The 235,740-nt window shown below is 34.6% G+C and overlaps 3 protein-coding genes across 7 annotated transcripts; all 3 read left to right on the forward strand.

Moving 5' to 3' along the window:
• Positions 1 to 6,996: 6,996 nt before the first annotated feature.
• Positions 6,997 to 167,260, forward strand: LOC124538838. Of its 5 annotated transcripts, none has more exons than XM_047116062.1 (17): positions 6,997 to 7,226; positions 45,795 to 45,826; positions 77,125 to 77,303; positions 117,234 to 117,434; positions 122,017 to 122,156; positions 149,513 to 149,645; positions 149,850 to 151,502; positions 153,026 to 153,346; positions 153,636 to 153,971; positions 154,495 to 154,659; positions 155,721 to 155,786; positions 156,079 to 156,539; positions 157,035 to 157,155; positions 157,912 to 158,031; positions 158,404 to 158,513; positions 164,486 to 164,592; positions 165,580 to 167,260. In XM_047116062.1, exons 3-17 carry the CDS (start codon positions 77,202 to 77,204, stop codon positions 165,765 to 165,767), a joined length of 4,224 nt encoding a protein of 1,407 aa, XP_046972018.1. In that variant the 5' UTR covers positions 6,997 to 7,226; positions 45,795 to 45,826; positions 77,125 to 77,201; the 3' UTR covers positions 165,768 to 167,260. The 5 variants fall into 5 exon arrangements, with proteins under 5 accessions (XP_046972018.1, XP_046972021.1, XP_046972020.1 ...); XM_047116065.1 differs by having other exon boundaries at positions 149,850 to 151,319; XM_047116064.1 differs by lacking the exon at positions 155,721 to 155,786.
• A 9,324-nt stretch (positions 167,261 to 176,584) lies between these two features.
• Positions 176,585 to 179,785, forward strand: LOC124538990 (transient receptor potential channel pyrexia). Its single transcript, XM_047116286.1, has one exon. The coding sequence runs from the start codon at positions 176,621 to 176,623 to the stop codon at positions 179,534 to 179,536; it is 2,916 nt and encodes a 971-aa protein (XP_046972242.1). The 5' UTR covers positions 176,585 to 176,620; the 3' UTR covers positions 179,537 to 179,785.
• A 1,402-nt stretch (positions 179,786 to 181,187) lies between these two features.
• Positions 181,188 to 228,845, forward strand: LOC124538963 (protein unc-79 homolog). Its single transcript, XM_047116250.1, has 56 exons — positions 181,188 to 181,321; positions 181,409 to 181,523; positions 183,324 to 183,443; positions 183,710 to 183,871; positions 183,941 to 184,111; positions 184,216 to 184,308; positions 184,710 to 184,895; positions 186,444 to 186,603; positions 187,237 to 187,309; positions 188,157 to 188,239; positions 188,738 to 188,869; positions 189,267 to 189,392; positions 189,461 to 189,582; positions 189,980 to 190,169; positions 190,519 to 190,618; positions 190,939 to 191,094; positions 194,897 to 194,996; positions 195,495 to 195,616; positions 196,130 to 196,235; positions 196,811 to 196,929; positions 197,571 to 197,726; positions 199,911 to 199,991; positions 201,380 to 201,517; positions 202,250 to 202,396; positions 202,760 to 202,896; positions 211,174 to 211,356; positions 211,429 to 211,585; positions 211,763 to 211,964; positions 212,234 to 212,359; positions 213,153 to 213,285; positions 213,553 to 213,684; positions 214,666 to 214,771; positions 214,939 to 215,052; positions 216,836 to 217,031; positions 217,334 to 217,415; positions 217,556 to 217,661; positions 218,192 to 218,284; positions 219,226 to 219,305; positions 219,753 to 219,856; positions 220,245 to 220,334; positions 220,397 to 220,541; positions 221,652 to 221,743; positions 222,090 to 222,168; positions 222,703 to 222,782; positions 223,398 to 223,499; positions 223,820 to 223,958; positions 224,703 to 224,857; positions 225,037 to 225,164; positions 225,232 to 225,444; positions 225,829 to 226,057; positions 226,126 to 226,292; positions 226,374 to 226,561; positions 227,034 to 227,175; positions 227,453 to 227,641; positions 227,762 to 227,884; positions 228,646 to 228,845. The coding sequence occupies exons 2-56, from the start codon at positions 181,463 to 181,465 to the stop codon at positions 228,793 to 228,795; spliced, it is 7,266 nt and encodes a 2,421-aa protein (XP_046972206.1). The 5' UTR covers positions 181,188 to 181,321; positions 181,409 to 181,462; the 3' UTR covers positions 228,796 to 228,845.
• Positions 228,846 to 235,740: the final 6,895 nt, after the last annotated feature.

Raw genomic sequence — 235,740 nt, forward strand, 5'->3', positions numbered from 1 at the left:
TCCAATACGCTGATGATACGCCATACTTGTTGACTTCCAAGCAGGATATATTAATTTAAATAATTTTATTTAACTAACTTGACTTTCTATTTTATAATGTTGAAAAAGAGTAACTACTGAGTTTCTTGCCGGTTTTTCTCAGTAGAATCTACTTCACTCACTTCTGAATGACGATTCAGAAGTGCTTGTAAAAGCCTATTTGAATAAAGTTTATTTTGATTTTGATTTTTAAGAATGACTGTACGAATAGTCTTATAACAAAAGAATTATTCATACAAGTAAATTAATTTTAAAGATGTAGAATATGGTAAGGAATAACGGCTCAGTCTATTCATGAATCCATATTTGTTTAAATACATCTAAGCCGTATAAATTAAACATACCGAATTAACGGTTAAACATACAAAAAGCAGGAAATTGTAACGTCGGAGAGGAAATCGTAAAAGATGGGCATAATCTATGCGTATATTAAATACGTAACGGTCGTTACTGTACATTGCGTATTTAAGAAAGTAATCTAATTTAAAAATGTAACCATAAAAGTGACTGAAATAATCAAACTTTATAACAAAGTCAGCATATGAAATAACCCATAAATATCTCTAGTGCTGACAAAATGCTTCTTATACTCTTAAAAGAAGAGATGGCCCAGTGGTTAGAACGCCTGCATCTTAACCGGTTGCGGGTTCAAACCCAGGCAAGCACCACTGAATATTCGTGTGCTTAATTTGTGTTTATAATTCATGTTGTGCTCGGCGGTTAAGAAAATATTGTGAGAAAATCTGCATGTGTCTTATTTCACAGAAATTCAGCCACCAACCCGCATTGGGTCAGCGTGGTAGAATATGTTCCGAATCTTCAAAAGGGAGAGGAGACCTTAGCCCAACAGTGGGAAATTTATAGGCTGTTGTTATCGTTGTTTAGCATATCCTTCCCCAGTGTATGTTCGTTAAGACAAATATAACCTTATGTTAACTTCCCAGCTAAGCTCGAGATTATTTATAGGAGAGGGTTTCAGGAAAAAAATGACAGCTTCATTACCAATATGACGTTAAGATAGTCGTTTGACGAAGTTAGTTAATGAAAGTATACAATATTGGATATACATGACCTGAATTTATTGAAATTTATTGAAAAACCGGTATTAATCAATGATCATCATCGAGATATAAGCTGATGATAAGAACTCACGACTACTCATAAACATTGGTTCTACAATAAATTTTAATCATTTCTTGCATCACCAACTCGTCACCAATATTGAGAACTAAGAATTCCCATCCATTGGGCTTGTTACACAGACTCACTTACCACTACTTAAGTATTACAGTTTTTTTATGTTACGTGACATCACCCACAAACAATGACGCTGTAAGAAATATTAACTATTCTTTACATCGTCAATGTGCCAACATTGGGAACTAAGATGTTATGTCCCTTATGTTTGTAGTTACACTGGCTCACTCCTTAAACCGAACACAACAATACTGAGTACTGTTATTTGGCGGAAGAATAACTGATGAGTGGGTGGTACCTACCCAGACGGGCTAGCACAAAGCCCTATCACCAAGTAAAGTTTGACGATAGAATTAGGGATGTGTGGATACTACTAAATCGGTGGAAACGATATTCTATTTAATCTTTGCTAGAGATGATAAAACCGTCACCCACTGCGCTATAATCCTGTAAAAAAGGTTTTATATTTTCAAGTTCTAAATTTGTGGTCAAGTTTGTTCACTCAGTGCTCTATATACAAGATTACAAAATAATTCCTTAATGATATATGAATAACCAGTATTAAGCAGAAACTTATTTTAATGTACGGTGATGAAGATATATACCGTTATAAATTATATATAAAGTGCAACGCTGATAGTTAATGGCCTCGATATAGCAGCGTTAGACGATTCAAGCTAGCCAGGTGACATTGACCTGCATTAATAATAATAATTAATTACATTAATAGTTACGTGTTAATTAACTAATTATGTAAATTTCCCAGGTAAGTTAAAGGAGAATTTAGTGTTGTATTTTAAGGTTTGCCGACGTAGATCTGGAAATATAGACGTATGAAGCAGCGCATTGGCGATGTTAAATCAAAATAAACTTCATTCAAGTGGGCTTTTACAAGCACTTTTGAATCGTCATTTTACAATTAAGTGAAGCTACCACCGGTTCGGAAAGCAGATTCTACCGAGAAGAACCGGCAAGAAACTCAAGCAAAAAAAGCAAGTTACTCTTTTTCAACATTTAAAAAATACAATCATATTAGTTAAATACAATTATATATGTATGTAATGTATCCTGTCTGGAAGTCAACAGGTATTAATTACAAGCTTTTTGTTATTGTTAGGAATAGTTAACAAGTTCCTTGTCGCTCACATTGGCGCTGTAATGTCTTACACGATAAGGCGTTCGCCAATCTATGTTCTAAAAAAACTATGAAGGGTTTCACTGTATTCAAAATATTCATAATTTCTTTCATAACTAAACTATAATACAAAGAGAAGCATGTTTTATTCCCATATTGACCACTAAAAGCAAAAGTATTTTTTTCGTTTCAAATGTACCAACACAAAAACATATAACAGCGGTATATATTTTTTCGATATATCATTAATATATACTTCTACAACAATAATTGAATAAATACAATATTATTGTTTAATTACATATTAATGTAATATTTTATTTGTATTTACAAAATAAAATATAGTAAATTTATAATTATTGGAGCAATGTTGCCATAAAAAGGCGGTAAATTTATAATTTATAAATAATAAAAACGTTTAATTATTTTACCGCCTTTTTATGGCAACATTGCTCCATAATCTTCGCACCTTAGTATGTATAGATAATAGCGTGTTGGAATATTTAACTCAGGTACTACATATTGTACATTGATAGTCTAAAACCTTCAAGCACGTACCAACAAAAAGCGAGGGTATACAAACGGATAAACAATATTAATACAGATAATAAAAATTCTGTAGCGTTAATCCTCACTCGGTATAGTATTGCCCACTCCTAACACAAGTAAAAAGTTGAAATGGAGGGGAGAAAAGATATATCAGTAATTCCTTAAAATAGAGCATTGCTAAATTATTAATCTAATAGTAACAGCATTCAGTTTTTAAGTATTTGTTTATTCGATCGATTGTTAAAATTGATTGCAATTTTTATATCGATATCATAATCATTCCGAACCCATACGATACGGTATGAATTTTCAAATTGCATTTATTTAATGTTGTTATTCAATTATTAAACTTTAAAATGTGTTTTTAATTTGATAGGGCGATATAAATTAACTGGTACTATTCTAGAAAAATCTAGAATGCAAATAGTAAAAGAATTGAACTTGTCTTATGTTTCTGCCAATGAAGTCACGCGTACATTAACTCGTTTAAAATATATTTCTAGCAATGAGGTTTAGTAATTTCTATCGAATAGATGTGGAATATGCGGGTCAGGCTGGCAGGTCGTAAACAGCGCCGTAAATCATTTTAGCGTTTAATAATAACGCTAATGTATATTGAATTACATTGACGGATTACTTAAGTGTAAGAACAAAAAGTGTTTGGATATCATGCCAACATACTTAAAATTTTACTATAATGTTACTAATTATTATATCCATTATGATTGTCAAATATCTTACTTGCATTGTGGAATTAAATATCTTACACTTAGACCCTAAGAAGAACCATTTAATGTGGACGTTTTGTAAACCGTCTTAATTATCAAAAAAAAATAATTAACTAATATTATGAGAGACAACAATATGCATTGGCTATTCATTCTTAATCATGAATTCAAATCATATGTAAAAAATAAATGAATGAAAACGCATAATATTATTCAATACGAGATTATGAAGGTGATAAATAGGTGTGGAGCTAAGACTCGTTGACTTCTAGGCATGATAGGTATATAAAATAATGTAATTGTATTTAACTAACATAACTTTTAATATATTATTTCAGTGTTATAAGAATACACAACTACTGAGTTTTTTGCCGGTTCTTGTCGGTAGAATCTACATTCCGAATCGGTGGTAGCTCTAAAATAGTTTGTAAAATGATTGAATAGTGCTTGTAAAAGCCTACTTCAATAAAGTATATTTTGATTTGATTTGACTTAATGGGGAGTAAGTTGTGCTGTCCCTTTTACCCGTAATTACTCTGACTCACTCTTCGAACGAGAACACAACAATAAAGATGAGTGGTTGATTATCTATACGACCCAAACAGGATCGCACAAAACCCCGCCAACAATTGACACATTTTTGAGACACTTTTTAGTTATTCTTCCGCCAAATAACAGTACTCAGTATTGTTGTGTTCCGGTTTGAAGGGTGAGTGAGCCAGTGTAACTACAGGCACAAGGGACATAACATCTTAGTTCTCAAGGTTGGTGGCACATTGACGATGTAAAAAATAGTTAATATTTCTTACAGCGTCATTGTCTATGGGTGATGGTGAGCACTTACCATCGGGTGGCCCTTATGCTCGTTCGCCAACCTATACCATAAAAAATAAAAAAGACACATCCCGACTATAGGCTACCTATACTAATATTATAAATGTGAAAGTAACTCTGTCTTTCACTACCAAACCAACGAACCGAATTTGCTGAAATTGACTATGAAGTCAACTTAAACTGCAACAACATATACTTTTTTGCCTAAAACATGACACCCAACACCTTAAACACGAGTGAAGCCGGGGGCGAATACTAGTACAAATATAATTTTCAACGCGATTGGCACACAACAAAATAAACATTTTATTGTAATATAGTAGTAAGTAAAGTAACAGCCTGTAAATTTCCCACTGCTGGGATAAGGCCTCCTCTTCATCATTCATTCACATGTGTCAGAATTTCTTTGAAATTAGACACATGCATTCCTCACGATGTTTTCATTCAACGCCGAGCACGAGATGAATTATAAACACAAATTAAGCACATATATATAGTGGTACATGCCTGGCTATCGTTTATGTTACGACAAATACTTAAATTAATTTATCATATCAGGTATAACCAATAGTACGATCCGTTCGCTTCACAAGGTGACCGACATGTCTGCATGTTTAAACCCACTCCCGCGAATCTTATCAACCGTTCAATCATTCTTTGAATCATTGTCTTTACTTCAACTTGAATATATTTTGAATTAGCATAAATTGCGACCTTGGCTTTTGTTTTCAATTATAAATAATGTTTTTTTTTAATGATAATGTTTCCGACAGTTCAACAATATTACAGTGCACAGGTATGTGTGAAAATAGATGCACTCTCTATTTTATAATTTTTATTATTCAAAGGCAGAGGAACCCCACACAATCGAATAGAAATCGAGGAACAGGAGTACCAACTGTTAAAATATTTTAAATTTTTCATTTATTTTAAATCAGGAGGTCAGTGCCTGGTTTCTTTATTAGTATATGTACTTAAAATTTAATATAGAAAATTAAGCCACCAATCATCCGTTTTTGGGTATCGATCATTTGTATAAAATGAAACCAATGCACTTTCGAAGAACGAAATGCGTAGTTTTTTGACTACATTGTTCGGATACGTCAATCTTTTGATGTTGGGTTTCCATGATATCAAGGATATTCGAAAGTTGAACATTTATTATATCTAGCCTTATTTCTCTAAAATAAGTGATCAAAAAATATATGAAAAAATGCTTAAAAAGAGTATAAAATAAGTACAAAAATTATAATAAAGTAACTAAAAATATGAGAACTTAGTCGGTTATTTCGGGTTACATGTGAGAGCAGAGATACCGGAGTTCATGTCAAACACATAAAATACTAGATAATATCGAAATAAAAAAGAAGAAAGAATAAATATTTGCCGCAATTTTACTTTTGTTTACAACTCCCTTTATGTATACAAAACCCGCGTATTTGAATCGACGTCTCCTTTACGGCTCTACAACCCTTAATTGTATCAAGACTCAACAAAAACATGAAAGCATTAGACATAAAAATGATATACATAGAAAGAGTTAGTTAATATTTCGTGTTTTCCTGTCAAAGTTCAGATTCAGACTCCGCCAAAGTACCAGCTAAAAAAGAGCAGCACCAAATACGTGGGATCGTTTGCGCGTACTACCGTGACGAATCGGTAGCACAACTATCTAAGGTAATTAAATTACTGGATGTGTTTTAAATTGGCTACGAATTGGCAACAGAAATTGTATCTCTTACATGAAATGTCCTTGAATATCTTGTCCATAGTGATGATTTGTACTTACAAACATAGCTTCTGTTCCTTGATAGTCAGAATTGAACCCGATGAACACATATAAATTATATTTTGTAAGCATTTTTAACACTTTTAATTTTAGGTTATAATTTTATAAAATTAGGTTACTTGTATTTTTACTTTTATTTGTTCTAATTTTTAATCGAAAACACTTTCAATATGTAATTGTTTTAGTTACGTAATACTACGACAATGAGGGTATGTGCAGGTAGTGTAGATATTTAATTCATTATATAAAATTTAGTTGAACGAATAATGTAATAATTTTATTGTGAAATGGTAAACAATATCTCATATCCTAGTTATGGTCACAATAACATATTGCAATAATTTAATTACTACAAATCGAATAAAGAAAACAGATAAATAAACCTTATGTGGGTGTGTAATACATATTTTCAACTTTATTACACTACAATAACATAAATTTCGCCGTAAATGTTTCTAAAATATAACCAAAAATATTTTGTTTACCTATTGTTATTTCACAAAATAAAAAAAAGTAAAAAAATCATTTTTTATGTTTCATTCAAGTATTTAAAAGTTACCATATATAACAGTAAACAAATATAGAAATAAGAAAAAATCGCATTGAATCGACATCGAATAACAAAATAATTCAAACACACGTTTAGAAACCTTAGAAGTATCCGAACGGTGAGTGGGAGATCTCAAGATCGCGCTGCGTGACGTTTTGTCCGCCCGCCGGTTCCCGGCACCCCTGCCCGCAGTCCGCCGCGCGCCGCCGCGCTAGCTATACGTGGGGGTATTGTCGCTCTCGCCGATTCCACACACCGCATTAATTTAGAACTGACCTGTGAACAAATACAACCGTGATTAAACGTTCTGTGCCGCATAACAGTGAACTGAACTCGTGTGTCTTGTGTGTACAAAAAAAATACGTTGCAACATAATCTCTCCTAAACATCTACGGCTATCTTTGCGTGAGTATTCTAAAGTTATTTAACTGTACTTTCCTTCCATGGTTTGTCGAGCTATGCCGGTTCTAAGGTGCGTATTCGCGGAAAAAAACCTGTCGTCTCGAATGATTGGCTACGGCGGGTTGTTTTGTGTAAAATGTTAGATCTAGGTCGCTACCTGGTGGCTAATGTACGCATCAATTTTACATGTTTCAATGTTTTGTATATTTGAAACCGGACGCATCTGTTTTCGTATTCCTCGAAAGGGATATGAAACAGAAAATAGCATTTGATATACATTGAAATTTATGTTACGCTGTTATTGTTTTTAATGTACTCAATACTAGCAATGACCCAGCACAAACTAATTGTATTTGCAAGTTAACCTTAGCAATTTAAACATAGTAATACAGTTTGAAACTAAAACAAATAACTTTGAAATAGATACACATAACCAATACCTCCATGTTAAAATGATGGTTTTATAAACTGACCAATTTAAGTTAGACATTCGATTCGATTAGATTTAACCTATTCGTCTTACATTTTACATTTACTTTTTACGATAATAGGGAAAATATATAAGTCAGTTACAGTGAATACCATATTTAAAATTCCTTAACGCAAGTATTTTCATAATTCGTGCCATTTTCCGTTATTTCTCACGTACCTACAGCTATTACGCAAATTTACGAAACCTAGTTTTTCATACCAAGGAGCGTTATAATTAACTGATCATTTTGTTTAAGATGTGCCACATAGATACATAGGCTACACTGTCTTATTATTTTATAACGAAATACTTTTTATGTTGCGTTGCAAGCGTTGTCTTGTGTTTGTTTATTTATTTTCATTTATAATATAGGTACGTTTTGCAAGTAAGTTGTTGGAAGATGCACAGATACAAATACACAAAACTCTACAAGTGTTAGTGTAGTATGAAGCAATATAACTTTTATATCGATATCGATAAATATATATCGACGTATATATTGCTCGCCTATCCATCAGAAAACAAATTACGGCAGTTTTTGTTAGCACTTAAGCAATTTTATCGCATTTCGTTAGAACGCAACCATTCGCGTGGGCTTATTACGATATTTAAAGGTTATTTTTTATTAGACAAGTGACATGCAACTTTTTTTATTTTTAATCTGTGCGTCAAGAATGTTTGTGTTCTGTTATCAAATGCTATCAAGACTTCGAATACAAACTATAAAATAAATAAAGGTATGGAATGTGGCCTTCGTTTAAATCTAACGATTAGGTATGTTATTGTTTTGAAACAAACCTTAACTGCTACAAATGTTAATAGTGCATAGTGAATACAATTTTAGTTAAATACTTACTTACTATAAATTGTATTAAAAAAAAAAAAACTTGGATGCATTTTTCAATATACGAATAAAGATTACAGTATTATAAAGTAACGAATTGTTTTGAAAACTGGTCAGGAAGACAGGCTTGACGACTACAATTTCTTTTTAATTTTACAGTAGAGTTTCAAGCTTTGATTTCAAGGCTTCCAAATCTTTCAGCCTTGAAATCAAAGCTTGAAACTCTACTGTAAAATTAAAAAAAAAAACATCGAAGTAGTCATGTCTCTCTGACCAGTTTTCAAAACAATTCATTACCTTATATTACCATATGTGTTACTAATTTTATGTCAAATCCATATATGCATATCTGATGCTTTATACTTTAATGCCTGATTCCCCTCAAGGTTTTAGCGCTATAATATAACATCTCGGCATGATTAACAGACCGAAAAGCTTAATAAGTGGGACGTAATATATTGGAGATTGGCGAAATCTCGAAACATACGCCAATGTTTGCCATTTGGCCGATTATACCCAATGTAACCTTTCGTGATCAGTAACCCACGCCTTCTGTCATTACTTTGAACAACGATGCAATTAGAACAGTTGTGTTGAGTACAATTCAAAGTCATTTATGTCTAACGTCGTGAAGACTATCACGTTAAATATTTCAGGGTGATGTTTCTGGTGCATTCTATATGCTAGAAGGATACCTTTATAGGCTATGTCGCTTATTGCTATCGATGAAAATTAACAAATAAAAAAGATTTATATATTCCATAGTTGCCATTGTATTTAGATAATTTATATATGTATAAAAACTTGGAAATTTCCAGAAGGCATTTGATATTCGATTTGAATAACATAGATTATCCAGTATCACGCCAATTTAATGTCAAAATCAAAATCAAAATATACTTTATTCAAGTGGGCTTTTACAAGCACTTTTGAATCGTCATTTAACAATTAAGTAAAGCTACCACCGGTTCGGAAAGTAGATTCTACTGAGAAGAACCGGCAAGAAACTTAGTAGTTACTCTTTTTCAACATTTAATTCAAATAGATAATTTGGTTTTTCTTCTCCTGTGATAGGAAAAGGTTATAGACAATAGAAAGGTTAACAAAAGGCGGTAACCAAATAATATATAACGTTATCTTTGTTAGTACAGAAAATAAGAAGTAGCGACTATACTTACGAAAAATTAAATAAATATGCAATTACTGGAAGAGCTCTCTTCTATTACCGTTCTCGATCTGATATTTAAAAAAAAAATGACTGACGTCATCGATATCCGCAATAATACGATTGGAATTTTCAAATATCTTATTATAGACAAAGTTTTATACATAATATGTACATAATTGTAACCAAAGTGATCATGCGAATAATTCATAACAATCGCGTGATAACAATGGCGTGATAAAGCGCTTACTTAGTAAAAATTAACCCAATTCCCATCAATATCGAGCTGACAATTCCATGAATTATATTGTTGTTTCATTCAGCGAATACTGACGGAAAGGGAAAGGAATTATTCCTTTTTTAAATGAACCAATGCGAAATGTTTTCAGCTAGTCTTGAAACACAAGTGATTTGTTGAAATTAAAGCGACGTGCTAGAGCTTTATTATCGCTTGAAGATTATATTGAGATTATCTCCGCTTTAATTAGTTCTAACGCTTAATACGTAAACACACTAATGACAAGAGGACAGTTCAATTAACAAGGCTGATACAGAAGCTAACATGGAAGGAACTGCTAATATAAAATATATTAGCGGAATTCTAGAACATGAGTTGTAATAAACTAGCGATCCGAAAGGGCTTCGCTAGGTTGCAATTGGTACCACACACACAAAATTATAAAATTATCAGTGCTTCTTTACTATATTTGACATGTATTATATACAAAAACCTTCCTCTCGAATCACTCCACCTATTAAAAATCCGTTGCGTTAAAGATCTAAGCATACATATGGCCAGACAGCGGTAAGCGACTTTGTTTTATACTATGTCAAGATAATGATTGTTGAAATAAGATACTTTATTCTTGCAAGCCCGACTGGGTAGGTACCACCGACTCATCAGATATTCTACCGCTAAACAACAGTACGCAGTATTGTTGTGTTCCGGTTTGAAGGGCGTGTGAGCCAGTGTAACTACATGCATAAGGGACATAGCATCTTAGTTCCCAAGGTTGGTGGCGCATTGACGATATAAGGAATAGTTAATATTTCTTACAGCATTGTCTATGGGTGATGGTGACCACTTACCATCAGGTGGCCCATGGCTCGTCCGCCGACGTATTCCATAAAAAAAGCCGTATATCGTACACAAACAGTTCCACGCGAAGGTTTCCGAATTAGTAAAATTATCACGTCAAATGACATAAAATTTGATAATACGTGTGCAAGGGAACGTTGCGGTTATTGCATCTCATATTTATGCCTCGAGTTTATTGTTCGAACAGAAAAGGCAATTTATAACAGACAATTATAACCCAAACAGCGTGCATCCAAAGCATTGTTTGCAAATACGTCCCAAACCGATGAATGGTATCGAGGGAACATTTTTTGTAAGGCGTGTCGTTGAATATTAAAGGAAATTTGTAAACGCATTAGGGAATATTAATTACGATTCATATGAAACATTAAATTTGTCATTCTTTACAGATAATAGACGCTAGACGACGTTGTACTTTGATTATCTGAGCTGTGCTAGGCTTGTTATAGTGAATACGTTGTGCAGTGTTGTATACTTTAATAATCATGATCCAGCAAATTCGACCTGACCGAAAAGACTTCGACGGTAGGACCGTCTGTTGTGCATGCTTGAGAAAAACTATACCCTTAATGGCATAGGGTTTGGAACTCAGGAAGAAGCAACGAATAACCTTGTATTTAATATGTACATGTAAATGTATCCATCATCCTCGATGAAGACAAAGAGGGTGACCTGGGACATAAATGTTTATGTTTTAGTATACAATATGGGACTACACTGCAAATATAATTTATGAAATACGATTATGACAAAAACAGAAATGTAAAGATCTATTCACAAACGAAGCTGCGAACTTAAACTCCAATTATTTTTATTATTGAATTATACATAACATAAAAATATCGTATTATTTGTATTTTTTTGCTGACGCTACTCTTAGTCGTCTCACGCACACTTATCAACAAGACATCTCGTAAGTGTCACTCATACAAATGCAAGCCGATAATAATTTAATGTGGAGGGGCGCGCCTTCATACATCTATATCATTACATTAATATCATGTCATACTAAGGTGAATAATCTTGATATTTATTTCGTAACAATATAATTCCAAATTTAAGTAATATCATATCAAAATGTTTTATTTACAAATACCATGCGAACTTTTGTCCGAATACAAATGTTAGTTACCAAATACTTAAAATTTACCTTTATCGATGGGAACTGGGTTAAACACACGTAGCCGTTATCATGTTGTAATAATGACTCAATTTAATTGTATAATTTGTATTGTATTGGACGATTATTATTTAGGTATTCGTAGTAATAACGATTGTTGAACAATTTATATTATGTCATTAATAATTCTACATCGAGGAAAAGGTTACCGTGATAATACCAGTTAAAAATTATTTCTTCTTATGTATTAATAATGTAAGCCAATCATGGGGCGAGAACTACACATAAATGTGCAGAAAATTGCTTTTACTACATTTCTTTGTTAACAAAGAATTTATGTTAGTTTAGTTACTGGCCGGATAGAGGGCAGCGCTATGGATGTAAAAGAAAAAAGTATGTAAAACATAAACACAATGAAAGTAAACTGTTTTTAACAGAGTATAAACGAATTGACATTAAAAATATAATTTAAAAGAGGTTTCATCATTTTGGCACCAAATGTATGTGACTTGTTAGTTTACAGTGAAATGAAATCAAAAGTAAACCTGTTATAGACTTCAGGCTTTGAAATTACTAAAAATACAAAGTTCTAATTAAACGCGTAGTTTTGCGTACATACTCACACATGTATGCACACATATACAAACGCACAAGTTAAATTTTAGTCCTTTTTTAAATTTAAATGTTAATGTATATCTGAGCAACTTTTTTAAGAAAAGAGTATTTATGTTGTTGCATTTTTACTATATTGAAGGTTAAATAAAAGTTATTAAATTGCTTTCGCATAACATTTAAATTTATTTTCCAATTTTACGAAAATCCGAACGAAGGTTACGAATATTACGACACCGCGTGAATTGACAAAAAGCGTGACAATATCGAAAAACAGCATAAGAACTTTTTTGAGACAAAAAAAAGAAAAATTTCGACAAAAGCGTTGAAAGAAAACGGTTATCGAACATAAAAAAAAAAACTTAAAAAAGAAAAATTGAATCCACGTAATGATTTTTAGCGGTGGCTCGGTTTTTTCGTGTCGCGGATCTATCTATTCTAATTTTGCCTTGACATACCGTTAGAACGATTATCTTTTCGTAGAACATTGGTCAATATTATTAAATCCCATTTTAGGCTTATCTCAAACAATACCTTGTATAGTAGTTCCCTGTCTCTATTGTATTTGAAGTAGACAAATATTATAGTTCGATACTTTCTGTTAGGACTAGGCCGAAATGTAAATGAAATGACTGTTTTTTTTTTAACTGTATCAGAACATCTTATTATATAATATACTGATACTATTGTCTTACTCTATTTATGTGAAGGAGGGTTCACCAATAGTGGTAGAAAGGCATTCGAAAGAGACAGCATGCAGATGATTCAAGACGTATTCCTTTACTTCCGGGAACTAGAAATAATTATCTTATTTCGCCATGTCAAATTAACTGGTAGCCTGGGTTTGAACCCGCAAACATTTGTAAAAATACGCTTATTAACACTAAGCCTATCTATATTTCTATCTTGTTAAAAATAAGCTATCATATTTAATAGGTAACTCTTGAATATTCAAAAGATCTTTTAATATTTACATAAAAAAAATGTTATTCATAGTATGACTGTTTTGGTTTGACTAAGACATCACAATGTTTGGTTAAGATTCATGTATTCTAACCACTAATCCATAAAGGCTGACTCACGGAACATCTGTATTTTTAATTGCTAATTATTACTTGTATAAATAATTATGATTTAAGGTATTCTAAATATCTTATTTACCTTATACTCTTCAGCTGATAGCTACATAGTAGCTTCAGCTATATAAAATTATATTTAAGAAAAGCCTTTTCGTACTTCGTACGGGAAAATTCAACCAAAATTATCAGTCCCATTTAGTTAAGTAAGTTAGTAAGTTGGAATATGAAAATATTATTTTAGTGAGCATCTACTTGGCTAAAGAAGTAACCATGCTATTTATAGAAAATACACGGAACTTATTATAGGTACTTCAATAATCCAATGGCCCGCCATTAAATAATTGAAGTTAGTAAAGATGGGTGTAAAACAGAAATTCTAGAAAGATTTATTTACAGATTGTTAAAGGGAATTATGGCATAGCAGAAGCGTTTTTTTCTGCACCGTAATTGTCCACAATGAGTACTCAGAATACGATCAAGGTAGTTATGATTGTTTGCGCCAGTAAGGTTATAATAAAGTCGGTGGCCAGGTAAAGAGAACGGAAATTAATGTAGGGTTGGCAAAAAAATTGAAAATCTTTCCGAAGAATGTTAATCCATATGACGGCGTACTTAATGTATTAAAATACGTAAGAACAAGATAACTTAAGAACCATCTATAATCGCTGGTGGATTAAGTCGGTAATTGGATAATTTGTGTGAATTATCAACACTCATTTCTATTGTATTTAAAAGTACACAAGTAATAACTGACTACTTCTGAGACAATTGAGTGCCGCAAGGGCGTTAGTGTGTGTTACTTGGTGGAAAGATGTGGCAAACCAAACAGCAGCATTGTTGTGTTCCGGTTAGATAGGTGAGTGAGACAGTGTAGCTACAGGTACAGAGGTCTGAACATCTTGGTTCCCAAGGTTGGTGTTGATTGGCGATGTATTAAAGGTCAATATTTTTATGGCCAATGTCTATGGGCAATGTTTTCTATTAAAACTTCCTTCTCCATTCATAATGCCTTATATTTTTTGTTTGACCAATTTCTGCTGTCGGTCAAACGTGCGACCTTGCTACGATCTTGGCTCTTAAGACATTTCAAATCAGTTGTTATCAATATACGTCTGATTTAATTACTCAAATTTTGTATCGTGCTATTGTAATATTTAGTTCGCATGCCCTTGGAGTAATATTGTTGTTATATAAACAGTTCTTAACAGGGTAAAGTCATTGAAGGATGCATATGCGTCAGTTTTTTTCGATACATGCAGGTTTCCTTTGATGGAAATGTTCTTGGATGTAAATATCACAGGAGCTTGATCGAATTCAACCCGAAATCTTCTGCTTTTTCATAATGTATATTTTTTTCATAATACTAGAGCAATAGGCGTCCATAGACATTTGAAATATTAACCATTTCTGACTACACCAATGCACCAACAATCTTGGGAACTCAGATGTTATGCCCCATTTGCCTGCAGTTACACTAGTTGACTGACCCTTAATATAACCGGAACACTAACAATAATGAGTATTACTGTTTGTCGGTAGAATATCTCATCACAAAGTGGTACCTACCTAGACGGGCTTGCAGAAAGCCCTACTACCAAATCAACGGCTTACGGCTTGTGACATAAAAACTTCAACCGATCAGTTATTGAATTACTGACGCCGATTAACGATTCGTTAAATTTAATACCCGGGCATACCGCATATGCATATAAACAAAACAACACAAATACAGTTACACAAATTTGTTGATCTCTGTTTAATAACGATTTAAAGAAACGTACGACGTAATAATTAAAAATCAACAAGTTAAATACAACGCTGGAGTCTGATGATAAACATATTACAATCAACGACGTAATAAATATGTCGACAGATGAATTTTGCATTTAATAACTAGCGAATCAGGTCGTCGTAGCTAAACAATGTTCTGACAGACTATACGAAATTGCGTACAAAGATGAACTGCTTCACGCAGTGATTAAATTGTTTTCGGTTGTAACATTGAGTTAAGACACTGGCATATTTGTGGAAAGAATAAATTAAACAGGAATATCGACATTTAATTGTATGTAAACGCGACATTTGCGAGAGAAAGTTACAATGGATGAATTTATGGGAAACGAAGGGAATTTATTCATATATGTTAATTTGTACCAATAAAAATTATAAGTAATGTCACAAATTGGGAAAAGGACGCGATCTTTTACGTAATTACACAATGTTATGAGTCAAACGATATTTTGGAAAAATTATAATTGGAAACATTTTCTGTCTTCAGAGGCGTTATGCAAGCTGTTCCGCGCGATTTCACTCACCACTATTGCGCCAACCCCTGAGGTCATAGTGTAATGTTATATTTTTATGCTGTTAAAATTCGGAATAAATGTTCTTGTTAACGCAGAATTTTTCGAGGTCTAGCAATCATAAGACTAATCTTATCTTAAGGCTAACCTTCAGAGAAAGAAACCAAATAAACTTTATATAATTATCAAGCTTACTTAATACTCCCTGGCGTTGCCTCTCCCGACTTCGTACAATTGAAATAAGTATGTTATCTATGCCAATTATTTCGTATAAAAATCTTGCTGTCGTCACTACATAGTATAAAACAAAGTCGCTTTTTTTGCCTATCCCCATTTATAATTAATCTTTAAAACTGTGCAACGGATTTTGATGCAGTTTTTTTAATAGATAGAGTGATTCGAGTGTGAAATTTTTGTATATAATACTCGGACAATGTAACACACTGATAATCTTAGAACTTTGTAATATGATGTCATAAATAAGCAAATTCTGTAGTGTATTTAGCATCAGTATTACACCCGTGCGAAGCCGGGACGGTCGCTAGTTATATGCATAAAGATGGATTCTTAGATGTGATGTATACTTTATCTATTTCCTTTGAATATATATTCCTTTATTGATGCTCAGAAACATCGAAGTCCATCATGTTCTACCACCTCAGTTATGTTTATTGATATGGTCTCATGATTGCACTCTTCTATAAATGGAGCTGGTGATACTTCAAGCTGCCGTGATGCAAATACTTGATACCGAACTCATACTTTGTATCATAGCTGAATAATTTAATATTCTAATTTACCTTCCTCCCTGCAAATTGAAATTATTTAGATTATTCAAATTGTTTCGAACGCGTTTACACATTTTCCATGTGAACGAGAATATTAGATTGATTAGATAATTTTCATCTTCAGCAAGAATATGATTGGCGGAACCCGAATCATTACTTCATTTGTTTTTATAATTCTTATCGCGCTTGGGGTGAAGAAAATTGCAAATGGAAAATTTTGCCATATGTTTGCGTCAGTCGTGGATTGGCATTACGAAAAATCTTCAAATCCTGACAAATTGAAATGCATTAGCTTTGGGACATTTGGCGACTCTTACTTTCAATTCGTGAGGTGTGTCTCTGTCATAATTGATAGAAAATGGAATGTCCCGTACAAAGCGAATGCCATAATAGAATAATGCTCTTCATTCAATATCCAGTAGTGACTGTAAATCACTTATGAATTCAGGCCAATAATAATTTTCTCTTATCACTGATGCACCGAGATCCGCTCTGAAGGAATTTGAGATCTATTGTAAGGAGTCAAGATTTATTTTACACTGCTCTTGTTTAGGATCAAGAATTAATAGAAACTCGTACGTAGTGTGTATCGAGTGAGCGAAATTGCTTTTTGGTTCAAGATGAGTCCCACATACGGCAAGCAAAGTCGTAATGTTTATTTTATCGACGCTTTCAAGACCCATAAAAGAAAGTAACGATCAAATTTAATTGTATCTAATAATTATGGCCCTTAAAATTTTCATAACAATTATGTATTATAATGAGTAAATGGTTTAATGTTTTCCTTATAAAAGGGAGCCGCTGGAAAACCAGTTGTTAAAAATTTGGGTGTATCTAAAAGTAAGCCACAGTTGGGTCAAAGTTTAAGATTAATTTTGGAGATAACGTTTTTTTACATCAGTCTCGAACCAAGGTGACGCCCACGACGATTATCTCATTTCGCATAAATATTCGCCTTTCTGACCGTACGTCGAACTTATGGTATTTCATTATCTTCCTTGTTCGGGGGGAATTCTACTGACAAATTGTTTATCGTAATCGCATCTGTTCTTTATTGTTTACTCGTTTTCCTACTCAACTTATACTAGTATTAGAAGTTTGAAGTTCGTTATGAATGTAATCGAAAAGAGTCGAGATGGCCCAGTGGTTAGAACGCGTGCATCTTAACCGATGATTGCGGGTTCAAACCAAGGCAAGCACCGCTGATTCATGTGCTTAATTTGTCTTTATAATTCATCTCGTGCTCAGCGGTGAAGGAAAACATCGTGAGGAAACCTCCATGTGACAAATTTCATAGAAATTCTGCCACATGTGTATTCCACCAAGCCGCATTGGAACAGCGTGGTGGAATATGTTCCAAAACCTTCTCCTCAAAGGGAGTGGAGGCCTTTAGCCCAGCAGTGGTAATTTACAGGCTGTTGTTGTATGAATGTAATCGAGAACATATCTTATCATATAAGTAGTAGTAGTCTAGTAGAATTATCCAGTTACGAATTAGCGGAGGTTTCATTTGTTTGGAGGTTTGCGAAAATTGTTGAAGTTCGATCGGAATATAATCTGATATTAGTGCATTTGTCCTCCAGTTCGTAAAATCAAAATTACTTGATTCAAGTAGGCTTTTACAAGCACTTTTGAATCGTCTGCATGTATATTCTACAGAGATATTTTTTCAATATTTAAAAATACAAGGTCATGTTAGTGAAAAACATTTTTATATGTATGTGATCTTCTTAAATGCCAAATGATATAAGGCACGTATAAAAAATATTTATATTAAGATTGATAAGAAATAAAAAAAGGTCATATAGAAACTGTTTGCTTTGATAGAACATTTTTAAAAAGTTATAATACTAGACATTAGTTGTAACTCATTATAGATTCATGTTTATATATAAAGTGAATAAAAAGTTAAATGACTTCCGTTATATAAAGCACATTCCAGTCTGTAATATGTGACAAGACAGCAACTAGTGTCGTAAACCATTCAACACATTTTCACCTCTAAATCCATCACAATAAGGGTTTATTTTTCAACTAATTTAATGCACCATTGAAAATTACGTATTACGTAAATCCATTCGTATTGTTACTTCAAAGTCGTCACAAGTAACAATGTGGGAATCGTATAACAATAGGATGTTAATAATTTATCCACCTGTATCCCTCCCGTCTCACGTGAGAATATAAAATAAGGATACACTATTTACATGATATAATACTACTACTAAATTTATTGGAGAAAATATTAGATATTTCTTCTTAAAAAAAATATTATACGTAATTAGTAGTTCTTGAATCGAAATTGGTGCTTAAACTTAGAAATTCGTCATATAGGTATTTACGCCAGCAGATTAAATTCAAATATTTTTTTTATAACATAATATAATTTAGTTTATAATCAATATAAAATTAAAAAGTAGATGTAATTAGCTCGTATATTCAAATTAACGCACCTTTCTCTTTAAGATGCGTTAAAGATAATCAAATGAAATCATTTAAGTTTAAAGACTTGAATATCGCTTGCGAACGTCATTTGTAACTCTTCATACAACAACAATAACAACAACAGCCTGTAAATTTCCCACTGTTGGGCCAAGAGAGAGCTCTCTTTAAGAAGAAGATTTGAAACATATCCACCCCGCTGTTCCAATGTGGGTTGGTCAACTATAAAATTCACCACCGAGCACGAGATGAATTATAAACAGAAATTAAGCACATGAATATTCAGTGAAACTCTGGGTTTTGAACTCGCAATCATCGGTTAAGATGCACGCGTTCTAACCTCTGCGCCTCCGCTCATACGCAGTGGCCATATCATCGATACATTCAACGAAATTAATGGGATCCTAATAGAGTACAATTTTATAATTTTAATCCCGATTTATTTAACGTCGATAAAAATATTTCTCATCGCCCTCGGTTTTATGACCGCCTGTCGACTTATCGTTTCCGAAATCATTTTACGAGTTACATTAAAAAGGGAATATGATTTGTATCAAGTTCTTACATCGCTGTCGTTCTATCCTGGACTTAGGAAATACCACTTATTACCTCTGTTCTATATATATTTTTATTTACATTAACATATGATACGTTTTTGCTTGTTTTGATAAATAATTCTTGTGTAGTAAAACGATGGAAATTCAATTTAGTTTTAAACAATTCATTTACAATATTCTCTTTACCTGGAAAACCTTTTTTTCTGACAATAGATGAAATTTGAAGACGAGACGTTACGACAGGTGCATTATATTATATGTAATAAGTATGACACAACTTAGATGTAGCATCGGCAAATTCAATTAAACAGATTACTGCTGATTTACACAACCAATAGAAATAGCTCCCTAACGTGCCATTCGAAGCTATTCGTCGCTATAGATTCTCGCATCAGTTCAATCCGAGAAAGCAAGTACATATAAATCGACGTGTCAAATTGACGAATATAATCAGGTCATATGATGTTACAAGTTTTAAATTTGTGTGATTATCATTTTTGCATAAGAAATAAATGTTGATAATTTGGGATGGCGTCCTTAATTCGGATGTGAACGGTTTTACGAATTATACCGATGATACATCTAAGTTGTGTCGTACTGTATCTGTTATACATAGACTTTGTAAATTTTAAAGTGTACTTCTTCAAAATTAGGCGATAAATAATACTTAGTTCCTATCGATGGTCTTCTCAGCGACAAAGTGCATTTGTTCTACGATGTGTACCATTTAATTTTCACGTCGGTCGGCACCGGAAGGGGTGGGCGTTGTTTGTTCCTCGTCAACCAAACTGATTACTAATGGTGATACATGTCAACGGATAAATTTCCCTTTGTAATTAGTTTAAAATTAGCACTTTTACTATTTTTATTATAATTATGTCATAATAATACGCAACGCCATCTAGTGTGACACAAAGCAAACCTTTGCATTAATAAATGTTATTAACTGTTTGAGTAATTATATTTTCAACCGACTTCCAAAAGGAGGAGGTTATCAATTCGTCTGTATTTTTTTTTTTTTTTTTTTTTTTTTTTTTTTTTTTGTTTGTTACCTCATAACTTTTTACTGGGTGGACCGATTTTGATAATTTTTTTTTTGTTTGAAAGGTAGTGCTTCCCGTGGGGTCCCATTTTTTTCCGATGATGGTATTCTCGTATTGTTTTTTGATAGATATACTGTAGGGTTTTATTGGCTGACACCGGCTCCAAATATACCAATAACTATAACTACATGATATAATCGTTAATCGACTTTTAAGTAGTCTAATATTTTTTCATTTCATTTAACTTAGGAACACTCTAAAAAATATGTTGAATACGCAATTATTTTTATTACTTTTTCGTGCATATTCATTTGTTTTAAAATAGTGTTTTGTTTGAAGTCGGTTTTTCTTTTTGTTAAAATTTTATTTATTAATCTGTGTCATTCTACAAAAGCATTCATCGTTATTTAAAATAAAATTACTTCAGTGTGCTCGTCAACTATCATAATTAATCAGCATGTGAAGTTCCCATTGCTGGGCTAAAGCCTTTTTTGAGGAGAAGGCTATCACTTTGTTCTATTACATTATTACGCAAGTGTGTTGCACGCACACTACAATATAATATTTCCTTGCATAGTTGAGTGCGGTGCGTAGGGGGACCCCCTTGAGTTTACCCACTGTAACCAAAATCAGTCAGAACGAAATTATAATATATATCAGCATTGAGCACGCTTTGCATTGTATTAATATCCTGAGTGATTTCAATCACAGTGACCATTTCTCAACTACACAGAGCACACAATAGCGCACTAACTTTGTTCTATGTTATATATATACTCACTAACTTTGTTATAATCGAGTTGCTTTTGAAAACAACGCGTCCGAAAAACCATAATAATTGTGTAGTGTGTATTTGCCCAGTCCGGACTTAAAACCAGGACCTCAGGATCTGCGATTGTATAATCTAGCTAATAGACAAAAATAAGTAAATAACCATAGTACTAGTCATAGACAAAGTATTAACCATAGACCAGATGAGAATTTTTCTCGGTAAAACCGTTAACAACAAAAACACTTCAAATCGGTAGTAGTTTTAAAATTGAAACAATCCTGTAAAATGATTGCATGAACAACGTGTTGATTTGGTTTGATTGATAAGTGAGATGAATGTTACTTGTCCTGTAGCTGTATTTGTCTTTATATCTGCTGTTTCGTTTTAACGTCTAATAAATCTATCTGTTCCTCAATAGTTTTTATTTCAACATTCATTTGAATTTAGGTTAACGTTTTATTGTTCTGCATTTAAATTTAAAAGGAACTGAAATTTTTTAGGCGTTTCTTTGAAGACATCAATTCACGTGACAATAAGGAGAAATCCGTATAGGTTTTAAAGTTTATACGCACATAAAATTAATTCTTTGCGTGTTGAATTACGGAGCGATTAAGAAAGTTGACGGTTTATCGGTTTTTATATTGCGACCGCAATCACTTCGAATGTTTGTTTTGTAATTATTTTTAGTTCATGTATCGATTTGTATGTGAGATATTATATATGGTACAGTCGAGAAATGAAAAGGTTCGTCACCTTAAGATCTATTTTCTTGTGCTCAGTATGAGCGATAATCTGCTTTACCGATCGAGAATGACATTGCGTCGCAATGAGTTGATGTTTAGATTCAAAAGGAGTTTAAAATTTGATAAAGGAATTCATTTGAAAACTGACAAAGTTTTTTTTGCTCTGACTGTACATTTCTTATCGTATGGTATATGTCAATCATTAAATGAAGTACATTTAATTTAAAAGTAAATAAACTTTATTATATTAGTATGATTACTATTTTGATGTGATCATCAAACTACATTATATACAGTCATACCTGTAACATGGCGAGCGTCGTAATTGATTATTTATGTATACATTGATTACAGTTGTAAAATAAAATATAATAATAATTCTCGATATAAGGTATATGGGTAATATCAGAGAGTGGATTACAAACATTTTAGCTGTATTATATACCAGTACATTTTCATACATAATTCCTGAGCAATTTCGTTAAAATTCGAGCGATTTACGATGCTTCTAAAATTACATTGCAGCACTGCATTCCCTAGTTAGTAGCTACATAAAAACTTTAAAGCGCTTTAAAGCTTCAAAATCTCAGTTCCGTCATTGTTCGACAATTACGACGAAATAAAACATACATCAATCAAACGCACAAAAACTCTTCCTTAACATTAAGCATTATAATGATTATTATTATTCCGTAAACATTTTTAAACACGAAAAGATCTTTTAAATTAATCATGTTCGCTAACAAACCAGATGTTTATATTTGGAACGGTACACGGTTGTTTGGGGAACTTGGGGTGTTTATAGATTTTACGAGCACGTGGAGACACGGTGTTAATGCCATGTGTTACGGAAAACGGACATGGGATGTGAAGTTTGGGAAGCCCTGCATTTGAGTCGACTTGAGTTACGATCCTGTTTCCTCCTAGTAAAGGTAAATATGTAGTAAAATTAACGAAGACATTTATTTTGTGAATGGAATTTTTTTATGAATCGTGGGAGATGTTGTTTGTTCAATGTGGAGACTTAATATGTTTTAATTGTATTGCAGTCGATAGAAGTGTAATAACTGACAACAACAAGTACAAGTAACTGACAACAATAGTAGTTGTAGTGTTGTTGTCAGTTACTTGTACGAGTTATTGGTATTCCGAAAATGAATGGTGGTTGATGAAATTTGAAGAAATTCGTTATGAGCAAGATTGGACATAGAACTGAGATGGTCCAGTGGTTAGAATGCGTGCATCTTAACCGATGATTTCGGGCAAGCACTATAAATATATAAATATGTGCTTAATTTGTGTTGATAATCCATCGAAATTCTGCACTATGTACATTCCACTAAACCGCATTGGAACAGCGTGATGGAATATGTTCTAAACCATCTTCTAAATGGGAGATGATCTAAGAAATTTACAGGTTGTTACTTTACTCTACTACCATGTGATATACTGTAAGGTACTTATAATGAGTAAACGCGAGTGAAGCCGATCGCGACAACTACTGACTGACAACATCAATTGAACATTTGTATATCAATGATAGCTAAAGTTCTAATTTCAACAATTAATAAATATTTATATAAATATATTTATAAATATTTATTATTAAGCAAATTTTCAAAGACAATATAATTGATGTGAATTTATTTAGAAATATTATAAACACGTTCATTTAATTAAAAATTTATTAACTAAAGAATGCAGACGTTTAAATTACCATTTAAATAAATAACAGTATTTAAATCAGAACACTTAAAATAAATTATAACGTATTGATCATTGTGTAATACGTATCAAGGATAGTATATAATTATGTGTTCAAAGAAAAAAAAATAGTAAAACACATGCCAATAAAATTAATTGTATCAATTTTGTAATTTAATATAATTATTCAAAGTAATTTTTTTTTTGTTTGAAGTTGCTTCGAGGCAATTTATTGATTAAAAAAAACAAGCTTTAACTTCTGTTTATGTAATACAACTAAGAATACCACATACATAGATAAATAGAAAACTGTTTTATTGTTCCACGCTTGGGCCTCATACGCTTTTCTGTTCTTTTCGAGGTGATTTGGAAAATATTCCGCCACGCTACGCCAATGTGGATTGGTGAATAGAAAATTTAAGTATAGTAATTGGTTTTCTTAATGGTTCTGTATATATGCCCGTGGAATACTACACTTAGTATAGTTTTGACAACTCGTACCTACTTGTATATAGTAATATTATTAATATGTGGCAGAATTTAATTGAAATTAATCACGTTTACCTCATGATAGTTTCCTTCACCTGGGCTGTATTATAATCACAAATTAAGCCTATCAAAATTCAGTACTGACTATCTACGTTTAAACCCACAAACATTGATTAAGATGAGCGCGATCTAACTACTGTTTTCTAAGTACGTATTTTTCATAATATTTTTGTAGTGACAAAAATACATGAAAACAAATAAATGTAGAATTAAAAACAGTATTATGCTCATTTCAATCTTCTTATATGAAGTTTCTTGGTCCATCAATTACCATTTTCAAAGGATACATTTACGAAGCCTAGTAGTTCCTGCTCTTAGTATTATGATGCTCAATTCTAAATATAAATTAATATGAATAGCAATTTTAAACTAGCATTGAGGGCTTAAGTAAACACTATTGATACCAGCCACTGAGCCAGCTAATGTTTGTATACAAGCAGTTATAAAATACAAGGAGCATAAGCATAAAATAATAAATAATGTCGCTAACCTTCACACGTCTCATTAAAATTATGGATAAATATGTTTTTTTATTTTATTTAAAGCGTCAATATAATATATTTAATAGCTGCACATAAATCATTCACTTAGACTAATAAAAATACATTAAAGTTAACACAAAATAGCTTATTATTTACGAAACAGTAATAAAAACAATTAAATTAATTAACTTAACATTGCTGAGAATCTAAAGCTTGCCATTCACTGAAAACCGTCTATAATTACATGTATTTCTATAATAAGCTTAATTGTTGTTTACTAGATTTAACCGGCTAATTAAATTAACGCTATGCTGTTCAAGTGATTCCGGGTAATGTCCTTATTTTCTTGATCCAGGGTTTGAACCATCGCTACACAGCAACCTCCACACACACGCAAACACGCACACACACGCGCGCACCCACTCACACACACGTGTACACACGCGCGCACACACGCGCGCACCCACTCACACGCACAAATTTTAAAATACAATGCACAACGGCCATTAATGGAGTTACTCTACCTTCTGACCTGTGATTTGCCGATTATCCTACAGAACATTCCATTTTTTTTTTCAAAATTTAAATTTAATTGGAATTGTGTTTTTTTTTAATTAATCCAAAGAGGTACGAAAACTCTTTTTTGTAATTTTATAATCTGTTATTAATGATAAAAACATTGACGTTGTTTCACTATGAATTAAGATTTTTCTACGACAATAAAAAATAGACCGAGATGGTGTAGCGCAATGGTTGTTGCATACTTTGTTAATAGCCCGTTTTAAATTGTGTTATGGTTATAGCTTAGAACAAAAGGTTTTGGAAGTGGTAGGTGTTCATTCAAGGTTCTTTACTGTGTACATACAATAATAAACAATACCATCAATCTCTATAATAAAACAATAATAACATATATGTCATGTGATGTTCTTATTATACTATACAATTAATCATTTTAAATGTTACGCTCTTTAAACTATGCTATAGAGTGGCCTGGAGCTTTTAAAAATAAAAACCTTTGAGTTATATAGAATCTGAAAATCGAACTGATGGTAACTTTATGTTCAATTAAATCTTCAATAAATTATTTGAACACAGAACATTTTTAATTTGATCTTTGATCTCTTGTCATATGGTGATTTATCAGCAGCATTTGCCTGCAGTCGATTCCATTGTTTTTACACTTAAATGCACTGCGCGACCCCCTATATATTGTCAGATACAAAAACGCTGGTTGTCATGTCCGTTCAGTTCCCTGTTCCACATGATACTATACAATAATTATAATCTCAGTAATATTCTGTCGATGTAGAATAAGTGATATTAACATTTTGAATAATTATGTGCATAGCATCGCTCAATGGTCATAATTGCGAGAGAGAGGTGCGGTAGGTATAATGGCAAGGTCGATGGGTTGTTTTAATAAAACCTCTGCTCGAACGTGGTAGCTAAGCGATTGCTATAACAAGATATATTTTGAGGAAACTGAAGGTAGTTGTTGAAGTTTTATTTCCATTCCAACCCATTTCAATTTTCTATTACCCGATTATGTTGTAGGACAAAAATATAATGAAATTTAATGGTTCTTTTGAAACCAATAGCGAGCAAATATTCGGTTCTAAATATTTATGATTTTTTTCGTTCACAATACTGATTTATAAATAGTAATAATTTCATCAAATTGGCGGATAAATAATGTTCATTTTTACGAAGTAACACATCCAGCGTCAATGCTACGTTGATCTTGAGGTCTAATAAGTTATGACTGTAATTACACTGACTCACTCACCCTTCGAACCGGAACTTTGCTATACAACGTACTACTGTTAAGGATTAGCAGTCAAGCACAAAGGCTTATCAACTATGTATATTGATTTGATATCTGTGTGATATCATTTTATGAAAGTCGAGTGTAACAAAACCCCCCTACATAGGTAGTAGTGACGCATCCTTATATAGACGCAAGAAATTAATTCATGTATTAAATTATTCGATTTGTTAATCATACTATGATATTAGCAGTATAATCCCATTTGGCACTATTGAAATCTATTAATCAAATTTTAATTAAAGATTGCTCAGAATCTTTATTAATTAATTAAATTGGCAGAGTACAGTGTGACTCAGAAAATGCTCACAGTGAATAACGACTTCAATTCCTTGTATTGTACATAAGTGAAACCATTAAAACTGAAGGAAAAATGATAATGTGTTGACAGAACATCTCTGAACTCTGTTGTCCCGATCCAAGAAAACAACAAGTTAATTAATGAGTTAAAATGATAATTATAAGTAACATATGACGATCAAGCTGGTCTTCCTGACTAGTGTTAGCGAAAGTGTCATTATCATACAAGAATGTCTGAGTCTTACATTATTATCTGTTAATCTTATAGCAAATATATCCGAGGTACGGAAGTGTTAAGGCATCCTTCCAGACTTAGACATGTGTTCGCAATTTGAATCCCCGTCCAGTCATCTTCCCGATTTGTGGCCTTACATTGCCGCCATAGCAACGAGCTGTAAGTATAGCATTGTATAGCGTTGTATAGCATTGTATAGCGTGCACTCATACGCTGTGATTGGGGGGACGAAAATAAACTCGATTGTCTTCCGTATTTCACACGTCGGTGATTCATAACTTTGACATTCCGAAACGAACATAATCGCCTTATGTATGGAATTTGTGCATCCCAGTTTATTTTATTGTGCATTTATTGTATAGGAAGTTATGTGCAGTACGATTTATCATAAATATTTTTAAATAAAATTACCAATAAGTGTTGTGATTAACGGCATTTGTTTGTGTGCTATGATTTTTCTCTTTAAAGTTTTGATTTGAGCTTCGTAACTGTTTTGTTAGAGATGTATCTAAAGTAAAGTTATTTAGTTAAGTAATCTTTAAAGTAATTAAACGACGACGACGGAATGACGACATCCGTGGTCAAGTGGTGTGTACGTCGGTTTCAATGGGTGCACTACTCCGAGGTCCCATCTCCGAGTAGATGTAGATTACCATTAGTTTTCTATGTTGTCTTGGGTCTGTCAAAAGTGCTTTAGCTACTTACATTGGGATCAGATAATGTATGTGATGTTGTCTCTTAAATCTTAGTCTCAATAATTTCATGTTAGTTTTAAAACTGTGTAAGATTAATAACGATAAGAACTATTGAGATGACTACAAATTTGAATTTCGTACATATACCTACAGCACCGAACATCAAGTATTGACATAAGTTCTATGCCTGTTTAAAAAGAGAGACTTATCAGCTGTGGCATTTATGACTAAATTAAGGACTATTATGCTTAATAGTATTATATACATATCGGTCTTTAAAAATTTTACGTTTATATATCTACTAGCTGTGCCCGCGACCTTGTACGCCTAAGTATAAAAAAGTTATTTGCCAGTGAAAGTCCCGTCAAAATCGGTCCAGCCGTTTCAGAGATTAGCCGGAACAAACAGACAGGCAAACCGACAAAAATTGTAAAAATATATATTTTGTTATACACATATGAATTGAGTAAAATAGGGCTATTTTAATATTACAAACAGACTCTCCAATTTTATTATATGTATCGATTAGCTTCGAATGCTTCTGTAATTACGTAATAATAATGTTATTCAGCCTGTCGCTCTTGGCCTAGGTATTAATCTACATTGATTTAAGATGACATAGTTATTTCATTCGTTGACATTGCGTTAATATTTATCGGTATTTTATCGCTTATTGATTTATTAAAGGTTAACTTACAAGCCCAATGGCACGTAGTCTCTTTTTCGTTGAAGTTCTGTTAACTAGAATTCTTAACTAACTTCCACAGATATTTTTAAATTAAACTTTTAATAAAAGTTTATACGTCAATACAAGATTATATTAAATGATAAAAAAGCGTGGCGTTAGTAGTTGATTTCCTGGCAGAGTAATACGTTTCTTACTGGTTCTCGATGCAATCTACAATTCGAACAGGTAGCTTTATATTTCAACACTATAGCGTGATGATACAAAAGTGTTTTTATAAGGCTAAATGAATAAAGACTAATTTGATTTGATAATATTGATTTGGTCATTGTTAGAACTGAATTGATTCAGTGGCCTGAATCTGATTTTACGGATTCAAAGCCAAATAGCCTTTCTTTTAAGAGAATTAAACTAGCTACACGTAACACGTTTATTTTTAATCAAATAATCTTTGTATTATTTTCCGATCAAGCTATTGTATTGTAGTTTTAAATTAGATAGTCAATAAGTAAATGTATTATTGAATGAAGGAAAATTTAATTTTGTCGCTTAATGACAGAGTTGTGTGGGTGGGAAATAAACATATCGCCTACCGTTTCCAATTGTTTATAATGTCATGTTAATTATGTGTCATGTGTTTGATGTTGTAATAATTGAGTGTTTATATTTTGCCTCGTTAGTCTATACCTTTAACAGTATATGTGACAAGCTTGGCTCAAATTATGAGCCAACTTCAAAAAATATATCAATGGTTATCAATTGGAAGTAGTAAGTTTTGAACTTGGTTTACACAAAAATAGTCTTTTATTTAACCATATTGTATCTTTGTAATTTTTTTTATGGTGTACCTAGGTTGGACGAGCAAATGATCTGATGACAAATGGTTACGACCGCTCATAGGCAATTAACCATTCCTTGTATCACCAATACGCCACCAACCTTGGGAAATTGGATGCTATAAACGAAACAAAACAATACTAAATAATACTTTTTGTTTGAGTATCTGATGAGTGTCTGGTTAACAGCAAGTAACCCAAGAAATCTATTCGTAACGTAAGAATCATTTCAATGTTGAAATTAACGTTACATCCGGATATTACATTTAAATAAATGATACACTCAAATCTGACCTTACTTGCGTGATGATACACCGTGATGAGAGATCACACCCAAATGCTCATTTCAAACTATTGGTTCATTTCACATTGCATTATAAAGTAATAGCATTTCAAAATTTCCTTAATAAATATAATTATAGTCACTTATTGGTGCCATCATATATAATGACGAGTTTTATTTGGAAATATGTATTTGTAATCGGCAATACAATAAAGAATATTATAACAATACTATTGAAATATAAATTACCCTTGATGTTCCCACAGGTTAAAATGTAATTAGGATAATGGCTGGCTCGCGTGTAACCGTAGAAACTCAGTCCTTTCTTCTCTAAGTATTGACTTAAAATGTATAAAGATTAACGAAAATACAGAGAAAGTTAATATTTATTTTTTTGTTATTATTTTTATATAATATTATTCATCATTGTGGGTCACGTCTACTCCTTAATTATTCTACAGTCAAATGTTACCACGTCATATTTTCATTTGTGATTTATTTCTAATTACAAGAACAAAGAAGTTATCTTCCCGAACCCTATATCATTGAATTAGTGGTATTAGTAATTATTCACACTTCTAACAGTGCCAAAGTATGGACGTAGGTGGACTTACGATCAAGTAGACTGTGTCTGTTTGTTATAAAGAATACTAGCGACCCGCCCCGGCATCGCACTGGTACTTTATATCTATCGTTACATTATGACCAAATTGCTTATGTGTTATTCTGATGTATGTTTTATATTACTGTAAAATTTCATCCAAATCCGTTCAGTAGATTTTTTGTGAAAGAGTAACAAACATAAATACATCCACCCTCATAAACTTTCGCATTTATAATTTTAATAGGATTTGTGATTGAGTAGGAGCTGTGTAAGAGTTATATAGTCCACAAATAAATGTCTATACAAATGTGTTCCCTATTCTTTCATCTCATCGTAATTCGACAATACCAGACTTTTAATTTAGAAGACAAAGCACGGAAGTATTCACCCCGGTGTTTGAGCCCATCCCCCCGGAATCTGCAGTATTACATATTAGCCTCAAGATAAATAAGTCAAGTAATAGTGATATGTATAGGTACTAATTAAACCAATCAGCGTTACCTTCCTCATTTTGCTGGCTTTGTTAAATATTTCCCACATTACCTGTGTAGATTTCGATCAGATATACAATATACACGTTCCCCATAACGCATGTTACCCTACATAAGGTGACCCCAATTTTGTTACCCAGTGTAAGGGTAGCATTTGTGCAACAAAAAAAAACACGATTTTTTGTCAGTTTGACACCGTTTTCAATTCAAAATAAAGGATAGTGTTATATTGTTTGTAATTTAAAATTTACAAGACTCAATCTTAAGAATAGATTATTTAATTAATTTGGTAATCATAGTGTAATTTTACGCGTGTCTGTAGGTGTGTTTGAGGTTTGTGTGTTTGTATGTTTGGATAAAAGATTCAATCGAAAACGACCACAGTCGTGCCTTGTATGAAATATGAAGGTGTATTTGCACGAACATAAGTGAATACATTCAAAGAGGGATACATATCCCGTTGGAGTTCTTAAGAGAGCTCTTTTCATTTGCAAATGAAAAATTCTCTTGTTTCTTCAGCGACGCTACATCAAAACCCTCCACTAAAGGGTTATTCAGAACGTACTCATTTCGCTACGTCTCTAGAGGCCCTACAGACATACAAAGCATCTAGCGTTCTGTACCTTAGCGCCGACGAAAATTGTTAAACAAAGACTTTCCAGACAAAACAGCTGTTAGGCACGTACTTTTGCCACCTAAATACATGTTTAATGGAAATATAACCTCGATATTACGAGATAAGGTTTAAATTCGTATGAAAGATAATTGATGTTCCGTTTAAAGGATTTGTATCTGTATGTTAATGGGATAAGGTTGATATTCGCTTGTGTGATTTTAAAAGGTAATATATTTGTTACAATAGCAAATGTCACCGTGGTTTTGTTCCAGGATGTCATTGATGGGCTCGAGACAGACTGGGGTGTGCATTAAAATTTAACACAGCATTATGGTTCTTTTAGCTATGGTAATAAAGCTCATAACAGTTTAATGTATTTGCGTACGTGATCTTTACAGTTTATGAGAATAATGAACAAGTAAATGTGCAAAGAAAATTATCACTTAGTTCTATAGTAATAGGTATCAAAATTGAGGAATGTGTTTGTTTTAATGACATTGATCCCATGATAGTTGCATAATAAGAATATATATATGTATATATTACCATGTACTGTATAGACTTTAGTCATGATTCATCAAAGTACATTAACATCTCATTTCTTAATCGCGATATCAAATTAAATGATCCGATGACATAAATAATAAAATAAAATGTAAACAAAATATTCTTGAGTACGAATATATTCTTATTTATCTAAGGATAGTATTTTGTTTTTATTATAATGTAAATAATCTAACAAAATACGCATAATTTACAAATCAATTCAATTCCTATCTTATATCTCGTAATCATTACGAAAAAAAGGTTGAAAGTCATTGATCATAAATATATCGCAGCATTCAATACAATTTAGTGATCAAAACAAAATATATTTCTCCGAGTGACAATAAGACGGCATTACTTATGTAAACAGAAACATTTTCGACGCAGAGACGTAGACGCGTACAGCATTCATAATTCTAGATTAAAGCAACCACACGTCGTATCTTTGCAGGATATTTGCTAACTTTGTATTTCACAGTCTATGTTTCAAATGATTCATAACAATAACAACAGCCTGTAAATTTCCCAATGTGAAGGCCTCCTCTCCCTTTTAGGAGAAGGTTTGGAAGGTTCCAATACGGGTTGGTGGAATACAAATGTGGTAGAATTTCTATAAAATTAGACACACACGGGTTTACTCATCGAGATGAATTATAAACATATATTAAGCGTACGCTTCACAGTGGTGCTTGCCTGGGTTTGAACCAATCATCGGTTAAGAAGCAGTCCTAACTACTGGGCCATATCGGCTCCCAAAAAATGTTGCGTAATTTTTGCTAATTATCTGCTAAGCTAGCTGCCTGTTCGTGGTATATTTCACAAGCAATCACATATTGTTATGGTCGCTGAGTCCTTATTTTTAGCACTAAAAAATGTTAAGATGCACTGAGCTTCTTGCATGTTATTAAGCGTTCTTCGACCGACTACGTACGATAAGGAATGATATGCATTCACCTATACATAGATAGTTTTATTACAAACACCTCGTCTTTAATAAAAATCGAATTAATATTTTATCACGGAACCGCACTGGTTCCGTGATAAAATATTAATTGAGACTATTAAATCGTCTCTGGTGCATTTATGCATGAAGCTATGAATATTGAAGTGGAAGAAAGGAGCCATTAGGGATCGCGCTGTTGCTGAATTACTGGAACGTTGAGATGAGCATTTTACCGCAGATGACATTTTTTGTAACAACTTAAACATAAAACATTTACAAAAGAAAATGTTTAAACTACCAAATTGAATATTTATAAAGATAAGGAATCAATCCTTATCTGAATTATGAAAATGTCCTTAAATATTCTGCATCTCGTACACATTCATTGATTACAAATTATTTAAATTCGTTCACTCTGAATGTAAAAATAACTAAATATAATCAATACATTAATTTGCCATACCGACTTTAAAAATGCCTTTAGTTTTATGCCGGCATTCCGAGGAGACGTTTAATATTAACACTGCAAATAAATTGCAAAGTAAACGAGTTTAATAAAGACCGAAATCCACTTACCATTTATATACAAACATATCAATAAATATGATGCATTCCATCGCTGTCGACCTTCATTGCAAAGAGGAAGTTGGCAAAGCTGTCGAAGTATTGCAAATGTCTTGTGAACCGTTCAATGTTTAAATACCACAGTGTAGTGATTTTAATATTTTACTGTAAGCAACTACATATCTATATTTTTTTATTATTAATATTGTATTTTATACAAGATTAAATTATTTACGCTTGTCACGTCAATCGTCTTAATTTAAAAAGGTTGAAACTAAGTATATGCAACATATTAAAATAATATTTTTCCTCTATTCCCACTTCATCTACGTGACTTGACAATTTTTTTTCTACCCAAATGCAGCGCACCGTACCCAATCAAATATTCCAGGCGTCAAATTTAGTAGAAAAAAAAAATTCAAAATCGTACTAACCTTCTACAGGCGTTGGGTCTTCCAAAATTGTACGAACATTGGTTTTGAACTTTTTCAGTAAAGCATTACAAAAAATATACTCTCATTTATTGGTGTCGATTCTGGCCTTATCATTAATACTTTTTTTTGGAGACTCGAAATGTAAAATGTATCAAAATCGAAATAAACTTTATTCAAGTAGTTTTTTACAAGATATTTTGAATCGTCATTTTACAAAAATGTATTAAGTGAAGTCACTTTTATACGTCAGTTAGTGTAATTACGTAAGCAGCAGTTTTTGATACAATGCATACACAAAAGATACCGGAAAATCTTGCATTGAGTAATACGGTAAGAAAATCGGACTTAAGCTGTTTTTCAAATGATGATACTAACAAATATTATAAATGGGAAAGTGAGCTAGTTTACGCTTTCATATCTTAACTACTCGAGCAATTATCATGAATATTTACATACATCTATTCAAATGTGCAGAAAAGGATTATGTAGTACATCTTCCTCCATCACATGAATTGGAAACCACTTGTGGAATCTATATACCTATAGCTATACATAAAGGAAGCAAGAGCTGGATGCGAGTAGCCTAAGATTGATCATAGTGGCTTGCTATTGGAGAGGTGTATGTCCAGCAGTGGACGAAAAAAGCCTGTTGATGATGATAGCTATACAATTTCGTATTTGTGGTTCACATTTTAAGTCAAACTATCAGTGTTTTGAAGGTCAGTCATCTAGAATCCCTATATTTATAATTAATCCCTTGTACGTAATACATGCGTAGTGTTGGCATTGAACCTTATTCTTTACAATAAAGGAATATTTTTCCAAGAGCTTTTTTAAGTCACAATATATTTGTAAGTCTTATCTTATATCCAAAATCTATTTAAAATCCGACATTAAAAAATATCAAATATAATAGATTATACTAAAACTAACTCTCCTCTCGTAACTTGTACCATTTTATCGGAACGTATTGCATAAAAATGGACTATTGTAACCGTTCGTTCTCAATCCAAAACAATGGACTGTAGAAATTTGATTTATTACATTGAGGATATCATGAATTAGATATCGTTACCTATTTTGGTATTTCAAGGAATTAGTAATACATCTTGGCTAATCTAAAGCTATTGGAGTAGATTTACTTATGAAAATGTCCAAATATCCATAACAGTCTATATTTCATTAAAAATGTTACGTAATTTGGTCGTTTTGTAAGCAGTAAGAAATATCCTATAGAAGATAAATTTTCGAACTGCTTAGTCCTTCTCTTCAAGCCCTCACACCATACCTTACAATGTGGATGCACATTTAGTTGAATATCTTTGACAGATTGTTTTGTACGATTATTCCTTCACCGACGAACATGAGCTGAATTATAAATCCACCTCCAGGAATTGAAACTGCAATCAAGAAGCATATAGAGAAATATGTATACACTGTAAGAAATACGACAATATCATACTGCCTACACTATCAATGGACTGGCAATCTTGGGAACTAAGATGCTATGGGCCTTGAGCTTGTAATTACTCCGGCCCATCTTTTAATCTGCAACAAGCAGCAGACAGGCAGACGGAGAAAATGGGGGGCATTTGATTACAAGTACTCATGGCCCCACATAGATATTGGCTCTGTAATTTTAACCACTCCTTACATTGTCAATACGTCAAAAACTTGTGGTTTTAGTTATACTGGCTCAATCACCCTTCAAACCGGAACACAACAATCCTAATAATAGCTATTGCTGTCTGACGGTAGAATATATGATGAGCAGCTTGTACAAACCCAGACGATCTTGCACGAATCATCTGGTACGTCTATCTCCTTTCGATACAATACGATTTGTTACCAGTTTAATTTATATATTATATACCTAATAAACTTTGTATTAAATCATCTATCCTTTTTTCTCTTACTAAAATTATTGTGTATGGCAATATATTCGTGGACAAAAGAATCACCAGTGTGGTATATTATGGAAGATCAAGTTCAATGTCAGTCGACAAAAACTTGGCAGACGTGAGGGTACTAATATCTCTAAAATAAAACCAACTGACAGCTCACTGACAGTTTTCAATTACATTACACGTTTGACGTATGTCACGTTCTGCATTTTATAATCTGTTTACGAATGAACAATTTATACTCGTAATTGATTTTTGTAATTGAATACACAGAGTATAGGAATTAAAATAACCCCCTTCTTGATGAGAAGGCTTCATATTTAACTATAATTTCATTCGTGGGCTTACTTAAAAAGTTTTTATACCATTTGACAAAAGAAAATTCGAGTTTCTTGACTAGGTTTTAGGCTGAAATGTTTGGTTGGAAAATTAATGTGTCTTTAAAACACCGGGGTATATCGGCTCTGACTATGTATAAGGCAACTACTAAATACTATAACATCCTTAATAAAATTATAAAACCGAAGGGTTGTATGTATGAATGTTTGTTACTCTTTCACGAGAAAACAACCGAATAGTTTTGCATGAAACTTTATAATAATATAAATTAGAATAATATATTGGCTATTGTTTATAAAGACATTTATCTGACAATCAAACCCTAAAACGCAAATGGAGCCCCGGGCGAAAACTGATAGTTATTATTAACAATATAGTGATTATATTTTAAGTCAAAAATGTTCCTGTATATATATTTTTTTATAATTATATTTGTTTAATCGTTCCTCATATAAATATAAATCAATTGTCGATTAAAACGATTCATTTAAACAATCTCCTCAAGCTAATTAAATCTCAAACCACTAAGAAGTATGCATATAAATGTTTAAAAAAAAAATACCGTTTTGAAAATTTAATCGCTTAAATAAATAAATCGAAGTCTTAAATCTCAATTCCCTTGTCACAACAACCTGGTTAACACGGCTGTATATTCGGTGATGACGCTTCGGAACGCGCTTAAAAAAATTAATGACATCTGTCAAACTGTATGGCGCCAATTTTTTATTCGTTCGTTTAAAAATGTTAAAGAAAAGATGGCTTGCGGTTACGCCTGTTTGAAATTAACTTAACTCGATACGGCTGTAATTTAATACGTGGACTAAGATATAGGAAGCCCAAAAGCTAAATCTCTTTGTTGTTATATTTACCATTGTAATAATGTCAAATTGCACAAGATAGGAATAACACAATTTTTGTAGCCCGGTGAATCAATTTCCTAATTCGAATCGAAGGTTACTCAAACATATCGTTAAATGCAAAATGTAATGTGTCGTCATACGAGTTAGTGTTTATAACCATGCTTAATTAAGTGTACACAAAGAAGATTATAAGCGATAGTAATGCAAAAAATAAATTCATTCATGAAAAAATTATGCACCCAATTATCGTCGTTACGTGTCACTGAATAGTTCCCAATTTAGAATATCTATAAATATACTGTTAATTCCCAGTCGGTGCCACGATATTGTAATCAATACTCTAGTAATTCAATCAGTCGAATAAAAACCTCAGTCGAAGTGAAATCAGGGTGAAATTATATCAAGAAAGCAATGTCTCGTTAGTATGATCACGGTGCGTGAAAAATAAAAGTGACACCGAGATTGACCTGAGAACAGCTAGGAGCTAAAATAACCTAGTTGAATTAATATGCCGTAGCTATAAATAGATGATTCTCAGGTTATTGGCCGGCATTTCTTTGCTTTTATTTTAATATTGATTATATCTTTAATAAGTACCTGGATTATACAAGAATTACTTGTTGACAGAATTTGTATTGGATTAAAAAATTATTGTAGATCTGTGGACATTATTGGAAATTATATCAAAATAAATCTAGTGCTCACATTAACGTTCAAAAAATGACGTTCTCACAAACTAATCAAACACTTAATAATTCATATTTGAATAAATTAAAATAGACAATATTATACTGTTTATTTTGCTCATATTACGATACACCCACATCCATCAACTATGCGATGTCATCGCAATTAATATCGATTAAAATAACAAACTTTCGCCGATGTTTGATATAATCGATCAACTAGCATCGATTCCAAATGGATGAACACTATACCGATTGACGTTTTGCGTGAAAGTGAGTTTTCTTGTATTGTTGGAAACAATTTACTATCGAGAGAACTAATGTTTTCTATAATGAGTTATATGTAAATAGCATAATAATTTTACCTTCGTTTGATGTCTGCTATCTGATTCTAGGTGTGGCATCGTATGAGTCTCTTATATCAGCGCAGATTTAAATTGTGTGGGCTTTGACAAAATGTCTATGATGATAATCTTTAGAGTTCAGTATGTTTCAAAAAAGGTTCAAAAGGTACTAATATTTAATAATGTTAATTGGATCCTGTAATGTCAATTCCGCTATCAATATCTAAACTATTAGAACTAAATCCACCAATGAGTAGATGACGACCAAATGTTTAGCCCAATCAAGTAAAATTTAAAGATTGCGTACAATACAATTTCCACCAATATTTACGTCTGACAAATAATGTACTTTCGTGACTAAGTCGTTATTAACGTAAATTTCATTTACATTATGTATTTATCGACTACGACTAATGCGTTCTTGAAGACTTCAAGACAAAATTCAAATACGCTTAATATATGCGTACTTATAATATAGCTAATACAAAATGCCAATATGTTGAATATTCTAAGTTTTCGGTTTTGGTAAATAGAATGACAAAATAGTAGTAACAAATTATAGTCGAAGCATTCAGACTTTGTTAATCATTGATCACCTGACTATTTCAATGCTTAATATAATGTTAAATTCGTTTGCATACATTGACAATATCGATAATCGAACTAAACATAATACATTAGTAAAAAAGTATATTCGATACAAGATTTTGTAGATGATAAAAAAGCGTGTACTTAATATCTGTTGACTTCCAAGCAGGATATATTAATTTAAATAACTGTATTAAACTAACTTGACTTTGTATTTTTTAAGTGTTGAAAAAGAGTAACTACTGAGTTTCTTGCCGGTTCTTCTCGGTAGAATCTACTTTCCAAACCGGTGGTAGCTTCACTTAATTGTAAAATGACGATTAAAAAGTGCTTGTAAAAGCCTGCTTGAATAAAGTTTATTTTGATTTGATTTGATTTAAAACCTTAAATTAATCGAATACTTTAAGCACTCATTACATAGCTTACAAACAAGCATGCTTATTAACAGACCCCACCTTCCCTTTACCCTAAATCTTCATCAAAGTTGTGTAAGCTGTAAACATTAAGGTACGCATTTAAATCTAAATGCTCTAAATCACAGTTAATTATAGGAGGAAATATTAGAAGATTATTGTCAACATTTTAAACAACAGTTACTTTACGGTCAAGTTTGCCACGCTACTTCATCTGAATATTAATAGAGTCGACTATTAAAATTGAATATATAAAAAACTTGATTTAAATGGAGTGACTTTAAATATATTGAATTATTTGTTGATTTTGCAATATATATTTAAATAAAAAAAAGTAACAGCCTGTAAATTTCCCACTGCTGGGATAAGGCCTTAAGGCCTCGTCTTCCATTAAGGAGAGGGTTTGGAACATATTCTACTACGCTGTTCCAATGCAGGTGGTTGGAATGCACATGTGGCAGAATTTCGTTGAAATTAGATACATCCAGGTTACCTCGCAATGTTTTCCTTCACCGCCAATTACGAGATGAATTATAAACACAAATTAAGCACATATATAGTGGTGCTTGCCTGGATTTGAACCCGCAATCATCGGTTAAGATGCACGCGTTCTAACCACCGGGCCATCTCAGCTATACCTATATATATTTAAATAGGTTTAGCTAATTATTTCTTATTTTATAATAAAATTTCCAAAATAGTAAGCGATAAATAGTGCGATATAAATTAGTCTACGTTTTTGTTCATTATCCAGTTAAGATATTGATAAGAAATTTCACAATATACGGAACACAATTTCCAGATACCAAGATGATTTGTCTTTTCATACATATCTAATAAAATGTCCACTATCTTTTAAAAATCAGCACGTCGATCTCTAAAATAAGAAAATAAATGATAATTAATTTTTAGTCAAGTAATTTAGTCGATTCGGAACGATATAATGCGATGAGCTGGATACGAAGCTGCTGGACCGGTTTCCAGCGAAATGTTCATCGACCATATGACACTGAGGTATGTTTGGAAAATTTAACGCTACATGGATTTCTTGTTATTGCTTCTCCGTTTTTAGCTAAAAGGAATATTTACCTATAAGATCATTTTGAATTATTTAAATAAATACTTAAATGTTGCAACTTTTACGCTTTGAATGAAAGCTCTTATATTATACATATACATAGTTTTTTTGATATATTGGACAACATCACCTTCATTACTCTGATCCCAATGTAAGTAGCTAAATCACTTGTATTATGAAAAATCAGAAGTAATAACGGTACCACAAACACCCAGACCCATACATAGAAAACTAATGACCATTTTCTACATCGACTCGACCGGTAATCGAACCCGGGACCTCAGAGTGGCGTACCTATGAAAACTGTCGGAGGTCGATATTCTACGATTAAATTATTTCGTATTACATAATAAACTTTTCAAGTCCTTTAAATAATAATTATTGCAATACCAACCTTGACTTCAATTAGGCCCGTTAAGTTCCTAACGAATTCAGTTTTACCCATTTATTATCAATTTTTTTTTAACAGTGTAGGTACGAATAAAATTGTCTTTAGCCATTGACGAATCAGAAGTACAACATTAAAAAACATATGTAATTTTTAAACATGAAAATTGTGACAGTGAAAACAGAATCAAGATTAATCCTTGTCACGTCAGCGTTCAGTCGTGAACTGATATTGAAATGCCAAAGATATTAGCTTACTTTTAAGTAGGCAAATTATGCTTAAAGCGACCTAATTAATAAACCCTTTTAGAGTGTCTCATTGTATCTCTTATAGGTTTCTTGGTACGATTCCTGTATCGACATTAAGGGCTTTAATTATTATTAAGTCTATGTTTTTTCTTAATAAAAACATGTCTTGAATGCAATAATAAATTTTGTTTATATGTACTTGTCTAACTCTTTATAGATCTACATTATGTTTTACTCTTTTTGGGCGTTTTTATAAAAATCTATCAAGAGATTTTACTAATCTATTTTTCTTGTTTTAAACAAATTCTGTTTCTGGTAACTATATTGATATATCAACATATGTAACTAGGTACTTACGTACATATAATAAAGTGTTAAATAAATAAATTGAATATTGAATACATACTTAAATTTGATTGGCTGATAAACCAATATCTATTATAGCAATTTAATCTATTAATAACACAGGATATTAAAAAAATCCATTTTGATTTCTAGAATCCCATTAATGAAGCAACACCACTCGTAAAAAATGACAGATGACATCTCATGAGCTACAGGATGTGTTGCTTTGATTCTTGATGACTTCATGAGTACTATATTAATAACTCTTGTTCTTTCTATAACTTTATATATACATTTCTTCACACAGTATCTCGGAATCAGCATACCTATTCTAACCATTATAATGAACAGATATTGAATTTCGAATAGCGATGACGTATAATATTATTCAAAAATGTATGTAAGCTATGCGAACCCAAGCTCGTTAGAATATAATAAAACCGGTAGTCGAAAACCAACCAATTAATTTAAGGACTATAAGTGGGCATCAATGAAACATTGGATGGAGAAGTCGATCTTCATCATTTTCTATACTAATGTGAAAGGTTGCCTTTGTAAATTGAACTGACGGATTATGATTACCATAATTTCTTATACGCATATGCATCAATCATGATAAAATTCTCATTTTTCCTTTGATATTACAAAGTAAGGGCTACAAAATTAATGCGCAGCGGTATTACTTACTAATTCTAATATATTTAGCTTCATATATATTTAAACAAATACACTAATAACGTTGTCAATTTTATAATAGGGCTAGCAGTTTGCCCCGGCGTCACACGGCTGTAATACTGATACCAAATAATCTACGGAGTTTGTTTATTTTCGACATCACATTAGTCATCTCAAATTATCAGTGTTCCTTTACTATATTGTCTATGTGTTATATATAAAAACCGACCTCTCGAGTCACTTTATCTATTACAAAACACCGCATCAAAATCCTTTGGGTAATTTTAAAGATCTAAGCATACATATGGATAGAGCAGTACGCGACTTTGTTTTATACACTGTAAAGATATATGATTAACGTTATTTTTTGTTTATATAATTAATAATGTAGCTCGTTAAATCAGTTCAACGGTAAACCATAGTATGTCTGTTAATGAAAACCACAAGATAGTTTGCGTGTCGACACCGCTCTCAATACCAGTCGGCTTACTCCAATCAATCATATCTGCTCCCGAATTCACAAGCGCCACTAACACATAACAGTATGTCGTGCCAAACTCTCATAACTCCGGAATTCGACTAACTGTTACTCAGTCACTTTAAAGTAATAGAATTAATATCGAATGAAGTATTGCATTACTGTCAGCGTTATTATTAATTATTATGGCTCATTGTTTTTTTTAATAGCACTTTATTTATTTCATAGTTTTCCTTAAGCATGTAGAGATGTTCGATTTCGAATTCAAAATAGTGATATTTGAACCTTAATATTTGGTAATAAGATTGATTATAATACGATGCGATACATTGTCAAATACATTTGGCTCCTTAATAAGTTACATTTCCCGCTCCCTCTACCGCTTATTAAGCCGCTAACAGTGCACCCAATCTCGCATAACCAGGCCGGTGTGTCATTCGTGTTGTACAATTCGTCGCGCGGATTGACCCAGTGCGGCGCGTGCGCACGTCCATTTATTTTTTATTGTATATCGTTTATTGTATAGCTAAACGCTTGCTAGATATCAGACAATTATGCGCTGAAATTATCGAGTTCTAGATTGATAATAAAAAAAAAATAATGAATTTAGATTGACCATAAAATTGTAATGCTTCTGTCTTATCCGACCTATAATTAAGAGTCTCATAAATCAGCTTAGAATCGGTGTTTATTTAATGAACTGTCAATAATCATAATTAAACATTTCGGCTACTATAATTTGATGGGTACTAAATATCTACAAATATATATGATATTTTTGTGGTCATAACGTTATAAAATGAGTTTGAACTGTGTAGGATGATGGTCAGGAGGGCAAGCACAGATTCTCACGTCACAGTCGAACCTACTCATTACGTTTTTCATCTCCGAGAGCCCACTGCCTTACATCGTCGCGTAACTTTTTGTCGCTCGTCGTAATTGGTCTAACAGCACTCGGAACGCATCTGCCAGTTTGTAGGACTCGCGGACTTTGTGATGTTCCACTTCCTCGTAGAGGGTCATCTTAAACAGATGCTGTGTTTTAGAATTCTCCGTGTTGTTGTTATTGTGATTCGGATTTGTTATTTCAAATAACAATTCTCATATTTGTATTATAATCGTGTAGATTTGATTCATTTGTGATTCGAAATGTTGAATGTACTCGATCAAGTTCGACGTTCAAATTTTAAGTAAAAAAAATATATGGATAGGTTGACCCATTTTTGTCTGAAATTTGTTATTCTTGCTCATTTAAAAATAAAATGAAAAGAAGAGTCTGGGTGTGTTTTTTTTGCATCAAATAAATTATAAACAATACTTTACCTTGTACGTCAGTCAACTTTAGAACCTACGTTCCAAAATACTAGAAGATAAAATCTTCATAATTGTTCCATTTAAATTCTTACAAACTCGTACCTCTTGGAGAATTCTAACACCATAACTTATCGAGTTTAAAATTGGCGTGCATAAAGTTGGTATGTGGCTGAAACTGATGACTTCATTTATCAATGCTAACAAAGTCATTTGTAAGACGAAATACGAATATATATCCATCTCTTTCCATCAATATGACAAGAAAAAAGTGGAATAGTATTTTGCGATACAGTTTAGCGTCTCATGGTTTTGCTATTAATACGTCAATGTCAATGATTTTCGATTTATGAGCGGAACAAGGCGGAGGCATAATGAGGCATGGAAGACTTATTTAGTTTTGTTAATATGTGAAATAAATCAGACGGTATACGAGCAAACGAGTCTGGTGGTTTAGGATCAGCTAGGTTGATGGGCATTAATAATAGAATTGGCATCAGCAATCCCATGTATAGCTCATGTACAAATCATGGTACACTAGTTTCTATAAAGTTTTAGATCGTTATCTAACTAGAGATTGTGGGAGATTCGAAGAAATATTTGCACACTTAATTAAATAGGCTGATTGTGTATTATATTATTCATGTTATACTCTAAGAATATCTGTTCAGATGATGATCTACTACATTCAATTGTAAATCAACTATACATTTCATATAAAAAAAGGTTTTCTAGTGAGATTCTTCCACTCGTTTCTCTGAAGAATCTACATTCTGATTAAATTTAAAAATATAATCAGTTGATTTACAAAAAGTCTAAAGTCCAAAAAATCAGTATTAAAGTATGTAATCAGATATTTTATTGGCAGAAAACTTATATAAAAATAAATGCCTCTAATCAACCTTGCCTTTCAACTATTCATACTAAATATAAGCAATACAAAGCAGAGTAACCACATATGTTATTGGTTACCAGACACGTTTTAATTTAGCAACAGTTATATTTAAACGTGTTCGTGTTTGATATAATAATGATGACGTCATAATAATATCTCAAGGTCAAAGACCTTACAGCTTACGGAAGCACATAACAAGATTAGTGCGCAATCCGATTTAACTGCTGCTGCTGATGAAATGTATATTTCCTTCAATGTGTTATGTGGCTTCTGCTTTGTATGGGCAGACCTAAACACTACAAAAGCACTTAAATCTCAAGAAAACCTTGGTCAGATTAATTTTATTGGCAAAAATTCCAATAAATATCAAATTGATAACAACAACAGCCTGTAAATATCCCACTGCTTGGCTAAGGCCTCTTCTCCCCTAGAGGAGCAGATTTGGAACAATGTCAATGGTGGAATACACATGTGCCAGAATTTCTATGAAATTAGACACACGCAGGTTTCCTCGCGATGTTTTCCTTCACCGCCGAGCATGAGATGAATTATAAACATAAATTAAGCACATGAATATTTAGCGGTTCTTGCCTGGATTTGAACCCACAATCATCGGTTAAGATGAACGCGTTCTTACCACTGGGCCATTTCGGCAAATTAATAAATACTCTTTTAATTTTCCAGGTTAATTTTAAGTCATATCACTTTGCATATCGATACAGTTCTCATGAAAGACAGTTTACCGTTGGGAGTCGTGTTTACGTCTCGCTAATTATATTAAGATGAGACCGACCCACTGTCGCTTCCTGTCGACTGTATAAAGTCATAAAACAACGCTACTAATTTACGCACATATCGATATTTATCAATTGAGTGCATTTCTGTTACTTTACGAAATATCTTACTTAAATGTGCAAGAATTTATAACCAGTATTCACATATATTTATCCATAAACCTAATTTCGTCGATATCGTTCCATGTTGCTTTTATAACGGATAAGACAAGGTTATTGACTATAAGATCGGTTGCTTTTTGTTTCAGTTCTTATAGCTCTGAAATTTATTTTAAGCATTCGAAAGTTTTAAAAACGTCGTAAATACCATTGATATTTTTTGTATGCGTTTTTTTATCTGTAGTAATGTTAATTTTGTAGCATTGTCTTATAATATTCTTTTTATTTTCAGGTAGGAGGTATTGAAGAGATTAACAGAAAAGGGTAAGTTCGTATTCTAAAACAGAATTTTTATAATATTAATTAGAACTTGTTGACTTCCAGGCTATATAGGTACATATTATATTAAATTCATGTATAATTGTACTAAACTAACATTAGTTTCTTGCCGCTTCTTCTCGGTAGAATCTAGTTTCCGAACCGTTGGTAGCTTCACTTAATATTGTTTTTAAATAACGATTTCAAAAAGCCTATTTGAATTAAGTATTATTTGGTATTGATTTTGACCAATTAAATAATTTTGGTATGCGTACAATATTGGTGATTTCAAACTATAAATACATTACTTGCGTCAGTCTTCGAGTATTGAGCAGCTATTTGATTACCAGAAATAGCAGTTTCTCATAAAGCTGTAAAATCGTTGCCAATGGGGTCATTCACTGATGTTACCAGATTCAAACCACGCTGACACAATGCCATTGGAAGCGTCGTCACGCATAAATGACAAAATCGATGACATTCCATCACAGACAGTCATATGTCACGTAGCGTGACGTCCTACATTACGGGTCAAATGTAGACATTAGGGAAAACTATCGCCTCGAACGGACGATACTTGGAAAATATGTATTTGTTTCATACTTTGACATTTCACAAAAATCTTGAAAAGTACGAAAAACATTGATCGCAATAATATTTAGCTGTTATTATTAAAGCAGAGGATACAAGTGATTTCGTTAAAAGTATATCCGTGTTCAATGAAACGGATTCTGTCAAAATTGATGATTTTTACAAGAGTAATAACCAATATACGTAAACAAATAAACAAACTTATTTTTTTTGTTTTTAATAAAGTCGTCAGTTTTATTATTCGTTCGTATTCCAAATCCGTATACGGATGAATATTATGTATTTTATTATTATTATTATAAAGCGAATGTAACCCAGTAAATGTTAACAAGCGGGACAAATATATAAAAATCATTCGTCGACGGGCAGTTAATTGATATAAATAACATCGTCAAGTCTCGTGGCATACTGTTACGGGCAGGCCGACCCAAATACCGGTCTAACGGTCCGCTCTACCAGGGATAGTCGCAGGATAACATAACTATGAGATGGAATCTGTTTCTCTGATAAACATGCTTTATAATGTAACAATCAGGTCAGTTTGGGAACTCGAAATTTTGGGTAAATGTAGAATTTTTTATCCTAGTCTTTATGCTTATTTTCAATTTAACAGTTGAATACAGTTTTAATTTTTAGCCTCTGGTAATATTTGAATGCCTTTGAAAATTAAAGGTAAAAGTATAAATATTTGGATGGTTCAATTTAATTTGATAAAATAGTTTAGATAATACTATTTCTTCTCTGTCTTATTTCTCTTAGTATTCAGTCATAGAGAGATAATAGTTACGAAGATTTTGTGAACTACTTTGTTCCTGAAATTAATCTTGTATGACCTAGAGAATAAGCTGCGGGGTATCGATTTACATAACAATCTATCCAGAAGCTTAAATTTTATGTGTACAGACAGACAAACTTAACGATAAATATATTGACACAACACAATCCGGTTACATTAACTATTTAAAAATCATTTAAAATAACTGCCATGTAATCATTATTCTATATTATTATTATGAACATTATAAATGTGAAAGTAACTCTGTCTGTCTGTCTGTTGCTCTTTTACGACCAAACCGCTGAACTGAATTTGATGAAATTTGGTATGAAGCAAACTTGAACTCCAAGAAAGAACATAGGCTACTTTTTTTTCCATGACACATGAAAACCAAAATCTTAAAACGCGAACTAAGCTGCAGACGACTTCTAGTATAATATAGTTTAACTTTTTTAATGAAAAAGAAAAATTAAAATATCACATCAAAAATAAGTATCACGTCTGTCCACAATAGCCGAACCATTAAAAACGCAGTAGCCTCGAAAATTATCGAGAAGCGAATAATTCCCGCTAATTATGGTTCATACGCTACCGACCGCACCGTTATGGGAACGGTAACTCTCAGGTTCAACGTCACACTTCTTGACGCTTCAGTGAAATTTATAATTACTGTCCAGTAGACATCGCGATCATCCAAGCTGACACAGCCGAAAATCGGCTTCACAATTCTTTTACCACGGTTTATGAATGTACTAAAAGAATTGGTCCAAAAATTTTGGTTATTTTATTGTAGTTTTAGAAACGATATATCCACAAATTACGCGGACATCTATATTGTGTATGTAGTTGATAGATAAATGTGTGTAAACATAAATTACACATATTAACAATCATAATTTATAAAAGAAAAATGTCCCGGGTCTATGAATATATTGCGCAAGGGCAAAGGCTTACTGCATAACTGCATTATATTTCATGAGATAAACGAGCAAATGTTCTAGACTTGTAGCGATGCTATCTAAAGGTTGAGTGTTTATGAGATCACGGAATGGACGATATGTCACCATCAAGCTCGGTCCGGAGTCATTATAATGCGACAGAGCACATACACACAAACACGCGTTATCCTAGTCTGTATAGTTATTTAGTAAATCTGTGACCAAGTGTTTGGTACAAGCGAGACCTACTTTAGAAGATATTTAAATCACTAATAGTTACTCACAATTTTTTTTGTACACAATCATCAATGATTGTAGATCTATGAAGTTTGTTCCAAAACATTTCAAGTGCTAATATTCGTATAATGTTCTCTTTCTCTACGAGGCTTTCTCGTGTCATTTTATATAATATAAAATCTTGCGTGCATTTACATTACAAAATCATAACAAAATTTATTTTCACCCATAAAAACATTACTATCGTCATTGTAGAAAAGTGAATGACTAAAAATTTTTTTACTACAAAATATCTTTATTTGGAGTGACGAAATTTCTCTGTAATAAAATAAAGCACTTAAAATTTCACTCCCATTGTTATATTCACTCGTTAAATCTAGTATGAAATTACTTGCGCCAGCTCTTAAATGAAAGAACGCGTGACGATAATACCGTGACCTTGCGAATCTAGTGCTTTGAAATGTTACACATTATGTGCACTATGGTACTTCTCTAACGCTTCTTCTATACCTATTGAATGAATGTTATTTTACTATTGTACCTGCTTTTTGTAAAACTTCATCAATTTATAATTTAATTGAATGTTTATTTAATAAAGTTTAACTTTAGTAATTTGATATACATAATTTTTTTATGGGGAGTTTTTCAAGGCTCCATTTGGAGCCGTTTTTCTTTCAATCACATAGAATGAAGCGACGTTATTAAAATACAATGTAAACACTAATGTTTTTATCTCAATAATTCTATACAAATATATCTAAAGGTAAACCTCAAGTGTGTCGCAGTAAATGCCTAACTGTACTTAATCTCCGTTAAATACGGGCCGATTTGAATACTCCCAATAAATCCTATTGCGCTGCCAGCTTTGTACGTGCGACATCGTTACCAATTTATGAGATATTGCCTCGGATTTAAACTCAATCATCATTCGAATTGAAAACGGAGAAACGTGACAACCGAGACGATATTATTTAGGATAACGTTTGAATAGGAATCGAAGGCGAACGATAAGTGGATGTTTTATTGTTATTTAATTGTACTCAAAGTAAAGATTACACTTTTCTCTTCATAATTTAGTAATATTTCCATCACATAAAATAGAATAGAACTCAAATAGGAATTATGTATCAGATTATTTCTCATTATAAGATGAAATAAAGGATTATATATCAAACTTTAAAGTAGGCTAAAGTTGAGTGCTAATTACTGAATTGAATTAAGTAAAAGGATCTATTCAACATACAGGATCAATTAGAATCGCTACAGATATACCAAGAAAGGACCATAAATCTGATGCACTCGGGACACATTGCATCATTATTCCGGCTGCGCAAGCATTATGGATTCCACGTTCGATGCTCGGACGAGGATGTCTTAACAAAACTATAGAAGGACGATAGGTCACTGATAGATTATGTCTGGAACCGATAAAGACTTATTTGATACGTAATCAGAAAGGGAAGCACAAGTACTGCGTTCGTCAGAAAAGGTTTCTTCTAAGAAATAATATAATGTAACATTTGTCAATTGCGTTACGAGAATCGATAAATTGTTCGGTTTTAAAGACGAGGACGATCATGTTTATTGTTTTAATTTTATTTTGTTTCGTGTGATTTTACTTCAAAATAATACCAAATGAAGTATTTACTACGTGCTTCTTAGTAACTGTTATGTCTTAAATAGCACAATAAGATTTTTAAGATAGAAAACAATGTAGATGATAATTAAATTAATACTAAGCAGCAACTGTAATAGAAAGATATGCCGAATAAATCTTTTGAACTAGCAATTTTAAATACAGTTAGTTTTGTATAATATTTGTTGCGTACAAAGAGCTCTGTACTCAAATTAGCGGAGGCGGTGTTAACATTGTTTACGTCGGACCGAAGTTTACATGTTCTATTTTACTGAACGGGTGAATGAGAAGTACAAAGCTGATGATTGATAAGAATGGAGCCGAGACTGTTTAGACGTTTGTTGAAATAATTTTAAATGTACGATTCGTCATCTCGTTTTTATACATTGTAACATTTATGTTGATTTATAATCAATAATCATGTTATTAAAAGCTTAGATTATAAAATAACAGTTTTGTTTTATAATTAAGACTATCAAAAATAATATTCACTTAAATTTACAGCTAAAGATCACACTTACATAAGTCTATTGAAGTGCCATAGACACAAATTTTATAATTACTAAAAGAAATGACATGTAAGTACAAACATTTACTATTCGAAAATTTTCTATATGAATATTGCCTTATAAAACCAGAAATCGAACAAAATATGAGCTCAGATTTATGAATAGAAACATTCATGAATAAGGAGTACAAAGTTCATTACTTTGGCTTCAGATAAAGTACATTAATTTTAGCCGGTAGTCGGCCGCAGTGCATTGCCCTTGAAAGTTTATTTTGACGGCTAAATCCGTACACCATACGGCTGGCTTCACGGTAAATACCTCCAAAACATTAGGTACCAACATCTGCCACTGTTGTATAGGGTTGCTTACTTCCCAGTATTATAAAGGGATACATTTTCTAAACAGTTTATTCAATAAGTTGAATACTGATTTGAACTACGTAGTACCTTTTATTTTTGGCTTTCTGCAGTTCAAACCTATCTGTGAAATGACAGTATTCTAATATCGTTATTTATTTGTAGTGAAAATCAAAATCAAACCACAAAAATTTCATGTATCACTTTCCTGAATACAAAAGAAACACCCATTTTTTTACATTTATGTAAGGAGTGACTAATATCTCTGGAAACAGACAGAGTGGCATTACTATAGCAAACTAGTAACTAGTAAACTGTAGTTAGCATAAACAATCTGCCTGTTAATTTACCACATTACAGTGCAATGCGTGTTTATAATTCATCTCGTGTGCAGCGGTGAAAGAAAACATCGTGAGGGAATCTGCATATCTTGGAAATTCTGCCACATCTGCTTCGAACCCTCATTGAAGTAGCGAAATAAAGTCCAAACATTCTCATCTTTGTCCAGATGTGGGACATTTACTTCACTTAAATCGAATTTTGGTAATGTTTTCAATACTTTATTTCTGTGGGTAACCCTCGTTCTAGGTCCATTCATTTAGCTCACTCCGACCGCGTTCTCAATTAATATTGGCTCGTTGGAAGTATTGCTAAAAATTAATGGCAAACACTCCGACAGATCTAGACTAATATGTAGGTCTGGTTTGTTTTAAAGATATCTTGAATCGATTTTAGTTCGATTTAATTAGATGGGCTGCTTTGGTTTATAATCTAGAAAAAGTTATGATATCCGTTTACGAAACATACACATAGCTCGCACTTGTTTTGTATAAGTAGCTGAACAATTGGAAAAAAAAACAAATTTTTGTCCTATGACGTAATTTTTTTCCTAACAATTTCATTTCTATCTTTTGTTATATTCAGTTCAGATCTAAGCGGAGAGCTGACATTGGTTCCTTATTCGAGTAAAGGGGATTTAACTTGAATAACTACTTTCAAGTTCCCACAATCATATTTTCAAACAACATCGCGTGCTATACACCAGTTAACGCCCCCATATACAGTTTTAAAAACATTTTACAACTAATTATTTAAATAGAGGCTTAAAATATAACAGCCTTAATAAAAGTTAAACGCTATGTCCACGAGAGGTATGGTAGCTCAATTCATTTCCTCTATCCAAATTCGTTGAAGAAAAATTATCATTTATTTTCAAGGCAATAAGAGTTATATTTGCATGATATGGTCAAGTATTTTAGAACTGACTTGTACGTGAGTTTAAATGTAAGTTTCAAAGAAAAATAATTTTACACAGCGCAACTAAAATGGTCGTTAAGGTGGTGGATGAATCGTTAAGGTGTTAATTGCTTTACTAACTTCTGAACTCTGGTGTTATTTTAAGATCCTAGCTTAATTGTTATATGTTAGGGTACATCTACATAGCACTAACTAAACTAATTATAGCCAAAGAATTCCTTAAATATACAGTGTTTTCAACAAGATACACTACATTACAGATATCGTACAAAATAATAATATGGTATAATTTTACCAATTACTTCTGAAATAGGTCTATTCGTATCATATTTAAAATTTAGGATTAGGATATAAACAAGATCTTTTCATATTCTATTTTGATGTTTAAAGGATTTTATTTATAGATTGACGGTCAAATATGGTGATTCCAACAAATTGAGTTTTGTTGAGATATTTGCAGCAGCTTTTTAGTAGAATATATGATGTGTGTGGTACCCAGAAAGGTTCGCACAAAGCCCAACAAGCAGTTTTAAATATCCAATAATACGTTAATATGAAGGAATGCCGTTACGCATACCACACTCCTGTAAGTCTAAATAAACCGCTCAAATAGTCATTGCTGACCGCTAAAACATCGAACAAAACAAACAAACGGATAAGAGTAAACAAGACGTGTTTATAGTTCTGTGTTTACATTGAATTATTTTATTTTGAATACCATTAAAGCAAAGCATCCTTTGTATCATCTCATTCATTGTTTCTGCGTAAATTTCTTAATTTTATGATCACTGAATAGTTCAAATAGTGTGTTCTATTTAAAGCCAGGAGGTACTTTTCTTATAATAGCGTCTTTTTTGACTATTAACACGACGAAATAAGAAGCTAATAAGGTGAAATACAGAATATAAGTATGTTTTATTAGTCAAGCATTCGTAAAGATGGGATATTTGGGTATTTAGATATTATGTATGGAAATAGAAAGATGTGAGATGCACCTAAGATTTGTCATTGTAAGAATATTTTAAAATGTCATTCCGAGAAATTTCCGAAACTATGTAATTTAAGCGAATTTGTCCAACTAGTTTTAGAATTTGTAGAACTAGTCAAAACAAATAAGTCAAATATTTATTAAAACACACAAATAAAGAAATGTAATCCTGGTATCATAAAAGTCAAAAAATTAAATGTGTTTTTATTCAATCCACAACGGAGAAAGAAGTTGAATGTAGGGCTAGTCCCACTATTAATTTTAAGTCGTCCCTCGATACAACAAAATTTACTAAGAACTAAAAAATAGTAGCATTACTCATATACACACTGACAAAAAAGGAAAAGTAGGTATATAACTTAGTTTTAATATGTAATAAACACCGATCGATTTTTCACAAGTACGTGACAATTAAGGTTGTTAAAAAATCGTCCTCCAACCCGTAACAATGATATTTTATCTGTGCGTTCCGGCAACTGCGCAGGTCAGACGGCGTGACGTTTGTCAATGGTTGGCCACCTCTGACTTTGTACTTTCGCTGGCCGTCGGCGAATCACAATAAGCTCTGATGTCAACCACACCGGTATTGTCAACATTTTTATTAGTATTTTTTTCGTTTATCAATGATCTGATTGTGTGTTCTTTTATTCGAAATATTTAATATAATATAATTACCTACATAGTTAATGTTTTTATTATCTGTTTCGCAATCTAAATGCCAACTGCATCTATTTTGTGGCCTAGTTTGCCCAAAACAATATTTCAGCTTTCTAAGCGAGTCAGTGCGTTGTTAATTCTTGTTCCCAGAGCTCGTACGTGATATATGCTAGGGTTGCAATGAATACTAAAAAAAAATAACCACTTTCATTATTTATAATTATTTCCTCAATACATTAAGCTAGCTAAAACATCACTTTATTGTGTAATACTTTCACAGGTGTCAACCCTAATTACAAATGTAGCTTCGCTTTGAACGTCCGACACGATTACGAGACAATGTGTGTGATGAATATGTACATAAAAATACATAAGGTTACACTTTCTGAATGTATAATAAACTGCAAATCAGGACGATTTATACCATTATATGTTAATACGTAACTTAAAATTAACCCTATCATTATTTAATACTTGGTGATCCCAGAATTCCGTCTGAGCTGATGGAAGTAGTTGCTTGCACAATATTCCGATTTGAATAGACTTTTTTATTACTTGCATATTAAATTACTTTTATAAGGTGTTAAAATATAACTACATGTTATTTGTAATATTAGATCACTAGCAAATTCACTGTAGATCGAGCATCAATGTAGCTTTCAATGTTTCACGACTCTTGCAAATTCTTGAATTAGAAGCTTAAAATTATTCTACCGCCAAACAGCAAAACTTTTAGTAAGTATTGCTGATTGTTGTGTTCCGGTTCCAGTTACAGTTTTAATAAAGTAAAGTTAAGTAACAGCCTGTGCCCACTGCCCACTGCAACCACTGCTGGGCTCCTCCTCCTCTTCCATTTAGGAGAGGGTTTGGAACATATTCCATCACGCTGTTCCAATGCGTGTTGTAATGCACATGTGGCACAATTTGGACGAAATTAGACACATGCAGGATTCCTCACGATGTTTTCCTTCACCGCCGAGCAGAAAAAACTTTTTACTATGCCATCAGTATCTACGCCTATCTATGCTATAAAAATAATCTGATTCTTCGAAACCCAATTCGAATAATCTAGATAAATAAAATCGCTCAACATCAGTAGATGCATTATCATAAATCGGAAAACATGCAGTTATGGTACAATTTCATTCGTAATAGTATGTTACCATGAATATTAGTGTCTTGGGAAATGATCAGTTATATGTAAGGGTAATTTGTAACTTTGTAACGCGATGACGTATAATGACCTAGATAGACAAAATACTAGAAATTGTGGTAGATTAATTTGCTTTATGCTTTCACATTTAAATTTCAATTATTTCCCCTTTTATTGGAAGAAATTTGATTACAGGAAGCAAACTGCAATTAGATTAAAAAAAATGACTCATATTCAACAAATCTATTGACTCAATTTGTTGGAATCATCATAAATATTCCATAGATTTCCTTGTAGAAAGCGAGTGTGTAACTATGCTATAATCCTTTTGGGAGTAGTACAGCTTATTCCACAAGGGCCAAAACATATAGCTTGTATTATACTTTTCCCTCTTATATCACACAATTCCCGTTCCAGATATGTTTCTAGTACTCCATTATATGCAAATTAAACTCAAGTACATATTAATAGATCGTACGTAGATCTGACCTGTGGCTTCGAAGTACTTTGTTGTTACTAGAGCTACTCGTGATACGATATGGAAATCGTTAGGTGTGGCTTTAAATATATCTTTGGTTATTTTGGAATGTTTATAATTTAGTTCTTAACCCATTCGGGATAAAGTGCATTTCATTTTAAACAATGTATCTGTTGAATTATCAAATTTCGTCTTATTTGGGAAGCGATTCAGCAATCATTGGTTACACGGAATTTGTCGTGGTTGTTATTTATAGCACGTTTCGTCAAATCAATAGCTATTATACTGTATTTCTGTAATTAGGTTAAATTAACGTTTAGAAATTGTTGAATTTATGCATAAATTGCGCTTATATCCTGTTCCGTTAATTTTGCAAATCCAGTGCATAGCCGCTTATTGCTAATACACAATTTTATTTTGAAAAATGTTCATATGAATACAATTTTAATAAGATCTGCTAAGTATTTGTATTTGACAATGAATAAAATGTTAGTGTTATAAAATGTTTGTAGAAATAATTAGTAGGATGTTTCAAAAACAAAACATTAAAAAAAATTGCGAAAATATTCAGGCTTAATGACAAAATTAAATAAATTACAAAAGTAGGTTGCATTTTAACTCCCTTTTCTGGGTCGATACTTATTAGCACCAGCCAGTTGCGACAGATCGCTGGCGATGACGATGTAAATATTTCTTTGATTTCACCAATTTTATGCCTATTTTATTGTAATATCATAAATCAATTTTAATTGGCACTATATGTGACTATGTTAACATTTTGATATCTTTTTTGTTTGCTTTGATTACTTATATAACATAACAAATTTTATTTTATGTAAAATGTTGAAAACAGATAAGGATCATTTCAAAATTAAAACGTGAAATTTGCAGAATTAACATATGTATATACCTAAAGCAATTTGTGACACAGTCTATAAAATAATATATCAGAATGCTTGTCTGCACTTTGATCTTTTCTTAAGTACGTAAAGAAAGGAGAAATTTCGAAATAAATTCTTATCATAGATAAACTGTTCTGTAGTTATCTGACAAATGATACAACATTCACTTGTATTACGTGTTCGGATAAAAAAACTATTTTATCGCGTGAATAATCCAAGCAAAAACAAATCAAATGACCTGAAAATAAAAACTAAAATTGCTTAAACGATTTCAATTAGATTTCGGTGAGTGATGAGATTGATAATCCTTATCTGACGTGTCCATACTTCAGTTATGATAACGTTGCATCAAACTAATATTGTACCAAAAATTCAACACAACAATATTTGTAATGTACTTTTTATCTATGTATATTTATTAATAACTACTTACAATTTCAATATTTTACATTTAAAAGCTAATTAATATTATCGATAACACCTCCTATCAATGCTGTTAAACATGTTGTAGCTTGCTATTAAACTGATGTGACAAACCTATAAAACTACTATCTATAAAAGCCTACTGACTAAGGCAAATAAGTATACATATTATTGATTTATTTCATTTTAATTGAATTTTCTCACTTTATAAGCCTATACTACTAAAGCAATTAAACATATTATAAATTTATTTCATTCTCAATTAATGTGTATCCAAATATAAAGCACTTCCCTTAAAGGTCTCAAAATATTATTCAGACTAAGCTAATTATGTTTAATTGTACAGCAAAATATCAGAATATATTATTTATTTATTTATTTATTTATTTATTTATTACAACAGGAAAATTAATATCTAACTGAATTTCACACTTAGATAGATTTTCATCTTTAGATATTTTTTAAGGATGCATAATTGTTTTGTGTAATTCATTCAATAAAGTATGACGGTCATTTAAAAATACTAAGGCTTAACCCTAATCACGAAGATAATGCAAGTAAACATTGTAAATGAAATGGACATTTTCTGAAATCTTTCGGAAAATCAGCATGGGCTGTGCAACGAAGATGTTAGTACGACATCTTCTCCAGAATCTTTTGAAAAATCTAAGAGTAAATTTTATAGCTACACTATCAGCATAAGTGTTAAACGAGTCTGTTTTATTAGATTCCAACGTCATGATAACTACAAATATAGAACTACAAGTACCTGAATATTATGTCACAAGCAATGTGAACGGCCGTCAAGCTTACGTAACGTGATGAAATACCTGAGATCTGGTTAGATTGTCGTTCAACAGTTGCTGACATTGGATAATGTTGGGATTTAATACCGCAATGAGAGATAACATATTTGCTAAATGGTACATTCTAGAAAACACGATCAATTACTCAACTGTGAAGTGCAAAACGAATCAAATTGTGTCATCGAAAGTATCCAAGAGTTCCATAAATTCATTTGCATAAGGAAAAACTTAACAGAATTGGTATTCCCTCGACCAATTCACGTCAATTCCAACAGTTTTTTATTAAGCAATGAAACGAAATAATCGGATGTTTCTGAATCACATCGGAGAGTAACCGATTACTTAATATTCCGAATAAAACACTAAAGTAAATTTTACTACATCAGACAAACATATTGTCTATTCATCTTTAATCTTTTGTTATCGCTTTGAAAATACCAATAATAATACCTATCACCAAATATTAAAGTCGAAAATCGACTGATTCAAATCAGCTACGTTACCAAATGTTATAATGACTCAAAAACGTAAAATGAAACAAAGTCTATTGCAAAACTATTTGACGGAGACCGTTTTTGTCAGTGCAATGTTGTAATGAAGATGCTGAATGAACAAATGTCTTTGCAGTATTAGCAACTTCATTTATGTTACTAGATTTTACTTACTAACATATTTCAAGTAGTTTCTCATCGTAAAAGTCCATACCCATCAACCTACATTTAGAGGCTTGATGGAATTTCACGACTAATTTAAATGGTCAGATATATGTGATAAATTTCAATTAATGAAAGTTTTGAACGAGAGCCTTGTGTAAATTTTATTTTGCTTTTATTTATTTTTAGAAATAACGCCATTCCTATGTTGTTATGAATTAATATGGATCTAGAACATTTATAGCTGATTAATTAACTAATTAATTAAATAAATCATAAAAATATTTAGGGCAGAATTTAATTTTTTAGCATGTATTCATATTTTTAAGCGGACGAGCAAATGGGCCACTTGAGAGTAATTCGCCATCAGCGCAAATAGACAATGGCGCAATAAGAAACAATAACCATTCCTTACCACGTCAATGTGCCACCAATCGCGGGAACTAAGCTGTTATTTCCCTTATGCCTGTAGTTACACTGGCTCACTCAAACATTTCAAGCAGGAACACGACAATACTGTTGTTTAGCGGGAAAATATCTGGTGAACCTACCCAGTAGATGTGGTCATAATTAAAAAGCAATTGCATATTTAACTTTAATGCGTTTGAAAGTCAGGATTGGAAGCTGTAGCAATATATTACAAGGGCAGTGTCATGTCAAAGGTTACAAAGGTATCAGGTTCCGCTAGAACACGTACATATATCTCGAGCCCTCGAACGCTATGCCTAAACATCGTTTACTGCAAGCTACACCTCACAAATGTAAATAATACTATCTCAATTTTATCACAGAACTGAAATCGGTATACGAAAGCCTATCGAATAATAAATTCCAGCAATTTCTTATCTTAAACCATTGTTTCTCCTCTTAATAGACATCTCGTATCATATTTTCAAAACAACACTTAATTGTAAGTAAGGTTGACATTTTTCAACTTGTCTATTAACGTCAAGTACATCCCTTAAGACTCGAGTCTTATCTGCTAGACCCTCTTATCTACCGAAATCTTGTAAGCATTTCTAACCCGTATTTAAATGGAATAGAGTCGATATTGGCATGGCTTGGAATGCTAACTGTTAGGCTGCTTAAGTAAATATATGATAGAAGTAAATTTCACCCACACGTGGTCTCAAGACCTCTCTTTAAGAAAGGTAATAGGACTGCCAATTGTGCATGTTATGATATAGCTAAAACTATCAATATTGTGGTAAATTGTTGCTGAGATACATACATAGCTTTACGGGAATGTAACTCCTAAGTGTTGTGCGTTAAGGTTTACAATTTGGATATTAGAACATGACACAAATATGGCATTTCAATTTTAAGAAGGTGGATACGCTAATGAAATTTGCGACACCGGCTATTACACATGAGTTAAGTCATATTTTCAATCTTATTGCGTCCGACTTAAGCATCTAAATCGAAGCACGTTTGTAAATTTTATAGTATACTTCACAGAATATTTTCAACATCGCACTTATTATGGAACTTTTAGCATGCCTATTCCTGGTAAGAATCTTTACAAATTCAATTTCAAAATGTTTATTGACAAATGATCCTCATTGATACTTTCATTTTTAGGGATTAAAGACATGGTCTGGATATTTATTCGGTCAAATAGTCTCCTCTCATTTGGGAACGAGGTTAATCCTAAAATCTGACAAAGCCTTCTAATAAAAAGATCAGTCTCACATAGATTACTAAAGAATTAAATCGTTATTTCAATTTTGTATCACGATTTGACAGCCGCGTCTAAATAATCATATTACTATAATTGGATGTGTAATTATGTTTTTAAAGCATTTTGTGATTTAATATCATTAGTGACAACTACGTGCATGATGAAATATGTAAATTAATTAGTAATTGAAAATGAAAACCTAAAATTTTAATTAGGGTGTATTCTGCTGTCTGTTAATACGTGACAAGCAAAGATTGATTGAATATGTTATATACAATATTAATACTATAGACATAAATATAATACAATACTACACACAAAAGTTCACAAATGGAGAACTACTTAATTGGGTTGGATTACTTTTTACGCTTGTGTATTTTGTGTTTGATATAGTAATGACATTTACAATTGTAACAGACTATGTTTTACTGTGACTAAAAGAAAATTTTATTTAATTTATCGACGTTTTATTCCTAAATGCAATAAGTAGATATTAATCGATCTCAATTTACAACCGCTCGAATACAGTAGACATTACTAAAAGGTTGATACGATTAAACAAAATAATAATAATAAAAACGCCTCCAGGTGTAAATGTCGGACAATTTGATTCGATCTGTTCCGTTAATGACGGCAGACCAGCCATAGAGAATGATAATTTTTGTTGCGAACGCTGGTCAGGTCATTGCTCTTGGTAGCCATATTTGACCATAGACTGTTGTTTAGTGTGGTCGGTTAACAGAGCATGACCATACAAAGGCCTTCTATTTGATTTGTTAGTTCGTAGAACGCATCACCGATTTGTATATTTTTAGTAAATTTTTCGATCATTGTGCAAACATGACGCTAATGATCATAATTATACGAGACATCAAGATCTGATAAGCCGGCATGTATAAATGACGTAATAAATTGATCTTGTTCTTGAGTATATTAAATCGACACATTGATGAAATACTGCTCCAAATTCACTCATACATATGTAACAATGATTGCACAATTACCGTCAATCTGACGCGTCCTTACAAAATCTGCTATGAAATATTCAACAAAGGCGTTGTTTTTAAACATCTATTCGTATTCAGGTTGAGATTCTGTATCACACCACGGGGTGTTGTAAGCAATTTAAATGGCAAAATGCCCAAACTCTGACATAATCTTTTCGCCATTTAACCCTACGTTCTGATATTATCAGTCAAATGTATTTGTTACAATTTGCAGGTCGCGTATATTCTTCAGACTTTCAAGGTAATCGGTCTGATGCTTGACGTAAAGACATCTTACAGGGATAATTTAATTTGTACATTTATTTAAAGAATATAACTTCTAAGAAACTTGTAGTTATATGAAAATTAATATGGAAAAATTTACTGTTTTAATAATAATTAGAATCGTGCTACTCCGATGGCCTAAATGGAAGTGTGTTTGTTTGTTCCAAGTAGGGATCAAACCCTCCACTGTTGGATTAGAATTATAGTCTAAAAAGTTTTTGTATTAATTGGCCTAGTTGTGAAATGTATAATTAGATTAAGAAATCTTATTTCCAAACCTTTGACGACTTAACTTTGAAAATGACATGAATCATAGCTGCAGTCGAGTTGATATTTTGAACAGTATTAATAGAATCAAATATGATTGGGTATAATTGTTTTCTATTAGTGTTAATAGGTGATAAACCTTAATTCCTTTCATCAATTGTTTCAATATCAACAGCCTCATAAATATCTGCTTACTTGGTTAGGACATTGTTAAATTCCTCAGTTTCGCTTCATTAGCCTCTATTGTCTATGACTATTTATTAGGAACAGTGGTTCGGTCTTGGTTTATTGTAATAGCCTGACTAGTTGATTGTTGGATTCTAATTTTAGAAACGCTGGCTGTATGGAAATAGACTCTTTGGGCTTATGCAAATTAAACGTTTAAGAACAGAAGCTTGGAATGAAACGTTTCGTGATTGCTGAAATTGCATCTTGGAAGTTGAATTGTAATTAAGCTACAACTATATAAGGTAATGTAATTATTTTACTTGATATGTAAATAATATTTTCAAGTATTCGCAGATAAACGAATGCATTTAAAAACTAAAATTTTAAGCGTCATTTATGACTGACAAAAGAAAATATTTCTTTTAAAAACGTACCCATCAACAAAGTCCATTAGTGTTGCATTTGTTTGGGTTTAACGTGAAACATCTTGAGCTGTACCATATCTTTCATCTTCAAAGGGATCGCCGTAAATTACCCAAACGTCCTCCAAATATTCTGTTAAGGTTACACACTCTTTCTGTTTCTAAACCCGGATCCCATAATTCCTTCGGCAATTCATTTCCTAGTTAGCAAACGTGACCCGACTACTGTTGGAAATTAATACATGGCGTTCTATTACCGTGATAACCTCAAACCTCATACACGATGTAAACATTAGATGACTATCAGTGGTCTAAAATTTCACCACACTCTGGTAATGCACGATCACACTTTCTAGAAACTTCCGACATATTTTAAGTAATTACTATAAAAAAATACATCTATTCGGTATAGCGTTGCGTAACAGTTCGTGACAACTTTAATGTTTGTAGGTCAAAGGGTAAAGAATTTATGGTCTAAGAAAATACTCAATTATACGTGTAACGATTTTTCAAAATAAACCTGAGGTTTTTATTTATTGGACGATCTTATCTCACGTTCTAATCGACATTATATTTTTGTTTTCAATGGTCAATTAATTGAGAAATGTTTTGCTATAGTATGCATGACATCGAATGATTACACCATAAATCATTCACATGCTATTTTCATGTCAATTGTCAATCAATAAATCGGGAAATTTGAATATAAGAAATGTATTCGTCAACTAAATTTAAACGATGTAGTCATGTAGCTATTAAAAAGTAAAAGTTTATAATTGCATAGAATGATGCGTTTAGCTGGATAGAGTCGGTGGACAGGGCGTGCTCAGGGCCAAAATTATCATAAACGAGCCCAGGTAGAAAGTTGAAGAAACAACAATTCTATAATTAATAATGATATATATAGAAAGTTTTAAAATAGCGTTGCCGTAAAAACAGATTAAGAAAAATGGCCCTTTCATATACAGAAATTGTAATTGAAATTACATAAATGTATAAACTCGACAGACCTCAAAATCAAGGGCCCCAAAATCGATCCATCAAAACAAGACGGGAGTGGTCTTACAAAAACAAAACCGGCTATGCATACCATCGTCCTTAGGAGCAACAGCCGGCATGTGGCCTACAGTAAAAACCAAGGTCGTTTGTGTACCGCTTTACAAACTTATTCTTCTCTTTTTGTACCACCTTTCTTCCACATTATGTCCGTAACGTCATAAATCTCGTTCTCCTTTATTCAAGAATCGACTCAAAGTCCAGGTGATACGATAGAATATCGTTTGATTGGATATTTGGAATTTCAAAGGTCATCGAGGCCATGAATAATGTTCTTTTTTGCAAATGTTTTTATTTCTAAAGTTGAAATGATAGGTTACGTTATACTCAAGATGATCGTCTGTACTGTTTAGCGTGTTCTGGTTAGGTTTCATCTGGTGCTTCGATGATTTGTGTTTCCTGTTCGTTATTTAGTGGCAAATTATAGCAATGCAAGCTCTTTCCACTTCCATAAATTATATTTATTATAATTTTAAATTTATTTAAAATCTCTAGTACTATATATTTATGGCATGGTGTGGTATAACGGTAAATTTAATAGTATTTTATCAAAATAAATATTTTGCTTCAATATTACTCAAAAACATTATTTTAAATATTTTGTAATTCATATTGAACCTTACATTTTTACATTCTGGTATATAAATTCTTTTCTATTTCTATTTATTCTTTTTGACTATCCTTAACTCGAACCATTGAATTATTATATCATAGTATTTCATTATGAAAGGGCTTTACTGTTTGACTGTATATATAGATCTGAACTTAATTGGACAATGCTGGTATCGAGAAATTCTATATTAAATTTGCTCAGCGTCAGCTACATGTTTTTAAACCAGTATCTAGTTGCTTAGCAGGTAGTATTTCGTCACCGGAATGTCTAGTATCGAATACCAGTATCTAGAGAGGCGACATGTGCCAAAGCCTTGTAAGGAACTGAAAATAAGCTACCCGAGTTTCTTAAGGACTGGTAATAGGAATTTCGAGGGTTACTCTATTTGGAATAGTTTTATTGCCCTTGTTACTTGTAGTTGGAAAATTCAGTTGGTCAGCTCGGTTTTAATATTTATGGATCTGCTATGAGAAAATTTGTACAAAGTATTTGTTAACAGTTTCAATTCGCCATTGGGACATAATTTACGTTTCAAAAACTGGTATTATCATAGTTATTTTTTATGGTTATACCAAATCTACTATCAAAATGGAATTACTATTTTGTCGACTATTTTCAAAATTCTTTAATTTTAGCGAAGTAGTATCCTAATCCAGTTTTAGGAATTCTTGTAAATAAATAAATTAGTAAAATCTATCGAAATCAAAATGAATATTCATAATAACATATCATTCTAATATATGCGCAGCTCTTATGATTCTAAACTGCGTAGACGTGTTCTGGATTCATGCAGGTCCTTGCTCTCGCATGTTAGAATATATATTTTTTTATAATTTAATCTTTACTATTTAAGCGACGCATAAATTTAATTAGCCTTTTTTGATAACGACAAAAACTTGCCTGGACTTTATTTCTGGCCTTGAATAAAGCTTTAGTGTCAAGTTTGGGTGGATTTGGACAAAGTGGACAAATCTTTCAGTATTCTTTAAAGATAGTTTCTGTTCCTCCAGTTTTTAATTTCGAATGAGCCGTTCAAAGTATTAGAGTTGTAAATGCAAAGTTTAGTGTCGTTTTCTGCAGGCTTATAGATGGGTTCAGTTCTTAGTAATGCTTTGTTTTGATTTGATAGAGCAGTTAGTCCATGTATTTGTAATACAAGGGACATAACCTCTAATATGTATTAAGTAGAAGTAGTTTATACTGACTAAATTACTGAGCTTACCATCAGGTATTGTTGTTCTTTTGCCTTTATAAAATAAAAAAAAGAAAGCTAATTTAAAAGAAAATCAAATCGTGCTCTCTCATCTGTATTGATACCGTCGTCGTCCCTCATGATCGCTGGGCTTTATTATATGAATACATTAGGTAAAAAAACGAAAGTAGTAGTTTTAAACTGATTTGAATTTTAATGGTTCAGTATCGTGTAGTCTGGAGCTTCGGATCGAAGGGTCGAACTTGCGGTTTCATGAAAGTGGCCAGCGAAAGTCGTTTATCGAGATCGAAAGTAACTCGCTTTTTAGAAGTCAATAAATACCTTCGATTCTGAAAAACGTTTTGAATTTGAAAATTATATAAAAACTAAATATTTTCCTTGTGATTCATGTGAGTGTGAGTGCTGATGTGAGATACGAAAGTACCAAAAATACTTAGTCTAATAGTCGAAAATCACGTTAATTTAACACTATACCTGAGAATAAAGGATGACTGTTAGTTCAAAAAGAATGAATTTCCTCGGTCTTTCTAATTTTTTCTACTTTCAAAATGGTTTTAGAAACTAGTCCGTATGAAAAACAACACTATAAGTATTATGCTTATGATTATTTCAATGATTTTTTTTTAATAACAATATTGTTTTAAAGGTAGTAAAACAATTTAGGTCTTTCCTGGTCTAAATCGTACAATCATAGAATATTTTAAAAGTATTGATGATCTGTTATTTTCGGTTGGTATTTCCCTTAATGTTCGCAATATCTTACAAATAATGGATAGGTTTTTTATTTTATTTGTATTATCACGACCCAGCATTGGGATAAGGATAGCAGATTGTAATAATTATTGCCAACTTATTCATCCTTTGGTCACGTTAACATCACCTTTTTGAAGAACACGTAGTTAGATTCCAACTATATTTACAACTGAATCATTGTTCCTCGTTTAAGATATTTATACAGATCACAACTTACTAGATGATACATTGTGCAAATTATATCCAATAAAATGTTGCCAAATGTCTTTGTTCTGTCTCACGCGTCCACTCTTGTAGTGGCAATGGTATTACAAACACTGTTCTATTTCACTAACGCAATATTCACCGATAATCGCCGAATGACGAACAGTTACATGACTAAAGATAATGGGAATTTATATCAAACGGAAATCTTTTCATTCCATCTTCTCTCCGATTAAAAAATAGTTTTAAAGTTTTTTTAGTAACACTAGTTATTGCTATGACTGACGAAAGTAAATTTTTGCCTGTTTGACACATCATGACTTTAATAATCGTAATTTAGTAACTTGGGATATGAAAAAGGGAAAAGAAATATTTAGGACGGAATTGGTATTTGGTAGAAATAAATTAGTAGAAAAATAAATAAATATTTAATGCTATTAGTTCGTGATAAGTGACAAAGATGCGGATTATATTATATGTATAAAGGGATAGAGTAAAGTATCACTCTATAAATGTTCCATTTCTGAGCAATAATCAAGAGAAAGCCTTAACACATTTATAGCTAATTTGAAAACCTTGCTCAATTAGGTTTTATTAGAACGAAACTATCTTTTACGCGACTTAGAGTAACTATAGATATACTTAGGAATCATCATATTGAAAAAAAGCGTTGTGTCCCATTCAGGCGATATTTCCCACTCTTTCTCAGTCTATTTATTATATACAGTTTAATATAGCATTTTTCATAAATTCAATCGTGTCTATTATTTAATGCACAATATAGAATCAACTTTGTTCCTACTGCGTGTCCCTTGATACCTCTTGTGTTCTTTTGTTTTCTGAACACATGCCGAAATATATGTACAATAAAATCTTAATAGTTTAATTATATATTAACAGTCCATTGATCTCTCTCAAATCAATACGTTTAGAGAGCTATAATAATTTATACAACTGTATAAGTGATAGGTATATAGAGTATTGTCAACATTTAATCATTACCCAACATAAATAATGATCACGCTTGTAGCTCGCTAACTTTGCTGTTAACTGAAGCAATAATTAAATTACGCTCAACATTTCTACGATTATAATCATGTAGTTGGAATTATACATTATGTAAACATGTAAATTATGCAAGTATTCTTAGCGTTATTACAGTGTTTAGTTAGATTTTCTCCGTTTTCCGCGAAAACTTGCCGCTTTTTCCGCATGTTTCCTAACTCGATAATTACATGTTTGTCTGGATACATAAGGTCAATTTGTAAATGAAACTCTACTGAGAATTCGATCGGGAACCGTTGAAATCTTAGCCTGTGACCTTCGAAGCATATTATTATTATTATTTAAGTAGACCATGCATCTTGTACTTGGCAAATTGTAACGTATTGACGTTTTCATACGTATTTATATATTTGACGTAGAATTCGTATTTCGAATGACAATAGATCTTCCTACCTTGTCTTGTGATATAAATCAGAAGAAGTTAACAAATCTGTATGTCTTATACAAATATTTGTCAAAAATAGAAATCGAAGATGTTACAATCGTTAGTTAACTGGCACGCGCTGAACAGTTTTATTTATTTATAGTAGGAAGGCAGATGCTAATTGGTTACCGTTTATTTTCCATGTGCCCATAGACACTGAAATACCTAATACATGGCATATATTTTCAATGCGCAACTGACCTAAGATATACAACACATCTGTCTCTGGTCGGCTCGTTAAGTTTAGCAGAACTTATGATGAGGAGACGCTACCTACCAGCCTAAAAAGGCCTCTTCCAAGCCCTACCATTCAGTAGATCTTAGTTTAATCTATTCTTTTGACTGAAGGTAGTGGATGTTCCAATCAACACCTATATTTTATCTTGATCTGGGTTTTATTTATTTTGGTCTCCATGTATTTTGTAAGTGTCATATTTATTGGCTTTTCAAGAATATACTTCAATAATAATATGTCTTGTCACGTAGGCATATCTTTTTCATGTCTTTGTAATAAACCGCTACAATTTCGTTCATCTCGTATTCCGACGGTACTTTTTGCTCTCGTGGCGCTCGTAATTTAAAAAATTACACTCTGGTGTTATGTGGCACTTCGTGGAGTGTAATGAATGTCGTGTTGTAAGTTTGTTTGTGCTATTTTTAGAAGATTGTCACCTCATAAACAAAGATTGTTTGAATGCTCAGACATATTTCTATGAAGTTGACACTTACCTGCAAATACACTTAATTGTAAATTAAAGTATCACAGATAATTTATTATAAGCCGAGATGGCCCAGTGGATAAAACGTGTAAAACTTAACAATATATCGCAGTATCAAACTCCATCTGCATAATCGTGACATTTGGAAGAAATTTTTCAGATTCGAATGATTCAGCCACATAATATGTATATGCACCAACCTGTATTGGAGAGGCCTGGTGGAATGAGGTTCTACTCAAGAGGAGAGGCGCCTTTGCCCAACTATGGGACATTAACAAGCTGTTTTCGTACTTTACTTTTAGCCAATTATTTTATTTAAAAATTATGTATACATCGTATATATCAATAATATATTATTTTTGTACGAGATATAATATAAATGAGGAATTCCTCTTAACGAACTTCCAAAAATACCAGGAAAAGAGCAACCTTGAAATAAGTTTTTTATAATGTAACCGCAAATCCTTTATTATGCACGACATCAATGCGGTATTCGGTCGTGGCACCAACAACACAAAAAGCGAGTGGTCACTCGTCCGCTGGCATGCTCTGCGCGTGCGCATCCCGTTACGCTAGCGTTTTTGCGACGAATACAGCTATCTATAGGGCTGGTCAACGTTTATTTTTTAATTTTATTTAATTCATTCACTTATTACATGCCAGTTATTTAACCCGTTTTAAACGATGTAATAATAATGTATTAATAATTCATATTTATAGCGTTATATTGTACAGCGATTTGTTTATATAAATTTACAATGATAATAAACTATCTAATTAACTATATTATTAAGCTTCTTATCGATTCTTCTAGGTAGAATAAATATTCCAAACGAATATTTCGATGTGATATTTACTACTGATATATTTTATATGTTTTAGAAAGCTTTATTATTAATAAGTAAAATTGGATATATTCTGAAATAATCTGTATTTGTAAAACGTCTGAGGATAAACACTACCTACGTCAAAGTAGGTATTTATGTATGTCATATATTCACTATCTGAATATTGAGGACAAAGCCACAGGCGCAGCTAGTAAATAAGGAATTAATAAAGACGCTACAAGTGGGAACCCTGTATGTGTCCCACTCGTCTAATGTCTCAGATAGAAATCGACATGGCTAATGCAACTCAAATACAAAAATACATACACAAGTTGTCGCCCGCAGCTTCGCTCGTTTTAGGGTTCAAAAAAAGCCTATGTTCTTCTTTGGGGTTTAAATTTGCTTCATACCGAATTTCATCAAATTCGCTTCAGCGATTTGGTAGTGAAAGAACGACAGACACACAGTGTTACTTTCACATTTATAATATTAGTATAGATGTACATATAAACCTTTGTCAGTTTTCAAATAAATTCCTTTATCCAGTCTTAAACTCTTAGTACCTTTTGAATCTAAACATCAAATCGTTGCGACGCAATATGTCATTCTCGATCGGTGCAGCAGATTATCGCTCATACTGTGCACATGAAAATAGATCTTAAGGTGACGAACCTTTTCTTACCCCGACTGTACGCAAGACGTCTCTAAATGTTTTGTTTCCTTACAATTGACAGGTCAGGTTTCAAAGTACAATCTAGGGCTGAACAATCACTGAACAGTCCTGACAAATTATATACCAAATTGTGGTGACTTACAGTCCAAAGATATTGGTCCTGTAAAAAGTATTAATCATTTCCAATATGCCAATCTTGGTAATTAAGACGTTATGTCCCTGGTGTTTATACACTGACTCACTCACCATTCCAACCGGAACTAAACAGTAATAAAGCCAAGCATCGTTGCTTAATTTGAATTTAGAATATATATTTTTTACTTATGTAAGTTATAACATCATATTTTTAATAACTGTTACACATCAAAAACAAAAATCTACAGTGATATAACTACTTTACTGGCCTATTAGAAGTTTTAGATGCTTCTCTATTTCATTAGTTCTTTGTCTTATTATTAATATATTTGTTACGAACATTACTTAAATTGTTACAACTTTATAAGGAGACCCAACATGTTAGAATACTTTATTTCATTCACAGCCTACAAACAGCATTTTCACTTTATAGTCACGAGCTTTGAGTATGATATTATTATTAGCAATATAACATCAAGTATGAATGTGTTGGAAGTGATCAAGCCGCTCGTTCTATGTAAGTTAGTATAGCGCACAGAATCATAACAAATCTACAAATTAGGTCGCAGTAATTTCTCCTTAGTCCTTTGAACAATGACCGAAATGTTCAATCAATTTTAAACTTTATTTCTATGTAATAAGAGTTATTCGATTGATCGGTCCGCCTATCTATCCCGTGTCGTGTTGCAAATTAGAAAGTGTCCCGGGATAGGGTGACACACCTTTAAGATAAATTAGGATGTAATTTCCGTATTTCCTTTTTGTTTCGATAAAAACAAATCCGTACTTACCCGTCGCTATCTTATCTTTGAACGTTCATAATTATGATTCTCACATATCTGTTATACGTTAATTCACGTGCTTGCCAAAAAATTTGTATGAAATGTTTATCCTCAGTTAACACGTGTTAGTCCCATAATTTACATAAGACGTTTATCCTGCAGTCCTGACTTAAAATCCCTAGCCGGGATATATCGACAGCTTATCTTTCGTCGGAAGTATAAGAGCGAGGGAATAAATAAAGCACTTGACAAAGTTGTTTGCTATATATCTCCGTTAAAGCTAAATAGTACTTGAAATTAGACTCTGAAATGAGAAAAGAACAATATTAGCAGTAAGCCTGTCAAAGAGGTCAATGTTGTTATTAGGCATTAGCGTATTTTTCTGTCACCCACATCAGATGTTCCACCGACAAACAGCATTACGAAGTATTGTTGTGTTCGGAATTATGGTGAGGGAGTCACTGCACCTACAAACAAATGACATAACATTAGTTGCCATGGTTTAACACATTTTCGCATTGTCTATGCTGATACTATGGCGACGGTAATGACTATTCCATATCATAAAATAAGTGGAACGGATGAATGGAAATCTGCTCACATTAACTTTAGTAAGACTTACTGGACGTTAGATGAACTATCTATTACCGGAACTAGAAATAAATCAATGGAACAATCAATATATAGCTTCTATGTAAGATTCTTACCATCCGACGCGTTTATAGTGTATGTATATTATTGGCATTTTTTTTTTGTTAAAGTAAGAAATATGAGTATTATTTTTTTAAATGTTAATTTATTCAACAGGATTATTGTCGGAAAATACTTAGCCTTGATATAATTAACAGTTGATTGCCTTTCGCCGTTCGCGCTTACGTTACAAGACTTATGTGCTGTCACAATATTGTATACAAGTATCAAGGTTGTTTACGATTTTAACGTATTTTTTTTAATCGAAATGTATGAAAAACAACAATTAAATTGGAATATAATCTCAAAATTCTTAATCATTATTCAAGTTTCGAGTATCCTTTGTATTATATACTCCGAACAGGTATGCAAAATTTCAAGATCATTGGTTGACTTAACAATTATTTATTTTGCTCACTTTTGCATTTATAATAGTTGCATAACTGTGTAAGTTACAAACCTGTAGCGATAGATGGCGCTGATTCAAAATGTCATTTTTCTGAATCGTACTATCCAGATATTCGCTATTGGTTATATATAGTAACCGATAATATTTCGTCTTGAACAATCCTTGTTGGAGATGTTCATGTCTTACATGATAGTAGTCATAACATTCGTATAACGAAAAATTATATATTAATGCATTGCGAACTGTGGAAGTCCAGAAATAATATAGAATACTTAGTCACCCTAACTTTCCCCTAGTTCTAGATTGCGGTTGTTCCATTGTAGTGATCTCAATGTGTCACGATACTTGATAACCGAACAGGATACTGGCTTGAAATACTTGTAATTGTCGATGGTTTAGCGGTTCGTAAATACATCAAAGGATATTGAAAAAAAAAATATAACTAAATTATTCTATACTTGTTATCTATCAGATAGATAGAGCTAGTAATATTGTACAGTCAGGGTAATAAAAGGAATGTCACCTAAGGATCTATTTTCGTGTGCTCAGTATGGGCGATAATCTGCTTTACCGACTGAGAATGATATATTGCGTCGCAATGTTATTATAAGTCTACCAAAGAGTACTACATAAGTTTAATTTTATACGCAGTTGTCTGTTTAGTGTTTTAGTTTCAAAAGGTATTAAGAATATACGAGTTGAAAAAGGAATGAATTCAAAAACTGACGAAGGTTTTTTTACTCTGACTTTACAAGATGGCGGAAGGAACCATAAATTGACGTGACGTGATTATCCGAATTATTATCAGAAAAACGAATCTTTCACCAATTATAATACAAACTCTTGCGAAAACAATAGTCAATATAATAAATAAAGAAATACACACAAATAATTCTATTTCTAGAAAAGGTTATATACATTTACTTCAAATGGTTATTTAAAAGAGCATTAGTGTCAATTTAACTAGACAATGTATTTTACAAAATTTGATTTCAATACATTGCACAATTGGTAACGAGGAAATGCCGGAAGAATGATTGTAATCTACTTTTAGATCCAGGAAATGAAAGGACTTAATACTTTATTCAGACATGACAATATTCTTATTAAAATATATAAAGGTTGTAATTGAAATACGATAATGTAATTTAAAACATAACAGCCGAAGCGTTGTTTGAAATACTTCTCGTTTCTAAATATGGAGTTACAATTTTTTGAAATTAATCATTTGTCAAAGCTATTTTTGTCCTATACATAGGAAGGATGTTTATACCTATTTATGAAAGCGAATTACCCACCGACACCTGGAGTATTGATCTGATGGACTTTCAATTTATTACTTTCGCGTAGATTTTGTAGCGAGCCGAGATAGCCCAGTGGTTAGAACGCCTGCATCTTAACCGATGATTGCGGGTTTAAACCCAAGTATGCACCACTGAATATTTATGTGCTTAATTTGAGTTTATAATTAATTTCGTGCTCGGCGGTGAAGGGAAACATCGTTAGGAAACCTATATTTGTCTAATTTCATAGAAATTCTGTCACATGTGTATATTGTATGAAATAGCGTGGTGGAATATGTTCCAAAACCTTCTCCACTAAGAGAGAGGAAGCCCAGTAGCGGCAAATTTACTGTTATTCTTGTAGCTTTTGTACAGCTTAAAAAAGGTCCCAATAGAAATTTTAGGTGTCTCTCGGGACTGAAAACTAGTAATCCATAATTAGCCTGCTTTTCATTAAATTTTATTCATTGATTGTCACGTAATAGATTCACAAATACACAGAGATATTAAAAACATTTGTTCTTGATAAAATAAATTTAATACATTACAATCCCGTTGATATTTTATGATTCCGTAATAGTCTACCTTTATGTACATCGTATACGTATACAAGTGACTCAATTCTAATAGTTTTAATTGACGCATTTGATGGATCATCAATTAATAAATCAATGTCTGCGTTATGTTATGATTAATAATGATTTTTCCATAATTATGAAACCGCGACATGCACTCTGGATTCTTAGATACGGACTTACATTGTATGATCAACTTTGTAAACCACAATCATTTAATTTTAAACGTTCTGAAATTTTTCTTAAAACCATTTCATTTTCCCGCATCTCCTTATATAAGGAAAAGTCACCCAAGCGTAAAGTTAAAGACATAAGTACAAACAATGAAAATTTAAATATCGAATCAAAAAGAGAACTTGTTCACGAGATAAAAAAGAAAAAAAAAAACAACGTAATTGATCTCGATCGAGCGTCAGTGTAGATCGCGACGCGGTGCCGAGCGGACGTACGACTATTGAGAGATAGTGGCTCTGTGCGCTAAACCGCGTTACGTGCTGGTTACTATTCGTAATTAAAGTTTATTTGCCATTGTGTTGCATAATCCAGTGTCTTGTTTCATGTGATATTGAGTTCAACGCGGATGTGTATTATCCGATATATGGTCTGTAAAAAATATTAACTTTCTTTTACTATAGTAATAAATATTCAGCTCGTAATATCGTCGTGATAACTTATTTATAGTTTTATAACAGTGTTATGTTCGATTTTATTTTAAAAATTTAAAGTTATCGATAAGATTGACAATATACGAATAGATAAAATGATTGACTCGAAAAAGATAAATAAATTGAAATATCTTTCAATGGATCTTTCGAATCGCGTGTAAAAAGGTGATAAGTGGCCGAATTACGCAAATAAAATAGATACGAAAATTCTATTGAGCAATCAATTTAAAAAAACATAATCAATCCGTATTCAATAATACATTACTATTGATTCTCAAAACCAAAACTAGCAGCAACAAACAGTTCGGAAATACAAGACGAAAGAATCTAATCGGCTTTTTTTATTATTCTATAATTGCTTTCGATCTTCAATATACGAGTTAGCCAATACCAAGAGGCGAGTTAACTATTCTTACCAACAAGTCCAAATCAAAATCCGAAGATCTCGTAATTCTGTACAGTAAAACTAATTTGTACTTCATGTTATCAGAAAGGAGGAAAAGGTTTTACTTCCTAATTGTACCTTTTTGGTGATTAAACGTTTATTAATTCCAAGACGATTTGATGTATTAAAATTATAAATAGGATTGACTGAGTGTCTGGGAATATAAACTCATCCCGTTAAAGCATTGAGTTGTATCAGACGACCGGTTGGAAAAATTTACCCAATATTCAAACTCAAACAACTTTATTCAATATAGAAGCATAACACTTTCTTATTGATGGTCAATTGAAACAGTACCACCGGTTCGGAAAAGAAAATACCCTGACCTGAGAAGAACCGGCGAACCTTTTTTTTTGTTTCTCATTTATTATATAGTGTTTTCATATCTTTAACATCACAAAAGTGAGGCCAATGCGATAAGGTCAGGTGAATGATGGTAACGATTTATCTATTATGGTATTCAGTCAATGCTGTCTTTGAAACGATATTCGTGTTCTAATAAATATAATATTTATATACGATATCGCAATTACCGGCATACAGGACATCCCTTGTGACATTTTCATTTCATTTTATAAATATAAACATTTTTATTTGGAGAAAATATTATCATAATATTGCTGTAAATAAAATATAAGCCTGTAACTTATATATTACATCCTTTGCAACAAATTCAGTATACACTTATAATTAACACTATTTAATATTGCATAAATTTATAAGTTAAATACATGCGTAAGTGTATGATAGCGAGTTTGTGTTGCGTATTTTTATTCTAAATTTAAATAACTTTAAAAAAAAATTTTTTAATAAAATATCTAATTGCATTCTAAATGACCTGCATTAATTATTTCAAACAAAAACTCGTTAGTGTACCGACTAGTCTGCTTTTACATAAACCTTTTTTTAATCTCGCCAACAATTGTTTATGTAACTAAAACATTATTCATTACATAAAACGTATTTAGTTTGTAACTTCCTGATTGTGTGAAGTTTTGATGTAAATAAAGGAAAAAGAAAACATTATAAACTTTATGATGGGCGTGTTAACTAACGAAATATCATTATGATATTCTTAGCGTGTTCGTGTGACTTCACACGGATCACTATCTATGTATATTAAGTATATATCAAATGGAAGTTGGTATGTCTGTTTGATATGAAAAGAATTTGACACCGTTTGACCGATCACTCTCATAGAACATATAGAATTATAATCTGACTGACTTGCGTTGTCATTATGTTCTTTAGGATTTTACTAATCATAATACCGAGATGTCCCAGTAGTTAAACGCGTGATTCTTAACCGATGATTGCGGGTTCAAACCCAGGCAAGCACCACTGAATATTCATGTGCTTAATTGTTTATAATTGATCTCGGCAGTGAAGGAAAACTCACGAGGAAATCTGAATGTGTCTAATTTCATAGAAATCCTGCGGTGTCGTCAAGTGTAAAGCTGCATCTAGTATTTTTTTATTTAAAAGGCTATTTATTTTCGCGACATAAGGATTATACCAAAAATTTAAACACACTAAAATATTCGTTATAATTAAGTCGATCCATAATCGATCGATCGATACAAAACAAAACGAAAAAAACGTTTTATATATTTTTAAGAATATAATAAATAGTATTTGTATATATATACCTACACGTTTTTAGCGTAAATAAAAGTTCTTGAAAAATCTTTATTCAGCGCCGCTGCTTAAAATTAAAAGATTTTAAGTATCGAAATTTAAATTATCTTGTTAAACTTTAAATTAAGTTTTATAAATTCGATCGATTTTGTTAGTGTTTGTTCATGGAATTAATTTTTAATCATCTCTTTGAAATTGCTTAATCTCTATATACTATCTCACGATGCAAACTTTCATCTGGATTCATTAAAAATTTTCAATTACTATAGCGTAATTCGCTATAATTATACGATACTATTGAAAATAATGGAATACGTTTTAAAATTCATTTTTTATGTACAAAATTGTAATGTTATGTACATATCATATTTTTTATTTTTAACTTTTCACATTAAATACTTGTGTATTTAATAAATTTGACAAAAAATATATCTGGTTAGTTGCTATTGCCAGTTTTTTCAGGTCAAGGCTTTTTTTATTTTGACCATAAATAAATAAATGTATAATGCTTTCATATAGAATAATGTAATTTGAGTGAGTTTAAAAATGAATTTTGATTCGAAAGACTTTCACACTTTTAGACAGATTAGTGTGGAAGTCAACAAATATAGGATCTACTTTTGCCCAGAGGATCGGAATTGCGATTAAACGGGAAATGCTGCTAGCATTTTTGCCACCATTCCACGCGGTCAAGATTTATACAGTAACTAGTTTTATTTCATATTTGTATATATTTAAGCATTTAATGTTATTAGTTCTTATGTATAGGGATATTCCTGACTGACCTAAAAGTCTGACCAGTCTGTATTTTTGCCTTAAAAGCCAAGGTCAGCCTTAAACCAATAGCTGATACAATTTACTATGAAGCAAGCTTGAAACCCAATGGAAGGGCAAAGGCTATTTTTTATGCTTGTCATCTAACACAACTAGTATCAACTATAGTAATAAACATGTCTTCTCTTTTCAGGTAACACATAATGAACAAAAGGGACGTTCAGTGAAGTGAAGTGTTTCATAGTGACGGTTCAGTGATGTGATGCCACCATGCCGTCGGACAGCGGTACAACGTGGTCACCACCGGCGCCCAGCGAACGAAGGCTTAGCAACTCGTCTGATGGCAGCGCAGGTAGCGGCTATTCTAAAGCGGTAAGTACATAAATGATCTCTCAAAATACTCTTAATATATTTGGCTTATCCAATCGGCACAACTGATAGACGTACCTACATAGATGTTTTTTTGGCGCAATGACACTTGATTGCGCTATTTACTATATCTGTGCAAATTGCGTAAATATAATTGGATAGGTCCACTGCTTTTTTTAATGTACAAAACATGTACCAAATAATATAGATCCAAGCTCATATTTTACAAAGGAAAATTTACGTTACGTTCTGATTATTATTTTCCAAATTTATAAATTTATATTCAATTATAATTCGATTCAACTTCAATCAAAACGAAACTAGATCGTTGTGTTAGTAGAATGTAGTGTACATTCTTATCTATACTTTGTTAATCCATCTTACTAATTTAATCTCCATAGTAGAAGGAAGTGTACAGCTTTTCGATTTTGAATCATACTATCCATTGAAGCATAATTGTCTATTTCATCACGTGAGGCAGTGACCACCGACAGCATCCCTACCATTTCAATACTATTGTTAAGATTACAACATGTAGGCTATCTCGGCGTTACTGCCGCGTTATTGAAACACGATACCGTTTATAGAGGGTCACGAGCTCTGAGGCAACTTATTCGTTGTTTAATTGATTTGGTTAAATTGTATTGTACGGCGAATAGGCAAAAAAGATATATATTTATAGTCTTGTAAACCAATCGCAGCGATCTACTTATTTACGATATTTACGTCTGTACTTACGTTGTTTTAAGATCTAGATTAGCGTCCGAACAAATATGACACTTGATTCTAATTGATACACCACCCCCTTAGGCAATAACTCTGTAAGATATATTAATCCTTACATCGACAATGGGCTTCCAATTTTGAAAACCAAGATATTATGTCCACTGTGCCCGTAGTCACACTGACTCACTCGACCTTTAAACCGGAACACAACACCACTAATTAAATACATAAATGCTATCGATCTGTTTTGGAAGAAAACCAATGTTTATGAAATGTGTTTATTTTGCATATCAGTAAATAAATTATAGCAGTTATTAGAGGTATACAGGTTATCAGATAAATACGGAATTTGTTATCTGTAGACAAAACATCATTAGTCCGGCTACAGCTTAGGTGTAAACCTAAGGTGTAAACCTTTCCATTGCATTGGCTTATGATTGAAACTTTGCACCCGACTATGCTTATGTGATATTAATTCGAGAGATTCGCGAAGCATTTTAGTGAAGCAACGTAAGTGAATACAAAAGTCCCTAATTTCTTTCGCTTTTTTGTTTCTTAACTAAAATTAACCGCGTGCTCGTGTGTCTTTTGTTTTATAGACTGAAAATTTTAATCTTATAAATATACCTAATAAGCAACTTATCCTACTGTTAGTGGGACATTTACTAAATACTAATAGTACCATTCGTCGTTTTTAAATGTCATTTCGAGAGATTTTTAATATGCCGCCATATTTGAATTGATTTTAAATGACATAACTTATATTTAGGACAAGATTCGGGTTCGAGACTCATGCGTTAATAAAAAAGAAACTATTTATTAAGTACTAATGACATATTTTATACTTACTAAGTTATAAATTATAAGAGTATTTTAATAAAAAAGCAAAGATTTTGGTGATAGAATAAATACTCACCTCACTGTACCCGTTTATGTTGCTTGTTACTTCGACTAAAAGTTTTATGTTTATTAAGATTTTTTGTATTATACAAAAAATACTTAACGAAATAAAAAAAGAATCTCGCCATCGCGTTAAAAGAACTACTTTCATTTTCATTATCGTGGTCAATAACGGTTTTTTTATTAGTTTAAAAAAAATTGTAATTATTTGGCCTTCGATGTTTTAAATGAAGACTTGTTTTTTTACTGCTATCGCTAATATCTTTAAATAGATGTTTCGGCGAATTCGAAATTCGAATTCCTTTTTTTAGTTTGAAAAGGATATATGTGAGGCTTGATGAAAAAGATAAATAAACTTATTGGGTATAAAATAGTATAATCATGGGCTAAATTTTCCTTTAAGCATTAATTAATAAATAAGACATTTTATACAACGTAAGATTATTTAAATGATAAAAAAGTTTATCTGTTGATTGTAACTCAGGTTGTGCAATAAAAATATTTCAGTTAAATATGTATGTAACTTAGTTGGAAACTAATAAACTACATAACTAATTATTGATTGGCTGTTCCGTACTGTTAATGTTAATTTGATGTGTCATTACGAAAGGTCGTATGTGTAATAATGATTAATGTATAGAGAGCTAAGAACTGATTAGATACTTATGTTTTAATAATATTTATATTATTTCCTGTGCATTATAACATCAATGAAATATGTACAGCATTACCTGTGGAAAGTTTTTAAAAATACACATACATGAGTTTCGCGCGCTATGTTGTTGTGTTAATCGAAATATATAAATATGCCTTAATTTATTAGCCTCTGTATTCGTAAAATTTAGTCGATTGTAATCTTTTGTTTAGTCGAGAACTTTAAAAGGTAGAACTGGTTTCAATTCCAGTTGCAGAATATAACCCACTCATGCTAACAGGTGAGATTAAATTAATTTCAGCAAACCGTTTAAATCAAAAACGTTACATGCAATCGTTGCACTCAGATTCGACCTTGAAATTTTACTTTCATCGTTCCCGAAGCCGTTTCACCTTAATAATTTATTATTAAACAAACTTTTCCTTATATAGTTTGGTAAGGATGCTATCACAAATCACTCTTCGCTAACTTCTCCTTGCTATTTCATAATGAACTTTATGTCTATTTCACAAGATCCAAATTTCGATAACATTTCCTGAAACGACCTTAAAGACGATACACTTGTTAATTTTCAATCTTATTGCTATAGTAATATGGGTGATAATAAAATATTAGTTTTTAAAGCCTTTCGCTACAAGTGTCGCGTGCCAAGGGCGACAAAAATGCTTAATGTGTTGAATGTCATGCTAATGACTCATTGGTTTTCAATGAGTTAAAAAAATCTTAAAAACAATTTTTTATTTGTTGCTTAATTATTCTGAAAACAAAGAAAAAGTTGTATATATACTGTACTATCACCAGCACGAAAATTGTGCAAAATTTCAGCACTCAGCGATCAGTTGTGAAAATTACACAATAATTAAACGCAATATGTAATATTACACTTTTTTATAAAACAGCCGTCCCCGAACTCTTTCGACACAAAATTTTATACCCGTTAAAATAATTCTCGAATACAATTGCAACCCTATCTAGTACATCTAAACCATCTAGATGGGTATCTAGATGGTTAGATTCAAATATATACACAAAAAACATCAAATTCGGTCCAGCTGTTTAAGAAAAATTGAGTGACATACATACGCACCAAAAATAGGCAATATATCTTTATATAACTTTCAGGTTAATATGTTTCGAAAACATTTAACAATAGTTCTTACTTTGTCCTCTAGTGCACTTTTATACGTGTTTAATTTATATTACAACTTGCATTTTTTTCTATTAATTACGACATACGAACGTGCTTTTATATAATTACAGTTGTAACTTAATTTAATTCCATATTTTATCACAAAATTGCAGCGTAATATAACCTACGTAGTAGATCTCTCCTTTCGTCACTCGATCAATAACTGTAGAAATATGTTCGAACAAGATCAAAACTCTCCGTACAAGACGACCGTGAAATGTCAAAAAGTGATAAGCGACATTTACTATTATAATCGTTTTAATATTGTAAGCATGCAAATAGAGTATCACCGTAAGTCAAAATTCAACATTTCACGATTGAGATGCGAAGTCTGGCTCAGGTACTCCCTCATCAGTTAGTTTCGACCAATAACAATAAGGGCCCACCAACCCAGTGCACATTCATAACATTTTTACACATTTTCCAACAAAAATATTTAAACAATAAATAAAAAAGGATATTCTTATCGAATTGCATTGTCACAAATTTCATAGTTAATGACGTCAACAAATAAACAAGATGGCGGATAGTGAGCGCAATTCAAACCTATTTTAAGGTTTTTCGTCTGCATTTTTAGTAAAAGTTATAATATATTTAGGGAGGGTTCAAACTATCTCAACACCGAATTCAAACTGGTTTAGCAGATGATCGGTTAAAGAAATAAGCGAACGGATGATCATAAAAAAAGCTTATTCTGTATCTCTTTCTTTATTATCTCATAATTGAGCGCAGTAGCTTGAGGCAGCTTTACGCGGCCCCAAACCGTAGCAAGAGATAAAGGCTTTTTTCAAAAGAGGAATATTTGCGAGGCGTTATTGTTTGGTATCTTTTTATATCTTTAAGAAAAAAATGTCTCGTCAATTAACGAAAAATTCACATTTAAAAATGTTTCAATTATATGTAAACAGTGAAATCGGTGTTTCATATTAGAGCTATTAAATTTTTATCGATGTATAACAGGCCTAACATATATTTGTTACCACCTGTCTGCATGCAGCTGACATTTCGGCCGGGCGACCTTCGACGACCCTACAGATTTATCTCCAAGCTCGTATCTATTGAGATAACACGATTATATTCCTTGTTACATTCGTGTAGAGATTAATTTCCTATCAAATATATTCGTATCCTTAATATGGTGGTCATTCGTAAAGCGAAATGTTAAAGATGGTTCCTAACATTGTGAATGTAGAATGTATCTACTGCAATTTTATGAGATTTTGTTTTGATTTTTTTAATTGCCTTTTATAACTCCTAAAGAAACAAAATCTCTTTCTCTGTCCCTTTGTATGATTAAATCTTTAAAACTGCGTACCGGATTTTGATCCCATTTTTTAAATTGATAAAGTGATTCAAGAGGAAGGTTTTTGTATATAATACATAGACAATATAGTACAGAAATACTGAACATTTTACAAGCTGTAATATTATGTCGTAAATAAATAAATTCTGTTGCATAATTAGCATCAGATAGTTAGAATTAAATCAACATGAAACACATCTTAAGCGTTTGTCGCAAGTTTATTCTCAAATAATTATTAGCTAAACTGGAGATGCGTTGAGTAAAGTTCATGCCGTCTTATTAAGAGCCCGACGGCTCGGCATGGATGGACGTTGAAAACAATTATGTAGTTAAAATTGACATGAAAGTCGCTTAAAGGTCAACTTGCTACTCGGTTTCTTTTGTCATGTTAATATGATAAGAAAAAGCAGTTCCTATATTATCTTTGTAATTGTTGTAAGTTATCTAGGTCCGGTTAATACTTGCAATTTACATATATTAACAGCACTTCACGCAAGTCAGACGCACGCTTAATAAACATTTTGGCAGCTGCGATAGCAAAAACAATCATAAATGACATTTAACGCACGTACCAATTATTATGTAAAGTTAGTCATTATGTCTGTACAAAAAAATAGTACTCACAACCCCGGAAATGTACGTAACCTTTTAATATGAAAGTCAAGTAACATTTACGTAAAGTGTAAACAAGTGATGAAACGAGACGTCCCATAAAGTACTCGTGACGTCAAAAAAAGGCATTTTTAATAAATCAATTCAAGGTCAACGACCTTTCACTAGCCATCCGAACGCATAATAAAGTATAAAAATAATGTAAAATTTATTCAATACAAAGGCATACGAAAGTTCACTTGCCCACTTTTGCGCCAACTTTTGTTTTTTATTACTTTAACGTAACGCGGAAGGCTGTCGTTTATTTTTCTTAAGCATGCCTTACTTGCATAGCTTTTATATGTTATTTTCTTTCTTTTTAAATTTAATTTGCAGTCGATGTGATCCAGTAGACAGAACTAACTAAATGTTGTAGATTCAAATCTGACCTAGAACTATAAACATTTCGGAGTGTTATAACAATAATTGTCTTATCTATTGCTAATATTTCAAATATACAAAAAAGTTATCAAGCAATTTCAATGAGTAAGCATATTAAAGTATTTACATTGAAAGCATGTATGGAACAATTTTATTTTCTGTTACAATTAATTATTAATTATTATTGTAGCTCTATTGTGGTCCCTTCTCAAATTTATTTTTATAGGAATAAAAAAAAATTAACTATTCATCTACTGATATTATAAATGTGAAAGTAACTCTGTCTGTCTGTCGCTATTTCACGACCAAACCGCTGAACCAAATTTGATGAAATTTTGTGTGCAGCAAACTTGAACTTCAAGACTTTTTCCCTAACCTATCATTACCAACCTCTAAAATGCCAGAAAAGCCAAGCCGAGCGACACCTAGTCTTATATAAACCTTAAGTAGGTTTTAAAGCCTACTATCTAGGAAGTAAGAGATTCATGGCCGCATACCAAGTCTGATTTACTTACCTCCCCTATCACTTACTTTCAATCATAGTATTCATTTATAACGTTATCTCCAACTATAAATCGCAATAATACGACCTTAACGTCATAGGAATAAGATTGAAAATAGTCGGAACTAACTTTAAAATAATACTTGATTTTATAACTTAAAATTACACCCTTAATGTTATATTCATAAGGTTGAATATTGAATAACATAAAACAATATGCAAATTCGTTTATTGACAATTGTTTGATAATATCGACAATTTAATTCGCTTTTATACACATAGAAATAAGGCTCAATTTATATGTTTGTAAATAAGTTTAATGCAAATCCTATAAGTGACAGCTATTGTTATGGCTTTAAGGGTCATTATTGTTTAATTGGAGCGTTCGACCAGTTATGTATTTGGGTCAAGTGCGTTACTGTATTTCCTGATCGTTGTCACTTAGTTTCGGTTTTGATTAGATAGAGATTTAATAGATATGTTATAAATAATAGAGCTAGGTAAGCTTAGTGGACTAATGTATGTACAACCATAACTTGACACTGCTCTACTAATAGTTAATACATGTAAATAAACTACAAGGATTCTTGTTGATTCTTCTCGGAATCTATATTTAATTCTATTCGTGACGATAAGGAACCTTAAAACCTTGGGAGTAAAAACATTTTTGATTGTCAAATTCGATTTTTTTTAATTTTTATTAATATTGTCTTGTTCCGGTTTGAAGGGTGAGTAAGCCAATGTAAATATAGGCATAAGGGACATGACATCCTAGTAACCTAGGATTGGTAGCGCTTTAGCGATGAAAGGAATGGTCAATGTTTCTTACAATGCTATTGTCTATCCGGTGGTGACCACTTACCATCAGGGGCCCATATCGCTAACCAATAGCATTAAAATAAAAAATAAACATATATTTACAAATGCTATCTTTTATATGTAGGTATTTATATTTTTTATATGTAGGTACTTATTATTTAAAATTGAGGTAAATAATATTAAGCAATCAGCGTTATCAGCGATTTCCGCGTCATACGCTCAAACCGTGTTTAATCAATGAATCCTTTTCAATATATTGTGACACAAATCGAATATTTGCACAGCGATTCACATACGTGATAATGAGCACGCGCAAACAAACTAACTAGACCGACCTGAATCATTGTTAAATATTTGAAAATATTTTTTTCACGAATCTTGCTTGTGTGTTTAGATGTTTGTTACACATACTTAGTAAAAAATGTAAATAGATCTTTATTGGAGGCAAATTTTTTGTGTGTCTGTAGCTTCACCCTGAAGTACCTACAGATCAGTTCGTACACAAGGGCACGTCTCTACTTTAAATTATTGGCGTTTACAACAACAACAATAGCCTTTAAATTTCCCACTGCTGGGCTAACACCTCCTCTCCTTTTCGAACATATTCCACCACGCTCTTCCAATGCGGGCTGGTTTCCACCATATGGCAAAATTTCTATGAAATTAAAGACATGCAGGTTTCCTCATAATGCTTTACTTCGCCGCCGAGCACGAGATGATGAACACAAATTAAGTACATGGATGTTCAGTGGCGCTTAAACCCGCATTCATTGGTTAAGATGCACGCGTTCTAACCACTGGGCCATCTTGCCTCTATTGCTGTTTATTAACAAAATGTATTTTTATGTCTTTATTCCTACATTAGTAATTACACTCACACTTAGACATCTTGTAAGCACGATCGTCATACTTACGACAACATAAATAATGCTATCAGGGTATTTTTAATGGAGGGTCGCGCCTTTATCAGTGAATAGATTTAATAAATCTCAGTTAGTTCTGCACTATTTTTTTAAGGATATGATTTTATCAATTAAATCAGTAACTAATACCTATATGTATAACCACTGGTCCATTTTAGGTAGCTCTAATCCTACATCATTCCAATACCCTTATTTGTCCCTATGCCTAAGATCATGTAATCATAAGAAACGTATTTAGTTTTAAATCAAAATCAATAATTTAAACGATACCTGCCCTTATAAACAACAAACCCATTATAAACTAGTTATACTATAACTTAATATAACATATGGTTTTACATAATACATAATATGTAGCTAACGGCTGTATAATAACGCAATTCCGTGTATAAACAAATCGCATTTGATACATAAATTCCATAATACCAGTCAACTGAGATATAAAATTTAATTATCGTCAATAAAATGAATGTATAATGTAATTAATTATACACGAGACGAATAATTAAATGTCTACGAATGTTGTTTGTGTCTATTTAGATATTAATCTACATAATGGATCTGTAACAAGTGATGTCTGTGTATTAATAACTTTTTCGTTTTAAACATTTTTGTTCGAAAAGATTTTTATTTTAAATTTAGAATCATAGAGTATTTAGATAGTGTCGAACAATTAAAACAAACGGGGCAATTTTCTTTTATTGGTATTTGTGACGTCATACTTCACTAGTGTGTGAGTGTACTTAGTGGCCAACTGATGTCCACTATTTTTTTGCATGTGTTCTCATCTATGAATGTCTATAAAGACATATCAATAATTAAATGTGTATGTGTTATATTGTGTTATGTATTTTTTAATTTGGTGTTTATATATATATAAAAGGCAAAAATAAAATTGCAATAATTATCTAAGCATTTTGTTTTTGTGTTGACTATCATCTAGATAGAGTATAGATACAGATAAATGGTAGGCCACCTTAACCAGATACTGTGTAAGAAATACAAATCACCTCTTTAGTGGTAGTATCATCAATGCACTGTCAACCAAGAGATATATTGTATGCTGTGTCTTATGTGCCTGTAATACCCTAGGTCACCCTACATTCAAACCGGAACATAATACAAAGGAATTCTAGCATTCTTGCTTCCAATTCACGCAATTATGATAATCATAAAAGCATATTATAATATCGATATTTATATCGAAAGAAATAAATGCGAAACGAACGAAATCGCGATAACAGTAAAACTTGTGATAAATAATTCATTTTAACAAAACTGCCACCATTTTTGCTACTTAATATATATTGTGTAGTTTTGGTTCGAAACGGTTATAGAATTCTATTAACATATAATTAATGGAATGCGTTATCTTTATACAAACATATTTAAAATATTACATTTAGTATTGTTTCGAATTGTAGTTTAAGAATTTATTCTCAAAAAGATTCACTCACAAACATTATGATAAATAAAATATTTAATAAGAATTGATTTTGAGTCAGCCGTTTTATTACCATCCATATAAAATTTGCAAAACAAGTGATCCTTTTCTTTAAACGTCTCTTGAGAACATTTCCTACAATAAAAAATATATTCAAATCAAAATAATTAATTCAATAGACAATCATTACACTTACTGATACTGATCGTTTAAAATATATTAAGTTAGTCTGTTAATATGGCCTGTATAAATAAAACACATTTATGTTGCTTGCATTATTTACATCACAATTTACATAAAATTATTTACCTACGATTCTTCTCAATTATATGATACAACGAGTCATAGATTACAAAGCAGTGTCAGGAAATTTCTTGAAGATAATTCATGTGCGACGCAAATGTTGATAAATATGATTGAGAGATCAGAAGTACGACTCTTGACCGTTATATCAGCGTGTCACAAAGGAAGGACATTAGATTCTATTTACCAATGAAACACATATAATTATATGTAAATGTATTTGCAATTTTGTTACAATACTAAAACTTAGTTGAAGAGGTAATATTCACATATTATTTATATACTAATAAAGATGCATGTTCTTTCGTGCTTTTAAATAAAACTAGTTGTCACGGGTAGACTGTCAGTCTACCCGTGACCACGAACGCTGTAAAGTGCTCGAAACGTCGGGATGCCAAAAATAATTAATATACGCGATTTAAATCCGTTATAACTAGTTTTATTTAAATGTGTAATAATCGCGAAAATTTAAGACAACATTATTCTTTCGTGCTCTTCGTTGCTCTTTTGCGGAAAAATTGTGTCTAATTTGATGATTTTACAAATTAACTTTAACTAACCGTCATGGAAGGACATAGGTACCTTTTTATACACTCTACGAAAACGCGGTTAAAAAAACTCCAAATTAACAAAATTGTTCTAATCTATTGTTTTGAGTATATGTATAACAAATGTTAGTTGTATTCATATTAAACAGTTTTAGGTATATTATGTGTATATTTCTGTAGATACGTGATTGTTGAATTCAACACGTTTCTCAATTTAATAATAAATGCACTTTGTATGATGACTCACAAATTCTTTGATATGTTAATTTTCAAAACTATATTAACATTATAAATGTGATATTAACTCTGTCTGGTCGTCTGGACAGAACAGCTTAACCGATTCTAATGTTATTTGTTATGAAGCAAACTTGACTTCCAAGAAAGGACTTGGTGGTAGGGCTCTGTGCAAGCCCGTCTGGGTAGATACCACCCACTCATCAGTTATTCTACCGCCAAATAATAGTACTCAGTACTGTTGTGTTCCGGTTTGAAGGATGAGTGAACCAGTGTAACTACTGGCACACGGGACAAAATATCTTAGTTCCCAAGGTTGGTGGCACATTGACGATCTAAGGAATAGTTAATATTTCTTACAGCGTCATTGTCTATGGGTGATGGTGACAACTTACCATCAGGTGGCCCATCTGCTCGTCCGCCAACCTATACCAAAAAAATGGCTACTTTTTTGCCAAACTCATGACAACCATCACAGTAAAACGCAAGCGAAGCCACGGGCGACTACTAGTTTTATAATAAATAAATAAAATAAAAGAAGAACACAGATAATCTAGAATTGTAAACTACTGAATCGGGAACTACTTTTGCTAGACGAAAGAACACGATAACCTTTGAAGCTAAGCGATGTCCACAAACTGAAGGCTTTGTTAACCACGCTGTGACATCTTGATCCTTAAATTATAATCCATCAAACTCTTATTATATCTAATTTGAAATCGTTTCGTAATTTTTCTAATCTTACCAAACATTACCCCATGCCTGATATTCGAAGGTCACTCGAAATAATTTACGAATCGTGACAGCTCGCGGCGAAAACACAAAGGTTTCGTTAAATGGTTCTTTTTTATAATTTAAACAAATTCTTTGACATCTTATTAACATACATTTACAATCTGTCCATCAGAAGCCGTGTTAGGTAATCCAAGGATTGAAAACTGACGAAATGTTAAACGAAACAATGTAACGTACAATTCTTTTGAACGAATGTCTTTGAGAGGATAAAGTTTAAAATTGTAAACATGTTTATTTTAATTTAAATTTTATTTTGTATCATCAAGGGGCTTTACAAAATTAAATTGATTGTAAATACGATTGCTTCAAATAGTGTATTCGTACTTCATTCAACATTACTCACAATATTTTTGTCAACTTAACAATAAATCCTTAGTTGATCATAATTACAACTTCGGAAAGTTAAGTTAAAAAGGAGTTGCCTCTTTTACTTTATCATCATCTATATAGTTTTGTATAACATAATAAAATTTGTGTATTCATACTTATGCAAATTTTCTTTTTTATATTTAAGTATTTAGGAACCGTAAAACAATTTTTTGAAGCTACATACGATTATAGCAAACATATAGTAATGCAACCGCATTTATTACTAGTTGGTAGGGCTTTGTGCAGACCCGTCTGGGTAACCACCACCCAGACATCACATATCCTAACAAACAATAATACTTAGTATTGTTGTAACATAACATAACATACTCCTAAGATTTGGGTCGCATTGGTGATGTAAGGTACTGTCAATGTTTCATTCAGCGCCAGCCATAATGACCATTTACCATCTCTTAGTCCAGTTGTCAGTCCTACCTATTACATAAAAAAACTACTTTGTTACAAAGATTATTAAGTAGACAAAGCTGTATTAGTAACGCTGAACTTCTTTTTATTCAGTTGGTATATTCTTTGGAAACGTTGTGTAAAATACAGCAAATGATCACAGCTCGAAACCTATTAACGTTAACAATACAACATCAATAGAGAAACATTAAAGTACACAATGACTATACATTAGTTTGTAGATTAATTTGTAATAAGTTTATAATCAGTGGTGACAAGTGCAAGACCTTTATAACAGATCACGGATAAGAAATCCATTTACGAGATCTTATTCATTGCACCCGTACGGTTGCAAAACGTTGCGTCAGTCGAGAAGGTCGAAGTCTATTATGAATTCCAACAAACATAAGTAAACATGTTATATAGAGGAATGTTTACTAGCCAGTGTACCTACAGCAGATAGAGCTGAGATGGCTCAGTTGTTAGAACGCGTGCATCTTAGCCGATGATTTCGGCTTCAAATCCAGGCAAACACCTCTATATATATATATATATATGCCACATGTGCATTCCACCAACCCGCATTGGAACAGCGTGGTGGAATATGTTCCAAACCCTCTCCTTAATGGAAGAGGAGGTTTTAGCCCAGCATATGGAAATTTATAGGCTGTTACTGTGCTGCACTGCACTGTACCTACAGGCACAAGGGACATTACATCTTAGCTCCCAAGGTTAATAGTCTTGATAGCCCGAGTCTATTATGATTTTTTTTTTTTCATTCAATTGTGTAACTACAGGCACAAGGGGCATAATATCTCAACTCCCAAGGTTCGTAAGAGCCGAGATGGCCTAGTTGTTATAACGCGTGCATCTTAGTCGATGATTTCGGGCTTAAACCCAGGCAAGCACCACTACATATATATATATATATATATATATATATATATATATATATATATATATGGGTTTATAATTCATCTCGTGCTCGGCGGTGATAGAAAATTCGCGAGGAAACCTGCATATGTCTAATGTCATAGAAATTCTGCCACAAGTGCATTACACCTACCCGCATTGGAACAGCGTAATAATAAGTTCCAAACCCTCTGCTTAATGGGAGAGAAGGCCTTAGCCCAACAGTGGGAAATTTACAGGCTGTTACAAGCTTGGTGGCACATACCTTACAGCGCCAATGTCTATGGATGCCAAGGACTATCAGGTGATCCATATAAACGTATAACTTCTTCATAAAAAAAATGAATCTGTAGGTATAGTCGTGCTGGTTACTAATGAAAGAGTATTTCAGTTAAAATTCGTGTTTACAAATTTATAGTTGTTAAATCTGTTAATTAATTAAATAGCTAAACATCTTGTTGTTTCAGTCTTATATATTTCATTAAATTAATAATTATTATCGTTGTTTACATAAATTTACAACTGAGATTCTTATCGATCCTCGTTAGAATCTGTAAACATTGGTACATTTACATTGTATTAAGTCTCGTAACATGATGATGCAAAAGTGCTTATTAGGACATACCTATATAAGGGATAAAGAATATTATCATATATGAATGATAACATGGTCTGATAAAGAAAGGAACACAGAAGACTATCAATAAGAATTCTATATCATATCATAATATTATAAATCTATACTATTATTATCAATGCGAATGTACCAGTCTGATACCTCATAACGCTTAAACCGCTGAACTAATATAGATGAAGCTTGATAGAGCGATAGATTGAGTCCCGAGAAAGGACATAGACTACTTTTTTAATTCACACCTTGAGGCCTTAAATGGGGGTAACGGTTTGTGTGCTATACATTCATTTTGTAGCCATAGTCTTAGCTAGTTTTTTTCATAAAATTACATATATTGTAAATTTACTTGGATATGTACCACCAACCAACCAGGTAGAGTTCCGTTGAATGGTGAGAGAGCCGGTGTTTAAACGGTTGGTGTCACATGTTATGAAAAATGGCGATGTAAGAGATAGGTTCTATCAGTGTCACAGCGTTTATGGAGAAACTACTATCCCATTTGCCAGCCTCCATTAAAAGAGGACGTAGATAAAGGTCTGGCGATGAATAAAATAAATTCTTATTTTAATAATAAAAAACTTTATTTTTGGAATCGGCTTAAACAGCGAGTACCACAATAATTTAATAAGTGTCCTTTGTCCGATGTAATTAAAGGTAATTATTGTTTCCGTCGTGTGTCAGCGACGTTACTGACCTTTACCTAAATATATATTTACATCTGATTGATGCCTATCTAGGTCATTAATTAGACAGCAGGCTAACTGGTAATGATGTGAAAAGTAGATCAATGGAAGTTTACATTTACGGGTATTAAAATTCTATATAATATTGCTGAAGGTTTTCTTCAAAGAGAAGCGAAGGAATCTATGCTTTAATACCACTTTATTATAATCTACAATTATATTATAAAGGTGTTTAAACAAAGAGGTATTTGTATGTAGAGACTAAACTACGGAACTAATTCAATTTTAAAAATGCTTTACTGCTAGTTACATTATTCCTGAGTGCAGTTTGGTAAACTGCCGTACGAACCCGAGACTGATCAAGTATTTTTAACAGTAATCGTCATATCAGCGGATAGAACGCTAAATTACCAAAATTACTGTAGGACTTAACAAAAACCTTTAAACCTCATTTCTCAAACGCAACGCTTTGGCGCTTCAGCTCTTCTTCCTCGCTACAATGCGGACCATAATTATGATTTTTACAAGTGAATTTACACAATTTACAAAGTGAAATGAATTAGTCTTGAGACTTTCGTAATATGTCGATTGCCAATAAAATATATTAGTCGCAAGTGAACATTTACTTTTAACAAATTAATTTCATTATAATGGCTGTAATTCTACAATACAAAATAACATACAATAAACTTTACGTAAATTCTCACTAACGATTGCTGAATCGATTGTGTGTAACAAAACACACGCAAAAAGTTACTATTTTCACAAATCCAGCGTAAGCTATTTCGTCATTATAAATTAATGCTAAACGTTTCACTTCTGTGCAGAAATTTGTGCTTCTTAAGAGAAGCATTATTATTGGTTATGCTTCTCGACGCGTGGATTTCCTCGTGATATTTTAACGCCGCCAAGAAGATGATGATTTATTTTTACATACACATAGTTGCGTACAAAATTTTGCAGTTAAAAAATTAATAGGTATAAATAATAATCAATAGGAACTGAACTGAGGTAAAACTTTTTGCTCATTATTACGTCAATTAGTTGATCAAAATTAATCAATTATTCTAATTGATATATGTAAGAAAATCCATTCCTTTGTCTGTTTCATTTTCATATATCACATCAAACTATTATGAAATTTTGTATTGATGTTGTTAGAGATATAGAACGATAACTGTGACATATCTACATATATGGGTACCAATCAGATAACAGATTAATAGAACCATACCTAACAAAAGACCACTATCAATTTTTATACTGTCCTCCCTCACTGACGGAAATTGGTACATAATTATATGATATCAATACGTTTAAAGATATTACGCATTAAGTAAAACTAAAACGTAATATAAGCCAGCTAATGTTTTCGAATGCGATAAATTTATCAACAAAGACATAGCAAATTATTCACGAGTCACACGCAATCAGCAGAATTCCTACGCGGTCAGCTGACAAAGGTTAAGGCTGACTGCTCACCGAACACACGTTGATTTATATGACAAACGGAATTTACCGTGGAGTAATACTATGGAAGTTACGTTCATTCTATACTGTTAAAAACAAACATCATTATTATTTATTTATACAGAAGAATTACAATTTTCATAGTCAAAGAAAAACTAAACGACCAGAAAAAGGTACTAGGATCTCAGAAGATCAAAGAGAGAGAAAAAATCTATAATTTCGTATTGTTTATACTAATACTAGTTGTTGTTCACGGTTTCACTCTCATTTTAGGGGGTTGATTGTCACACGTTAAGCAAAAAATTAGTAAATGCCCTTTCTTGGTTCAAGTTTCATCAAATTCGGTTAATTGGTTTGGTAGTGAAAAACCAACAGGCAGACAGACAGATAGAGTTACTTTCACATTTATAATATTAATATAGATTACAAATGCGAAAGATACTTATTTTGTCTTATTGTTCTTCCACGGTAATCCACTAAACCGAATTTAATGATATGAATCCAAACGATATATAGGATATTTTTTACATATTAGGTGTCATGTACTAATATTTTTTATTAGTGCATGACATCCAACCTCTAAAAGACGAGCTAAGCTACGACAATTAGTTTACAATATGAAACAGAAATGGCTAATATGTATTTGCAGTTCTTGAGAAGTGTCGTCAGTTTTATCGTCTTCGTCCAGCGTCCTGTGTGACCGTGTCAAATTTGGAGGACGATGCGTCTTTCACTTGATCTTTCCATCTCGTCAATGCACAACCTTGCCTATAAATATTTCTAAAAATACCAATATTATTGTCAAAGTATTAGTGGCATTTTTGTTTCATATATATTTTTAATTGGTTATAAAATGTGTTTCTTTGATAATAGTTTTTTCTCCACTTTGGTAGAATATAATATGATGACTCACTCATGTGTTCTACACTTGAGACAAATGTAATACAATGGCAAGCAGTAATACTCAGTATTGTTGTCTTCCAGTTTGAAGAGTAACCAAATGTGAAGTTTCATAAGGGCCCAATGTTTATGAGCAGTGGTCATCACTGAGCATCAGATGACCTATTTGAATCCAAATCTTCAGAAACACTTCCCTTATACCTTACATATACTCTAACGACTTTAATATTTTAAATTTGGAATTATAAAGTTACTAAATTGAAATCACCAATAATTTTTTTTTTTTTATTCGAACTATTAATTATTTGTTTTTGTAAATCTTTTGGTACTTTTAAACCATAAGTTGATAATGACAAGCTTTACTATTTTGCTTAGGATTAAATACATCTGTTCCTGTTTTTCCGTCTAATGTGTTACGATGATTACATCGGAGTAAGTATTGTTGCGATATTCATCAAGATAAACTCTCGCGGTTTTAAAATCAAGAAAGCAGTGTTACCGTTGCGAAAGTACTAATAAAACGCTGTAATAATAGGAAATTATCGTCATGATAGCGTTTCCGTCTTGTAATGTGATATCGTCTTAGTTTAAATATACAATACAAATGGAATATTAAACAGAGGTTCCGTATTAAATTTTTTATAGAAATAATAAGGTATAAATGGTAATCACTGCCGATTAACATTGGTAATGTAAGAAATATTAACCAACCCTTATAACTATTACTAAGTAGTAGCACTATTGTTTTGCGGTGGAATATCAGATGAGGCTGTGTGTACTCCGATAGATCCGGTGGTAGATCCGGATAAAGTATATTTTGATTTTTCGTACCTTCCGAGTCTGCAAAACCCTAAAAATGTGGGTATTAAAATTCAATACTTAACAATACCTTGATACAAATTATTTAAAATCGCTCATAAAAGCATAATGAAATAAAGAATATTGTTATATATTCGTTTAGATACATAATGACAACAAACTTACGAGTTTGTTTAGTACGATGATTACGATTTATTTGAAAGTGCCATTATTATAAAAATGTACATAATTTAATAGATATCAATAACTAGTTTTAATGAAAATTAAATTAAAGACACCAGATAACCTCTGATGACCGAACGTAAATTACTTAAATAACGAATGACTCACGAGATGAATACTTATGAATAATGATGTTTTTATTTCTAAATTCTTTCAATCAAGTTGAGATAAAAATTGTATTATGTAAAACATTTTTATGAGCATTCAGTAAATCATAAATTGTAATAAGTAGATGTGATTCGTGCATGGGAAATTGGACCATCTAATGTAGTAACCATTTATTATAAGGTTCATTTTCCCGTCTAGATTATGATATTTTATTGTCACTACGACCCATTTCCGGACATTTTAACTGAAAGAAACATTGTACCTTAGATCGCCTATGCCGCCAATCTTGGGAGCCATGATGTAATGTCCCTTGTGCCTGTATTTACACTGAATAACTAACCACAAACTCAAACACCCTTTTTCAATTTGGAAGCATTACACCTTTTGATAATCAAATAAACACTACCAGCGGTTCGGAAAAGAAAATACCCTAAACTTAGAAGAACCGGCGAATGATGATGAAACCGGCGGTCTCAATTTTTTTGTCAAACTTATTATTTACGTAAGTATATTTAATATGAATAGAAATAGCCAGGAGCCAGTTATTTAATTTAAGTGCTTAACACAAAAAATAATGAATAAAAAATGTATACGGTACAAGATTATATAGAAGATAGGAAAGCGTGGAATTTGTAATCATTGATTTTCATTAATTATAATAAATTTAATTGTATATGATTCCCGTTTCTTGCTATTATCGATGTGGAATCTACAATCCAATCCGTTGATAGCTTTACACTTGTAAAATGACGATTTAAATTGCTTGAAGATTGTTGTTACCATACTTGACCAAAGTGTATTTATATTAATAACACACAGACCGATACACAGATTGATAGTATTTGTATAATAGAGGATTAATAATTTAAAATAATAAATAATATAGTAATTATTATTATTTGATAGTAATAAATTAATATTTATTAGAGGTAGGAGACCACCAATGCATGGATTGTGTGAAAGATGTGGCTGGAAAGAATGTTACTTGTGAGAAAGAGTGGTTCGGAAGAAGACATGCTGCGCCGACACCAAATAAATTTGGGATAATGGCAGGAGGATGATGATGATGAGTAAAATATTTTTGCTCGGTTCGAGTCTGCAGTCGATTTTATCAGATAATACTTCTAAAAACAAAGAAGTTGCACTTCGCAATTTTAATGAAATAAAATCGTGGTATCCCATTGACTCTCAGTTATGTTATTGTTCGAAAAATGCAATCCTTACATAGTTCAATGGTGAGGACAATGGCATTTTTGCACATACTTTCTTTGTCGCAAAACACGCGGTGAATTATAAACTTATCTTTAGAAATAGCTTAGCACCTTCGCAAGTTAAAGCGCAAAAGAAAAAAAAACGCTTCTATTCAGGTAATTGATTTTTTTTTAAATCTTTTTTCTATTGTGCCCAGATTTAATCTAGTACTTTGGTTATGAAGATAATTGGTGATGCAGTGGGGTATAGGACTAATTTTTATATAAGAGATTGTCATGTTTTTCTCGTGGAAAGATTTGTGTAGGTCTGCCATTATATGTTTGTTGATTATACTACCGAACATTTATTGTATTGTCGTGTTTCGGTCAGTAGGGCGAATGAATCAATGTAATCATAGGAACAAAGCGATACATCCTTTATTTTAAGGTTGTTGACGGTGAGGACAGTCGCTGAAGAGGTCATATAATATGTGTAAAATCATTAAAAAAATTGAATTTTAGAATATTACAGTACATACAGTAATGGTTAATTCATTCTGCAGAGTAAAATATTTGTAGCCTATAGCACTACGCGCGTTGATACTTTTTTTTAGTATGAAATGAATTATTTGTAACAAACAAAAATTAAATATTTAAATACCCGTAATACTTGGGTTTGAATCCTTAATTAAAATTGAGGAATCATCTCGCTTTAGGATAGTTATAGATAGTTTGTATGTAACTATTTCAGAAGAAATTAACGTAAGCAATTAATTAACGTAAGTTTAGTATCTTAAAGAGTTTTATACTTAACGGTCAAGCAACAATGATCTGCGTTACGGAGCGAAGGGCAAGTGAGCCAGTGTTACGGGCATTAAGACTAACAATTAATATTGTAGGTACTCGAATGACTACTCAAATTACGAACAAGAAAACTTATTAGAGCGCTTAGGGATTTGAACCTTAGTCTAACTAATAGGCCATTTTAGTTTTATAATTATTTGTTTAATTTGAATTTGTATATTGTATGTACTCAACCTAAAACTATACTTCTATATTATAAATGTGATAGTAACTTTGTCTGTCTATCTGTCGCTCTCACTAACAAACCGCTGAACCGAATTTGATGAAATTTGGTATGAAACAAATTTGAACTCCAAGGACATTTGTTACTTTTTTGCCTAACACTAGACAACCAAACCCTTAACAACAACAGCCTCTAAATTCCCACTGCTAGGCTAAAGGCCTCCTCTCCCTTTGAGGAGAAGGTTTGAAACATATTCCACCACGCTGATCCAATGCGGGTTGGTGGAATACACATGTGGCAGAACTTCTATGAAATTGGTCACATGCAGCTTTCTTCACGATGTTTTCCTTCACCACCGAACACGAGATGAATTATAAAGACAAATTAAGCACATGAATCAGCGGTGCTTGCCTGGGTTTGAACCCGCAATCATCGGTTAAGATGCACGCGTTCTAACCACTGGGCCATCTCAACTCTAAAAACTACTACAAACCCCTAAAACGCGAGCGAATCCGCAAGCGACAACTAGCCTTAAATAAGCTATCTAGCTAATTAAAGTTCAACAAACTAGCACGGTGAAGGTAATAAGAATCACATGAAATATTTCCACTAAACAGATTAGAAGCGATACGGAAATCGCTGTCAACACGTGATCGATATGGTAGAATAATAATAAGCGATATCATTGGTGGATATGATTCGTGTAGAATAATATTAAGCTATATCATTGGTGGAAAAAAAATTAATAGCGACAGTCGCGTGCTGTAATGAGGGCAAATGCCAATGAAACTTTCACCAAGGTCGGCCTATTGTGCATTGTTCCGCTATGGGAATTAGTTGGTTCGTGGTTTACTTGAACTGGTTCCAAGAATATAATCGGGTACCACATTTTAATCGATCTTAAACTGAAAGTGTCTTGGCTTACCAATATTGGGGCCGATTACTTACTGATTTGTCAATTGTGATATTTTGAAACAATTGACTGGATTATATTAACTGTTTAAATATTGCCTTGATTTCTGAACTGGTTAAACATTTTTTAATTATTATTAAGAGACTATAAATTTCCCACTGCTGGGCTAAGGCCTCTTCTCCCTTCGAGGAGAAATTTTTGGAGTAATTTCCACCACGTTGCTTCTATGCGGGATGGTAGATATACAAGTGTCCAAATTTTGTTGAAATTAGGCACATGCAGGTTTCCTCACGATATTTTCCTTCACCACCGAGTACAAGATGAATTATAAAAACACACTAAACACATGATAAATCAGTGGTGAGCATCACTGCATACATTCTGGGTTGGAACCCGCGATGATCGGTTAAGATGCATGCGTTCTAACCACTGGGTCATATCGGCTCTTAAACTAAACGGGTATTAAATGTATATTATAGGATAGTTCTATGAAGATATATTATATGTAAATGCTCATTAAATATATATTAGTCATCACTCAATAGTGACTTAACGACCGATCACTCAAGTTTTATTTGACTCAAATACATCGTCTTAATGACTAGGCCCAGTAGTCAGAATACATATATTCTAACCTAAGATTGTGAGTTCAAACTCACTGAGTTACCATGTACATTTGTGTTAATGATTAATCTCAACACGAAGAAAACATCGTGAGGAAGTCTTCATATGTCGAATGTTGCATGGGTAAACACCAACATTCCCAATGAATAAACGGTGGAGCAAACTCCAATCTGCCCCTAAGAAGCCTAGCAGTGAGAAATGTATATTCGTTGCTTTTTAATTAACTAGCGACCCGCCCCGACTTCGTACGGGTCTAATGCTCATACTGAATATACTACAGACTTTATTTATTCACGAAACTTCTAAAATTATCAGTGTTTCTTTATTATACTGTCCATGTATTATATACAAAAACCTTATTCACGAATCACTCTATATATTAAAAACCGCATCAAAATCCGATGCCTAGTTTTAAAGATTTAAATATACAAAGGGATATAGGTACAGAGAAAGCGACTTTATTTTATACTATGTAGTGATGTAAACATTAGCACCAAGGAGGTAGTTGTCCTTTTGCGTCTCGCTATTATCATTTTGATTAACTCTGTGTTTGATATGTAAAGAAATTTTATCATAACATTCGTAAGCGGTTTCTAGAAATTAGTACATTAAACTTTGCATTTGAAAACAGTCACCTCAATTCAACAAGATAACATTGCAATTTTATCATTATGATTAGAACATTCCTTGTTATGTTAATATAGTATCAGTGATAATATTAGGTTCATAGCTTTCTATTCTAGCACTACATAGCATTAGAAAAGATTACTTTGGAATTATATTCATAATATAAAAAAAAATCTCGAGTAAAAAAAATTACACTAACTTTTTGTCTTAAATATTAATATTTACTCTTTAATCAGAACATTTTATTGTACTGTACACCATTTTTATTAATCAAAGCGTTTATCTTTCTATGTATAAATTGCCTTATTTGAAACTAAACTCGTGTAAGAGAAGACACAAAAACACATCGCATTACTACTGTTAATCCAATCCAAGTTAATCTATTTCAACTTGTTATAAATCACAGTGAAACGGTGTAAATTACACCAAGCTCCTTGAACTATATCGATCTTATACACGTCAACAAACCTTACAACTGCTCTAATGAGGGTAATTGGATATTTCAGATAATACTTTATAGTACGTACGAGTGCTACGTGTAAGGTGATCGCGAGTTTGATTCCTGTTACAGACAATCAACATGTATTATTTAAATCAACTGTTACTTGGTGGTAGGGCTTTGTGCAAGGCCGTCTGGGTTAGTACCACACACTCATCAGTTATTCTACCGCCAAAGAACAGTACTCAGTATTGTTGTGTTCCGGTCTGAAGGGTGAGTGAGCCAATGTAACTACAGGCACAAGGGACATAACATCTTAGTTCCCAAGGTTGGTGGCACATTGACGATGCAAGGAATAGTTAATATTTCTTACAGCGTCATTGTCTATGGGTGATGGTGACTATTAGATTAGTTGTCAGATGTTGGGCGTAAATGAGTTGTAGTCGTAGTCGTAGTTTCACAAATTTAATCGTAATCGGTTTAATAGTTTGACAGTGAAATGGTAACAGACAGATAGATAAAGTTACATTCGCAATTATAATATTAGTATTAGATTTAAACATAAATCTTTTTCAAATAATCAGAAAGAGACTTTTGTTACTCCCAGATATAGAAAACTTAAGTACTGGGGATGTATATAAAATTTGAAGTTTTAAAGTCCTTTCTCGCTGAAAATAAATGCTACACTTGTATAAACCCTTAATTATAAACAAAACGAAACTAGAAAAGTAATAAAAGATTTTGTAATTGAACGTTAAAGTTCATTAAAATCGTAACTTCTAGCGTTTGACGTAATAAACTTTCTAGTTAAGACTAAATTGAAACGAACTTAAATAGTCCTGAATAAACATTTATTTACATAAGAGATGTTAAGTCCTTAAATATACAAAATCATGACCTCTTGGAATGTTGGCAAGAATACTGGCAACATTTTCCTGATGAATAGCAATTCTATAATTTTATTCAATACTTAAATACAATGGATGAATTTTAATCAATTCAAATATTAATTTACAAATATCTGTTTCGAATGTTTATGAATCTATTGAAGCTAATTGAGCGTGAAAAAATCCTTTGTTATGTACGTGGGTGAGAAAAAGTGCTTTAGGCTGATCACATTATTATCAATGGACGGATATAACCTGCTCATTAATATTTATTATTTATACACGAATAAATTTGAGAATGATCAGAGAGTAATTAACTCGAATGTACTAAATGAGCCGAGATGGCCCAGTGGTCAGAAAGCGTGCATCTTGACCGATGATAGACAAGTAGGCACCACTGAATTATCATGAGCTTAATCTGAGCTTATGAATTATCTCGTGCTCGGCGATGAAAGAAAACATCGTGAGGAAATCTGTAATCAAATAAATTCTGCTACATGTGTATTCCACCAACCCGCACTCCTTAAACAGGAGAGGAGATCTTAGCCCAACAATGGGAAGTATTATACTCGTATGTACTAAATATTTCAAATCAGAACAAAGGACTTCTTTTCATTAGAAGCCGAATTGTGTTATAATCAATTCATCCTATATTTTAGATTTTAGTTGCTGATAAAGTTTAATCGTACCGGGAATTCATAAGCTATGTTTTGTCGCTCTAAAACTGATGTTGTATACTCTTGCGTATGAGTAACATACACAAAGAAGTAATCTGCAATGAGAACGTTGTTATATTTACCACAGACTTAGGGCCCTAAACTTCTCTGGTCAATTGTGAAGGAAATTACTCTGTATTACGAGTTTTCAATCAAGTACGACATAAGACAGAAATAATGATACTTAATTTGAAACCATATAAATTAAAATATATAGTATTGTTTGTTTTTTTTATTGCTATGTTGTAGGATTTTTTATAATGCTAAACAACGCTATAAATGTCTATCAAACAATATAACGTTAAAGTTAATAAAAAATACAGTAAATCTTAGTTTTGTTTCCATTTGAGACATTATTACGATCTCACCGGTCTCAGAGAACGAACACGTGGGTCGAGGTCAACGACCCGCTATCGGTCAGTCTGTTCGTTCCTACTACGTCTTGTTACCGTTCCTAGCGGATGGGATGTTACAAGACGAATGTTTAGTTTAATCTTTTTACCATTCAGATGATGGATGAATAAAGATAAATTTATCTTTTATCTTTGTATCAGATTGAAGTACCTATATTTTTTAAATATTTACTGATGCTTTCGTCAAAACTAATTGATTTTGATAAAATAAATACATATGACTATATATTAAAAAAGCATGCAAGCAATTATTCGACACAACATTCTATAGATGATAAAAAAGCGTGGAGTTTAATTTTAATACGTGTTGACTCCCAAGCAGGATATGTTAATTTAAATAATTGTATTTCACTAACATGACTTTGTATTTTTTAAATGTTAAAAAGAGTAACTACCTAGTTTCTCGCTGGTTCTTCCGGTAGAATCTACTTTCCGAACCGGTGATAGCTTCACTTAATTGTAAAATGACGATTCAAATTGCTTGTAAAAGCTTACTTGAATAAAGTTTTACTTACATGATTATATTAATAATAAGCATTATAATGTTGTTAATATGTATGTGTAAATAAATACTGATATTAATTTTATAATGTCCTAAGTCTAAACCAAAAAGACAACCTTTGGATAAAATCTGCCATATAAAAGATCTGCTTATGTGTTGTATGTATAATATAGAAGAAATTTCTTTGCTGTATTGCTTTAATTAACCCCATCTGGATATATACCACCCATCACCTATTCTTCTAGCAAATAGCAATACTTAGTGATGTTGTGTTGAGCTTTAAAGGGTGAATTAGCTAATGTAACTACAGGCTCTTCAAGATCTTCTGTATTAATTCCCAAAAGTCAGTACTAATTTCTATGGTGATGAACGCTTACCATTTTATGACTTATTTACCAATCTACCAACCCATATTAAAAATAGTATATATTATATGATAACTAAAACAAAGCAAATATAATATGAATACACCACAATAAGCAAGTACAACAAAACTTTAATGTAAACTTTACTGGAGTTATTGTTAATCTGAACTACGCACGGTGTATCGTTATTGTTTGAAGAGGAAAGCAAACTATGAACTCATGATAAGACCTGAAACACCGATGATAAACATCTAACGTAACAAAGACAGTTCATTGTAACATATTGCTATCAAAATATTAATTTTCAAGTCAAATACTTAGTTAATACGGCTTTCATCTGTAGCCTGTTGCTATATAATAACTCTTGTGTGCTTGTGAGTTATCTAATAATTCATTTTTTAAATAAGGGCAGTAATAAATGTACTGGTACGGGTGGACATAAGACTTTTTATAAATATTCGTTGCTTTTTTCCGACATTTCATAAAAACCACAATAAGTCATATACCTAAAACTTCCTTATATATGCCGCTGTTTTTTAGTGAAAACCGTATGGAAAACCGTTAATAATTTTTGAGTTTATCTGGAACATACAGACAGACACACGAGGCTGGGGGACTTCGCTTTATATATGTCGAAGCATCAAAATGTGCAGTTAAGATTTTTTTTTTATCTTACACTGGCAACGTCAGTATGACGTAAAACAAAAGCAGCAAATAAGTGATGGAATATCGAAAAAAGGTTATATTACGCATGAGAACGTCTAGACTTATTATTATAATATTTTACATTATGAATATTATCATATTTGATAACGAGTTGATACCTAACTCATTATATATATTATCTATAAGAACTAGGTTATTTTTTATTATGCCCTAAACAAATATTCAAAATAAATCAACTACAAAGATAACCAAATATTTAATTAATGATTCAACAATAAAATTTAATATTTAAATTTATTCATCACAAATTGCGTAATGATGCGAAATTTATAGTCAAATTCTTACAAAATAAAAGACGACTGATTTATTTATGTATTTAATTTTAAAATTTGATTGGATGTCGTCAGTGTGTCACAGACATCTGCCATTTGAAACGTTGCTAAACTACTGCTTACAAAGATGCCGCTGCTATTAATATATCTGTCATATATGGAGATATTTATCTATACTAATATTACGAAGTGGTTAAATTAGCTTGTTATGTAGGTTAGTAATCTCCAGAACTAACGATCCAATACATTTTTTCACTGTTAGATAGGTTTATATAGTATATTATATATTATAAAGTATAAAACAAAGTCGCTTCCCGCTTTCCTTTTATCCATGTGTATGCTTATATCTTTAAAATTACGCAATGTATTTATGTGCTGTTTTGTTTTAATATATAGTGAGAAACTTCATACTTAGGTTAGTTATATATAGTGAGAAACATTGATAATTTTGAAGTTTTTTAATGTGATGTCAAATACATTTGCGCTTACATTTCAAACGCTGACTGGATCCTACGAGATAAATCAAAATATATCTGTTATTTGGATTCGCTGTTCGAATCTACCTCAGTCCCATTCATTGTGCAACAGAACTTAAACGCACCTCCGTTAATGTCACGCTAAGCAAAGGTTTTTAAAGATAACGTTTAGACCTAATTTCACCATACGAGTGGGTGATAAACATGAATTCGACTCGCGTGGGTTTCTTCAGAGTTTTCTTTCAACAAGCACGTGAAAATTAAGTTTTTTTTTAATAGGTTGACGAACGACCATATGGGCCACCTGATGGTAAGTGGTGTCATCACCCATAGACAGTGACGCTGTAAGAAATATTAACTATTTCTTTCATCGTCAATGCGCCACCAACCTTGGGAACTAAGATGCTATGTCCCTTGTGCCTGTAGTTACACTGGCTCACTCACCCCTCAAACCGGAACACAATAATACTGCGTACTGTTGTTTAGCGGTAGAATATCTGATGAGTGAGTGGTACCTACCCAGGCGGGCTTGCACAAAGCCCTACCACGAAGAAACTTACTTATATTAGCAATTTTTAGTAAAGTCTACGTGTTATCATTGAGTCACGTCATTCATAAATTTAGCTCATGAAAAACAGTTCCTTATAAGATTTTAAGTTGTGGCTTAGACCCACGTGCCTCTCATTTTGTTTTTATTTCTGTTAAGACTATTCATCACTGTGCATAGGCTTTGGTTCCTGTAAGAACTGTTAAACATCTTACATCGCCGAAACCCCACCAACTTTGACAACTAAGAAATTGTATCCATTTTGCCTGTAACACTGGCTCACTTACCCTTTAAACCGAACCAAAACAATAGTACAGTACTAGTTGTAATAGTAGAAATGATTTGAACCTACCATCCTCCTGCCCTTATCCCAATATTATTTGGGGTCGGCGCATGTCTTCTCCTTCCATACTTCTCTGTCAGACGTCATCTCACAAGTAACATTCTTTCTAACCATACCCTCTTTCACACAATCCATCCATCGTTTCCTTAGTCATCCTCTACCTCTATATCCGTCCATATCCATGCTCAAGGCTTTTCTCACACAATTTATTCCATTTTATATATGACATACATAAGAATAAAAATATTAAATGTGTACGTATAACCTCAAGGTTTCATAATGTGTCACCGATGACCGGTGCGAGTGGGCGAACCCGAACCTCGTTCGCGAATACCTTTTTTAATGTCGAATTGAGTCATATCGGTTGTCCGTTTGACTTTTACCTCGTTTTGTAACATTACGTATTCATGCAAATGCAAATTGTCAAACGCTCTTAGTAAAGATTAAGGCCTTGTCTAACTATAACTGGAGTCGAGATGGCCCAGTGGTTAGAACGCGTGCATCTTAACCGATGACTGCGGGTTCAAATCCAGGCAATCACCGCTGATTCATGTGCTTAATTTGTCTTTACAACTCATCTCGTGCTCAGCGGTGAAGGAAAACATCGTGAGGAATGTGAACTGCATGTGCCAAATTTAATAGAAATTCTGCCACATGTGTATTCCACCAACCCGCATTGGAACAGCGTGGTGGAATATGTTCCAAACCTTCTCCTCAAAAAGGAGATGAGGTCTTTAGTCCAGCAGTGGGAATTTACAGGTTGTTGTTTGTTATTAACTATAAGTAATTTAGAAATTATATAAACAAACTATTTAAATATAATCTCAATTGAACTATCTTCACTAATATTGTAAATATAAAAGTAATGTTCTCAGTCTATCTCTTTAAACCATTGAACCGAATTTGATGAAACTTCCTATGGTGCTAGCTACTCTTAAAAAGCGAGTGAAATCGCGGGCTGCAAATTTGTCAAAGTCAAAGTCACTAATAACCTCTTTCAATGCAATAACAAAATTGGAATCTAAAATTTTCCCGATATTAAGAAGTTTGAATCACTAATTGTTGTAATAATAATCGATGCTAAGTTTAATAATAATTAATAGCATATTATTTTATTCCAACTTATACAAGTGATAAGCTACCATGGAATTACTACTTGTTACAATCAACAGTATGTTTATATTTATATAAAAGAGTAACTAATAAATATCTCTCGTTAGAATCTACACTCAGAATCAGTAAATAGCATTTGCATTAAATTTGATCTAGTAATATGACAATTTGAAGAGCTCGTAATAGCTTACTATAAAGCATATTAAGATTGTTATAATTAGTTTTTTTAAACGCTATGATCTTGCTACCAATCGATGTAGTAGCATTCCAATACATCGGTTTCAACTGTCATGAATATTACCTTTCCGAGTGTCTTCGGCAATTAGACAACTTAATTGAGGATTTAAAATCGAGTAATTTTATTGACGGTAATAAATATTATTTATGATGACGATAAAATTCTATTACGACATGATATTGCCTTAGTGTCAAGGAAACGCGTCATCGATGATTGCAGTTTTAATTAATTTTATACACGCTAAGAACGTTTGAATCAGGAATCGAACTTGTATTTCAATAATAACTAGCGGCCCGTTCCGCTACGCACGGGTGCAATGCTAATACTAAATATACAACAGAATTTTGTTAGTTTCTATACTATATTGTCCATGTATTATATACAAAAAAACTTCCTCTCATATAGCTCATCTATTAAAAAAAAACGCATCAAAATCCGTTGCGTAATTTTAAAGATCTAAGCATACATAGGGACATACAGCGGTAAGTGGCTTTCTTTTATACTTTGTTGTAACTAGGTACCGAATGTATACCATTTAAACTCTATAGAAAAACTGTCTATATGTATTACGATTTGCCACTTGATGCTTCTCTCGTCTTTACAGTATAATCACCAACTGTCAGCCATCTAAAGTCCTTCCTTAGACTTCTCGATTGATTAAAAAAGGCATCAATTTCGGTTTAGTGCTTTGGCCGTATAATTAGTACAAGAGCTCCTTTTGCATTTATAATGAACTTCAATCTTATTAAAGTACGCACGTCACATGTCCCTTCTGTCATTTCACGATCGTGTCCAGTGCTAACTTGAGCTCAGCTGAGATAATAAGTGATGTAGATGAACTCGGTGGAAGTAGTCACAGTTAATAAAATTCGCAATGCGTCCCGAGTTACGTATAGCGCGTTTAACGAATGTTTTAAGACGCGTAATGCTGTTAAGTGGAAACACTAGGCATTATTATTTTTTAACCAACACATCTATGCAGACTAACATGTCATAAGATTGTTCCTAAATTTTTTTTAATAGTTTAACAAATAAAAATACATACAGACAAATAAACTTTTGATTAACATTGCCTAACAGATCAGCTATATTGTAAAATACTAAACAATAACTACTATTTAAGTTTACCAAACATTTCGCGTCAAGCCCATGCCCAATGTTTTTCTTTTATCCTCTTGTGGTTTGAATCGGCTAATAAAAGACTAAACAGAAAATAGGTTACGTGGTCAGTAGGTGATGCTCAGAACAATTATTGATGCGAATTAATTTATTTTCTGAATCATATTAATTTACGATACATTTTTAACACATAATGAAGGCTATATATATACTTGGATTAAACATAAATGTAATATTTTATTTGTTTCATTGTTAAAAAGTTGTACTGTCTCTTAGAGGAAAATGGATAAAATACAATTTATTCCATTTTATGTTTGACTTTATTATCCACTTGGTTTATATAAATAATTAAATATAATGCAATACAATGAATAAGAGAGATATCCCAGTAGTTTGATTCTAATTGCGGGTTCAAACCCGAAAAAGTGACGTAGACTTTGTTATATGTTCATAATTCACAAAATGATTAATATCGTATATGTCATATTCAAATATAAAAACTAGCTTTAACATTAAATTTCGCTTAAATTATACATAGAAATCTATCACTTAAACCAACCGAGAAACACTTCAAAAGCCTTAATTAATTATATTAATTCGACGCTAGTGAACACCCGTCAATATCTTAATGCAAAATGAAGAAGATCTTCGCCTTATTTAACAGGCGTTACAGATAACATGGGAATAAGTTGTATTTTTAAAAAAATAGTCACGTATCGAGTGAAAGCCTGCTTCGTAACGTGTGACCACCACACAGTCTACTGTTAGAGTGCGGGACATCCAGTCGACAGCTTCTACTATACTTAACAGTGCAACACGTTTTATCGTCCTTGTCTGGTGAGTCTGAGTGTATTACCAAAACTTACTAAGAAATTAGTGGAGATATTTATTTTAAACTGCTATTAATTCCAATGTCTTATCAGACCACGCATGTCTCTGAATTGTCAATAACAACAAAACAAATATTAAATCAAAGATACGTACTTAAAAATCACTATTAATTATCTATATATTTACTGAATCGAATAAAATGCTAGCGTACCTGGAAGATTAAGTGGGCATGTATTAGTATGTCCCAAATTTGAATCGATTGAGTTCAATAAAATTAAAGTAAAACCAAAAAAATTGGCAGAGGCATTTGATCCATACACTAACAATATAACGTAATAAAGTATAGTAGAAATGTCAATTATAGAAAAAATGTTACATTAATTGTATGTAACAGTGCAACAGCATAATTATTTTACAATTCAAATAATTACATTTTTCCATTGCATATAAACATATTGTTTTAAGATTTATCGAAATTCCGAAATTTCCTTGTGCGTCAATCACGTGAAAACTACTGAAACCACTACATACAAAAGCTCTGTCTATGTGTTAAAGTATGTCTGTCTGTTATGCCTGATGACTAACATCGATAAATAATAATAAACCTCCTCAAGTTAACACCCACAATAATCATATAAAATTAGTTTAAAATAAAACGTTACCATCTCTGTAATATAATGGCAAGTTTCAAATAGTCGTAATTAATCAGCTGTTCATCTAACCTTTCTAATTAGAAGTATAAGTCTCACGATTTCGCCACAACGTTATGTCAGAAACGGTGTAATGTATCGCATAATATTACTAGCCATTGTCGAATTACGTTTCTTAAAGTTTTTAAAGAGATAGCTGTATTTGGTGCGAAAAAATACAAGATTTATTTTACTAGACCGTAATGCTACCAGTACCATAAGTGTGTGCTAATCTCATTTCAATTTCAATTGCGTGGATTTAAAATTCAATTGCAGGATTCGAACCACACATACTAATATTTAGAGTTAAATAACAGCGGGAAAAATTAAATTGTATTAAACTTCGTACGTATAAAGTAAGCCTTGTTAATGTGTCTGGAACAAACTCTTTATTTTAATAGAAGGCCGTAAAGAGTCTACAGTCATCAGTGGATACAACACGGAATGTCTTATTTAATTTGTACTATTATAATATTATTTCTAGTTTTAAGTGACAAATTTTAATTTAACAAATTTTAATAAAATAATCAATATTGCCAATAAGACAATGCTGTAACCACCTTACAAAAAAGATTGATACAACACTAAGAATAATTTATCTTTAGTCGACTACAATACCCTTTTGTAGACAGTTTTTAACTTTATTTCAGTGTGTTCTGTTAGTAGGTAGTTACAATAGTTTATTTAATTGATGAAAAGAGTGTTTGTATGCTTAAAATAAAAATAATATCATATAAATTGACATACTATCTGCTTCAATGGTGATTGTTTTCATCCAACACTTTAATGTTTTTCTTCAACGTGTGATGATTTATGATCACAAATTAAGCGTATGAAAATTGTTTACTTGCTTCGGTTTGAACCCACAATCTTTTTGTAGAGTGGACTTTTTTCAATAATGCTGGAAGAAAAGTGTTTGCGAAAAATATTTTTAGTACTATAAATATATGATGTATTCATCTCATTCGTTCGTCAGGCGTATTAAACGAGTTATGATAAGTTACAAATAACTAAATTAGAATAAGAGTTTCCCGCGACACATTTTCCTTTAAAACGTCAATACGTTGTGTATTGCAATGCCATCAATTACCGATATAATTATATTTAGACGTTCACAATTTCATTTATTATCAAGCGGAAAAAGATGACATGTTACACGAGAGTGGCCACAACATATAAATAATGACGGACGAACACGCGAGCATAAGTTGTTCAAACATTATTAATATTAAACCTTTGGTTCCGTTTGGATATTTTTTATTATTGTTTTGCATTCGCCCGAGGTCTTGTTCTCGTGGAATTAAATAACTACGTCTATTTATAGAGGTGGTCTATGGTTTATTCGCCGTTCACACGTTTTACATGTCAACAGTCACACGTTACTATTTTTATAATATTGTTTGGCGGATTGTCCAATTGATGGTAAGTCATCACTGCCCATAGACATTAGCGCCAAAAGGAATTTTAACACCTTACATAGCTAATACTCTACTAACTATGGGTACTAAGATGTTATGTCAAACTGAAATACAATAATATTAAGTACGTATTGTTTACCTATTCAGACATAAATCCCTACCACATTATTATAATATAGACATACATTGTAGGTACACGTGCGTATACAGCGTGATCAGACAACACCATGATTAACAAACATGATTAAAAATTAAAAAAAAAATCATTGCTCAGCAATGCTCGTATGTTTGCAAGACAATTTATTTTAAATAATTTAAACTACATTAAAGAACGTAACACAGAATATACATTTACTTAATATCGTATTGTTTTAATAAATTTCAATGACGTCATACCTGTCTCAAATACGCAAGTCGCGTGCTTAGCTAAAATATATATAAAACAATTCGCAACAACTTGACAATATGATTAACTGTTGTATCATCGTTATTAAAAAAATGATTAGTTATCTTATATAATGTTTGTTATAGACGTGGGCCGGCGTGGGCAGATCGTTGATAAGATACGACTTTTATTAAATAACTATTTTATTGATCGTAGGAATCGATACGGCTCAGGTGAATCAACTACTCAAATCGTAACTGGATTGCGGGTTCAAATCTTGAAATATTCTTGAGCTTATGTTTTGTTTATAAATCATTACTAAGGTAAAGAAAGAATAAGGATAGATAGGATAATATAGCAAATTCAAAGATTATTCAAGAATCTGTTTTTCACAAAACCATTAAATCTTGAAAGCAAAAAAGGCTACACGTGATTTTGTACAAAATTTAAATTTTTCTCATGAACTTTTTCTACTTCCATACTTCTCTGTCAGACGTCATCTCATAAGTAACATTCTTTCTAACCATATCCTCTTTCACACAATCCATCCATCGTTTCCTTGGTCGTCCTCTACCTTTACTTCCATCCACATCCATGCTCAAGGCCTTCCTCGTTTGTGATTGTGAAATAATTGTGAAATAACATCTATCTAATATATTCATATATAGTTGTACCAATACAGTACTGATACAGCTTACCAATTACATTTTTGCAGTGGTATATTGGGTAGTGCAAATATATTCCACCGTCAAGCATTACCTTACACTGTTTCCGGATTTCGATCATGGGGTAATCAGTGGTAGGTAACGTTGGGTGTTGGTGACGTCACGTTGACTATACTAATTTCCTAATGTTTTATTCCACTTGTTGTTCGTCCTACATGCAAAACAAAAATCTCAGCTTCAAAATGCACGACAATTATTATCGATATTCATGAATTAATATGTAATTATATTTATGTACATTAATTGCGGTCAGTAACAATTACTGATTATTTTCAAGGTAATTAAGACTTAACTTGTTCAACCTGTTCTGATGATGTTAATTATCAATAGTTCAATTATTTTAGGTCAGTGATTTGTCTTAGAAAGTGGTGTGCTGAAATTATAGTTATGGCAGAATGTGTATTGATTTTTTTCATTGATTTGGTTATCTATTTCACAAGCGAACCCTAAAGATATAGTCATGACCGTGTAATCGTCTAATCGATCGTTACCGCTCACTAAGTTTGCATTAAAAATGATGCAGTATTAATTACGACGAGGTTTTACTTTCCCCGGTGGAAAAGCGCGAAAGTCAGTGGCTTGTCTCTGTTCAAGTGGAGAACTCGCGTAACTTGCACAGATTATACAGAACGTTGTAACTCGAAATTCGTAAGGAGTTTTTATTTGTTTAATTTAACATGAAAACTTTTTCGATTGAATTCGATTTTTGAAAAGTTTTTTATGGTGGTTTAATTATTACATTATAATGATTAGATAATATTTTCAAATTTGGAATTCCAGTTACGAAATTGGGTTACTACGGGAGCTCGAAAACGGAGATCCGTCCGTTCGAAAATAGACGCGAGTGCCAAGTGTGAACAGTGAATAAGTCCGTGGTTCTATATTTAATGTGTGGAAATTTAGAGCGGCAACGCACTGCAGTTTATATATAACATTGCAGCTGGTTTGAACTTTCGTAGGGCGCTTTCTTATTTGTCTATGAGGTTTGTGCTATATGTTGTTAAATCAATATCAATTAAAATTTTATTTATACTTTCATTTATTAAACGATTCAAAGGTAAAGTTATATGTGTTTGCAAAGTATGAAAAGAATGAAATGTTTATATATTTATCAGTTATTAGCTGTCGCCCGAAGCTTTGCTCGCGTTTTAGGGTGTTAGTTGTGTTAGGCAAAAAAGTGACCTATGTCCTTTTCGGAAGTTCGAGTTTGCTTCAAACCAAATATCCTCAGATACAGTTTATTGAAAGTAGTCGTAGATAGTCTTGAAAGAGAGGCAAGAGAGGAGACAGACAGAGTTTCTCTCACATTTATAATATTGTTGATTAATGCATATTTAAATAAGACTGTGTTAAATAAGATAAATAAAACAAAAGAATGATAAATTAATATGGGTAAGTGTAGGTTGTAACAAATTTTATGGTCAAACAGCAATACTTCTTGTTGTGTTGGTTCAGAGGATGAGTGAGCCAGTAACTAAGGCACCATCGACATAAGACCTTAGTTCTCAAGGTTGTTAGCGCTTTCATGTATTTATCACGGACAATGTCTATGGGCTGTGGTGGTTTTATCAATAACATTAAGGGTGTTTTATTATGGTTTAGGTTGGCGGACGAGCTTATGGGCCACCAGATGAAAAGTGGTCTCTAGCACCCATAGACAATAACGCTGTAAGAAATATTAACTATTCCTTACATCGTCAATGTGCTACCAACCTTGGGAACGAAGATGTTATGTACCTTGTGCCTGAAGTTACACTAGCTCACTCACCCTTCAAACCGGAACACAACACTGAGTACTATTATTTGGCTGTAGAATAACTGATGAGTGGGTGGTACCTACCCAGACGGGCTTGCACAAAGCCCTACCACCAAGGGAAGTGTAAGTGTTATCAATTAAACAATATTGTCTTCGGCTTTCAATAAAAAAAGAGAAATCGTTTATAAAGGCTGTAAATTTATTGACTCCTTATAATTATTTTAACGCCACAGTTAGAATATTTTACCATATTAACACATTCGCTTACGTAAAATCGGTAGTAATTCATATATAAATAGCATACTAAATAGGTAATAAAACGAATTACGAATAATAATTCCATACACAATAGGCTGCTTTCTCTATAAATAGTTTAAACCTCTATATTTACGTACGTATTATTTGCAAAAATATATTGTGTTGAAACTTTATATTTCTTTAATTTGTGTTTAAAATTCATCTCGTGCACGACGGTGAAGGAAAACATCGTGAGGTAACCTGCATGTGTCTAATTTCATCGAAATTCTGTCACATGTGCATTCCACTAACCCGCATTGGAACCGCGTGGTGGAATATATTCCAAACCCTCTCCTTAATGGAAGAGGAGGCCATATCCCAGCAGTGAGTGATTTACAGGCTGTTACTTTACTTTTTTACTTTTTTTTATATTTCTTTAAAAAAAAATCTATAAATATTGTCGTTATCAAACTTAAGTTTATTAAATTATTATACAAATTCCTTATAGTACATACAAATACATAAATATAAGAACGAATAGACTTAAAGAGTAGTTAAAAAATCACACGTAAAAAAGTGTACTAATGTAGTTTTATATGTATTTAGCTTTAGAGAAGTCTTTTGAATACGACATCGCTTATAATAATTTATATATACTAATATTACTATATGTTTTTGTCTGTTGCTTTTCACGGCAAAACTAATGAACCAAACTTGATGAGATTTTACTCCTTTAACCATAAAACATTAAGGACCTTTCCTAAATCGCGAGCAAAGATGTCAGCTACCTATAAAGGAAACAATAAATGAATACACTCAATTTGGTATGGTTCTTTATTCATTCAAAAACAAAAACTTACTTAAACTATGACGGAAGAACAATATGTATATGGAGCTGTTATTACACGCTTAATTATTAAATATTTTTCAATGATATCCTTTTATGTTAGTATTTTACGAATTTAATTACGTCTTATTGTATGAATCATGAAACGAATATATCTTCTCATAAGTATCACCAAATACAATTAACCAAATTGAAAGTTTAAGTTTTATATGGAGCTGTTAACGCTAACTCTGCAATAAATTATGTATGTTTTTCATTTTTATTACCTTCAAAGTTGATTTAAATGTTTTATTTATGTAGGCATGATTTCGTTTTAGTTCGATTGTTTTGATGTTATAAAAGCACATTTATAAAAGTTATATGAAGCTGTTATTACCCCCTTAAATATTATATTTAGAGTACCTGTATATTTATGACAAGCTAATCAGGTGATTTAATAATAAAGCCTTATACGTAACACGCTCATTATTTTAAGATAAAGTTTACTTCTAATATAAGATTACAAAAAAAAACCTTCTTAATGGTTTCATATTTATCTATAATAGGCTCACCCCGACTTCGCACGGGTATTTGATATTTATCGTTATATTATAACCACATTATAAATTGTAGTCTCCGTGTTATGTTGATGTATAACCTATATAACTGTAAAGTTTCATCCAAATCCATACAGTAGGTTTTTCTTGAAAGAGTAACAAACTATATACTATCCAAACTTTCGCATTTATAATATAAGTAGGATCAATAATTTCGTGGTCATATAGTTGTAGTATACACAGATTTGTATTAACATATTCATGAATATTTGATTTAAATTTTGTACAAATTTATATTATCTGTATTATTATGCATTTGTCATCTCGAGTGACACACATCGCAAAAGCGCGGGAAAAGAGAATATAAAAGAATACGCTCGTGAAGACGGTGTGTTTCACAGCGAGCTGATATTTAAATATAATAACTATTTAATCTATTTGGTAAATCGATCTCAAATGAGAACATTAAAATAGATATTCATATATATTGTTTAAAAATAATGATTTTTTTAGTCGATGTCATATATTTCCATATTAAATTCGATGACATCACAGTTCATTTTTGACAGCTGCCATGTTTGACATTTACGGATGCGTTCAGAAAGTGTTTCTCGTGTATAACTAACACATACATACACAAAAGTATTTAAAAACAGAGAGAGTATAAACACAGAGCTGTTATTACGTGTTAAATTATTATTTTTAAATTGACGTGTAATTCGTCACGGAACGAAAATGTCGGTCACACTTCGTACAGTTGTTTAATATTTCGCAACGGCCGCGTACTGACGCGATCTTCATCGTTATTAATGATGTGTAATAAGATGAGTTATATACTACCAAGTTACAATGTTAACGTACAGTACGACGGAACTTAGATGTGGCATCGGCAATATTCGTAAAACCGATCACATCCGAATTGAGTACGCCAATACCAAATATCAACATTTATTTCTCATGCGAATATGATCTTTGCACAAACGTAATAACTTGTAATATCATAAAACCTAATAAATTCGTTAATTTGACATGTCAATTAACATGCACTTGCTTTCTTTGACGCGAGAATCCATAGCAACCACTAGCGTCGAATGGCTCGATAGGGAGCTATTTCTATTGGTCGTGTAAATCGGCAGAAATCGGTTTTATTTTCATTTCATTGCATTTACCGATGCTACATCTAATTTGTGTCGTTCTATACATGACACTAAATTCAAAAGGTATACACAATGTTTGATGGATGGAGGCGAGATGGCCAAGTGGTTAGAACGCGTGCACCTTAACCGGTGATTCCGGGTTCAAACCCAGGCAAGCACCACTGAATGTGCTTGATTTATGTTTATAATTCATCTCGTTCATATATAATTCAACATCGTGAGGAAACCTGCATGTGTCAAATTTTAGAAATTCTGCCACATGTGTATTCCACCATTGGAACAGGGAACTTTCTCATCAAAAGGGAGAGGAGGCTATTAGCCCAGTAGTGGGAAATTTACAGGCTGCTGTTGTTGATGCATTTAAATATAACAGTACTTTTTCAGTTGATAGCATTCTATCGTTATATTTTTTTTGTTAAATTAATAAGTAATATTATTATGACACATAATTCTTATATAACAATAAAAAGTAGTTACGGCTCAAATTCTAATTCGTTTTAAAAATTAAATATTTTTTGTGATGTCGTAACAATACAGTTACGGCACATCGTAGGTACTTAATTGTAAAACTAGATAGGTCTATGTCTAATTCATTATTAACGTAATTTTACACTCAGATTAGATTCTTCTTTTTTTCATAACGGTCGCCTTTTTATGTAGCAAAAAATGGCATCGCAACTTTTTACAGAAATACAAAAAAAACTAATTCAAATGATAAGTACCTTGTTTCGTCTGTCTATTCAATAGTTTATAAATCATAAAGATAACAGTTTCTAAGAAATTACAACTACGTTGAAAATTACTATTCTTCTATGTGTGCAGCCAACTTACAATTACACACACACGCACACGCTTAAACGTTAAAGTTTAATTAAGTATAAAGTTAACATGTTACTTATAATTCCCATCTTTGTTTCCAGACAACAGACAGCGCGGACTTTCTCGCGACGCGGCCGCACACAGCGGCTGTAATACCGGGGAAGCCGGCAGCGAATCCTTTACAGTTCATCAAAGTCGGTCCAGCAGACCTCGGCACGAGGGCAAGGGAACAGCTGAGACGAGCGGAACTCGCGAAGAGGACAGAGCCTGCTCGAATCGAAAGGCAGGAGGACTGGCAGTCGGTGAGACCAAATTTCCTATCTTTAATGTTATTAAGACCTCCTCTGATAGGTGACTCATCCGCCGGATACGCTGACGCCGTAAAATATTTGGTTTAGGGACAAGCGTAAATGTTTCTGAAGCGCTTACGTTGTGGATTTCTAGAATCTGACTAATTTTTTTATGATAACGTTGATTGACAAGCAAACAAACCACCTAATGGTCACCACCATATAGACAATGGCGCTGTAAGAAATGTTAACCAGCCCTCCGCCAATATGCCGCAAATAATGGTAACTAAGATTAGATATTACGTTCTTTGTGTCTGTAATTAGACTGGGTCACTAACCCTTTAAACCGGAACACAACAATACTGAGTACTTATTTCTGTTTGGCGGTAGAATACGTGTTATGTGGGTACCTACCCCGACACGACACAAAGCCCTACCAAGTTTCGCAATTTAATATTACTCCCAGTACATCGACAATAGTGACCTCTATCAACAGTTTATATAAAGAATCATCAATTAGAAAATTAATTAATAATAGCAGCGTATAAATTATCAGATGTAATTATATAATGTCCATAATATATAGGTGTATTACGATTAAAAAATGCAATTATCGGAGCGGAACAAAACAATACTAACACAAAAATAAATATGAAGATAATAATAATTATCAAGTAAATTTAAAAAGAACTGACCCTGAAAACGTTGTACTGTATTTGCTATTAATATTTCCAATTTACGTAACTTTTATTTTCATGATAACATTCTACAAACTATGAAATAAAAAAAGAGAAATAAAATGGTAAAGTCGTTCAAGTTATGGCATAACCAAGGGAAATAGAAACTTATATATGTCACCATAAAATTGTAAATAGATTATAATCACGCAAAATTGTAGAGATTGTGAACGTTTGTACAATTTAAAATAAAACATAAACAATTTCGATATTTCATAATATTTCGATTAGGTTAGAGTTTTTATAATAGAATTAAAGTTTACTTCGATATAATCTATAGAAAAATAACGCGTTTAAATTGTATTTAGTATATTTCGGTTCACAATCTTTCGGCAGTTCACAATCTCGCGAAATAGATTATAATCTAACGTTTTTTACAATTTTCTGGTGACATTTAAGACATAAGATAGATACAGAATCATAATCAAATATCAATGAAATTGAGCTCTAAAATTTATGTCAGGGATTTTTTCACTTGAAATTCCAAAAAGTTATATTAAATCAGCAACATTGTTGATTCATTAAAACAGATAAACAAATAATTACTGAACGGAAATACGTTTAAGATTTTCGGTCTTTCTAAAGTACGAGCAGTATGCGAAATACGAAGGCATGGCTGCAAAAAGTCCAAATTAACGAATAAGCTCAATCACCAAAGCCCAAGACCGGATAAAAGTTTTTAATGAAATTACGTATAGCGAGCGTTGTTTTCACTTTTTATGTAGAATCAACGAATAGTCGATACGAACGGAAACACGCGGCGTGCCACGGCGGCGCTTACGGGCCCCGGCACTTCCGGCGACGGCGATTCCAGAGATGCACCCGTTTATAGCAGTCGTTAAAATGTCTCGAATGTTCGACAGATAATTGAATCGTTACCCTGGAATAGTTACCATGTTTTGAATATTTCATAATTGCCGTGAGATAGTTCATCTGTTGCGTACTCGTAGATCGAAGAATCTAGACGAGAATTAATAAGACGAGCGCTTCTGAGTTCAGTTTTTATATAAATTCTAATATTATAGATGCGAAACTATGTCTGTATGTGTGCTACTAAACAACTCAACTGTATTTGTTGAAATTTTGTATTATTGTTAACACTGAAGACGATATGCGTTTTAATATCTTATTGTGGCTATATATACTTACACGACTAAACGTAAAGCTGAAACATTGAGATGTAGATTCTACCATGAACCGGTGAGAAACTGAATGGTTACTCGTTCACTAATCAAATATAGAGAGATATTTCTGTATTTGATTCCATTGAACGTAGTTGATAAGCTACGTTCAATGGAATCTATTTATCAACAAACGCTCCTCTTATTAATTAATAATTTGATATAGATTATTATCTTATATGTATATGATAAAAGAGTGCCTGTGACTTTGTTACAAATGATAATTACAAAGATATTTTACCATCACAAGATCACAGTGTAATCATCTGCCAAATCAATCAGGACTTTAAATCGTCTGCCCTGGAATAAATGTCGAGGGAAACAATTTCACCGAATTCCTCAAACAACAGTCATATTTATCAATAATTTATGCTCCATAAATTCTTACTGTAACACTAAATACCAACCAATAAATCATGAACGAATCGAAAACATCCGCAGTTTGAAAATATTCCGCGTAATCGATATTATTTTCATGACAAAAATGTTTTGATATAATGCGTCACACATTTTGATGATGATGTCATTATTATTTTTTTAGTAAATTAATCAAAGTCAAAGTCAAAAGTCAAAAACCTTTATTCAAAATAGAAGTGTTTACACTTTCTTATTGATTGTCGATAATCTACCACCGGTTCGGAATATAATACCTCAGACTTGAGAAGAACCGGCGAAAGAAACTCAGCGGGATATTTTTTTTTTTTTATAATGTCAATTTATAATTTACAACAATAATTAATATAGTCATATTCTTTTTATGTTATTTTAAGAAGACTAACAAGTTAATGAGCCCTTTGATCGTGATTGGTCATTGCCCATGTACCTTGGGTTACCGGTTACAGGTTTAAGGCACTATTCAATCTGTCAATACGTCGATAACCATCAAAGATGTCTCTTGTCCTTGTAATTTCAGTCACTTGAAACCAGATCACAACAATATTAGCATTTTTGTTGTCTATACAACGTATGTCTGTTTGATACCAATGCTTTAAACATTTAAACGATTGAATCAATGGCGTTCTAAGGGTTGGTTAAAATTTGTTATGGTGACAGACTTAAACATTGGGTCTATGGGCCGTGAGATACACAAAACAGGTGGTCTATTTATCCGCCCTCCTTGCAAGTAAATAATATATAATGTAAATTATACATAAGATAATTATGGTTGTAAATTTTTAACGGATACATACTCAATACCATATATCGTCACATTGATAGACGTCAGAAAGATAGCTTAAACGAATTTCTCGCTATCAAAAAACTTCAAATTTTATGATGCGTTAATCCAGAAAGATTAAAGAGTTTCGGCGCTATAGTTACAAATGGGCATTTAAGTGTTTCATGTGAAACAACTCGAATACAACAGGTACAAAAGTAAAACTAAAATATCAAAAGTAATGACCGCAAGTACACTCTATCGTAATACCTAAACAAACCCCAATAGAAGACCCATTCGGCTAAAATATAGTCAGTCGTAAGGTAAAAAAATATATTTGCAAACAAGCGATTGACCTAAATGCCAACTTTCCGTGAAAACCTTGTACGGCATAGACCGCAAGTTTGCCTCGCTTAAAATGGCACGCAGTACACCTAGCGTTGCAATTTATTTAAACGTAAACGAACCCATGTTTGCTTGTGTACATAATTAAGGTTAACTCTTCAAAGACGATTAATAGTGATCTTTTTAGATTGTACCGATGAAGGAAGTGAAATGCAAATAAGTTTTCTAATCATTAGAAACCAAACATGTATAGTAAAAGTATGATATTTTCATAGTATCATTATTTAAAAATATATATGACAAATGTAAATATTAAATCTGTTTCAAATATAAACTCCTTGTTGGATTAGGCAGTATTATTATCGCCTTTTACTAAATTATCGCTGACAATTTTGAATTAAAAAAAAACTGCGCACGCGATCTGACATGTGTTGAGTGTTATCTCGAATGCAACATTCCTTGAATAGGAAATTGAAACATCGTTACTAGATAATGAGACTATTTATCGATCTCTGGTAGCAATTGTGGCGATATTAGCCGTCTTGACTTCAAACTTGTTATTACTGATGCTCGAGGAAGGAAAACTAATAATCGTTTAAACTTATGGCTTTTTAATACCGATAATTCCAGCTATTTCAAAATGCGTACAGAAGTTCATGAATAATTATTGTTGTTGAAATTATATTCGTTTTTCGTTTGGAGAAAGAAAGGCAGATGAGTATGAGTGGAGTCATTGTTACCTTTTTAAAATGAAAAGACGACCTCCGTGATCGAGTAGTGTGTACCAGTTTTCATGGGTACGCCGCTCAAAAGTCCAAGGTTCAACTCCCGGCCGAATCGATGTAAAAAAGCTCATTCGTTTTCAATGTTATCTTGGGTCTGGGTGTTTGTGGTGCCGTCGTTACTTCTGATTTTCCATAACACAAGTGCTTCAGCTACTTTGGGATCAGATTAATGTAACTACTATGGACCATATTTAAGAATGTTTGATATATCAGTATTGTATATTTATTCTGAAATCTCCACAATCGAATTTGTAGTTCGGTTCGGAGTAGTAGTAGATTGTCATGAAATTGACTCACACTCGTTGACAATGCCCTAAAATTTTTTATCGATAGAACATTGAACGTCATTCTTTAATTTATGTTTTCATACTTTGTTTTGTGTTTCATCAGAACTTGGACAACTGGAAATCATCGCGACGGAAGCGCGTGGAACACATCATAGAGCGGTGCGTGGAGGTGCGACGCTTCGAGAACGAGACGCACCAGCCGAGAGGCAAATCTAAGACGTTTAACGAGATGCTGGAAGAACGGTACGTACTTATATATAGATAGTAATTAGTTCAGACAACAACGACAGTATAAGCATAATTTCCCACAGCTGGGTTAAAACCTCCTCTCCCTTTGAGGAGAAAGTTTGGAACATTCCACCACGCTGTTCCAATGCGGGTTAGTGGGATATACTTGTGACAGAATTTCATTATATCATATATGATTTCGTAATTTCATTATATCTGAACGCCTTCTAACCACTGAGCCATCTCGGCTCCGTTCAATAAAGAATAATAATTCAATTGAATTAGTGACTTTGTAAATTATACTCTTATCAATTGAAGTGAGATAGATATAGATAAATTAAGTTGTAGTAACCAAGCTCCTTTTACAAGTTCATTTTAATTTGGTTGTATCTTGGGACATATATGAACATTTTTTTAAATGATGATATTGTTCTGACTGGTTTCTGACCGGTGGCCAATCTTAAGGGAGACCAGTCATCAACACGAAACATATTATAGTGAAGAAATTCAGGCTCTCTCTGTTCTCTCCCTCTCTCTCTTTTACTCATATTTCGATGAGACGGCAAATTCGAATCGATCGGAAAGACTTCAGCACCAACGTACTTACGTGCTGTCTGAGGCGAAAGAATGTAAACAATTTCAACTTCCATATTTCGGACTGTTACTCATATTTTTCATTCGAATCCAATTCAACTTTAACGTTGTCTAAATTATATTTTACAGAGATGAATCAAAATAATCGAGTTACACAATATTTCAAAGAGTCTTGCACCAATACATCCAATTTAATCGAAACGTCCTTAATTACCTGAACTGCGCCAAGCTCGCAGATAGTTTATAGTAAATCAATCATTTATGCAACTCGCCCTGTTATTACGTAGGCATTGCATTATCCCATTAGCGATCAACCATGCCTTGTAATTTGATACGTTTTTTGTAAACCCTGACGAACATTTGTAATACTGGTAAACTAATTTAAACGCCTTTGTGTGTGACTTTATTGTCTGTCTTGCTCAATGCGAGGCATCAATACTTGAGCTCTTGTGTTCCGGTAAGTAGATTACACGGATATAGCATCTTAGATGAATTAAATACGGCTTATTATTTTTGTTACGACAGTTGGACACTGTGTCCATGATTCGACATCTAAGCGCCAAAGGCACATCTGCCCTAAAAAAAGTATGATAGTATGCCGTTTCATAAATGTCATTTGTAAAAACTACATTGGTAAAGAAGGCATATTATTGAATACTAGATTATACAGACGATAAAAAAGCGTCGAATTAATATATGTTGACAAGCAGGATATATTACATACATATATTTTATTTTGTATTTAACTAACATGACTGTATTTTCAAATGGTGAAAAAGAATAACTACTGAGTTTCTTGCCGGTTCTTCTCGGTAGAATCTACTTTCCGAACCGGTAGCTTCACTTTAAAGTTTGTTAAATGTCAATTCAAAAGTGCTTGTAACAGCCTACTTGAATAAAGTAAAATTTGATTTGATTACATAAAAAATAGCATTTTCATTTTTATTTTGCTATTATGTTATGAATTGGAATGTGGAATCGAATTATAGTCACGGTTGATTTATGAATGTAGATAAAAATTGTGTCGAGACCGTCACTAAGTGCCAAAGATTAAAAAGTTTAAAACCTTTACAATATAAAAAGAAATTCAATTAAATGGAACAATATACATTAATTCAACAGTTGAATTTGAACAAACTGTTTACATGACGTTTAAAGTAAAACCTCTTTGTTACATTAATTTATATCGTATCATTTTTAAGTTTCTAAAGAATGAGTTAACGTAAGATTGCGAGCGTAACTCGAATGTCCCTAAAGGAAATCAACTTTCGTTCGTCACGAGCGAGTTGGCCGGTGTCGGTTACGTCCGTCGCGCTCAGTGGCCGCACCACGAATGATCGGGTTACACTCACATCACAAGCACGGCGCATTCAGCCAGCTGTTGCTCCACTACTTATCTAAGGCGTATGGTGTTTCGTGGAAAGTTTAATATTAAATTATCCGTTTATTGTACTGCCTATATAATATATGAGTCGATGTCCCAGTGGTTAGAACGCGTGCATCTTAACCGATGATTGCGGGTTCAAACCCAGGCAAGCACCACTGATTCATGTGCTTAATTGGTCTTTATAATTCATCTCGTACTCGGCGGTGAAGGAAAACATCGTAAGGAAACCTGCATGTGACAAATTTCATAGAAATTCTGCCACATGTGTATTCCACCAACCCGCATTGGAACAGCGTGGTGGAATATGTTCCAAACCTTCTCCTCTACGAGAAAGGAGGCCTTTAGCCCAGCAGTGGGAATTTACAGGCTGTTGTTGTTGTTGTACTGCCTATTAGCAATAACTGCACTCATGAGCAGTACATGTTATTGTACAGTCACATTCTAAATGCGAAAGTACTGTCTGTCTGTCAGTTATTCTTTCGAGTGCTCTGTCACGGCTAAACCATTAAACCGAATTTGATAAAATTGTCATTTTCTACTTTTTCATGCTTAACAACTACCAAGCATTTCCTATTGCGAGCGACAACTATTTGAAAATAAATCTTCTCACATAAACTTAATGAATTCGTTTGAGTTGAATCGTGAATTTGTATTGAGTTATTATTAAACTAATTTTCAAATTTATGTATCTGTCGTGCTGTTTAGGCTTCCTCTGAGTATGTACCCAATAATCACTTGTTTTACCGCTTTACATTAATACTCAACATTGTTGTATTTTGTTTTGACAGAACTCAGTGTAATTAGTCGTAAGTGACATAAAAATTCTATGCCTTGTGGCATAATTATGAAGTAGGGAATGGTCAATATTTCTTTAGCATCTGAGCTGCTAGCAGCTGACGAGCACATACTATTACTTGGGATATGTTAATCCACTTACCGACTATTAATTTAAAACTTTCTATTCCCATACATATCTTAAACATCCAAGTGAAGATGTAAATTAGGACGAGTCACATAAAACAATATAACAGACGAGATGAGCTAGAGATTTAATAATTACGGCCGTTAATCCGACAAATTAAACGTTGCCAAATTAATCTCGGCAAATACACCGTTGTCGTTTTAAACAAATCTTTATATAACGTCGGTTTGAATCGAGTGAAAGTTGTAATTGAATAAAACGATTCAAACGCGTGATGTGAGTCGCTTGTAGGCTTAGGGTTGCCATTTTAAAAACTATTTAACAAGGCAACAAAGTGTAAGACGTTAATTTGTGTTCTTGGTGGAAGGACTCTGTTTGAGTAGGTACGACATTCTAGCGCCAAACATTACTTAATATTGCTATCGGGTCATGATTCTACATCTGAGTGAGTGTAACTTTGTGATTGATACCTAATATCCTGGTGACGTTTTAGCGATGTAGAATATGGTTACAATTTATTACAGAACCAATAGGGCTTGCTGCATATTTCAATACGCCAAATATATATCAGCCGACACACAGGATTTCGTTTACCAACAACAAGATTAATTATAAACACAAATCAAGGACATGAAAATTCAGTACATGCCTGTTTTAACTAGCTGTCTTACAAATGTATTAAAAACCATGTTTAAATTGGTTTTAAACGCGAACGTTCATTCAATCATTATACAAATATCTGAACAAACAAACCAATCGACAACCCTAAACGCAATAATACTTCACCTTTCATATGTAATAAGACTTAGTGTTTATTCTGTAATATTGAAAACAGAAGATAATCTACGTATCACATATATAATATTTCTTACATCTAATCATATGATAAATACTAAACTATTGTTATCGTAGTAATACTTACAAGAGCTAAATAAACCGATAAAAAATCTTTATAATAATAAAATTAACATAAAAGTTTTTATATTAATCGTAAATAGTCCTGATATGAAATGAACAATGTGCATCTCTATTATCTGGGTAAAAGTAATTAGTATTCTTGTGGTTTATACTGTGGTGTGTATGTGTCCTCCGGTCAATAATTATGCATTGTTTGCTTATAGTTTATATTCAATTGAAAGATTTAATATGAGAAACTATAATCTGTAATATATATAACACATTAGCTATTTAGTTATTGGTTATTTTTATTTAGTATGCAGTCCCAACTTATATACATGTTTATAAGCTGAAAAATTTGTTCCTCACTAAATACATTAAATTTGTGCCTAAATGCTTTAGTTGTATCGAATTCGTCTCAGCGGATTATGTTAGCGGGGAGTTTTCAGTGCAGATCAGTTCGTACACCAACTTGTGAAGCTACTATAAAAAAGTATAGTACTAATACGTAAATATGCTGCGCATATACTTGTGCTCTCTTGAGAGAATGTCTTTATTCCACTTTGAAATAAAAGAAGCTACATAGATTATATATACTTATATAAATATAGGTGACATACTTTTATTGACTTAAATTTATACTCATAACATAGCATATGACTTTTGGGAATTAAAACTGTAAGAAAAATGGGTAGAGCGTGCTAATTTGTATGAATTTTACTCATACGAAGTTGGGAAAGACAGCTTGATATATATATATGTGTGTGTGTAATTTTATCTGTGCATTTGAATGTTTACTAAACCCTTTCACTGACCGATTGTTCAACAATATTAAAAAAAAAAATCAACTATTTAAAGTCAAATAATTCGAAAAAGACATTGTGTCATATGCAATATGTTGTTACTTAATGCATTATGTAATTAAAAATAATACGAGATCGAGACGTGTTCATTATGTAGTTGATCAGAGTTGGCGTTCAGTACAATCTCGTCTAATTATAGATATAGGTTACATGCTAACAATTCATCATTCTATATGTGGGAAAAAGAACGATTGTTTGCTAAATAATTGTTATTGTGAATCTTTATAGAAAAATACTAACGATTTTGACATAATTATTTACAACTAGATGGAAATTCGGCTTCGCTAAGGTAAAATTATAAATATTATAAATTATACAAACGGGCTTATCATTTAATTCTTTTCTATATACATATAAAATTAGAGTGTCTGTTTGTAATATTAAAATAATCGCCTTTTTACGAAATGCATGTAACTTACACGATACACATAACAAAATAACATTTTTTGCAATTTTTGTCTGTCTGTTTGTTTCGGCTTATCTCTGGAAGACGTTCCAGACCGACCGACCGATTTTGATTAAACTTTCACCGTTGGATAGCTGATGTAATAAGGAGTATCTTAAAGAAATTATAAATATAGATATTATTAGTTTTGAATTTGGAACACAGATACAATCTTATATATGTTCCTTGTGTTTGTATTTACCCTAGATTACATCCTTGAAAGTTGAAACACTATATACATATATGGATATAGTATGGATGTTTAGCGATACATATGTAAAGACGTATGCAATCTAAAATATTAGAAGAAATTTGAATACAAATTAATGTGGTCACCGTCCATTTCACGAGAGGCCTTTGACCTCCGTCTCTATCTCATCCAACTATATTACACTTATTTTCTCATAGAAAACCGCAATTCCCTTGCTCGAGACACGGCTGGTCACCCCGGGCTCATCTGTCGACCGCAACTAGGTCGAATAGGGTGACCACACAATATAAGATCTCGGTATTCATTCTTAATGGATTAAAATCGTGATTTTACTTACATTCATCGTAATCTTAGAAAATATATTGGCCTTTCAATTAGCTTAGATTTTTCATATAAAATTGCATCCAGGTAGATTAATTTTTTGTCCTAATGTCCGATGTGTAACGCAGTCATGTGGTCATGATATCAATTTATAATGTCGCTAGTAAATTTCTTTATATTTATTTGTATTGTTCAATTTTGTGAATGAGCTATGATTACAGGGACACAAGATGACATCTTAATTTCCATAATTGGCATCTAAATGACCTCTTACCTAGGTCACTTGAGCTGTTACCTATGATCTAGTTCTTTCTAAGTTATTTTTGTATCGTTTTGTATTTTCTGCATTTACTATAGTTATACCACATAATCTAATATTTACGTTTTGCAATGTAATCAACGCCTACAGATATTGCACCAAGTTTACGAGCATTACATTTACCGGTAAAGTAGCGTTAAAACCTTGTAATTTTTATGCAACTTAAAGATTATCAAATATTACTCAGTACTCAGTGTTGTTGTGTTCCGGTTTGAAGGGTGAGTGAGCCAGTATAACTACAGGCACAAGGGACATAACATCTTGGTTCCCAAGGTTGGTGGCACATTGACGATGTAAGGAATAGTTAATTGATTGTGACCACTTACCATCAGGTAGCCCATATATACCATAAAAAAAATATATTATTAATTTATTATCATTTATGTAGTTTATCAGTTGTAAGGTTAGAAGGATGTTGTTGTTTTCTCAATCAATGATCAAAGAGTAATCCAATTATTGTCGATTTCAATCAAGTAAATAAAATTAATTAATTACATTGAAATATTCAAGTAAATAATAAAATTAATTGTTGGCTGTTTATTTTTATAATCGTTAAGTCCGGTAGATATGGGAATAGTGTGCGAGTGAGATGGCAAGAGTTTTGACGATTACATTTTAAATTTAAATAAAGTATTCTGGTGCTAAAATTATTTTTATTGTATCAGACGATTTAAAAAAAAAAACTAACCGAATAGTTACATATAGTAAGTAAGAGTAGTATCGAAAAGATTTGACTCCGAAATTGATCAAGGGCAAGTATTCACTAGGTCACATCAATTTGAAAATCAATTATTATAAATACTTCCTGAATAATTAATTTGAATGGAATGCATGAACATAATTATAAAAGTAATTAGCGTGTTTCCAAAATCAATGATCATTAGTTATATCAAATGTTTAATTGTTTCACAATATTATTAAACAAACGTGTTCCCCAGTTTAAATGTCGCTGTTCTTAGCCAACGTACGCGTTACGAAACCTGGGCTGTATTACGGATTTATTACGCTAAATCATTACTGCCTTTCGCAGAAATACTTTGAACGTAGATAATCTGTGCTATAACGTAAAGATAATCTTATTGGGTAAATAGATAGATCGGAATCGTACTACGTGTTTTATAGAAATGTTGAACATTAGTAAACTCGATATTTTTTTTTTAATATAGTGAAGCGAGCAAATGGGATACCTGATGGTAAATATGCCACCCATAGGCTTTATTGCTGTAAGAAATATTAACCATTCCTTACATCACCAATGCGCCACCAACCTTAAGACCTAAGATGTTATGACCATTGTGCTTGTAGTTATTCAAACTTACGCTTCGAACCGGAACACGACAATACTAAGCACTGCTGTTTGGCGGTAGAATATCTGATGAGTGGATGGTACCTACCCAGACAGGCTTGCATAATGCCCTACCACTAAGTAAACTAATACGACTGGATATTAATACAATATCTGGACAAAAAAATCCAATTGTAAAGTAGACTATTCATTCCTTATCTTCTACAGCTAAACAACAATTGTTACTAGAATTGTTGTGTTCCAGCTTGAAGGGTGAGTGAATCAGTATAACTAAAGGCACAAGGGACATAACATCGCAGCTCCGATTTTAGAGTATGCATAATATCTATAAACATATAGTACGACACAAATTAGATGTAGCATCGAAAAATGCAATGGAATGAAAATAAAACCGATTACTGCCGATTTACACAACCAATAGAAATAGCTCCCTATCGCGCCATTCGACGCTATTCGTCGCTATAGATTCACGCGTCAGAAAAAGCAAGTGCATGTAAATCGACGCGTCAAATTGACGAATATATTAGATCATATGATATTATTATTTACGTTTGTGCAAAGATCATATTCGCATGAGAAATAAATATTGATAATTTGGGATAGCGTACTCAATTCGGATGTGATCGGTTTTACGAATTTTGCCGATGCGACATCTAAGTTGTGTCGTACTATACTTTGTTTCAGTCATCTATAAATCTCTTATTTATGTATCAAGTTTTTACAAACGTTCACTGATTCGGAAAATGTGTGACGATTCTGATAACAAGTTAATATGTAATTAATATTATATATTTGAAAGCAACATTTCCTGCTTTCTAACAAACGCCTACGACGGCCTGATACTGATACCGAGACGGGATACACACCTACTAAAATCGGTAAACTGTTTTTAATTACCTGTTTTAACTGGAATTCTTATCAGAAAACAAATTATATAGAAAAATCAAAGTGTATTACATTCACGTAATGGCATATATGCCCTTTTGAATAATCATTTTACAAGATAAATTCAAAGTAAGTTATTTGGAATGTTGATTCAAGTGAACGGAAAAGTAATCAGTAATTACTCCTTTCCGACACTTAAATGGATGGAGGGATTAAAAACAAATTTTACATGACATATTCAATACGATTTGCTTATGGCAGTACAGACAGTTCTTGATAAATATATCTTTAGATATAACATTTACACAGTATAAAATAGAGTTGCTTACCGCTTACACAGACGTGTATGCTTAGATCTTTAAAATTACGCAACGGATTGATGCGGTTTTCTTTAATAGATAGAGTGATTCGATTGGAAGGTTTTTGTATGTAATGCATGGACAATATAATAGAGAAACAAGAAGAAATCTGTAGTATACTTGGTATCAGCATTGTACACGTGCGAAGCCGGGGCGAGTTGCTTAGTTAGATATAAAACAAATATTCCAATTAACTACTTATGTACAATTTATTATTACTTCCATATTCGATCGTCAAAGCTTAAAATATACTAACAACCCTCAGCCCAATTCAAATTCTTTCACCATTTATACGAGAGGTACCTTTAAAACGGACTATACTGTAACCTATAGTAGGTAGCTTGAGTACATTAATAGTAATCCATCCCCTCGACAACTGACAGTAATTACTGATATATCGTTTAATCCAGTTAATAATTGAGCTAATATAAATGTGGCCTTTATCGAGGTAATCGTGATGAAAATGGGGAGAAATGTATCATAAAGAGATAAGAAGTAAATTGTCGACAACGCCCCCGGCGCGTTTGCATTATTACCTATGACGTAAGTGCATACTACTTATGGAATTAAAAAATAAACACTGAATTATTAATCTTGAAATATAGTTATTCAATCTGTATGGACGAGCTTACATTGGTGTATAATTATTTCAAACCTAAAGAGGTAGAGTTGTCAAAATTTCAAACAGAAGTGACAGAAGACGTGGTATATTTTACTGACATTCTAGTCGAAAACCAAGCTTACTAGTTCTATAAAATGTTGGTTTTAAAGTGGGCTTGTAATAGCATTATTTAAATAAAGTACATATATATTTTAATTTTGACTTATGTAATGTGGTACAGAAACAAAAAATAGTTTACATTAAAAAAAACCATACACGCAAAATCTTTGAGTGTTTTTGCTTGACTAATTAATTAATTCACGGTGATAAAACTTAGCGCGAGGTCTGGGTTCTCTCCGTTCTCCTATCGCAATCTAATTAACATCTAAAATCAACGACATATATTTTTTTAGGTTATTCTTATGATGATCCTAGCTGTGCATGTGATGTCGCGCATTTGAATTTAACAATTATTGTAGAGCTAAAGTCACTCCTTATTACATCTGCCAGTGAAAGTCCCGTCAAAATCGATCCAGTCGTTCCAGAGATTACTCAGAACAAACAGTAAAACAGACAGACGGAAAACATTTGAATAATGTTATTTTGGTATACGTACCGTGTATATTATATTCATTGCATACACTCCAATTTTCTATGTACCTATAGATGAATTATCCCATCATTTGTATGCATGACCACATGTTATTGGAAAACCTTTAGCTCTAGATATTAACACTGAAAATGTTTTAGAACTATTCTTATCAACTGATTTCCTCAAGAGTTACAAACATTGCAATTGCCAAGTATTTTCAAGGAAAGTACTGCTATTGGTATTTACATGACACATGTTGATACCACAGTGCTCCACGCAAGCAGGAACACAGGCAGGGTCCAATTGGCGTTTGAACTGATAATGCGTTTCCGATATAACTTTCTATCTGTCATTAGGGGAGTGATTATAATTAACGTGTTAGTACTTTCGCTGTTCGCTCTAAACGTAAGAACCGCCCAAGCATTGGAAGTCGTTGATAAATACCATGGTGCTAATTATACCGGATGTGACGTAGATGATATTCGGTTTCCGATACGTTTGTTCGGATACGAATTGACATTTACGATTTACGTACATAATTTTTTTTTTTGTAATGTGTCTCGTTAGTGATAAATGTAAGGCGTTTTTAGCGCTAGAAAGTTTTTTTTATATAAATATTCTCACAGGTATAATTAGGTACACTTCTTACTTAATTTTTTTTTAATCTGTAATAATCTTTTCTCTCGCTCTGCTGTTTGTGGAAGTGATTTAGAGAAAAGGGACGGAAGTCGAGATGGCACAGTGGTTAGAACACGTGCATCTTAACCTATGATTGCGGGTTCAACCCAGGCAAGGACTACTGAATATTGATGTGCTTTATTTGTGTTTATGATTTACCCTGAGCTTAGCAGCGAATGAAAACATCGTGAGGAAACCTATACCTGTGTCTAATTTTATAGAAATTCTGCCACATGTGTATTCCACCAATCCGCATTGGAACCACGTAGTGGAATATCTTCCAAACCTTCTCCTAAAATAAGAGAGGAGGCCTTAGCCCAGCAGTGGCAAATTTACAGGCTGTTGTTGTTTTTGTTGGACGGAAGTGTGTAACAGGACGTAAGGAATGCGCGCACTATTTGATTTCACGAATAAGCGCGGTGCTAATAGCGGCGGTCAGATGTTATCAACCCATTTTCCGAAAGTATACAATGTTAACGTGCCTTATTACTGCGTAAAGATATCAACTTTACACACATACTGGTGTGAAGCTCGTTTTACATTATAAAATTAAGTTGCTTAAGTAATTTATTAGACAATCAAGTTACCGAGTTACCGTTTATTTAGTAGCGATCGCTAGATCATAGATTAGTTAAGATCAATAAATTCCTTATTAATAGTTTGAAATGATTTAAAGACACAGTATTCGTTATCGTGCCAAACAAATACAAATTCTTTCAATTGTTGTGAAAGTATAGATTTTGTGAATATGCGACAAACAATTTCGATGTTTATAACTGAATGTTGATACTCAAATTTAGTAATTGTTTTATTAAAATATTGTACTATTATAATCAATATCGAATATCGATCATATTTCACGATTAAGTTTCAAATTTTTTATTGTAGTTCATTGTTGTAGTGTAACTTAAATAGGCAATAAACCACACTTGAGATTTCGGAAGTCATTGTATATTTTGGAGACGCCCGTAATTCTAAAACTATGACACAGAAGGTAGAATGCTTAGACCTTCAATGTAGATTTATCATAATTTGTTTTATTAATAAACTAGCCACCCGCCCCTATGTGATGTAAAATATGTGTTTATTTACATCACATTAGAAACACCTTAAATTGTCAGCATTTCTAGACCTTATTGTCCCAAAATCAATATCTCTATTAAAATGCTGGATTAAAAACCGGTGCGTAATTTTAAAGATCTAAGCATACATAGGAACAGACAGCGGTAAGCGACTTCGTTTTATACTATGTACTGATTATGATGCCCTATTCGGCTATTCTGTAAAATGAGGCTTAGAATTGTTATATATATTTATATATACAATAGTCTATCGTCGACAGTCAAATTTCGCACATTTAATCTTACTAATACTTAAAATAAAGGATACATTAAAACCAGCGTCCGCAATATTTACCAACAAGGAAACGAATCAAATACAAAAATGTTAATAATATCATAAAACAGACATTCCCGTACATGTTTCTTACTGATCCACCATAAAGTATTACATGGTCCGTAACCAGGGCCTGATGGTTGCCCATGAAAGGTAATCCCAATAATAAACCATATTTGTTTGAACAGCATCCAAGCGATACACTTACAGCGACGTTTGGTTCATAGCATATAGTATATTTGCTTACAAATTTAATAAATTCGTGATGCTTAACTTGATTAAAGATGAAATTATACTATGCCTGTATGTATGTTTTATTATTGTTTTTTCATTTATGACGTCATATAACGGTACAAATATCGTAGTATCTACAAACATCCAAGTTTTCTTCCTCTTGTACAAATATAACAACAATAATATTTACAATATTTTCATCTATGAGATCATACGTTCATTTGCAGGATCATTACACATGATACATTATTTCACCCCACTATTTAATACGTTTATTTACAAATAAATCTTATCATAAATACTTCTTATTGTTTATTTTTTATACGTACATTATAAAGAGGCAAAATTCGTTTGTTTTTAAATAGGGGTCTTCCCAGGAAGTATTGATTCCTGAGTACAGATTGTATTCATATATATAATTTACTTTATTATTAAACTCGTGCGATTCCAGGGTGAGTCACTAGTTAAATATTAAAAAGGAAATCCGTTCTACACTTGCACAGCGTCGAAATGAATTCAACGTGCGTTCCAGAAGCCTGCGGATTACGATCGACTGGTCGATATGGCGCAGATTTATCTCATAATCATGATACAAGGCACGTCACCGTTCGAACTTAAGCTTATATTTATATTTATTAAATTCAATGCCTAATACAATTCATAGAAAAACGAATGCGCAGCGGTTTAAAGTTAATCTGTTGGAACTCACTTCATATACGATCACTGTACACTATTTTGATACGTATCCTTAAACGCACTCTTTTATATTAAACAATGTCTTCTGTGGTGAGTTAAGATTTTTTATAACCTATAATTACATCGATTGTAAAAAAATATTACATTCATTTTTGCGTTCATAGCTTTGCCTGTGTGAACTTGATTCATATGATAAGGGCAGTAGGAGCCTTCAATAGATGCCTTGGTAGTAACAAATAATCGCCCAGAAGGTATAAGTGAAGTATTATTAGGTACTAGTTTATTTTTATAAAATATTTTATTTATGTGTATATAAGTAATGTAAATTTATTTAAGCTTAACTGTAAAATATGTTATGTTATACCTATTTATATAAAATTAGTAAATTTACATGCAAGTGACTTTGATTCTTTGGTAAATGAAGCAAATAATGTACTGGCTATATATTTCATTTAATCATAAATAAAATGAAAGTTTCATCACAATAAATCTAAAACGTCTGAATTGGCGGTAACATATATACTTTACATAATAGTATTAATAATACATAACAGTCCCCTGTATAATTAACAATTTATTCTCACGAACCAAAACCACAGGAAACACCGCAGGATAGAAAGCTCGTTATCGTGTCGATACATTGACTTATTTTATAAATTATCGATACAAGTAATATTGTATAAATACAGCACTATTTACATTTAAAAGGATTTAATTCCTTTTATCACGCACGTTTATTTTCTCGTTGTCCAAGTAAAGTTATCAACGTTTATTGTAATTACAGTTATTACGGATCAAAAGAGTTCCTATGTTCGATTGCATGAAATAAATACACTTTTTTATAAATGTCTATGTAGCGTAATGTTTTATCTCTTATATATTGCTACACTTTCACAAAGATGAAAATATTTGGTGAGACAAATACTTAAAAAACTTTGTGGTTCAGATTTGTAGGGTGAATAAGCCAGTGTAACTACAGGCATTGGTAAAATACCCGAAAAACGACGTGATTACTACATATTCCTTACAGTGCCAATTTATGTGGAAGGTTATATATATCTTGACCATCATTGCCAATATTATAAGATATCTCTGTCACCTATCTATCACGGTCTATCAAGTATTTATTCTATGAAACTGTAGCCTATAAATTCATATATTTAGGCGAGATGTATATAAAAATGTAATTCTATTTAATTAACCCAAACTTGTAAATAATTTTATGCAAAAAAATAACTTATAAGTTTCTTAACAAATCTTCTTGTTAGAATGTCACTTTGCCAAAAGTTTCAAAAGAGCTTATCAAACTTTACTTCAATAACTTACGAAATGTTCCACAAAAAGTAACGCAACTTTTATATTTATCAAAATGAATATTAATATACTATTCTAGACTTAACCTAGAACCTAGCAACTGTGACCTAGGTCCTATTTAATTACAACATAGCGACTTAACAAGTATCACGTGTCAACCTGTCTGACACGACCCGGTTACATACTAGTTTATGTAATATGGCAATATGGCTGCCTTAATCCCGACTATATAATTATATCGCTAAATAAAGAGATCAAAATATATACCTACAGTTAAATGCACTTTGTCTGTCACGAGTGTAGCAAGCGTGTGATCGTTTATTGCGTTTAAGTCGTATATCTCTTTATATCTTGATTTATATGCTCGCTGTATGTAATATGTCACAAAGATTTACATTGTATAGTTAATAATATATTGTACTTGAATATAGATGACGTGATTTTACCAATGTTTATGATAGCGCGATTAAATCCACTTTTCTAAAAATAATCCGCTTTTTTAAAAAGAATGTCTTGTCAAAATCAAAATCATTATTCAATATAACTATAAGTATATAATCAATAACTTATCCACCGCCAATCAGCAACATAAATACAGATTGCAAGGCCCGTTGTCTTATAAAATATAAATGCGAAAGTTTGTAAGGATGAATGTGTGTATGTTTGTTATTCTTTCAAGACAAACCTACTGTACGGATTTGTATGAAATTTTATAGTAATATAGGTTATCAGAATAACTCATAGACAATCGCTAGTCGTTTATATAACTAAGTTCAAATTCATCGATTTTTCGATCGATTCGATTCATTCGATCATCAGATGATCTTTTTGTTCGTCCTCGTATCCATATTTACGTATTAACCAAAAAAAAAACTTTAATATATCATCAGTTTGGATAGTTTCATTTTAATAAATCTATTTCGTTCAATGTACAGTAATTAATTTCAATATACTGTGAATGTTGGATTTGGGTCAATTTATTTGTGTTTTATTATCTTTTTATTTAATAATCATTATGTTAGTAACTTTACTGACTTGCAGTGGCCTTAATCTTTATGTTTTCCCGTATTGGCACAAACAAACTAATTTTCTTTCTCGTAAAGTTCGTAGATATATTGATTTTAAATTATCAAGTTAAGTGTACTTTGTGCTATATAGGACAATAGGTAATGTCCGTTGTAAGTACATTTAATTGCGGTGAAACATCTGTTGGATATCTTAAGAATGTATTTTATATTTAACAGATTAAAGTTAATATCAGAAAATTACTTGTATTTTTTATTATCATTACATAGTATTAAACAGTTGCTTACCGCTGTCTGTCCCTATGTATGCTTAAATCTTTAAATTTACGTAACATATTTTGATGCAGTTTTTCAATAGATAGAGTGATTGGAGAGGAAGGTTTTTGTATATACATAGGCAATATAGTAAAGAAACACTGATAATTTTTTACATTCTCTAATATATTAAGTACCATTGCACCCGTGCGAAGTCGGGTTGGGACGCTAGTTAAATGATATTTCTACTATTATGTTGCATATTTGTATAATGTTTATATTAACATATAACTTAAATATTTAAATGCGATCATGAAGACCATACCCGTAGCTCTAAATTAAAGTCATATGATCTTAATTTTACGTGCAATGGTAGGATATTTGCGTTCGCTGAACTAAACTCTAAATCATGTACACTAAACTGATGTAATTGTACATGAGCTTTCCCAGCAATAAAATTTTCGAAACACAAGAAAAAACTTTTATAAGGACATAAACTAAACAATTTAATGTTAAAAATCAGAATTTACAAGTATGTACTTCTATATATGTAGTAATGCAATGATATCATAAAACAGCTCTTAAAGCTAAAGAAATAAAGTTTGAAATTACTTGAATATTCAGAGGATACCCTGTATGGCGCTTGAGAACAAAAAGCCGGGCTTCTTCCCATTGCTTCCTGTATAGCCGTGTATATGGTAGTGGTTTGAAAGCTAACACTTCTTTTAAAAGAGTCACATTCGACATCTCGTTCACAAATTAGAAAACGCCCTGACGCCATGCATACGATGTGCGGTCCAATTGCAATGATAATCATTTTTGCTATCAAAAATATCACTAAAAATTTAATGTACGTATTTATCAAAATCACTATTTAAATTATTCATAATATATATTATAATTATATTATGATTTTAAATAAATTAATTCTTAAACGACTGACCAAGTAAGCATTATTATCAAAATAAACAACAAAAACAATATTTAGATTTATGGTCATATGTATGACTTTAAAAGAAAAACGGACCTAAAATTGTTACTTGCGAAACACCTTTAAAATAGAATGTTCAAATTTAATACAAATATTTAAAAATACTTTTCATATCTAATTCTAATTTCACAAATCTTACATAAATTATCGAAATCTGTTTCCTGCGTCAGGTATTTTTTTTTTATAAATAATTTTACTGATAAATTATCGACATTGGTCGATTGCCTTATCGAAATTTCTATTAACAAGTTTTAGAATAAGTATACAAGTGAAGTTATGTTATTGAGATTGGAATAAATCATACAAATTTTATTTCTTTAGATTTCATGGCCTCAGGTTATAATGGGTCAGAATAGTTCTTGCAATAGCTATTTGATGACGATGTATTCCAAACTAGCTAATCGCATTTTTACTTTCACAGTCAGATTTACGAGAAATCAGGATCATGATCGTGATTTTTTAGGATTGCGACAAAAACCCTGACCCAGATATTGAATCCAGGACCTTGGGATGTATAGCGATTTGAACTAGCCACAAGACAAACAGGCAGTTAGGTAGCTATTTATAGCTATGATTTATAGTGTCTATTATCGACTCTATATTTATGAGCACAGGAGCTAGCCGTGTCACGGTTGAATTCCGTTTATCGAAACGAGAAATCTGGTTCGGTTGGTTGTTTATCATAAATCTTAGTTCTATTGTTGCGTTGGCAAAAACATTGTTTCCGTCATTGGTTAAATTGATTTTACTAGTTTTCGATCCGGATCTGCAGCCGTACGCTTCGCGAGAGGAAATGACAGGATATATATCATTTTAACTATTGTCTTCATCTGAAACTTTACCTTCACTTACATTTTGATATTCTTATTAAGCGTTTATAACATATCCAACTATTTCTTAAATGATATATGGTACTCAACTAGTAGTTGCTTATCTGTGGTAAACCACAGATAAGCAACTATTCGTTTTTTTTTAATTATTTTATCTATCTATTTCATTTCGATTGACGTTTATTTTAACTGCTCCAGTCTTTGGAATGCAGCTTGTGTATAAGCTTCTTAGCCAAAAAGGCTTGGGAAAAATATTTCTAAATATCGAACTGTTTCTAATGTTTCCGTATTCAAAGATAAAAACTTTACAACTTTATAATGTAGATAAATATTTATTTAAATATACCCTGGAAGGGTGTATATTTAAATAAATAATTTGTCCTCAAGATCTCTTTATGGTAATCAAATAGCTGGTTAACATTTATTTTGTTGTTAATAAAAATACTCATTAGTGGTACCTGCACAGGCGTGACCATAATGGACCTAACGTTGCCATTGAGATTGATAAAAAAGTACTATATCTCTATTGTATACATCATGTTTATTCAAGTTCCCAGGGAGTGGATACAAAAAGCCAAACAATACATTATGAGGTAAAAATTCTCAGTGCGGACAAATTACAACATTAAACGCTGTCGGTACAACAATGGTCGTGTCAGTGTGTGGGCCTGTGGGGTAAGTCACGAGACGCAGGATTTCATTACATATTTGCTTATTAAAATCGTTTTCACTTCTCTTTGTATATAAGTAAGAACTTTAGTAAATTTTTGGTAATTTTTAAGTACGTATAAAATTTGTAGTAGAAAATTCTAATATAAACCTAAAATTATAAAATAAATAAAATAAAATCATTGTTATTAACATAATAATTTACATATATTATATTTACACAGTTCCACCATCCCGCATTGGAACGCCGTGGTGGCATATGTTCCAAAACCTTCTCCTCAAAGGGAGAGGACTCCTTTAGCCCAGCAGTGGGAATTGACAGGCTGTTGTTGTTGTTGTTGTCTATTTACACAGTTCAGCTGTTTCAATTAGGTATCTTAATCATAAGTGAGACATTATTTCATTATAATTTCTAAGTAGTATGTCTGCGCTTTCGTATGTAATTAATATATATTATATACATTTTGATTATTCGCATAAATAATCATCAAATTCAATTACGTTACATAGCCGTCTGCTTGTAACTCGCGCCGATGTTTACAAAAGAATGCGCACGCGGCGCTGTTCGTGCAAAAATCCACGAATTAACGCGTTTACGTGAGCGTCGTGAGGCCGGCCGTCACTGGGGTACATTGTACGCTTGTACGATTCGTAATACGCTCTCGATTCCTCAGTACGACACATCTCGGTCCCAGTAATTTATCGTTCAATTACGTTGCATACAAATTACGAACTAACTCACACATACATACTTAAATATGTATATTTATTTATAAATGTCATTTTATTTGACGCTCATACGATTGTAACTTATTATTATGATTTTAACATTAAATTACATTAACAGGCTATAAATTTCCCGCTGAGGGCTAAGGCCTCAGCTGCCTTTGAGGTTTGGCATGTATTCCACCACGCTGTTCAAATGCGGGTTCGTGGATAAACGTGTTTCAGAATTTCGTTTAAATGCACCTTTCCTTACGATGTTTTCCTTCGCCGCCGAGTACGAGATCAATGAAAATTCAGTGGTCCTTGCCTAGATTTGAACTAGCAATCACCGGCTAAGATGCACGCGTTCTAACCACTGTGATAGGTGGTAGTGACAGTTGTTTGGTTCCTTATATCCATTTTTGTACACTTTATTACAACTTATATGCGTGTTTATGATAATTGGCTGAGTGGTTAACAAATAAACAAACTCACTTTTGTATAACATTATTAATATTAACAAACGATATTAATATATTGTGTATAATATAATATATTGGTGATATATTGTTGTAAGCTACCACTCGTCAGATATTCTACCTCCAAATATTTTTGTTCCAATTTGAAGGGTGAGTGAGCACTCATAAGGGACATAAGTTCTTAGTTCCCAATAGGTGGCGCATGACAGGGGTTACGGGTCGTGGTGACCACTTAACATAAGGTGACCAATTTTCCCGTCCGCCTATATAAAAAAGTATTTTTTTTTATATTTGTTTTTCAAATCCTAGCTTGACTTTCGGTTTAAAGGATGTTGCAATTGAATGTAAAAGATTTAATAAAATATACATCAAAATACTATAGAAGAAAACATTTCAATGAAACCTGTGGACGCGGAATAAAGTTCTTTATTGTAGCATAGTTTCATTAATTCGAGGAAACTATCATTTCCCGATAACTTAACCACTTTCTGCAACTATATAATTGAATACATACCAATATCGCAATGTATTTTTAATGAATGAATTTGTGACCGAATGGAAATAATAATTCCAATAAAACACTCAAAATCAACATTATTGATTAAAAGCTGACAAACGAAAAAAGATTGATTCGACGAGATGCGATTTCTAAACGACAAATATCTATAAATAATTAGATAACGCTTTCGAATGACATTTATAAAATCGAAGGCTATACACAGTTCAAGGTAGGGTCACCCAGTGACGCGATAGTCAGATATTCGACTATCAACCCTATTGTCATTATTTGAAATATTAAAAACTATTTATTTTCCAATATTATAACGTTGCACTTGTGCTTATTTGATATTAAACCATAAATGTTATCTATAAATATTTAACTCAAATCATTTAGCAAATAATTGGATTAATCTTTGTGGTGATGTCTACGTAAATAATAGTATGTTTATTTATATTATCTATATTAATATTATGAATGTGAAAGTAACCTCACGACCAAACCGCTAAACCGAATTTGATGAAATTTGGTATGAATCAAACTTGAATTCTAAGAAAGGACATAGGCTAGTTTTTTGCCTGACACATGTAAAACAATACGCTAAAACGCGAGCGAAGCCGCGTGCAACTACGAGTTTTAAATATATCTACATAGTATGAAAACTAGTTGATTCCCGATCTTTGTACGCTTAGATCTTTTAAACAAATTTTAAAGCGGCTTTCATCAAAAAAACAATATCTCAAGAGGTAACTCAGCCAAGAACTTTCTAACCGAAAAAAATTAGTTTATCCTTTTTAAGTTCATTCTTTCATCTAAAACTTGTATATAGGCTCTTATTGCACCTGCGTGAAGCCAGTTCGGGTAGATAGTATAGCTATAAAAACATTTATGAGTAAAACCAGAGAAAGGAGTTAGTTGTATCAAAGTAATACTACGATTAGGAGTGTTCAGGAGCAATTGTCTCAACCCTCGGCACCAAATTGATTCGTGATACACGAGCCCCGCGCGTGATCCGGGTTCGATTCCCGTTCAAATTGCGAGCACGTCGTCTAAATTCCCAGGCTAGGTTTTCTGCAATTTCCCTCGAGTACATATGTATCACTTGCTTTGTAGTTTACAACTACATAAGCAAAGGTATTTCATTATATATATATAGGATCGTACCAGTATACTTATAGTATATACTAACAGAAATTGAGGTCGTTGACCTTTGTGTAGTTGCAAAATAAGTCTCATAAATGTTGCTTTAATTGTACATTGATGTAGCAACAACAGTTCCCTCTGGTGGTAGGTTACCCACAAACCTCGGTGCCCTATTTCATAGTAATTGAAAGAGCGTCGTAGGATTATATCAAGGTATATTTTATTTTATTGGACAACAAACAGTAGATACAATATCACATACAAAATAAAAAAAACAATTACATTTCAAAATTATCTAGGCAAAAAATCTACTAGTTACACGAAGTTTCACCATGCACATATTACATAGTGCAATTATTGAAAATAGAAATTAAAAATGTATAAGCAATAATTAACAAAACTCTAGAATTAGAATTGAATATCAAACACACACAATCAAACATGAATGTATATAAATCGTACACAGAGACAAATGAACATCACATTACATAACGCCCATACATCCGACTTACGTACAAATTAACCCACATTTATACACAAAACGTATCGATGAGACAATTTTCCCTCTTATACAACAACAATTACAGCGTCATGAGAACAAAACGAGACGCGACGGTATTTGTATTCACGATCTGCGCATGCGCAATGATCATATGATCTGCCAAACTGTTCGTACAGGTCGTTATAGTTATGTAACACCGCTTAGAGATCATTTTTGGTAATGTCAGACTTATTGTTAAGATGACCCGGTAGATAAATGACGAAGATTTTGTTTAAGATATTGGGTTACCAGTATAAATAAATATTTTATTCCTTTATATATACATATGTATCTTATCTGTCTTGGTTGGAACAATTATTCAATTCGGATGTACCGTTGTTACTTCTGATTTTCCATAACACAAGTGCTTGCATTAGGATCAGAGTAATGTATGCGATGTTGTCTCTATTTATTATATATTGGATACATGGTTTGCACATAGATCTACCAAGTAATGATGAGAAATAATCATCTGATTGGTTGAGGAAAACGTCACTCAATAAAAATCGATTATGAAGTAAGTCTATATGTATGATATGAATACTATAAATTATATAACTAATTGCTTAGTTCTGTTGCAAAAATAAGCATTTTTTTCGTTAAATAGATTTTTATTAGTATTCTCGCGCGTTTTCGTTCTCGTTTTACGGGCTTGGTTGTGATGTGTTAAGCAAAAGAAGCATCAAATTCGGTTTGTTAAGTTAAGTTTGATAGTGAAAGAACGACAGACAGGCAGACAGAGTTACTTTCACATTTATAATATTAAAGGTACAAACACAATTTAATTAAACTTAAATTTAAATTTCGATCATTACTAATCCGAATACGACCTTACTACAGCTTTATATACAGAGAACCCAATGAACCGACCTTTAAACAAAAACTACTTAAAGTAAAGTAAGTAAAGTAACAGGCTGTACATTTCCCACTGCTGAGATAAGGCCTCCTCTTCCATTGATTAATTATGTTCTAAACCCTCTCCGGATTTGGAACATATTCCACCACGCTGTTTCAATGCGGTTTGGTGGAATGCAAATGTCGCAGAATTTCGATGAAATTAGACACATGCAGGTTTCCTCACGATGTTTTCCTTCACCGCCGAGCACGAGATGAATTATAAACGCAAATTAAGCACATATATATAGTGGTGCTTGCCTGGGTTTGAACCCGCAATCATCGGTTAAGATGCACGCGTTCTAACCACTGGGCCATCTCAGGTAATACACGGTAATAAATAAAAATACGCAATAAATCGTTCGAGCGTCATTATACACGACGAATTATCGCGTCCGTCATAAGTGGTCTCGTGTATGTTACGGCAAAGCTTTCTATTCAAATGTCCAAAAGTATGACGGCGAAAGTTAAAATGCGAACGACAAGATGCGTGTTTAAAATTTTCACTTTTCTTTACACTCGTAACACGCTGTGACGGCCTCGTTGTAGTGGTACGCTAAGGCTGTTATGAGGGTCCTGGGTTCAAATCAATGTGATACAAAAAAAAATTAAATTGGAAGTTAGCTGTACTTAAACTCCGAGTTAAAATCACGTCGAAGCATTCGTCCAGGTTAATTGACTGATACTGTAGCTAATCAGCTACAGCTACAGAACAATGATCATAACGGAATACTCTTACAGTTAAATTAAATTTTATTTCTATTAAACTTTAAGTTACTTTTAATTGAATCATCTTGTTGTAAAAACATTCGCAAGTAAATTTTATATGTAATGTTAACATATAAACAATACACATCTATTGGATTAATATTGGGGTGCGTTTGAGGTATTGGTATTGTTTACAAGAAGTCTTTGTGTGACGACGACGAAGAAATTATATTTGTTTATTTTATTAAAAACATATTAATCCAGCAATAAAGAGCACACTTGAATATATTTATAATTTGTTATAAATATATATTACCAAATAAAATCAAAATAAAGCAACTTATAAGATTGAAAAAAATAACGTAACTTTTAATCAAGGAAAAAGAATATGATTATTACAACTATGGTTTAACATGACAAAGCATTATGACGCAACAGATTGCCCATCACTCAGCTCGATGTTGAGGATAATACTCGAGGTGTAATCCGTTAGTTATTACTAGCTGTTATTATGTGTATCGATGACTGTGTTTAAAACAATATGAAACCAACCAAAATGAAACCGATGATGTCGGCCGATTTAATGGGAATCCAGCCAACGCTGTTCCTGTTGTCGCTTTCTACAGGATGTGTGTCAAAGTCCTGAAGGGTTATTTGCAAGCGGTTCCCAAACAAGGGGACCGGTCTGACCCGGCAAATTATCGGCCACTAGCTCACCAATCACCTCAGTGCTTTGTAATATTTTTACACATTTTATTAATTATCTAGAAGATCACAGTCAAAGTAATAATCATCAGTATCGGTTTCGACCAAAACTGCGAAGTTACGTAGGATATATTACTGTATATAAATAAAAATAGGTGGTCTTTATTACGTCTCTCTTATAAACCGAAGGGACTTCAAAACCAATGTGGCCGGAAACAACAGCTTCACGTGCTTTCCGGGGCTGCTACTAAGATTTTTTAAGAGAAAAATTCAATAACTAAATATCAACTCGATCTGAGGTTTGAGTCTCATATCAAGCCTCATATCACCTAAACACAAAAATATGCGAAATAATAATACCGGCATAATTAACATCGCCGTGAATAACTTGTGATGTTAAGGGAACATCAGAATATTATGCAGAAAAAAATATATGTACATATAATTTTTTTAAATATGAGCAATTAAAAAATAAGCATATCTAAGTTACATTTTAATAATGCATACTATGGTTAAGAAACTGCAGTTCTAAACAATGATACGTTCACAAAAAACCGGCTATTGTCGAACACGATCACAATTATAATTACATTCGTAAGAATTCTAACAATTAAAACGAAATGGTCGGCTTGGAAATTAAAGAAACCAGTAACAATTCAACTCTGTAGCCTGATAAAACATAATTCGACACTTTAATATACAGCGTAGACCCAATAGATAAGTAATTTGTGACGTAACTGGTCCAGAGTCACATGAGTAAATAGCTGATGAAAAAGAAAATTAGTTTCATATAGTAAATATTTCGTCGAATTAAAGTGGATGATGAATGTGAACGTGCGATGTCGATGCTGTGACCTCGAGTCACATGACACGCCGATGTCAGAATCTGACCCGGGCATTTGTGAACAAGTGTTGACTTTTATGCCCCGTGTGAACATTTTTGTATGTTCTTTATAAATTGTTGTCTAAGAATGTGAGCTTTGACGTGCTAATTACTGACCATGTATAGTACGGCACAACTCAGATGTAGCATCGGCAAAATTCGATCACATCCGAATTGAGTACGCTATCCCAAATTATCAATATTTATTTCTTATGTGAATATGATCTTTACGCAAACGTAATAACATTTAATATCTATCTAATATATTCGTCAATTTGACACGTCGATTTGCTTTCTAGGTTTAAACTGACGCGAGAATGTATAGCGACTAATAGCGTCGAATAGCGCGATAGGGAGCTATTTCTATTGGTTAAATCGGCAGTAATCGGTTTTATTGAATTTTCCGATGCTACATATATGTTGTGTCGTACTATACATAAGTTTCATATATTGGGCGGGGATTTGAGCCGGATTGCAGACATATTTCACCAACCCACATTAGTGCGGCATGTTGATGGTCCTAACCTCCTGTTATATAGAAAAGGAGACCAAGCAGACTTTACTTATATAATTACTAGCAATAACACATTACTGTTCACACAAGATATAATCGTCAATGTTTATTATTCGAAATTAATATTTTAAAAATAAAAAAAAGTTAATAGGTACGGATAGCAAAACAAATTATAAAATTAATTAATTACAATTAAATCAGCGTCTAATACATGTTGTTGATTCAAATAACTTTCTTTCGTGGCAGTAAAAAATTAATATTAAAAAAGCATAAATTAGCAGTTGACAATGATTTAATATAGATTTATCACCGGAAAGTGTCCGCTCCACGGATTGACATTCGCCTTGAAAATACAAGTCGAGCTGGTTTTTTTAATCTGTTATATAAATCTGTAAAGCCGTGACCACACTTGCGGTTACAATGCTTTGTCCGCTATAATACTAGTTTATGTTATATTCAGTATCAACGTGACTATTATTATTTTTGTGATGTCAATGACCTTTTCCCTTATTAAAGTAGTGACGTTTTTTTAATTAATTGATAACAGTCTTTTATAAAAAAATCGTAATTAAATTTTAACAAACTAAAATACATTTATCATTTAAGTCCTTGATAAAACACACTCCTACAATTTTAATTAAATTTCAATTAATAAATTAATAGTACCTCCCAAAGGTGTAGCTTCTCCCTTATATTAATTTATTCAGTTGTGAGCATTAAGAATCAATATCGAAAGCGAAAATATTTATACACTATGTATTTCTAAATACATAAGGAGGAAGTTCGATCGGTTGGACACAAAAATTGTAATTTATATATAACATAATAAAAAATCTATCACTTAAAATATTCATAATTATATATTTCTAAAACTTTACTTGGGTTTGAGAATTTTATATGTCGTGATAGTGCTCTGATCGATTTTGATCACGATGGTAACTCATAAGAGCAAATAGCCATCTGTGCAGAACTAAAATACACCCTAATAGCTAATAAAATCCCATAGCTTGTTAGTACAACACGAGGTTTGAACTATGGATGATTAAGCCCCCCACACAATCGTGTTCGCGGGTAATCATCTATAAACACTAATTATGTTATGAAGATGTTAATATGCTAGTCATAAAACCAACGAAACAATCACTCTATAGTACGTACCTAAAACGCAAAACGTTTAAACTTATTTTATTCTTTATTGTAAAATATTAGATCAAGTGAAAACATCCGTTGGTTGAATTCGCCGCTGATTACTCACATCTAGGAACAATATTCCTCGCCTATAATTATATCGTTCATGACGTCACACGTGACTAACAGACAAACATAGGTGGATGTTTAGGTAAATGACGTGATCGTGACACAATCAGGAGTTATTTTTAATTGCAAACGACTGCGCCAGAACTATTTGAGAAACAGGGATTAGCTGTCAATAATCGGATGTTTCACTAGCAGTAATATCACACGCTTTGTACGTCAATAGTCTGAATATAAAGCGCGTGAAACTATGAAACAGCTATTTATATAATAATGTTAAATTCTAAAACCGCCGAAACACAATGCATCTTACAGTACCATTTTTTATTCAAATGTATATTGTTTTAGTAGCTTTATTCAGTAAGATATTACAAAAAAAAAAACATATAACATGTACGTTTTTACATCTAATAATTGATTCAGTTTTTATATTTCTTACGTTTGGGAGAATTGTTTTCGAGGCGTTATTTATAAATCCGCACATAAATTCCCATGTTAGTTGATTAATATTGTCGATGTCCAGTCTTCTACATGACTGTTTAAACATTTACTATAAATAGAGCCTTTTAGATGTTATGAGTTTTTTTTTTATGTCCCGGACATATTATTTATTTCCCTATACGTTCACATTTCTCTAAGAGACATGAGAACTAAGGACATAAGAAAACGCTAGCTAGCAACGTTGTGTAAACGTAAAGATTTCAGAAACAATCACAGCTTGCAATCAATCTATCAATAATGCATCGCGCCGAGGCCGGCCGAGCCCTTAAAGGAAATCTCGCTCTGATAGACTAGGAAATCGTTACGTACATTTCTTTGTTCAAAAGCCGACGTGATGTGGCCTTTAACAATATAATTAAAGTAACAATACCGCGTAATGACTGAAATCTTGGGAATTTAATGTTTTGTACCCGTTACCCGTACCCTTATGCCATAAAAGGTGTAATAAATGATGGCGTGGAATAGTTTAATTGTATCTGAACTAATATTATACAGCCGAAGTGTTTGTTTGATCACCCTGTTTACAGGGTTTAGTAGTTCAGTATAAATCTTTTGCGTTCGATAATCAATTCATTAAGGAAGGCTTTAGATGTGCAAATTTGGCGGATCAATAATTTAACCCACTTGAAACCACGAACAATTTGTTTCGTCTGTAATAGTAATGTCTTATAGAAGGAAGTCATACAATGCCTAAAATATTTGTAATCTAAAACAAAAATGTAATGTTTACTATATGATTGTATGTTTTTTTTACAGAGCTGGCCGGAGAAGGAGAAATCCACTGGCATTATATACAGAAGATGATGGCAATGACCTGAGCGACTTGGGAATCGGCACTTCTAGCACCAAGAGTAGCCTCAGCGAGGACTGTGATACGCACAGCTTAGCCGTGAGTAACTATATAGATTTAATCCAAAAATCTGGCCAATAATAATTATAACCGTCAAAGTACATATAGAACCTAATCAATATATGTAATTAATATATGTTGTAAGATTCCGAAGTAGTCACAAGTCACATAGTCAAATAGTACCAGTATTGCATTTTCTACATGTCTGAAAATAATTTAACAAAAAATATTGCTTGTTTACAGAGTGACGGTATGGACCTTGAAAAAAATCATTCAGATATGGAAAATATATCCAATTGTGATAACAATCGCAAACTGGGCTCCAGTGCCAACGAATACGACACTTGTACGACAACGACCATCAGTTCTCCCGAGCCCGAGGAGTACACGTACGAAGGCGCTATAGAGGGATATAAGTCGAGAATAATTTCACAAGCAAATAGCAACATTGCCAAAACAGTTGTTAATAATAACCTCAAAGAAAAATCACCAGATAAATCGAACGGTGACATCAACAAAATCAGAACGTCGATAAGCAACAAAATTGAAGAAAAAATGTCTTCTTTTCAGCAAGAGAGAGCAAACGATCTTAAGAATAACAACAAGAAAGATTTACCCAAAGTGAACATACATCAACGAAGGGAACAGTTTGAACGAGAAAATTCTCAAGAACCACAAATAACAAAACCAAAATTACCTGATATGGCAAACAAGAAGTCGATAAAAGAAAGGCTGTCGAGCTTAGAAAAGTTTAATGAAGAAATGCAAATTCAGAAGTCAACAAGTGATTTAAGTAAGTTACCCGTCGAAGTAAAACCACTAAAGGATAGGTTGTCTTCACTTGAAAAGGTAAAATCTACGCCTGTAGATCTAGACAAAACAAAAAGAATGTCTAATGGTGACCTAAGTAATACCCGGTCGCTTAAAGAACGTTTATCAAGTCTTAAATCACAAACGTCAGAAGAGGAAATCAAAGTGACAAAAACTGAAGTGAAAGAAGTCTCTATGAGCTTAAAAGAACGTCTCTCATGTCTGGATGCAGCAAAAAATAAGGAAATACCAAAAATAGCTATCGAAGAAGCAATTAATAATAAAATAAAAGAAGATAGTGATAACAATGACCTCAAAGAAAATTTGTCTGACAGTTCGTTGAAAATGAGCTTATCGGGAATCGAAAATCAAATGCAAAGTTTCTGTCGCTCTCTCGATAGTTTGGACATAAATGGTCAATCTTCTCCTAATTCATTCGAAAGAGTTCAGAGTCTTGAAGATTTTGATTGCGCTGAAATGCAAAATAACACAGCTCAGAGTGACATCGAAACCGAAGACAGTGGTATACATACCGCTAGAGACTCTTGTGCACCAGCAGACGATATTGCTGATTTGACTCAAGTAGCTTCTCCTATTGGAGAACCTATGGCTGAAGTATCTGAATATGACTCTTCAAACGAAGATGGTGCAATGACTCTAATGCCTACTAAGATTGAAGAACCCATGGAAATGAACTCTGAAGCTAATCAAAGAGCAATAGAAGACATCAGCATCCAAGAAATGGATGAACAAGAGAGTAAGGCTGACAGTGATAGTGCTAGTAATTACGTTCAAGCAGTTTCTCAGCCAGAAGACTTTAGTGTCACTGATGAAGTGACAGAAATTCAGATGGACAAAGAAGATGAAGACACATTGAAGAGTTTGGATAACCAAGATTCCAGTGTAAGTCTCAATGAACCCTTGTCAACTACGTCAGAAGGCGACACGGTTGTATTTGAGGGGAAGATGACTATTCATTTGAACTTGAATGAAATTTGCAACAATCTAAGCACTGGTGCTGGGAGCAGTTCTAATACTAACAAAATATATTCCAATGATTCTACTAACAACAAAAGCATGCCAATGGTAACTGTCTCTAATATTACAACTACTACTAACATTTCACCAAAGAATTCCATTAAACCGCTTAAAACTAACATAAGGGCATCTAGCGATAACTCTCTTCATAATGTAGATAACTTAACATCGTCTGACAATCCATGTAACGCGACCTCTGAGGCTCAAATCAATTGTGATTCATCTCATACTCATATACCACTTGAAAACCCGATTTCCAGTCCTGAAGATGAAGTAGCGGTAAGTAACTCGCAAGATTCTAATCCATTTTGGCAAAAAAGAACCAAACGGTGTCTAGAACCGAATAGACGAAAAACAATTCTTTTTATAAATAATAAAGTAACAACTGTTAAAACTGTAACCACTTCTAGTAATAAAAAAGGTGATAACGCAAGCAATTAAAGGCCTAATAAAGGTGTAAAATATCTAAATTTCTTCCCCCATACGCATTTTCATGTATTGCATCAAGTGTGCAAGATTGATGAGAATACCAGTTATGGGTATAATTTTCTAGAAATTTTATGATCTCTTTATTTCCAAGTCGATATGACGGTCTTCTGTTCATCTTATAAAGGTCCATTAAGGCAGTCCTCATAAATCCCCAAACTAATGCAATAGGTCACGTAACAGTACTGAACTCATTAATCAATAAACAGTAGTTCCATTGTGTCTAAAATCTGTGTGCTAAATAAGAATTAAACTTCTAGTACACCAGACTGTCCGCTTCATCGCCGGACAACAGTGATCATTCGTAGTGCCTAGATTTATACAGGGTTTGTAAAACGTAGTGCCCGTGTCATTATATCATTTTTTCTAGATCATTAAGTACCGATGTAGACCCCATTTTACTCATAGCATCTTAGAATATTTTTTTTTCTGTACGTGATATCTGTAAATTCATTATCGAAATATATGTTAAACTGTTATATATGGGTTTTATTTATGTATTTTATATTCATGTATCCTCATCAACGTGCCATTCATTGCGATCATAAATATGATAAGGAAGGTAGTTTTGAGTAAGTAGGTAAATTACAGTGTGTTTGTTAATGAAATATGAAGTATGATAAAAACTGAAAACAATGCTGTTATCTGAAGAGCTCCTATCTAAAGCAAACTGGCCTCTATCTTATGATTATAGCTCAGTGAAGCGATAGATAGTGTTCTAAATAGGCATATTTCTATTGCTCGATATAATCAAGTCTCTATTGTATTGAATGTTTTTCGTTAGGATCTTTCTTCGGCTTTGGTGATGGGTTAATGCAAGGTAAGACATAGTCTGTAGTGTTGCGCTTCGTATCTCACACGCATTTTCGTCGCATATTTTGCTAATCTGTGTCATTTAGCTATGTAACACGCATGTACTTATTTATCTCTTATGCCTCGTTCGAGTTAATTATTATTCGTTTACGATATTTCAGTTTTATGATTTTGTCAATTGTAATTTAAAGCTTCTTTTGTTGATTTCGAAGCAAGTAATGTTGTTACCGAAATAGTTTTTAATTATTATAAATTATTTTCCAAAACTTCAGGTAATTGACGCTTTAGAACTAGCGTTCCAAGAATTGGATTCGGAGGAAAGTGTCAACGTTACAATGGATAATGATAATAAATATAACGGAGACTACGCAGAGGGGAATGCTGATAAAGTCGATAATTTACTCGATTTTGATATAGAGAAGAAAGTGTCCGTGACACCGTTGTATGAGAATATTGATATATTCAATCAAAATGGTATTGTTGACGTCGGAGCGTTCCCCCTAGATCTGCCCACAAATGCTTTAGAACCACCAAAGGAAAAGCCTCCTCCGCCACCAATGGAAGACAATCCTGACGATGAACTGCTTGGAAATGTAAGTTTCAGATATTTTTAATTTAGAAAAACACTCAATCATTGCAACTGAATTGTTAGGAATGATTACAGACGTAATTGAAATGTTGTTCTCATTATTATTAAGTAGCAGTGGGTTTATGAATAATATCTTAAATAGTTTTATTTCTATTGGAATCTGCGATTAATAAACTAATTCTTAAAGTAACTCTAGGCTACGTTTTTTGTCTAATATATGAAAACCAGCCCCCTCAAAAGCAAGCGAAGCCGCGAGAGACAACCAGTAATCGATAACGTAACTGTTATTCCAGGGTAATTTCAAACATACAAGCTCAGCACGTCGTATCAAGAAAGAGATCCGAAACAAACGCACCAGTTTCCTAGGAATCGAGGGTCAAGTAGACGACAGCTACTTGGACGTTGATCTGAAACTAGCTCCGCGACCTGACATCACCTCGTTCCTACAAGAGGAGACCAAGATCGAGAAACTCCTCTACAAAAAGACATTATCCCATGACATGGACGCCAAGCTGAGGGACAGTCGGGATTCAGGAGTGGATATAGATAGAGGCCCGTCAGCTGAAGCCTGGTACAAAGGACAATCTTCCCCAGAAACGTCCAACCCTCACAGTCGACAGAATAGCGAGGTACTGCTTCACAGATCCTAATTATTTTATGTTTTAAAATTGTGGATAATTTATGGACTACCGAAATAAGACTACTTTAAGTCGACTAAAGATCTCTCCAGATAAAGCGGTTCTGTCTGAATTTCAAGACTACTTGCTACTTGCTAACAATATAGTCTTATAGTTCTGCTAGTGTTCTGGTTCTTTATATGCCTAAGGATACCTCGTTTCATTCTCAATGCGTCTGTGTATTTTTTTTATAACAATTTATATTTAGTATTGGATATTCTCAATAATTTTTGGGTTCAGTTCTTAAAGCTAGTCCCATCATCGTCATGTCACTGGTATGGGATATTATTTATTTAAAGTACTTCCAAGAATATATATTTTATAAATTTATAATAAAAAATATCTCAGTATTTTTAAATTATTGATATAATTATTGTTTAAACTATTCATAACATCAGATAATCTTAACCAACCAAGTATTGAGAAACAAATACATATATACAAATGAAGTTAATAACTAATTTTGTTTTTTCAGCCTTACACACAAATAACAGTAACGTCAGACGAAGAAGAAGCCACCAAAAGAAATTCCGAAGTATTCTCCAAAGCTCTGACAACGAAACTGACAGGCTTGACAGAAAACGGTGAAACGAATGAGAACAAAATAGATCATTTGGACAAAAAAATACAACAGCAACAGGTAAGGTCCGAAAAATGAGACGATCGCTCCTTAAACCTTCACAAGATCTTGTAGTTTTGAGTAGAACTCTTCTAGAAGTAGTTGGAATGGCTTTAATATTATATAAAATGCCTCGCGCTACTGGAATTTCTTGTCTATGGTCGTATAATCAAAGAGAAATTTTAGTTAGTCCAGCATTTTTGTGTAAATATCAAAGATTATATTTAGTTCTTCTTTTTGTTATTATGGGTGTAAAATCGTAAATATAATCGACCCTCGAAATCATTAATTTTGATTCATAATTATTTATAAAAAATATATATATACTTTATTTTTGATAAGATAATTAATTTGTTTCTACGTAAGTTGCATATATTGCCCGTAAGTTGTATGTATAATCATTATTTAATATTGTTATATAAATGTTATAATTGCAAAAAAAGTAACCTCTTAAAACGGTTTTGGTTGTAAAAACGGTTAAGGGATATCTATAACTTTGGTTCATCAACTAAATTGTACATTCGGAAGACAGGGGATAAACTCATGATACTTTGACCCTGTCTTACGAATATCATCTTTCTTGGTTCTGGTATACTATAAACGACATCAAGTAAGCGACTATAACCACAGCTTCATAATGCTTGTATTGTACTTTACGCACATACATTATCAAAGAAATTACCGCGATTTATATAAGATTTATATATTAGATTTGTTTAGTTTGAATCGTTATGTATTTTATGCTAAAAATAAATATTATTTATTACAGTATATATTCTGCCTTTCATTTAAACGCTGATCGAACCTCTTTTGTAGTTAGCTGCTTGTTAAGCACGATGCACGTTTTGAGTATATATTGTTTTATTTTCTTCTTTAAATTTAATCTGAGTGTTGCTATTTTAAAAAAATGTTTTTACATTTTCCTTTATCTGTCATACATTATATAAAACATGTTAAATCGAAACTATTATATTTCTATACGATTTGAATTTAATAAATAATGTAATAGTTTCTTAAAAAATCATGAACCATTTTGTCACGTGTAAATAACATAAGATGGCCGCGCGGCTGTAAATTTCCAGGCGGCTCAAATGTCTCGCACTAACGAGGATTGGCCTGACGGGCTCTTTGACGATGCTCATACGAAGGTGACTGACACATTTTACACTAAACAATAATTTTTAATAAACAATTTTCGGTTTATACCTAACACAGTAGACGCTAGCTCATACCATTTTAATGCTACTCATATTGTAAAACTTTAAAAACATATTAAAGGTAAGTCATTATCTATAAACCGAAAATTGTTGATAACTATTAATAAAATTTTCATTATTAAATAAATAATTAAAATGCACGCGAGCTTAATCTTTGCACTAAACTTACACTAATTAAATGACTAACTGATGAAACTTATTCAAATCGAACCAAATCCAATAGGAGGTACTGCGTTTCGAACGGGAACTACTGCAATTAGAACAAGAAGAGCTTAAGAGACAGCGCGAGAATCTTCTAAGGGACCAAAACAGAATAATACAAAAATCCGTCCAAGACATTTCAACTGCTGGCGTTCCAGAAAAGCCGATCGTTCAGAGAGTGAATAAGACCAAGAATCAGAACTACAGACATTCGATGCCAAATCTGTTGGTCAGCGAGAATTACGTGCCGCCATTGATCGAGAGGAAAGTTATCGATGAGGAGATGAAGAGAAAGCCATTCGTGTCTGAGGAGCACATCCAGAGCCACTTCGGTGTGGAAGAGAGTCGGAAACTTTTGTTCAATGACAAGCCAAAGTTCGCTGAGGTTCGGAGACCAGTGCCAAACGTGATGAGACCTCCGCAACCAATTCTTCCTCCAAAGCCGAGGAGTCGAGATTCTATTGAAAGGGAAATTACGATGAGGTGAGTTATAACTGAAATGGTTAATTGTGTGATAGAACTCCAAATACTTCTACGATTTTTACATTGCTATAGATTTGAAGAGAGAAAATTAAAATTACCGTTTGTATATTAATTCAATCTACAGTAGCAATAAGAGATCCATATCAAAACGTTTTACGTTTTATGAGCTCTTTGTTTACTCATCATCATCAACAGTAAATTCCCACTGCTGTGCTAAGTCCTCCTCTCCCTTTGAGGTTTGGAACATATTCTACCACGCTGCTCCAATTCGACTGTAGTAGTGACTACTACAGTTTCCTCACGATGTTATCCTTCACAGTCGATCACGAGATTAATTACAAACACAAATAGAGCACATGAAAATTTAGTGGTGTAAATCGCTTAAGATGCAAGCTGTCTAACAACTGAGCCATTTGTGCTCTCTTTGTTTAGTACGGTTTTAAAAAAAAATGATAATAATGAAATATTTAGAAAATAAAAGTTTCGCTGTTTCAGGAGCAGTAGATTACCATCCGCGGTGGAATACGTCAACGTTGACCGGAATGCTGTTCAGATGCGCCAGAAGGCTGTCAACGGTAATGGACAGTACCACCCCATGACCAGGCACACGTTGCAGGTAACATACCCAAAATGTTATTATATATTAGTGTTTTAGGACATATTTGATAACGAGTTCTAACCCGTACCCTATGTTGTTTTCTGTAACTTATTGCAACTTCTATGAGCATAATATAACATACAAACCAATTTACTTTCCATTCATGTCTTCTTCAATAATAGCTTAGGTAGCTTCACTTAATTGTAAAATGACGATTCAAAAGTGCTTGTAAAAGCCCACTTGAATAAAGCATACTTTGATTTTGATTTTTTGATAATAAATAAAATTATTTGAAGCTTAAACTGCTCTACAGGGAAACTTAGATAAACTCTATTTCCGCAAGTAATGCAAGTCTCACGATATTTGTTCACTGTGATTATATTTACACTAGATAAATAGAACACATACAGATTATTGTCTCAATTAAATCACGTTTAGTTATATTTTATGTTAATCTATATTTACAATATAACTTGTTGTCTCTGACTATCAACTTACTCCTATAACTCCGGGTAGTTAGACTCAGACTCAGACTTAGAAAGAGCAGATTTGTAATATTGTTTTATTTTATTAAGTAAGTGTTCGCTAAAGAGGTTTTTAATCATTCTAATTTTAAGGGGGAATTTGGCCTTTCTTCAATGAAACATTAAAATTTTAAGTTTGTTTTTATAACATAACATAACATGTAATAAAAGATTTTTTATCTGTAAAAATACATAGAAGAATTGACCAATCTCAAACAGATTAATAATGTTACTGTAACTCTATTTCCAGGCTCTGAGCGCGGCCCCTACTCCCAAATTGATCTCAAATACAGACTGGATGCAAACTCGCAACCAGAAGCCGAGGCAGAAACCAGCCAACTTCAACTACAACCAACATTGGCTGATACAGGTACCGTCAGCAAAAACAATTTGATTTGATTTTCAACCGACTTCAAAAAGGAGGAGGTTATCAATTCGTCTGTATTTTCTAATAAGAGGGAGTAAATCAATGGTCACAAGATGTCATAGATTTGATTTTAAATTAAAATTAATAATTGAGATTGTAAGATTTTATAACTAAAATTACTTGTCTATATATAATAATTCGTTAACATCGAATGAACAATTATTTATTTGACTTTTCATATTTAATGTTCGTTGCTCCAAAGTTTAGATAACTACTGTCTTAGGCCTTGCGACTATTAACCCTAAATAGGTTAGGATAAAATTATCGCAAGGATGAATAAAATGAAATTTATATTTATAAAATGTTGCTCGTCAGGAAGCGGAACAAAGGCGAATCCAGGAACAACGCGCGCCGCGGGCGCCCCGAGCGCCCCGCGACCCGCGCGACCCCCGCGACCCGCCCCCCGCACACCTCTCGCACGCCAAGTGAGTACAACTGATATAAACCTTAAAATTGGATAAAACGATTTTGGTAGATAGTTCTTTAGATAGAGCAGAGATGGCCCAGTGGTTAGAACGCGTGCATCTTAAGCACCGCTGAATTATGTGCTTAATTTGTCTTTATAATTCATCTCGTGCTCAGCGGTGAAGGAAAACATCGTGAGGAAACCTGCATGTGACAAATTTCATAGAAATTCTGCCACATGTGTATTCCACCAACCCGCATTGGAACAGCGTGGTGGAATATGTTCCAAATCTTCTCCTTAAAGGGAGAGGAGGCCTTTAGCCCAGCAGTGGGAATTTACAGGCTGTTGTTTGTTTTGTTTTGTATAAATAGCTCTTTTCGTCTGCGCATGGAATTTGTCGAACAAACTTCAGTGACGTAATTATGACTCACACATTGATCAATAATTATTATTTAAAAAGGCCAAGTACGTGCGAGTAATTGTTATATTGCTTGGACGCGTTTCATTGTTTTTATTATATTGTGAGTATCGCTTATCAGTTCTCGGAATTGTTTGCTAACGGCCGGTTCTAGTGGACTGGACCGGTTAGTGATATTTAGACCTTATCGCAATGAGTGTGGATCCAATCTTGAGTGAAGTGGGAGAAGTATGCGAGGAAGAAATAATAGTACCGTCACCAATTATTGAATACGGCGAAAAAAGGCTAGCTAAAAGAAGCAGGGAAGATGAAGGGGATGAGGAATGGGTTGAAATCAGAAATAGAAAAGCAAGGCGAAGGGAAGTGAGAGGTATTATAGATATTTGCATTACCTCAAAAAATATTTTACCCAAACAATTTGCTTTAGCCAAAATATTCAGGGATCAGGGAATTACCGACATAAGCCGCGTTAAGTATATAAACCCATATAAAATAATCGTGGAGGTAACTAACGTGTGCAGTATGGAGAAATTAACTTCATGCGAATACCTTCTCGGTTTGGGATGGAGATTTCAACGACCGATGGAAGTTGCACTTTCCTATGGCGTTATCAAACATATAGAGCTGAATTTGTCGGAAGAAGAATTGCTAAATGCGATCACTAGCGTATATGAGGTAGCTAGTTTGAAAAGACTTAAGCGCCGGGCTGAAGTAGAGGGAGGTTGGACAGACAGTGAAGCAGTCAGGCTTGGATTTAAAGGGCCGTCTTTGCCTGCCTACATACACATTTATAGCATGCAAGTGAAAGTTGAGCCCTATATGTTTCCAGTGACGCAATGCTCTAGATGTTGGCGGTACGGGCATACTATTAAGATGTGTCCTACGAAAACAATATTTTGTCCAAAGTGTGGTGGGAAACATGATAACTGCCCCACGACAGTGTACAAGTGCATTAACTGCTCTAAAGACCACATGGCGTTAGATCGTAGCTGCCCGGAATATCGTAGGGAAAAAAAGATACGGGAAATAATGGCCGAGTTTAATGTCTCATACCGAAAGGCTATTACAATGTATGTTCCGCCGCAACTTAATGCAAAGGAGGCTACGCTCCCAGCGAACCATAATTATTCTGATTCTCGTGCCCCAACGCCGGCACCTACAAATCATCAATCCCCGGCGAAATCTACCACAGAAGCCCTGACATATGCACAAGTTGCATCAACTCGTGTGAGGAAGACAGAAATTACTAATAAAGTAAAGAAAAATAGAAAGACAAGTGACGCTAAAAAGAAGAACAAAGAAAAAGAAAAAAAACAAGAACTGGAAGCAAACAGCGATGAAGAAAATATGATGGTTACAGACTCCGAGGAAAGTGTGTCTTATTATTCGAAAAGGGAAAAGAGTAGGCAAAAGGGAAAGAGACCTTCAAGAGATATACCGTTTACTTGTCTAGTCAAAGAATTTATTAATATTTTTTGTAGCAGCAATATTTCAATAAATGATAAAATAGAAAAGTTAGCAAAATTATGTGTCGAGTGGATTATCTCTTGGATATTACAAAACATCTCAAGTTTGCCTTTTTTTCAAGGATTAATATTTAATTATGAACAGTATTAATATTAACATATTGCAATGGAATGCACAAAGCTTAAAACCAAAAATACTTGAGTTGGAACAATTACTGTGTCTGGAAAAAATACATTTTGCTTCACTGTGTGAAACGTGGCTTAGTTCAGTAAATACATTAAAACTTACAAACTATAATATTTACAGGTTGGACCGGGATGACTCTTATGGGGGTGTCGCTATAGTGGCTCATAAATCCTTTAAAACGGAGCCTCTGTCAATTCAACGTGGAAATACAGCCATTGAGGTTATTTCTGTTAGGGTATTGAACTGTGAAAGACTAGAAAACATAATTTCAGTGTACTGCCCCCCGAGTGCTTGTACAACAAACGCAGATTGGGATTTTATATTTTCAATTTCTCATAGGAGGACTATAATACTCGGGGACTTCAATGGACACCACCCAAACTGGTCCAATAAAACTGACGTTAGAGGAATGCAAATATTTGACGCACTAATGGACCATGATTTTGTTACGCTTAATGATGGTAGACATACGCGCATAAAACTTGCAAATGGTGTATTACAAAATTCGAGTCCTGACATATCTATAGTTTCGTCGGATATTGCATTGGAGTTCTCCTGGAATGTTACCAATGAATGTCTAGGCAGCGACCACCTCATCATAAAATTATCAACATCTTCTAACTATAACCCTATATTTAACAAAAAACGTAATTACAAATTAGCAGATTGGGAAAAATATAGGAAATCGATAGAAAATGACCTAATACAAATAAGTTTGCCAGTTGAACCCCAAAAAGCTTACGATGCTTTTGTTAACATAATTAATAAAGCAGCAAATTTATGCATTCCATATACTAAGGTATGTGTCAACCCTAGTCCTAAATTTGTCTCAAAAACCTACTGGAAACCGGAACTTTCTAAAGCCGTAGCGAAAAGGAGACTGGCATTATCAGAGTTTCGGAAAAACTCAATACCTATTAAATTAGAAGAACTGAAAGCCAAAATATCGGACGTTCAAAGGCTCATTAGAAAAGCAAAGAATAAGGAATGGTGGGACTTTTGCTCTTCAATAAATGAGGAAACTTCTGTTAATCAAATGTGGATGCGAATGAGATGGATAAAAGGACACAAATTTGCTAAGCGAATGGTAGGCAAAACTGTAGCCGAAACGATGTTAAATAACCTCACACCCGATTTTGTCACTCCATGCCACCCTTGCTGTACATCTCGAAACTTAAAATTAGAATCCATCATTTCGACACATGAATTAGAAAAATGTTTAAAATCTAAGGACACTGCACCAGGATTAGACGATGTCTCATATTCAATGATTTTTAATTTACCTACTATAGGAAAGACTACGTTACTAAAAATTTATAATATGTTCCTCAATAGTAATATAGTTCCTAATCAATGGCGATACATTCGCATACTTCTCATTCCTAAGCCTGGCCGGGACTGTAACCAAGTATCATCTCTTAGGCCAATATCCCTGATGTCATGTATATGCAAAATTTTTCATGCTATCTTAAAGAATAGAATCGAATGGTATCTTGAAAAAAATCATATATTTTCCGAACAAACAAAAGGGTTTAGAAAAACCCGCTCTTGCTTAGATAATCTAACAGACTTCGTATCTAGTGTACAGATTGGATTTAGTAAAAATCTAATGACAGTGGGGTGTTTTATAGACGTAGAAAATGCTTATAACAATGTTGATGTTACATATCTTATTTGTAAATTAGATCAATTAGGTGTAGGCAGTATGCTTTGTAATTATTTGTGGGAATTTTTACATAAACGATTTCTGATTATTGAAGGCCAAGACTTTAAAATTGTAAGATGTACGGGAGTAGGCCTTGCACAGGGAGATCCTATATCTCCATTACTATTTAATGTTGCAACAATTGATATGTGTGAAACGATTAATTCGATGGATTATATTAATTTTTCGCAATATGCCGATGACTTTGTAATATTTACTTCTTCTGATAATTTAGTTGACATTCAAAGCCGATTACAAACTGCTTTTGATTGTATAGCTAAAAAATTCCATGATATTAATTTAGAAATTTCATCAACAAAAAGCAAAATATGTATTTTTTCAAGAGGGCACAAATTGCACAATATTACTATTACTCTAAATGATGTAGTTCTAGATGTCGTAGATAATGTTAAGTACCTGGGGATGTGGTTGGATCGCGGTCTTAGATGGACTAAGCATATTAAGGAGATTGTGTCTAGGGTGTCTAAGTTTTTAAATATATTTAAGGTGTTAACAGGATCAGGTTGGGGAGTCCATCCAAAACATATTCGTAAGCTGTATATAACGTTACTTAGAAGTAGATTAGATTATGGTTCATTTTTGTATGACAACTGTTGTAAAACCAATTTATCGAAATTGGACAAAATTCAAAATCAAGCAATGCGAAACATTGGAGGGTTTATAAGGACCACTCCCATTCATGTGATGGAGAGTGAACTTTGTTTACCTCCTTTGTATTTAAGAAGATTATATTTGGCAGGAAAATTTTGGCTTAAAAACAGATCAGTCTATAATAATACTTCTTTTAGATTAATTAATCAATTAACAGATCTAACACATAACAGATTCTGGACTAACAAGAAAAAACCTCTACTTACACAAATTTCCGAGATGTACAAATCTCAACCATGCAACTCTTTCTCAAGTTTAGGCATGTTTTCATTAGATCAATGGGTAACTAGTATTGATATGTCAAGCATTCTAAAAACAAATATCGAAGGATTTACCGGTTCTAAGCGAGATTATCATCAAATTAGTTTGCGAAATACTTGTATAAAATTCTTAAATTCGAATTACTCCAACTGTCAAAAAATATTTACAGATGGTTCGAAAGACAAATATGGAATAGGAGCTGCATTTTTGGATTTCAATTTGAACATTTATTCTAAATTCCAAATTAAAGTAGAGGTATCTATAATGGAAGCTGAGCTTGTGGCTATTTTAGAGGCTTTGGGCTATATTGAGTGTACAAGCTACAGTAAAGTAGTTATCCTGTCAGACTCCAAAAGCGCGCTTCAACACCTAGCTCGGTGTACCTCGATTTGTCGAGGGTTACCTGTAGCTTACGCGATTCTAAAGCTTCTATCTAAGTTACAATCAGACGACAAAGTAATTTTCTTTCAATGGATACCATCTCACGTAGGCATAGAAGGGAATGAACAAGTAGATGTACTAGCCAAAGAAGCTATATCTGACGGTGATGAAGTCCTCTTTACACCTTCATTTGAAAGTTACTTGCCAAATCTAAAAGTGCATTGCTATGATTTATGGAAAGAGTACTTTGACGAAAGAGCTAAGGAGAAAGGTATTTGGTACCGTACGATCCAGCCTTATCCATGCAGATATCCTTGGATTGAGAATAGTAACATGAATTTTAATGAAACGAAATTAATTCTGCGGCTTCGGTCTGGGCACATCCCATGCAATAAGTTTGCATTTCTGATGCGGAAATCAACTTCTCCGAACTGCTCAACGTGTAATGTACCTGATGATCTTTTGCACGTATTGATGGAATGTGCTCAGAACGAATCTCTTAGAACTAGATTTAATTTAGATATAAAGTCTGTTGGACAATGCAATGTCATTCTGTCAGATCCGACGTCAAATCTCGCAAAAATGTTATCCAAATTAAGTATTAGATCTGTGATTAATTAAGGTAGTTTTAAGTTTAATATATTATATTTTGTAACCTCCTATGAATTCTCAACCAGGGCGGCATGTTCGCTTATGCGAAAAAGCCCTTTTTTTTAGAATAAAAAAAAAAAAAAAAAAAAAAAGGCCAAGTAGTATCGGGTGAGTCTTTGTTGTACTTTATGAAAAGTTGAAGTCACAGAGGATACTAGCGGGAAAATACTACGAAATGGGATTGGTGAAGAAACTTTTATGTTATAAAAGTCTTTGTAGGTTATTAAATAAATGATATATTCAATTCCAGCCCTATCATCAGCCAGCAGCTGGCGCCGCGTGCCGCCGAGCCGCGCGACGACAAGGTGCTCAGCGTCAGCGGCCGCCGGAAGTGCTCGCACTGCGGGGACGAGCTCGGTAAGCGGAGCCTGCCCTTATAGGAGACCAAATTGAACTACGGTGCCATATGGTGTAGTTGACATTGTTGCATAACTCGGTGCATATAAATATAAATATGAGACAACATCACATTACTCTGATCCCAATGTAAGTAGCTGAAGCACTTGTGTTATGGATAAGTAACGACGGTACCACAAACACCCAGACCCAAGACAAAATAGAAAACTAATGGTAATCTACATCGACTCGGCCGGCAATCGAACCCGGGACCTCAGAGTGGCGTACCCATGAAAACCGGTGTACATACCACTCGACCATGGAGGTCGTCGAAAAATATACACATATATTTTTATTATATATGCATGTGGACGGGCAAATGGTCTGTTTGATATTAAGTGGTCACCATCGTCCTACTACTAGTTCTTAAAACACCAATGTACTACAAATACTACGTCTGTTGTGCCTGTATCACTGGCTCGCTAGAACTGGAACGCTAAGTAATGCCGCTTGGCGGTAGAATACCCAAACGACTCGCACAGAGCTTCCCTCCGAGTGAGTAGGGCTATAAACTGAAACTCAAACTCAAATTCCTTTATTCAATAAAGACGCATTACACTTACTTATTGATTGTCAAATAAACACTACCGCCGGTTCAGAAAAAGGAACACCCTGACCTGAGAAGAACCGGCGAAAGAAACTCAGCGGGTCTTTTTTTTGTTATTTATTTTTGTCAAATTAATAAGATACATAGTAGTATATGATTAGAAATAGCCAGGAGGCATTTCATTCCCAAGGTGTGCTATCAAACATAAACTCACTAATTGTATAGTAACCTTTTGCACACAAGCGTTCCTTAACATTTTTTTTTCAAATTTGGCAACAGAAGCATTTTGAACGCTTTCTGGGATCCTGTTGTAGAAGCGTATACATTGCCCCACAAAGGAGTTACTGACTCTATGCAGTCGAGTAACAGGAGTAAACTATATGCTAACGTGTGGTGGTCAGGGCGGGGCGCGGCCATGATCATCGAGTCGCTGTCGCTGTGCTACCACGTTTGGTGCTTTTCGTGCGCGGTGTGCGGCGCCGCGCTGGGCGACGGCCGCGCGGGCGCAGATGTGCGCGTGCGTGCGCGCCGCTTGCACTGCCACCACTGTTACTCCTCCGACGACGGCTCCAAGTACTCCTGCGTGTAGGGGGGACTGTAAATGTACTATTATATATTCTGAATACTATACCGAGATGGCCCAGTGGTTAGAACACGTGCATCTTAACCGATGATTGCGGGTTCAAACCCAGGCAAGCACCGCTGTTTCATGTGCTCGTGCTCTGCGGTGAAGGAAAACATCGTGAGGAAACCTACATGTGACAAATTTCATAGAAATTCTGCCACATGTGTATTCCACCGACCCGCATTGGAACAGCGTGGTGGAATATGTTCCAAACCTTCTCCTCAAAGGGAGAGGAGGCCTTTAGCCCAGCAGTGGGAATTTACAGGCTGTTACTTTACTTTTACTTTTATACCTGAAGAAGTTTTGTCAAAGTTTCCCTCCATCTCTTGTCCCCCACCCCACACCACCCCGGATCCCCCCGCACACGTGTGACGTCACGCGTGCGCTCAAGACTCGTCTCTGGCCTCAGCGCGCTCTGAGCCCATTATTGCACGCTTTTGTTACCTCCCCCCCACCCCGAAGCCGTGTCGTAGGCTCATTCGGTACTATGTTTTGGTCAGGTCGAAAAGAGTACCTTTTGTGAGCGCGAAATATTTTCTCTAGATCGAAAATACTAAATTTTGCGTCCTCGAGGAACTTTTTTCTGCCGTCTACGACACTTGCTTTGTGACTTTCAATAGATCCTCGTAACTCCCAAACCTTGTTCCCTTTTTGAATATTGTATTTGCACGCCTATTTAAAATCATAATCAATGTGATGATAACCCTTATATTTTAACTGTAACTTATATGGTCACGTGGGTTTGTCCTTTTTAATTTTAGAACAACAATATCACATTACGATGAATCATTATGAAAAACAAAACAATTTGACGTATTTATATATGTAACTTTGAATAATATCAGCCGAACTATTCTGTAACATGTCACTTTGAAAAATTACGTCAAAACACATATATGTTTTGTTTCAAGTCCTTACAGAATATCTCTACAAGTCTACCGTGTATTTAAAGTATAGAATTGACAAACTGTTTTTTTGTAGATTTCTTCCTTAGAATATTATTTTGATTTTCACTTATATTGTGCCATGCAGCGACATTTTAACACATAATCCCTTTGATTCGTTTTATCTTTAATGTAAAAGAATATAAAAATTGTAACTAATGAAAATGAACGTATTCTAAATACATAGAATTTTGTATAATTTTGTAAATAATTTTAATTTATGTTAGCGTGTGTTAATTTAGCTTTAATAGTTAGTACATTAGCGTTAAGAGAACATTTAATCCAAAAATGGTTATTGTTTTTATTATTGTATATTAATAATCGTAATTCGTACGTTACTTTAACATTATTTGTTTGTGAAATTCTTACGTTTTTTAACATAAATATAAATGTGATTAATTATTATCTTTCCTTACGTTATAATTATGTTAAATTTCGATGTTAATTGTCGATCACTCTGTACATTATCTATGTGAGCTACAACTGTATATCAATAAAATATTACGAACTTTATTATATATTTCATTTGAATATCCTTATAGTTTTTTTTTTATTGTATAAGTTGGCGGACGAGCATATGGGCCACCTGATGGTAAGTGGTCACCATCACCCATAGACAATGACGCTGTAAGTAATATTAACTATTACTTACATCGTCAATGTGCCGCCAACCTTGGGAACTAAGATATTAAGTCCCTTGTACCTGTAGTTACACTGGCTCACTCACCCTTCAAACCAAAACACAACAATACTGAGTACTGTTATTTGGCGGTAGAATCATTGATGAGTGGGTGGTACCTACCCAGACGGGCTTGCACTAAGCCAAGTGGTAGGTCTTTGTGCAAGCGGTGTTTAATTTAAGTGGTGTTTAATATTTACAAATATTCAAATAAGTAGTCAAAATTCCAATTCCAACTATTGTCTATTAGAATCACAAGAGATCCAAAGACAAAAGAACAGCATATACATTAGAGACCTTGTACAATCATTCATTATGGTTTTGCGAAAAAACGTTGAAACTGCGATTGGAAGGAAACTTAAAGTAATTTTTTTATGGTATAGCTTGGCGGACGAGCATATCCGAGTACTGTTATTTGGCGGTAGAATAACTGGTGAGTGGGTGGTACCTACCCAGACGGGCTTGCACAAAGCCCTACCACCAAGTAAAATAAGTAAAGTGTAGTAGTTCAATATTATAAATGAAGATGTAATAATCATACAAGTGCATAATATAGACGGGAGTTTTGCAAATAGAGTAATCGACATAGAATTTAAGGGTTGTTTATCTTTATTCTTCTTCGAACGCAATAGACAAGAGAAGCGTGACACTTCCTTATTTATTGTTTAAATTTCTTCTCGGCACTTAGAATCATTTAAATTCCATTCGCATATTAAAAATGTCTTAAATACTAACTCTTTCTTTAGTTAGTATACTTTTATATTTTCTTTTATAAATAATTATAATTTCGTTATTTCAGAATTTTTATGATAAAGATCTACAGGTGTGTGATTCCATTGATCGATTTCCTGAAATATAATTAATATCTACGTAACCATTTTTGGCGGGTTTTTAGCTAACAACAACTATGATACCAGTGTTTTATTTACGCTGTGACTTTAGCGAATATAAAACATTTAAAGTGATGACCAACTTTGAATTAAATCATTGCACAGGAGGTAATAAGCGACTTATTCCCTGTACAATAAAACGAACTCTAAAGTTTAATTGTAAGGTCTGATTTTGATTGCACGCTACGATACTTAATTAATGTTTGAAGACTATTATTATAATTGTATTGTTTTTTAGATGTTCTTGATTCGTTGTGGCATAGAAGCAGTAACGTGGCTAAGTGAGGAAGGGCCCCAGTGCATAGAAAAAGAAGCCCTCACCTCCTCTTTCATATCCCTCTTTAACTAATAACTACCCTTTAAAATTATAGATACCAAATAAGAAATATTGTGCACAGGGTCGTGATTTTCTAGCTTCAGAAGCTTAAGGTTTAAGAGGGCCCTGAACTCCGGGGCCCTAATGCACTGCACCATCTGGCCCTACGATAGCCACTGCATAGAAGTTTGATCATAATTAGTATAACACCATACCGGATAATACGAATAGCTGCCGGGTTCTGTAAGAGTATTTATATCATATCGATATATCACGCATCTAAGGTTATAATTAATATAATTATAAAGATACTTATTACAAGGAGATACAAAACAAACATTTTTTATCCAAAGAAAATCCTATTCTCAGATCTTTAGTAATAAAGTCGTCTACGTAATTCAATTCGAACGATGAAGATTACATGTGGCATCCGTTCACGTTATCAACGGGAATTATGAGCGTGCTTTTAAAAATAGCGCGGTTTTAAAGATGTCAATTAAACTTGGTATATAACTGTAAATTTTTTTTCTTTTGATGAGCTAATGTAAGTATTAGCTCATCAAAAGAAAAAAAAATACTAACTATAATCATGCATAGAGGCGTTTTGTCTTTGATGCAAAGCCGGCAGGGCCGGATTTAGGGAAGGGCAACCGGGGCAACTGCCATGGGGCCTCCACATAAGTGGGGGCCATAAAAGTTTTCAGTGAGTTAACAAATACCGAGATATAGTCAAATTATAATAATCTTATTACTTAATATTTTAAAAGTTACCGATACCAGTCAAGAAATACTTACTGATTCAAATTAATAAAAGCTTAAGCTAATCCATTATATAATTATTAGGATCTCCACGCTCCTGTTGGTCTAGGGCCTCCACTGCTTTGTGCCCCAGGACCTCCAGACCTTTAAATCCGACTCTGAAAGCCGATGAATCCCAAATACTACACGTCTGGGTGAATATGGAACCCATCGCTTTTTGAACCAATTGCCAGTCACTGGTACAAACAAAGGGTAACCGCTGGATAGCGGGGGTCCCAACCCCATGCCAATTTTACCATTTCCGGCACATATCATACTCTGAATTTATCTTCTGGCGTATCAAATATAATAATAATCCTACCAACTAATTAAACATAATGACTTAGAAATTTAGAACTTATTACTAATTTTTATCTTCCTAACATTTACTGTCTTCTAGTATTTTTCGCCTTCTATATACCTGTTATGTAAAGGTAGAAAAGAATTACTTGTGAATTTCCCGTCGGTTTTAGTTGAAATAATTTAAATCGTATAGCTAGGAGTTTAGCCAGATTTCGTTTAGCAAGATTCGAACTTGCGCCGCCACTAACTACACATACACATGATATATAAAAATATATGTATACTTAATATAAGGTATACAAAATACATATAATTATGATTTTATTGCGTAGCCGTAGTAAAAGTAAAAATCTAATGACACTTTTTAAAAATGGTTTTATGTTGACAAGGCAAAGTTCCAATTGTATACCATTAATAAAACTAAATCAAACAGCCAGGCTCAATGTAAATATTTTGGCATGTTTTATATCGTTTCAGTGAACAATGGAACTCTGTAGGTATAACTGGTAATTTTCTCGCTTGTAAAATTGTCCAGTTAAAACCTGGTCAGGCTTGTTTAATAATTGACATGTTTACCGTGAATCTGCGTCATTCTTCTAGAAATATCTAATTGCTTCTTGCATATTTACGGCAATAACGATTAGATATTTGCTTTTTTTTGATAAAGTAAAAGAATACAAATTGGCAAATGGCTTATTTGATAGTAACCACCACTGATTGACATTGCCAACACCGGGATCTTATCGGCTTTTAAGAAATGGGTAGGTTCTTACAGAATCCCAAGCCATATCAATTCGAAAAAATCGCCGAAAAAACATAGTGGTTCTGTGAGGCAAAATGTTCATATATTATATAATTTTATTTATAATATGCATATTTTGGGATTATTTAGGGATTAACTAACACAACACAAAAATATACATGTTTACTCACTTTAGGAAATTCGGAAATGAACATGTGAAGAACATGAATTTTGTATAAAGCATAAGAAATAATATATAATTTTACAGGAGAGGAAGTAATGTATAAATAAAGCTATGTTTCGAAAGATACAAATTTCTTAATAATTAAAGAGAATATCTCAAACCATACTTAATATGTACTGCTGTTTGTAGCTATTTGTTCTGTAAGAGAAAAAGTTGTTTATCCGGTATTGATATTTCTACTAATGTAATGCATTAATAAAATATCAGGAAAGTACTTAATATATAAATAAAGGTATCCCAAAAATGTATAGATTTAAATAACAGTTATTCTGAATTTACTCTTGTTAATAAAAAAACAAGTTACACTTTTTAAGTCAACCGTTAAACTTTTTGTACCAATTCCGAGTCTTGATTAGTTTCGTCAACTTTTAAATAACTCGTCAACGTATTTTTTTATATATAACAGAACTTGATTATTTAAGTAAGTTCCATTAGAATTTATTTTAGTGGTAACTTAACAAACGTGAGCTGAGATGGCCTGGAGATTAGAACGCGTGCATCTTAACCGATGATTTCGGGTTCAAACCCGGGCAAGCAGCACTATATATGTGCTTATTTCGTATTTATAACTTTTTACTTTATTTACTTTACTTAACAACAGTGACCCGATAGACCGTAGTCCTCATCAAGAATCTTGTCATTCGGAAAATTATGGAACAAAGTTTACAACAACAACAACAACAACAACAACAACAACAACAACAACAGCAGCCTGTAAATTCCCACTGCTGGGCCAAAGGCCTCCTCTCCCTTTGAGGAAAAGTTTACTACTTTCTCAAATTTATAATCCGATGAGAGAGCAACTAAAAATTTCGTGTTAACGATTATAATTAATAATAGCATCTTAGGCTAAGATCTTGGGATCTTCGACTTAGATAACTTAAGCCAACAGACCAACGTCAGCCAGCCAACACTATACATAAAAACCATATAATTATTTTATATCTTCAAGAAACTTAAATTACTTGAGTCTATATCGGGTTTAAATATATGATATTAATATGAGCAGACGTAACTTACTAAACAATGAGGTCGACAAAACAGTACTAAAGATGAAGTAAAAGAAACTCGTGCACATTAAAACAAATGCAATGATTACATAGAATACGTATTGCTAAAACCATGCAGAGGATGTGAACAATTGTGGTCATTAAAGCTATTCCTTATCTTTGTAAGGATATATCTTCTAAACGTACCAGGAATTGACCTTACGTTAAGGATAAGGTTACACGGAGTGATTTATTTATAGCTCGTACTGTTGGAAAGAAAAGTAGGAACCGGAATACCAATGGAAATTCTAATTTTCTTTAAGATACATGAACACTTTAGGCTCAACATAAATTTTATTTTGTTATATATAGCTTGTTAATGTTTCTCTGCAGGACTAAACCATTTTTGAAGAAGTTTAGACATTTTCCCACCAATTTGCTCCAATGCATTGGGGTTAGTAAATAAACTGGAGCTATTGAATGCGATATGGTGATTTCCTCACAGTGTTCTCCTTCAGTTTTCTTAAAAAATGTTCGAACCCATAGTAGTAGAAAATAAAATTAGTAAGATTTCAACGAGGAAATATTTTTTATGACAGAAATCTTGTTTAAATGTGTGAAGTTATGAATATTATTTTCATAAAATCGATTTTCTCTTTTAAATCTTTGTAAATTATTTTTTGAAGGATGGAACATTTCTGTTCAAAACGATACCATTATAAGCGTAAAAATTAACAGGTGCCTGGGATCGAAGTCGCAATCATCAGTTAATATTTTATTTTAACCACTAGGCTATCTGAGCAGTTGCGAAAAATGCAGTCAGTAAGTGGTCAATAATAGTATCCGAAATTAATCGTAAATGAACGAATGTACTTTGTTACTTAAACCGCTATGAAATTCATGGGATCGTCACGGCCTTGGGCGCTATAGTTGAGTATTTTCAATGATGATCAATACGACTGTGACCAATGTTATTGTCGATACACAAAAGCGTTTCCGGTTTCCTTGGAAAAGGTTTGGTAACTCGTTGTTACCGAAAGTTTGTGGTATATGTGGGAATCAGGCATTATGCTCGTAAATAAACTAGAACCACTAAATGAAGACAATTTTCCGGATCAACGAATAAGTCACCGACGGACCTCGTGGAGACCAATTTTTCAAACTTTGGGTATATAAGCAGTTGCTTTATTGGAAGATCATATAATGATCAGAACGAGGGTAATGGTTTATTTCCCTTCCGAAAAGACTAGGTGATAATGGGCTCGCAATATTTCGAGTCAATGAAGAAGTAATCCTACGTACATGTAATCGTCAACAATTTTAAATCGAAGATTGTCTTGCTTAAATAAATAAAAAATACAGGTCCATAAAAATAACTTAAATATAAGTTATAGAAAATAATCACCAAAGATATGATACTTTGACACACACGTACGCGATACTTACTGTTTGAGAAGCTAAGATGATTTGAGAAAAATAAACAAAAGAACAACTTAAAACAAAGACGTACCTCTATTACCTCTTCACTTGACACAAAATAATTCACACCAACGTAAAATTTTGATCTCGTCGTCCACACTTGATGTTTTGTGGTCAGTGTTCCCTTGGCTTCCTCACGATGTTTACGAGATGAATTATAAATTCAAATTCAGCCCTTGAAAATTCAGTTGCTTGCCTGGGTTTGAACTTCTGGTTCAATCCTTGGTTAATGTACGCGTTCTAACCATTAGACCATCTCGGATCTTAGTTTAGCTCCATTGACTTCTTCGATAATTGTCTTGTTTTAACTTTATTTTTTTTCTTTGTCAAATAATTTAAATATATAATAATAATTAACTTTTAAAAAAAATAAAACCGACTTCAAATGCTATGGTGGTGATATATGATGATGGTGGTGATATATGATGATATATTTTCTTCAATCTTTCATGCGAAATGAAACCCTTTTGATAATACCTATTCAACAAAAAAAAAAATCGTTCAAATTGGTTTATAATCGGCGGAGATATTGCATATAAAAAAGTTCATCCCCAATTTTCCACCCTTGGGGGTTGTTTTATTTATTAATTAATTTAAATGGGACCACCCATGAGGTATTACTTATACACGAAAAAATATTTGTTCAAATCGATTCATAATTGGCGGAGTTATCGCGAAACAAACATAGAAAAAAAACATACGGGTCGAATTGGGAACCTCCTCCTTTTTTTGAAGTCGGTTGATGAATAGATTTTTATATGTTTAATAAATGTGCAATATTAATTTGATGATGCCATTATTATTTATTAATGTAATGTAATACGTTTCAAAAGTTGAGACCAAACGTTACCACGTTACGTGAACCAAACGTTAGCGTGATTCAGAAACTTAATTTTTTTCATTACCAATTATTATTAGATTACGGCATACCTTCTAGTATAATTTAAAAATAGAATTTACGAACAACACGCAAAAAAAGTCTTTATAATTAAGTTTGATTAGCAGTAGGGGATTTCCCACGTGTTTCTACGCGTTATAATTATAGAACTAAACAAACAATAGATAATCGTTTTCAAGCTGTCTTTTAAAGTCCAGATCATTTTACCTGTTTTGATATAGTAGATAGTGTTCAAGGCTGGAGACGCTAGGTTATTATGCTAGGCAATATTCTCGGGTTCGATTTGAAGCAGTGCAGCAGCTACTCATTTCTCTCCGGCTGTGTCGCTTACCGTGTCATCCAGAGCCGGATGGGGAAGGCAACCAGAGCAACTGTCCTATTGCTTTCACAAGAGAGGAATCCCTGTAATGAAGGTTCCGACTAGTTAATCATTTTAATTTAATATATGTTTATAACATTACTAATTACTGTTTTAAAATACACGTATACAAAGAGTAAACAAATTATTGAAAAATTTTACTGATAGAAATAAAATTGTAAAAATTAATTTTTAAAATAATAAATTAGAAGTTTCCACGCCTCCGTCTGTGGCCCTAAAAAAGATCATCCAAAAAAAGACTCAAATACCAGTATTAAACATAGCATCATTACATTACAATTCCTTAGTCTTTTTTTCTATTTATAAATTTAATCTTTGCCACTATTATCTCTTTGAATATATATTTTAACGAAACGACATAAAAGGTAAACAATTCGTTAACAGTATAACACCTCGCCTTATTTTTGGTGCCGGGAGGGCTGGTTCGTTTTTCGCCCAGAGGATCGGAATTGCGATTCAACTGGGAAATGCTACCATCATTCTTGCCACCATTCCACGCGGTCAAGATTCATACAGTAACAATTTTCAATTAATATTTTTATGTATTTACGGACTTAATGTTAATAATTATTATGTTCATTATGTACTTCTTACGGCGCAATGTCAGTAGACGATGGTGAGTAAGTACTAACCACGATGTAGCCTATAATTCGTCCATGTTAAATAAAAAAATATGATAGTATTTATTAAGTAAGTAAATATCATATTTAGTAAGTAAATGAAGCCTAATTTTCACTTGTTTATACTTATATATTTTTTTTTAATTAATTAAAGATATACGTGATCGTTACTCATATAGTATCTATAAATAACACTTTCTGTTTGTCACAGCGATAATATTACATCGAAATGAAGTCATGACGAAAAAATGGATGTAAATAGTTGCAAAAAGACTTGGGAGCCGAGCCGCTCGACCGGCCATTGTTAATAGCGTTTGATCGTTCTAAAGGATCTTGCAGAATAGCTGAAGAAAAATTGTATGCTGGTTCACTATACTTCAAAATCCCTGAAACACAGTCAACTGTATTACAAAATCGCTACATCATGAATTTTGATTAGGAACAACAAACAAACAAACAAACAAACATACAAACAAACAAACAACAACAACAACAACAACAGCCTGTAAATTCCCCCTGCTGGGCTAAAGGCCTCCTCTTCCAGAATTTGGTGGCAGTGTCAGAATTTCTATGAAATTTGTCACATGCAGGTTTCCTCACGATGTTTTCCTTCAGCGGTGCTTGCCTGGGTTTGAACCCACAATCATCGGTTAAGATGCACCCGTTCTAACCACTGGGCCATCTCGACTCGTTTAAGTACATATTTATTTATTGTAACAAAACACTAAAACTATAACAACAAACAAACAACATCCTGTAAATTCCCACTGCTGGGCTAAAGGCCGATAAGGCGGACAATAGGCTTTCTACTGGAGGGTGAAACCTCCCATCCTTGAGAAGAATGTTAAAATTTATTCCACCAAATTCCTTCCAAGACAACGTTGGTGGATTACACATATTTATATATTATATAATTTTTTGCGTGATTTTTTTGCGATTTTCTACCTATAATAAAGCTAAATTTCTCAAAATGTACGTGACGTCTAAAATAAGGCAATCATTATTTAACAATCAAAAATACAATTTTATCATTAAACTAAAGCTCTTCTTACTTTTGTACATAATTTATTTTCTGTCCATGTACGTTTGTGAAATCTCTTATTTATTAACAATATATGCGTTTATTAACAATAGATGCGTTCGTGTCTTCAAAAATCAAGCATTACGCTTAATATTGAGATATTTAATATTTCTAAAGAGCCAAATAATCAATAATTGTGTTTTTTTTTGTTTTTAATTTTTTTTGGACTTTTATTTCGCCAAACGCCTCAAACGTCGACCTTTGTAAATATATTTGTATTGTTATATATTTTATTTTTATAATTTGCTGTAAATTTTGGGTTCGAATATAATATTAACAATTTTTGACACATACATAATACTGTAGTATTTTTACCACTTATTAAGTAATGGTTTTAGAATAAAAAAACAAACAATGAATACGATCCTTTATAGCAAAGGTGCGCGCGAATCATCCACATCACAGCAATTGACGGACAATAGCAGCAGGCAGTCAGTCCCGCGCAGACCGCCCGCATGCCCACAACGCGCAAGCTCCTCTCTTCGCGCTGGTTCCGCTCACGCCGCGCCCCGCGGTCAGACGAGCCCGATGACACCACCGGAAACCAACCCCAGAACATGGACCGAAGGCCGCGTGTCGCACGTGTCCTCAGCTCCCCTGCGCGTGCGCAGACTGCGCCACTCGACGAGGAATCCCTCGAAAGGGCCTTTCCATCCATGGGTCACCTTGAATATGTTCTGGCTGGATCTTCACCACCGGCCGAAAGCGCCCCTAATATGTACGATAGCTTCGAGGAACCCCCGCTGGACCTAACTGCGCACATATGCGCGGATTCACTACGTCAGAGTGCTTACGAACAAATGCGAGCAGTCGGCGGACGACTAAGACTGCTCGACGAATTGGAATCCGGCGTCATAACAATAGACACCGCTGTTAACACGTTCGCAACAGCATCTGAAGCCGAGAGAAATGTGTGTTTATTTTGGGTCGCCTATCTCAAGTATGATCATTTTTTGCAGCCGCTGGTCGAAGCTGGCGCTGACCCGTTATATTTCGACGCGCTCGGCCTGTCTCCATTACACGCGGCCGCATTTAGTGGTTCGACGGAGTGCGCCAATTATTTATTGTCTTGCGGAGCGGATCCTAATTACATGCCGAGATGCTTTGTACCGCTTCATTGTGCTGCGTTCGGGAATTCTGTACAAGTGGCTAATTTACTGATTAATCGTGGTGCCTCTGTCCACGCGGCTGTAAAATATATCAACTGTGAAGGAGGCTTACTGCATTGTGCAGTTCGAGCTAATTCTGTTGACTGCCTAAAACTATTTATATCACATGGAGTCGACGTCAATCAAATAGAACCAGGCGGTACTAATGCAATTCATCTCGCCGCTGATCTCGGGATGATTCAGTGCCTTGCAATATTGATAGAGACGCCTGGAGCCGATCCTAACGTGAGGACGAGAGTGGGTGATCGGGAATCAACGGCTCTTCATTTAGCAGCTGACGGTGGCTTCGTTGAATGTGTTGATTTACTTCTAAACAAAGGCGCCGACGCCAGCTTAAAAAATCACCGAGGGTTTACCGCCTTACATCTTGCCGCGCGCTCTTCATGTCTGGAATGCGTTGAATCATTGCTTAGGAAAGGAAACGCCGAGCCTAATTCAATGGATTTTGACAAAAGAACGCCACTTCACGCCGCCATAGGGAAGTCTGATAGTGCCTGTGACATAATTGAAACCTTAATAAGTTGGGGAGCAAATGTAAATCAAAAGGACGAGTACGGTTTCACGCCTTTGCACTTAGCTGCACTTGATGGTCTCTCTGCATGTGTGGAGACGTTAATTTATCACGGCGCTGATGTAACAACGCGATCTAAAAAAGGTAACTCAGCACTTAATGTAATCGCCAGAAAGACACCTGCGTCACTCGCGATGATAACGAGGAAGTTGGACTGTGCTATCACATTACACCACTCACAAACCAGTAACCGAGAAGTTGAACTTGAACTCGACTTCCGCAGCATACTGCAGCATTGTTACCCTCGAGAAATAAGTTATCTTAATACATTTGTGGATGAAGGCCAGAAGGAAGTACTTCTACACCCTCTTTGCTCTGCCTTCCTATACATAAAATGGGAGAAAATTCGTAAATATTACGTCGCCCGGCTATTTTTAAGCTTCATATTCGTTCTTTGTTTAACTTTGTATGTACTAACTGCACTAGCACATAATTGCTATAATGGAAGTAAAGACATGGAAGAAACAATACAAGAACAAGAATTGTGTCAAAAACAATCCATACTTGGAGATTTACTTAGGAAAAATCCATTCGTAATAGAAATGCAATGGTGGGTGCTTGCAGGCATAACAATATTCGAAATCTTCAGGAAAGTCTACGGCATCGCTGGCTATTCGACAGTTAAACAGTATTTAATGCAATCAGAAAATATTATTGAGTGGTTTGTTATCGTAAGTGTGTTCTTAATATCGTACATTTACACAAATATAACATACACGTGGCAAAATCACGTGGGGGCTTTCGCAGTCCTCGCTGGATGGACGAATCTAATGATGATGATTGGTCAGTTGCCAGTTTTTGGGACTTACGTTGCAATGTATCAGAAAGTGCAAAAAGAATTCGCGAAACTATTGATGGCGTACTCATGTATTCTCATCGGATTCACAATAAGCTTTTGCGTGATATTTCCTGATTCGTCATCGTTCGCAAATCCTTTTATGGGTTTTATAACAGTCTTGACAATGATGATCGGCGAACTAAATTTGGATTTGTTATTAAACGAGCCAGACGGCAACGATCCACCGGTCTTGTTGGAATTTTCAGCACAAATAACATACGTTCTTTTCCTTATGTTCGTCACCGTTGTGCTCATGAATTTGCTCGTGGGTATTGCAGTTCACGATATACAGGGATTGAGAAAAACGGCTGGCCTTTCGAAACTCGTGAGACAAACCAAACTGATATCCTATATGGAACTGGCGCTATTTAATGGTTACTTGCCAAAATGTCTTCTGAAGATATTACATTCGTCAGCCCTAGTATCGCCGCAAGCGTATAGAGTAGTTTTGAGTGTTAAACCTTTAAATCCCAGCGAGAAACGACTTCCAAGAGATATAATGATGGCAGCATACGACATTGCAAAAATGAGAAAACAATATGGTCACACAATATCATCAAATGGATCAACAACAGGGGCGTATTCGTGCTTCAAAAAATACGAGAATAACAATGATTCTGGCTACCGGGAGTATGGTTATTCCTCAGGCTTAGGAAGTCTACAGGCAAGGTTGGACGAAACGTCAGAAAATGTTCGGCAGTTGACACAGGAGGTGAAAGAGTTAAAAAATCTTATAAGTGCACAGCAGCTTGTAATACAACAAGCCCTGTCAGGCGCAATAGATAACCGTTGATGATATAATAGGCCGTTTATATTTCAATGCCAGCGGTACAAGTCAATAAACTATGAGGAACGGTTATTGTATATTTAAGTTTAGATTTGTGGACGGTTAAGAACTTAAATTGTAAACGATTTTTTGTATTCGCATTTGAATGTTGTCGAGTAAATTATGTTTAAAACGATGAGCTGTGATCGAAAATGAGATAGTGCGTAAGGGTTTTGTGATATAATTTATCAGATAATAAATTTATTTTTCATAAGCCTCTCGATTTTTTTTTATTTTATCGCTCAAATATTTTTCGAAGAAAAATCACAAAAAAATCTATGACTTGTTTATAACAGAATAAGTAGTTACCTGACTCAACAAAAAATTATAAATTATGATTCAATGTTTATTTATTAGAATATTCATAGGGATCTTGCTGTTTACTATTTCATAAATCTTTATTCTATACTATAACATGCAGCTAAGAAATAAGATTATGCATCAACTCTTTTCCTGGCAACTCGCGTACAGGCTACATCATTTCTGACCTTTATTTACAGAAATATCTATAATATAACCAAAGTTCTTCAAATTGAAGTAAATCAAATAAAAGTTTTGGCGTTTGATCTTTTAATTAGGATTACACGTAAGATTGCTAAACAAGTAAAAGTCGATACTCATATATTAACGTGTGTTAACTGTAATTAAACTACTGAAATAAATACGAACCCTGAATACTCATAATTATACTTTTAAAGTTTACCTTTTTTCATTTTAGTCCTTAAAGTTTACCTTTTTTTCTTTGGTCATGTTATAAATTAATTCGAAGCAATATTTCTCGTACCGTAGCCGTTGTCACTTTTCGTCTATAGTGCGATGAACTGTAATATAGATTACTCATTTTAAAATATATTTTATTTGATAAATTATATAATAGGGGCATTTTTATGAATGAAAAAAAATATCAGTGATTACAATTTTAATTTTGTGTTTGTCTGTAATGAAAAATGTCTAGGCGTCCAGAGCGCACTTTCGAGCGAGACCCGTCAGTGGTTTTGAAAAAATGCGAGTTATCGTGTAATGAAATCAATTAACTTTTTTTTGACTTTTATTTGTGCTTAGAGTGCACGGGTTGAAATAAATTAATGTTTGAAAGTAATGAAATGACAAGATATAAAACTATATTAAAAAAATCCCATAAAAAAAGTTTTACTCAATTCTCGAAAATTTTGAAAGCATTAATGAAAAAGTGAGTAAAATGATCGTTCTTCGATATAATCATTATTATAAAAGCGACAAACTGAGAAAGCAGAGGAAATCCAAATATGATAAAAATATCAACGTAATATTGTAATCATGTAATTAGACAAATTTTATAAATTATATTTGTTTATAGTATAAAAAGTATGTATCTTTCAAGCATATTCTTTTTATTAATAATATTTATTAAAGGTATAGTTACTATTTTAATGAAATGTAAAAACAAATTATGAAGTAGCTGTGATTTCAATGCAAAATCGTAACGCATTATTTGATTTGACAATTCATTTTTTCATTATGGCAGCACAGAATATTTCAGGAGTTGCGCGCTAAGATTGAATCAAAATAAATAGGTCGATCAATAGCCTGAAGAGAAGAGAAAATCTAGATTTAGGTCTCATCTCTTTCGTTCGGACGGACACAGCGTCCTAACCCGATCTGTACCTAAATTGGTGTATTGATTACGTGTTTCCGTCCATTTCGCGAGTGTCATTCAAATGCAGGGCAGTTTTAAGATTCAGCTCATAAACATGGGGACACGGGCAGCGGCCTGTAAGTTAAATAGTGATGAAACGTCGCTTTACCGCTCATATATTCGATTACGCCGCATGCATGTCCATTAACGCATTTCTTTTTCAGAGGTGACTCGATTCTCCGGCCTTATTTATAGAGAAAGCTTTATGTGTGTCCCTAATGCAGTCCACGCAGGCGTTCGATAATATGCAGCTTGTTTTGGAGCCGCTGAATCTGAAAGGTGAGCTCGTATACACGGGCGGTTGAATAATAAGTGTTGCACAGAGTTCCTCTGGCCCTGTATCACACTGCTTTGCCTAATCCCGACGAATTATAGACATCTTCTCACCCCGTTCTTGACTATAGTCTTGCCATCTAGTTCTTTGAATCATAATTTACAGCAATCTATATTTTCGCAAATATTTCTATAGATTAGATGCTGAATTTTCTATCGCTTTTTTCGAGTTGCTATCTATTAGAAGATACTATTTACTAAATTAATCTAAATAAATAATGAATATATCATTATTTTATGTAAAATACCTCAATAGTTTTATATGAAGTTTACGGAGATGGCAATTCTAGCTTTTTCTTGTTATGGGTGTCCCTTTATGGTTTTTGTGTCGCTGTCTAACTGCTGCACGACAAGATCCAAAGGTATGTCAGTGTTGATCCCGTGCTCTTCAGTGTTTTGATGTTGACCTTGATGTGACCCTGAGTTGATGTTGTATCGTTGACTGAAAAGAAATTAATGTTGGTGTTTTTGTTACAACAAACTGTTGTGAATGAGTGGTATATTAATTAGCTTAAAATACATTTTAGAATGTTCAATGATTAGCCAATATGTCCTGATTTCTCCAAATAACATTATTGTAATCATCCTTAGTTTAATGGTATAATTATTTATCAATTTATGTATATCAAAGATATGATAAATAAAAAACTTTAACAATAACATCATTTTTTGTTCATTTCAATATAATTTATAACAATAAATATATCAAATTTACTGTAGCAATATAGTAGATATTAATTAATCTCATTTCTTACATAGGTATATAATACAGAAAATTAATAACTTACAAATTATATCACTGAGATTTTAACTTCATTCGTCTAACAGTGTAATATAATACTCTCTTGACCTTAAAATCATTTAGGAGATAAATTCTAATACATTATTAAAGCGACAAATAGATGGTTTTGTAAATAGTTTTCCTCATATAAGCTCTAAAATACTAAAATTGCTATTAAAAAAGCAGTGTTAAAATTCTATTTTTAATTAAATTATTTGATTTCTAAGCTCACCTTTCCTTCAGAAGGCTATAAATAAATTAACTTTTAATTAGGTTTATTAATCTAGTTTGCCTTTATGGATAATGATCAAGGTTAATTTATAATTTCACTATCTCGTACTGTATGACTGAAATGGAGCCATTATTTAATAAAATTAAAATGCCATTAATTAAAGTAAAATAAACATTGCAAAATGTATTAATGTATTTAATAAGTATTTGTGGAAAAAATACTTTAAATATAAATAGTGTTAAGATACTTTTTAAATGAAAGGTAAGAATCTAACCGTTCTAAGCAAATCAGTTCTTAAAGTTTTCTTAGCTATTTTAAAATGTTTGCGACCTATGTGGCCTCTGCATTGGGACATATGTAGAATTTTTTTTTATTTACTCCTTCATACTACTATTTATAAACATTTTCTTTGCCTGGATGTTGAGCTTTTATTATTCTTTTCATTTATTACATAAAGCTTATTATTTCCTGTAAATAGTAGATTATGAAACGGTAGACTTTGCATGTATGTTTCCATAGAAAATTTTCTAAGCTGCAATACTTTATCATGACTTGAAATTCATATGTTGTATGGAATCTTCTTACAGCACCTTTTGTTAATGATGTTTTAGATTAAGATTGATTCTATGATTATAATCATGATTTCACTAGTAGAATATGAAATGCACTTGTGACTTTTTATCACTGGTTGAATTCGAGGTCATGTAGTAAGTATTAACGAGTGACCTTGCAGTCACTGCGAAGATCCGGAGCCTGTACGACTGCCAGCTTCGGTTGATGCACAACATACAGCCACTACCCTCGGGCACGGATATCGCTAACACTGTCAAGTACTTCTCACAGACGCTTCTCAGTAAGTAAACTTGGAGGTAGATCGAAATATTAACATTTAATTGTAACTGGTTTTAACTAGATCAATTGAAAGTCAGGATTATTGTATTAAAATTAAGATCTAAATAATCTTGTCACACATTAAAATTTGTCTCAAAATTCAGTTACAATATTTGAACACATACAAGTTAAGATAAATAAAAGTCTGTTAATAAAATAACAATAACGTATGTAAAATATAACGTAGTGCTATAAATATTCTATAATACTACATAAGATTAATTTTAGGCGTTTTGAAAGATGTACCGAGATCACCTCTAGAAATGATCCGCGATGCGGACTGCGATGCGGAACGAATGGGATTATATCCCAATTTAGATTACAAGGGGCTATTCAATGCAATCTCTCAGCTCGTCGACTCTGCTCCTCACTTACAATATGGAATACAAGGTATAAAATACCCAAGGACTGAAAATTGCAATGTCTTTGCGGATATTATACTGATTGTGTGTATTCCAGCATTCGGTCAAGCAGTTCTGCAATGCTTGGGCTGTTTGCTGCCTTTTATGGAGTATGATATGATTGACAACTTGCCGTATCTAGTGGCATACTGTGTCGCAGTCTTCCCTGCGACATTACACCAGGAAATATTAAACCTACTATGTTACTATATACTCCCGTTCACCATCAGTAAGTGAATACCAATAATTTTAAATTAGAGGAAGAATTGAAGAATTTGGTCATGTCATCTTTCAGTCAGAATTGATTTTATTAATGCGTTCAAGTTTTTTCAGCTCGCCGGTACTCGGGGTTAGAGGAAGAAAGTGAAGCGTCTCAGTCTGTTGGTGCCATTATAATGATGGTGTTCCAGCATTCTAATAACCCTGGTGATATCACGTTGATATTGAACCTATTGTTAATGACAGCTAGTTTAAATTATTTTATGTCATACATTATCCTAAAATATAAATACAATGTTATTTAGAAAATGTTCCATTCATGGGCAAAAGTCCTCCTGTGCCGTAATTCCATTGAACTTTTGTGCAAATTGTGGCAGAGGTTCATTCTGCAATTGTAAGTTTCCTCTCGATGTTGTTAATTGGCAAAAAAATGCCACTTAAATATAACTCGTTCTTGCTTCTACTACACGTAGTTGTGACCATCTCAGCTCGTTACATCTGGTATTTGTCTGAGGCAGCTCTGACCATCTCAGCTCGTTACACCTGGTATGTGTCTGGGGCAGCTCTGACCATCTCAGCTCGTTACATCTGGTATTTGTCTGGGCCAGCTCACCACTGCCAGCTGCTGGAGTGCCTGATGTCGATGAAGCAGTGGGTGGTGAAGGACCTTCTGTGCGTGATCGCGTACGGCACGTGCGGCGCGCGCGTGTCGGCCGCCAAGCTGCTGTTCTACTACTGGCCGCCCTTCGACGCCAAGCTCTTCGACAGGAAGGGATTGCTATGCAAGTTCTCCAGTGAGTCCCTTTTTTAGTCCTTCACTTGGCAAAAAAGTCTTGTCCTGAGATTATTATAAGGATACTACACGAAAACAGTGCACTAAAATGATAACAATGGATATAAGAGCACATCAATTCTTTTGGCACAATAACTTCATATGAACTTTAAAGAATAGTTTTAATCTATTGATCGGATTGTCGTTAGTCAGTTAACCGTTTTGAAATAACTTTTATCTTGAATTTAATTCATGTTTTTTAGAAATCAATTTTGACTTGGACTGAATTGAACAAAGTCCTAGCTGTGTTCAATTCAGTCTGGGTAGGTCACCTCCACATATATTCTACCGACAAGCAGTAATAAAGTAAATTAAAAAAAAACTAAGTATTGCTGTGTTTCGGCTTAAATGATACAGATCATACGTTATGAAAGGACAACAAAACATAAAAAATAAACATCAGTTAGCCGTACCATTAGAGCTCACTCTTATATTAAGGCATAAATAATAACCACACAAAGTAGGATTAAATTTGAAATTTGATAAAAATATGTACTGCATTTATTTTTCCGGTTTATGTATATTATAATTTAAAACAAGCTTTGTATTGCAAGCACGCAATATTTTATGCAACAAAATAACACTTATTGCTAAGTTACATTCACCAGGAGCTTGGGTATTGATCGGCACATTCATTCGGATTACTCTCTAGCCGTAGTACAGACGATTACGTGAAAGAGATGGAAGGTAGATGCTATCTCAGTCTAACAGACACGTTATTGTAAATGAAATGTGTTGGATAATTGTTAAATGTAAATTTAAGTCTCTTAAATCTTGAAAATGCAGGTTTAAATTTATTCTTTTTGTGGATTGAATGATGTGTTTTGAATGTGGAATTTGGCATTTGAAAATTTGACATCGATTTTGAATAATCTATAATAAAATTATGTGGTATAATCTTATATAATAAATAATTACATATTAGGCAAGAATTGATAATGGTACACAATATTGCTGTCAGTAAATCGCAATGGTTTTATTAATCTTTAATCGTTCTTCGATTGGAATAGTCTATAGAGGAGGCTGGCGTGTATCCAATTGATTCCACAGAAATATTCTATGCGCAATGTTTCCTGTTTATAAGAGAGGCTGTTATTTCTATGGTATTATGTTATATAAAAATAAAGTAAAGTAACAACCTGTTAATTACCCACTGCTGGGCTAAGGCCTCCTCACCCTTTGAAGAGAAGGTTTAGAACATATTCCACCACGCTGTTCCAATGCGGTTTCGCGGAATGCACATGTTGCAGAATTTCGATGAAATTAGACACATGATGGTTTCCTCACGATGTTTTCCTTCACCGCCGAGCACGAGATGAATAATGATAAAGACAAATTAAGCACATATATATAGTGGTGCTTGCCTGGGCTAGAATCGAGTACGAGCTTTTTCTGAATTTAAATAAATTGAGACGGGGATATTACAAACGTATAAGACTGGAGGGCAACGCCCCGTCAGAGCGTGTAGGAGTGAGCGAGTGAGCGGGTGTATGAGTGAGCGGGTGTGCAGACGACCTGGTGCCGTTCCTGTGCCAGCGCGACATGTGCGGCAACGCGGGCGCGGCGGAGGCGGCCAAGGTGTGCTACGACCACTGCATCAGCGTCACGTTCGCGTCCGACACGCCGCCGCCGCTCTACCTGTGCATCGAGTGCGCCAACGAGATACACAGGTACGCGCACGCACGCACGCGCGCACACACACACACGCACGCACGCACACACACGCACGCGCACACCACGCACGGATAGTGATCTTGCAAGATTGTTCAAATAACTTCATAATCAAACATGTAAATATTTTTTATTTAAGTATGATCTTCCGCACTATTGAATTGTCCTATTAAATGACACTTAAATATGAAGTTTCGGAATACAGAGATCATAATTGCTTAAAGTTAACTTAAAATGTTACCTTATATTAGGCAAGGCAAAAAGTATGCAATCTTTAGATACAACTAAATTATTTTTTGTAAACCAACTTTGTTTCAGAAATAATGAATTATATTAATTGTCAAAATTAGGTTGTTTCCTGTCAAAAACCTTTGAAAAAAATAAAGTATCAGCAAACAATTAAACATCACAAAAACGTTTGTGCGTTTAACTATATATACGTTTAACTTCAAAAGTGAAATCATTGATACGTAATAAAATTGAAAAGGGTACAATATTGGTCCTTGTAGCACGATGACGATCAAAAGTGCTTTTGTGCCTAATTGAATAATTAACGTTTTAATTCTGATTCTATTGATTAACATACTTTACCCATGAAAGTTTTCTTTTTCAAAATGGCATTGAAATTACAGGGAACACCCCAACCAACGTTTCCATGACATCCTACATCCTCAGCAACAAGTGTCCATGGTTTGTGAGAACAAGGTACGTGGTAGATCGTATCAAAAATATTACTGAATATTTTCGTCTATTAAATATCACCATTTGTGATTTGGTACAATAATTTTAAAGTACTGGCAACCATAAATATTTTCAAAATCAGAAAAACGAAATATCTGAAAACTTACAAGAAATTTAATTTAACACCCCTGGGTTCGAGATACGTAGGGACGAGGTATCGCTTAAGCGATCTTTTAACTCACCCTAATAATTCTTACTCACTCTTAAGGTTTGATTACTATATTTAAGTAAAAAAACGTTACATAGTTAATTCATAAACCTTCTAAGAGAAAATTTGTCAGTGTAATGGGAAGTCTGACCGGTTGAATGAATGAGTTACATCGTTCATTCGATTAAGGATCTCTAAGAAAGGCATTATTACAGAAGCTGGACATTAATAAATGATATCTGAAGTAATAAATTAAATCAATATACATAAAACTTATACCAAAATATAAGTGTTAGAGAAAGGGCTTAGAATATCGGGAGGGTCAGCGATCCCTTTCCGTGCTGTTGGCGGCCATCGCAGGGGTTTTTAGTGAGTACAGTCTCACACAACCCGACATCCAACCAGGATTCGAGTAGCTATGAGGATTTACCGTACGTCACCAAAAAAGGGGCTTAGAATATAAAATGGTTATTATAAGTGAAACACGTTATTGCAGGTTAACGACTGACTTTATTTCAAACCAAAGGACACTTGACATTGAAAGTTTAGTTTACATAATTATCAATAGATGTCTCTATGTACTATTTTGATATTATTTGCAACAGTTCTATTAGTAGGTCGATTTCACAGTATTCTTTATATCAGGAGTAACGTGTTTTCCAGAACTGCCGATCAACTGACAAAGCGGCTTACTCGATCTGTTTCTCAAACGAGTGCGCGAGTTACAATGGCAACCATCCTATCAGGTAAAATAGACAGATATAATTCATACATGGGCCTTATTTTGTTTATTTTTTTTTTTGTTTCTTTATATGCCTTTTGTATTGTAGATTATATTTCGCCCTTCAAATAAATCTTAATACCAAAACAAATCGTCGATCCAGCTTCACTAAAAGAAGTTTCAAGGTCAAGGTAAGCCACAGACTCAATTAGGTCAATTGAGTATGCTAGTGAACAAGAACATAAGACTTATCATACTTATAAGTAAAATAAGATTTTTTGTAGATAAATTATAAGTTGGATATATTTTAGATTTATTATTTTTTTAATTATATTATTTATTCGGTCTTTATCCTAGTCTTAATATTTTTTTTAATGATTTGTGATTATTTAATGAATAATTATGGTTTTTTCCGGTGACTAGTATGTCTTTATCTAGAAAATTCGCTTGCCACAACTTATCTAATTTATCTTGAAATTTAAATTAAGCAACAAGATAATATATGCATAACATAATCTTGTAGATACTGCCAGCAATGCCATGGAAATCGACATAACAGCCGCCGTGGAGGTGACCACGTGGTCCACACGAGACTACCACCGGCTTGGCAGATGGATAGCGACATGCAGACCAATCTTGTAGAGGCGATTATTAGGTGGGTTCCGTATTGCAGCTGTCGAGTTGAGAGTATGTGCCCTGTCCCTTTAATCAATGACACTTGCCGACAATTATTAATAATACTTATTGTACGAGCAAGCGCGTACAATTAAGTACTTAGGTTGCATTTACGTTGTGACCTAATTGCTTCACTTTATATAAATCAATTCGCTATAGGTCATCAAGAGTACCGCGCGTAACTCACCATTTCGCATTCCGCCATTAAATTCATTATAGACTAAGTTCTTTTATAAATATACATCTAACAGTTTTAGACAATAATTTTATTTCTACTCATACGTACGGACAACCCGTACATTTTGGTCCTTCGAGCCGGATAATAACTGTATAATATATATAGTATAGCTTTTATACTTTTATTTTATTTCTGCCAGTCTTCTAAAAGAAGCAAAACCGATCAACATGGAGGACCCCGACATCACTACCGACCAACTGAAGGCACCGCTCCACGTCAGCCTCCCGGACCCGATATCCATTGAGGACAGGCAGCTTCTCGGGCGGTGAGGAAACCCACCAATTAGATAAAAAACTACAAGGGAGAATATCCTAACGGTTTTCCGGTTTTTAGATACGGAGTGTGGTTGATGGTCGGGCTTTGCACGCCGAACCCCGACACGCCGGACGAGGTGCTCGGCCGGCTGCTATCGGTGCTCTTCCACTGGTTCCACGTGACGTCGTACTCCTACACCGGTATAGTAAGACACAAATTAGATGTAGCATCGGAAAATGCAATGGAATGAAAATAAAACCGATTACTGCCGATTTACACGACCAGTAGAAATAGCTCCCTATCGCGCCATTCGACGCTATTCGTCGCTATAGATTTGACCGTCAGAGAGAGCAAGTGCATATAAATCGACGCGTCACATTGACGAATATATTAGGTCATATGATATTACAAGTTATTACGTTTATGCAAATATCATATTCGCGTGAGAAATAAATATTGATAATTTGGGATAGCGTACTCGATTCGGATGTGATCGGTTTTACGAATTTTGCCGATGCGACATCTAAGTTGTGCGTGGGTGCGGGGCGGGGGGGGGGGGTGCGAGCGGGACGGCTAGCGAGAGCGTTGCGTGCGCAGGCGAGACGGCGAGCACGGTGGAGAAGCTGAAGGCTGAGCACGCGTGCCCGTGGCTGCGCGACATCGCGGAGCGGCAGCGGCGCGTGCTGGTGGCGTGCCTGCTGCCGCACCCGCCGCAGCACACGCGCCAGGCCGGCCACTGGGACACGCTGGCCTCCAAGGCGCACCACCTGCGCGACGGCCTCAACCGGTGCGTATTGGTTGGCGGACGAGCATATGGGCCACCTGATGGTAAGTGGTCACAATGACGCTGTAAGAAATATTAACTATTCCTTACATCGTCAATGTGCCACCAACCTTGGGAACTAAGATGTTATGTCCCTTGTGCCTGTAGTTACACTGGCTCACTCACCCTTCAGACCGGAACACAACAATACTGAGCACTGTTATTTGGCGGTAGAATAACTGATGAGTGGTGGTACCTACCCAGACGGGCTTGCACAAAGCCCTACCACCAAGACTCACTACTCACCTGCCTAATGCATGCATTGGATGCAATGGAACATGTTCCATTTTTATTATAATTATTTGTGTTACAGACTGTACTGCTTAATCCCATACGGGATAATCACGCAGTCCATATGGGACTACATCATGCCCGCTTGGATGGAAGCGATATGCTCTGACGTACCTGAAAAGGTATGTGCCCATGTTTTTTTTTTATATGAGACAACATCACATACATTGCTCTGATCCCAATGTAAGTAACTAAAGCACTTGTGTTATGGAAAATCAGAAGTAACGACGGTACCACAAACACCCAGACCCAAGACAACATAGAAAACTAATGATAATCTATTTTGACTCGGCCGGGAATCGAACCCAGGACCTCGGAGTGGCGTACCCATGTAAACCGGTGTACACACCACTCGACCACGGAGGTCGTCATAATTTGAATTGTACAAAAATCCAGGTCTATAACATTAAATGAGAATTGTAATATAAATGGTTGCCTGTAGGAGTTACTGGAGCTGAAAGTAGCCTTGACAAAGATCCTGGAGCCTGATTGTAGTATGGTGGGGATGGACGAACGTAACCTGTACAACTTCGCGACTCTCAAGGTGACGGACAAACCCCGGCCGGACACGGTGTTGCCTGTGCTGGAATGGTTTCAGGTGCAGTAGAACTTATATTAACATATTACAGATATTTTACGAATTTGTGAAATGTGAAGCGTTTATATTGCTATCAGAACTTTGATTAAATGAAATAGTATTTTTTTTTTTTTTTTTTTTTTTTTTTATGGCATAGGAGGCAAACGAGCAGGAGGCTCACCTGATGGAAAGTGACTACCACCGCCCATGGACACCTGCAACACCAGGGGACTTGCAGGTGCGTTGCCGGCCTTTCAAAGGAGTAGGCTCTTTTCTTAAAGGTTCCCATGTCGTATCGGTTCGGAAAAACCGCCGGCGAAAGCTGGTTCCACAAAGTGGTTGTGCGAGGCAGAAAATGTCTGAGAAATCGCGCTGTTGTGGATTTTCGGACATCAAGGTGGTGCGGGTGAAACTTAGAATTTTGGCGAGATGTCCGAAGGTGAAATTCAGCAGCCGGGATTAATCCGAACAATTCCTCGGAACATTCCCCGTGAAAAATTCGGTAGAAGATGCAGAGTGATCCGACATCTCTACGCAAAGCCAAAGGATCAAGGAGATCGGAAAGAGCTTGATCGTCGATAACTCGAGCCGCTCTACGTTGGATGCGGTCAAATGGAAGGAGCTGGTACTGGGGAGCACCCGCCCAGAGGTGAGAGCAGTACTCCATGTGAGGCCGAATTTGCGCCTTGTAAAGTTTAAAGCGATGGGCCGACGTGAAATACTGCCTCGCCTTGCTGAGCACGCCCAGCTTTTTTGAAGCCAATTTGGCTTTGCCTTCCAATTGACCGCGGAACTGAACGAGGCTCGAAATATCAACGCCAAGTATTCCGATACTACCTGTAGCGGCTATCGGAATGTTCTCAAATCGTGGAGATACGACAAATGGTGTTTTTTTAGCGGTTAACGCGCAAACTTACGTCTTTTTGGGGTTGAAATGGACTAGATTTAGCCGGCCCCAATTCGAGACTTCGTTTAATGAAGACTCGATTTCAGACACAAGTTTGTTCCGGTTCTCTTCGACGTTTTCCCGAGAAATATTAGCGCGGCCGGTGTATAAGGTGTCAACGGTACTGTCGTCTGCATAGCAATGAATGTTCCCGATTTGCAACAAATCATTGATATGCAGAAGAAACAGAGTGGGTGATAGAACGCAGCCTTGTGGAACACCAGCATTGACGTATTTTAAGTCAGAGCATGCACCGTCGACAACGACCTTGATGCTCCGATCTGCCAAAAAGCTGGTAATCCAATTGCATAATTTCCCGGGAAGCCCATAGGAAGGAAGCTTCGAAAGAAGCGCTTTGTGCCATACACGATCGAAGGCTTTCGCTATGTCCAAGCTGGCTGCTAATGCCTCCCCCTTGCTCTCAACTGCTTCAGCCCACCTGTGAGTAAGGTAAACTAGAAGATCACCGGCTGACCGACCCCGACGGAAACCGTACTGGCGGTCGCTAATCAGCTGGTTCTCCTCTAGATATCGCAGGAGCTGGCAGTTTATAAGGGACTCCATTATCTTGGAGAGCAAGGAGGTGATGGCTATAGGCCTATAATTGGACGGGTCTGAGCGGTTGCCTTTTTTAGGGATCGGATGCACCAAAGCTGTCTTCCAGGAATTCGGGACGACGCCTAATGTGTAGGATTGCCGGAAAAGACGCGTTAAGACCGGTGCCAACTCGGGAGCACATGTCCGTAGCACGATTGGAGGGATACCATCGGGTCCGCTCGACTTATGAATGTCCAAGGAAAGAAGTGCTTTACGAACTGCACTTTGCCGGAATTTAACCTCCGGCATCGTGGTATCACATCGCGGAATTGTTGGTGGAGATTTTCCTTGGTCATCCAGAGTCGAGTTCGACGCGAAGAGAGAGCCTAAAAGATCAGCTTTCTCTTTCGCGGTATGGGCCAATGACTCACCGTCTCTGTGCAGAGATGGAAAAGATGGCTGACAGAAATTCCCTAAGACAGCCTTAGCGAGAGACCAGAACGCTCGTGTTCCTGAAGGGAGACGCACCAGTCTCTCGCCAATTCTGCCAATGTACTCCGTCTTCGCCCTAGCAATCACGTTTTTGAGGGACCTAGAGGCAGAGTTGTATTCCTTTTTAAATGCGCTGGTATTTACATCACGAGACGCAGATGCATTAGCCCAGGTTTGATAGCGTTCCCACTTTCGGCGTGATGCCGTTTTGCAGAAGCGACCAAACCAAGGCTGGGACTTGCCACCGATGGGTACTGCAGAGTAAGGAATGAATAGTTCCATACCCTGAAGCACCACATCGGCAACAGAGTCAGCAGCAGCGTTCGGATCATCCGGCGAGAAACAAATCTGCCCCCATGGGTAAGATGCAAAAAAAGACCGCATCCCATCCCAATCTGCTGACTTGTAGTGCCATACTCGGCGGCACCCAACAAAGCGAGGCCGTGAGTACCGCACAACCGGCACTGTACTCCGGACGAGACAGTGGTCAGACGAGCCCAGAGGGGGATCGACGATAACCTGATAGCCATCCGGATGTGAAGTCAGCAGAAGGTCCAACAGGGAAGGTGTATGATCCTCCACATCCGGTATTCGCGTTGGCGAGTTGACCAGTTGTGTCAGATCATATGCTAGAGCGAAGTCCAGAACAGATCTACCCGCATGATCGGTGGTGCGTGAGCCGAGCCATTCTGCGTGGTGAGCATTAAAGTCACCCAGAATAATGATCTCTGCGGATGGAATCTGCTGAAGCACGGAATCTGTAGCCATTTGGACGTGCTCAACCAGTCGGTCGGTTTCGGCATTACCGCTATGGGACCTATAAAGGCACGCATAGATTCGCGGATGGTCATCGCAGTCTACACGCAGCCAGATAATCGATAGGTCCTGTCCTTCAAGGCTGCCGAGGCGTCGAGAACAGATATCATCTCTGACGTAAACGCATACCCCAGCTCGTGGTATAAAGGAATGTTCCAATTTGTACCCAGGGTACGAGAGAAAAGTCGTATCGGCAGGAGAAGATATCTGGGTCTCGGTTAGAAAGAGCAAGGCCGGCTTCGCCGTTTCCAGATGGTAGTGAACGGCGTTGAGGTTGGAGTTGAGTCCCCTTATGTTGCAGAAGTCCACAGCGAGGGTGGTAGGGGTTGCCTTATGATGCCTGCTCCGCTTGCCCCGAACAGTGGCGAGCGCAAAATTGCCCCCCCCAGAATTCGGAGGGCAGCCTGGGCATCCCTGCTCAGGTGTTGTATGTCCTGAGCATGGATGCCCAGAGAGGGATTCTCCACCGCTGTCGCTGATGGTACCCTCCTGGGGTAATTTAACCAAATTCTGCACAACCATCAAGTTTTGGGGGGGAGGGGGAATGGGCCTCCGGAACTCTCACTTACCGGACGAAACGCGGTAGCATAACTACCACTTTACGCCGATTTTAAGTGAGAGAGTGGTACTTCCCCGGGCGTGCCGGCCCATTCGGCTGTAACCCGAAGGTATACAGCGTGGCACTTCCACTTGTAAATATTATATTACAAATAAAGATCAAACTGTATGTAATGCATAATATAGCTGAAGTATCAGGAAATTGCGTTGAATATGTGGATCTAGGGATTGATAATGGTTGCCTTTACTTCTTCCAATATTATTTTTGTAATTACTTTGAGAAATAGTAAGTTATTAGCTTTTAATAGATAATATACTACTTACGAACTTTATTACGCCGAAGAATTAGATAAATAGATAAATCATTATTTATTAGCGCTATCTACCCAGTACCAATAATAGAGAAATGGGACATATTCAATCAGCGCCATCTATCGGATGTCAGTATATTGTCACGGAGTTATTTGATTTCAGACGATATCATTTCTGGAGGTGAAGATACCGCTGTCGACACTGTTCGATCTCTTCAGCCATTGCGTGATCAACTTGCCTGAGAAGATTTGTAAACCGCCCGGTGAGATAATCACAAAATAATCAGTTATTAAATGGACCGAAAGTATTTGACATTTAAAATAATCTTAGAAATTTCTTTCAAAAGTTATATTATAATATTCCTTTGGCACCTTCGTTTATGATGATAGCCTCGATAAAATTGAAACATTTAGTTCTTTTATTTATTTCGTTATTTTTTTGGTGGTGTGGTAGGAGCTCTTAAAACCCCGTTTGGGTATCGCCCGCTCACCATATTTTCTACCGCCAAGGAGCAATAGTATTGTTGTGCTCTTATGCTCTGGTTTCTGTAGTGAGTGAACCAGTGTCACTAAGGCACAAGTGAAAACATTTTAGTTACCATCAGATCACCAAGCCAGGCAGTCGCCTATTAAAATTAATCATCATTTTCCTGTACTGACTACACACTACCACAATATTTCTAATCTTACTTTTAATTGTTTGTATATTTCTAATTTCGATTTGATTAGTCCTTAATATAATTAGAAAATAATCATTTTAGAAGACAACAAAACGAAAACTGAAAACAATGAATCGCCTCCTGACGAAAAAGAGAAAGACGATGAGACCAAACCGCAGAATCTAACTTGCTGCATCCTTATGCTGGATATTATATTGAAACAGGTACTGAAATATTTATATATATTTGTATGATAATGTAAAAAATAGTATTTGACAATATACTAAATGAAGGCATAAATAAAATAGAGTTTTATCAATTCGCGCTCTTTCGCTTTATGCTGGTAGCCGGTGGAAAAATAGAAAATACATTGCATGTGAATACAAAAAAAAAACAACTAAAAAAAGGAACAAGACTAGTGAGACTATGAGAAATAAAATATCGAGATCAATTAGGTTACATTACGTCACTAGCGCGATGAAGTCCACAGTCAAAACAATATAGAATTCAAACGCAGAACGCGTTTGAATTCTATATTGTTTTTTTTTTTTATAAATATTGGACAACATCACATACATTATTTTGATCCCAATGTAAGTACTTTTACCACTTTTGTTATGGAAATGATTTTTAGTAAATGTTTGATTCGGAGCTTTGCATACTTTGAATAGGCTGGTAAATATTGAATATAGAATTATTAATGCCACGAAAGTTACGTTTTATTGTATATTTCTCAGATGGAGCTACAGCATCATCGCATCAATATACAGACCGTCAGCAGTGAAGCGACGAAGCTGTTACGTCTGATGTTGAAGTCGAATCAAATGAATACCATTGAACACGGTAACTACAATTATTGTTTCAGTTTCACAAACCCCTTTCTATTAATTTTGCTACGAGTATGCCAGAGAAATATTATTTGACCTAAGATTGGTCCCTGTAGAACTCCCAAAGCAAAAAGTGTTTGAAACAAATATTATTAAGTAAATAGAAACTACTGATGTAACTCAAGACCATAACTATTAAGTTAAATAAGAGCTGAGATGGCCCAGTGGTTAGAAACGCGTGCATCTTAACCGATGATTGCGGGTTCAAACCCAGGCAAGCACCACTATATATATGTGCTTAATTGTGTTTATAATTCATCTCGTGCTCGGCGGTGAAGGAAAACATCGTGAGGAAACCTGCATGTGTCTAATTTCATCGAAATTCTGTCACATGTGCATTCCACCAACCCGCATTGGAACAGCGTGGTGGAATATGTTCCAATCTCTCTCCTTAATGGAAGAGGAGGCCTTATCTCAGCAGTGGGAAATTTACAGGCTGTTACTTTTTTTTTTTTAAATAAGAGCATCATGTCTTATGCCGATGGGTCTGGTACTGATTAATGCAAACGTTTTCGGTGTGGTGGGGCGCAGCGGAGTGCCGGTCGGGCGGCGCGTGCGCATACTGCGAGGCGGCGGCGCTGTGCCATCAGCTGGCCGTGCGCCTCGTGCGCTCGCTCGTGCCGCGCGCGCACCACCTCGCGCACCGGGAGGTACGCCCCCCCCCCTACACACCCCCTACCCTCCCCCCCGCCGCCCCGCGACTCAAGCTAGAGACTCTCTTCGGGATGTTTTTAACAGAGTAGGAATACTTACTGTTGCGTCGCAATATATTTACAACAATATCATATATATTCACAGTAAAATTGATCACTTTGATAAAATCAGTGATAATCATTGTATATGCACTAGAAGTAAGGATAAACTTATAACGCCAAGTTTCCGACTCCGCAAAGTCAATAGATCCTTCTTGGGGCAAGGTATCCGTTTCTATAATAAAATTCCGCAGAAATTTTTAACTTTGCCGTTTAGTAAATTCAAATCGTTTGTTAAAAATACATTGATAGAAAAAGTATACTATTCGATACAAGATTTTGTAGATGATAAAAAAGCGTGGAGTTAATACCTGTTGACTTCCAAGCAGGATACATTAATTGAAATAATTGTATTTAATTAACATGACGTTGTATATTTTAAATGTTAAAAAAGGGTAACTACCGAGTTTCTTGCCTTTTCCTCTCGGTAGAATCTACTTTCCGAACCGGTGGTAGCTTCACTTAATTGTAAAATGACGATTCAAAAGCCTACTTGAATAAAGTTTATTTATTTTTTTTCTAACCCCCGTGCGTCGCAGGCGTCCGTGGAGGAGTGGGCGGAGCCTGCGCGCGCGTCGGAGGACGAGCGCAGCCGCTCGGGCGACGCGCCGGCGGGCGACGCGCTGCCGCACGCGCTGCCGCACGCGCTGCCCGACAGGGCGACCGTGGGCGGCGTGCTCGTGCACATGCCGCATGTCAGTATCCACCTTAACCTTTAAGCTGGAACCGCACTTGCGCGGCGCGGAGCGGCCTCGATTAATATTATATCTAAATGAATGAATGAATGAATGAAATATACTTTATTGTACACCAAGCAAAGTACATAAAATTTTAAAACAGAAAAAAAAACAATGTTATAGAGTATACAATCGGCGGCCTTATCGCTAGAAGAGCGATCTCCTCCAGGCAACCGGTTGGCATAGGACATTATAATAAATAAATAAATTTAGGGTGGAGGTGTACTATAATACAAACATAATAAAGTAGTAAAAATAATACATACATATATAATGATAAAATACACACATAACTAGTAAGAAAAACATACACACAATTTTAAAATAAATGAGGATTGGAGGAGGAGAAAGGTAAGGGATGAAAATACGATTTCAAGTATCAATATAATACTAAATAATAATATGATTCAAACCGCACCACAGCGGCGCGGCGCGGCTTGTTTGGGCGCCAAAGAATATTTTGCCGCGCCTCTGCCGCTAGTGCGGTATAGCTAGCTAGTAATATACTCATTTCGACTTCAACTAGCAGCCAAACAAGACGACCCACGATGGACGAGGAGAAATTGATATCGATATGAATTTTTCTTTTGACATTCTCAAATTAGTATGAAAACGAACGGTGTCTTTCAATAGTCGTGGAAAAAGTTTGTGGTATTCTCCCTCTTTGTAGCGATTTCATACATTTCCTTTTCTGCCTCTTCACATAGTAAAGACACCGCGATCACTTTTTCAAAAGTTTCGTCCATCTTCAATGTCGTCTAGATAGTTAGCTACGCACTGACTAGTGAGAAGGCCGCAACGCGCCGCTCCGCGCCTCTAAAGTGCGGTTTCAGCTTTAGCCATCATCCTATAGCCATAGACGACCTCCGTGGTCGAGTGGTGTGTACACCGGTTCTCATGGGTACGCCACTCTGAGGTCCCGGGTTCGATTCCCGACCGAGTCGATGAAGATTACCATTAGTTTTCTATGTTGTCTTGGATCTGGGTGTTTGTGGTACCGTCGTTACTTCTGATTGTCCACAACACAAGTGCTTCAGCTACTTACATTGGGATCAGAGTAATGTATGTGATGTTGTCTCAAATTAAATTTTTGTCTCAAAATCTTATTACTGAGGATAGTGAGGACGATTAAAAACGATTTCGGGATACATTCAATTTTATCTCTAACATTTGAATTTAAAATTGATGTTTCGAATGATATCGGAACTTTTAACGATAATAATTCGAGTCCGTTAGGTACTCCTCCTAGGTTTAAAATTTGACTCAACGTAGAGTTAGCTGCGTCCCATCATTACGATTCGATATAACATTGGCATCGCTTTACCCATCCCCCTGTGTGTCACACGATACTGAGTTAATTTTGTTAAAATTATATACCTTATTGAATTCTTTTTCTTCTAAATTTAATTGTGAGAATATATTTGTAGCTTGATGGCTGCATGTTTGAGTAGGGTCGCTCCTACATTTTCCAAATTTGAACGAGGATTATAGTTCTTACGTGTCTATTTTTTGGAATAGACAATAATTCGCACATCGTTAATCCAGTGAGCTTTACTTGTGTATGTGGGAGCGATTTTAAGACCGCTGCTAATTTATTTATGATGTACATTATGTGTGTTAGATATTATTTTGCTAATAGCAACACAGTTATAAATTAAATTATAAATAAAATACATTTCTCTAATAAATAAATGATTAAAAGCTGTTCAGAATTCTAAAAAAAAACAATTAACTGAACCACTAGTCTAATCCTTCAATTTCTATTATTATGATATGATTTTTTTTTAATTTTCTTAGCAAAGAGTATGTAAATACGGCGCTTTATGCATGCTATATGCCATGTTAAATACCATTTAAGCATGTATAGTTCTCTTTCACGACCTGTGTTGCTATTACAAAATAAAGTTTGATTATAAACAAAATAGTTTAAAATAAAAATTTGGGATCAAATGTTATATTTTGTTTGTAAACAGACAGATAATAAATAAACACTAAATGAAGTCTCCGAGAACGACCGTAGTTCCGAATGTAGATTCTGATGTTTTGCTAGTGAGTAAATGAAGAGTGTGATGTAGCGTCGTTCGAGGAGCCGTCCCTGGGTGTCAGAGGAGGCTAGAGCGTATGTATATAATAGATGTATAGTTTGTTCATTTCATGCAACTGTCACTAATAAGCGACGTCGGTTCGGACGCCACACTGACTAAATCGTCAGGCGATACGCAAGTACGTTTTGACCTCTTTTATTATTTTGCTTCTTTCGCGCGGTTGCCCTTTTTTTGTTAACATTGGTGTTATTCTAATGTCTTCATTATTGTTATGACCATAAGAATCATTTTTGGTAATTTTTTTGTCACTTTTCTTTGGTACAGTCAGCAGCAAAAAATGTGCACGTCGATATATTGCTAATAAATATCCTATATTTACTGTAGCTAAACTGCTACGTATAACATATGTTAAGATTTTAAATTAAAATGGTTATTTTTATTATTACAGTTATTTAACGCGGGATATTTACCATGTTTTTTATAGTTATTTTACGAATGTCTTGTTCACGAGACTGACTGTCGAAATATGAACTGAGATGGCCCGGTGCTTAGAAAACGTGCATTTTAACCGATTATTTCACGTTCAAACCCCAGGCAAGCACCACTCATTGTTCATGTGTTTAATTTGTGTTAATTCACCTCGTGGTCAGCTGTGAAGGAAAACATCGTGAGGAAACCTGAATGTGTCTAATTTCATAGAAATTGTGCCACATGTGTATTGGAACAGTGTGGTGGAATATGTTCCGAACCTTCTCCTCAAAGGGAGAAGAGGCCTTAGCCCAGCAGTGGGAAATTTACAGGCTGTCGTTGTTGTCCAAATATCCATTCCATCATATAAAGTTAAAAAGCTTGGTAAATGTCCCGTATTAAATAACAGTCATAATTTCTGTAGATGTTCTAACGATTGTCGATGTTTATGTTTTTTGTTGAGCTTAACGGTTAGTTCGATGTTCGAAGAAGCTTTTTCATATGCATATTTTTTCCGATCATTCCTTTGAAAAACATTAAGAATAACACTAATCCTGACTTCACTTTGAATATTGTTGATATGATTCAGAGAGAGGTCTAGTTCCAATATTTAAGGGAATGTTCTTTATTTCAATTAATGGTTTTTTGTATAGAGTAGAACTAAAAAAAAAAAGAAATAATAAATGCTGCATTTTTCTAGAACAATCCTATTAAAAGCAAATATAAAAACATACATAAAATATCGGTGTCATTTGAGTTGATATCATACCTCAATAGAATCGGACAAATTGAAATTTGATTTATTCAAATTTGCTCGCAGCGATAATAAATATTACCAAAAGGGAACACTTTGAAATATTAATAGATAGCCTCCGTCAACTTACATCGTTGATAGAGCCTTATAATATAGACCTGTTTGTGTCATGCTTCAGAATTCATTAAAATATATTAGATTTATGGCTTAGCACTGTTGCACACACTCAATATATATGCGTACGTTGACGGCGTACTGAGTATCGGAGTCATCGTTGCTACGACGTAGAGCAGAGTAGAGCACTGTAGCGCGTGTCCCGAGTCTGAACGTGAGGGTGGCGGTAGATAATGACGGCGACGGTGGAGACCATAACGGAGCAACTGGACATGGCGGTGTCGCTGCCACCGCCCGAGCAGCCGCCTGTGGCCACCGCGCACTCCGTCACGCTCACCGACACGGACGTGGCCACCGCCACCGCCAACGTGAGTTGTCCTACCATTAGCCAATCCATAATTCATAAAAACTCCAGAAACATTTGTGGATTCACATAATGTTGGATTTTAAATGAACATGGTTATTTTTATTATTAAAGTTATTAATTTCGGGATATTTACCATGTCTTTTATTTTTATTCGGTGGAGCTCGATATTTCGACATTGTCTACGAATGTCTCGTTCACGAGACTGAAGTGTGCGGGTAGATGCTGATAATGTTAGAGGTGTCCGTATCGTACTACCTCCTTTCTTGTACGTTTGCTACGTAAACACCGGTCACCACCGAATAAAAATAAAAAACATGGTAAATATCCCGAAATTAATAACTTTAATCACATAATGTTGTCTTAAATTTTCGCGATTATTACACATTTAAATAAAACTAGTTAACGGATTTTAATCGCGTATATTAATTATTTTGGACATCCCGACTCAGTCTACCCGTGACCACGAACGCTGTTAAGTGCTCGAAACGTCGGGATGTCCAAAATAATTAATATACGCGATTAAAATCCGTTATAACTAGTTTTATTTAAATTTGTGGATTCCATTAAATAAGTTCCATTTATCAATGATTTTAAATACAATTGTAACTAATGAATACGACTTTGAAACTTTAGCTTTGTTTTAGTAAACAACTCAAATCGTCTATTAAAATACATATGTCTATTCTATCCTTTATACTTCGAAGTGAAGGCACTAACTATCGATTTCTTCAAGGTGTCAACCCCAAACCTGTTGGGTGACCACGAAGGCGAATCGGTGGAAGAGGACATGACTAATTTTTGGCCAACTTCAGCTGGAAAGTTTCACTTTTGCATCGAGGAGTTACCACAAGAGCTGCAATATATCCATCAATTACTGCAGGTATAAAAGTGGAACTACAATTAGATTCAGAATTTTCAAATTAAAACTATTCCAACAAACCCTATGATTAATTAAATAAAAAAAATATATAACACGAATGACTAACCTATACTTTACAGATCTTTATTTATTTATAATTGAACACAATTTCCATCACCACATAACTTTAATCAGCCACAAAATTATTTCAATACATAAAGGGTTAATTAGTATGTATGTATGTAAGAACAGTAAATACCACGACCGATGCAAACAGACTCGACCTCAATCAACCGATCATTAAACCCGTCACTAAGCGCTCTGCCGTATTTATGTGAAGAGGGTAGTTCTTGTAAGACTATATTTTATATTGTCTTGTTTCAGGAGCTAAAGAATACCAAGCGGCCTGATGTCCTGTACCACCTGCTGCAGTGTCTCCAAGTCCTCGTCTTGAACACGGATGCTCTCGCTGAGCACAAAGGGTTTTTAATATGGTGTCAGGAAAATCTGCTCATTGACAAGTGTGTATCTGTCAAATTTTCGTTAATTATTTATTGTTTAATTTAGATTTTATGAATATTTGTATTTCTTTCTCGTTTATTGGATTGCGCCAATAACCTTTTCTACTTTAGCCGTGACAATAGGTCTGTTAGAAATGAAAGACTTGTTGTTTTAACACGTATAATCACTCGTAATTCTTACTCGTCAATACAAAAAATTATGCTAGCTTAAGGAACGTGTAATGACACTTTAATAGCGCGATCTAAGTGACAGTCATTGCCATCTAGTGAAAAATTCTATTATTACATATATGTATGTAACATTTTACTCATTCCGCCCACCAAGGACTTGTCCTTTACATTACATTTAAATTCAGTCTATCTTAAGTTGGAACTGTAAAAGTAAGAAAACATCTATAAAGAAAAACAAAACTCACTTCTATAAAACTTATCTTGAAGTTAACTAGTTTACACATTATAATAAACAAAACAAAAATAAAACAGTGTATAGAAACCGCCCACCGTGACAATATACTTTAAATACCTATGACTTAACCAAAACACATAGCTTATTAACAGGGCGTTTAAGTAACCCTCCTTTACATTTTACAGTTACTACACGTGTTACATTATCAGGTCCGGTGTGCTTTTCTATTACTTTCCCTAAAATCCATCTAGCAGGTGGTATATTATCATCTTTAATTACGACTACATCTCCTATATCAATTTCTGAATTTTTCTTATACCATTTGTTTCTCTGGTTTAAATTACTTAAAAATTCCTTATACCACCGCTTCCAAAACACATTAATCATTTTCTGAATCATTTTCCACCTATCTAATCCCGTTACATTTTGATCCGAATAATCTATGTCATTAAGATTTAACAATGACTCTCCTACTAGAAAATGACCAGGTGTCAATGGGAGAGGGTCATTTGGGTTGTCGCTAAGAACGCTCAAAGGTCGCGAATTTAAACACGCCTCATTTTGTGCTAGTAATGTTGAAACCTCTTCGTACGTTAAGGTAGTATCCCCTATGACTCGTTTTAAATGACCTTTAGCACAACGTACACCCGCCTCCCAAAGTCCTCCGAAGTTAGGCGCACTTGGGGGAATAAAGTGCCACGTTGTTGATTCTAACGTTAACAACTGAGCTAATTCATTAGGTAGAGTTGACTTAGCACTGGCAAACATATTACGTAACATGGCATCTGCTCCAACAAAGTTAGTGCCGTTATCACTAAAGAGATCTTGGCAATGTCCTCTTCGTGAAACAAACCTTCTAAATGCAGAAATAAACCCTTTTGCAGTTAAATCGGAAACTGCTTCTAAATGGACTGCTCGAGTCACCAAACAGACAAACAAGCATATATATCCCTTATACGATTTCGCTCCTCGTCCAGGGGAAAACCGGATATTAATGGGACCTGCGTAATCCACTCCTGAAGTTCTAAAAGCTCGACTCGGTTTTAATCTTGCTTCCGGTAACTGACCCATCAACTGTGACGCTGCTATTTTAGAATGTCTAAGGCAAGTAACACAACTTCTATAATATTTTTTGACCATCTCACGTGCTCTCAATATCCAAAATTTAGATCTTAAAAAACTCATCATAAGTTGCGGACCACCATGGAGCGTCCTTTTATGAGCATCAGCAATTATTAGCAGACTAAGATGATTCTTAGCCGGCAAAATAATAGGATGCTTTTGATCATAGCTCACATCAGCTTGACTTAAGCGTCCACCTACTCTTAAGATCCCATTTTTATCCAAAAAGGGATAAAGAGTGCGTAGTACGCTCCGGTTCGCAACGCTACCTCTAGTTTTTAATGAATTTATTTCTTCCGCAAAATCACATTCTTGAACTTGTTTTATGCACAGTTGTAGGGTTTGAATCATTTCATCCGACGTAACATATTTTGGTAACAGTTTTCTCTCATTTGATGGCAATCTTATTTTGAGAAACCACCGGCATAATGAAATCACTTTTAATAGTTTTGATAAATCTGAAAACTTCATCCATTCAAAATTAGTGTTTGGTTTCTCCATAACAACAAACGATTTAACTCGTTCCTCCTCATGAGTATCAATTATGTCAGGCTTCTTACATTGAATGACTGGCTTTGACAGCCAATCGGGACCGTTCCACCAAAGGTCATAACTGTTTAACTCTGTTGGCTTCAGCCCTCGAGAGGCACAGTCAGCAGGGTTAGTATGTGTTGACACATGTCCCCACTGCTCAAACTCCATTATCGTTAGTATGTGTGACACTCTGTTGCTCACGTATGTAGCCCACCGACTAACAGGTCCACATAACCACGCCAAAACTACAGTTGAGTCAGTCCACGCATAAAGGTCACGTTTCGGTATACACATTACTTGTGAAACCTCATTTAGTAGCTTAGCAGCTAAAGTTGCTCCACAAAGTTCTAAGCGGGGAATAGACACTTCCTTTTCAATAGGCGCAACTTTTGTCTTTCCAGTAATAAGCTTCACGTATACTTGACCATTCTCGTCTACAACTCTAAGGTAAATCGCAGCTGCATATGCTACACTTGATGCATCTGAGAATGCGTGAAGTTCTAGCTTAGACGTCTTGGTTGTGCAAAGCCATCGTGGGATCAAGATGTTCTTAATATTGATTAACTCGTGTCTATAATTCAACCACTCAGATAACAGATTCTCCGGTAATTTGTCATCCCAATCAAGACACGCTTTTCACAATTTTTGGATAAAAACTTTAGCAGTAATTACTACTGGTGAGATCCATCCGATAGGGTCGTAAAGTCTTGCAATATCTGATAAGACTTTGCGTTTGGTAATAGGTTCCTCAATTTTGGTTAAATTTATTACATATTCAAAATTATCTGTACACCTGTTCCAGCAAATTCCTAAAACTTTCATCATATTATCAGTTTTAATTGTTAGAGATTTCTCAGTACTTAAATTCTTTTGTTTAATTTGATTTAAAAATGTTTGATTGTTGCTACTCCATTTTTGCAATTCAAAACCACCCGATCTCATTAGTTGACACATCTCCTCGTAAATATGTAATGCTTCTTCCTCAGTTTCACAACCTGTCATTAAATCGTCGACATAGTAATCTCGTAAAGTAATTTGTGCTGCCAGTGGATATTTGTCTTTTTCTAGATGCGCCAATTTTTGTAGTGTTTTGACTGCAAGATAAGGCACACATGCTGTGCCAAACGTTAAAGTTAGCAGCTTATGATGCTGAACGGGTAAATCGGGGCTACTTCTCCACAAAATCCTCTGGAAGTCAGTGTCTCCTTCATGTACTAACACCTGTCGGTACATTTTCACCAGATCTCCAACAATGCAATAGGATGTTTACGCCATCTTAGTAAAAGGTGACGTAGATCTTGTTGGAGTTTAGGACCTACCAAAAGATCATCGTTCAGAGACACGTTATTAGTCCCCTTACTCGAGGCGTTGAAAACCACTCTGACCTTTGTTGTATCCTTATCTTCTCTAACAACGGCATGGTGAGGAAGATAGACAGCTTTGGGATTTTCAACATCTTCTGTCTTAATAGCTTCCATGTGGTTCAAGGTTGTATATTCTTCGAGAACTTTATTATTAGTTTGTTGATCGCAATGTTATATGAGTGACTATATTGACACTGTGGATCACTAGTTTTAAAAGGTAATCTTACTACAAATTTTCCATCTTCTCGTCTTACTGTAGTCTCTTCGTATATCTTCTCACAAAGTTTCTCCTCTTCGGTTAATCTTTTCTGAATACTATTAGGCTCGTTCTCAATTTCCCAGAATTTCTTCAGTAACTCGTCTTCTTTTATTTGAACATGTAATGTTATAATCTCTTCATTTTTTAACTCTTGTGTGACCTTCCCAGACAGTATCCACCCAAATACAGTATTTTGAGCTATGATTTTACCGTGCGGACTTCTTTTAATTCCATTCAGCAAAATTTCTCCGTTAACGTCAGCGCCAAGTAATACATCAACCTTTCCAGGTGATTCAAATCCTGGATCGGCCAGATGTAGATCCTTTAGCCAATCAGGGATATGTACCTCACGACTCGGTAATAGGGATGTAAGTGATTTTAATACATAAGCATTAATACATATCGTTTTACCAGGTTCGAAACGGGACTCAAGTTGGATACTAACAGCATACTTAACAAGCGTTTGACCGTCTCCCAAACCTGACACCCTACCATTTACATTTGTACGTTTAAGGCCTAGTTGTACAGTATCTTCGCTCACAAAAGAAGCTTGTGAGCCTTGGTCAATTAATGCTCTAATAACATATGAACCATTTTTACATCTTGATTTTACAACAGCAGTTGCTAACAACACGTTATAAGTTTTTAAATCTCCTCTTGAAAAATTAGCCACTACAGTTGTTTCGTTCTTTGATGTAGTTGTTTCTCGATTACATTGTTGAGTTTCCCCTCTAGATACATCATTATGTCTCGAATTATTGTAAGCTTCTTTATCTTCTTTGTCAAAATGAAGTAATGTGTGATGTTTTCTACCACACCTGCGGCAAGTGGTGTTTTGATGGCACTTGTATAAAGGATGCGTGGGCGCAAGACGATTAAAACAAAGTTTCTTAGTTTGTGCAAAATTCTGTCTCTGAAGAACTGGTTGCTTCTTGAACTCGGTGCAGTAATAAACAAAATAAGGACCATTACACATAGCGCAGATCTGTTCAGATGAACTATTTTTTACATTTACCGATGAATGAAATGCCTTAGGTTTCACTAATTGGTTTGTATTTCTCGATTGTATATTACTCTTATTACTCGTCTGTGCACCGGTATCTAACATCTCCAAACTTCTAAACCTCGTCTCTAAAAATTTGTCTTTTTCTAGATGCGCCAATTTTTGTAGTGTTTTGACTGCAAGATAAGGCACACATGCTGTGCCAAACGTTAAAGTTAGCAGCTTATGATGCTGAACGGGTAAATCGGGGCTACTTCTCCACAAAATCCTCTGGAAGTCAGTGTCTCCTTCATGTACTAACACCTGTCGGTACATTTTCACCAGATCTCCAACAATGCAATAGGATGTTTACGCCATCTTAGTAAAAGGTGACGTAGATCTTGTTGGAGTTTAGGACCTACCAAAAGATCATCGTTCAGAGACACGTTATTAGTCCCCTTACTCGAGGCGTTGAAAACCACTCTGACCTTTGTTGTATCCTTATCTTCTCTAACAACGGCATGGTGAGGAAGATAGACAGCTTTGGGATTTTCAACATCTTCTGTCTTAATAGCTTCCATGTGGTTCAAGGTTGTATATTCTTCGAGAACTTTATTATTAGTTTGTTGATCGCAATGTTATATGAGTGACTATATTGACACTGTGGATCACTAGTTTTAAAAGGTAATCTTACTACAAATTTTCCATCTTCTCGTCTTACTGTAGTCTCTTCGTATATCTTCTCACAAAGTTTCTCCTCTTCGGTTAATCTTTTCTGAATACTATTAGGCTCGTTCTCAATTTCCCAGAATTTCTTCAGTAACTCGTCTTCTTTTATTTGAACATGTAATGTTATAATCTCTTCATTTTTTAACTCTTGTGTGACCTTCCCAGACAGTATCCACCCAAATACAGTATTTTGAGCTATGATTTTACCGTGCGGACTTCTTTTAATTCCATTCAGCAAAATTTCTCCGTTAAAGTCAGCGCCAAGTAATACATCAACCTTTCCAGGTGATTCAAATCCTGGATCGGCCAGATGTAGATCCTTTAGCCAATCAGGGATATGTACCTCACGACTCGGTAATAGGGATGTAAGTGATTTTAATACATAAGCATTAATACATATCGTTTTACCAGGTTCGAAACGGGACTCAAGTTGGATACTAACAGCATACTTAACAAGCGTTTGACCGTCTCCCAAACCTGACACCCTACCATTTACATTTGTACGTTTAAGGCCTAGTTGTACAGTATCTTCGCTCACAAAAGAAGCTTGTGAGCCTTGGTCAATTAATGCTCTAATAACATATGAACCATTTTTACATCTTGATTTTACAACAGCAGTTGCTAACAACACGTTATAAGTTTTTAAATCTCCTCTTGAAAAATTAGCCACTACAGTTGTTTCGTTCTTTGATGTAGTTGTTTCTCGATTACATTGTTGAGTTTCCCCTCTAGATACATCATTATGTCTCGAATTATTGTAAGCTTCTTTATCTTCTTTCTCAAAATGAAGTAATGTGTGATGTTTTCTACCACACCTGCGGCAAGTGGTGTTTTGATGGCACTTGTATAAAGGATGCGTGGGCGCAAGACGATTAAAACAAAGTTTCTTAGTTTGTGCAAAATTCTGTCTCTGAAGAACTGGTTGCTTCTTGAACTCGGTGCAGTAATAAACAAAATGAGGACCATTACACATAGCGCAGATCTGTTCAGATGAACTATTTTTTACATTTACCGATGAATGAAATGCCTTAGGTTTCACTAATTGGTTTGTATTTCTCGATTGTATATTACTCTTATTACTCGTCTGTGCACCGGTATCTAACATCTCCAAACTTCTAAACCTCGTCTCTAAAAATTGTTCCAATTGAGACCATTTCGGTAGATCATCTGTTGCAACACTTATCTTCGTTTCCCATTGTCTCAGTGACTCGTGATACAATTTTGACACTACTAAATAAATTATAACGGCATCCCACTGTTCTGTATTAATATTAAGATTATTAAGAGCCTTAATACAAGAAGTTGTTGTATCCAATAATTGCCTAATTGCACTCGCAGATTCACGTTGTATAGATTTTTGTCCAAATAATGTCTTCATAATTGCATTACAGTTGTATCTCTTATTGTTGTAACGTTTAGTTAATTGTTCCCATGCTTCCTTGTAATTCGCTGATGTAGTAGGAAAATTTCTCAAGAGCACCTCAGGTTCTCCAGACAGACTTGATTTTAAGTAGTGCAATTTTTGAACTGGCGAAAGTGTATTGTTTTCATGTATTAATGAAACAAACATGTCATAAAACGATTGCCATTCCGTATATCTTTCCGTGAAATACGGCAATTGAATTCTCGGTAATTGCACTTCAGAACCATTTATTTTTGCGTTAGATAAGTTATCATTTGCATCACTCTTTTGTGTAATGCTTTGGGGTTTTGCGAGAGCAAGATGATCCTTCAGAAGAGCCTTGTATTGTATGAAAGATTCTTGAAAATCATCTTGCATGTCGTCTTTAAAGTATTGTAATTGTTTCATCTGCTCGTCTGTTGCTTTCGCCACTATTTCGAGATGATTTTGATTAAACGCCTCTTCTAACTTTTCTAACGCTTCCATCCTGGCCATCAAATAACTGTATTTTGCTCGAATCTCCTGCTTAGCTTTCTTAAGATTGCGTTCTGCCTTAATTAATTGATCAAACAATTCTTGTTGTCCTCGGATTAATTCGTCCATCTTGACAAATGTAGCAAAACTTCTGTTAATATGATACTTCTATTCACGTTAATAACACAATATCATTTTAAAAGTCAGTTCAATCATAAACAAAAAGTAGTGAACTAATAACAAACTAAAGTTATTGACAAGTTAGCAGAACAAAACATCAACAGTACTCAAAGTTTAAAAATTATAAAACGGGAAGAAAAAAAAAACAAATCGGATATCCACAATACTAAATAGTTTTAAGTTCAAAGTTAAATCAATAAAGTTTTTAAAATCCAAGTATAGCACAAAATGTTCTAAGTCCTTATCACGAAAATTTTACAAGTCCACATTAGTATAAAATTTTCTAAGTCCTAAATTCGAAATCACAAAATTTTACAAGTGTTTGGTAAATGAAATTTTTCTAAGTCCAAATAGTAAGTCACGAATATTTTGTAAATTTAAATTTAATCACTGTTTTTTCTAAGTTCATTTACTCACGGTTATAGAGTCCAATTTACCAACATTATCGCACTTATTCACTTAACTTCACGGTTCACTTTTTCCTCTTCTCCCGGGTTTCGGCACCAATGTTAGAAATGAAAGACTTGTTGTTTTAACACGTATAATCACACGTAATTCTTACTCGTCAATACAAAAAATTATGCTAGCTTAAGGAACGTGTAATGACACTTTAATAGCGCGATCTAAGTGACAGTCATTGCCACCTAGTGAAAAATTCTATTATTACATATATGTATGTAACATTTTACTCAAGGTCGATGGATAGACATTTTTAATATTTTAACCTCCCATAAACTAAGAAGTTAAGAGCTTTTTTGAAGAATGTCTTGTTGTATCCATTTGTCTAACTTTGGCCCAAGCACTCAGTCTTCCCCTGTGTGGCAGCCTGTGGAACGTGTGCGACGCGGCGCAGTCGCACATCAGCTCGGTGGCCGTGCCCGTACTGCTGCACTGCGTGACGCTGGCGGGCGGCGCCGACGTGTTCTGCGCGCTCGTGCGCGACGCCTTCCACCACCCCGACGCCACCAAGCGCTTCACCGCCGTCGAGCGGGTCACCATGCTCATCCGGTGACTGCACGACATTAGCGGACTGACAATATTTTATTAATGTTGATGATCTTAATTTTATCATCTATGTAGGTTCATGGACGGCTCTCCCATAAAGTCGAGTTTGCCGCTGCAAACTGCGCTGGCCACTGCCTTCTGCTACCTCATCTCCAGCATGGACGACATCAGCGTGTACGTCGCGCAGCGCGCCACGCTCTACATCGGCACCATACACGATAACGCCATCGATGTATTCATATTTATTTCTTTTGTTCAATTGTGTTCACAATATTCCTTTTTCATATCAATTAAAAAGTCAATTTAAATGAAATCAAAATTTCATAGAGAGGTAGAGATAGAGAGAGAAATTACCATCAGGTAAAGGATCGAGGTAATTGATACGAGACTTCAATCGATTTGTCGCCAGCTGCTGCTCTACTGCTTGGAGACGCAGTTCGACCTGGTGGTGGTCGACCGGCCGATGATCCTGCAGTCCGTGTACCAGCTGCACAACACGCTCAGCGACCGGCGCATCCTCACGTGGGAGTTCTTCCTCAACCGCTTCGAGGCGCTGTTCCTGGAGGCGCAGATGAACTCGGCCAAGGGCGCGGACGCGGGCAACGGGCGAGGTGAGTGGCGGGCGGGCGGGCGCGCCGTGAGCGCCACCGAGCTAACCGAGGGCTCCCGCAGCGCGGCGCGCGGGGGTGGTGCGGCGCGGGGCGCGGGGCGGCGCGCGGGGCGGCGCGCGCTCGCTGGCGGCGTCGTTCGGCGCCAAGTGGCCGTACAAGCGCACGGTGTCCGCGCCCGCCGCCGTGCCGCCGCCCGCGCGCGCCCGCGGTGAGTACGGCCCGCGCGCGCCGCCGCGCCGCGCGCCCGCTCTGACCTTGCGTGTCGCCAGGCGCCGAGCGGCCCTACGCGCGCCAGTACTCCGCGCCGCTGCTCAAGCGCAAGACGTCGCGCTTCGGCCTCGGCCTCGGCCTGCTGCCGCACGCGCCGCCCGCCGCGCCGCGCGCGCCCGCCGCAGGTGACGCGCCACCCCGCACTCGCCTCCATACCTGCACTTAGTTCCCATCAAAACCCATCTTAGACGATTGGGTTGCTCCAAAGTAAAAACCATAGAGCAAATATAAATAAAAATCCAAGATTATTGTATCCATATCATTCCAGTATTTTGGTGTAGTGTAATGTGGTGTCTATAGCATGAAATATAAATTTAGTTAAAAAAAATTAATACCCAAACGTAAATGATAATGCTGCTCAGTAATAAAAACAATCAAGGAAAAAATAAATGCAAACTAAACATTTGATACAAAAGACGCGAAGAACATACTCGTGGAATTACAAATGTAACATTAAAAAATCCATAGCAGACACAATTTTTTTAAATTACAAATGCTCCGGAGGTAAGTTTTCTCTCCATTTATGTATATTATAGGCCTATTATGGAGCTTAGTGATATCGACTAAGTAATTTTACCTCAAAATTTGCCTTATCATGTGAACGAATTTATCACCAGAATACCCATAGTGATGTTCAAGCTCTGGAAATCCTTATCACAAGTCCCATCCAATCAAACACCTTAGATATGAACGAATACACAAATAGACCATTCCACCGGGTTGCAGCCTCTTGATTAGTGGAGCTTTCATAAAGACTTCAAAGTTCTGATAGTCTTACTTATTAATCTTAAAATATTAGATCAAAAGTGAAAATAACAAAACCAATATTAAAATTGGGACGAAATATTTATATCGAGAATACAGTACATACACCAATAACCGTTATGAAGAAACGAAAGTTTTTTTTTGGATTATCAGATGGGATTCATTCTCTTTCTGGGCGATCAGAGGAAACCCTGGCAACAGTTGTACCCAAAGCAGCCGACCTAGAAGAGGCTGATAAGGAAACCACTAATCTCTTAGTCTTCCTATTGATGCAGTTTCTGTCAAGGTATTTTTATATTTTTGTAACAAACTACTTTAAGGTCCAAGTTCAAATTATCAATAAATATAAATATACTACAATTATTTTTTGATTAACTAAATCGAAAACCTTTTGGAAATAAGCTCAGTAATGACGATTATTAAATTTGTTACCCTTTTCTTATAAAACACTCTATAAATATTTATAGAGTAGTATAATATATATAATATTTTGATGACGTAACTTGACTAAATTATTTCATATCATGCTTATGAATTTAATGTATAATTATAGATCGGATCAAGCGCATCCAACTGAAGACAAAACGACTCAGAAGACCCAGGAATTGGTTCTACGGCATTTGTTCCTGTTGCTTGGATATAATTCCGTGGAAAAGTATTTTACAATATCGCCGCATACCCTTCGGTAAGTCTTCAAATGCATCATAATTAAAAGTCATAATATTAAAATTACAAGAGGTCGATCAACAACTGATGCGGGAATTGCGCTTCTTAAACATATTTACGACGCTTGAAAAAAATAACAGAATGCTATTGGAGTATTCTTTGATTTATCTAAAGCATTTGATTGTGTAGAACATGAGACGCTTCTTTATAAGCTTAAATATTAGGGTGTTAAAGTTAATATTTATCTCGTTGCTTCATACTTAAGTCAAAGAATCCAGCAAGTTTTCATTAATGGAATATAGTCTTCTGGGTCTACGTTGAAAATGAGTGTTCCACAAGGTTCAATTTTGGGTCCCTTTCTTTTTCTAGTATATATAAATGATCTTCCTTTCTATGTTAAAGGTATTTGTGATATAGAATTGCTGACGATACTTCACTGCTTTTTAATGTCGGCAGGAAAAAAACTGACTATGACGATTGATTTAAAGTCAATAATTTGGTTTTGAATGCTCAAAAAACAAAATGTGTAGTTTTTACCTTACCCAAGGTAGAAAGCAAAATTATAATATATCTTTAAGCGGTGGCCGGCTTGATGTAGTCGATACTACGGTGTACTTGGGAATAAAATTGGATTCCAGACTTCAGTGGACTCCCCATTTATCATCTCTAGCAGGAAGACTCAGCTCCGCAGCATACGCGGTTAGAAAAGTTAGACAACTAACAAATATTGATACCGCTCGTTTAGTTTATTTTGGTTATTTTCACAGTATTATATCATAGTTTCGAGTAAAGTCTGAACTCCGGGAATAAATGTTAGATCGTTCAAAATAAATATTTCATTTTAAACAGTGATTGTATTTAAGCTTCATTACTATTACGTCCTTTATCCAAAGGTTATTTGGAATCTTTGAAATTGTCCTCTTAACGATATGATGGCCTTATTTTATTATTTGTTTATGTATATTTGGTATACAAGTAAGGATAAGTTTTGATTTTGTAGGTTGTCGTCAATATTCAACGCGTTTATGGCAAATCTGCCCCAAGTGTTGGATCAGAACCACGTGATGGGGGCCAGCATAGCTGAACCCACGCTGATGTTATTACAGGTCCGTATTCTGTTTATTTTATTACCTGCTACGATGTGTAAAAGGGCAATGTTAAAAATGTTAAAGTTCAAAGATTTCAGTTTAGTTGTAAATTATCTTCGAAAAGAAAAGTAATGTCACTACTTTTGGAAGTTTAAATTTTAGACTTTATATTTAAACTTATTTAGCACTGCGCGCGGCCGGCGGCGGCGGCGGGCGGCGCGGGGGGGCACTCGCTGGCGGCGCTGGAGCCGCACGTGCGCCGCCACTGGCTCATGGCGCTGCTAGTGCTGCTCTACAAGGTCAGCACACCTGTGCACTAAGCCTGCTCCTGCGAACTCGTGTCTCCCCTACACGGAGTGTCCACTATTGGGACATGATTTTGATTTATGTTCGAGGATTGCAAAGGTTCACGCGCTTAATAAAACAACTTGTTCGTAAGAGACCAGAAGAGAGAATATTTTGTTTTAACTAAAAATTTAGGAGGATTATGAGTGAGCATTCGATTGTGTAGAACACGAAACGCTTCTTTATAAGCTCAAATATTACGGTGTTAAAGGTAAAGCTCTTGATCTCATCGCTTCATATTTAAGTCAAAGAATCCAGCAAGTTTTCATTAATGGAATAAAGTCTTCTGGATCTACGTTAAAAATGGGAGTTCCACAAGGTTCAATTTTGGGTCCCTTTCTATTCCTAGTATATATAAATGATCTTCCTTTCTATGTTAAGGGTATTTGTGATATAGTGTTGTTTGCTGACGATACTTCGCTGATTTTTAAGGTTGACAGGAAAAAAAATGACTATGACGATGTGAACGGTGCATTAACACAGATACACAATTGGTTTACAGTAAATAATTTAGTTTTGAATGCTCAAAAAACAAAATGTGTAGTTTTTACCCTACCTAATGTTAGCAAGCAAAATTATAATATATCTTTAAATGGTGACCGTCTTGAAGAAGCTGATACTACGGTGTTTTTAGGAATAGAATTGGATTCCAGACTTCAGTGGACTTCTCATTTATCATCCCTAACAGGAAGACTCAGCTCCGCAACATACGCGGTTAGAAAAGTTAGACAACTAACTGATATTGATACCGCTCGTTTAGTTTATTTTGGTTATTTTCACAGTATTATGTCATATGGCATATTACTTTGGGGTAACGCTGCAGATATTGAATCTGTCTTTATTTTACAAAAGAGAGCAATTCGGTTTATTTATAATCTTGGAGCTAGAGACTCTCTTCGGGATGTTTTTAACAGAGTAGGAATACTTACTGTTGCGTCGCAATATATTTACAACAATATCATGTATATTCACAGTAACATTGATCACTTTGATAAAATCAGTGATAATCATTGTATATGCACTAGAAGTAAGGATAAACTTATAACGCCAAGTTTCCGACTCCGTAAAGTCAATGGATCCTTCTTGGGGCAAGGTATCCGTTTCTATAATAAAATTCCGCAGACATTTTTAACTTTGCCGTTCAGTAAATTCAAATCGTTTGTTAAAAATACATTGGTAGAAAAAGCATACTATTCGATACAAGATTTTGTAGATGATAAAAAAGCGTGGAGTTAATACCTGTTGACTTCCAAGCAGGATACATTAATTGAAATAATTGTATTTAATTAACATGACGTTGTATTTTTTAAATGTTAAAAAAGAGTAACTACTGAGTTTCTTGCCGGTTCTTCTCGGTAGAATCTACTTTCCGAATCGGTGGTAGCTTCACTTAATTGTAAAATGACGATTCAAAAGTGCTTATAAAAGCCTACTTGAATAAAGTTTATTTTGATTTTGATTTTGTTTTTTTGAGTGAGTGATTGAAATGACTGGTTGAATGACTGGTGGAATGACTGGTTGAATGACTGGTTGAATGGCTGGTTGAATGACTAGTTGAATGGCTGGTTGAATGACTGGTTGAATGACTGGTTGAATGACTGGTTGAATGGCTGGTTGAATGACTGGTTGAATGGCTGGTTGAATGGGCGTTGAGTGGGAGTGCTGCGGGCTCCTGCCAATAGGTGGCGGTAGGCGGCGCCGACACGGACCATGTGCATATTGTGTCCTCTCTCGCAGTACCACTACAGCAACGGCCCGCTGTGCACGCTGGTGGGATCGCTGGTGCGCTGCGTGCTGCAGTCCGTGGAAGCGCAGCACCACCAGTGTAAGCGCATCCCGCCGGTGCTGCTGCTGCCGCACCAGCCGCACCAACCGCAGCAGCACCAGCAGTCGTACCCCCAGCACTCGCACACCATGCCACATCGTGCGAGAGGTTTGTGATTTTTACCCTTTTAATATATGAGACAACATCACATACATTACTCTGATCCCAATGCAAGTAGCTGAAGCACTTGTGTTATGGACAATCAGAAGTAACGACGGTACCACAAACACCCAGACCCGAGACAACATAGAAAACTAATGGTAATCTACATCGACTCCGGGAATCGAACCCGGGACCTCAGAGTGGCGTACCCATGAAAACCGGTGTACACACCACTCGACCATGGAGGTCGTCAACTTTACAGTAGCTTTTGAGTGACCATTTGAAATTATATCAAATGTAAATCGTAGAGAATCGCGAGCCGGTGCCGAAGACCGAAGAAACGACTACGAAGTCCCCGGCGCACTGGCCGGACCCGCCTGAACCTCCCAAGTGAGTTAGCCTTTACCTAAGTGGAATAAAATAGTACATTTTAGTATTAAACGTCAAAATATTATGACGAAAAGAAGGAACCTAAGTCTCAAAAGCCTGATGTAACAATTTCTAAATTGCTTATTAAAATTGTGTTTTAGATACCAACAGTGGAGTCTAGAGCAGGAATCGTCCGAGAGCGAGCTGATCGCCATCCCCGAGACCAGTGACAAGTCGGACACCACCGTGCACGGCAGCACTGCACCTGTAAATATTCCTTATTAAATAGCTCACCATAGACATTGTATCCGTAAGAGATAACAACCATTCTTCACTGTCAATGCATCACCAACCTTGAGAATTCCCTTCTGAAGATATATGCTGGAGGCAAATGAGTACCTCGTTAATAGATTCGTAATGAAATGGAAGAGACATCATAGCAAACTCAAATAATGTTCTCTCTTAAAATCTTTTATTCTTTTTTTTATGTTTTTAATCATTCCTTTATTTTTCTAATGATGGCTATCAACCTGTGATCGACGCTAATCAAGTCGCCGCCACTCCATCTGCTTCACTCAATTATAAATGTGAAAGTAACTCTTTCTCTGTCTTTATATCTGTCACTCTTTCATGACCAAACCAATAAGCCGAATTTGATGAAATTTGGCGTGAAGCAAGGAAGGTCATAGGTCAAGGGCTACGTTTTTGCCTAACATATGACAAGACCCCCTAAACGTGAGCGAAGCGGTAGGTGACAACTAGTGTGTAATATTGTGTAACATAGTTCCGCTATGCAGGGTTCGTTTGACGAGCCATCGCACTACGAAGACCCGCCCAACGTGTGTCACGCGCAGGCAGTAGTGTCTCCCTACCCGACTGCCAGTAAAGTCGTAAGTAGACATCTACAATATAAACTTTTGATTAGAGACATAAATATATTTTTTAAATATTGGACCACATCACATATGTATATTACTCTGATCCCAATGTAAGAAGCTAAAGCACTGGAAAATCAGAAGTAACAACGGTACCACGAGAATCGAACACGGGACCTCGTCGTCAAGACATATCAAATGGATAATTAATTCATATTTGCTTTAAGACAACTACATGTAGCCGAGATGAGAATGTTGAGAGGAATGTGTGGTGTTACGCGAATGGATAGAGTAAGGAATGAGTACATAAGAGGAAGTTTGTAAGCGGCACCGATAGCCGAGAAGTTATGTGGAAGGTGGCATCATGGTATGGGCATCTTATGCGGAGGAATGAGGAGCATATTGTGAGGAAGGTCTTGAGTATGAATGTGGATGGATCTATATTCAATACCTCTATAGGTAGTGGACGACAAATGAAACGATGGATGGATAGTGTGAAAGACGATATGGCTGGAAAGAATGTTACTTGTGAGATGACGTCAGATAGGTAAGTATGGAAGAAAGAGACATGCTACGCCGACACCAATTAATTTGGGATAAGGGCAGGAGGATGATGATTTGATATATATTTTGTCGCGTCAGGTAGCTCATTGTAAATGAACCTGATGATAATTGATTAACTTCCAATCTTGGTAACTGAGATATTATGTCCCTTTGTGCCTGCTTGTCGGTTGAATATATGATGAGTAAGTGGTACCTATCGATACGGGCTTGCTCAAAACCCTACCACCAAATACATATAATACTAGTTCTGTATAAAATGCAGTTTTTTGTATAATACATATACTATTCGAGATGTGGTGTCATAGAATCTCATTTTATTTTTACCTTTTTGAATGGCATTTTTTGTCCCAAACAATGCCAATTCCTAACTCGGTATATTATGGTGTATGCAGCAACCTGCTGTCGGGTCGAGGTCGGGGCAGCAGCTATCAACGAGCTCGTCTGTCTCCATCGGCAGTGACTCGTCAAATTTGTAAGTTTTATAATTTGCATGGAACCTTTTTGTATATTTGACTCAAATCACTCAAAAATTTAAAATTCAAGCTCAAACAAATTTTCTCCAAGCATATACTTTGAAGTCAAATTTATTTGTTAGAAAGTAAATAGTACTTTAGCAAATGTAAGCTAATTTCTGTTTTTTTACAACGGACATCAACGAATGCTCTGTTATTCAAGTCCAAATTTTATTACAGAAAAAAGATAATAAAAAAATCTTATATAAAAGTCCACAAAAATCCCATTCCTGTGCAAAGTTTTAAACGAAACGTGAACTCGTAAGGATAATATTGAACATTTCTTCACGAGAATTTCCTTAATTGTGAAGCACATATCACCAGACATTTGACGGATACAATTTTACCTGCCAGCTGCGGGATTTCTGGGGACTGCTAATAATACGTGTCGAATTAAATGTTGTCAGGAAATCGACTCCAATGAGCGGCCACTCGGTGGAGATCTGGCCGGATCAGTTCCACCAGAACTCGCCGAGGACTAGGATGCTCGGCAAGCAGAAGAGGATCGTGGGTCTGTCACCTCATTATATGATAGGGGCAACATTCAATTGGAGCCACTATAGAGACAAATGATTATGTTAATTTATGTGCATATATACCATTATTACTTTACTTTAAAGTACCGCAAATCCGTCCTCGTTTTCATTCGGTTCACATAATTACTGAGTTTCTTGCCGGTTCTTCTCGGTAGAATCTACTTTCTGAACCGGTGGTAGCTTCACTTAATTGTTATATGACGATTCAAAAGTGCTTGAAAAAGCCCACTTGAATAAAGTATATTTGATTGATTGATTGAGTCATCACCATTTGCATCAAATTATATCGGCCTGGGATATTGGCACAGTGTGTGTGTGTGTGTGTGTGTTTACGATGGCAGCGTCACAGTAGGTTACTTGCAGTGGGCAGCAGCACGTCGCCGGACACGGCGGCGTCGTCCAACGGGGACGCGCTGGCGCACCCCGCGCTCCACTCGCTGCTCCGGAGCCCGGGTGAGTGAGCTGCCCCGCTGCTGTGGCACGCGGGCGCATGGAGTAACGGCGGCTGTCCGCAGGCGTGGCGTACGCGTCGCCCGAGTCGCCGCTGTCGAAGATGGAGCTGGCGTGGAGCGCGCCGCCGCACGCCGCGCACGCGCCCGCGCCGCCGCCCGCGCATGCGCACGCGCACGCCTTCAACATGGCGCCGCCCGCGCCCGAGAGGTCAGCCCGCTTGCTACTCGCTTACTGCCCTCTGCCTGACGCTTGTGTGTGAACTGAATGTAAATTACATCGATATAACAAAAAATTGGCATTTTTCAACAGCTCTACCATGATTTGCTGATTCTGAAACGCAATTTTTCGACTCGAAATGAGTTTTTGTTTCAGATCTCACAGCAGTCTGTGAGTCTGTGATAATGGAGGGAGTTCTAGTCTTTAGTGTTGATTATAGTTATTATCTATTGAATTTTTGTTTTCCATGAAGTTAATAGCTCTACCATGATTTGCTGACAGTAAAATATTTGTTTTAACTTAATTACGAGTTTTAATTGATATTTATCATTATTTTATATCAGAAACAAAAGAGTTTCTGCTTTTAAAAATGTTTTCAAACGTTTAAAACGGTTTTTTTAGTGTCTTTATGTTCCTTCCAATTTTTTATTTTTCACGATTTTCCCCGTAAAAACACCGGAATTATGTATTTCTAAAAAGTATCAGGAACTATAGAACTCAGCTATTTGCGCTTAGATACCTTATTTATTTTTGATCTGCTGGGAAATGATCTGCTACGGGAAGTTAGCAGATCATTTCGTCGACAATTTTTTTTTAAGGTAAAAACGCCAGAACTGTTCCTAAAAACTATCAGGAACTATAGAACTCTTCTGCATGCTAACAGAACTCACATTTAATTGTGATCTGCTGGACAATGATCTGCTAAGTTCACACACATGCCTGACGCTTACTCGCTCTACGAGTGCCATAGTTGACGAAACGTTTTCTTGAGACCCTCTAGATGGGTGAACTTAACACAAACAACCTTTGGCCGAATCTGTGCATTCTACCGCATTACTGAATGAAAATTTTCTTCGTGGTTAAGATGAAGGTTTTTTCAACTTGTAACGGGAATCGATGACGCAGTCTTCGTGATAAATTTTTCATATTACCATTACGTCCCTATTTGGTCTCACCTCATATAATATCAAATCAATCAATGTCTACCCGTGACCACGAACGCTGTAAAGTGCTCGAAACGTCGGGATGTCCAAAATAGTTAATATACGCGATTAAAATCCGTTATAATTAGTTTTATTTAAATATCAAATCACTTTCCAGGCTCCTGCCCATCGGCCCCAAGCCTAACAAGGAGCAGTACCCGGTGTTCAACGCGCTCGTCGACAGAGTGAGAGAAGCTCTCAATGTTCCTGGTGAGTTTGTATACGTGTAGTTTTGCATAATATTATTGTCTTTATTCTTAAGCTAAAGAGGATAATAAAAGACACTAACTAGTTCACGATTTATCAACAAGACGGTACAATTATAGAGACTGTGACGCACTTGATAGACACTCCGTTTTTCATATGCAATGCTTCGACTTTTATACATGATATATGCCAAAGAATATGATATACACAGATGTGAAATATTTTAGTCATAGAATATGTAACTTCACTAACTGTTCACTTTAATACCTATGTGCATATATCGCACATATCTCCAACGTTTGACTGAAACGTGTGGTGCGCGACGAATGCTACTTGAACAGGGGAGAAGTGTTTTCAGATGACTCGACGGAGCGCACGGACTCCAGTGAGCACGAGCCGCGCCCCGCTGACGCGCGCGAACCTCCGCGGTGAGTGCCGGATACACTTTACAGGACTTTACAGGACTTTTATGCATCGACTTAATTTATTCCCTGAAAGTCTATAGACTTGAAATCTATACTAATATTATAAATGTGAAAGTAACTTTGTCTGTCTTAAATTTTCGCGATTATGACACATTTAAATAAAACTAATTATAACGGATGAATCGCGTATATTAATTATTTTTAAAACATCCCGACGTTTCGAGCACTTTGCAGTGTTCGCGGTCACGGGTAGACTACCCGTGACCACGAACACTGCATGTTTTAAAAATAATTAATATACGCGATTAATCCGTTATAATTAGTTTTATTTAAATAACTCTGTCTGTCTGTCCTTCTTTCACGACCACCAATGAATCAAATTTGATGAAATTTGGTGTGAAGCAAACTTGAATTCCATAGGCTAATTTTTTGCCTAAATTATGATAAGCGACCTACAACTATGGCGACAGCTAGTGTCGCTTTGATGTACTTCGCGGTCCGTGGAGCAGTGGTCTGAAGGCCCCCGTGTGCCGACAGGTCCCCACGGCGCCTGTCCCGCCAGGCGGCGCAGCTGGGCTCGCCGCCCGCCCCGCGCCCGCTGTCCACCGTGTCCGCGGGTACGTGCCCGCAGACAGCCTCCTCGTACCTTCGACTCCTCATCGAATCCACTTTAAATACTTTGAATTTTTATGAATCCGTCTGGTTCCGTACCATTATTCAGCACATATTTTACCACCAGGTGGCAATACTCAGTATTGTTACCTGGCGTGTTTCGATTTGAATGGTAAGCGAGTCAACAATTACACGGGCAAGGGACACATCTCAGCCTCCCAGAGTGCCGGTGCCTATGCATGCATGGCATGGTTAATATGTTTTACGGTATCTGTTGACTTCCAAGCAGGATACATTAATTTAAATAATTGTATTTAATTAAAATGACGTTGTTATTTTTAAATGTTAAAAAAGAGTAACTATTGAGTTTCTTGCCGGTTCTTCTCGGTAGAATCTACTTTCCGAATCGGTGGTAGCTTCACATAATTGTAAAATGACTATTCAAAAGTGCTTATAAAAGCCTACTTGAATAAAGTTTATTTTGATTTTGATTTTGGTATCGAATGTCTAGGCACAATTTCCCATTTGGGATACGAGACCCCCATTGACCGTCTAGCTAGCTATCATATATATATAATTGTAATTCTATAGTTACATAGGAAGTGTTGTGTGTGTGGCAGACGGCGGCGGCGGGTGGTGGGCGGGCACGCGGCGCGCCGCACGCCGCGCTGCGCACGCGCACGCCGACGCGCGCCGCCCCGACCACACGCTGCGCTACCGCTGTGCGCCTATATACACCCACACCCGTTTGCCAAACAGCCCTCGTGTGCTCACCTAAGACTCCAACTCTATAACGCAAAGAGCACCCGGGCCTTTTGATATACTGCCCTCGTGTGCTAACCGACTCCAACTCTATAACCCAAAGAGCACCCGGGCCCGTTCCCCTTTTGATTATATGTTTGAGAGATTCACTCTGATCCATGACTTTAACTTACTCAAATTTATATTCAATCATTTACCTAAAATCTTTTTCGATATTTTGCCGAGTTTGAGCACCTGGGCGACTTCAGAGGGACCCCGGTTTGAGTAGATGTCGGTGCAGGTGGCGAGTGCGGGGGGGCCATGGAGCAGTACAGCGACGAGGAGCTGGGCCTGTGTGTGATCGTGCTGGCCACCTTCGTGCGACGCGAGCCCGCTGCCGCCGCTGCGCTGCTGCCGGCGCTCCTGCACAGTGTCACACGGTACTGTACATAGTGCATTAGAGCTGAGATGGCCCAGTGGTTAGAACGCGTGCATCTTAACCGATGATTACGGGTTCAAACCCAGGCAAGCACCACTATATATATGTGCTTAATTGTGTTTATAATTCATCTCGTGCTCGGTGGTGAAGGAAAACATCGTGAGGAAACCTGCATGTGTCAAATTTCATCGAAATTCTGTCACATGTGCATTCCACCAACCCGCATTGGAACAGCGTGGTGGAATATGTTCCAATCACTCTCCTTAATGGAAGAGGAGGCCTTATGTCAGCAGTGGGAAATTTACAGGCTGTTACTTTACTTTACATTACTTTACTTTACTTTACAACTTCATTCGTCTGTCTGTTACGCATTTATAGCCGGACCCCTAAACCAAATTTGATAAATTGAAATAAGACTTTTTTATACTCTATAATTTTTTATGGTATAGGTTTTCGGACGAGCATATGGGCCACCTGATGGTAAATGGTCATATCACCCATAGACATGACGCTGTGAGAAATATAACCTATTCCTTACATCGTCAATGTGCCACCAACCTTGAGATCTAAGATTTTATGTCCCTTGTGCGTGTAGTTACACTGGCTCACTCACCCTTCAAACCGGAACACAACAATACTGAGTACTGTTATTTGGCGGTAGAATAACTGGTGAGTGGGTGGTACCCAACTGGTAAAGTATAAGGTATAGTCCTTTGGAATGTTGTGAATACGTTATCGTGTGCAGGGTGGTACAGCTGGGCAGCTACTCGTGGCAGGCGGAGAGCAGCACTCGCCTGCCGGGCAGCGCCGTGTTCGTGGCGCACCAGTTCCTGCGCTGCGTGCTGCACCAGCTCGCACCCAACAACGTCTTCCTGCAACTCTTCCTGCAGCGGACACCCGGTTAGCTCAATCTCGATTTATATCGCACGCACACAGGATAGGATTATAATTTTCCTTCATCACATCACATCACATTGTGGCGTGTACGAAAATGACAATAGTTTCGGTCCAGTGTTCATATTTATCAAATGTAAGTCGATTGTGTACTTTGTTTTTAATTTAATGAGACTGTATTTCAGAGAAGCAAAGGCAAATGTTCTTCAAGAGCGTGGCGCAGGCGTTCGTGGACTTCAACGAGCTGTACCCGTGCGGCCCGCTGCAGCTTCTCATCGAGCATCTCAATTCGAAAAAGACCCTGCCCATCGATGTGAGTCTCGCCACCGAGGGCGCACCACTCATTCCGATCGTATGGTAACCGTGCGTGTCGGCTGCAGCAAATGGGCGTGATCGCGGGCAACATGGCCATGTACCTGGAGTGCCTGGCGCCCGAGGCGCTGGGGCCGCTGAGCGCCTGCAGCGCGCTGCTGGCCGCGCTCGAGGCGCTGCTGCGGGCCGTGGCGCTGCAGCTGCCGCAGCTGGACGACGCGCTGCCGCTGCTGCGCGTGTGCGCCGCCGCGCTGCGCGTGCCCGCCGCCACCCACCACAAGGTGACTCCTCCCCGCAAACCACCACCTGTATAGCACGACACAAATTAGATGTAGCATCGGAAAACGCAATGAAATGAAAATAAAACCGATTACTGACGATTTACACGACCAATAGAAATAGCTCCATAGCAGCCATTCGACGCTATTCGTCGCTATAGATTCACGCGTCAGAGAAAGCAACTGCATGTAAATCGACGCGTCAAATTGACGAATATATTAGGTCATGCGATATTACAAGTTATTACGTTTGTGCAAAGATCATATTCGCGTGAGAAATAAATATTGATAATTTGGGATGGCGTACTCAATTCGAATGTGATCGGTTTTACGATGCCGATGCGACATCTAACTTGTGTCGTACTATAACTCTCGTACTTCCCGCAGAGCCTGCTGGAGCCGATGTCGAAGATCGTGAGCTACGCGATCCAGAACTTCACGGTGCGGCTGTCGGTGGTGAGCGAGGTGAGCGCCGGCTGCATCCGGGCCTTCGCGCGCGACCGCGACAAGCTGCTGCTGTGCCGCGTGTTGGTCTACGAGCTGCTGCACGCGCTGCGCACCAAGACCACCGTGCCCGACGACAACCTCTTCATCCTACTCCAGTTCGTGCTGCAGGGTGAGTGTGCGCCCGCTTCCTGCGAAAATCGCGTGCGTGATGACGTCGAGCCGTGTGTGTGCTGTCAGGGCACGGTGCGACGCTGCTGCTGCCGCCGCAGCTGCAGGCGGGCGAGCTGCTGGCGGGCGGCGCCGACGCGCGCGAGCTGGCCGGCGGGCCCGTCGACTGCATGCGCCCGCACCTGCCAGACATGCTGGAGCTGCTGCACGACCCACACCTGCTTAACAAAATCAAGGTCCCTGCTAATGTCTTGTCTCTATGACTGAAAGTTTAATGCCCAATATGCGACAATCTGAATTTAACATTTGACTGTCAGGGGTCGGTCTCGAAGTCGATAGTGAATCGCAACCTAATCTGCCTGAACGAGGACACGCTGGGCGCCATCGTCAAGGGCGGCATCGCGCAGTACGTGGCCATGGAGCTGGCCCTGGAGCAGAGTCGCGGCAAGCAGGACCGCGGCCCGGCGCGGCACGTGCTGCCGTGGCTGGCCACGTCCCTGCCGGGGTAACGCCACATATCACTCTAATTCATGAGTGTGGCCATAATAGATGGCAGTTGGTAATGCTGCGTTCGTGGCTTAATGTATGGCAGTTGGTAATGCTGCGTTCGTGGCTTAATGTATGGCAGTTGGTAATGCTGCGTTCGTGGCTTAATGTATGGCAGTTGGTAATTCTGCGTTCGTGGCTTAATGTATGGCAGTTGGTAATGCTGCGTTCGTGGCTTAATGTATGGCAGTTGGTAATGCTGCGTTCGTGGCTTAATGTATGGCAGTTGGTAATGCTGCGTTCGTGGCTTAATGTATGGCAGTTGGTAATGCTGCGTTCGTGGCTTAATGTATGGCAGTTGGTAATGCTGCGTTCGTGGCTTAATGTATGGCAGTTGGTAATGCTGCGTTCGTGGCTTAATGTATGGCAGTTGGTAATGCTGCGTTCGTGGCTTAATGTATGGCAGTTGGTAATGCTGCGTTCGTGGCTAGGTCGCGCGACGTGAACGAGTGCGTGGGGCGCGTGCGGCAGGTGTCGTGGGTGGTGCTGGGCGCGCTCAGCAACGCGCGCCACCACCCGCTGCAGCTGCCCGTGCCGCTCGACGCCACCTGCCACCTCACCGACCTCATACAGGTACTCCTCGCTCCACGCTACCTGCACGCATATTATTTATACAATATGAAATATGCAAAGGAAGTGTGACAGAACTCGTTACAGGAAAGTTGAATTTATGGGATGGTGGGATTAATCTCAAATTAAGAGGAGTATGAGTGTATGCTATGAGAGGAAGTTTGAAAAGATGAGAAATGGATGGCATGTGAATAAAAAAGTAATTGCCAAATGGATAGAGAGTGTAATCAATTAAGAGAGCTTGAGGAGTAGCAGGCCTGATGACGATGTTCCGCCTTAGAGCATCATGTCGTCGTACGTGGAGTCGGGCGCGGAGAGCTCGCAGCGCATGAGCGCGCTGTGCGCCGCCTTCGTGCTGTGCCAGCTGTGGACGCTGTACGCGCAGCGCGCCAACGCGCACGACCTGCTGCTGCACTTCTGGTGCAAGCTGGTGCCCACGCTGGCGCAGCTCACGCACGCGTCCCGACTGGTACGTCTTAAAACTGGCATCAGTCTACCCTGTAATTGGATCTCGAGTCGGGCCTATGACTTTGATGAAAGAATACTTGTTTTCATTAAATCCGGGTATAACGAATATTTATCATTCCAGCTGGCGGAAACGGTGAACCTGCACTTCCTCAGCCTCCTGGAGTCGCTGCTGGAGTGCAACTCGACGGTGCTCAACAAGCTGCTGCCGCTGTGGGCGCCCATCCTGCACTCGCCGCTGTTCACGGTGAGTGGGGCGGGGCGTGCGTGCGCGTGCGTGCGCGTGTGTACAGCGTGCGCTCCTGCACTCGCCGCTGTTCACGGTGAGTGGGGCGGGGCGTGCGTGCGCGTGCGTGCGCGTGTGTACAGCGTGCGCTCCTGCACTCGCCGCTGTTCACGGTGAGTGGGGCGGGGCGTGCGTGCGCGTGCGTGCGCGTGTGTACAGCGTGCGCTCCTGCACTCGCCGCTGTTCACGGTGAGTGGGGCGGGGCGTGCGTGCGCGTGCGTGCGCGTGTGTACAGCGTGCGCTCCTGCACTCGCCGCTGTTCACGGTGAGTGGGGCGGGGCGTGCGTGCGCGTGCGTGCGCGTGTGTACAGCGTGCGCTCCTGCACTCGCCGCTGTTCACGGTGAGTGGGGCGGGGCGTGCGTGCGCGTGCGTGCGCGTGTGTACAGCGTGCGCTCCTGCACTCGCCGCTGTTCACGGTGAGTGGGGCGGGGCGTGCGTGCGCGTGCGTGCGCGTGTGTACAGCGTGCGCTCCTGCACTCGCCGCTGTTCACGGTGAGTGGGGCGGGGCGTGCGTGCGCGTGCGTGCGCGTGTGTACAGCGTGCGCTCCTGCACTCGCCGCTGTTCACGGTGAGTGGGGCGGGGCGTGCGTGCGCGTGCGTGCGCGTGTGTACAGCGTGCGCTCCTGCACTCGCCGCTGTTCACGGTGAGTGGGGCGGGGCGTGCGTGCGCGTGCGTGCGTGTGTGTGCGCGTGTGTACAGTGTGCGCGTGCGCGTGCGCAGATGCCGCGGCACGTGCAGAGCCGGCTGCAGAGCTGCGGCGAGCTGCGGCCGGCGCGCGCGAGCGGCGCGCTGGAGCACCGGCGCCTGTACCGCCTGCTGGCGCGCCTGGCGCAGCTGGAGCTGCAGCCGCACTCCTTCTACTTCATCTGAGCGCCGCCGGGACCACTCCACTAGATAGCGATGTTATATTAAATGACTGTTCATCATTATAGTGTTTCTCTTTACCCTCGCAACTATTCAAAGGTAGACTACTCTGGACTCCGATACACAAGCTGAGTAAGCTAGCTTGTATAAATACATGCATCGACGGATATAAGAATATTTTATTTGTATAAATTATTTAAATATAATAAAAACAGCAATAATATAAAACAGTATTCGTACACAATTTCTAGTTGACAAATTTTCTTTGGGAAAGTCAGTGTGCTGAATTAAACACATGAGATGATCTATTGGTTGGAACGAGTGCATCTTAGCCGATAATTGCTGGTTGATTGAAAAAAAAAGCTAGGCTACTCATGGTTGCACATTTTAGATTTTATTGAAATTCTGTCGCGTTTGAATGCATTAACCAGCATTGAATCAAAATCTTGAAATACTCTCATAAAAGACAAAGAGAAAATCTTTAACCCACCAGTGGCCATACAGGCTGAGACTTTACTGTTTTTAATTATATGAATAGTCGGAAATAGGCCACCTGGTGGTAAGAAACATTAACAATTATTTACTTCACATATGTTCCACTTTTATTAATGCAATGTTCCACTAACTTTGTGAGTTAAGTTACGTCCCTTGTGCTTGTAATTAAGACGAACGCCCTTCAAACCGGAATATAAAGTACTTACTATTGCTATTTGATGAGTAAAGCCGATGAGGGGATGGCAAACTACTCTACCTAGATGTGTCAGTACAAAACACTACCACCAAGTACAAATAGAATTTGCAGGTTACTTTATGTCTTATGCACTGGCAACATTTCACATACCAGTTTTGACAACTTATCTGCAAGTAATTGCTCCTCTGCATAAAAATGGTAAAATGATAAAATCTGTTGTAAACCAAACATCGTTTGATTTCATAATACTGGCTACCCTTCTCTACTTTCTACAGTTGATAAAAAAGAGTAACTACTGAGTTTCTTGCCGGTTCTTCTCGGTAGAATCTACTTTCCGAACCGGTGGTAGCTTCACTTAATTGTTATATGACGATTCAAAAGTGCTTGTAAAAGCCTACTTGAATAAAGTTTATTTTTATTTGATTTGATAAAAGAATGTTATATAATTTATATTTTTGAGTTAAAATGAAATCACAAAAAACATCGAAATCGGCCAGCCGTTCAGGACTTATAACACACGGAAGCATTATTCATATCAAGGTTTGAGAACATTATGATATTCGACGCTGTGAAAATGTGCCGATTTCCATAATTAGCGACATCATTAAGCCGCGTCGCGTGCGCGCCGTGTGAAGCGGCCTTAGCGTAAGTATTACATTACATAAGTCGAAACTCATCATAATTCTTTAAGGCCTCTGAATAGCTAGTCCAGAAATCCCAACTCATATTCTATATATTTTTTTTATGGTATAGGTTGGCGGACGAGCATATGGGCCATTTCATGGTAAGTGGTCACCATTACCCATAGACAATGACCCTGTAAGAAATATTAACTATTCCTTAAATCGTCAATGTGCCACCAACCTTGGGAACTAAGATATTATGTCCCTTGTGCTTGTAATTACACTCACCCTTCAAACCGGAATACAACAATACTGAGTACTGTTGTTTGGCAGTAGAATAACTGATGAGTGGGTGGTACCCAGACGGGCTTGTACAAAGCCCTACCACCAAGTAAATAGTTCTGTTTTTTCGGTTCTGGAATGTATTCTTTTTCTTCTATAATATAGGCGGACGGGCGATATGCCATCTGCTGATAAGTGATCACCACCGCCCAGACATCACAGCTAAAAGAAGTACTAACCATTCCTTATATAACCAATGCTCCACCAAGCTTGAGAATGTTACATGTAAATGGAAACTAACGAACCAATTTTAAAGTATTCTGTCTGTCTATGAATAAAACATTTTTATTTTAAGTAAATTGTCATGTCCCTTGTGTTACATCGGCTATCTCACTTTTAAGCCGATTACAAAAATACATGCTGTTTGATATAAGATATATGATCAGTAAGTGCTACGCAGAAAGCCTTGTACAAAGCCCTATCTCAAGAAAACATGTAATAAAGGGCTGCCATAGAATTCGAAGTTAGAGTCACACTTTCCTCCCTAATTAAAGCAGTTTATCCTGCGCCTAAACTGAGACGCACGAGTCCAGTCTGGTGATCAAAGGATCAATTTAAAGTTGTTAAATTCAAGAAATGTAAATATTCAGTGAAAAATATAAGCGTGGTGGCTACAATGTAAAACAAAGTTACCTTTTATCAACCTGTGGGTAGGTATTAAGAGCCCTTTTATTTGTATAAACAATTTAAATACTTATTCGTAAAAATCTGTTAATCTCAGTAGTATGACTTGTCAAAATTAAGAGGTTTTCCTATTTTTTTCCAATTGTCACGCTATTATTATACAACGAGTCGAGATGGCCCACTGGTTAGAACGCGTGCATCTTAATCGATGATTGCGGGTTCAAACCCAGGCAAGCACTACTGTTTCATGTGCTTAATTTGTCTTTACAATTCATCTCGTGCTCGGTGGTGAAGGAAAACATCGTGAGGAAACCTGCATGTGACAAATTTCATAGAAATTCTGCCACATGTGTATTCCACCAACCCGCATTGGAACAGCGTGGTGGAATATGTTCAAAACCTTCTCCTCAAAGGGAGAGGAGGCCTTTAGCCCAGCTGTGGGAATTTACAGGCTGTTGTTGTTGTTGTTTATTATACAACACTGTATAATTGTTATTCACCACTCCAATTACACCCAAAAAGATAAATTGCCATGAACCAGAATTACATATATAAAAGACGACGTATTATCTGTTCTGTAATTCTGTGTCATTAATTTACATTAACGCTTCGAGTAAAGTGTGTTTAAAATAAGTAATATTTTTATGGAAAATACATATAATATGCATGTAATAAGTATGTATCTTTTGATAATATTTTAAATCTTCTAGCAATTATTTAATAATTGAGTAATTAGGTCCACCGCCCACAGTGAGGCACATGGTGAAATGGGGCGAGCGCTGACAATGCGGGTCGAACACATCGAAATCCGCAGCCATTCCGACGCAATCGCATCAAAATGCGTTCATTAGCCGCTATTGTGTGCGTTTAGCAACACTATTACAATTATTTTTAATGACACGATACAAAAGTTTTTTGGTTGCTAATTTTGAACGCGTCTTTTTCATCGCAAATTGATGCTATTAAAAAATTTAAATTGTGTAGTAAATAAATTATATGATATATTTAGTGTCTTTTATCTTTTGTATCTAGAGTAATAAAATTATATAAATGCATCATTTAAGATTAGAAATGTAATTTAAATAAAAATAAACTGACGTTTATTGCTGACGTTTTTAAACAATTAAATACCAGGTATTTTTTGAATAATTTGAAACGTTCTGGAATATCAGCGTCACGGCTATAATGCTGGAATACCATACAGACCAGGACAGGTGAACGACAACCACTTCAAATGATTAAAAGGTCCCGAACAAAAAAGAAGATACAGGTTGTATATAAAATTATAATCCTGAGATTGTGACGCTGTCTAAAAATAAAAATACAGGCACATCAAACTGCTAAACTTAACCAAAACACTGAAAATATACGCCAAGACAGTCTTTGGAAATTTGATAGTTTAAAGAAGAAAAATCCGAGCTATGTTACTCTTACCTCAAGTCTCTACGGCTTGTAGAAATATGCCAGTCTTTGGTCTTACAGTCGTCTGAATAAGCGACCCGGTGGAGGTCTACTATGACAGTGATTCAGTAGTTTATAGTGTGTTCCAATCCTTATCATTATAGCTTATTATCTTAAATACTATGACGGTTTATATTATTAGGTATACTACTATGACCGCTACTAGTCCGCATTTCGTTAGTATATCTCTATTGATTGGCATAATATTTTTCCGACAACTATAGCAATTATCATCATGCAGTCAAATTACAGAAACCATAATAAATTACACACCATAACCTTCCCCATGAATCACATCCATTAGTGAAAACCGTTCAAAAATCCATTAAGTGGTGTTTGAGTTTGGATTATATACTATCCGTGTACCAAGTTTCAAATGTGTTTTCAAATTCTTAGTTACAATTAAGCTCAAGCTATTTCTAAAAAAAAGTTCTGAAAACAATAATTTATGAGTTGGCGCCACTCTATATTTTAATCGAAAGAATGTTTTTGTTGAATAATTGGATGATGAAAAGAATAAAATGAATAAATAAATGTCATATACTGTGATATATATGGTATTTGTTTATATATCTTTGTTTCTATTTAATATATGATCCAGAGTGGAGTTCTATAAAATAACAGGAAATCAAGAAAAGATATGATAATACTACTTTTCAAACAGCGGGATAAATAATACACATGACAACCGAAATTAAATAAATATTGCATGTAAATTTAAATAAAGGAGCATGGTTAATTTTATTGTAGTTTTACGCTAAAAATACATTTATGTCATGACTTTAAATTTAATTTATTACTTGAAACGGACAATTAACGGTTATTGATTAAAATTAAAAACCGTTTCAATTAAGACCTTCAAAATTTTTACCTACTTTTTTACTTTTTTTTTAAATTTATTATTGTACGAAGACACTCACTTCCGCATGGTATGTATTGTGTAGGTGTTGATTTATGATTTTAAACGAAGCTTTTTTAGTTGTTAATTTATATCAAAATATTCATTAATAAACATTTTGTAATTTTAATTAGTGACATTTTTTATTTATACCTTAATCGTTTTATTGTGTGATACTGCTCTATAATTGCGCGAGAACGTCATTAATTATATTATGGATCAGCATAATCCGACATTATATAATACCGTACATTTTCCAATTAATCGATACATTGTTATCGGTAAGGCTTTCTTCACACCGATAAAAAATTAAGAACATGTTAAATAACATTAACATTTTTTTAATTTTCTTAAATGAATCATTAAAATAGTTAAATAACATACAACACTTACTACAATTACAGAGTTTTTTCATTCTTACGACATATTATGTTATGATACATTTTTGGTACGGTTCGGAATACAAAAATTTAAAATAAGAACATTAATAAACATTAATAATAATAAATTAAACAATATATATTATTTAAATAGATTATAGGTAAAATGAAAATGTGAACGTAATTTAATTTATTGTTTTTTTGGTATTGACCTGTTACTATCAATAATATAATAAATATATTTTAGAATATTTCAACGAATATAAACGAATCTCAACATCACAAATGATCATAAAAACGCCCTCCAGTTTCCTGCTGTCATCTCTTTTCAGCTTTTCTGTTGACTTTGCATCACAGTCATATAAATTGAGGCTATATTACTTCTGTTCATGCGGGATCCGTGTCAGCGCCTGTGAAAACATTTAGTGGTTAGTGACGCGACATTTTAAGATATCGATATCATTTATTTAAAAAAAATATGTGTTTTATTATTTCATTTATTATATTAATAGCATAATAATTGTTTTATTTATAATTATATAAAAGCATAATTAATAGAAGTTGTTGTGACTGGGGGATATACAGGAGGTAAACTATATACTGTATACTGTCACAGCACTCACTAAAACTTAGAGTCAACATAGAAATGATATTATTGGAATATATTTTATTTTACATTGAGCACAAAACTACTCGGTTTATTACCATTATTTGCCTCTTTCGCGACACTTATTAAAACTTCAGACATCGTTCTAAAACATTCGTAACATATAATCATATCGGCAGTAGGAACAGTAGTTGTAATTAGTAGTTGTATTTATTTTGTTAAAATTTAAATTCTTAGCAATCCGATTATAATTAACTAACTAACTACTGAGTTTCTTGCCGGGTCTTCTCGGTAGAATCTACTTTCCGAACCGGTGGTAACTTGACTTAATTGTTAAATGACGATTCAAAAGTGCTTGTAAAAGCCCACTTGATCAGGTTTATTTTTGATAATAGCTTCTATCTAATAGGAACTACAACATACAAATAAAACAAATACAATTGTTCGTATATGTATAGACAGATATTTTTTAAAAAACAACTATAGTAATTATTTTTAAACATCGATACACAAATTAAAAACCCATCCCTAGTTCCCACAGTAACACGTTTTTAGTCAAAAACGAGTTCATTTCTTCTAGTTAAGTTATTATTTACATAGAGTAGCGAATCACGCTAAAATACTTCGTTAAGATGTATGCCAAGATAGCAGAAGATCACAATGGCGGTATTTACGAAATTGTCTCATTCGAGCTGGAAATATTTTATTCTATTTTGTCTTAAAGAAATTTAATACTCTTATTTATAGTCATGTGTAACGTCTCATCGACGAGGCAATTATTGTTTATTATATAATTACACTTTACGTTGAAAAACAGCTGAATTAATATAATTAAGCTATTTTGGGCAACATAAATAAAAATGTATGTTTTGAAGTATTCATATTTGTTTTACTCATTTTATAAAGTGTGAGAGATTATAAGACACTTTTCAAGCTGTAATAAAACTAGGATATTCATACAGATTTTAATTTTCTTTTTCAATTCTAAAGGTTCATTTTAAATAATTTCATCCACTTTAATAATATTAAGCTAATCATTATAATACACAATATAGTATGAAATAGCAGTTTTTTCAAACAATAATTAATAAATTATAAAACTATGTGGCTCTACCACATTAAACACTTTTAAATTTCTGTTATGTTGCCAGTAACATATCATTTGCTAAGAAAATGAGAGTTTCGTCGTTTGTGAGGTGAACCTTGCTAATCTAATTAAAATAGAATAATTGATTATAAGGAATTTTAATTTGTAAAAATGAAATAATAATTGAGATATTTTTTTTCGATTAATATATTAAAAGTTAAATATCTCTGTTACAAGG

This window comes from Vanessa cardui, chromosome 21 (genome assembly GCF_905220365.1).
Source record: "Vanessa cardui chromosome 21, ilVanCard2.1, whole genome shotgun sequence".
NCBI lineage: Eukaryota > Metazoa > Arthropoda > Insecta > Lepidoptera > Nymphalidae > Vanessa > Vanessa cardui.

Bases quoted from the DNA above. Each gene is read 5' to 3' on its own strand.
- LOC124538990 (XM_047116286.1), top strand. From the start codon at position 176,621: ATGCCCACAACGCGCAAGCTCCTCTCTTCGCGCTGGTTCCGCTCACGC.
- LOC124538838 (XM_047116062.1), top strand. From the start codon at position 77,202: ATGCCGTCGGACAGCGGTACAACGTGGTCACCACCGGCGCCCAGCGAA. The intron at 77,304-117,233 runs GTAAGTACATAA...CTTTGTTTCCAG, and splicing joins GTAGCGGCTATTCTAAAGCG to ACAACAGACAGCGCGGACTT. The intron at 157,156-157,911 runs GTAACATACCCA...CTCTATTTCCAG, and splicing joins TGACCAGGCACACGTTGCAG to GCTCTGAGCGCGGCCCCTAC.
- LOC124538963 (XM_047116250.1), top strand. From the start codon at position 181,463: ATGCAGTCCACGCAGGCGTTCGATAATATGCAGCTTGTTTTGGAGCCG. The intron at 187,310-188,156 runs GTACGTGGTAGA...CGTGTTTTCCAG, and splicing joins CCATGGTTTGTGAGAACAAG to AACTGCCGATCAACTGACAA. The intron at 219,857-220,244 runs GTCTGTCACCTC...GGTTACTTGCAG, and splicing joins CAAGCAGAAGAGGATCGTGG to TGGGCAGCAGCACGTCGCCG.